Genomic DNA, 283,555 nt, shown 5'->3' with positions numbered 1-283,555 from the left:
CACACGGTCCAGGGCCAGTGATGAGGGATGGAGAGGAATGGGCAGGGATGGAGAGGGATGGTCAGGGATGGGCAGGGATGGTCAGGGATGCTCTGTCCCCTGGGCACAGAGCAGCCGCCCCTTTGCTCTGCAGTATGAGGCTGCAGGTGGTGAAATCATGTCAGGAACAATAAAAAAGTGGATTTTGAAGGCTACAGGGGGTCTCTAGGGGCTGCTGCCCATCCCGTGCTGTGCCCTCTCGCAGGTTCCTGCGCCATGACCGTGGCCGAGGATGCCGAGTGGCTGCGGTGGGTGATGAGGGGACATGGGGCAGTGCCAGGGGTGGGGGAACGGTTGGACTCAGTGCTCTTGAGGGTCTCTTGCAACCAAAATGATTCTATGTTCTCTATGTTCTATGATTTTATCATCTGCCAACCAGCAACATTTTAAGGTCCAACCTCTGCGTTTGCCAAAAGCTGAGCCCGGTCCTCACCAACCTGTGTCCAGCACCGGCTTCTCTTCTCCCTCAGGCTCCTGCTGAGCGGTTTCAGCTCTGGGCTGGGCAATTCGGGCTGCTGGAAATATTCATACAGCTTGTTGGTCCACTGGCCCAGCGACCTGACGTGCAGCCAGAGGGTCTCTGCGGGATGGAGCAGAGCAGCAGGTGAGCATCCTGCACAGCACGATCCACGTACCGCACAGCTTCATCCCCGAGCAACAAGCAGCAATCCCACTGCCGTCCTCCACATCAGCGCCGGGCTCGCAGCAGGGGATGGGTTTGCTCCAGGAGCTGGGTGAAGCCCAAAGCCCGAAACTTGGGAACACGTGGAGCTGGGGACAGGCTGAGAGAGTTGGGGTGTTCAGCCTGGAGAAGAGAAGCTCTGGGTAGACCTTAGTGGGCATTTCTGTACTTAAAAAGGGCCGATAAGAAAGATGGGGACAGACTTTTGAGCAGGGCCTGTTGCGATAGGGCAAGGGGTGATGGGTTAAACTAAAGGAGGGAGATTGAGGCTGGACACGAGGAAGAAATTGTTGCCCCTGAGGGTGGTGAGAGCCTGGCCCAGGTTCCCAGAGAGGTGGTGGCTGAACCATCCCTGGAGACATCCCAGGCCAGGCTGGACGGGGCTCTGAGCAACCTGAGCTGGTGCAGATGTCCCTGCTCGTGGCAGGGGGGGCACTGGGGGGGCTGGGGAGGGTCCTCCAACCCAAACCATCCTGTGATTCAACAATTCTGTGATCATCTCAGTGATGCAAAACAACCCGGCAATAAAAACTAAGCCAAGGTTTGGCGCTCACCTTGCTGCTCGGGCGCGCTGCTGATGGTGAAGGGATGCCACTCGTAGGTGGCGATGGCTGGGATGTTCAGGTAGACAAAGTCTCCAGGCTTGTAGTGGAAGAACTGGGGTCTCTCGATGACGAGGTGGGTGACCTGGAGGAAAAGGAGGAGCAGGAAAGCTGGGAGCATCCAGCCAACACAGCACGCTGGCCTGTCTCTGCTGGGGTGGGTGCCCTGCAGCCCAGGGGCACCCATGTGTGCCTCCCATTTCAAACAGCGGCCACAACGAGATGGACTTACAGCTTGGACCTGAAAAAGGGGGTTGTTCTATTCACTGCCCAGTTTTGGTGTCAAACAAAAATCTCAGGGCTGGCCTCGAACAACAGTTTTTTTGAAGAAACTTAAGAGTTAAAGCCATTTAGTCTCCAGTTGTCCTGTGAGTTTAGATTTTTTTAAATTGAAAAATAGGTAAAAATTCTAAATGAAAAAAATAGTGGCTTGAAAACAAAGGAATTACTTTTACGTCTTACTGCAAACATTCACCAGTGCAGCTTGCAGCAACCCCAACCTGCATATTTTCCGGGTAAGCTACTAATTGCCCCCTATCCCTCCCCCTTCCAGCTCACTGTGCAAACTGTCACCCCCCCATGTCCCACCATCCCTCCTTTTCCCCTGCAACAACCAACCATCGCAGTCACTGGCAAAGTGCTTTTCCCCAAATTATGAACCCCTTTGCAGATATTACAGGTATTTCTGCAGCACAGAGACCTTGGAGGGGAGCAGGTTGACTTCCACGATGCGCAGCCCCCCCGTGCGCCGCCCGGCCAAACCAACCACCTTCTCCAGCACGAAGAGGCAACCGGGAACTGCAAACCACTTCCAGAAGTGGGGGCCGTGGAGGATGAGGAGGGTCCAGACCAAGATGTAGGAGAGGTGGGTCCAGTAGAAGAGCTGTGGGCAGGGAGCGAGGGGCACAGCGGGGGCTGAGCGTGAAAAAAAGGTGGCGGAACCAAATGGTGCTTCATCGTGGGGCTGTGCCGGGGCATGGGATGAGAGGAAATGGCCTCGAGTTGCGCCAGGGGAGGTTGAGGTTGGATCTTGGAACAATTTCTTCCCCAAAGGGCTGTGGGGCATTGGAACAGGCTGCCCAGGGCAGTGCTGGAGTCACCATCCCTGGAGGGGTTGGACAGACGGACATGAGGTTCTCAGGACATGGGGCAGTGCCAGGGATGAGGGAACAGTGGGACTCAGTGGCCTTGAGGGTCTCTTCCAACAGAAATGATTTGATGATTCTATCCCCATGCGCAAAGGCAGCCCAAATGATGGAGAAAAGCAGGAAAACCCCAAAACTGAGGAGTGTGGGGGTATCCAAGGGAAGGATGGGGGGCATCGCAGCAGCTCAGGAGCTCCCGCGACCCATGGGGCAGTACCTGGACGGGCACCCACCCACCGGAGCCTCACAGAACCGCGCACCGCAGGGTTTCCAGGGCTCTCGGGACCGCGGCGGGACCCACCTGGAAGTGGCCGCTCCGGCGGACGCAGGGGCAGGAGAAGGTGACCATGGTGACCAGCAGCCCCTGCAGCGCCAGCCCCGTCTGCGCCGCCGTGTCCCCCAGGCCCCCCGCGCCGGGACGGGGGGACAACAGGTACTCGGCGAGGACATCGCGCCCATCCTGCCGCGCCAGCCTGCCTGGGGACACCGCGCTGGGGACAGGGCACCCGCAGCACCCACCCAGAGCTCTGCTACACTCACCCAACTGCTGCAAATCATCTCTCTTTTAACTAAGAAGCACCCAAGTGCTTTACTTGGACGTTTTTGCAAAATTTTTGTTTGGGCATTTTGCAAAATGCAACATTCCTCCTCTCTGAAGCCTGTTCGGGGGCTCAGCATTATTGCAAGGGAGGTGTTTTGTGCAAGGGCGGGTGGTGCCAGCAGACGTGCTCCCCCCAAGTGCTGCTCATGGCCCCAAGCTGGGGGTGCAGATCCATGGGGTGCAGGGCTGTGGGGTGCAGACCCCACTCAGGAGCTGCGTGGGGACAGCAAGAGCCCTTTGCTGCCTGGCTGGGGAGCCACTAGAGGGGGATCACAGCCAGTGCACAGACTGTGCGGCACCGCACGCCTCCTCCGGCTGCCTGCACCCTGCCTGCACCCTGCCTGCACCCTGCCTGCACCCTGCCTGCAGCCTCTCAGCCCCCCTTGGCCATGTGCGTCCCCTCTCCAGGCCTTGCACCACCCTCCCTGGGACTTGTGCACCCCCCCCAGGACATGTGCATCCCCTCCACGGAGCATGGGCATCCCTTCCTTGGGACATCTGCATCCCTTCCCTGGGACATCTGCATCCCTCCCCGGACATGAGCATCCCCTCCCTAGGACATCTGCATTCCTCCAGGATATCCGCATCCCTCTGGGACATGAGCGTCCCCTCCCTGGGACATCTACATCCCATCCATGGAGCATCTGCATCCCCCTGGAACACGAGCATCCCCTCTTGGGGCTCAGTCCAGACCCCTGCAGCTTTTCCTCAGCACAGCGCAGGTGCTGCCCCCGGCACCGAGGGGCATTTCCCACTTTAGCAGCAGGACTGGAAGGCGGGACCCACCACAGGGTTAAGGGGGCTGGTTGCCCAAGATCCCCCCATTGCAGCCTAAGGGCCCCGCCACCCCAGAGCTGGTACTCACTGAAGTTGGCGACGTGGGCGCCCGTGTGAGCGGCTGCCAGCGCCAGCACCACGTACCCCACCAGCTGGTGGAATGCAACGTGCTGGTCCAGCGGCAAAACCTCAGCAACTGGGGTGGTTCGCAGCCAGGTCAGGCACCTCCGCAGCATCAGCACCTCCGGGAGAGGGGCAGTTGGAGATGTTGGGGGGCAATTTGAGATGCTGGGGGGCAACTGGAGGTGCTGGGGGCTCAGCCAGGGGCTGGTCCCCTGGGGCTCCAGAGCCACCAATACAGGGTGTCAGCCTGGAGAGCACCCAGGGGCAGAAACCAAGGACCCATCTGCAGGATGCGATGACTTCTCTTGTCCCAGGGAGCTCACAACCTCCCTAACCCAGCATTTATATTTCATTATTTAGAGGACACAGCCTGGTCCCACAACTGCAGAAGTTCACGGGCTCCGTCACTGCCCTCCACAGAGCCCCCAGCACAGGGAGAAAGTCATGGTGTAAATGTGACTGTAAATAGCCCCAGTAACCATCACCCTGCACCCACCTTGAGCTCAGCACCCCCCGGGACCCCCACTCACTGCGAGGAAGGCGCAGTTGAAGTTCAGGCACTGCCCGCAGCCCCGGGCCACCGCCAGCCACCCGCCGAGGCCAGCGTGACGGAGGGCGGCCAGGGCGAAGAGCAGGAGGTTGAGGCCGATGTAGCCCCCCAGGAAGGCGACTGTGCTGCGGTGGTTGTGCCAGTACAGCCGGGTCAGGTACCGCGGGCGGCCGCTCCTCTGGGCAGGCGGCGGGGGCTGCAGCCAACTCGCTGCGCTGGGAGCAAAGGCACCGGGGACGGGGAGCTGGGGCGGTTCTGCACCCAGGTGGGCACCCAGCTCTGCGTCTGAGCCCTGCACCCAGCCCAGCATCACCCCTGCACCCAGCCCAGCATCACCCCTGCACCCAGCCCAGCATCACCCCTGCACCCAGCCCAGCATCATCCCTGCACCCAACTCTGCGTCTGAGCCCTGCACCCAGCCCAGCATCACCCCTGCACCCAGCCCAGCATCACCCCTGCACCCAGCCCAGCATCACCCCTGCACCCAGCCCAGCATCACCCCTGCACCCAGCCCAGCATCACCCCTGCACCCAGCCCAGCATCACCCCTGCACCCAGCCCAGCATCACCCCTGCACCCAGCCCAGCATCATCCCTGTACCCAGCCCAGCATCACCCCTGCACCCAGCCCAGCATCACCCCTGCACCCAGCCCAGCATCACCCCTGCACCCAGCCCAGCATCATCCCTGCACCCAGCCCAGCATCACCCCTGCACCCAGCCCAGCATCACCCCTGCACCCAGCCCAGCATCATCCCTGCACCCACCCCAGCACCATCCCAACTCTATCCCTGCACCATCCTTTCACCCATCCCAACTCCATCCCTGCACTCATCCCAGCACCTCTACCTGCATCCCAGCCCAGTACCTCGCTTGGCACCAGAAGCTGCCTGGGTTGCTCCCAGTGCTGGTCAAGCACCTCAGGATTTGGGCACCCCATGAGAGCACAAATCCCATTTTTTTTCCTCCATGCAGGAGGGAAAAGGTGCTCACAGGGAACCCGCAGCCCTGGGTGCTGCCGGAGGGACCCGCTGCAGCAGGTACCTGATGCTCAGGTTCTCCATGACTCCTGGGAAAGCCTCCAGCTCCTGGCGGAGCTCCTCGAAGGTGATGGAGCCGCTGCGGTCCTTGTCGGCGGCCTCGAAGAGGGCGCGGGTGAGGTCTGCCAGGCGCGGCTCGGGCAGGGCCAGCGCGCTCTCCCGCAGGCACCAGCGCAGCACCAGCCGCAGCTCCTCGGGATCGATGGAGCCGCTGCCTGCGCGGGGACCGGGCTCAGGGCAGGGACCTCAGAGTGCCCTGGAACCCCGCGGGTTTACCGTCATCTTGCACCCTTAATGCAGAAACCACCTCCCTTTAATCCAGAGTTCGCCTCCCTTTAATCCAGAAACCGCCTCCCTTTCTCCCATGCAGGCTCCTTGGGAGGAAACTGTGCCTGGCCAGAGCAAGTCTGTGCCATTTCTCATAAACCAGCTGGTTTTAAATAAAAAGGCTACCTAATCGGCAGTTTACCTACAGCAGCCGTGTTGTCGCTCGTCTGGCAGAGTTTGGCGCTAGCAAAGTGATGCTGACACACTTAGCTTATTGAGGCTTGGACTAGACGAGCTTTGAAAGTCCCTTCCAACCCAAACTGTTCTGTGATTTTATGACCCAGCAACCAGGTAGGAGAGCAAACTGGAGAGGTGAGAGGCTCGGCTTGCAGTTCTTTGGCCAGCATTTAGTGCCCAAGCAGGTAAGAGCAGGAAAAGCAGCTCACGAGCTGGTGCAGATGTCCCTGCTCATGGCAGGGGGGGCACTGCGGGAGCTGGGAAGGGCCCTTCAACCCAAACCGTTCTATGATTCTATGCTTTTGTTATTTCCAGCTTTCCCAGGTGATGTAGGAAGAAGAGACCATGCTGGGATTCACAGATATCAGTGGGACGGAGAGTTGATTTGCGAGCAGAGCAGAGGCTGCTCCTCTCCATGGCCGAGGGTGAAAGCCAGTTGTGGGAAATCCTGCCGTGCAGCCAGTTTCATTGCTGGCTTTCAGATGGATTTTTGGTGGTTTCACCACAGGACGAAGGCAGCAGTGTTATGCCGGAGAGACTTTCACCTTTAGTGAAGATCCAGCAGCAAAGACCAACCTACACCATTAGCAAGCTGTGCTCAACCGCAGCGGTGCCACCAGCACCGAAGGGCGATGCCCACGCTGGGATGCTCAGAGGAGAGCTGTGCTGCCCCCAAAATCACAACTCAGTTCAAAAAAACCACAAATTAATCTCGTTTTCACCGTCTCACCATCCACGTCGTACACTTTGAAGAGGAATCTCAGCTTGTCCGTCTCATTCCCGTGGACGAGCAGACCCAGGGCTTTCAGCAGCTCGTCCAGACTGATGGTCCCGCTCCCGTCCGTGTCGAACAGCGCGAAGAACCTCTCGGCGAAGAAGGACTGCGGGAGGAGGACAAACGCTCTCACGTGGCCGGCCAAATCCCGATGCTACAACCACAGCTGCCACCACCAGCAATGGGAATCGCTCGGCCTTGGGAGGGGAGATGCCCGGGGAGGGAGGGAGCCCTGGGGACAGACGGGGACAGGGGATGGATGGGGTGGCAGGCGGCTGGGAGAGAATATTCAAGCGTGTTCAGAGACAGACTGTGGATATCCGGTCGATTTTGCACTGCAGAAGGTTAATCCGTGTTTTCCACTCTTGCTTGCTGCAGAGTGCTGTGAGGTTTCTCTTTCACATCATCACATAATTCTGGTTTTAAGCTTAATTTTCTCTAAGAGACCACAGCTCGGTGTCCGGCTGCCGGTGCTGCCTGGAGGAAGGGACCCCGTGCCAGCGCCCACCTCCTTCACTTGCAGAGCAGTTTTGAACTCTTCCAAGTCGATCTCTTTGTCCTTCCCCGCGATGCTCCCGAACTGCTTTGTCACCCACCGCAGCCACTCGGCATCCTCGGCCGCGCTCATGGCGCAGGAACCTGCGAGAGGGCACAGCACGGGATGGGCAGCAGCCCCTAGAGACCCCCTGTAGCCTTCAAAATCCACTTTTTTACTGTTCCTGACATGATTTCACCACCTGCAGCCTCATACTGCAGAGCAAAGGGGCGGCTGCTCTGTGCCCAGGGGACAGAGCATCCCTGACCATCCCTGCCCATCCCTGACCATCCCTCTCCATCCCTGACCATCCCTCTCCATCCCTGACCATCCCTCTCCATCCCTGCCCATTCCTCACCATCCCTCATCACTGGCCCTGGACCGTGTGCCGCAGCAGCTGCCCTGGGATGAATCAGAATCATTTTGGTTGGAAAAGCCCCTCAAGATCACTGAGTCCAACCATAACCCAGCCCAGGCACTGCCCCATGTGCTGAGAACCTCATGTCCGTCTGTCCAACCCCTCCAGGGATGGTGACTCCAGCACTGCCCTGGGCAGCCTGTTCCAATGCCCCACAGCCCTTGGGGGAAGAAATTGTTCCAAGATCCAACCTCAACCTCCCCTGGCACAACTTGAGGCCGTTTCCTCTGGTCCTGGCGCTTGTTCCTGGGGAGCAGAGCCCGACCCCCCCTGGCTCCAAGCTCCTTTCAGGCAGGTCAGAGATCAGAAGGTCTCCCCTCAGCTCCTGTTCCCCAGCTGAACCCCCAGCTCCCTCAGCCGCTCCCATCACCCTTGTGCTCCAGCCCCTCACCAGCTCCGTTCCCTTCTCTCAACTCGCTCCAGCACCTCAAGGCCTTTCTTGGCGTGAGGGCCCAGAACTGCCCCCAGATTTGCGGTTTGGCCTCCCCATTCCCAGCACCGGGGGATGATGTGGCTGTTTGAGCCACCCCCTGCCTGCACCCCGTGTGAGACTCTGGGTTGTGTTTATGGAGCCGAATTACCAAGCACCAGCACACAAGTTGATACTAAGAAGAGTGAATGCATTTGCCAGGCTGCTCTGCAGCTCGTCTGTCGGGTTAACTGGGTACATCAGGTGCTTTAATCACCCATCAGACACCACAATGTGTTTCAGTGTTCCCTCGGTGAGGCTGAGCTGCTTGTTACACCCACACCTTAATCCCAGGAGTTCTCCAGCTTTTCCGAGCCTCATTTTACGGACTGAACTGTTCCCAAACCCCTTCAGCTCCCAGCAACAGGAGGTGCCGCTCCGCTGTCCAGAGGGGTGGCAGCAGCAAGATACTCTGGGCTTTCCCTTTGCAAACAAAAATGGAGCAGGGAGGTGGGAAACTTTGATCCCTGGAGGCACTTGGCTGTCTCTCCCCTTCCCTCTCCTCTCCTCTCCTGCTGCTCCTCAGCCCCGTCCCTTCGGTCCCTGCACCCCATCCCTTCGGTCCCTGCGTCCCCGTCCCTTCGGTCCCTGCACCCCGTCCCTTCGGTCCCTGCATCCCCGTCCCTTCGGTCCCTGCACCCCGTCCCTTCGGTCCCTGCACCCCCGTCCCTTCGGTCCCTGCACCCCGTCCCTTCGGTCCCTGCATCCCGTCCCTTCGGTCCCTGTGTCCCCATCCCTTCGGTCCCTGCACCCTCGTCCCTTCGGTCCCTGCATCCCCGTCCCTTCGGTCCCTGCACCCCCGTCCCTTCGGTCCCTGTGTCCCCATCCCTTCGGTCCCTGCACCCTCGTCCCTTCGGTCCCTGTGTCCCCATCCCTTCGGTCCCTGCACCCCCGTCCCTTCGGTCCCTGCATCCCCGTCCCTTCGGTCCCTGCACCCCATCCCTTCGGTCCCTGCATCCCCGTCCCTTCGGTCTCCGCATCCCTGTCCCTTCGGTCCCTGTGTCCCTGTCCCACTCCCCTTCTCCACATCTCCCACGATTCTGTCAGCAGCTTTGCCAACAGAGCCCAAAATTACCATCGGCTCTCATTATCTTGGGAAATGAAGAGAAAAATCAACGAGGCTTTTTACAAGGGAACCAGCCTGTGCCGTGTTTCCCCGACTCCCTTCGCTTCACCTGCTCAAACGGCTCCTGTGGGACGTAAACCGGGGGTCTCGGCAGAGGGACACACTGTTCCCAGGGAGAATGGGCAGGATAGAGCAATTTTGGGCAAAACAGCTGGAAACAAGGCACGAACTTCTGCTCACTCCTGAGCCCCGTCCCGCTTCACACCAGGTTTAATTTATCATCTCTCCTGTTTCACCATCGCATGCAGCTTTGTCACCAGGTCTGTCGCTGCAGCCCGGTTATGCCATCGCCGCATAATATTTAAAACACAGCTGATCGCAGCTGCTGGATGTTATTCTTTTAATTCCCTTCATTTTGTATTTCTTGCACGGTTAAGCAGCGTAACCTTGGGAAGCGCTCGCTGCCAAACCCAAAGGCCCCGTGTTCAGCCGGCGCTTCCATCCCTATTTACCGGCCGCCAGGAACACATGGGGAAGTGTCTTTTCCATACTGCCACCTTTATTCCTCGCTGAACAAACCCAACTTGTGCGGCACTAAGCTGCGACTAAATGGGGGAGGAGGTTGCCATGGGGATGTCAGAACCAGAAACCAGGTAGTAAAACATTTCTGCTTTACTCCGGCTGGTGTCACAGCTGCTCCAGGCACAAAACAAGCAGGGAGGCGGTTTGTACACTAAGCGGCAGAATTTCGCTTCCTCGCCAGAGCCCGAGGGACCTTTTCCCTCCAGAGTCGGTATCACGATGGAAAAATATCGGGAAATTCAAAACTCGTCAGGCAGAAAAGCATCGCCTTGGGTCACGACTGCGTCGCTCCTCACCCAAGGGCTTATTTCTCCACCCACAATCAGGCTTTGGTTTGAAAAGATGCTGAAACACTATTGCCCGAAAGAGATTTTAAGAAAGTGCACAAAAATAGGTATAACTATTTTAATCCAACTCACAGCTGAGAAATAGGTGCTGTAGACACTGCAAACCAGTTTCAAGGGGGTTATTCTCCCTTTTTCCCAGCGCAGCCGTATTTTTTCTTGACTGTATTTCACCCAAAGTTGCAGTTTTCCCTCCTGGGATCCAGCAGGAGCTGAGCACAGATTCTGAACTGAGCTGCAAACCTGCCAATTCACAATCCAGATAAATTCACTTTAAAAGTGTGGCAATCCAAGGTCATGAAACCATTTACTAGGGAGAGAGTAAAATATAAATCATCTTCAGGCACGTGCTGGATCCTGCAGACACAAACCCCTTTATCCTCGGATTTCGCCTATACAACCACACTGTAAATATCTAAAATAAAAGAGAGCTCCAATTTGCTAATATGACTTAATAAATTGTGGTCAGGCTGCTACAAAAAGAACATAATAAATTATAACAAGACACCGGACATCGCGCAGGGTGGGATGTGGATTATTTACTCCCATTGGAGCTGGGGGAGGTACCAGCACAAGTCGGTTTTATTGCAGTTCTTGTCTTAAATTCCTCATATAAGTTTAGGAAAATAAGCTGGGGGAGTCAAGCTCTCAAAAACGCCCTTGTTTTCTCTGCCAGCAGAGATTCCCCTCTCGGAGATGACCGCAAACCCAGAATTTCTGCCTGGCACAGGAATGTGTTACATGAAGGTGACCCAAGCCGTGCGAGTTAAAGACAAGGACCAGTTCTACAAAAGCCTAAAGCGGAGCCCAGCACAGGCTGTTTCCCTTTAAATCGCTAATTACAGCTACTTTCTAGAGTCTAATTAAACACCTGTAGAACTTTACAGGATGGTGCCTCAACTGCCTGCCGCTCCAGGACCAAAATCAAATGTACGAACACATTTAATGTGCTGAGAATGAACAGAACACCCAGGGACAAGCAGATAACACCTGGGCAGGCAGGAGGGAGGCTCAAAGCCGCTTAACGAAGAGGCCGTAATTAGCGCAGACAAGGAACATCCCGGTGATGCTGCTGAGCAAGAATTTAGGCGAGAAGCGACTCAGTCACTCGTTCCAAGGCAACATCCCGTGGATGGAGCAACGTCCCCACAACACAAATTTTAATGCCCCAAAGCAGGAGTTTGCTAAGAAGGGCCCGACTTTTAGTATTTATCAGAAATCTCCATTTCCAAACGAGCCCGGTTTTCACAGGATCCGCCTCGTGATTTCGGGGTGTTTGGTAATGCCCTGAAGTTCTTCAACCTCATCCCAGGGGCACGTTTGATTATAGTATTAAAACCTGCACTTTGGTGGCACCTTTTGAAAGGAAGATGGGGAAAATCTATCAGTGTATTCGCTCAGTGCTGAGTTCCAGCCAAAGACAGACAAAAAAGAAATACGTACAGACACGGGAAAAATGAAATATTTACAAATTTAGAATTAGATTTGAGAAACTAATATCCTTTAAATGAAGAGTAATTTTTAGATATATTAAGTCCTATCCAAACGTTTCTGAGGAAGTAAAATCTAAATAATTGCTGACCAGGACAACTTAGTGTTTGTTTCATGGTAAAAATACGCACAAAATCACCACGATTGAAGTGCTATGCTATTTTGCTTTTCTCAGAACTAAGATAAACGTACTTTATCACTTTATGATTCCACAAACCATAATCTATAATGGATAATTTACATACTCAAACTAAGCACAATTAATATAAAATTACAACTGGACAATATGTATCAATGTAAAGAATTTTCCTCAAAATATTTTCTTTGAAAAACCTCCAAACAATCAAGCTGATCTTGTATTTACCAACTCTCAGCGTATTTGCTCTACGGCACAAATTTATGCATATATTAACAAATGATGCAACCATCACCTACAAACATCTAAGTCTGCTCAGGTTTATACAAATGTTTCTACAAAGCAGAAAAGTTAAAGATGTTTAAATTATACAAAAAGTGGCAAAAGATTACAATGCTTTGAAGAACACCCTGCTGCAACATTAATACTTAAACTCACCTGAAGTCAAATATTTGATAACGCTTTTATTCTCGGTTTTTTTGAAGCTCTTCGGTTCGCTGTGGATTCCAATCCAGATGATTTAACCTTAATTGATGGTACCAGAGCCATGCCCCCTTTTAAAGATTTACACCGAGTCAGCCCTGGTAAAGCTTTTCATGTCAAATTAAAAAGGATTTAACGGAACCAATTAAGGAGCATCTGGTTGCGACATTTCCATCATTACCTGGTTATTTCTGAAGGACTTGGAAAGTGGCTTATGGGTCCTCGTCTAAACACTCTGCAAACCAGCAGCGAGCACGTGGCTCCTCAGATGCACAAAATCAATTTATTCACCGCGGAGCTTGTTTCCATTTCTGCATCCAAACCCCGCGAACTCACAAGAGACTCTTTCCTCGGGTCCTGCAGAAATTCTTACAAACGATTTATTCCCGTCGATGGGCGCGAGTCCAAGCGCGTTACGGCCACAAACCTCTGCCACAAGTTGTGCTCCCGCATAATAAGGGTGGTGTGTTTGCTATAAAATACCTCTCTTCACCAAAGCACACGTATGTATCAGCCTATATGGATACAAGCAGGAGAAAATAAGGCACTTGTTCTGAAAGAACGTGACTCTCCAAAAATCCTGCACTTGATATAAACCCCGTGGTTCAGAGTATTCACTATTTGTTATTCTCCTGCCTCGGAGCTGCAGTGACCCACTGAAGGGACAGGAATTATTAACTTCCAACAAGCAACATCAGTAATAACAATAATAATAAATGAAAAATCAAAGGCGTCATCAATTTAAATAAACCACATGCTGAAAATTCATTTGTTTCTAATTAAGAATTTACGCAGCTGCTCCGCACAATCAAAAAGCCCATTTGTTTCTGCACAGTCCTAAGTGGAAAAGCAGAAGAACTCATTGCGATCGCAGACAAACGAGATTCCCGATTCCTCATCCCGGCTGCTCTCAAAACTTCCCCTCACCAGGTCCATTCTCACCCCACTGGCTCCAGTTTCCATCTCCCTTACCGAGACTCTCCATATTTATGAAACTCCGTCCCACAACAGTCAGGACCGAAACTCTGTTGCTTCCTGGGATGTTCTTTTGCTCTCTCCACATTGTATTTTTATTTATTTTTACCACTTGTATTTGCATCTATTAAAGGTCAATGGTTTAAAGCTTTTAATTTTCATTGGGCAGAAGAAAAACATGTTTTAGCAAAACATTTTTAACCAATATGCCCAATTTATGAAATAATGACTAAACTGGAAATTTAGAAATATATTTTTAAATTAAATATAAAATAAAATTGTTTTCTTTATTTGGTATTAAATTATCAAGAATGTGCACATTGTACTTCTCTGAATACAGGACTTGTATCATGGTATGAACCCATTTTTGATAGAAAAAGCACTGAAGTACATCATGGGTACTGAACTAAGACATTCAAGTGAACATATTTAGTTTAAAAATATCTCTGTGTTAAAAAAAACCCCAAACCTCTCATTTTCAGCTTTTAACCCATGCAGAAGACTACATTTCAAGAAAGAACAATATTTGACAGAAGCCTTCTAAGAATTTAACCAGAACCAAAAGAAAAGCCAAATAAACAGTAAGAAAACAGCAGCAGTCTAGTGCTCCAAAAAGCTGGCAACAAGCAGCAGAAAAATGTAAATATCGCATGGTGCTGTTTTTAAGTAGGAACATACTTTCAAATGATGAAATTTAAGTTGGAATATGTCCACAAAAAAAAAAAGGGGGGAGAAATTGTGGGAGCAAATTTATTATTGTGCCATTAGCGTAGAACTCAGAGTGTATTATAAAAATGTGAGTGACTGGAGTCGTCATCTCTTACCTGCACATGTAAAGAGTGAAATCTGGAAAAAACCACTGAGCATTACTCTTTTATTTCACTCTGGTCCAACTTATCATTGTCACATAACACATGTGCGTAAAAACAGTTAAGAATGATAAATGTTAATTACTCAGATAAATACAGTTATATCTGGCTTGGGTGGCTGACAAAACTGAAAATCGATCGTTTAAACCCCAAAGAAAGACAACGACAATATTCCAAATATTAGTATTTAACTTTTTTTATAGTGTTTTCACCATTCTTAAAAGCTAGAATATTTTTCTCAACATAACTGTCAACATATATATTTAATTGATGACAAAATCATCAAGTAGGTTAATCCAAGATCTTATTTTCCTGGTTTCAGTTTCTCTCCCAGACTGAGTGGCCGGAGGGATGGAGAGGGAAGAGCAGAGGAACCGTTACAAACATTACACAGTTGTTCTTACAAATTCTCCATTTCTTTTCTAGTGCTTGAGCTTTTGCTCCCCCGATTCCAGCCAATTCAACACGTGCTTGAAGATGCAGTTCATTTAATGCTCTCTCCATAACGTGTCCCTCATTCCCAAGGTGACTTTGTCTACAGCTTGATGTTCCACCTTCTTAGGCTTGTGCAACGTTTTCATCATTTTGCTGGTATGTTCTGGGTTTTCAAACATAATTGTTGATATTTAACATTCTTTTTTATAAACCATTCTTCCAAGATTTCGCTAAATCCATTTACTAACTGTTCAAGAGTCTTATTTTCATTTTTTGCAGCAGCAGTTTGAAATACTAAGACCAGCTCTTTTGGTGCTGTTGTCAGCTAAGTAGACTCATAAACACATAAAATACAGAAATAACTGGGTTGGTTTAGAGCGTCAAAACTGATGGTGGTGGAGATGGAGGCGGCTTTCTTGTCATTGTGACGTTTTCTAGGGGTTTTTTTTTGCTTTTTATCATATTTCCTGTAGACTTTTAACCAAAGAGCGTCAACAGTAGCATGAAGAGCGTGGTCACCGCGGAACGCAGAGCTGCTGTGTCCTGCGCGGGCACGTTTTGCGTTACGTCCTGCAGAACGTCCACGAGGCTCCTCAGGGTTTCCCCTTTAGTTACTTCTGTCCTAGAGGGAGTTGAAATGCTGCAAAAGAGCATTAAATGGCTTTTAAGTTGTGTGTCCATGCAAATATCAGAGGTACATTTGCCATGCTCACCTTGCAGTCCCATCGCAAATACACAAACTTCAGTACAAACGCACTTTCGCTAGAATATTAATAATTATCATCTTCATCTTTACAGAAAACCCATTAGTTTTGCCATACTAGATGGCGGCCCTGCTTTCTCAAACAGATGAGTAACGCAGTGGATCCTCCAGTTCACTCTGTCTCTGCAGTGAAACGGAGATTTTTCCACCCCGCTCTCGAAAGCTGCAGTTTTTATGCCCTAACGAGCATGGGGAACGTGCACGAGACACCTTCCCTAGGAGTTTATTGGTTTGAAGAAGGTCCTTAATGCTCAACGTGCAGCTGAACTGCAGATCTTTACCATGCAAAAGTTCTTACCATGGACTGCAGCACCGACCGTGGCTGCAGCCAAAATCCCCAGAGATGAGAATGGATGAGACGCCGTCATCTGTCAAACACAACAACTCCAGTCACATCAGGACTTCCTGCTCAAAGTGATAATATCCATCCCTGTATCATCGCTCTGAATTTTTTAGGTTCAAATTAAGACAAGTTACTGTAAAAAACTGGAGTGGAAGGAGACAACTTTAATCAAAACCTGCCAAGAGAGGCCTGGAAACTCAAAGTTAAAGCTACTATATTTAGTAAAGAAGCAAACGAACCAGGCCAAGAAGAAAAATCCCAGTATATTTGGGAATATATTCCTGACAATACTCACAACTCATACATTTGCTTCTCCTCTAGATGCACTATGTGGGGGAAAAGATAGGTTTTCAAGTTTAAAAATGTCAAAATCCAACTTGCAAATGAACGCTTTCAACTGAACAATTTAATTTAGACTTTGCTTTCCTACCTTTTTTCTTGGAAAAAAATTACAGGAGGTAGATTCTAAATATCTACCCGGCCTGTGTGCTGAAATGCAAGAAATATATGTACAAACTTCCACAGGTGCAAAAATTTGAATACGAATTAATGTCCATTCTGGCCTAAAAGCTTAATATAAGGTCAGTGCCGTACGTGTATATAGTCTATTATTTTATCATTAGACTTAGTATTTTTGAATAGTACGGCACAACTAAGAAAGCTCAACTTCTGAAGATTATCATAAAACTACAAGAACTACCATGCATTCTTTAAAATTACTTTAAAATTTACTTGCATCTCGGAAGCAGAAGTTTCTCTACCCAGAGTGATTCTGAAATACTCAACCAAGTCGGTCATCGCTAACAATTACAATAAAATGTCATAAAATTCACAGCATGTCACAAACTTTTGAGAAAACATGGAAACCACTTTATTACACTTGAAAAACATGAAATGATAAAAGAATGTTATGGTTATTGTTCCTACATCATCATTAAAATCCCAGCATTGGAATAGTGTGACACAGCACTGCCACTTGCTGAAATTAATCCTCTTCATTAGGAATAAATAAGTGTCTTCATGAAAGGTTCCACCTTGCAGATTTTAAAATTAAATTCATGCAAGTTTTCCCATACTGGGAACATATTAGGATTCCCTTTTGTCTCCCTTGACATTGCTCCCATAAAAAGCTTCCCAATAGTTCGAAGCGCAGAAGAATTCGGCTTATCATATACACAGTAGTACCAAAACAGCGAGACATTAATAAGAAATAAACACATCCGTGTTCCAAAATCCCCCCGTTAAAATTACCTTTAGACGTTTCAGATGCCTGAAATTATGCTGCAATGCTAAAAAAAAAAAAAAAAAAGAATTTTTTAGAAACATAATCAGTCACTCAGCACAAACACAAACAACATGATCTCAATTTGATACACGGGCTTGAATTTGCTGTTCTCTGGACTTTATAATCTTCTGCTCTGAATAGAAGTTGCCATGTCATAAACTGTTCTGGGAGAGCAGAGCTGCACAGCTTTATTGTACAAGAACAGAAGAGAGTGGTGCTTTTTACAGCCAGGGTTCTTTTATTTTTTTATTTTTTTTATTTTTTTTGCAAGGAGTCCTCTGAAACTTGTATGGATTGTTTTTGGAAACATGGGTTCCCCTCCAAAGCTGGAATTTGATTCAGAGGATCAGAACCTCTAAAAACAAAGAGAAAATGAATTATTTCCCCATGTAGTATCTTAGTAATGATATTATATTGAAGCATCCTATCTCGTGGCTCAGTGCAGTCTAACCACTCCCAATTATTGACCTTGTAGATAATACGACATCTCCTCATGATCCCCCAGGTACGTATTTCAAATCATCCAAGTGTTCACAAAAGTTCAGAGGTTTATTTTGGTGGGATTGACTTCCACCGTCCATGATCAGTTTGTCCTAATTCCAGAGCGAGTCAGAAATAAAGCTGGTCACAATTTGCCTGTGTGACACCGCACAAGTACAGAAAATCTGCCTGGTCTCTCCTGAGCAATACAAAAAAGCAGCTTTGGGAAAAAATACATGAAAGGCAATATAAAAATGAGATTTGATCTCTCCTGCTCGATAAAGGAGCTCTGCAAGTTTCCACCTCAGCTATTAAATGATTTGCGTGGCAGAAGAGGACTGGCCCGCGTTCGTCCAGCCACTTTGACGGTGTGATGGGTACAATGGCCACGGCGCTATCCAGGTAATTTAAAAATGCACCTCAGTAAGGCTCCAAAATTAAAAAGACACACAAAGGGAAAAATGTCAAAGGCAATATTGAACCTTGAAGCTTAACAGTAAGGCTGTCTTACAGTAACTGCTCAACCTAAAATACTTCAAATTATTTCCTAATTCTATGTTTTTCTGAGAAACAGATAACATAAAATATTAAGAATGTCACAGTTGAAACTTTCATGGTTAATCAGGAAGCAATATCTAGGAAACAGAGCTGCAAACAAAACTAACTGCTATAAAATCAAATTAAAATGTTACACAAATATTCATTTGCTAAAAAGGGTGTGTAACTTTTTTTCTGAAAGAATGCTAATAAACTTCTGGCTGTCTCCTGTCTTTTGTGAGGCTTCGCAATACCTCAACATGTACGTAATAAATAAGACTGCAACTTTTTCAGCTAAAGCTGTATTTAAAGAACAGCATCCACACAAGAAATCACGTTTGGAGCAAGGCTGAAAGCACAAAAGAAAATAAACGTGACCTTTGACGATAGAGAGCTTTCCTCGCACAATCAGTTCTCTAGCAAGTGAGGTTTTACAGAAACTTCCATGCAGCGCTTCCAATAGCATGATTTGTTCTAATTTCTTAATTTAGATGAATCTTAATGACTAAAAATTAAACTGAGAACAGGGAAAAAAAGAATTACAGCTACGCTCCTATTCAAGCAATAGGAGAAATCGAAAATCTAGAGGATCCCAAAGGGTTTAATAGTGAAGAAAATATACCGATTAATCCATTTTGTCTGTGGAATTACAAGAAAAAACCACCCCCAAAACCGCACCATAATCCAGCAGATGGAAAGACTCTCTGGTTCCTACACTGCGATTTGTGATCTCTGGAGGACAGATGTAAATTGGAAAGAAAGGAAGAGGATCAGGACTGTCAAGAAAATATTGATTTGTGCTCAGCTGTCTTCTTTAACGTTTCCTCCAGAGCTTCGCAGAGCAGCAAAAGGCACAGGAGCGAAGGGCCACGGGCTGTGCCGAACACCGCGGGCTCACCACAAACATCCTCCACCCCCGAAATAGCGGCTGCCAGCCCAAAAAGATGCCCACAGACTGAACACCATCAGCTGGGGACTCCAAGGCACAGCTATCATATGGCTGGTAAAGAAAACAAAGTATCTCTCCTCCACTAGATCAACAGAAAACATTTATAAATGCTACCGTTGAGTAAACTGCCAACCGAACAGAAATATTATAAACTGGGTGGCATGTTCGGGTGCCTTCTGCTCTTTCCAAATGTTCCTTATCTCTTACATAGCTACAGCCCTACAACTTTTCTATGCTTCTGTGAACTTCTACCACACTGGGAACAGTATATGGAAACAAGGAGAGGTTTCAGGTAATAGATGCCCTTGAACAGGTTTATCTTGCGTTGCAGCATGAACAGTGTTTTAACAGCCTACTCAGGTACAAGTTAGTGGAGACAACACACAAGTTTTATTACTATACAGGAGGCAAAGCCTAGTATTGTTTTTATTTCTGTACCATTTCCTATAATGGCTACACATTTAAAATATATGTTCTGTAAAAAGGCACACAGAAGACTGTGTGAAAAAGCCATAGATTTACTCTAGTTCATTGAATCTCTGAGCAAAAATGTAAAGTTTTTTGGCCTTCTCTAACAAGCCATTGCTCAGCAAACAATCAAAGAGAAAAAGGTGTTTTACACAGCACGACTAAGACAAGCAAGGGCTTCCCACAGGCACACGTACAATTAAACACTGGGCAGGGTCCTCTTTACAAACAGAAAGATCAAATCTCTTCTGTGCCTGCTCCTTTCAAAGGTTAAAAAGTGATGTGAGCCCAAAGTGGAATAAATTCACGAGCTTTCCCCTGGTTGGTAACTGCGGTCACAGACACGTTCTGCCTCCTCGACAGCACGAAGAGGACTCTGGATCTATTTACTGTTTCCATTAACAGTAACACGCTATTACTAAGCAAACACCTGTGGCTTGGGGCATAACCAAATGCTTTCAGTGAATCAAATGACAAGCTTTGAAACGAGAGAAGAATTTGAAGAAACAAGTAGAAATTGCAACGAAGAAAATGAAATTTTAAAGCGCCATCAGTCACGGGAGATGATGCCTGTGGGGAGGAGACGGGCCAGTCGCTCATCACTTTGTGCTCTGCTTCGCTTGGTGGCAGAAAAGCTCAAGTATTCACTCCAGATTGTGCTCCGAGTGCTGCAGAAGAGCTATTTCGGCTCCCCGCTTCCCTAAATACGTGAACATGATGTTCCTCTGGGCCCCGCGTGATGCGATGGAGTAACAACCCTTAACCTATAACTGACAGGACATAAATAAACTTTTATAAGCACACAGAAGCTACATGGCTTCTAGGCACTTACAAGCACCTTTTAAAAAGGAGTATTAGGAAACTTTGAAAAGAATATATCCAACATCACGAGCATGACAGTCCCTTTAAAATTTATTTTGGTATTCAGCATTTAATTTCAGGAGGAATCATGTATAGAATTATGGAATCATTTTCTGTGATTCTATATACAATTTCTGTCCAAAGGTATGTGGCTAAGCAGGTCAGCACCTCCGTTATGGATAATTCTAACGGTTCCTATCTGGTTTTACATGCTTTTCACCATGAATAAAGCACAGCACAAGCCACGATGCGGAACTAAACAGGCACATGGACTCAGGACCAGCTACTCGATAAATCAGTGACCGTGGTCCCTTTGCTCGGGTCCTGCATTGCGCTCCAGAAAACCTCAGACCTGTGGGGTTTGGGGTTAAAAAAAGAAGGGGGAAAAAACCCCAACCCAGCACCTCCTGCCCCACGCAGGGGGATGGGAAACAGATTGAGGACTTGCCTCCCAGCTCTCCAAAAAAAAAAAAAACAAAACAACAAACCACCAAAAAACCAAAAACCAAACAGTGGAATAGGGCATACAGGACTGAGGAGGGACACCCCTTGTCCAAGGGACCGATGGCAGTGTTAGTTGGTTACACTGTGATTTACTTCTCTCTCAATTGTAAGTATGTTAAAAGAATCAAATGATACTGCCCATCATTAGCTACTGCTTTTAAAGTGATTGTTCTGGTTAACGTTTCCTTTAGGAAATAAGAGGGTGAATTAGAGGTGGCTGCAACCTCTATCAAATTGAGAATGATTTAGTGCAGCAATAATCCAGCTTTTAGCCCTTATCCACAGGCTAAGGGAAAGCCTGAAAAAATTTTCAACTGAAAAGGGGTAGTAAGAAGAGTCCGGGATTGCTTGTTTCTACCATTGCTAGCAATATTCCTCCGGTTAAACAAGATAGTGCATCTGAAATGGTTAAATAAGATAATGGTACTGAATGGTTACATAAGATAATGCATCTGAAGTATGAGGAATAAATTCCTTGTCATTTAAACACGTGTCAGAGAAAAAGGTGCTAAACCTAAGCTTTCTACTTGACAGTACCAGCCAAGTTTGTGCAGAGGAGCGAGCACATCACGGGAACGGCCGCTCACAGGCAGCAATGGCTGCAGCGCCGTCCTGCAGCACAGAACACCAGGCTGGTCTTGCCTAAGGAAAAATACATGGTGTGCATCTATATTTAAAGAATAGTGGGAATAAAATCTGGGAGACATTAGCAGCAACTGTCAAGTTAAAAAAAAAAAAAAAAAGGCAATCTGTAGGTACTGGAAAAGATGTAATCTGCACTGAAACCTGGCTGTGCCGGAGCAGGGACTGAACGCTCGGCTTCTCCCACTGCGCAGCTATTTCTGGGCTTGGAAAGAAATCCTCTAGAGGGAGTCAGAAAATTGTTTAAAGGATATTTTTGCCCTCTTTCAGCCTGATACTATCAAAAGGCCACGGGACCGTGAGCCATTCCACAAAGAAAAATAGTAATTAAAGAACTTTGCTTCATTAAATGAGGAATATTTAGAGCAAAGCGGAAGCAAAAGGCTCGTGGAGCAAACAGAAACATTTACACACAGAGAGAAGGAGGCACTGGTGCAGCAAACTGCCAAGCACAGGGGAATTTGCCTCTCCGTGGAACTTCAGAGACAGACGTTTTCACCTGGCAAAGAAATTTTTTGGCAATAAGATGCAAGCCAGAAGTGCCAGCGCCCGGTGAGGGTGCAGAGGCGCGGGTCGGCCAGCCAAGGTCGCAGCTGGCACATCAGCCACCACGTACAGAGGCAAATATTTAATTAGATGGCAGTATGGCCAACACAGCATCGCTGCTTGTTTATAAGTATTTCACATAATTTTAAATGTAAAGTGAATTTAGCTGTTGTAAATCACTAGGGGAAATGCAGTCTTGGTGTTTTTCCCCAAAAAGTTATGAACAATTTCATTATATCCAGAATTTATTATCCACAGTTTGACAGGACGCTTTTAGCCTATTACAAGATTTATGGTAGTGATTTCAATAACATGTTGTAGCTGTTTATGTATGTGAGTAGTCTCACAAAAATCAATGGAAATGCATGTGTGAAAAGGCGATTTCTGTTCCAGGAAAACAGTAGATTTTTTTGGTTGTTTTCGAAAAAAAAAAAAAAGCTGAACTGGGATAAAAAGTTGATATTGCAAAACTAACAAAATGAAAAACACATGGGAAAAAGAAAGTTTTCTTTCAGAGCTTCAAAACAAGTTTACTAGAACATTTCTTTCACTTTGATGTCTGTGTTTCAAAACAGAGGAGAACAGACTGGGCCAGCCAGCAGCAGCCCCAGTGTCAGAGGGTGGCCCTGTGCTGGGAGCAGGGGACACGACTGTCACATCCCCGCCGAGCACCCGCGCAGTAAATCCTGTGCATCGGCACCACACCCAGAGGGACAGAAACGCTTCAGAGTCAGCTGGGACCAAACGGCAATTCCGGCACCTGGCTGGAACTGCTGAAAAAAGAACCACCTCAAAATATCGAAAATAATAACAGCTGAAGTCTGAAAGTCAAGCAAGACCCTTTACACTATCAAATGTAAAATGAGGTGGGAAAGGCAAACCAAAACACACTTTCAATTTTTGAAGATTTTACATTTCCCCCCTCCAAACATTATTGAAACAAACACATTAATTCTAAAAACCAGATGCTCTGATAGGAAAGTTCTATCCAAATGTTTGTGCCCATTCGAGTTTAGTCCCTAAAGTGAATCACTGAGAACTTGACCCTGGGAGGCTCCTCTCCCAGCAAAGCAGTTGGAGTGGAGATGGCATCTGCTCCAGACAAGACTGGACTTTTTACTGCATTCCTCTCAAAATAAAATTTATTTTTGTGGAGAAAGCTGGCAGCTCAGGCTCTGGCCTGCCTTTCAGTTCAGTTCAAATACAGAAACGTAGGCTCACCCCTGGAAAACGCATCTCAGAGATGGATCGGGGCTGACACGGCTGTCAGTGGCAGTGGCAGATGAGTAGAGCAGTTTTCCCAAAGGCTGGAGACAGCAGCGCTTACACAGGGCTTGCAGAGCTGGGAAAGAGAAGGAAAAGGCTAATTTTGATATTTAATTCTAGGAACGTCACACCAGGGGCTGCAGGTTGTCACATCACTTCTGCATGCACGCAGAGAGAAGCAAGCGGAGGGATGGGGCTCTTGCACCAGGACCCCCATTCTGCTGCTCCCCATCAGCATCCAGAGAACCTCATTCTGACTTCTTTTGACTATGGGACATTTGAAACAATCCATGGATTGCTGCCAAGCACGCTGCTTCCTTGAAATCCACACTCCCCTATTCCCTCAAACAAAAAGCCTCAAAACAACCAACCAACAAAAAAAACCACCAAAACAAACCCCTCAAACAAACAAAAACACCCACTTTTTACTAAAGTGTCTTGTTTCAAGTCCCCAGTGTCCTCTTGTTTAAAAGAAAGGATATTATGATGCATCACCATCCCTGGAGGGGTTGAACAGGGCCACGAAGATGCTGAAGGGAGTGGAGCATCTCCCTTATGAGGAAAGGCTGAGGGAGCTGGGTCTCTTTAGCTTGGAAAAGAGGAGACTGAGGGGTGACCTCATCAATGTTTATAAATATATAAAGGGTGGGTGTCACGAGGATGGAGCCAGGCTCTTCCCGGTGACAACCAACAGTAAGACAAGGGGTAATGGGTTCAAGCTGGAACACAAAAGGTTCCACTTAAATTTGAGAAGAAACTTCTTCTCAGTGAGGGTGACGGAACACTGGAACAGGCTGCCCAGGGGGGTTGTGGATTCTCCTTCTCTGGAGACATTCAAAACCCGCCTGGACGCCTTCCTGTGTAACCTCATCTGGGTGTTCCTGCTCTGGCACGGGGATTGGACTAGATGATCTTTTGAGGTCCCTTCCAATCCCTAACATTCTGTGATTCTGTGATCTTGAGGGTCTCTTCCAACTGAAATGATTCTGAGATCCTAGGATCTTACAAAATACATCCCACCTCTGTAATACTGTATAATTAGCAAAAGGAAAGGTTTGTCTGTGCACAGATTTTGTACCAATACGACTACACTTGTTTGGAAACAAATATAGTTAATTCATAAAACGTGCTAGTATCAGCGTAATTATATTAGTATAAACTTACTGATACAGTTCATGAAATCACTTAACTACTATGCTTAAATGCATGCATAATTGTGCTTAAACCAGCTCTAAATTTGACAAGCATATGCCTGACATTTTTAAAGTGCTAGTAAAGAGTATGTTCAAATGAACCCCTCGGAGATCGCAAATCTAAATTAGGAATCTGAGATAACAGGAACACAGAGATGGCAATAAGTTCCAGAAAAATACATTCAGTCGAACGATTTGCTTATACTCAGAAATTTCTTACGGCTGTGCTTGCTATTTGGTGTTAAGAAGTGTTCTGTGCTGATAAACAGAAGATTTTGTTAGGAAACAACCGGTATTTAGAGGCTCTTGGGTTTTTACTGGGACCCCAAGGGCTGTTCACCCTGCCAGACCCTCCACTGGTTTGTTCTACCTGACCATCACAATTCATTTTCTCGTTTTTGCCCCCAGCTACCTGACTATGCTGGTAACTGCTACTAACAAAGCTGCTGATGTCTCCAAATTCCTGGCTAATCTACACCAAAGGAACAATGGCACAAAATGAGCTCTTGGGGAGCCTGCTTTGGCCAAAACAGAGCTCAAAAGTGGAAGAATGGAATAAAAGTTCCATAAAGTGTGACAGAAGAGAGCACAGAGAAATGGTCAGCACCTGGCAGGGCTGACAAAACCAAGGTTTTCCTGAATAACACATTGGAGCCAGGCTGTTAAAAAAAAAAAAAAAAAGTGTCACCTCCACACAAGAAAACACTTGTGTTTCGGGTTTGTCGTTGTGTGTGTGTGCGTTTGTTAAATTTACCATGAAGGTAGTCAGACACTGCACCACATTGCTGAGAGAGAAGGTCTAAGTCTCCAAACCTGACTTGACACAACCCTGGACAACCTGCGGCAGCTGACCCTGCTTCAGTTGGACTAGTTGATCGCAGGAGGTCCTTTCCGAATTAAACGATTCTGTGATGAGTCCCATTGCTGAGTTTCGTGTAATTCAGAAATTCCACTGGGGAAAAAAAAAAAAAAAGAAAATCTCAAAGCATTATCAAGCTCCTATGCATTACTCAGACAAAAAAAAACCCAGGGGGGACAAACACCTCCTGGTCAGCAGTGCTGGCTCCATTAGAAAAGCCCTAGTGATTTATCTGTCAATACCGAATTGGCTGGATCTGGCCTTGCCACTGGAGAGGCGGCAGGAGTGAATGCACGTAAATGTTGTGGAGCCACAAAGCAAGGTCTGCGAGAGCGAAAAATCATTCTAGACATCCTCAGCTTCTCTTATTGCAGATCTACAGCACTCCCCCGGCAGGGTCAGCTGGCTGATTCCCAAACTAGCATTTGTTTCTCCATTAAAAAATAAAAATAAAAAAAAAAATTTAAAAAGCAGCATGTTCTTGCCCATCAGCCCCTTTCTCAGTGTCATGGGGTGCCGATCTACTGCCCATCTTTACACAAGGCTGCAGCAGCCGGCCTGAACTCACCAGCGTGAGGAATGCAGTGCAGATGCACATCTCTCCAGCTGCTCCAGGGGAGGTTGAGGCTGGATCTGGGGAACAATTTCTTCCCCAAAGGGCTGTGGAGCATTGGAACAGGCTGCCCAGGGCAGTGCTGGAGTCACCATCCCTGGAGGGGTTGGACAGACGGACATGAGGTTCTCAGGACATGGGGCAGTGCCAGGGCTGGGTAACGGTTGGACTCGATGATCTTAAAGGTCTTTTCCAACCAAAATTATTCCATTATTTTATTCCTCTTTGCTGAGGCCCATCTCTACTTTGGGGTGGGGTAATATCAAGAAAAGTTATGGTATAAAACAAGAAGCACCACAGGGATTGCTCAGTTTGAGGTTAAGTCCCAAACTTCAATTACTCTTGATACAACTCATCCAGCACTAACGTGGGAATTGCCAGAACATGTGGGACATCTCCAGCACAGCCACCAGGAGGTGGCTTACCAGAGCCACGACTCCCTGCTTCTCAGTGTCATCGGGCTCTTTGGCTACAGCATTACTTAAAACAGCTTAATCATCATGTACCTGTACACCACAGGCTCTCTGAACAGCGACTGAAATGCAAAATGCTTAATGCAAATATTAGACAGGTTTCAAATGTGGATGCACTCGAGGAACTCCTGAATAGGCTGGTGGATTTTTTTTTTTTTTTTTAAATACGGTACCTTCAGGAATGAGGATCTTAAATACCGGGAAGTCTTTGGACAACACAAACAGCCTATAAAACAGGCACGCGCAGGTACAGAGAAAGTCGGTCTGCTCAAAAATATTCAAAATTGATTCATTTGGGAGAAAGAAAGGTTGGTTGTTTGCTTGGTGGGTTGGTTTGGTTTGAGGTTGTGAATGTTCTTTACTTACCCTAAAACCAGAAGGGGAAGTGTAACTAGTTACGTTTTGATTAAAAAGGGAAAAAAAAAAAAAAAAAATCCTGCCTGCTGAGATCTTACATTGGATGCTGAGGTTTCCTCTCCCGGGGGGCACACGTAGTCAGAATCTGAGAGACATGGCAGCAAAATCCGCTCTGCAAAGGAAATTGCTTTACTACAGGTGTCTTAAAATTATCTGGTTTCTATTTATGTTCATTAACTCAAATACCTGGGGAGAAGTAATGTTGGCTGAGGCTTCAAATCCTCGCCTTTCCGAGCAAGGGCTTCCAAAGCCGACAGCCCCCATCTCTGGGTTATCCACAGTCTCCCAACAGGAAAACAAATGTAAGCCTGTTTTCTGAAAAGATAAAGAGAATTTTTTGTCCATCCTGTTTTTTAGGCATCATGGAAAATATTTTTTAAAAATGACATTACAAACCACTTCTCACCATTCTGCTATATGCTACAAGCAGGAACAGCAGCTTTTTGAGAAACATTCATAGAAATAATAAATTACAAAGGAATGAAAGAACTGGAAATAAAAGAAACCATGAAGAAAAATATTTTAGAAGGAACAAAAAAACCTCCCAAGTTTCCTACTTACCTGATTTCCCAGGCACGAGTTGTCGTTGCTCCCCAACCCCCCAAATCCAAGGTCTGCATCTTAACCAGCTGAAAGCTATTAAATAGTCAGAGAATTAGCTTTGGACCCATGTGTATATTAGAACATCTGAAGGGAAATTAGGCAAATAATCACTTCTTATTCAGAAGCCTAACTCAATTTTAATATTAGAAGAGTGCTACTTACTTCCAGTCCCACCAGTTTTCCCAGAATCTCCACCCCATTAAACCTGCTTGGCGAGATATTGACTGACAACACATTTCCCCAATGAAATGCAAGTTAAGAATCACTTGATCATCAGCATTCTTTGGCAGGCTGCTCCTGAGAGCGTTTCGCAGCCTGTTAATGAGCCAAGGAACTTATTAATGCTTCCTTAGGTATTACATAGGCCTGATCTATACTGGTAACCCCTTTCTGGGGACATGTGGCTGCAAAGCCCCACCTGGAGAACTCAATGTTCCACACAGATTGCTCAATCCCCCCGTTCCTTCTTTTCACTCTTAGTTGAGTGCTCTGGCAGGTCAATTCTGTCAGTCTGCAATCTTTTGTATCTGCCAAAGATCAGTATCGGTGGAATAGTAAACTTCGCAGAAGGTGATTCTAAATAGCATTATTTTGGGGGTTTCTCACAATAACATCACAAAATAGCCAAGCCAGTTATTTCTGCTGAGGAACACCACATCTGCAAATCATGGGGCACTGGCAAAAAGAAATGTCAATACAAAAGCCTTAGGAATATATTTATATGAAATCATGTTACATTTAAAGACAGCCAGAAATGCCCTTTTTTAATGCAAACTTCATAGAATATTAATCCCTCCTGGTCCAAACTTGTGTACACTAAGGATTTTACCTTATTAATTACTTCCACTTCTTGAGATCAAGTACAGCGAGCAAAGTTTATGCTGTGCTCTGTGCACATAGCCCCCAGGCAAAAGACAAAATGAAGTCTGCTGTGGGATATGTGTTTACTAAATGCATGAAAGATTAACAAACTCTGTTTCTAGAAATCCAGAGATGTCGAATTCCAGAGCCAGAAACATAAGATAAGACCCTGGAAACTGCAGTGCATATGGCCAGAAAAATGCTAATACTAACAAAGTGCTGCTATAACACATTTTTTGTTGGGCAACAAGTTAAAAGCACTTTAACACAGATGACATTCACCAGACAGTCACAGTCATTGCATAAAGAGAAGACTATTCTGTTGTTTTTGGAATATCTGACTATGTATATTAGGCAACAATTTCATTCCAGTGCTAAGTTACGGCCACATGACACCAAGTCACACACAGTTACCTTGAAGCAAGAAGAAACGGGGAGGTTAAAACCACCGTGGCACTTCACGGCTGTTGTCTGAAAAACAGGCCACATAGGTACTTCTACACTGCCATCCCTCCTGTATTGTGGACGTTTTGGAGTTGAGTTCAGATATATCTGGAGAGTACAACATTGCCCTATGGTTACAAAGTGAATTTGTGACAGAAGAAGCCCTTTGTAGAAAAATATAAAATATTCAAGTAGTATCTCCCTTAGCTTAAGTTCACTTCCTACCCATAGCTCTGAGTTCCACCCGATTTCCCTTGCATTCAGAGACGCTGAGTAAAGACACACTGTGAGTATTTACAAAAGGAAGGTGGAAAGCTGGAACAAGCTGGAGATCAAATGAAGAGGAAGATATTTTGCTGGTTTCTGTGAAAACCAGAAGCTGGTGAGCCACTGTCTGAGTGGAATGAAAAGCCACATTTAGGACTTGCTCCTAGCTAGTAAATAATACATCAGAATCCCTCCATTTTGCCTCACAGAATAAAGAACAAAAGTGACTTGTTTATGTCATTGTACTGTCCTTGTACTAACGCTTTTTTGGGTACTAGAACTCACCTTTAGTAACCTATAAGCAGAGACGTATCTTCTAATATATACAACCACATATATCACAGTGTTTTAGAAGTTCACGAACATACTCACTAATACAAACCAACTCATTTGACTCCTCATTTGTAAAATCGCTTGTCACAAACCTGCGTGTGAATCAGATATGCCCAGTAAAACCAGTATAGCTCATCTGCATCCCCAAAAGCTCAATTTGCATGGACGGCCATTGCAAACGAGCAGATCCGTTTGGCACACAGCGCCGCATACCTGTACGTGCTCCCTCAGCCCTGCTGTCTTTTCAGAATCTGATCCTATAAGTCTATCTCTTCCCTCAGATGAAGACCTTTTCTTATAAGCACGCACTTTTGTGCTGGCTGGCATTCTGCTGTTTTCTGATGCCTGTAATAAGACACCCCATATCCGCCACCTGAATTTTTTTTGTATCCGTTCTCACACAAAATAATTTGAGTTGTGAATGCCTGACTGACCTGTGGAACCACCTCGGAAAAAAACAGAAGGTGGCCACAGAATTGCCACATTACAGAAACAATATTTGGAAATGCAACTCTACTTGTTTTGCCCATACTACAGTGATTTCTAGAACTCTCAACTACCAGGACTTAAAACATTAATAAGCCACAAATATCCATTTCCTCTGGCTTTCCACTCATGAGGCTGAGATAGGAAAGCAAATATTTAAGGAACAATGACAGAGAGAGCACATTTTTAAGATTACTCTAAAAACCGTAGATGTACAAAAATAAACAAGGTTATATCATTTTATATTTTCAGCAAAGAAGCTATTCACAAAATATGGAGGAAAGAAGAAGAATGTATTTTATTCCTCCCCTCATGGGGCTTTAAAATATACACAACATATCGCAAGCTCCAGCAATTTTCAAGAGGAGTAATGTGGCACATAAGCAGCAGCAACACGCAGAGCCTCGGAATATTTCCCGAGCTCATCTCCAAGCAGACAGCTCCAGTGCAAAGACTGTGCTTCGAGCTTCCCGCACAAGACGCACAGAACGTTGAGGTGTTATCTGAAAAGTCTGACCCCGCAATAAACGACACTGGAGAAGAAAGCTAAATTATCAAAACTTTATTTCAGCATCGGATGCTCAACAAGGTGTTTTGCGCATCTGATGAAGCAGCTGCCAGGTAAGCAAAGAGTTTCTGATGCTGTTTGTCCAACACTGAACTCCAGCACACAAGAGGGTGAACTGTGAATATTCTGTGAAGCTCTTTTATCACTTAATATTTTTGTAATAGCATTCCTGCAAAGGAAAAGTGCTTCCATTTACCCAAATGTAAATGTTGCTTAAACAGAAATGGGAATACATGATCCGTATGAAGAAAAATAAACAAACATATAGGACCTAGCCAGCCTGTTTCTTTTTGAAGTTTTTTTATTCTTAGGAGATGACAAATGCTTTTAGCATTCCAAATGACACCCAGGATGAAAGAGAGCAGAAAAGTTAGTAAAAATATAATTGCTCTCAATAGCGAAGAACAAGTCCAGAGAAGAACAGCTAAGATTGTCTTCGTAACAGATCTCATCAAATACAGGCACTCCACAAAAAATGAAGCATGAAAAAGGATAAGATTCCTCCCTTTCCATACTCAAGGGATAAATATCAGAGAGGTGATAGTGTTTGATCTAAGAGATATTGTGACTACAGGGATACAGGCAAAGCACCATGGAAAAAAAAAAAAAAAAAAAAAAAATCAGACGGCTTATATCCACCAGAGGCCTTTGAACAGCCTCAGCATCTTTTCCAGTTCTGTTTCCCGTTCAAGGCCATGCAACTTCCTCGTGCTGATCACACGTCCCTCTAGGAAGAGTTTTTCATCGACATATTGACCATCCAGGCTGAGACCCTCATTGAGGGAAAAACTACAGCTACTTCTTATTACTGCCACTTCCATCACAAATACTGAACAGAAAGAACAAGCTAAAGAACACTACAGAAAATAATCTAATGGTTGCAAAGAAATTACAAGGTGAAAACGGGTCGATGGTGTTTATTTATTTTGACAGCGGCGCTGCACTTTATGGGGATCACAGACAAATGTAACGCAGGTGTCAGCTGCGTGCAGCACCCAGCCTTGGAATGCTGTGCCTTGAAGAGGGGAACCTGACCAAGTATGTACAGAGAGCCAGCAAGAACCAGCACATGTTCAGCAAACAGCCTACAAGGAAGGGCTGAAGAAAAACAGCAGGCTGGCCTGATAAAATCCAAAAAGTCTGTAAGAACTTTTCTAAAGTGTTAAAAAAAAAAAAAAGACCACACAACCAAAACACCAAAAGACCCCCCAAAACACAAAAACAAAACACAGACACACACACACAAAGCACACAACAAAAACCCCCCAAAACTAAACAAACAAAACCCACAAAAACACAAATAAAAATATGCACACACAAACACTCAACTCCTTTTTTTCCCCCCTGTTCCTGGCCTGCATGAGAAGAAATGAGCTTATGCTGCAGGGAGTCAGGTTAGACACTACGACTAGCAAGGACAGCATACTCATGAGTCAGTGTTTGATTATTTCATATTCTGTCATTACTTGTTTGTTTTACTATAATGTCTATAAAGTGTAGCCACTGAGTCATGGCAAGTCCTGGGACAGGATAAACACGCGACAGAAATTCCACAATGAGCACAAAAAAGAAATGTAAGAGGAAAGAGTAGAATAGACAGGGAGGCCCAGAGAAACGGTGAGACAGCACTGACAGTTCTAACGGCCCCCAAACAACAAATAACTCTTTAATAAAGACTTTTGCAGTCATTAAAGGAAAATTACGGGTTGTTTAGGAGAAGGGGTTGTTTATGGGATATTCCTATGAAAACGACGGTAAATGCAACAGGCAGACAAGGCAGGCTGGCACACTGCATCAGGAAAAATGAGTGGCTGACTAAGATGAGGTGATGAGAAATAAGGCAGTGGGGGATCCAAGATCAGGAAAAATACTCCCTGTTGACAGCAGGAGAGCAGAGCACAGGAAAGGGATAAAATATCAAAGCATTATCCTGGGCAACGCCCTCCGCAGCATCACTCTGCATGGATGTAACACACGATGAAATTTGTCAAGTTAGAGAAAACACTAATGGAAGGAGTGGTTAATTAGATGGTGAGATGTTGCATAAGTTTTACGAGTGCAGATGGCCAAGGACCTCATCACTTCAGATTTCATGGAGAAAGAAGTATGAAAGTTCAGACAAACCTACTTGAATTAGAGAAAAATCTCATTTCAAAGATGGTGCCTGATTTGAATTTGTATGATAAGCAATGAAGGTTGTTTCACCCACTGTGACTAAGACAGCCAAGGAAGACTGGCAGAGGAAGGGAATCTCCAGTTTAACTGTGTGATGCATAAAGCCAAAGCCTCATTCACACAGACATCTTCAGAAAGACAAAATAAGATTTTACACTGTGACAGAAAACAGAATTGAGTAACAGCAGAACTGCTGGTATGACCACTAGTTTCACACTTACACAGAACGAGGGACAGAGGAAGCAAGACGACGACTGTGGTCTTCGATTACATAGAGCAAACCACGAGAGGGACAAACATGAGATGGTAAAGAAGCACCTGGGGAGAGAGAAGAGCTGGCGGCAACCAGGCCCGGGAAAACAGGAGTCCAAGAGCATGACTGCTAGTGCAGAAGCAAGATGACCAAGGAAATTTCTGCTTCTAGCTAGCGGAGAATCTTGGCCCTTTTATTCCCTAATACACAAGTTTACATCGGCTTTGCACCCCATTGGATGTTGTACAATGACCAGTGTAAATAGATTTAAGAAAATCAGACATCGTAACCTCTTCTGCTCTGAGATAAAGTTCTGGTTTTGACTTGAACATCATCACAACCTCAAATGATTTATCATCTGCAAATGGATGTTACAAGACCACATCTCAAGACAGAATGGATGACCACACCATTTACTGAATTTAGTTGTAATGTTATCTGTTAATCCCCGACATTCACCAGACTTGCCCACATTAAACCCAAACACTTTCTTGTTTTCCAGGGAACTGTTTTCACCTGCAATTTTATGAAAGGCTGAGGCACCACTAAAACCTCAAGTAGCAGAATGGGGTGTATACCAGTAAACTTTAAAATGCATTACATTGATCTGGAGGGCTGGGAGCAAGACAATCACATCACCATTTATATACTCCTACACAATTAAAGCAAAATCTTTTGTTCAGATCACAGAACTCAGCTGTGTCAATTGAATCGCTCTGATTGAGCTAATTGAATTTCAGTTGCTCAAGTCTGGTTTTGAACAGTTTTGTGTGACATTCAAAAGACAGAAGACTTCCTTTATAAATGGGAGTGTGTGCGGGGAGGGACAACAAATGATTTGGCCATTACCCAGAAAATAACAAATGTGCGATGCGTCTCAGTGGAGCAGCGTACCGAATTTGAGCTTTTGGAGGAGGCCACCATCTATGGGGGGTGGTGCATGAAGCACTTCTGATGATTTAGGGCTCCCTTTCCACGAGGAGGTAGGGACCCTCATTCTATTATCTGCTCAATAAAACTGAACGTGACTTGTCCGAGTCTCCCTTTGCTCTGTAGCTACTGTTGTGCTAGCAGGCACAAACGTACTCGAACCGCAGCTGCACAGGACAGAGCGCATGGACTACTTGTAAAACTCCTGCTTTTGCTGCCCAGAAACGCCACACGTCTCGGAGGGAAAACACCACGATGCTGCCAAAGGAGGATTAGGATTCTCAATTCTTTCCAGAAAAACATTTGTTTAATTACATTTTAGTTAAATACCAGGCTAGCTCTCATGGCTGATGTCTACCAGCAGCTTCTGTACAAACTTTCCGATGGTTCTTTATTCTCACTATTGCCACTGCAAAAGCTGAACTGTAAGTGGCTTATGAGCCCAAATCAAAGCGCTCACGAGGTCAATGGCAACAATTCCATTAACTCAACGAGCCAGGTTGCCACATCCACTGTGCGCTCAACCTCCTGTTCAGCACCAACTCACACCTGTTCCAGCACATCACCTCCATTTAAGGTGCAGGCACGCAAGAATCCTGCTTTCTAACTTTCTAAAAAGGCCCATCTACTTTAACATTAATTTGGTTTTGATAACAACTTCTACACTATGGAATTTACTTCCTTCCCCCTTTGCTCTGTCTCTGAATAAAGGAAGTATCCACGTACTCTAGTACAAATCTTCCATTTCTTATATTAACTTTTCCTCTTCTTCCTCTGTGTCTTAAAAGTAGCTGCAGTTATTTTTATAACTGGGCATAAAAAACGGTAGAAGACACACCTGAAGACTCACCTGTGTGTCTAAGCAGCACCAAGTCCCTCTGGGCGGGCAGGAAGGGGAACTTGGCTGGGTCAAGGTTTGTAAATCCTGATCTCTCTGGATTTCCCTTTCATATCCTTTTGCCGCCTGTAGTTGACCTCAGAGTTTAACAACAGAATTATTTATGTAATTGGGGAAAAAAAAAAAAGATGGATGTATAATGCACCATACCTTTACGTTAGGCAGGAAAATTAATATGTCACAAAGAAAAGCAGAGAAACCGAAGGATTATTAAATTCTATTAACCTACTTTGGAGACTGAAAACCCAATTGTTGAGGAAAACCGCACTGGGATGAGCTGATCTTTTACACCAGCTGAAACTGTAGTTTTTACCCTAGAACTAGAACTATTTTAGTTTCATTTGCTTTGAAAGGTTATTTAAATTTTTTAAAAATAATCTGTTTTCACTCTGCTTCCTGTGTTGGAAAGAGGCTTGAAGATGGCACAGGAAAACATTAAACTACAACTTTCAGGCTTGGGGTTTTCATTGTTTTAAAAAAGCAAAATCAAACCCAACAAACACACAACCTCCAGGCAAAAATAAATTTTGTGGAGAATCTTCATTTTTAATGGCATTTTCAAAAATGCCATGTGAGTCTCATTCCATAAACTGATATATAACAAAGAAAATATGCAATATAGCTGCCCCCTAAAAGGTCTTTTTCTTTGGGCTGAGCCCCAATGCACATATATACGTGCCAGATGCGTAAGCTACAGAAATACATTACTTACTATGGCTCTATGTGCGGTCAGGAGGTGCCTGTGAGGAGTACAGGGAGTCTCACTCTACAGTAGAGCTCAATCCTGCAGTAGGGCTTTTGTAATTTTGAATTTAAGCCTGTAGGAATTGTACCACGGCAGTCAGGAGAGAAGCTTGCAGAGCATTTGTTATGAAATAACTAACAATCTCATGATAACTTCATATACTGGAACTTCTGATCCCCCCTTTACCTCCTTCCTGAATCAAACCACAACAGCCTTTGCTCAAGAATGCCAAACAAGCTGTAGGTGGAAAGTTCTTCAGAAACGGTAGATGGAAATGACAGAAGTGAAGCAACAGGCAGATGAGAGGTTGAGAAGAACAAACCTGGCGATTTTTTGAAGAGGACAAGGAAGACTAAATGAAATTAGGCAGGTTGCGTGCGTGTACCTATGTGCTGCTGACACTCAGAAGAGGTAGGAAAGAAGCAAAGGATTCTCTCAAATAGGACAGAAATATTTCTACTGCACAGATAAAATTTCATGATCTGCTAATGCAGATGTTTGGGCTGGGCAGGTCAATAGACTGCGCTGCCTGGAAAAAGCAGAGTTCCTGAATTCCTGCCCCAGCTCTGACACTAGACTGATGAATGACCTCTGGCGAGTCACTTCAGCAATCTGAAGTGGAAATTGCACTTATTGAATGCTAGAACAATGAGTTTTGATGACACGTTAGAGAAAATAACATTTTGGGGTATTTCAGAAGGCTCCCATTTCCCAGTAAAACATTTTGTCATTTGAACTAGTATTTATATTAAAAGGAATCCTGCGTCTAGCAGAACATTCCTTATCCCTCATCTGTCCAAATTTTTCCAGGAGTTCCTCACTCTAAATTCCATTTTGGATCAAATCTGAAACGTTCCATTCAACATAATTGGAAACAAATATTAACAAATGAAAAGTCTGACCTACGGTTTAAGGAATGGCAAATAGAATGTATTGTCACAGAGAGAAGTAGAAAAGTCCTATTTATTACAATATTGAAACAAATGAACTTATTACTGAAATAAACCTTGTATAATGAAGTGCAAAAATAGAAGGTATATGTTTAAGGGTTGGGGTTTTTTCTTGCCTGAATTCAACAGGTTTTACTGTTCATCAAAGTAATTCAGTCCCTGACCTTTCACTATTATTTACAGAAAACACAAAATCTTACCACCTACAATTTCAAAATTTTAGCCCAGCCTGAACACTTTAGGAAACCCTGTGAAGCTTGGGCATCAGCTTGAAGTCCAGCAGAAACGGTTCCATCCGCTGGGCTGAAGTCGGCAAGTGGAACAAGGTATCGCAGTCCTGCTGCTCCCATCTCTATCACTTACACTACGACCAATAAAGCATGGGACATGACAGATCTTTTTTAGTACTGGCAGAAGTTACTACGGCAGCTGCACCGGTAATTACGCCAGTAACGATGTCCTATGAATCACATTCCTTTCCAAGTCCCCTGCCCAAGAACTGTCCTCACTTCCATCTTCGCCACTTAAACTGTCAGACCCAAACGCTCCCCCATCCACAGCAGCAAGGTCCGTACGATATGCTCTTTCTACAGCAGGTGCTTCTTATTTTGAGTGCAAGAAAGAAATGCACACTGTTCTTCTGAAGTACTACTGCTAAATCAAAACCTAATCACTCTGTGAAGTATAAAAACTACAAGTACCTTTCCTTTTTCTCCCCCTGAAAAGAGCAGAACTGATTAAATACTCCCAAAAGTTCTTGTAAAGTCCCAGTGGAACAGTAAGGCTGCAGTACCTTCAAGTACATTCGCACAGCTGGTGCACAGGCCTTCTAAAAACCCAACATCATGTTCTTGTTGCTCTAAGTTACTCAGACAAACAGCTATTAAAAACCAAAACAAACAAAAAACCCCAAACATACAAACAAAGACATCAAAAAACCAACCAAACGAAAAACCCCACCACCTTTCTATTTATCCAAACACAGACAGGTTTGACAAGTATCTCCAAATTTTTTATCTTAGAGTGTTCCAAGTGTTTCTTGTCATCCTCAGGAATGGCTGAATCAATCCTGCAAACTCATTTTAACAAACTTCATTTTATACAGTTTTATTTTGACACCATCATTCGCTGTATTTCCCACCAAAATACATTAACATGTATTTTCAGCTTTGAATTTGGGTTTGTTGCCTTCTTAAACTTTTTGTACTAAAAACTGTCATGTTTCTTTCCTACCTCTGATTTTTTATTCTGCTAGAATATATGCAGTGCATCTCCTGGCTGAAACAAACAAACCAACCTCCAAAACTCATCTAAATCCTGTCCTAAAAGCATGCCAACTACAACAACGTTTGGGCACAAAATAAAACAACATATTTGACAAACAGAAACTGGGAGACAAGGACGGGTGAGAGGAAGTGGTGCACCGCGAAAGACTTGCAAAAACTATTTAAACTATTCTTAAAACTGGTGTACAAGTTATGGGAGGTTTATAGGCGTATATATTGATCAGTCTATTCCCACAGACCAGCAAAACCGTGTAAAACATCCATTCCCTTGTTTTGTTAATTGTGTATTTCTAGGCTCCACTGGTATGCCTGATACTGAGCAAATAAAAAGGGAAATAACATCCTACACTCAACTGTGGAAAAAAAAGCCAGTTTTGAGACATACCAAAAGTATTCACCTCTTCTTCTCCTAATTTGTTAACTTAAAAGAGCTGCTTCCCATTCCATCCATTGCTTTAAATAACCTTTCTCCATTTCTTCTCTGAGCTTCCCAATTGAGTATCAGTCTCTTACTTGAAACACTGCTAGAAAACAGAATATTGTGACACAGATGTAAATTATTTGCAAGCAATTAATGCAGAAACCAAGGGGAATCACTCATAAGCCAGAGCAATTATACACTGCTCCCAGAAGCAAATGCTGAAAACCATACTTTTTTGAACTTGCCCAATTCTCTCAAAGGGCTGATTACATTCAAAAAATGAGCAAATAGCAGCAGACAAGAACCCTGCTGGGTTTAGACTTGACCAGTTTACACCTTGCCAACCACTACTGGGAGAGATTTAAACAACTGAACAACAGGCAGAAGACACAGCACCAACATCCAAGCCTCTCACAGCAGTCATAAGCTCCAGAGTTCATTCATCCAACGTCTTGAGCTCTTCTTTTTTTTTTAATGCTTCCTGGAGCATTCCCCTGTTGTTTTTAAGAGCTTCACACTGTAAGTTCATGTTGACAGAAAATTTATATAGTTTCCCAATGCTCATTTTTGTCCCTTTCCCCCAGAATTCCTGGATACCAGCAACCAATGCTGTTCTAAATCCCCCCTAATGACCAACACTCCAGGTACGCTGGGGGGTTGGGAAAGTTAAGGGCGGGAAGAGGAACAATTTAAGAACAGAATTTTCTCTTTCCAGTTACCATATCTACATGCAGAGAAATGACTGCAGAAGATGTTACAGAAAACATGAAGGAATGCATTGTCTAGATGCAGCAGGGACAAACAAGATCCCAGCACATCTACAAAGGCGTATTATAAGCCACAAAAGACAATCAGCAGCTCATTTCAGCAAATGCTCAGCTACCCAGACATTTTACAGACGTAGAACATGGTAAGATCTCACACATGATCCATATGCTTAATGTATAGGAGCCCTTCACTAGAAACTTGTGTTAATGTAAGGCTGCAGTATTCATGTAAAAAAAAAAATAAAAAAGAAACATGGAGAACCATCCTTGACAAAATATAAACAAAATGAAATGACATAATTGGCCAAACAGTAGTTACAGTAAATAGGTTTTAAGGCTAGATCAGAAAAAAACCTGAGAGAGAATCATCTAGAAGTGCATGAAAACCAAACTCGGGCTCAGCAACAGCTGAAGAGTTTCTATAGTGGGTGTTTACATCAGCTTCAACACGCAAACCTGGATTTATTATTTCCTTTTCATATAATTAACAACAGATTACTTTGACCAATGAAGAAATTGGACAAATACGTGAACCATGTACAAAAATCACAGCAATTACTCACAATATGAACTACTTTGTACTTGAGCTTTAAAAACCAGAACATACAGATAAGAATAGAGAATATTTTGATCTCTTCTTTGATCTGGGAGACCGACCAGGGATCCTCCAGAGCAGTTTCCCATCACCGTAAGCAGAGCTCAGACCAGTTTTGCTGTTCTGCTCTGTTAAGGACTCCAGCAAGACAGGATTCCATACAGTCAGTACGCAGCATTTCTAAACAATGACATCTATAGCAGATAGTTGACAGTTTTATTCATGGAAACACATCATAAAAATTCCTCAACTGAGACTTAGGATTGCTTCATCGAAATGTAACAGCTTCTTCCTCTACTACAAAGACAACAAAACCAGATCCTTCGTTTAAGTGGCATAATCATATCCATCTTTAAAGCTGATTTACTTTGGTTTTGTATCCTGAAAGTATTAGTCAGTTTTTTGTTGCTGTTTAAGATAATCTGTACTCTGTAAAGATGTTATTTAATGTTTATTTACTGTTGCGATAGGACACAGAGATCCGTGGCCTGTGGAACAGTTCCACTCATTTTTAGTCCTCCAGACAGGTCTCAAGACTTCTCAAACCCTTGCAATACACGCAGCATGCACATGAATGGGGCAGAGGGGAAACCAACACTTTTAAACATTTCATTTTGGCTTTGAACTTTGCATAAGTTTGCCCCAATAGTTTGGAGGGGGCATTCTACACAACTTTATGCAATTAGAACACACAGAACATTAATTCTTCTGAGAAAACAAAGGAAAAAGTATCTCTGCATCCTCAGAAACTTTTTTCTAATGTTATGTTGGTTTAGTTAATACTTATAGACACTTTGTCTCCGTGATAAAAGTTCTTTTCCAAAGGTCTTCACCCGTGCCATGAAAACAAATTCCAGACCAAACCTTCTTTTGTGAAGCCTCAGCCCAGGGGCCACCTTTGTTCACACCTGTGAAAGAGAATTTAAAACAGAGCTAAAATAAAATTCACCCTAATCTTGAAGTCCTAAACGCCTTGTAAAGTTTATATTCTAAAACTACTGCAGTAACTTCTATTACGTTGAAACCAGTGCCATGCAACAATAAATAAAATGACTTGTCCACGCCACAGACAGAACTGAAATCCGACGACTCTAACAGCTCAACCATGAGACCCTAAACCATCTCAAAAATATTAACCTGTTGCAGAACATCAGTGATACCGTACTGTAAATTACACTTTTTACCTGAGGCTGGATCCAGCACGGCCCTTCTCCCAGCTCACACACTCTCAACAGAGCTTGTGTTTAGTTGTCAACTGCATTCGTTAGGATTTATCCGCAAAGGCCGCAGGTAAAAGAAGTATCTCCATCCTGCACTGCAAAATATTTTGACAAGACAGTTTTCCAGCAATTCTTGCCTTTTTGTTGATATTGAATATGAAATGTTTCAAACGACTCTTTGGGATTTTTACAGCCCTGCCTTTTCTAACCTGAGGTACAGGCAAGGTTAACAAGTCCACCCCAACTCCAGTGACTGCACAAAGGGACAAGACGGAATCTCATCAAGCAAATGAAGCACGTTTTACCTATCACCGAAACTCAATGAAAACGGCCTCGTATGTTTGATAAAAGCAGTCACAAGTACACGGAGACAAGCGTGGGGGTTCGTCGGCGCCGGAGGATCCAATACCTGACGCAGATGGCAAGCCCTGCCAGGACATATTTGGCACCTCGTTTCAGAAGCCTGCCTGGCACAAGACGGAGAACATACCTCCTATTGGCAACACAGACCCTGCCCCACCGCTTCATCCAGCAACTGGACACGAACAACAGCAAGAGGCTCCCCAGAGACCGCCCGGCTGCTGGGGACGCCCCATCCAGAGCAGCTTTCCAGGGAGGGACTCCGCCGACCCGGGATGTCTGTCCTCCCTCTCCCTGCCCGGAGCCCTCAGCGGCCCCTTCCCCGCCGGGCGGGCCCCGAGCGCCGCCGCGCCGCGCTAACCAACCGCCCTCCGCCCGGCACAAGCGGCACCGACACCCTGCGCGCTCTCCCGCCGGGGCGGCCCCGCGGAGGGCGGGCAGGGCCCGGCGGAGCTCCCGAGAGGTCAGAGCGGCTCCGCTCCGCTCCCCGCCCGGCCAGGGCCGCGCTGAGGAGAGCGGCGCCCCACCCCCGCGCGCCGGCCCGCCCGCCCGCCTCGCGCTCTCCCCGCCCCCCCGCCGCCGCCGCCGGCCCGCGCGCCATTCCTCGCGCTCCGCCGCCCCTCCGCCGCCCCGCTCCGCACCTTTCCCTCCCTCCTGGCCGCTCGCCCCTGCCCGGGCGGCTCCGGCTCTAAGCGCCGCTCCCCGCCCCGCGCCTCGGCGCCTCCCCCAGGATCCGGCAGGCGGGGGAAGCGGAGCGGCGCGGGGGGGAAGCAGAGCGCGCGCCATCCCCGCGGCGGAGCCGCCGCCGCTCCTTCCCCATCAGCCACCAGCACGGAATGATCCTCCGCTCCCAGCCGGGCTGTCCCCCTGGCCGGCTTCGCCGCTCCCCCATTGGCTTCCACCTCCCCTTGCCCGCCCCATTGGCTCCGGCCTCGCGTTGCGGCGTCGCGGTTGGTCGGGACGGACGTCAATCAGGCCGGAGCCCCCGGGAGCGCCCGCCTCCGCAGTTATCAGGTTAGTGTTCGCCGCGGTGCTGGGGCTCGGGATTCCGAGCGGAGCTGGTTGAGCCCTCAAAGTCCCTGCCCGCGCTGGCTTTGGGGGGGTCCACATCGGTGTCACTGCACGAGCGGAGCCGGGGACAGCGAGCGACTCCCGCCAGCCACGGACATGGACATGAAGAAAAGGATCCACTTAGAGCTGCGGAACAGGACGCCCTCAGATGTAAGCAATGCAAAAAAAAAATTAATAATAATAACGATAATAAAAATCCAACCCACTTTTTTTTTTTTTTTTTTTTTGGGGGGGGGTGCATCCCAACCCCGCGGCGCTCGGGGAGGGGGCAGCGGCGGAGACGGGGGGGCGGCGGGGCCGCTGCTGCTGCCCTTGAGGTGCCTACCTGTGTGTGTGTGTGTGTGCGGAGGGGCCCCCCGATTTGGGGGTGCCCGGAGGCGCACGCGTTGTGGTCTAGGGGCAAACTAGAGGCTGCTCCTGACTCTGCCGGTGTGCGATGCCTTGGAGGGTGCTCGCCGTGCATTAAATAAAAAAAAAAATAAGTTGCTGCTCCTCTCTCGGCGTGTTTAGTTCGCAAATATTTGTACTGGGTGCTGGGCAGGGAGAGGCAGACAGGGACTGCGAGTGAGTTGCGAATGGTTTAGTTTAAAGTGCGTCTTCATTTCTTTGCAGTGATCAGGCAAGAGAGACTGGGGAGCCATATTTGTAACTTTGTAGTCCTCATGAACGCGCCCTTTCTCTCTCTCTCCCTCTCTCCAGATGCTGAGAAGATAAAAGAAAAGAATTTTAAACCAATGCTTAGCGTTTTTGGCGATCGGGTATCGCCGCCGGTAGCGCGAGCGTTGAATAAAAAAAATATTGCAAGGAATAAAACGCACTCTCCACCCCCTCCATCCCCACACACGCACAAAAAGGCTGGATGTGTGCGTGTGCGTGTTTTTCTGTCCCCCCCACCCCCCTCCCCGCGCCTTTCCCCGGGGCCGGACTTCAGGTTGTTGTTCCGCGTCTCGCAGAATAAACGAGAGAGAGAAAAACTTTGTCAGGACAAAAAAAAAAAAAAAAAAAAAAAGGCGGGGAAGGGGGGGGGAGGGGGAAAGGGGAAGGGGGAGAAAAAAAAAAAAAGCCACCCCAAAAATGAGTGGGTGGCGGGGGGTGCCCGGAGCCAGGCGGGGCGCGAACTCGGGGCGCGGGGAGGCGGAAGGCAGCGCGGGGAAGCCCCCTCCTCTCCTCCCCTCCCCGCCCCGCCAGGCCCTTGCATAATGGCCGGGCAGGGCGAGGTGTGCCCCGGCCCCGCCGCGCAAGGGGAGGAAGGGGGAACGTACCTCTCCGGGGGGCGCCGGGGAGAGGGCGGAGGCGACGCGGCCCCGCGGCTTTTCGGTGGCGGAGCGCGGTGTCCGAGGGACAAAGGCGGGGCAGGTCGATGGAACCTGCTCTTTAAAGTTTAAAAACTCCTGGGCGAGGAGGAGGAGAAGGATGGAGGGGGGGGGAAGGAGGAGGGCTCCCGCCACCGCCGCGGCACACGCCGCCGTCCCCGGCGGGCGGCGAGGCCCGGCCCGGCGCTGCGCGGCCCGCGGGAGCTCATTGTTCGGGCGCGGGGGGCACAATGAGGCGAGCGGGGCCGGTCGGCGAGCGCCCCCCCCGCCCCGCCGAGCCGCTCCCGGCCCCGCGTTGCCAGCGCCACGCCACAAGTAGGACGCGGCGCCATGTTTTTTTTCTTCCTCTCCCCCCTCCCCGCTCCTTCCTCTCCTCCTCCTCCTCCTCCTCAGCTGCGGCGGAGGGAACGAGCGGCCGCGGGCGGCGGCCCTGCCCGCCGCGATGCGCGGGGAGCCCCCCGGCCCGGCTCTCCCCGCGGTGGGGCAGGCCGGCGGGGGGTAGCAGCGGTGTGTGGAAGTGCGACATGAGGCGTTGGCGGAGGGGCCGTTCCTGCCGGCGCCGCGACTGCGGCGGCGGGGCCGGGCGGAGGGGCGCCCTCTCCGACATGACTGCCAGCCGCCGGGGCTGCCATTTTGTCGCCGCCGTCGCCGAACGCGGGGCGGGAGGAGGCTCGTGACGACCGCAGCGGGACGAGCCAGGAGGGTAAAAAGCCGCCGCTCCCCCACCCCCTTTATTATTTTTTACTGGATCTCGCGGTGGGGGGGGATCGGGGGACAGGCCGCCTTCCCGCGCCGGCCTGCCGCGGGGAGCGGGCCCCACCGGGCCGACCTGCAGCCCCGCCCGGGCGGGAGCGGGGCCGGGGCCTTCCCCCTGGGCAGGGCCCTGTCGAGCGTTGGTCTCTGCTTTTGGGCTTCTTTTTTTTTTTTTTCCTCTTAGTTCTGGCTGATTAATCCATCACTCCTACTGCTGGAGGCTTATTCACCGTTTTAAACGCAGACCTGCGGTTTAAAGACTTGATCCGAAGTGTATTAGGTATAAACTGGACTTTTTTTTTCCCTCTACGCTTGGATTTTGATCAGGTTTTGCTCAGTTCTGGCTTACGCCAAAGTTGAGAAACCTCCGATCCAGTGGGGGTTCAGTGTAACTCAGTAACATGCAGTAGTTAGTTGTAAATAAGGCTTATTTAACCTGTCACTTTTTCTTTTGACCTGCTAGCCTTTAACTGCATCGATGGGTTCTGTGTGTCGGTCCTGCCAAGGTAGCAGACGTGACCCCTCGGCTGTAAAGCCAAATCTTCCCGATTTCATATGAAATGGGAGAGAGAAGCCATTGGGGAGTGGTGTTGGGTTTAGACTCCGCTTTGTAAAGCTGTTGACTAACAGATGTGAGCACGGGTGTTTGTGTGGTGGAGAGTCAAGCGTGCAGTTTGAAGTCTTTTGCTCTAAAATACCTATTAAAATAAAGTTCGGCTAAGTCCAGCTAGTACGTTAGCTAAAATACTTGGAACTGGGGTTTAGAACTTATTCCAATGCCAGTGTCATTTATTTATGGATTTTAGTAAGTGTTTGGGTATGAACAGGATGGTTCTGTAAATTGTTTTCATTAGTCTCTTACAGGCAGTATTTCCCCTTCTGTGGGGAATCATTATTTCCAAACTTTCAAGCGTAATGTAAATAAATCTTGGTGAAAATAACAGTGAATGTACTTGTTTTGAAGCTTCTACCCAAATGTGCTTAAGTTTTGTGGTACATCTTAATATATCCTGTTATCAGAGCATGCAGGATCAAAACTTTTTGTGAATCAAAGATAAGAGGATGTTGATAAGGTGCTGTGGTTCTTTCTGTGCCTATATTAATATTTTATAGTTCGATCTGGCCAATACAGTTCTTGTGTAGAATACGGTGCTGCTGCGCAGCTGAGTGAGCTACTGCCAGCCCTTAAATCATATTTATATCTTGGCTAATAAAACATAATATAAATGTCTTGAAGTGGGTTTTATAGCAGCTGTTTCTTCCTTTTCTTCCTCAGCCTCTTTTAGTTGTTTTTTTAATTCTCCCTCTGTTTTTATATAATTCAGTGTTGCTGTGAGGTCTAGGGTTTTGGCGCTTTAATTTTTTATGGGTTTTTTTGTGTTGTACAGCCAGAGTGGAGCATGTGCATCCACTTTCTGCCCAGATATTTCAACTTTTTTTTAAACGGTCACTTGCGATAGTGCACTTGCTGTAGCTTTTGTCGCTTTGCTTATCTTATCAACGTGGTTTTCGATTATAGTTAACTTCATGCTCGAAATTGGGCAAGTACAATTATTTTACGTGGGTTTCCCCCACAGCCATCACCTGGTAGCGGTGTAAGTACTGACCTCGCCTGGGCACGTTTGTGAGTGTTCTTGTTTAATTCCCATCGTAAACTCATTAGTAAAACACAAAGACTGTGAAACAAGCTCCGTGCTAAGGCTCTTCTCAGCCCTGGGACGCACAGGTAGGTTTTTGAAATTACGCACAAAACTCGTCTTCCCTGGTTTAGCGCTACCACGCCAGTTCATTTAGCCTGAGGATTTAGTGCTTTAGCAGCTCAAAATTGGGACAGTGGTAAAATACTGACTGTAGCACCAGGTATTTCTTACAGTTCTTCTGTGTTGCACTTTAAAACTTACTTGGCAGTCTGATTTCTGTCTGGTTTTCTGTAGATTTTAACACCGGAGATTCGGTGCAAGCGTCTATACAAAGTGTTCTTGCAAATAAAGAATATAAATAAAAAGGCTCTTCTCACCCAGCTAGTTCCTTGTTGTGATACTTGCAATAACAGTAAAGAGTTTAAAGTGATATGCATCACTTAAAGACCTGCATTTAATAAAATACTTTAGTCTTGTGCATGGGTGCAGATACATAGTTTTGTATTTTTCCCCAGGCTGAACGAGCTCAAAATGGGACAGGGATGCGATGTGAGGGCTGTCCTCTTTGAAATTTAGGCTCGTTTCATGGCTGACCAGGGGAATATTTGGCAAATTCTCTTAACCTGGGCCAAGTTTTAAGCATGTGAAAGGAGCAATGAACGTAGAATTGAAAAACACCAGTATATGGATCTAAAACTGGTTGCTAATTTTCCCATTTCTCTGTGGTGCTGCCAGAAAGTACCAGCCATACTTTGTATTATTTTTTTTTAACCCTCAACTCTCAAGAATTCCTTTTTGACCAGCAATACATAAAGCGCAGTCACAGTTACAAATTCTCCTGTATGATTCAGGTGTGTGTCCCACTACTGGCTTGATAAAAATGCTGGGGTTTAGTTGATGTGTTGTAGTCCAGCAAGAAATGCATCTCCTGAAGAAGCGAGGGTTCTTGTCCTGCCCACCAAATGAAACAGGTTGTTGAAACAAGGCAAAAAAAAATAAAGCTGCTTAGTGCAAACCTTCCAGGATTAAGCATAGCTGTTATAATGCATTCTTGCAGCAGGATTTGTATGTTGTGTATCAATAAATAGAATATACTTTTCTGCTGTTCTGTTGGAAATGTACACCAGAAACTCTGAACGTTTCAAGATACTATTAATCGCGTGCAGGGATTTAGGGCTTTTTAAATGATTTATCTTTATCTGCATTAAAAAAAAAAAAGTGGTGCCTCTTTAAATGTACATTGAATGGTGGCACAAGTACCCGTGGCTGTTTTCTTTGATGTTTACATCCCCTGAGGCTGATGTTGACTGATTCTTCCCATTTCGTGTATTCTGTGGATGACTCCCCCCCCCCCGCCCCGTCCTCCTGCTGTAAGGGTACAGGTATTGGTAAGTTGGAGAAGCCTGAAAATGAAAAACCAGACCTATGAGACATGCCTAAGTGCGATGTCTTGAATCTTTGTGGAATGTATTAAAAGTAAGGGAGGGTTATGGGAGGGGTTGTGGTTTGCAGACCAGGATCCCAGGCGCCTCTGGGATCCCAGCGCCGTGCTGGGGGGAGCAGGGCAGGACAAAGGGACGTCCCTGTCCTTGTCCCCACGTCCCTGTCCTTGTCCCCACCGTTGGCTGACAAAGTGCTGAGCTCCCTGAACCAAACCCTGTGTCTGCAGCGAGGGCCGAGTCTCAGGTGGGGACAGAGCAGCGATGGGTTTGTTGTGCTTCGAGTGACGGGCACTTCTCGGCTATTTCTGTGACACTACCAGACTTGTTCTGTCTATAATTTTTCCCTGTCTCCTCTCTTGCTCTCTCCTTCAGACAAAATCACTAGTAAATATGTAGTCTGTGTTTTCTGACTAGGTTGCTAAAATCAGTCCTGAAGCCCTTGGGTATGTAAGTACAACCTTTGAAATGTTTCCAGAGGAAAAAAAAAAGCCTGGGTCGTTTGCCTTTACTCCACTGTGTAAAAGTTGTGCTCTCTATCAGAGCACTCACTTGTCCAGTGACTTGGTCTGTTGAACACTTTCCCTTCAGAGCCATAAAAAAGGCTGGGAAAAGCTTACCTTTTGGAAGTGTGATTTGCCAGTGTGTTCTGTAGCAGCCGGCATCTTCAGAGACTACTTTTTGTATTAAATATGCAGCTCTTAAAATTAGTCTTAATTTCAATGCAGTGTTTCTTTTTTACGTGGGTCTCTACATCAGCCCTTCGCTGAGGGCAAATCAAAGTATGTGCATCTGAACAAACTACGTGGTTCGGCTTGAAAACGCTTAAATTTTCTCGCTGAAGAATTTTCAAATTAAAGGTGCAATGCAAATCTTCTGCTTCTGTTTTATTCAGTAATAGCTTGCAGTGAATGAAAAGCACTTTGGATGTGGTGTCAGGCATTCGGTTTATCAAACAGAGAGAAACTGAGGCACAGAGCAAAGTCCCAGCGTGCAGGGTCCCCCACGGCAGCAGGCACAGAGCACTCTGCGGGTCACTGGTTCCATCTGTAGAGAAGAGAAAAGCAAGCGACATTATTGTGGATACTAAACTGCATTTAATGCAAAGGTCAAGGAGTTTAACCACTTAGTTACTGGAAACAATCTGTGTACAGAAACATTTGGAGTTTTTTACAGAGTTACGCTGCTCGCAGTAGGAACAGAAATGAAAAGAAGCGACGTGCTTTTGAATGAAACAGCTTTCCATGTCACTGGGGTGTGTTCTGGATTGGTTAATTAGCGTGTTGCTTATGCATATGGCTATACTGACCTTTGTCAATGTGTGAGTGTATTTATGTGACTCATGGGCTTCCTTGGTTGGGGGCTGGTTTTTTTGAGAAAGAAAATGGTAGATTATTCTTTCTGGAAGTTTTTTAGTACTGGAGATGCCTTGTAATTAGATATGAGTGTAAGACATAGAGTTGCCAAGACTCTTCACCCTTCTGCTGCTTCTGCATTTTGCTTGGACGTTTGGTTTCTCTCAGAACAGAGCAAAGGGACGTAAAATTTGTTGGAGCCATATGCATTGCTCTCAGGGTATAGCTATGCTATGTAAAATATTAAAGGTTAAAATAAATTTATTGCTGTTGAGCCGCATTTTTTCTGAGCTGTGTGAGCAGCCTTTAGCTGTCTCTGAATACAGAGCAGCTTTGATTTAAAAATCCCCACAACAGCAAGCAGATAAACAAAATAGGAAAATTTTCCCGTCTATCCTCCCCTGCTCTTATCCCTTTGCCGGGGTAGGGGTGACGCAGGAAAACGAAGGACACTAATTGTGCTCATCCTTGTGGGAGTTACTGTAAACAGAGCCCAGCTTAGGGGAGTTGAAAAGGTGGCTTTAAACTGCTGTTTTACTGCATCACTTTGAACTTGGGGACAGCGACTTAACAAGCTGCGACACGTGTCCACAGAGATGTCCGTGTTGTCACCGCGTCGTTCTTGGTCCCTCAGCAAATGTTTTCGTGCAGTTCCTTGGTCGCACCCTCCTCTGGAGTAAATCTGAATTTCTTCATCACGTGATAGTTGGATCAACTGAATTACATACCAAGCGCTTGCTAGGGTGTAGCTTACAAATGCGGAGTAAACCTGTGTGAGAACCACGATGTTATAGTTCAGAGCAGCATTGGGGTCGCTGCTCGTCCATGTGCCTTGGTGCTTGTAGGGAGAAACGTGAGAGGCACCAAAACTGTATCGAGTGATGCTGGACGCTCAATTTGGGGCTTCTAAAACCCTCTGCTGAAGCATTCAAAAGTATCGGTGGGAGTTTCTGAGAAAGAGACGCAGAAGAGGAATTCCAATATGAAAGTTCGATGGGTTTGCGTCATTTGGAGAAACCATAGCTGAATTCTGAGGTCCAGCAGTAGTTTCACATGACCTCATTGCAAGAATTTGGAGTTCTAGCTCGGTTGAATGGGTATAAAATAGGCAAAAGAGGTCAAAGTGGAGCAGGTTGCTGATGAACTGGGCTGCACTAGATGCTGTTTTGTTCAGCAGTTGTGAATTCCTAGGGCCTGAAGGGGCCGGTTGCAGAGTGCTGGTGGAAGGGAACCTTTGGCTGTGGGGAGCGAGCTTGGGGGAAATCCTGTGAACTTGAACCTGGAGGAAATCCTGTAAACCTGAGCCTGAACCATTTTGAAGTCCTGACAGGTGCCTTCAGCTGCAGCGAGGCTTTGCACTTGTGCCCCATGTCCGTAGCGGTGGTAACAGAGCAGTGCTCAGAATTACAAGGTACACACATTCATCCCACCCAGTCCCTTCGCAGTCGTCAGTCACTGTCACAATTCTCGGGGGCTCTGGCTGCGAGGTATCTTGTCCATATTTGCAGGTTCTTTGCCCAATACAGTAACAACCAGAGCCATGCAAGGTAAGCTGTCATTGGCTAACTAATTTAAGACGTGTTGCGAGTTAAGTCTATTTATGTCGTTTCCGATATGCGTAATAAAGCCTTGAAGGGATACATCAAAATCCAAAATCATGTATTGGTTTGACAAGGAAAAAAGCTTTGCTGCTGCCACCAGCGGTTGGTGTCTGTGAACTTTATTCTGGTTTGCTTTTGACTTGTGTATCTGGGGGGAGGAAGCAGTTGTCAACGCTATGGGAATTTTCCCTTTCCCGTTAAATTTAATTCTGTTTGTGGCTAGATCCTCAACCCAGAGCATCTCCACCAGGCAATGCCCAGAAGGAGCAGCTGAGAGTTGCTCCGTGGAAGGGGAATCCCTCGTGGGACCAAACCACAGCCCCTGCCTGCCAGCCGTGCTCTGGAAAGGCTGAAGAGCTCTTGAGGTTTGTCTTAATTGACATACAGCAGCCCAGTAGCTGCTCAGATTTGGGCTCGAGATCATTCTGTGCTCCTCTGTCTCGCATTTTCCACCAGGAATTGAACTTTGCTTTAGGGTGCCCTAATGAAACTGAAGATCTTGGTGTTAGGTTTATGGTTGGACTCAATGATCTTAAAGGTCTTTTCCAACCAAAATGATTCTCTGATTCTGTTCTGTGATCTGCCTTGAATGCAGGTGGCAAATGGCATGCGGTGCTGTCTTCATTTAAAAAAAAAAAAGTTCGGTTCTTTAGGTTGGTTACATTTTGGTGACCACCTTCGAGCAGACGTTGCATCATGTCTTTGAGCCTTCAGACCAGCTTCATTAGCCCAAGGGATTAAGTACGCCACTTGTTGAAGCATTTTTTGGCCTGGTCATGTTCTAGATAATATCCGGAATGGAGATTATGTAACATTTCACTCATTCCAGTAGTACCTTGGGGGAAGCTTGTAAAATTGAGCATGGAGGACATCGTATCCTTCCCACTGTTGTGGAGCTAGGCTTGAACGATGGGCTGCTGCAAGGCTCGGGCATTATCTTGAGCCTTGTCAAACCCATGCCTTCCCCAACAAATGGGAACGTCGCGACTGCGGAGGGCTGGCTTCTCTTAAACTTTGCTGCACAAATCAAGTGGAATAGAAACCCAAGGAGATTCATTTCTGGTCGAGGATCCCCAAATCTGCGTGAGTACAGATCTAGAACCCAGCCTGGGACCAGAAGGACCCAGCCCTTGGCAGCAATGGTCAGTCTGTACCACAGGGCGATGCAGGGCTTGGCATGGACCGCACAGGCTTTTGAGACCAAAAAACCCCCCAAAGACACAACCCCAAGTGTCTCGAAGAAATGTTGATGCATCTGGGAGAGAATCAAGCTGCCTCTGCTTTCAAAAGGAATTTGGACTTGTTTCCACTTGCCACAACAGGCTTCCCTTGCTCTGCCCTCCCTTCTTTCCACAGCTCTGCCCTCCTACAAATGAAATTTCCATTGGGTTCAGGGGTATGAAGGACTTCTCTCAGTGCTCCCCTGGATCATCCTGTTGGGAGCAGTGCAAGACAAGAGTTAACACCCTTGTCTTTACCTGCTTTTTTCCATGAAAATGCCACATGGTGGGATGTTCCTGTCCTTGGGGTACCATATGCAACATACACTTCAAAAGCATCTGGTCCATTGTGCTGAAAATGAGATGTTACAGCCTTTGCTGTTCCTGCTTGTAAAGCCAGCAGAATGGTATTTGTACTTGTAAATTTTGCCTTTTATCTTTTAAAAGTGATGTTCACAGCTGTGTCCTTCTGTCACCTTGTTAAGCCGTCAATTACAGAGCGGGGTTTGGGAACTCGGTCCCAAGTTCACGGGTTTCCCTTCCTGGGGGTTGTAGTCTTTGTGAAGTAAGAGACTTTGCCTTTTTACATGTTACAATGAAAATGTAGATTAAAGGTTAAGGTGATAATGTGTGCGGCTTAGTAGTTATCTTTGTATAATTATATTCTATTGATCGTGCATGTGTTGATAACTGGAGAGCATGGGCCCTCATGGAGAGGCAGAGGAAGGTCTGATGGGTACTGTGCACAGTGAGTCCCAGATGTCATAGAATCACAGGATGGTTTGTGTTGAAGGGACCTTCCCAGCCCCCCCAGTGCCCCCCTGCCATGAGCAGGGACATCTGCACCAGCTCAGGTTGCTCAGAGCCCCGTCCAGCCTGGCCTGGGATGTCTCCAGGGATGGTTCAGCCACCACCTCTCTGGGAACCTGGGCCAGGCTCTCACCACCCTCAGGGGCAACAATTTCTTTCTAGATGTCACTTGTGGTGACTCCCATGAAATCTAGTGGCTGCTCACACGTGGTTGCCTGTACTTACCCCAGGAGTTGGTCGGAGTCCCACAGTGCACCCCGTGGCTATTTTAAGGACACCATATATGCATTCGGGAGCTCAGCGTAATGCATTAACTGTATTAGGAAACAGATAACAGCCCCTGGTTATCAAGCAGGCAGTAACGCAGAGTGTGATGTCATGAGGAGGTATGGGGGATGCTGTCATGCACAATTAACAGAGACATGATGTCATGTGCTGAAAGCGTCTGGGACCATCAGAAATAGAAACTCAGATGACCAGGGAGAGCAGGTCCGAGGTGTGTGGGCTGGAGAGTTTGTTGGAGAAGCAGCAGTCTACTTGCTTCAATTTGGCTGCTGAAAACTAAGGGCTGAGAGCAGCAAACCACAGTGTGAGGCTGGCACAGGATCGCGGGGACACCCAGGGGCACCCGCTCGAGGAGATGGTACCTGCCGGATGGGGGACAGGGACAGGAGAGCCCTGGGGACAGGGCAGGACATCGGGCTGGGCAAGGAACGCGGGGCGGTTGGAGCTGTACAATCTGTAGCATCCCAGGCCAAGCACTGGTGGTACTTTATCGTAAATGCTGTCGGAGATGTGGTTGTGCACCGCAGGAACCAACCTCGCCAGCTGCTCCTGAGGGTGTCTGCTTGACATTGACCTGCGGGTGCCTTCCCGGCTGCCGGGTAAGGGTTGCGGTGTTATCTGGGGTGGTTGGTTACCGACGGCATGTTGCTGGGCCGCTCTTTCTTGCCATGGAGCAGTATTTTTGGGAGGGGGAAGAAAGATAAGTACGGCTTATGTGGTTTGTCTTGTGCTCGTCCTTACTTGTACTAGTACTTGCTCCAATTAGTGCTTTGATTTGCTTACGTGTTGTGGCGTAGACAGCGATAAGGTTGACCCTGTAAACTTCTGCAAGTTGGATCTTCCTGTCTTTGGTGCAGCTAAACACAAATTAGCTGAGGACACTTATTCCCGTAGCCTATCTCTCCAAACAGATCACCCTCCCGAATTCTGGCGGTTCCTCTCCATGTCTGTGATATTCTGGAGACCGCGATACAACTAAGTGGGTTCAGACCAGCTGAGACCCACTTGTCTCCTTCAGGTATTAATACATGACAAGACTCGGAAAGCGTGTTCACCGGGCCTGCTTCCATCCGGAAAATGTTTATTCTGTGTTTCGGTGACAGAATCTGAGGAAAGAAATGTAAAAGCTGTATCTTACTGTGCCTTCTCAGGGAAGTTCAGTAGATGTTTGGAGAGTGATTCAGGAGCTGGAATTTTCCTTTAAGATTACAAAGACTTCTGAAAAAAACGAGGAGTCGCTTTTTAGCCCTCCTGTCATACTTTTGTGGTAGTGAGCTGGTTTAGATGGAATGCGGCTTTACTGCGATCACCTTCCCGTTTCTCCCCCGCTGCGTACGGACACGGCCGCGTGGTCACAGCCCGTCGGGGCTGGAACGCGCCTGGACCACACGGGGCTGAGGGCTGAGGAGAGACCCTGGAAAAGCGCTCCGTGAATCCCCCAGCGGGGCTGGGGGGCGATGGCCTCCCCGGGGGGACAGCGCGGCCGCTGAAGCACAACAGTGCGTTTTTGGGGAGGAGATGGCGAGTGAGAGTGGGGTGCTCAGCACTGCAGGATGAGGGACTACGGGCAAATAGCTGTGAGTAATTTTAATATTTATTGGTGGTAGTTTTTATTGCTTGTAGTATATATAAGAGAATCTGGTACAGTGCAGCGAGTATGCACGTGGCAGCAGAGTTGGGAGAAGCCCCGTGAGGCCAGTTCATCCTCCTTTTATACACGTGTGTTTTCTAAAGGATTCTTAAATCTCTTCGAACATAAAACCATCTTAATTCTGACTCGAATTTTATGTTGTGGAGTCAGGCTCTTTCAGAAGCGACTCAGCGTGTTACTGTCACTCTGACCACATCATTGCGACGACGCTGCTGCGGTTGTTCTTGCGGAGCATTCGGAGCCTGTTTCTTGCCGCTTCCTAGATGAGCCCATGGATTCCACCAAGCTTTCCACCCCTTGCAAACCTGACCGGTTTTACTCTGTGAGAGCTTCCCGTTAGAGCTGGTTTGACTGTACCTCTGCCTGGTATCTTGGTACTGGGCTCGGCAAAGGAGGGGATTGCAGTTCTGTGTCAAAGTTTTCTGAAAGGTGAAGAGGAAGCAGCAGTCTTGCGCTAAAAAGAGCAAACTAAAAGTCTTCTGGCACTGTATTTTTTTGGTGTTTTTTTTCTGCATCCATGGCTATTTCCAGCTCCCCCTCAAATCTCTTTTCCACCCCTGGGGAAGCTTTGTCTGGTTTCCCATTTGCCTCTTCTCCATCCTAGGGAGGATGCAGGGCTGGATGTCCCAGCTCCCGGGTGAGGGCAGATGCCGGTTCTTCCTCCGTGTGGGGTTTAGGTGCAGCTTAGCTCCGTGCCGTCGGTCTCCTGCGTAACTCAGAGCTAAAACTGACCCTAAACTGCGCTGGCTGCTGTGAGCATTTCCCTCCTGCCTCGCTGCTTCGTCTTCCCACGCCTGCTCTTGCAAACTTCCTTTGCAAAGAGGATAAGGCAAGGAAAGGCGTCGGGGCTGTCCAGCCGTGCACCACCACGGGCTCTCGTTTGCCGTCCAGCCCCCAAAACGTGTCCGTCGGTGGGTGCTGTGCCCTGGCCCGGGTGATAACGGGGCGGGCAGGGGCCTCTGGTGCTGCTGGGTGAGGAGACAAACGGGCAGCGGAGCCTCTGTGCTCTGGATTTGGGGTGGAGCTTCTTTATTTTACTTTTTTTTTCCTTTTTTTTTTTTTTGGCGGGCACTCCATGTGTGCATGAAGCAGATGACTGAGAAAACTCTGTCCCCAAATTTATCTCACTGGAGGTTCGCGATACTTAAATACTGTTACAGTAAGAAGATACGCATGTTTGCCTTTAAAATGGCTTTCCTGCTGTCCAAATTTCAAAGCAAAGAGGGTTTTTTTTGTAGTTCGTTTTGGGGGTTTTGTTTCCCTCCAGTGGAGCAGATATATGTGGGATCAGGACTTGGATCTTTGTTTTCTAACCAGCCTAAAATTCTTCTGGGAGACTTTTGGGTAGTCATTCCCTATCATAATTCTTCTAGGAAAATTGTAGGGTCTTGGAAAATGTATTTCCTGTCTAACGCTGATCCTCCTACTCTCAATGAATCACTTGTGCTCTCGTGTTGCTTTGGGCTGACTTCCCTATTGACTTCAGTGCCTGGGATTTAATTAGAAATCTAGGGATGTTGTTTGGAGCTATAAAACTACATAGGCTGCTTCTCTGTGCTGCGGGATTACAGTAATAAAAAATTAAGAAAATTAAATATTTGCATATTAACTGTCCTTGGTGTGAAGGGAAGAGTTGCTTCGTGTCCCTGCATACACCGCTCTTGCAGGTTTGTTTGATCCTCGGGGTAAAGCAGCGCCCTCCCCTTTTCCAAACCTACAGACGAACCTCGGGCACGGGACGGGGCCTGCGGTGCACGTGGAATGATGGGTTTCCTGGTGTTTTATAGGAGAGAAGTAAACTCTAGGAATTCTCTGTTGATGTGAGAAATGTCTGGATATTCCCCGAATGGGTGGGCCCGTCCTTGGGGTGACAGCCCTTGGTGACGGAGCTTCCCCGGAGCCCCAGAAAACCGTGTTGGCTGCTCGGGGACTGGAATCCTGCAAGGCCGACCTGGCGTTAGGGTAAAAAGGAGCGGTTTTGTTCAGGGTGGGGTGCGTTTAGCATCTCTTTTGCATCTACGCTGTTGGTTTGTGGCCGTTGAAGATAGCACCTGCAAAAAGAGCGGTGCTCTAGTTAAAAATAAAAAAATAAAACCCAACAAAACCCTGCAGCGTGTGAGTTGTACGCAGCGGTGGGGCCGCCCAGCTCTGGCTGTCCCGCGGGTCCTGTGCTGCTCGGGGACATGGGGACATTATCTCCACCTCTCCCTTGCAGCCTCCCTGCTGCAGCGGGGCCAGTGAGATAAGGGGTGCGCCGAGCGCTCCCCAAAACCTGGCTTAGGGTCCCCAGAACCTCTTGCAGGTCTCAGGAGTGTCTGAGCAGATGGTGATCTCTCCACGCTTGAAAAGCTCCGATAATTTTTTGCATGCAGAGAGAAGCTGTTTTAACAACTGACGGTACATTGTAATAGCACACAAGTTGTATGGAGTGCCAAAGTTGTAGGTTAGTTTAAAAATAAATAGATTGTTTTCCTGGGTTTTTTTTAGTCTGATTATTGCTTGCATTTACCATGCTACTTATAACAACCAAATCAATTAAGCCAGGATTAATGTTTTCGAGCTGTCTACATTGTTTATAGAACAACACACAGGTGAGCAGTTGAGGCAAAGCCAAATATCCGTGTTTCTGAAACACTGCTAACCACACCAGCAAAAGCAAGGGTCAGATGCTGAAAATAACTTTTCGCATACTTGCCACTTTACTGGAATCCCTTTCATTTTTGCCTGATCTGTGTCATCCTTTGTTTGCAAGTGAAATCTTTATGTTTTCCACGCAGAACGTCTTATGCACGTCTTGCTTTGTTGTCTTTCCAGGTTAAAGAACTTGTTCTTGACAACTGTAGGTCATACGAAGGCAAAATTGAAGGCCTCACAGATGAGTTTGAAGAGCTGGAATTCTTAAGTACAATCAACGTAGGCTTAACCTCAGTTGCAAACTTACCAAAGTTAAACAAACTTAAGAAGGTAAATAAAATGTCCTACGCCATATCCCTCCCTCTTTGCAGTATACCGCGTGTGTAAAATGGCTGTTTGTATAAAAACGTCATTTAACTGGCCAAACTGCTTTGTGGTACATGTTTGCACTAAAAACTCAAGATGTTTATGTGCCTTTTAGCTCGAGCTAAGCGACAACAGAATCTCAGGAGGACTGGAAGTGTTGGCAGAAAAGTGTCCGAACCTCACGCATCTAAATCTAAGCGGCAACAAAATAAAAGATCTCGGTACAATAGAACCTCTGGTAAGTTGCTGAAACCAAACCCCATTTTGTGAGGAGGTGTTTCAGGCTTGGAAGGCCCGAAGCAGCTTGCAGTGGGGCGTTTCTGGAGCTTATCTCCACGGGCAGGTTGCTGCGGGCTCAGCCTGGCCCGGGGCTGTCCCGCCAGCCTGGGTGCTGCTTCCCTCTAGCGGCTTCCACCACAGCCTGGGCTGGATCCCAGACACTGCTTGAGTTCGCTGTGTTTTCCCTGAAAAACTAAAAATTCAATTCCCTAAAATCATAGAATGTCCCGAGCTGGAAGGGACCCACAGGGATCATGGAGTCCAACTCCTGTCCCTGCACAGGACAACCCCACAGGTCACACCGTGTATCTGAGGGTGTTGTCCAATCACTTCTTGAACGCTGTCAGGTTGGGGCCGTGACAGCTCCCTGGGGAGCCTGTTCCAGTGTCCAGCACCCTCTGGGTGAAGAACCTTTTCCTAATGTCCTCGCCCAGGTCCTGACTCCTTCCTGCTGCTCTCCGTCCCCTGCTTGCCCTCCTTGTGCTGCTTATTGCCGAGATCAAGTTTGCCAGGTCGCGGTTCCAGAAAGCAATTGTGGTTGTGCTGTTTTCTAGTTCTTGCTTTGTGTGCCCTTTACTCTCCAGAAATGAAGAGGTTTGGCTCCTGCTTATTTCCCAAATACTTGCTGTTAAAATGTCTTGGGGCAGTTCTCAGCCGGTCCAGCTCAGCTCTCCTTTCCCCCAGCAGAAGGGGAGAGCAGAGCAGTTAAACTCACAGAGCAAACAGTTGAGAGAAAGGATTGTAACTGCTCCTGGTTTCAGGCTCATTGTTTTCTTGATGCCACCGTTGCTCTATATGCTGAACTCCAGAAGGGAGGTATTGATACAAATCCTCAGCTCCTTGTGTCTTTGAAGTGCTGTGGGCAATGCAGACTACCAAAAAAAAATATTAAAACCAGGAATCGAATTCCTGTTGCATTTCTAAGCCTTTTTCCAAAGGCTAAGGTACAATCCTTAAAATTTTTAAAATACCTTGTAGCAAAATTCTTGTGTCCAGAGAATAGTCTGTTTCTTTTTCCAAGGAAAGGAGTAGTTTAAATACACCTGACTGCTGGCTCCAATATCTTGCCTTGTGCTTTTGGGCTAACTGACTGGACTATTTTTTATTCTGAGCAGCATGTGTGATTTTGCATATTACCTCTTTCCAAACTTCAGTCCTCTATTTGGAGATGCTGAATCTGAGAGAGAGGATTTTCCCCTCTCAGATGCCGAAGCAGCAGTGGCCAAGCATTGCAGATTTCTGTTCCGTGCCAGTTTAGTAGGCAGAGACCAGAACAACCCTTTCTTTTGCCACGGGAAGCACTTGAGCACAGTAACTCCAGCTGCTGTTGCATTCTCTGCTTGATAGAGAATTATCGTGACACTGAACTTCAGAGACTTTTATTTCTTTGCAGAAAAAGTTAGAAAACCTGAAGAGTCTAGATCTTTTCAATTGCGAGGTAACCAACTTGAACGATTATAGAGAAAACGTATTCAAGCTCCTCCCGCAACTCACATACCTCGATGGCTATGATCGGGACGACAAAGAAGCACCGGACTCCGATGCCGAGGGCTACGTGGAGGGCTTAGACGACGACGAGGAGGATGAAGATGGTATGTGAATTGTGCTACTTAGTGTACGTAAGTTAAGAGATCGATATGCTGCCTAGTACATTTTGCTTCCAGCTCTGACTTGTTGGCAGGAGAAGGGTGTTCTCAGCAGCTCCTTCCTGGCTGATGTAAAGGAGAAGTACCTCAGTGTGCTCTGAAGGAACGAGGGGAAAGGAGATGGGCAGGGCCTGAAAGAGCTACTTTCTCAGTCTTATCTCTAGTGAAAGATCGGGACGACAAAGAAGCGCCGGACTCCGATGCCGAGGGCTACGTGGAGGGCTTAGACGACGAGGAGGAAGATGAAGATGGTACGTGAATTTGTGCAGCTTGGCGTGCGTTAGTTGAAAGGCTGATGTGCTGTGTGGTACACTTTGCTTCCAGCTCGGGTGTTGGCAGGAGAAGGGTGTTCTCAGCAGCTCCTTCCCACTGACGTGCAGCAGAAGGATCTCGGTGTCCTCTGAAAGGAGACGGGCAGGGCCTGGGAGAGCTGCTTTTTCAGCTGTACCTCTAGTGAAAGGCTGTAGAAGAAAAGGGCCAGGAGGAGCAGTAAGACAAGCAGAAAGACACTGAAAGAGTTTGGGGAACAGTAAACCCCAGGGGGGAGGACGCGAGGGAGAAATGGGTGAGAAAGGACACACTGCGGTTTCCCAGGAACCGTGTGAGCAGGGGAAGGTGAGCAGTTGTAGAGCCTGGCAGAGAAAGGTTGGGTGGAGAACCAGATTGGGCATAGAAAAACGTATCTGAGTCAAGGAATTAGGAAGCTAAGGCACTAGCAGGAGGTTGTAGCTGCTCTGTGGGAGGCACTAATGAAGCAGCAACTTTTTAATGTTAGGAGAACACATGGTGGGTCCCACCGTGCTGTAGGTGCCATTCTGCCCCCCTGGCATCAGTATTTCCATTGGACGAGGATCTGGCTGAGTTTGGGGAATTCGCTGGACTCTCCAAACCCAGCTGCGCAGCGAAAGCAGAATAGCTGGACTTGCAGTTTTCCCCGGAGCGCTGGCGAGGGGCGAGTGCCGCAGTAGGGCCCGGCAGAGCACGCAGCTTCCGCAGGGGCAGCTTCAGAGCGCGAGTCCGAGCCTGCATTCAAATGCATGAAAAAAGCTCCATAATACCAGTCCTGCAGCATGGGGGGAAAAAAAAAATCTGGTTTGTTGCTTGGGTTAGTGGCATTGAATGTCTTTCCTCTTGAAATGAGATTGCAGACCCCAAGATGGATTGTGTGACCCTTCGGGGTTACTCTGGCAGCATCAAGACGAGGGGTGTCCCCTGGGGAGGGTTCCCCGTGCACGGTTGGGTTGGAAAGTTCTGCTGCCCAAGTTCTGGTGGGAGCAGATGGTCACTCGCAGATGAAGACCTGCGAGTGTCCCACGGGCTCAAAAACACGTATGAGAATCATAGAATATTAGTAGTGGGAAGTGGAGCAGCTGAATTTAAAGCAGTCCCGAGGCTGCCATGACTTAGTGCTGGGTCCCCGCAGCCCCAGAGCGCCTCAGAGCCTGGGTGCAGCTGCCACACGGCCCTGTCACCAGGGTAAAGTGGCTCAGAACCACATCTGGCAGCTGCGGAGATGCCTTTAATTCTGTCCTGCCCTTAAGTGAAGCTTTCGGTTCACTCCCTGTGTCAATAAAAAACCAGTAAACTTTCAATGTCTGAGTGGTTAATCTTGTTTGTCTGTATAGAAGAGGAGTATGATGACGATGCTCAGGTAGTAGAAGATGAAGAAGACGAGGAGGAAGAGGAGGAAGGAGAAGAGGAGGATGTGAGTGGAGAAGAGGAGGTAAGGATTTATGCAGTTAATAATGGGTGTGAACATGCTCTAACCGGGAGCAGTTGGGTGAGAAATGGACCAAAAATTGGAGCGTACTTGAAGCGTGCGGTTGGTTTTTGAGGTGGGGGAGGCTTTGAGGCATCCCTGTGTATGCGCCAGCTGCCATCTAGTGACCAGTGATGTGAAATTATCCTGTTTACTGGGCTCATAGCAAAAATACTGTCGGGAACGTCCGCAGAGCAGGTGTGTGGGGCCTGAGAAGAGCTGGGGGTACAGACGAGAGAGGGGTACGTGAATTACTGACCCTGGGCTCTCACAAGGTTCTTCCCTGGCCCACGTATGTTGTGGTTCCTGAGGACACTGAACCTCGTGGTGCTGCCCAGCTCTGTGTGGGGTGTGCTGAGCCAGACACATATCGATATTGTAACTCCTGAATGGTTGATCAGCCTCTTCTCAACAGCACCAGCAGCTCCTCAGGCTCTGGGGATGTCTGGTTGTGTTTTAACTCTGCCCCCAGAACTTGTGCCGTCTCCTGCTGACCAGCCGTCCAGCTTTACTAAACTCAGGACATCATAACAAAATTTTCAGTTACGTATCAACGTGAAGTATAAAACTATTTTCTCATTGAAGACTTAAATCTAGAAGTGGCTGCTATGATCGCTTCTGATTTTCTGCAATAAAACTTGGGCCAGAGTCCAGTTATACTGCAGCAAAACACTGCATTTATACAAGTGTGTGGGAAGTGTTTGCCTTTGTGTTCGGTTTTTGTTTAGGATGCTTCAAGGACTTTCTCTCTGTTCTAAAATGCTATTGGATATTGCCAAATTGTGAAAGGTCCTGCACTGAAACCAACTTCTTAAATTCTTCCTTTTCTTTTTTAATCCAGGAGGATGAAGAAGGCTACAATGATGGTGAGGTAGATGACGATGAAGATGAAGAAGAGCCCGGTATGGCAGTAATCCAGTTTTTGCTAGAGATAAAATAAGAATAATTTATTTTTTAAAAAAGTTAAATACCATTTTGTAGAAAGCAGGCTGGTGTTTGTGTTCCTGCTCCTTTGGTAACAAGCCAGTTGCCAAAGCAGAAGCTTGTTGAACTTGTTCAACTTCTCAGCAGTTGTATAATTCAAGTTGTGTTTTATTTTCTAGATGAAGAACGGGGACAGAAGAGAAAACGAGAACCTGAAGACGAAGGGGACGAAGATGACTAAACTGAATAACCTATTTTGAAAATTTCCTATTGTGATTTGACTGTTTTTACCCCATATTTCCCCTCCCCACACCCCCGCCCTTTTTTTTTCTTTTTTTTTTCTTTTTTTTTTTTTTTTTTTCTTTTCTGATTGTAATGTTGCTGTGGGAACGAGAGGGAGAAGCAGACTGGGTGGGCAAGGGAATAAAATACTATTTTTACTGCCACTCCTCCTCCTATTCATTTTGATTTTTTTTCTTTTTATTCCTCTCTTAGTCCTTGTAACTGCAATAGTAAGTATAAACCAAGTGGTAATTTGTTTCTTATTATTGGAGTGGATAGTTTGACATCTTTAAAAAAAAAAAAAAAAAAAAAACAAACAAAAAAACCAGTTTCAAGGTCAGTGGATGAAACCCCAAACACACGTACTCTGTTCTGAGGCGGCTGAATTGCGTTGGCTGTTGGGATTTTTCCACCGCTGCCAGTCACTAAATCCATTGGGAGCGTTTTTTTGGGGGATGCTGCGAATTTCGGCCACACGTCCCCCCGCAGCACCAGGGTGAGAGCGGCGTGGAGACCTGTCCGTGAATGACTGCCATTTTCAGCCAGCGCTTTCCCTGCTTTTCTAGGTACCTTTTCTTTCGCTCTTTGTAAATAGTGACCAAATGTTTTTGTTGGGTTTTTTGGGGGGGTTTTTTGGGGGTGTTCCTTTGGATCTGGTTTGTGGGGTGAATTTGCAGTCCCACTCCCTTTCCTGCCCTGTGTGTTGTGTGTTTTCCTTCCTGTTTTGGGGTGGGTTTTTTTTTTTTTTTTTGGCTAGGGTATAGCCAATACACTGAAAATGGCAGGCATTTAAGTATATATATAAATATATATAAAAAGTGTTCCTAATTCCTGAGTTACTAGTGAAATGAATTTGACAATTGTAATAAAAAAATGTTTCAACCCTTTTAAATAAGGTGTGTACTATTTTGGTCTGTAATATATAACACCTAGTCAATTTTAAGTGATGAGAAACTACTTCCACTTGTGCTATATACTTTGAAAATTTTTACAAACCTAAATACAGGAGGCAGTTCCGCATGTAGGGTAGGAGGTTTCTTTTCATACACTCAAGCACGAGATACTAATACAAAATTGTATTTTCTTACCTAGTGGAAGTCAGTAAAATGACTGAAAATACCTAGTGAATGTACAGTTTTACTTTCATATCCCTCTTTAAAATAGCTTTAGAAGTGACTTGTATTTCCTAGTCAATATTTCATCTGTATAAATACATTTGCAACAGGTTTTGGTTTTTGGTTTTTTTTTTCCCAGAAGAGCCAAACTTTGAGTTTTATGTCTGTTTGTCATTGATGAATTTCAATAAATCTTTTTATACAATTTTTCTGTGGCTTATTTGAGTAAAATGGGCCACTGGGAAGGAATCGCATACCTTTAAAAAAAGACATTTACTAAGCTAGTCTGGTAAATTCCCTGATATTTTTAGTAGCCTGATGATGCATTTTGCTCCATAAAAACTACTCTTAGCCACAGTCGTGTGAAAGCAAGGGAGAGGTTGCGGCTTTAATGCAAATAACGATATGCCATTTTTCTTTCAGGTTGAGGCTTTTCTCCTGTGTTACCAGCACAATTACTGCAGTTAAACGTGTTCATTTCTGCTGTTTAATCCTGTCCCTGTTTATCCAGGCCCAGAAGAATCAACTCTTGGTTTCCTTCGTCCGAGAGAAGTGCTGTGGTTCGGTGTGCGAGTTTGGGGTTAGTACATGGAGTTTGGGGTTAGTATTGGGTTAGTATATGGAGTTTTGGGTTAGTATATCAAGATTTGGTCACCTCAGGCTGTGATTGACTGCCAGCCCAGAGCTACATCTCCGTGTTTTCCTCTCTTGTGAACAAGTCGCCTATTAAAGGTGAATGACATAGCAAGCAGCATATTCTGTCTACTTAAAGTTTTTGTGCCACGCGGGAGGTTTTCCAAAGATGCAGCTTTTTCCTGGAGCCTTTAGAAGGAATCGCAGCAGCCGGACTTGACCTTTTTTGCCCGATGAGCCTCGGCAGGTCCCAGAGATGTGACGAACGAGGACACCCAGACAAACGTCCCGTTGGTGCGCAGTGGGTGCAGCAACACCAGGCTCACGCCGTGATGCTGAGGTGACAAATATTTGGTTGAACCTTTGTCACTTGTTGGCTTGCGAAGCAGTTTTTTGAACCCTGGGAGCGTTCAGAAGCCCTTTGGCTCCTCAGCCCATGTAAGTGAATGGCCCAGCGTCATTTCAGTGATTCTTCTCTTTGTAGCATTAATTGTTTCAATGCTTACCTTGAGATTAATAAGTTTTTCTGAAGAAAATGGCAGCAGTAAGAGCTTTGTTTGCTTTCTCCATGAAGCAGCGTCCTGTTCCTTGTTCTGAAGCACAAATGTGGGAGATGTGAGAGGGCGAAGAGGGACGTGGGATTTTGAACAAAGATTTTGAAGATGATTTTGGCTGTGTGTGCCGGGAGGGGGGAAACCAAGTGGCCTCTGCCTGCCCTCTGCCACTGAAAACAAAACTGAGGTTTGCTTGGCGTGGACAATTTCATAGTTATTTCATATTTTGCAGTATGTAAGTACAGTCTTGGCGTGCTGAGGAACAAGGGCTTGTTTTCTTTCCCAAGTGCTCTGTGCGTACATAAAGCTACGCGGCAACTCACCAACTCCTGGAAAAAAACCAAACCCCAATATTTTGTAACAGTTCAGCAGGAAAACCCAGGTAGAAACACTGTCAGAAGTGAAAAACGGGAGAGTTCAGCTCGTTCTAATGCCAAGTTTTGGTGTCACTTTGCTCTTTTGGCATAGGGTGATTTGAAGAGTCCCGATGATGCAGCAGCCCAGGGTGTTTTTTCCAGATGCCCGAACTATTCTCGTTTGTACAATCATCCTGACGTGTTGCATGAAATTATGCTTTACCTGGAACATGGGTGCTGGGGGAAAACTTAATGGCAAAGCAGAGCCCCCCCCCGACTCCTGTTTCAGAGACATCCCAAGAGTTTATTCCTGGGGAACTTCATTTTGTTCTGCTGTCCTGAGCCTGTTCTGAAGCTCAAACCACCTCAAGTGTTCTGCTTGGGCTTTGCAGCCACGTTCGTGACCCGTTTTCACAAACAAACCCCCCTCCTGTTTTCCTGGGGGTCGCACAGTGCCTGTCAGTGAGCAAGTCAGGAACAAGATGCTCTCGGTGACAATTGTAACGTGCCAAGATGAACGTATGGGGACTGCAGATCCTATAGTCTCAATAACATAATGGCCGGGGTGTTTGCATTGCTGGCACCCGTGGGGACAGCTCCTCCTCGGCTGATTTGATAATGTTCTCTTGCAGCTGCATGTTTGTGCTTAAAGCAAGGACTCCGAAGGGCAGGAAGGCTTTGCAAGTCCAGGTCATCAACGTTACCCAGTTATGCAGGAGGAGATGACTGCGAGCTCGGTCCGGACTCTGCAGCGGGTCCCCCCTGCTAGTTTAAGTGGTATTTCTGTAAAAACAGGGAAAACTGTTCCTTCATCCTGTCGCGCAAGGTGGGGCAGTGACTTGCTTGACCACATACACATTCTGGGTCACTTTGAGTTGAGATTTGGATATATGAAGCAGCAAATCGGCTGGTTTGTTGCCAGTTGGAACAACTGAGCATCCCTGCCAAACGTGGGTTCCTGGAGCGGTGACAGTCGGGGTCTCCTGCCCCGCGATGCCCAGGTTGGTGTTAAATCATCTGCAGGACAGTCCTGCTTCGACCACTAATCTCTTACAGTTGTCTTTAAAGACGTCTTGTGTTTTAGTAAGAGTGAATCACCCTGTGCTGAAATTTAGAAATCTCTGACGATGCCAGACTTATATCAGTCAGAAATTCAGCCCTAGGAGCGAGATGGCTGAGGATTTTCAGTCTGCAACGTGAAGGGAACAAATGTACTGCAGACTGCTTAAAAAATGAGACTCAATTAGTGATCCAGCTGCACGAAGCTCATCCTGATGTGAAAACGGTTTCTAAGCCCCTCCGGACCACAACAAATGTCCTGGGCAGCCTGGGATGGGATGGAGATGCTGCCAGAGGGAGGCGGCAGGTGGGTTGGGGACAAGGACCGCGATGCTCCCCCCGTGCCCACAGAGCCCGGGGCAGCCGGCGTTGCTCTCCTCGGCTCTTCTAAATAATTCCTCCCGCCTCCCAAACGGCTGGGAAAGCTCTTCTTGCTGACAAATGCTTCCTTGGTGGCGGGTGAAGCCATCGCCCTGTTTTGTTCGCGACAGCCCTCGCCCGTCTTCCCAGCGAGGCAGTGGCATCGCCCAGGGCAGATTTAAATGTTCAGCTGCTCCTTGGCTTCATGTGTTGGGTAAGGAGATAGCGGGGGGATTAACGCTGTCCGGGGCGGGGGGGAACACAGGCTGTGCATGCGCGTGGTTTGGGAGCTGCAGTTATCGCTCCCTTTTCAGCTGGAAAACCAGAGTGGTGTTTTCTTGTCGCATCTCCGGGTAGCTCTGACCGGTGCTTCCCCGAGTGGATTTTTCCTGCTGTTCTGTTCCACTCGGCAGTTCTTGCGCTCCGCTCGCTCGGTCCAGATAACGTCACCGTGTGACTTTCCCGCTGTGGGCTGGTTGCTGTCACTGCTGGCTTCCCTCCGTCTGCCTGGAGCCAGTAAAAACCCAGCGAATAATTTTTGGCGAGACTTTTTAGCACTTTCTGTTTGGAGTTTTGATTTTTCCATGACACTCAGCGCTCGCCAAACGTGCGCGGAGAAGGGAGGCGGCAGTAGGGGATGCGCCAGCCCGTCGTTTCACCACGGACATCTTCCCCTGAGAGAACACCTTGCACCGAAAATCCCTGCAATTGCTAATTTTCCTGTGATTTTCCAGCGCTGTTCAGAGCCAGTCGCTGCTGGGCGATAGGGCAGGTGATGGGTGTTTCCCTGCTGAGCCCTTGCAGATGCTGCGGAACATCTGGAGTGGCCACATCTGGCTGAGGCAGGTACATCCAAGCGTGGCCGTCGGTCGCCACATTCCCCTTTTCCGTGTTCAAAAGCCACGGGACGGGATTGGAAACTTGGATTCTGGGGATCTCTCTTTAGGTTAAAAGGCAGCAGTGCATAATTCCTAAAAAGGCACTAAATTTGTAAAAATGTCTAGTAATATTTTGCTCCCGACAGGGGGTCCCCAAGCTGGAGCTGCTGAACTGAGCGGGGCCGAGTTCTGTGAGTGCAAAGCACCTCTGGATTTGAAGGGTGTCAGAAAAAGGAGGGAGAAGCAGCGTCCTCTGCAAATCGATGGGAAACTCCCGTTTAATTAAAACAAACCCCTAGTGGCTTCTCCTCTGCATTTGCTTAATTTTAGATTTCAGTATTTTATATATAGATTTCTTAGAAGATCTGAAATGATGTTATAAATATATAAAAGATATATATCTTCATCCCGAAATTTGGGGGGGGGGGGGGAGTTAACCACCAGAAATCTTTTCAAAATGTTGGAAAACCGAGAACTAACAACAATCCTGCAGCGAGGAAGCGCACGAGGAGGCCGAGCCTCAAACAAAGCGAAACCTCCAGGAAGCAGAAAGTAGGTCAGGGCGATAAGGATGAGCACGGAGGGACAGATTTAATACAGACGGGGAAAGAAATCACCCATTTGAAGAAGGAAGGGGCTGCGATTTTCAAGCTTTTTTTCCTTAAAAGCAGTGATGCAGGATTTACCCGGCTCCACGCTCAAGTCATGAGGTTGCAACAGCAGAGGGACTTCAGTGCTAAAATTGGGTGTATCGAGTGGCCTAAAATGAGCCTTTTTGCTTTAAATAGCGCCCTAGATGGTGCAGGAGGAAACGTCAGGAAAAGCTGGAGCTGTTACTGAGGGAGGCGATTTGGGGAGGAAAGGGGCAAAAAGGGGAGCAGCGAGAACCTGGCGAAGGGTTCGCCCTGGAAACTGCACAGCCAGGGCTCGGGATGGACGTTTGGGGCAAATCCCAAACATTTTGGGAGCCCTGTGAGCACTTTGCAAATAAATGCACAACAAACCCCCCCCGAGCTGGGCCGTGTCTGTCCCCACTGCACCCCGGGACGTCCCTGTCACCTGCAGAGGCGGCACCGCTTGTGCTTATGTTTGCAGATATGCTAATTGCCGCATTAATCATCACCACCCGCAGCTGTAATTGGGCTCATTTTGCATCGATTCAAGGGGCTTTGGAGAAACGTTGGCTCTTCCCTTGGAAGAGATAATCTAGCATGGTAAGTCCCAACACACCCGCTTTGGATAAGGCCACAAGACACGGAGCAGCTCGGTCACGCTTCAATAGCGGCTTCTCCTTCCAGTTACGAGCCAGGATTAAACAAGGAAGCTCCAGTCCTGACACCAAAGGGTAACACATTCCTCAAGGCCAGAAAGTGAAGGAAATAAAGCTTAAAGCTCTATTTCCATCTCGGCATCCCCGGGGCTGCCCTCTGGCTGGTGCGTGCCCAGATGTGACATTTTACCTGCAAATTTCGGGCTGGATTTGGCATAGGGGGTTTATAAGAAAAATAAGGACAGACTTTCTAGTAGTGATAGGACAAGGGGTGATGGTTTTAAACTGAAGGGAGAATTTAGATTAGATATAAGGAAGAAATGTTTTATTCTGAGGGTGGTGAGAGCCTGGCCCAGGTGCCCAGAGAGGTGGTGGCTGAACCATCCCTGGAGACATCCCAGGCCAGGCTGGACGGGGCTCTGAGCAACCTGAGCTGGTGCAGATGTCCCTGCTCATGGCAGGGGGGCACTGGGGGAGCTGGGAAGGGCCCTGCAACCCAAACCCTTCTGTGATTCATCTTTGGCTGCAAAGTGCCTCTAGTGAGCGTCCCCCCTCCACACCCTCGGCAAAGAAAGGATTGGGCAAGGTTTTTGGTATCTTGAAAACGTTTTATTTCATCACTACTCCATGGTAGCATAAATAAGAGGCAATGACAGCACATGTAAGGTAAAGGGGGCGGGCAGCAGTGGGTGCACAAGGTAAATTAACAGAGAGGGGAAACTTGCACAGGGAGGGCCGGGCAGTTCAGCAACTCGATTTAGTGAAAATATATATATACATATAGGTAAACTAGCAGTATTTGGTGTCGTTCCCTGTGCTACAGGCCTAATCCACAAAAAAAACCCCAATGCGACTGTACAAACATGCCGAACCCATCGAGCACCCGCGGGGTCCGTCCCTGGGGCGAGCGGGTGGCTCGTCCCCCTCCCCACGGCTGTCCCAGCGCCGGGAGGACGCGTCCCTCTGCACCGAGGTGGAGGGAGCAAATAGCCCTCTCCGGCTGGGAAACCCAGCCTCTTTTTATTGAAAGCAGACTGTAGGTGTGTGCGGGGATGCGCATACACATGGAGCATCTCCACCCGGGCTGTGCCCGGGACGGTCAGCGGCTGCTCCTGCCAACGCCACAGCAGCTCCACGGGAAGGGTCCTGAGCTGCTGCCCAGGCAGCTCTTGTGAATTAAGCCCTTTCCCAGTTCCACACCCACTGTCACATTTTTGCATAGGAAAAAACCAAATTAATGGCAATGAAGCGTGGCGGTTTCCCGGGGAGCGGCCGCCGCGGCTCCCAGAGCCAGCTCGTCCCGCCTGAGGGGACCCGGCTCGGCTACTTACTCCAAGCCCATGGCCGGGGTGCACAGCGGACGCCCCGGCCGCCTCTCATGCAGTAGCTGTTGGTTATCACGGTTTTAGCGCTAGACGAGACGAGAAGGACGCGTTTCCAGTTAGCGAGTGGGCTCTTGGCAGGTCACTTGGCTTCTGGCTCATATTCTGTGTAAGTGGATACAATAAAATTAAAGAGCGAGTATAAACAAAGAAAGTTTATTTATAAAACGTCCCTGGAAGTTAATTATTCTTCGGGCTGTTGCGCAGGTTTTTCAACTCCAGATGCAGCTGCCGGATCCGTATGTCTTTCTGCGAGAGCTCGTCCTTCAGCCGCCGGATCTCGTCCTGCTGTCGGAAGAACATCCGAAGGAGCTGCAAGGGAAAGAGGGAGCTGGAGGGACCCCCTTGAGCTGGTGCAGATGTCCCTGCTCGTGGCAGGGGTGGCACTGGGGGAGCTGGAAAGGGCCCTTCAACCCAAACCATCCTGTGACTCTATAATTCATCTGTTGTGCTGCCCGTTCTCTCGGATTTACCATTTCACCATCTCGGGGATACCCTGTGCATGTAATCTGCAAACTCAGCTCCAGCAAAACAAACCCCTCCCAGGACCAAGCGCTGATGTTTCCCCAACGCCGCCGTATGTTGTTCTCGGATGAGGATTTTAATAAAAAAAATAAAATTTCGGAGCTTAACGCTGCTCCTTTCAGATGCCCTGTGGTTAATGCGGAGCGGGACGCTTGCAGCCCCTGGGAAACACCAGGTACGTGACTTTGGGAAGACAGGCGGAGCCCTGCAGGGTGGCAGCGCCCCAAGCTGCACCCCCAAAACGTCCCCCCAGCCAGGGACTGTCCCCTCCGTCCCCGGTACCTCATTCTCCGTCCGGGGCGGCACATTCTCCAGCAGGTCTATGCCGTTAACCACGACACTCTTCTTCTCCCTCACCGGTGCCTTAAAGACAATTTTGGATGTCTTCTTGTAGCCTTCCTTCAGCGACATCAGGATGGGATCTGCGCGGGGCAGAGCGGGAGCGGTCAGGGGGGCAGCCCAGCTGGTTTGGGGGCTCCGTGTCCCCCCCAGCGCGGCGCCGGTGGCTTTACCTCTGTTCACCCCGCTCAGCCACTCATCGGGCGTCAGGGCCGGCTCTGTGCCCGGCGTCATCGGGTAAATGTCCTCCTGGTATGTTTCTGACTAAAAACAACGAGGGAAGAAAAGCAAAAGCAAACGCCTCCGTGAATCCGCGCGCAATTTTAACTACGTGTTGCGATGTGCCGCAAAGGGTTGCGCTCGCTCCTTGGCATTCAGCGATGCGGCCGCCCGGGGCAGCTGGGGAAGTAATAAATCGGTGTTTGCACCATTAATGAACGAGAAACACCAGCGCTGCCCGCGCAGGGCACGGGAGGCGGATCTGGAAACCCGGGCAGGGGCTGCTGAGCGGACGCAGAGCCCGGGACCGGCTCCTGCGCAGACGGGAAGGCAAACGCCAAACCCTGCTCCAGCTCCCAGGTGTATTTTACCAGAAACAACCCCCAAACCTCAGGCGAGACGAGCCCCTTGCTGCCCATCGCAATGGACCGAGTTGATTTTGCACAAACCAAGTGTGTCGAGGCCAGGAGCGACGCAGAGATGCATTTCCTAAAAACGCTCCCATTAAATCCTTTGCGAAAGTCCCCTGGGGATCCCATTCCTGGAGAGGTGTAACGACTGGGAGGGCTAAGACTGGTGCAAAGAGAGCCAGTGGCCGGACTGGTCAGCACGGGGGGGGCATCTCCGTCACACCAGACCCGCTTCGGACACCCTGTCCCCGCGCCCCGGCGTGCAGCGAGGGACTCACCCTCCTGGGTACAATCATGGAGATGGGTTCGATCAGCCCCTTGAGGGTCACGAGCTTGTAGAACCGAAAGACCTCGCAAGCCGACACGTCCAGCCCGTGCTTCGGCATCACCCCTGCGGAGGAGGCGCAGACAGTGACCAGTGGGGACCCGTCCACATCCCCGGCACGGGGCACCCCAAAATGTCCTCGCTCTCCATCAGGAGACCCAGCTCGTTACGAATTAATCCCTGCTGTCACCCTGGGGCACGGACCTGGGCCACACCAGGGGTATTCACAGGGACATAGGGAAAGGGGTGAGCAGCTTTTATCAAGGACAAATCACAGGAATCACTGACTGATGGCCCTGGTAAAGCCCCGTGTGATGTGTGACAGCAGGAAGGGTGTCACCAGGCGTGTGCCAGGCTGCATCGCCACGGGAGGGACAGCACAGCACCGGGAACGCTGCCCTGCCAGCATTGCAGCCCGGCCTTGATGCTCCAAACCCATTAGACTGGGGCATTTAATTAAGCACCTTCCATCATCTACCTTTTGCATGTTCCGCGCTGTCGTGGATGAGTGACTTAGGGTCCTGCTCAGCAGCACGACCACCCTTACCCAGTCCTTTTTGCGGAGCTGGGGAGCGAAACTCCATCAGGTAACTCAAGTAAGGCTTTTCCGAGCCGATCTCGTAGTACCGAATGTTGCCGTCGCCCTGGAACAAGCGCAGGGAAGACGAGATGCTTTGCTGCTTTGGCAAACACGAGGCTGAATAAAGACTGTGACGACAGCCCCCAGCGCCCCGTCCTTGGGAGATGCTGGGGGGATCCAGGCTGGGGATGCTGCAGCCCTGTGGATCACCCCACGGGATGCTGCCCACCCCCCCACCAGCGGTGGGCACCTCTCCAACCAGCGCTTTGTGGCCAAAGAGCTGCCCAACGCTTTGCTCAGGGCTCAGCACAGCCCTGCTCCCCCTCCAGCTCTTCTCCCTGTGCCGTTCGCTGGGGAGAGGCCCCTTTGTCCCCCCGGTGACACCGCAGCCCCCGCAGCCACAGCATGTGATGTGCAGCCCCTACCTTGCCAGCCAGGTACAGCATGTGTGTGTCAGCGTCGTAGAACGGGAAGAGGAGACCCGAGAGCCCGTCGATCTCCTCCTCTATCAGGGGCATGGACAGATCTTCCTGCGCAACAGGAAAGAACAAACCACTTTATTAACCAGGATGTGCTGGTGCTGAGCGGGGGTCCCGGTGGGGACGGAGTGGGGGCCCCGGCACCCACCTGGTCCCAGAGAGCGATCTGCCGCGTGTTCCAGCGCGACACCCCCGTCGTCAGCAGCCGCTTCGTGCTGCCCAGGAACACCACGCGGTTGACGCGGTGGTTCTTGCAGCTCGCCTCCTGCCAGACCCAAACGTGCTCACCAGCGTCGCCCCGCGGCCCCAGACCCGGCTGTGGCAGAACCCCCACCTGCCGCCCCCGGCACCTCTCCCGCTGACACGCGGCTCCACGCCGGGGGGAGGGACCGCGATTCAGCCAAACAAAAATGCCCATCTCCCCGAATATCAGGTGTCCCCTTTGCTGAGAAACCACCGTCCTCCTCCAAACTGTGTCTGTTTCTGGAAATTTCTGCTACCCCCCCCAGCCTAATTTCTACTATTTTCCACAAATCCTTAATCAAGAAAAGAATAAAAACCTCCAGCTTCTGTGCTGGGATGAGGCCAAGCCTCCTCCATCATCTCCACCTCATTAAAACAACCAGCTCCTCCCCACAGCAGAGAATTATTTGCAGACCCTGACGCATGCAAAGCATCCCATCACGAGTATGTACAGAACCTTGCAAATGCTTTTACGTGTTTTCAGTAGGATTTCTCCCCAAGATGCTATTTCTAACCCTCCCAGCACCAGCACCGCACCTGCAGGACCCTGCCCGAGCGCGGCTCCACCACCCGCAGCTTCTTGTCCTTGCAGGTGGTGGCCACGAGGCTGCCGTCCGTGTTGAAGGACATGCAGAGGATGACGTCCGTGTGGCAATCGATCATCTTCACCGGCTCCCCGATGTCCAGGTTCCAGATGAGGACCTGCAGGAAGCGAGGAGGCTGCCCCGGCATCTCCACTCCTGGAGACCCCTCATCCCTTCTGAGCCTCTACATCAGTGACCGGCCGGTGCTGGGAATGGGGAGGCCAAACCGCAAATCCTGGGGGCAGTTTTGGGCCCCTCACGCCAAGAAAGGCCTTGAGGTGCTGGAGCGAGTTGAGAGGAGGGAACGGAGCTGGTGAGGGGCTGGAGCGCAAGGGTGATGGGAGCGGCTGAGGGAGCTGGGGGTTCAGCTGGAGAACAGGAGCTGAGGGGAGACCTTCTGATCTCTGACCTGCCTGAAAGGAGCTTGGAGCCAGGGGGGGTCGGGCTCTGCTCCCCAGGAACAAGCGCCAGGAGCAGAGGAAACGGCCTCAAGTTGCGCCAGGGGAGGCTGAGGTTGGATCTTGGAACAATTTCTTCCCCCAAGGGCTGTGGGGCATTGGAACAGGCTGCCCAGGGCAGTGCTGGAGTCACCATCCCTGGAGGGGTTGGACAGACGGACATGAGGTTCTCAGGACATGGGGCAGTGCCAGGGCTGGGGGAACGGGTGGACTCCATGATCTTGAGGGGCTTTTCCAACCAAAATGATTCTATGGTTTTATTCTGGCTGGAGGATCCTGCCCTGGCTGACTTCCACCCGCGCCACGAGTGGCAAAAGCCTTTGCAAGGCCGATCACAAGGAGCAGGACGGGCGGGACTCACCTTATAGTCGTAGCCGGCGCTGAAGAGGATGTTGTTGGTGGTGGGATGCCACTCGACGAGGCCGACGCGCCGGCTGTGCCCGTACAGCTCCAGCACGGCCTCCGTCATGTTCCTCTTCAGGCCGCCCTCAGGGATCTCCCAGATCCGAACCTGCGGGACGGGGGTGGTGTCGGGATGGGTTTGGGAGCCCTGGAAGGACCCGACACCCACCCCGGGGGCTCTGAGCTGCCGAATCCCTGCAGTGCCCCAAGGCCAGCAGCATCATCCTGCACCCGGATGTGGCAGACGAAGCCAAAGTGACAGGTCACATTTATCTAACCCCCTCGAGCTGCACCCACCCCAGCAGTGAGACCCAGGGTCCTGCCAGCCCCACGGCTCCCCAGAAGGTAAAAACTAGGTTGCAGCATTGCAGTGAAAAATCTGCATAGAAATGTATGGGTGGAGCGGTGAGTTTTCTGCCTGAACCTGCACATTTAGAGGTGGGAGACGCTGCTCCACGGGTTGCACAGTGTGCAGAGGAAACGGCCCGATGAGAGAGACATAGTTAAGAGACCGGTCTGGCTTGGAGGGATGATTCTGAGAGCATCAACGGTTTTCAAACAAGGCACAAGATGAGGAACAAGCAACACAACCCTTATTGCCGGATGCTGAAGGAACCGGTTATGAAAGGGCGGGTTACGAAACAACGGTTAGCAAATCCCCAGATCTGCATCCCCAAGGGCTCTGGGCCAACTCTGCGCCCCGGAGTGGTACCCGCTGCTCGGGGGGTGCCCTGTCACACCGGGGGACACAGGGAAGCCTGCACGTGCTCCAACTCCCTGCATCGGCAGGGGATGCTCCAACAGGAGCCACCTCACCTGCCAGGAGCCCACAGGAAAGATGGGGACAGACTTTTCAGCAGGGCCTGTTGCGAAAGTACAAGGGGTGACGGTTTTAAGCTAAAAGAAGGGAGAATTCAGACTAGATATAAGGAAGAAATGTTTTCCACTGAGGGTGGTGAGAGCCTGGCCCAGGTTGGCCAGAGAGGTGGTGGCTGAACCATCCCTGGAGACATCCCAGGCCAGGCTGGACGGGGCTCTGAGCAACCTGAGCTGGTGCAGATGTCCCTGCTCATGGCAGGGGGGGCACTGGGGGGGCTGGGGAGGGACCTGCAACCCAAACCATCCTGTGATTCTGAAGGACGGTTATTAAATGTGTCCTGCGTCCACGGTGAAGCATCACTGGGGCTCTGCAGCGCGGCATCACCTCTGCGGTCTGCTCCAAACACAGTTACATCATTCCTTGTGTCTTGCAAAAGCAGGAGGTGAGTGCCAGGGACAGGCTATTTCGGGCAGGTTTCCCCATTACCGCGGTCACTATGACCTGAAACTCGATGTGTCGGAACTGGTTGCAGCCCTAATGCCATTTTGGTGCCAGTACAGGCAGAGCTGGAGCTGCCCCAAAACTCAAACATTGGGTTTCATAATCTTGGCCCATTCTGGGATGGAAACGATGCTTTTGAAAAATTATAATTTAAAACACAGGAACAGCCCCAGAAGTGCCTTTTTCCACCCTCCTCCCATGACACCAGGGAGAGCAGCCTGTGAAACCAGAGCCTTCCTCTCCCAACCCAGCCTAAGAAACCTTCTTGATAAATTTGCCCCTGAAACACACCTTTCCACTAAGAGATGGACCCTGCAAACAACCAACCGTGCTGCAAAATCCCCCCTCCAGCTCTGCTTCCACACCAGCTCAGTGCGCCCGAGCCTGAAACACCCACGGAGATCAGGTAATTCCCCTTTTAATCCTCCCGCGTGGTTTGTCCTGCCCCGTAAAAGCTCCTTCCCAAAAAGCCGTCCCAACATTTGAGCCTGTGGCAGCACTGCAGCGGGACGGGGGATTCAAGGGTCAGCCCTGCTGCTAATTGTCCTGCAAGGACACTGATGAATTTACGGTCCCAGTGCCCCAAGGGCATCAGAGAGGACAGACATCGTTATCTGCGCAAGGACAGACAGATACAGATGGATACAGGTTTGATAGCGAACCCCCACACCTGACAGCCTCAGGGGCAATTAACTTAATTTCCCAGGTTTAACGATGGCTCACGAAGCCTTCCCCCTACCTCCCTCTCTCCCAGCATCTCTGTTCCCTGGTGACTGTATATAAAAGGTTATAATTTAAAGCAGGAGACAGCTCAGCATGATTCATGGCCATGATCTGAATTTTTTTCCCCCCACTCGATATCTTCCTTGACAAGCTTTCAGCTAATAAAAAAAATGCCAATATACCGAACTGAAGGAGAGGATGAGTCATGAGGTGACAACACAGTGAAACGCTAAGGATCAGGCGAGGCAGATTTGTAGCAATTGGTTAAAAACTGGATCACCCCAAGCCCCAGCTTCTGCCATGCAGAATGGGTGATGGTTTCTGGTCTTCTCCCTTGTGCAAAGGCTTTTTCTTGCTTTATGATACAGCCTTTGGGATGGACTTCTGTCCAGAAAATAATAATGGCTACATAAAGATGACCTGATTCATTATCCCCCCGCCTGCAAAACTGCCTTTGGCTCATGTCACTTGATGGATCAAGCCACGAGAGCAGTTGCAGCCCCTGATGGCAACAAGGATTAATAATAGCATTGCTGTTGGGCTTGAAAAGCCAAAAAAAAGACCTCGTTGTGCACAGCTGTACGGCTTATCTGCAGCGGGGGATGCAGAAAGAGCAGCGCTGTGACAATAAGTGACACTGGGGACAGCAGAGGAGCTGGGCACCAACTGCAGCCCCTGCACCAATGACACAGGAGACAAGAATTGGCACAATTTTCCTACTGTTCTGCACCAATCTCTTACCCCCTCTCTATTCCTGAGGCATCCCCCACCTGTGGCAGCCCCTTTCCCCCCATCCAGGTGCAGAAATTAAAGGCAGGGGGTGCACGGAGCTGCTCGTCCCCCCGGGAGGTGACAGCCCCAAGCGTCCCAGCTCACCGAGGTGTCTTCAGAGCATGATGCGATGATGTTCTCAATGAAGGGATTCCACTTGATGTCCAGCACGTTGCCCTGGTGACCGCAGACTTTGGGGTAGTTGGGCTCGATTCGGCCTGTCTGTAATTTTAAATAAACCAAAAAAAGAAAAAGGAAATAAAATTTAGTGTTAAAGTTGGTCTTTTTATGGCCGGAGCCTTGTTAGGGAAGAGAGCTCCGTAGCTCATGCTGGGATGGGGCTTTTAGCCACAGGAGATGCCTGGCTGAGTCGGGGATGGGTTTTGCCCCAGCGATATTCCAGGTATGAGAAGGGGTTTCTGCAAACACAACCCCATGGGGCTGCCCATCCCCAGGAGGAAATCTTTGCGTGACCATCCGAAACCAGGGGCAAGAGAGCTGGAAGGGACTCGAGAGGCTCCAAACTGACCCTCAAAGCAGATCAGCCATTGAGTCGTGCATGAGATATTCGGTACTTTCCTCCCAGACTTTGGAAGCGATGTTGAGCAAGGGATGCACGTCTGCTCCAGAGAACAAATCCCCAGTGACTTTGGGATCATGAACACTCATGCTTAACAACACTAATAACCCAAACGGTACACCACTTGCAGTATCACAGAGGGTTTGGGTTGGAGGGCCCCCCAGTGCCCCCCTGCCATGAGCAGGGACATCTGCACCAGCTCAGGTTGCTCAGAGCCCCGTCCAGCCTGGCCTGGGATGTCTCCAGGGATGGTTCAGCCACCACCTCTCTGGGGATCCTTCCACATGGATGGAATCACAGAATCCCAAGTTTAAGGGACCACGAGGATTATCTGGTCCAACCTTTCTTGGCAAGAGCACGGTCTAGACAAGCTGGCCCAGGACCCCGTCCAGCGGAATCTTAAACGTGCCCAATGTTGGGGAATCCACCACTTCCCTGGGGAGATTATTCCAATGGCTGGTTGTGAAAAATTTCTCTCTTATGTCCCATCAGAATCTCCCCAGGAGCAACTTGTACCCATTGCCCCTCATCTTTTCCATGGGACTCTTCGCAAGACTTCTATGACCAGTCCAGTCCTGCCATCCCAGCCAAGCGAGGACCTGAGATGGGTTTCAGGAACCCCTGCTCCTTGCAAGGACCTTGTCGGGTCCCTTCATGGCCCCCCGACCACCTTCCGTCCCCTGCACCAACTTCCTGAGCAGCCCAGAGCTTCGGCGCCTGCAAACTAACTAGGTCAGCACGACACAGCCACTAAATATTTCATAGCCCCTTCCAGCGCTGACCTTTTATTGTATCGAGCTCCTGGCTCCATTTAAACATGAACAAAGAAACCCACCGAGGAGAACACGCGGTGTTTTTACCAACCAGGAGTGCTCAGGGCGGCTGGATCAGGCCCAGGGGCTCACCCCTGCGCCGCCGCCGCTGGGAAGGTTTATTTGAATTAATTTGCTCCCAGGGAGACACTAATTGCCAGGCAGCCCCGGTGAACGCCAGCCGGGAGCAGCATGGGATGCACGGGCAGGGCGGCTCTGCCCGCCCAGATTCGATCTGGTAGGGATGGAGATGCAGAATCAGAGAATCGCAGGACGGTTTGGGTTGCAGGGCCCTCCCCAGCCCCCCCAGTGCCCCCCCTGCCATGAGCAGGGACATCTGCACCAGCTCAGGTTGCTCAGAGCCCCGTCCAGCCTGGCCTGGGATGTCTCCAGGGATGCTTCACCCACCACCTCTCTGGGCACCTGGGCCAGGCTCTCACCACCCTCAGTGGAAAACATTTCTTCTTGTGTCTGGCCTGAAAACCATCGCACAACGCACTGAGAAACACCGGCAAGCACAACCCTCCCTCAGCCAGCTTCATCAATTTTAAAATACTTTTCATGGGCATTATGATTAGAGTGAAAAGCTCGTTCTTGCTCACATTGCTACAACAGCTCTAAGTCATCCCTTGGACACAGCCCGTATATAAGATGAGAACTGGGCTGGGCTTAAAACACCGGGGACTTAGTTATATGGGTCATTTTAGTTATTGAGGTAAAGGATAAAAAAAAAAATGGTGCTTTATCTCGCTGCCTTCAGTCCATGAATGCACAGACACGTCCACCTCTATTGCTGGCTGGGTAATGGGGTCAGAGCCAGTCGTTCCCCTCTGCCCTTCATTACAGTGTCTCACAAACACTCATTAACTCCCCGGCCTGTGATGAGCGCAGGACCGCATCCCCATTCACTGCTCTGGGACGAGCACTTAAAACAAGGCTGATTTCTAACTGATGAAGCTCTTTCCCATTAAAGCACACCACGCAAATTCCCTCCCTGTAGGGCACAGGGTTCATTTTTCCTGCAGTGATTCGTACCTGCCCGGGGGATTTTAACCCCCATTAGGGCCAATTTCAGGGGTGCCAGGGCAGGGATGGATGGATGGATGGATGGATGGATGGATGGATGGATGGAAGAGCCAGGACAAGGCAGCTGTGTCTGTCTCCTCCTTCAGCTGCCGACAGCATCACTTCAGCTCGCCCAGAGAGCCCAAATTTTGATAATTCTGCCCATTAGCAACAACACGGCTCAGATCTGAGCTGCCACATCAGCCCTGGACCCTGAACTGCCTCCTGCCTCCCACTAATGCAGTTCTTCCCCTCATTTACCTGGCAGCTTCGCCCCACATAAGTGCTCGTGATCGACCTACACAACATTTCTGACATTATCAAAAAGCTGAAAGGGTGTTTTCCTGGTTAACGCCCCAGACCTGGGGTTTATTAGTGCTGTTATAAATCAGTTCAGGTTTGTAGGGATACAAACAAGCAAAGTGACTGTCTGACAGTTTTGCCATGCAGACCCAGGACTCCGGATGGAGCCGCGGCTGGAGGGACGGTCCCCTGAACTGGCGCATCCCGTAGGAAGGGCAATACATTAAAGCACGCATCACCCACGGATTTTAAATTTTCCTTTTTCCAGTGGCAAAGACAGCCAGTCCCTGTCACACCCAACCTGCCACGGCCCCAGAGTCCCAGGGATCCCCCCAAGATACAGATCTTCACACTGGGAGCCAACGGTCCCCAGGAAAAGTGACGTCCAAGGAGAAGCATCGACTGACCAAGCACTGCGAGTACATGGGCCGTAACACAAGGGAAATGATTAGAGAAGATAAACCCTTCATTTAAATAAAAATCAAGTCTTTCCAACGCAGGGCCTAGAAAACAGCTTTGATCAAAAAATTAGTTTTCCACTGAACTGAATTTTCTAAAAGGGATGATTTAGGAAAACGTTGCTTTTCACTAAAAGCATCTCAATATCTAAAACCAGCGTTCACATTCAGCAGTTGCCTCCGTGGGCCCCTTGCCGGCCACCCAGGAGGGGCCGTTTGTCCTGACGGACGCTGGGGACACAGGACAAGAGCTGCCCATGGCCTGGGGACGCCCGCAGAGCCCCCGGGGCAGCTTTGCCTCCACCCAAACTCCACTGCAAACACCCCGCCATGGAAAGTTATGAAGAAAAATCTGATTTTTCACATTCTTTAAGTTTTTTCCATGGAAAAAACAAACAAACACCATTCTTCCCTCCTTTCACAGGTGGGGAGAGCTCAGCCCCACAGCCCCGGACAGAGGACGAGGCGCTTTGGGTCCCATCCTGCACCCGAGCATCACACGAAGCAAAACACGAGCTGCAAGGATGCAGCCCTGGGACAAGCAGCCAAGGTTTGGGGAGAAAAAACTAAAAATAAGACACAGAGGGCAGAAAGAAACACAGCAACACCCGTGCTTCGTTAGTGCGCAAAGCTCTGCCCCCTGTGAATTAATGGCAAGCAAAGCACAGCTTTATGGGTTAATATATTAAGTACGCTAGCAGACATCGCTTACCCAAATGGCTCAGATTATCAAGCTTTCCCCCTGTTTTCATATTTGCATTACCATGGCATTATTAACACACTGTCTGGAGCAGAAATTCATGCAGCAGCTGTTAAATTCCAGGCGGACGGACCTTTTAATGGCACAAGTTAATATGCAATCACTTTAATTTTGAGCAACCAGCCGAGTGATTTCCTTTGCAAAGTGGATTTGATGGTTTTTGTTAAAATTCATAAGGCTTTCAAGAGGACAAGACAAGAGTTTGGTTACTAGGGATAGTTTCTGCCCGAGAAATGAAGAGTTTTGATTAAAATTAGTTGAACACAGCAAGTGACTGCACAGGAGCAGGGGTGGGTTGTGCTCATGCTCAGGACACCTGAAAGAGGAGAATGAGCCAAATAAAGGAAATAAAGAATTAAAAAAAAAATAAACAAAAATCAGGGATTCGTGCTCTAGCTTCCCATGGAGTCACTCTCAGAGGGACCTCGCCAGCCGCCGAGCATTAAGCCGCAGTGAATCCTAATCTGGGTCCCTGGCTGGGGGAAGCTCAGTGACCCAGATACGTCCCTTTAGCCGGAGCCTGACATGTCGCGGCTCTCCGCGCTCCAGCAGCTCTGACGTGTTCCACGGCACGGGCTGGAAATTGCAAATATTCCAGCAAATTGAGCTCCTCAAAGCCCTCCCTTCGCTGGAGCAATTAGGAGCACGTGCAAAGGAGAAAGTTGTCTGTATTATGTTCGGGGGGAGGAAGGACGAGGTATTATAAAGTTGGTTTAATTGCGTTATTTTGCTGCTTGGTGGCTGAGAAGGAAACCTTGCCCTGGAAATGGTTGGGGCAGGAGGGACGGACACACAACCCCAGGAGGGACGGACACACAACCCCAGGAGCTCAGACCACCCGGGGAAGGGGAACACCGTCACCAGGAGGAGCAAAGCCTCTTAATCATTAGAAGCGTCACTTTTAAGGACTCCAAGGCATCAAAACATTGCTGGGAATGGTGTGAGCTCCTGATGAGCAATTTTGATACCAAACGGCATCCCAGGGAACCTCTTGGCCATCGCCAGACTGGGGCGACGGGACACGTTGTCACTTCAGGCTCTCTCAGCAGCACAAGCTTCAGTCTCACCGTTTGCTTCAGTCTTTTCAGACTCCACGTCCGCTTTACAATCAATCAGAAGGAAGCTCAGATAAATCACTTTAATACATGTATTTCATAAAACCTGCTTCTCACCAGTTTCCCTGCAAACACAAACCCAGAACGGTTCCAAACCCTCATGTTTCCCATGAAACGCTACAATCCTGGTAAAAACCTTCATTCAGTTCTACCCTGAAACCCTGATGAGCTTTTCGAGGGGCTCAGGGAAGCGCTGCCCGAGCCGAAGGGGATTTACAGGGTTTCCCAGGAAATCCCTGAGTACACACCAGCCTCCAGTGGCTGAGATTAAGAGTAAATACATTTACCGCTGTCTTTTTAAAGAAGGTCTGTCCTGTTTGAGAGCCAAAGAGGAGGAAATTACAGAGATTTCCCTGCCTTGGGGCAGATCCCCGGCTGGTTTCATACAAAGGAAGGTCACTGTAGGTTCACTCATCTTCATTAGGAACCAAATCAAATGAAAGCAGCATAAACAAGAGAGAAATTGGGCAAACCCTTGGCAGGGACCCAGAAAAGCCATTGCCACGATGCTGCCACAAATAATTCCTCGAGGAAATTGCCACGTGCCGGTGGAAGGATGCTGCTGTTGGAGATGTTTCCCTCCAACAACTGAATAAATACAAAGACAGACGCCTCATGGAGCTTTTCTGCTTTTTGGGGGGGTGATTTTGGTGTGGGCTGAGGGCTTGTTGAGAAAAGTGCTTTTCTTCTGAAGTGCCTTAATGCTGAAATGAAGAGACCAAGCAGAGCATCTACAGAGCTAAGAGGTGAAAGATTTTGGTTTCCTTTTTTAGAGGGGGGAATAAGTAAATACATAAATATATGTAAACCACAGAGGCCGTGGTTTAAGATTGGATACTGTCAGGGATACCAGAGAGGTGGTGGCTGAACCATCCCTGGAGACATCCCAGGCCAGGCTGGACGGGGCTCTGAGCAACCTGAGCTGGTGCAGATGTCCCTGCTCGTGGCAGGGGGGGCACTGGGGGAGCTGGGGAGGGCCCTCCAACCCAAACCATCCTGTGATTCTATTCCATGATTCTAAAAATCTGAAGAAATCCACGCATGAGATCAACAGTATCATCCATCAAAATATCAATTCCAGGTGCTGGAAATGCCTGAACGCTCTTCTGGGTCCTGCTGAGATCAACCTGGTTGTTGGGAACCCGCTGCCAGGCTTCCGACTGCTCTTGTGAATGAGAGCAGTAAGTGAAACGCGAAGCCAGGCTTTCTAGTAAACAAATTCCCAAAGCTCGGCTCATGCTGTGGCACGTTGGAGGGAAGCAGCTCTTCAGCCAGGTGTAGACCCCAGGAAAACCCCGGCCGGAGCGGGAACTGCTGCCCCTTTTCCCTGTAACACCTGGGAAATTCCAGCAGGGAGGGGCAGAGATGGAGACTCTGTGCATCTGTGCATCCTCCGGCACCTGCTAAAACAGCGTTTGTGTTCTTTAAACAAGCAGAGGAGACGCGCAAGATTTCTGCTCAGCCCTGTGGGTTTTACAGCCTGCGCAGCTCCCACCCCCAGCAAACACCACAAGCCTCCGTGCCTCAGTTTCCCCGGGAGAGATCTCTCCAGCAAACTCCATGTTCAGGGGTTCTTTGGAATAAAGTCCCAGATTTACCAGGTTACTTGCCACAAAAAGGGACATCAATTGATAGAAACCTGCGTCACTCTTTTTGTTATACAACTGAACCCTGCAAGTCAAAAAACTGCAAAAGAAATCAGCATTGCTGGATGCCATTTTGTGCCAGGATGAAGGTTTCAGAATCAGTTAGTCCTCTTGTGTGGATGACAATACTGTTAAATTAAATACAAATCCCGCTGTGGGCTGTAAGCCCCCCAGGTTCTGGCCGGCCATGAGCAGCACCTGGCTCCCCGTGCCCGGGGACCATCACAGAGCTGCTCCAGCCGTGCCGGACCCCGTAAGCCCCAAAACCCACCCAAAACGCACACAGCAGCTCCTGACCAACAATTTGCACCGATTAAAACCTCGCAGCCTTGCTGCAGAGGTATTTATCTGCACCATAAAAGCAGTAACCAGGCTCGAGCTTGTTAATTAAAAAGACAAAAGCCCATATAATGTCCTTGTTAAATGGGATTACAGACACTAAAGGTAAATTCATGTTCCTCGGTAACAAAAAGCCACTTTTCCCCAGCGAGGACGGGGTTTCTCTCTAGTTTAGCCGGCAGAGGGGGCAGGGAATTGCAGGCAGCCCAGGCAAAGCCGAGCTTCCCCAGGCTCGACCCCAGGCTTTGCTGCAAACACAGCAGCATCAATGGGGCAAAAATCCACGTTTCCCCTTCCAAGAACCTGCATTTTCAAACCTCGTTTCCTCCTCTGATCCCTCACCAGCTCTCAGGGCAATGTTAAAATTTCACACTGACACTTTCTGACTCATCCCGACACTTCAAACCAGGCAGAGCCCAGGTCTGGGCTTCCCACGGCTGCTCTCCCGTTATCTCCTTGATAAGCCCAGGGACATTGGATCGTGCTCGGATGTGGAACACTAATGCTCAAGTGTCAGCTTTTTTGTAAGCCTCAGGTCTTTTTTTTTTTTTTTTTTTTCCTGGCGAACTCTAGGTTAAAAGAAATACCTCCTGCAGTCCAAAATCAGATAGAGAAGAATCCACACAACGCAAAAAAGTGGCACAGACCAAGGGAGCCTCCTGTGTTCCGAGTTTAAAGGCAGAAAATCTCCAAGGACAGGAAAATTGGTTCATAGAATCACAGAATGTTAGGGATTGGAAGGGACCTCGAAAGCTCATCCAGTCCAACCCCCCTGCCAGGGCAGGAACACCCAGATGAGGTTACACAGGAAGGCGTCCAGGCGGGTTGGAATGTCTGCAGAGGAGAATCCACAACCCCCCTGGGCAGCCTGTTCCAGTGTTCCGTCACCCTCACTGAGAAGAAGTTTCTTCTCAAATTTAAGTGGAACCTCTTGTGTTCCAGCTTGAACCCATTACCCCTTGTCTTACCATTGGTTGTCACCGAGAAGAGCCTGGCTCCATCCTCGTGACACCCACCCTTTATATACTTATAAACATTGAGGAGGTCACCCCTCAGTCTCCTCTTCTCCAAGCTCAAGAGCCCCAGCTCCCTCAGCCTTTCCTCATAAGGGAGATGCTCCACTCCCTTATAGTATAGAGAAATGGAGAAAATGCTGTATTTTTTTTTCCTGCAGAAAACCTCCTGGTACTCAGAAGCAGCAGCCTGGGGAAGCCAGGAGAGCAGCTGTGTGACGAGCTCACGCGTTCTCTGCCCGGCCTCGGCAAGCGGGTGTCCCCGCACATTGGGGACATGCACGGAGGTCCCTCGGGCGATGCCATGAGCAGATGCCACCAGGACCTGGAGCCAAGAGAAGCCACCCCAGAGCCAGGACACACAGCGGGGGGCACGCAGCCACCCGTCCCGCTCGCCAGCTGCCACCCATCCAGCACACATAGGGGACAGTGACACTGCTCACTCTGCTGCCCCTCTGTGCCATCCCTTGGTGACAAAGGGACAGGCAATACCTGCAAGCGGTTCCCTGCAGCACGACTCAGGCTTTGCCCAACCACTGTCCTTGGCCCCAGGGCTGCCATGGAGGTTTGGGACCTCCGTGGGGACTGGCAATGGGTCTGTCACCTCCAGGGGCTGCCCCTGCTCTGGGTGGGCTGGTACCGACCCCCAGCAGCAGCGATGGACACCAGCGTCCCATGGGGACACGGGGGGGGTTCAGTCCCCTGCAGCCCCCCAGGCCCTCCCTGCTCAGCCACCCATGTCACAGTGGGGTGAAGCACCTGCCCCACACTCAGCAGCTCCAACACAACCAGCCACGGTGACAACAGCCAGCGCTGGTGGGAACAACAGCTTGGGAACTTGAGCTTCCTACGTGTAAACAGAGACTCCCCCTTCCTGCCCCCTGCTTCCTCCAGGCGTGCAGGCAGATAACTTGTTTTGCACAGCCAGACAATGTTATCTTCATCCCTTACAGAAATAAAAGCCATCCTGTTGTAGTGCGAGCAATGGCAGCCACCCTCCTCCTGCACCCGCTGCCCCACGGGACCCCCACGCCACCCCCTGCCCCCCAGCAGCTGCAGCACATCCCCCTCCACGGACTGGACACGGAGAAGGAATTGTTGACACTGCAGGTGGTGAGAGCCTGGCCAGGTACCCAGAGAGGTGGTGGCTGAAGCATCCCTGGAGACATCCCAGGCCAGGCTGGACGGGGCTCTGAGCACCCTGAGCTGGTGCAGGTGTCCCTGCTCGTGGCAGGGGGGGCACTGGGGAGGGCCCTTCAATACAAACCCTTCTGTGATTCTAATTCTGCTCCCAGTACCCTTTTTCCCCAGCCCAGTTTATATGCAGCTAATCAAATCAGGCACAGCTGGGATAAATCCACACACAGCTGGAGCTTGTTTTTCCCCACCTGTTCTGCCCAGTCCGGGACAAACAGAGCCCCAGAGCTGCCCCAAGGACATGGGCTTTTCCATTTTCCTTCTTGTAGCGGAGCTGCAGCACAAACGCACCCATTTATTTTTAATTTAATAACTGCTGCCGGTGCTGGGAGCATGTCCAGGGGGAGGTGGAGCAGAATCCTGGTCCATGCTGGATCAGGACGTAATTGCACTGAGCTGCTTTTCTGCAGAATCACACTGCCTGAGCAAGGCTGGATTTTGCTCGTGGTGATGGAGTTCAACCCGCTGTTGCTGACTCAAAATAAACGTTTTTGATGTGGTCACCTTTCCCCTTCAGCAGAAGCCTGGACCAAATCCTTCTCTTGCTATGGTTTGGGGAGTGAATCGAGCTCAGGGAGGATGGGAGAGCAAAATGCAGCCGTGCTCCATCTTCCCAACCTACGCAGCCTTGCAGAAGCAGTTACCCGTTCCCTTGATTGCTCCATAAATATGTGAGGAACCAGCATTTCTGGTGTGCAGGCAGGGGGACATACGGCCCAGCGTATGCAAATGCATTGTCACTCAGAGCATAAAGCAGAGAGGTTTCTGGTGAGCATTTCTAAGCCGAATAGAGGGCAGAAATGTTAAAAAAAAAAAAAATGATGGCAGCAAATCAAACCCTGAGTAGATCTGCAGTATCTAGGTTACCTTAATTATGTTCGGCTAAATATGGATGCCAATTAATTAGAGGGCTGCTGATTTCCAAAGAAAATTAGTTTATTCTTAATGAGCTAATCAGTCCGTATTTAAAAAAAAAAATAATGAAATTATTAGATTGTACAAAGGCGTGTGCAGCCACTTGACACGGGCTGCTAAGCTCTGCTCCGGCTGGATTTATTGGGTGCGATTTCCACGTGGGGCTGTCGATCCCTTCGGAACAGGTTGCAAACGGCATCGCGCTCCCTCTGCTCTTATCCCACTGGGACCGGGCTACATTTGCCAGGAAAAAAAGGGTAATTAGCTGGCAATATGGGGTTATTAGCTCAGGATTTAGGACCAGGAGCAAGCAGTGTGTGGATGGATCCTGCCAGCGCGGGCTCGGCAGTGGGAGGGAGACAGAGATGGGGCTGGAGCATCCGAGTGCTCAGACAAAGCTCCTGCTTTTTCGAATATTAATAAGAGTCAAGCTGTGTGCCGCAATTAAAGCGCTGATTATAATTTCTTCCATCTGTAGCTGATTCTGCTCCAGAAATTAAAGAGGAATTCAGAAGAGATGTGAACATTACGTGGGGAAAGTCAGAGGAATGCCAGCATATGGGGAGATGGGGCTCGGAGGGGAGCAATCCCCATTCCCAATACAGCCAGTTCCACCAGCTCCCCTCCAGCTGGAAATCCTCGTGGGTTTGACACGGCAATTTTGCTGCCTGGGAGCCTGGGAGACAACGACCTTCTCCCCATGCATATCGTACATCTTCATACGCGGCGTGTCTTCAAGTTATACGGGGTAGGTGTATCCTTAAGGGGAGCGGGTGCAGCTCCTCTGATGTCAAAAATGCTCCTGAAAATGACTGACTGGGAGCCCTGTGTTCCTTTCTGCAGCCCATGGGGCGAGGGCAGGATCATGGAATCATAGAATGGTTTGGGTCGAAGGGCCCTCCCCAGCCCCCCCAGTGCCCCCCCTGCCATGAGCAGGGACATCTGCACCAGCTCAGGTTGCTCAGAGCCCCGTCCAGCCTGGCCTGGGATGTCTCCAGGGATGGTTCAGCCACCACCTCTCTGGGAACCTGGGCCAGGCTCTCACCACCCTCAGGGGCAAAAAAATGCCCGGGGATGGGATGCAGGTACCAGTTTGGAGCTGCTGATCCACACACTGGAACGCCGGTGGTAGAGGAGCAGCATCAGCACAACCGTGGTACCGCACAGCAGTGCCCTGCGCTCGGGTTTCGGGAGCAAAGCAGAGATAATATTTATTTCATGTCCGAGGTCACTGCCGCCTGGCTTTCCTGCTCCCGTCAGGCACCACTTTTTGCACAGCAAGCGCAGTCCCGCAGGGCGGCTTCTGAAGCATCAGCTGAATTGCCGGGACTTTAAAATTGCATGAGCAGGAGATGTGTGGATTCACGAGGGCAGTGATGCAAAGAGCTGGGGAAAATCTTAGCTGGGGAAGCAGAAGCTCAGTGCTGGGGGGAGAAAGGCTACGTGCTGCAAAGGGGATCGATAGCGCAGAGGTGTGTGTGCTGCTCCTCCCCGCAGAGTGCTTTTAGATGGGTACAGCTGCAAACAGAAGCCCCCCTGCACAGCACATGGCTCTTGGGCATCGGCTGCTCCTGAGGGGCTCCCACTTGCTGCTGAGTTCTTAAAAATAAATCTGACATGAGGCGGCATTTGCTGCTGGGCACAAAGCAAAAGCCCCTGGGGTTTTGCAACAGGAAAACGGGGTGCGCAGCCGCGTTCTCCCTCTCGGGCTGTGCAGGCTGTGAAATTTGGGGCTGAGATTATACGGACAAGCTGAAATAATGGGTAAGGGTTGCTACCTGCTCGGTGGGGCAAGGGGCTCTACAGGGACTCCCCTGCTTTCTGGGAAATAAAATCATAAAATCATTTGGGTTGGAAAAGCCCCTCAGGATCACTGAGTCCAGCCATTCCCCCAGCCCTGGCACTGCCCCATGTCCTGAGAACCTCATGTCCGTCTGTCCAACCCCCCCAGGGACGGTGACTCCAGCACTGCCCTGGGCAGCCTGTTCCAGTGCCCCACAGCCCCTTCAATACCGCGGCCACAAAGCCGAGTGGCCTCTGTCGCTGTGAAGGGACAGGGTGGAGATGTGCCCAGCGCCTGCCCAGCGCGTGCTCGCTGGGAGATGCCAAAACCACTTTAACAAACGTTTCCTTCTCTTCCTAAAGAAAAAAAAAAAACCCAGTTCACTAAGGCGGCTGTAAATCCTCCCTTCCCCACATGGGAAAACCCCAGTAAAGTACAGCGGAGACCGGGACACATCCCACTGCATCCGCACACCCGCGCTCGGGGACTGGCTCCGCATCGGCATCATCCGCATCGGCATCATCGGCATCGCCTCGGCCGGGGCCAAACCTCCTACCTGCTCGAGGGGGATGACAAGGAAGGAGCCGCCGCCGGCGCTCTCCGTCACGATGGCGAGGAAGCGGGCGTTGACGGCGCAGAAGTGGTTGTCGTGGACGTTCTTGGTGATGGGGATGCCGTCGAAGCAGTGCTCCCGGCTCGCCACCTTCCCGTAGACGTTCCGAAACTTGGAGCTGCGGTACTGCGGGCGCCATGACATCTGCCGGGCAAATGCAAAGGGTTTAGCCTTCCAAAAATCACCCACCCCGGGCTGTTTCCCAGCTGCTTTCCAGTTTCCAACCCGTCCTGCAACAGGGGTTCTGCCCGATGAGGTACAGCAGTATCGGGGCAGCCCAGATCGGCAAATATATAATAATACCCTTGAAAAAATGTCAGATGTCTCCCTGGTGCAAGGTACAACTCACAAAAGGCATTAAAAGACTCTCGGCTGTTGCAAAATTTAAGCTGATCTCCTTTTCTGCCTATCTAGAATGCACAGCACTACTACTTCATGTATGTATGACAAAAGAATTAAGGCTTTTAATGCGATGACTCGGAAATAGGTTGGTCTGGAGCACATGAAAGCATCGGGGCAGAATGGGAGCACTTGGGCAGGGACTGAGCATCGCGGAGCTGGGAGATGCTGCGTTCAGCCGTCTCGGCTCATTTTGCGGGGGGGTCCCTGGGTGGGCTGACCCGGAGCATCGCAGCATTGCTGCTGCCGAGATGCTCCCAAGGATCCCAAAGGAATCAGGGATCCCAAGGACCCACTGGCTCATCCTGCTGCCCCACACCACGTCCAAGGTGCATGCACAGAAATGAGTGTGTTTTCATTTGTCCTCGCTACTTTGCTTTTTCTAAGTAAAAAAAAAAAAAAAAAAGAAAAAAAAGAAAAAGACTGCATTTTTCATTTCAGTCTTCTTTTGAACAATCCTTACGGTACCAGAAGTATTCATGATAAAATCAGACTTTCTGTACCTAAAAGGGGCCGACAAGAAGGATGGGGACAGACTTTTGAGCAGGGCTTGTTGTGATTGAGCAAGGGGTGATGGTTTTAAACTAAAGGAGGGAGATTCAGGCTGGACAAGAGGAAGAAATTGTTGCCCTGAGGGTGGTGAGAGCCCGACCCAGGTTGGCCAGAGAGGTGGTGGCTGAACCATCCCTGGAGACATCCCAGGCCAGGCTGGACGGGGCTCTGAGCAACCTGAGCTGGTGCAGATGTCCCTGCTCGTGGCAGGGGGGCACTGGGGGGGCTGGGGAGGGCCCTGCAACCCAAACCATCTCTGATTCCGTGATTCTGCGATTCTATCTATACAGATTGAAGGCACTTTGAGTGCGCAGAAGAGCATAAAGCACTTAAGCCACCTTAGAGCAACATAAATACTCAGCTCTATCAACCCGCAGTAATCGCAAGCCTGAGGACTTGCAGCCGCTCGCGTCTTCATAACCAGCATCTATTGAGAAAATCACGTAGTTTTGTACTTAAACGCTGGGTCACGTGCCGCGAGCATCTCTCAGCGACGGGCAACACCAGAAAAAACACTCCGGTGGCTGCTCTGATCTTAAATAACTCCGACTGAATCACACCCCAAATCCCAGCTGTATTTTCCACCCCCCAGCAGCGCAGACGCTGCGAGCAGCCTTTGGAGGATGCAGCAGGGCTGTCAGCATCCCCAGGCTGCAAAGAAAAAAGGACACAGATCCTAGAGGATTTAACTCAAAATGAGAGCAGAGAGACATTTTTTTGGCTGAAAAGGCTTCTGCTTTGAAAAGAAATGCAGCCTCACGTCCAGCAAAGCACTGGGAATCTTTGCCAAAGGGCGGTGGGAGCCAGGCAGGGCAGGAAAAACCCCGACCGCAGCTGGGGAGTGGCTTTGGAGACTTTCACTACATCTTACATTCTCCTTCGTCTGAACAGATGAGTTTTCAGATTGAAATTACTTTTTTTGTAATGTTAAAAAAGCACAAAAATGTATTTTGATATTTTTTAAGCTCTCAATTTGCTCCATCGTCACAGGACTTTGACTTTGCTCTCGTTTCTGCCATCCGTGCCTCTCTGCTCTGGACCTATTGCAAAAAAAGCCCCAAATTCTACTGAAAGGGCCATTTGCTCAATCCTTCCCCCACTAAACTTTCCAAGTGCCTCGTCGTGCATCCCCACGCAGGAGAAAACCCACAGACTCCCCTGTGGAAACCCCTCCTGCAGCGCAGGGGTAGCAGAAATGGGGCTCACAATATTTTCTGCATGCAGAACTTCAGCTTAATGAGTTGCTGCCAAACGAAGCTCCAGCACAAATGAGCTCCAAGCAGCCCAGAGATGTGTTTTCACCCTTAATCTGGGTCCTTGTGCATGTGCTACAGATGCTCCCTCCTTGCCGTGGTCCCAGACACAAGAGCGATGCTGCTCCCAGGACCTCAGCGCTTTGGCATCTCTTTTCTTTGTTTTTTCCAGCTCTCCCCGTTTTATTCTTTCCCCAAAAACTGGGCGAGTCTCCACTCAGCCCCCACCACGCCGGGAGGAAGCAATAAGCTCAAGTGCCTGTTTCGCTGGAGAAATCCAGAATTTCTTTCCTTTAACCTCAGCCGGTATTTCCTGTAAGCAGCGTCACATCACCCCGGGGATGCAGACAGTACGGGAATGCCGGCAAAATCCCTGGCAAAGGGCAGATTTCTGGGTTTGGCAGCTGGTGGAGGCTTTTCCACACCAGAAGTAGCTCCTGTGACACGCAGGAGGGTCAGGGGTCTCGGGGGTCCCATCCCCACCACTGTGGGGAGCATCAGCCTTCGGATGGAGAGGGTGCTGTGCTGCGGGGACAAGCGGCCGATGGGACGGTTTTGCACTGATTTGGGGTTGAAAAATCAGAAGCTCAGCGTCCTTTGCCCCTTTGTTTGTCTCTGAAGCCGGCTGCTCCTCCTGGGGTTCGGTCCCATTGCTGGAGCAAAGTGATGGGCAGGAAAAATCCACTTTCGAACGATCGTTTTCACGTCTGGTCCTTCAGCAGAGGCTTTGGCAGGGGTTGTGTGTCCTGGGGAAGCGGGGTCTTGCTCTGCAGCGTGCAGGAGGCATTGCCTACAAACAAAACCCTAGAACGGTATTCTGGCTGAAAAATCACCAGTTTCCCAGCGCGTTGTCCGTTTGGGCGTTTCTGTGAGCGGTGTTTCAGTTCTGGATTGATGAAAAATGTGAGTTTCCAAGCAGATACCGGTTTCAATTTTCCATTTAATTTTATTATTTATTCCTCCGTATATAAAAATCTATATACTTAAACCTTCTATTTAAAGCTGGTGTCATCGCACGGGGCTTCCGAGCCCGCTGGTTTCTGGGGCAGCCCACGGTTTCTGCGCCGCTGGGGACACCGCGGCTCCAATCCAGAAAGATTTCCCGGCACCCGGCTGCTCCAAAAGGACGTGGACAAGGGCACGAGCCCCCATGTGAGGCCACCAAGTGACCCGGGGGATGCCAGGATGAAGAAAGTCAATGAAACACCAACGTGCAAAGGGAGATGCTGCAAACACAGCTGCCGATCGGTTGCACGTGGGCAAGTCTTGCCAGGACAATACGCGGTTTCACAAGAAACACCACTTTCTGATGGAAAACTGTTGAAAACACACCAAATTTTCTAGCCAGGAGGATGAAAATCTCTTATCCTGCACTCTCTGCAATCCAGGGTAGGTGCATAGTTTCAAATGGGAAATAGTTTTGTTATTCACGTATTTATTTTCCTTCCACGTGCTGCTTTGCAGAGCCCTTCTGGAGGACAAACATCCTCTTTCCTGACCCAAGGCTTTTGAAAAGGAGGATGCAGGGATGCAGGGATGCTTCGGGCACCGGCACCGACTATTTTGCAGGTGGTGCTGACATTTCCCAGCCGGGGAGGAAAACAGCCCCTTCCCCAAAGGAGCTCGACTCGGGCGAGACAAAGCCCGAAAGAGAGGAAAAGCTGGAAAAAGCGCGGTGGCCGCGGTCCCATGCCGGCCCCTCGGCCCTTCGCTTCCTCCCGGGGGACACGGCGACGGCGGCCGGGGGCTCTGCACCGGCTAAAGAGAAATGTTGCATTTGCTGTTTTCCCCTGGAGTTTCAACCCTTGCTCCATCTGCGTTTCAGCAACAGCATTTCAAATCTTGGGGTTTTTGTTCCGAGTTTCTTTTCCTTTTTTCTCCTCACCCACACAAGCTATTCGCGGGATTTTCACTTTAATTTTGCAAAATTATGTCTGCTCAGAACCTATCGTATTCATGGCAAATTATTTCCCCCCCCACAAACAACCTTCCCTCTGCGCTACAACAGAAAAATAAAACAAAAAAGAAATTCGGGGTGAATTCAGGGATGCTTGTCATCCCCCAGGCCATCATCTCGTTGGGTGTGCGGCTGCTGGCTGCTCTGCGGGAAGACGGAGGATGCTGGAAAATAAAAAAGTCCAGCTAATTTTAGCTCCTGTGCTGGCCCTGGTGCACTCGCGTGAAGGCGCAGATGGCCCTGGAGCCATGACCGAACTCCCGGCAGCGAGGGACCAGCCCCGTCACCGTGCCATGTGCCACATCCCTTCTGGAAGTTACTCTCCAGAGAATTTGCAATCCTACTATATATATATATATATATATATTTTTTTTTTTTTTACGAAACTCACTTTTTGAGTAATTCTTTACATTCTGTTGATGCTAATGGGCATTTTTATTTTTCCATCACTTCACTCTCAGTGAGGCATTAAAAATAACATTATTGATTTATTGGAGTAATTTCCATCCATGTCCAGAATCCGACTAATGTGCCACCATTTCCAAAGTTCATTCTAGTTCTGCGTTATTCTTGGACTCTGGTTTTTCCTTTCATTACAAATCTCCTCCTTTGTTTTTGGTTGAGCAGAACTCACATGAAAAACGAGAATCCTATAACGCACTTTGAAGTGAGGCAATAAAATACATCACATCCCTAGTCACGACATCCAGCATCACCATTAACCTCACGAAACAAGCACCAGCAGAGAAATTCTCTGCTCTGGTGTTTTTAGGCTCATTGCAATGTTTTACTTATTTAAGTGCTTGAAGGGAGAGGAGCGCGTCCCAAAATCCGGCGTTCACAGCTCAGGATGAAGTTATATTAATATCTCACTCTGGCCCTGCCCCACTGCAAAAGCAGATATGGGGAGAAATGAGTAGAAAATGAGAAAAAAAACAAAACTCAGAAAATGAGTAGAAGCAGCTAGTCCCATTTTAGGTGTAAGTCCATCTGCTGGCAAGGCCAAAACCAGAGCAGCCCACAGAAGAACCACGGTTTTGAATCATCCTGATAAAGGTGGATCACCTTACTTGGCAAGAAAAACATAAACGAAGCAAAAGACTTGTTGGAATCCAGTGCCAAAAACTGAAACCCAAGGCCTTGGGTGACAGGAGGTTCGGCAGATACCTCGTGCAACAGCTTCCACTTGCTCTGCAGAATTTCTTTACCCTGCATTGACTGTTCCTATTTATTGTCACAAGTAAAAATTTAGGATTATTTAAAAGCAGACTGAAATCTTTTACAGTTATGTAAAGTTAGGCACAGTTATGCACAGAGCAGGGAGCTGAGCTTGATGATCCTTACGGGTCCTTTCCAACTCGAGATATTCTATATTTCTCAGGCTGCCATTCAGTTTTGCAGCAGATACCAGCTGCAGGAGCAATGGCATTTAAAAGAAATTTAAAAAAAGAACCAAGAAGCAAAACCCCAGCTTCTCTTTGGAGGCTTTTCTGATCTGCTGGCAGCTCCAGCCTTTGCCCACCAGCAGCAGCAGGACACAGCTCGTCTCCATGTGTTTATTTTTAAATGCATCTTTTCAAGCATCGGGAGTCTTGGCAACAGCAGCCGGGAGGGAGAGCGTGCGCAAAGAGCCCTCGCGCTGCAATAGGCACTTACACAGCGACTGTAATCCCCCCCAAAAATCAGTGTATCCTATATATAGCACCATTTAATCTGCCTCCATCGTGGAAGCTTTCGGAGAAATGAATTTCTGCTTTCACCTGGATGAAGCAATAATTTTAGGGGGTTGGAAATACCCCCTTTTCACGTCCACCAGCAGCATGCTAGGGGGTGACAAGGGGGTCTTTGGGTTCCCATGACGGCACGCAGCATCTCCCATGGCCTTACAGAGGTTTTTAATGGGAACCCAGTGCTCATTCTCCCCAATTTATTGTTCTGCCCACGGTTAAGTAACAGAGTTATGGTTGACTAGCAAGTAAAAGATATTTGCATGAAAAAGCGTGTTGGGAAAAGGAAATCCAACGCTCATTTTTCACCTAGAAAATCTGGGGTTTCCAGGAGGGGTTTTGTGCCACTGCAGGAGACAGTGACTATCCAAAATCGCATTATTCCTTTTTTTCATGCCCCTCCTGGTACGGGCAGAGGTTCTGGCTGGCGTTCCCCATCTGGGAACTTCCAGGTAAAGTCAAGGCACAGTTTTTAATGAAGAAAACCAAATCCAACTGAAACCCGCCCCCCCATTTCCCCCTTGCATGGGGTTATTTTGCATCTCTCCGGAGCCAACGCGTTGCCTGCGCATCCCTGGGAGCCGCTGGGCAGAAGTTATTTTCCATCAGAAAGGTCAGCGGTCCTCGAGTTTGACATTTCAAATATCGATCGGCCATTAAGGCAACGAAGCGTTATTGTGCAAAAAAAACCAAGAGCGGCTTTTTGGCAGGTTTTAACCAAGAGACGGCTTCATCTGTAGGAAGCACAGGGCTGCTCGATCCCCCCCCGCCCTTGCCCAGGGATGCTCCCCACAGCTCCCTCGTGCAGCAAGCAGGGAAGGAAACATCAAAACAGCTCACCGGGGATTATTTTAGAGGAAAAAGCCATGACCAGACCCAGCACCAGCAGCCTCCCGGGACAGAGCCGAAGTCCCCAAAGTCCCCGCGAGGCGAAGACAACCCTGCTCTGCTGCTGCTGCCCCTCCACACCTGGGAGCATCAGCACTGGGGGACCGCGGATTTGGGATTAAATCCCTTCCCAAAGGATGTGGGACATAATTGGCCATGGACTTGTGGGGCTGCCCAGGCCCCCGGGACCTGCGATTGCGGAGCGATGGGATGAGCAGGGCTGTGCTCATACCTAAACCAAGCAAAACACCGTCCCTGCAATCGTTACGCGACGGGGAAGCTACTGCAAAGCCACCTCCCTGTCCCAACCTCATTCCTGCTCACTTTGCTTGAGCAAAAGCAATATTTTTTCCGCTTGGAGGGGAAAAGGCACAAGCAGGAGGTGGCAGGACGGTGCCGGCCTGAGATGGGTCCTGCCCAGGCTCCTCCGCACCCGGAGGCTGGGATCTGCTCAGTGCATGCCCAGTGACTTAGCAAAGCATTTATGTAGGATTTATGCTGCTGGAATCCACTCCCTAAAGAAAAGCTTGAAATTAAACAGCTATATTTTGATAAGATACCCAGCATTCCCCAAATTAGTCATCAAATGCTTATTGTTCCATGCACATTAGATTAGAGCCAAACAAACGCTGATTTTAATCTCTCCAGCACTCTAATGCTCTGATGCTTCTCAATTCAAGCTTGAAAACGGCTTTTGTTCACATTAATGGCTTTCACGCTAACGAGGCTCGGCAAGATTTAACATTTAGGCACATCCCGTTCTTCATTTTAATAACAATTCCGCCACAGAGAGCGGCACATGTTCGCAGCGTGCAGGAGCAGTTCAGCCACCAAACGTGTCTGAACGTCTGACGCTCCGGCCGGGGCACCTGGGTGCGTTTGCAGCCCCAGCTCGACTTAAAAGCAACCAGGCTAAGAAATGCCGAGCCGCCGGTGTAAATTAAGTGGTTTCTCTTCTGTGCCGAGGGGCGTTCAGAGCAGAGCCAGCCGGTTGGGCTCTTGGCTTGCTCGGGCTCAGCTGCTGGCTCTTTGCATCTCTCTGTCCCAGCCTTATTAAAATGCCCAGCGCGGGACACTCACCAGGCTGCCGTGCTTGCTTCCCAGCACGCTAGACTTGAGCAGGTCTCTCATTGACTCGACAAGAGCTCTGTGCAGAGAGGGAAAGCAAAAACATTCAATTCACCATCCCAGGAGGCTGAGATAAAAACCACACAAACCCTTCCTGCTTCTCCGCGCGCTCCCGGGGGATTTTGGCAGGAGCCGGAGCATCGCCGGGGGCAGGACACGATGCTGAGCACCACGAGCCACCGGCCGCAGCCGTCACACCGACCCCCGTGTCCTCCTCCCTGGTCGCTGCCAGCCCCGTTTAGCATTATTATGTATTGCCGCCTACTTTCTTCTAAAGAACGCAGTAATTCCAACACAAATAGTTTATGCTCCTGAGACCGGTAGCAAACGGAGGCATTTACGTACCCAGCACATTACCTGACTCATCCCCAGCCCGGTAACGTGCCCATTAACCTGTCCAGAAACCCTGGGATCCGCAGCGGGATGTAAAACAACATCTATTCATAAAAAGTTTGCTGATGAGCCAGCTGCTTGCTCAGAGCCCCCAAAAGCAGCGGCGTGGGCACAGCCACCCCTCGTGTGCCACGGCCAGGGCAGGATCTGCCCCCAAACCTGCACGGGGACGATGTGACACATCAGCGGGGCCGTGGTGGCTGCGACAGCCGAGGGGCTGGGCCACACACACCCCGCCAGGGCAGCCCCTTTCTTGGGGGAGCACGAAAGGGGGAACATTTTTTTTGCTAGGTATTTGCAGTGCAACCAGCTTTTGCAAGCACCAGAAATGCCATTTGGGGGCATTTCTGGGGAAAAGCCATTTTGCATGATGATATCGTGCGAAACTTTTTGAATGGCGCAATTCCACAGGCTGCAATTTTAGAATTGTTCCTTTCTGCAAGAAGCCCTTGCTTGACTTTTGAAAAAAGGCGGGTTGTGTGAAATCGAGCACAAGCTGATGGACGCAGCTCGTTGATGCGTTCCCAGCCCGCGTCCTCCCGAGGAGCAGCCGCAGGGCTTGGGGACGGTGACCAGAGCCCCGCACACCGGTCCTGGGCTGACAACACGCAGTGATGATGCTCAGAGCCCCGAAACCAAATCCTGCCGGTCTGAGAAAGTTACAGGGGTGGGAGGAGAAAGAAGGGGTTTGATAGTTGTGTGAGGTCAGTTTAGGATTATATATTGATTGCTAAAAAGCAGATTATGGGTATTTATGAGACAGGCACAACTGCACGTCCCGTTACAGAATAACTATGTCGATAATGAAGAATAAAGCTCCACACTGAATTCCCACACAGCTTTTATGGTTTGGATGTCTCAGTGTTTTTGGCTCCAAGATAACATCACGGTGCCACAGGCCCCCATCCATCTCCGCTGCCGTGAGAGCACGGAGGGTCCCGGGCCAGGGTTGGGGACAGTCACAGCTCTGTCCCCCCAGCGAGGGTCCAGCCCCAGGGTCTCACACAGACCCGTGCAAGCCCCTCCATGGCGCAAAAGGCAGAAACGTCACCTGGAAATGCTCCATTGCCAGGGATGCGGTCCCAAATGCCATCAGCATCCTGAAGCTGTTTTTCCTTTCAGACATAGTCCACACGTGTATCCCTCAGTAAAAAAAATTATTAAACATATCCCAAAGTAGTTATTAATGTTCAAGGACAGAGAAAAGAGTCTCTTCCTCCTTGGGAAGAAGCCTTTTCTCCCTGGTCCTGACATGAGTTTGATTCCCATGAAAGGCTGATATGCAATTGCATAATTTTTGCTTTATAGACACAACGTGGTTCCCCGGGGAAGCCACCAGCCCTTTACACACACACAGTCCGTAGAGCAGAGCAGAGCCCTTCAGCCTGCTCCTGACAACACTTCAGAGACCCAGATCCTCCACTAACCAGCAAAGCTCCTCATTTTCTCTTTATTTCTGCATCTGGCGGATGGCACGACCGGCTGGAGTGGCAGAGGGAAGCGGAGCGAACGCTTCAGCTCTGCCCCACCACAGGAAACACCTTGGGGCTCTCATAAACACCGGAATAAATGCACTGAGCAGGGCCTCAAAAAAAAAAAAAGCATGTTTCTATAAAACCAGCTGTCATGTTCCCATCCCCTCCAGCCGACGGAGGTGGTTGGGGTCGGTGTGGGGTATAGCTCGGGTGTCACCACATCCAGCACCCCCACGGCAGCTCCCACTGGCAGCACCAGCCCGTTCACAGGCTGCACCACGGCCGGGGATCGTAGAATCATGGAGTCACAGGACGGTTTGTGTTGTAGGGCCCTCCCCAGCCCCCCCAGCGCCCCCCCTGCCATGAGCAGGGACATCTGCACCAGCTCAGGTTGCTCAGAGCCCCGTCCAGCCTGGCCTGGGATGTCTCCAGGGATGGTTCAGCCACCGCCTCTCTGGGAACCTGGGCCAGGCTCTCACCACCCGCAGGGCAACAATTCCTTCCTCATGTCCAGCCTGAATCTCCCTCCTTTAGTTTAAAACCATCACCCCTTGTCCTATCGCAACAGGCCCTGCTAAAAAGTCTGCCCCCATCTTTCTTATCGACCCCTTTTAGGTACGGAAAGGCTGCAATAAGGTCTCCCCGGAGCCTTCTCTTCTCCAGGGATGCTGCCATGCGCTGGGACGTGAGACATCCTCAGCACGGGCTCGGCAGAGCCCCCAGACCAAACATCGCGTTAAGGTTGCATTAAAAAAATAGACTTGGGGGTTAATGCTGAATTCCTTGTGCCCTTACTCGTGGGGTTTTGCATTTGCCCGTTTGCTGTAGGGCAACGGTGAGACAATGGATGGATGGATGGATGGATGGATGGATGCTATGAACAGATGTGTGATGCAATTATGATATTGGTACTGGGGCAATGTCCTGGCAGAGACTGAGGACACCAGTACAGCCCCGGGCAGAGCTCCCAAGGGGCTGAGACCCCCACCACAGCTCTGATTTGGTTCCCCCAAAGTGGCGCTGAGCTGCCAAGACGCAGAGTAGATCTCTGCCTCTGCACCCATCGGGGTGGTGGGTGCACCCCAGCTCCCCGATGGTCACCCCGGAGCTGGGAGCGGGCAAAATGGGATTGCTGGCAGGCACGGTTCACTTTGGGAAAGTCACTTGTCCATAGTGCACAGACAAGAAGAGGCAAAGACAGCTCTGTGTTTCTCCAATTTGTAAAGAGCAGTAGATTGATTTAACAAATGTTAAGGATTAAACCCATGAACATGGTCTAAACAAAGGACAAAAGACAGATGAACATTTCTGCAGCGATATCTGCCAGCTGAGTTTTTTCCAGTCTGGAAGGAAGTGACTGGGATTTCCCTGGAGCTCAACTTTTCAACGATTTCTTCTTTCTAGAGACCCCTGACTGCCTGGGAAGAGCCTCTCCTCCCCACAAGCCGCTGGGAAAAAAGCACCGAGCGAGGCCAGATGTCCCCTGGCCATGGGGCCGGGCTGTCACCACGAGTCCCCATCCCTCCTTGCCCACGGCGCTGCTTCCCACACACACCAGGCTCTTCACACGGTCCCGCAGACGTCACGGGCGATGCAAAAAGCATCCCTGGCACCAGCATTTGCGGGACCATCAGGGGCCCCACTTTGGACCATTTTCCCCCCAGGAAACCTTCTGGGGGAAGCAAATCAAACCTCTTCTGGGCCCACGTGCTGAGAAGAAACACAAATCTCACGCTCGTCAATAAATTCTGTAAACAAGCACAATTTTCCTCCCACTCTGTTTCCCAACTCCTTCCCACCCCGTGAAGCCAGCGGAAACATCCTGATGAAGCACAAAGCATTTCTGGCCCTCGGAGCTGCCCTGGGTCACTGACCACAGGATTTTACCCTCCTCCAGCTTCTTGGAATAATGTTTCCTTGAGGGTAAAAATATTGCTTGCTTTTTCTCAACTTGAGAGAGTTTAAGGAAACTCAGAGAGGGGAAAGAAAGTCTCTTTTCATGTGTTGAGATGAGCGGGTAACCGAGCCAGGCGTTCATCCGTGAGCGTTATTTCACATGGCATCGCACGTCATCAAGAAAACTGAGTTGAGACTTGGTTACAACAGGTTTTTTCCACCCAGGGTCCAGCAGTTTTAACCAGAATAAGCCTGGATAACAAGCAAAAGCCTCCAGTGGGAGGATGCCGTGAATCCAACCCCTCCTAAATTCACCTGCTTTTTAATTGTAAAGAGGTGAAAAGCCACGTGCATGGGTATTAACGGGCCGGGGGGACCCCATGGGTAAGAAGCTACTTGGGAAGATGCTGTGGGATGGGTGAGGGTAAAAAAATCAGGCAAAAAGGACTGCTGGGACCACTAACATTTCTACTTCTGTGATAGCCTGAAAAAAATCCTTACCAAGCCCCAGCTTTGTACAGGACATGAGCCACAGAAACTTATTTATCCCGGCAAAGAGGACTTTTCTAAAGCAGGGAGACAGTGCACGGGTGAGCAGCTCAGACATCTCTCCTTGATTTGCTGTTTTCAACCCAAACGCCCCAAAATGTTCCCCAGGAACAAGCGCCGTGGGGGGCTCCTTGGGGCATGGGGCAGTATCCCGCAGCTCCTTTCCCATCCCATCGCTCCTGGACAGCTTACAAAACCGCAAGAGTTTTTTGGAAGTTTATCCCAGTTGGGGGCAAAAGTTTTCCAAGAGAGAAGAAGGAAAGAAAAGAGAGAGAAAAAAAAAAAAAAAGAAGAAAGAAAAGAAAAACAAACACTATTTTCTAAATATTTCAGGCTTCAGGAACCTGTTTCCTGGCCAGCGCGAGGAAGTGCCAGAGCCGGGGTGGATGAAGGTCACGGGGCGGCCGGGGCCGGGATGCGGGAGGCACCGACCCCCCCACGTCCAGCGTGCGGTGCCCGGGGGGAGCTGCAGCCCAGACAAGCTCTGCCTTGTGCTCCGGCTCCCAGGAAGGGGGAAAACAGCCACCGAAGAGAAACGGAGACTTGTTATTCAGGCACGAACAAAAGCGCGGGGAAGCTCACAGAGGAACATTTGCGATATCCCTCCCCGGCCTCGTGATGCCCACAGCCTCAAATATCACTTTTTCCCTATTTTTCCTTGTATTTTAGCACACAGTGCTCTAGAATCAGGTTTCTTTGCACTTAGTATAATTATAAAAGCAGCCAAAGCAACTTTCTTTGCCAGAGGTTTGCAGCGAAGCGCCCTGGAGCTGCGAACCCCCCGGGAGCCAGTATCCCGCAGGCTGAGCCCCCACGGGATGCTCGTGCACAACCCGGCATCGCCCGTGTTCACCCAGAAATATTTCTGTACGTTCAGCTTTTCGGCCGCTTGCTTAAAGGACTCAGCATTTCTACAAGGACCGAATCTTCCACAGATCCGCTCTCATCAGATGCACGGAGCATCTCTGGGGTACAGGGCCAGATTTTGGGGGGAGGAGAGCTGCAGCAGCTGCTGCACTCCTCTTGATAAAAAATGCTTTTCTGGACATGAAACTGCCTGAAATGGGGATGGCACAGAGGCGATCAGAGGGGCTGCCGTGTCCCTGGGCTGTTTCCATCGCTCTGGGGTCCCCCCCGGGGCCGTCCTGGGGTGCGTTGGGGTGCAGGGTGCTCACCTGCCCTGCTCTGCTCCGTGGGCTCGGCGGGTGCCTCCTGACACCCTGGGATGGATGAGGGGCTCAGGGAACCGCGGGTTCTCCTCGGTCCTGGAAGAAAGAGAAACCCTTTGGTTACAGCAACAACTGCTGCCGCCTGCCCCGAGCCCCAGCCGGGCACAAAACCCCAACCTCGGCTTCACCAAACGCGCTCAAGACACACTGGGTGTCAACGTGCACCAGGGTGCAACCGCCGGCACAGCCGCCAGCAGCTAATTGCTAATCATAGAATCAATCATAGAATCACTTTGGTTGGAAAAGCCCCTCAAGATCATCGAGTCCAACCGTTCCCCCAGCCCTGGCACTGCCCCGTGTCCTGAGAACCTCATGTCCGTCTGTCCAACCCCTCCAGGGATGGTGACTCCAGCACTGCCCTGGGCAGCCTGTTCCAATGCCCCACAGCCCTTGGGGGAAGAAATTGTTCCAAGATCCAACCTCAGCCTCCCCTGGCGCAACTTGAGGCCGTTTCCTCTGGTCCTGGCGCTTGTTCCTGGGGAGCAGAGCCCGACCCCCCCTGGCTCCAAGCTCCTTTCAGGCAGGTCAGAGATCAGAAGGTCTCCCCTCAGCTCCTGTTCCCCAGCTGAACCCCCGGGTCCCTCAGCCGCCCCCATCACCCTTGTGCTCCAGCCCCCACACCAGCCAGTGGTATCAGGATTAGCTCCAGCCCCACATGGCAAAACTGCTGCTTATCACCCTGCAAGGAAGAATTTCATCGCATGGGCTGAGCAATCCCGTATCCACCAGTGGGGATATGGAGCCCCAAATCATCTGGTGCAGAGGCTCTGGGTGACAGCAGCCAGATGGCCCCATCCTGCTCACAGCCACCGGACCCCTGAGCACCACAGCCACCCCCCGGTGCTGCTGGCACCAGCGGGTCAGGATGTGTCCCCACCACCACCACTCCCCAGCCCCTGCAAGGGCTGATGTGCCTCGGGGTGGGCACACAGAGAGTCCTGTGCAGGGACAGAGAGCCCATTATTCTGTGGGGAATTTAGAGCAGCTATTGTACACGGGGAGAGCAGGGATGCTCAGAGCAGAAGGCAGCCAGGGCTGGGCTGTCCAGAGGGATGGCCACGGCTGCGAAGGGACCCTGGTCCTCCCATCTCCATCCCTCGAGACATCCCAGGCCAGGCTGGACGGGGCTCTGAGCAACCCGAGCTGGTGCAGCTGTCCCTGCTCAGGGCAGGGGGGGCACTGGGGGAGCTTTAACAGTCCCTTCAGCCCAAGCTGTTCTGTAGTTCTATTCTCCAACCTGTCTCAGGGCTCTGTCACCCTCTAAGTAAAGAAGTTTATGCTCATGTTCAGATGGAACCTCCTGTGTTTCAGTCTGTGCTCATTGCCCCTCATCCTGGCGTTGGGCACCACTGAGCAGAGCCTGGTCCTCTGACACCCACCCTGAGATATCGATCAACATAAGGTCCCGCTCAGCTTCTCTTCTCCAGCTGAACAGCCTCAGCTCTCTCAGTCTGTCCTTGTAAGAAAGATGCTCCAGACCCCTCAGCATCTCCGCTGGACTTTTTCCAGTAATTCCTCGTCCTTCTTAACCTGGGGAGCCATGGCCAGCTCAAGGATGTCCAGGTTTCCCATCAAGCAGGGTCCCTGTCACGCTCACCAGCTGTTTGCCATAGTGGGACGCCAATCAGAAAGCTTTAACCTTATTTCTCCGCGCTCTGCAACTCAAGCAGCACCCCAGCTGCTCCCACACCGCCCTGGCACAGTCTCTCCCTGGGCAGTTTTGCTCCCGGAGCTTTTCCCGACGATGCTCGAGGCCAGAGAGCCGCAGCGAGGGAGCTTTGCCAACAGCTTTGCAACGAACAAAAGGAGCGCGGGGTTTCTGGGAGCCCAGCTTGGCACCGGTCCCCTCCCAGCTTGGCACCGGTCCCCTCCCAGCCCGGCACCGGTCCCCTCCCAGCTCGGGAACGATGGGATTCACAGATTTGTGGGGGACTCGAGCAGCTGGCTCCATCACGTAGATTTTTGCCTGCTGCCAGATTTGGGTAATTACACACTGACTCGGGAGATAGGAATCCAGGATTCGGCTCCTTCGAGCTCTCTGTGAGCTTGGTAATGAATTGGACTATTCATCATTTGATAAAATTTCCATGAAAAGAAGAAGGGGGGGGGCGACCACGTTGCATTTGCAGGGTATGAATTACAGCGCCCAGCGAGCCCGCTGGCCACAGACGGCCAATATTAATGCTGCATTGAATCACAATTAAAACTCATTAAAAAGCTGCGGGCCAGACAAGTTGCCTTTGATGACAGCAATACTTGGTGAAACGGGGACCTTCCATTTTTAGCCTCAAAGAGGCCCGTTATGCTTGTTCCCAACCCCCAGAAATCCCACCCAAGCTAACGATTAGCGATCATCCATGCTGCTGGAGACAAGGGGACTTGTTTTGTACTTAATTAACAATTCAGCACTGGCTGCCTTGTTCCATCCCAGAGCAGCTGGTAAGCAACACAGCCTCGTTCCCCCCTCCCAGTTGTGGCACCACACACCAAGACGTGATCTCCATCCCTCCCTCGGACCCACCTCGGCAATCCGTTTTACACATTTACTTATTTAGGAGCAACGTCTGCCTGGGCAGCCCAAAGAAATGAGGGTTTTCCAACGGCCACACCGCTGAAACCCCACTAAAAATACATGGATTTTAAGGCAGCAAGAGGCAGAGAAAGCCCCGCTCCTCCCGCACCCCTCGTGTGTTGTTTCTGCCTTTACTGCTGCCTCCATGGCTGGGTTGAGGGCTAAAAACGCCCAGCTGATCTGCACACCATGAGCAAAACCCCATGCAATGATAAATCCTGTTAATCTGTTTTCTAGAGATGTCAGTTAGCTTGCACCTAATCCATTAACATGAGTTTTATTAATATTATTTGGAGTTGGTTCTCAAGCATCAGAGCACAGAGTGCTTCATCAAATTCATTTTTAGCGAACAGCCTGGAGAAGAATTCATCTGTTATTTCCCCAGAAATGAAGTCAAGCTGTGCTGTCCAAAGCCTGATTTCTGCAAAGCCGTTTTCCCTGATAACACGGCCCAGTGCTTTCAGCCACGCTTCCTATTGATTGAACCGGTATTAGCTTTTCCATGGGACCAGCATTTGCCCCAGACACGCGAAATCTGCCCTGACCACCGAGCAGAGGATACTGTGGTTTGCCATCAGGAACGTCGTTTCGGCACCATCAGGAACGTCGTTTCGGCTGCCACCATCCCAGCGTTGGAACCATAACCTCTCAATCAAGTGCCTCTGTGGTAATTACTACGTACCCCTCTTTGGGCATAATTTATTTACCGTGTTTGATCACGACAGGCTGTAGTTGCAGTTTCCTCTCTGGGTTTTGGGTTTGGCTTCGTCTGTTCACTGAACTGCGAGGATGAGCCATTATCGAGGCAGCGTGGCTCAATAACTAATGCCAATTAATAGATAATACAGCCAGCGGAGACTATAGGATAATTCAGGCTAATGCACACCGTGGGACCTCCCAGATGGCATCCTCTTTTAAATGGTGTCTTTTAGAAAAACCTCCAGACATTTTAAAACTATATTCCCCATATTAACAAGCCCCCAGGCTCCCACTAGCTTGTGCTCATGGTTAATTATATCTAGGGTTTTGGAAACACCCTCTGGCGATGGGTGGGAGCTGGAAGCACCAGTGCTACACCAAGGGACTCCTGCCATGCCTCTGCCTGCCAAAATGCATCCAGCACGACCCCTGCTTGGAGGTTACATCTGTCTGGGCCCTCCCTGACCATCGGATTCCCACTGGGGTATCCCCAAAGATCCCGTTCAATGGCAAATAAATTCCGAGTGCCCAACCATGGGCTCTTTCCTCTGTTTTCTGCTCTCCATCCCGTGATTCACGTTCCTTCTCCCCACCAGCCCGGGTCCACGCTCGTCCTGCTCACGGGAAATCATCTGGGGTGAGGAATTCCCCTGGCAAACCACAGCCAGCGAGCAATTCCCTGTTTGCCACGAGGCGCAGGCCTGGCAGCACTGATTGCCTGTTGCTTTTGCAGACTTGTTTAGCCTTGGCACATGGACCTTTTCCTTAAACAGAACACATCCGAACCTTTTTCTTTATACACAACACATCCGGGCTGGTTTTCTGTTTGCAAACAACAGAGACCAGACCTGAGCCCCAGCCCCTTGCAAGGAGCAGCTGATCTGCAGCAGGGATGGAGTTGTCCCTGATTCCTTCTCAGCTGAAGGTCACCACCTCGGTGGCTCTTGCTGCAGAGCCGCAGAAAGCCTTGGCCAGGCAGAGCTCATGTGGGGGGAGCATGGCATGGCCCAGCACGGCATGGCCCAGCACGGCATGGCCCGGCATCACACGGCATCACGTGCCATGCAATGTCATGCCAGGTAACGCAATGCAACACAATGCAATGCAATGCAACGCCACGCAAAACCATGCAATGCAATGCAACACAACACAATACAATGCAATGCAATGCCATGCCATGCAATGCCATGCCATGCACAGCCATGCCATTTCCTGCAACGCCATGCAATGCTGTACCGTGCCTGGCCATGCAATGATGCCAGGGAAGCGTCAAAATGTGGGTACATCCCTAAGCATGAGGCGTGGGCTCTTTTCGCATTTCAATCCATCTTTCTCCATCCTATTTATAACCTGCCTAAACTCTCTCCCAGGTGGCAAACTCCTCCAAGAGTGAGGTCTGGGGACGTGCTGCGGCTGCTTGCATTTCTTCCTGTGGGAGGGAAGGGGGTGGCTTAGGACATGGATGATACCAGCTTGTTTCACATACCGATAGCAGGTATTTCTGCTCGCTCCCTGCCTTTCTCCAGCCTCCCACACACTCCAAGAAAAGTTTTTTGTGCCTCCCCACGCCTCGAGCCAATGTTAGGACAGCTCTGCTTGATGTTAGGCACCTGCACCTGATTTTCAAATCAATTTTCCTCTAAAGATGAATTGCTCAGGAATATTTGCAAAGTTTGTAAAATCCTACCCACAGCTCCTGTTCACATCAGCCCCTGGGACGCGGTCCCAGCATGGAAGGAGTTGTTGCAGAAACACTGTCAGTGCTTGTCCCTGGCAGCACTGGGAGCTGTGGGCTATACTGGTTTTAGTTAGACACCACTACCAGTTTTAGCTAGACATCCACAGCTGGGCACGATGCGAAGACCCCGCAACTCCTCCAGGACTCTCCCCTTCACCATGGGAACACACACACGATTCCCGGTCCCCAAAACTCCCCTTTACCTTGCATCAGGATAGTCCATATTGCAGGAAATAAAATCTACCAGGTGCATTAGAGCTTTACAGTGCTTCAGCGAAAGCGTAGTTTGTGCACGACATAGATCTTCCCAGTTTACACCTCTGTTCCCTGAAAATTAACAGCAGAGTCCTTCCCCGTCCTACTGAAGGTGCTTTCCTTATGGCCCTGCAGCTTTTCTCAACGTAGCTCTGAATAAATCTCTTTGCACTCAGGAAAAAAAAAAAAGCTGTTAATGAGCACTACAAATTAATCAATTAATCAGCCTGACTTAAAACTGTTACACTTGATATCAGTAAGTCTGTAGTTCTTGCAACCCAACTGACCTTTCAGGTCAGTCCGTCAATCCCTCTCTCAGCACTCAGAAGAGCTGCAAACGCACTTTTTCTTGAACACAGGTGCTGTTGGGTTTTTTTGAGCTGCAGGACGGCACGACGCAGCACGAGGAGCACAGAAACACCCAACAGCAAATGCAAACGCTGGTGAGGGCCCAGCAAAAGCCAAGCAGGCAAAATGCAAGTTATTTGCTGAGGACAAAGACCAAAGAGAGCGATTCCTCCCCTGGAGCATCCTCAGGCTCATCAGACCTTTTCTCGGGCGGTTTCCCGAGGCAGGGGGGCTGCTGTTTCCCCTCGAGTGTGTGAATCATTAGACTCATCAGCACAACCGCATCCCCGTGTTGGGATGGCAGGAGGGATTGGGCCAAGCGGGTCCAGCTCAGAGCGCTCTGTTCCCAAAGTCCCACGGTTCGCACAGCCCGGGGGTGGCCCCTTTCCCCGGCCACCGCCGTGTCACGCACTAATTCAGCAGGATGCTGCGTGCTCGGGACCATCAGGGCGGCAGATTCACCCCGGCACAACCCCGACCCGCAGTGGGATGGGGCGAGCGGGAGGTCATGAATTCGGTAGGAGGGATTGTGGGGATGGGGAGAAAGGAGAAAACAGTTCTCAGAGAGCAAAACCGCCCTCTCTGCAGCCCCGGCAGCAATTTGGGAGAGCAGAGCTCCCAGGCTGCTCCAGCACCGGACAGATTTGCGGGGACCCGAGCAGCCCCGTGTTCACCTCCCACACCCGCCAGCTCCGCTCGGGGCGGCTTTACCGAGCCCTTCCACCCCGCAGCCCCCCCAGCCCGCTCCTTAATCCCCCCCAGCCCCATTCCCGAGGTCTATCCCCCCGCCAGCCAAGCCGGCAGCCACCTGTAGAGGTCTGGGCAGCATCTGCTGAGCGGCCGCGGAAAAGCGGCTTAGAGCGCGGTGCGCCCGCGGGGGGATGCGCAGCCCCCCCGCCCCTCCCGGCGGCTCCAAGGGTTAAAAATGCAGCAGAGCTGCGAGCTGGGGAGGGCGGCGAGCAAGCGGGAAACGCGAGAAAAATCAACAAAATAAAATAGAAAATAAAATCATAAATCAAAAGCAACACCCTGGCGGGGGAGGGCGGTGGCCGGGCCCCCTCCGCAGCACCTTGTCGCGGGGGTGGGCGCAGCACCCGAGCCGGGGGGGACGGCAGGTCCTTACCTTGGGGACAATCATGCGGGATGTCGCGGAGGGGCTGAGCGAGCTCCGCGGGCGGCGGGAGGACAGAGAAAAAGAGGAGGAAAAAGAAAAAAAAGAAATCAAGAAGCAAAAAGGCCGCCGGGGGGTGGGGAAGGGGGAGGAACGGGGCGGGGGGGCAGCGGCAGCAGAGCCGGGACCCGCAGCCTCCGCCGCCCGCCCGAAGCGCTCGGTGCTCGGCGGCGGCGGTGATGTCAGCCGTGACGTCAGCCGGCGGGGGTGACGTCAGCCCTCGCTGCCGTGACGGAGCAGCGCGGGGGGGCCGGGGCGGGCAGGGAGGCGGAGGGAGCGTCCCTCCTTGGCTGGGCTCCCTGCGCTCGGCTTTGGGGAGAAAAAGCCTTTTTTTAACTCTTTGCCAACCCGAGTTGCCCTTCTCGGGGGGAGGCACCTGCTGCCCCCGCTGCGGTGATGTGCGAGGGAGCGGCCAGCGCCCTGCACCCACACCAGTGGGGACCGGTCAGAGCGGTGTGTATAGCCTGCTCCTTTCTCCAAAGCAATAAAAACAAATGCGGGGCGCCAGGCACGGAACAGACACAGGCTGTGTCGCCAGCTTCTGCAGCGTGATTGCAACCAAGCCACAGATTCTATTTTAGCGTCAGATTTCTGCTGCAGGGTTCGCGCTTTGCTCGCTGGCCCAGCTGGGCAGCATGGTAGGATCCCATAGCATCCATAAGCATCCATCCATGTGCTTGTTCCCCTCCATATACGAGGCAATTATTTTTCCCCCCTATTATAAACAGTGACAAGTGATAACAGCAGAGACCACTGCTTTGTCCCAGAGCTGTCATTCCCATTTTCTGGACGAATGATGGGTGGCCCAGACTGGCGGTGGCACTCGGGCACACAGGGTGGCATAGGACTCTGGTGTCTCAGCGTGTGGGGGGTGCCCAGGTACACCCTCAGACCAGGGCCCAAACAGCTGCTACAAGGTCAGTGGTGCAGGAATAAAATCTGTGCAATAAAAATCTATCCTGCTCCCTCTTCTTGTTGCTGAGCAAACCAATCTCCTGACAGCAACGACAAAATAAATTCAGGGTGCAGGGTACCAGGAGGCACTGGAGCATCCCTGCCAGCCACAGTCTGCGTCGCCTGGCAGGAATGATGGAATACCCTTGCACTCCCTTTTCCCAGCCATGAAACAGGAATTTTCTCACATTTTTAAAATTCCCCATCATTGGAAATGAGAGAAACAACACTTATATGTAGCATTTGAGCTTGTTGTCTCCTGGTTGCATTTGCATGGGAATGAAACCAGCAGGATACAGTCCAGGCGCAGAATTATCCAGCCGTTAGATTAGATGTTGCACCAAATTATTTTATTGTTGTTGAATTAAAAATACTCGAGGCCAATACCAAAGGCATTTCCAATCCCCCTTAAAGAAAAGCACTCTGCCAATAAACAAAGGATTTCCTTTTTATAAGGAGATTATTCCACCAAGAGTCTGATGAAAGATTACTGAGTTTTATTCTAGTGCTGAGCCTTCCCATAAAATATTAGCGGATCTGATAATAAGGGAATACCAAAAGTTGTAAAAAAAGTCTGTCCTCTGGTATTCTTCTGAAAACCAGCTCTGTTTTTAAACCATGTGCCGTGAGCTGGACTGGAAACTGTGAGAAAGGTTAATGCAATTAATGTAGAGCTAATGACATTAGCCAGCAGAAGAAGCCACCTCTAATTCCCGAACCACCCAGCAATGACCTTTCCCAACAAAAACCCCTTTTTACCAGGAGCCGGTGATGGAAGTGGGAATCTTGTTGTGGGCAGAGATGATGCTTAAAATTAAACAGAGCTGGGGAGGTGGCCAAGACAGGGGACGTCGAGGCCCAGATAAGCCAAACAGGGAAAAACCAGGCTCTTGCAAAGCCTTAGAAGAGCCACAGTGCCCTGGCCACTGTCACTCATGCCGTGGAAGTGGCAGCCCCCCAGGGCCACTGCACCTCCTGTGCTCGTCTGCAGCCCCTGGGATTAATTAGCACCAATTAGCTGATTAAAACAACTTGCCTGGAGCAGGGAACTAGGACAGCTGGTGAAGGTGGGGTGAGAAGGGACAGGCTGCTGGGAAGGTCCATGTTCTGGTTGGCTCCTGGGGGCCCAATCCTGCTGATGGAAGGAGACCATGGCCATATGGCCTCTCCGTATGGTGCTAAACCCCAGCACTCCCCAAACTCCAAATGCGGCTGCTGGGGGGGAGCCCAGAAATGCAATTCCCTGCGCTGAGCACCTGCTGAGGGCACCCGTTGAACCATTTCTGCACAAATCCCACCAAAAAATGGCATTAATGTGTGTGTGAGGTATCACTGAGAGCTGGGGGGACAAATGGGCCCCTAGCTTTGCCCCATGGCTGGGAAAACATCCCAGGCTCCTTGTTTCACCAGCACAGCAACTCCAACCCCAAATCATCCAGCTTTTGTCAGACTGGAAAGGATTTTATTACGTTTTGGATCAAAATTAAGCTGGCGGTAGACTGCAGGAGCTTTGTTACTAGGGTTTTGCTCTGAAGGTTTGTTGGGGACCCCATCCAAGCCCCAGACTGGACTTGGGTACCAAGGAGGGTGGTGTGCTGGGTGTGTCGGCGGGTGATGCTGGGACCTGTGCGGTGCTGAGGTGGGTGAGGAGCTCTGGGGATGCTGGGGGCAGCACGGCCGTGGGGTGGCTTGGACTCCCTCTCCCGGCTCTGCCGAGATGAAATTGGTGCATGTGTTGTGCTGATGAGAAGCTCACAAGCCTGTGAGCATGTGCCGGCTGATACGGATGGCGTGGGGATGGGATGGAGGATGCCAGGGGACACTGCGGGGTGGCAGGTGGCCGTGCACATCCCTTGGGACAAGCAGAAGTCCATAACCATTGCTGCAGCAGAGCAAACCGGCAGATGGATGCTCAGGGGACTGAGCTGGGCTAATTGATGAAAGCCCTTCGAAAACCAGGCTGGGGGCTCCCTGTGCACCCCCCACCTCCTGCCTCACAGCACCTGGAGCTCAGGCGTGGAGCACGGCGGCGTTTCTGTCCTCCCTGCCATGCGGCTCATCCCACCCCTCTGTTTATCTGCGTGTTTAATTTACTGGCGCTGCTGAGAGGGAGGAAGGAGATGCTGCCTGGGTGGACATGAGCAATTAAAGCAAGTCGTGGGGGAAATCGGAGCCTGCCTGGCTGGCTGTGCTGCGGGAAGAGCCGGGCTCGTGGTGCCTGTGTCCAGGAGATCTGGGACATGTGACGCTGTCTGTCTTCATTGCAATACATCACCTTGCTCAAGGAAAGCTCCTGAGAGAAACACTACTGAACCCATCCCGAATCATACGTCTGCAGAGATTCATCAACCCGTTACTCACTACTTGGCTTGCCTGAGCCAGGCTCAGCTCTGGGCAAGCTCCGAGCTTGACCTGGTGACACCACAGATGAGTTTAGCCCTTCATTTGATGAAACTCTTGGAAAAACACATCTCTATTGCACCAGGCTGTGCTTGTGGACATATGAGAATAATAACAAAGCCACACTGCAACACATAATTACTGTGTCACCAGAGAGCTCTGCTTAGGAGATGATTCATGAATGGAGCCGGGCTAGTCACTTGCTGGAAGCCCATGGTGGTTTTGCTCTGGGGATGCAGGTCAGGCCCCAAATCTCCCACACGAAGTGTCTACCTGGCTGGCCAAGAGATGAGACCTCTTGGGGCTGGCTGGGCTCCCTTAGCCCTGGAGGGACTGACCACAATTGATGCTGCCATCAGACCTGCTGGCCCCAATGCTGCCATGGGCATGAGCTGCACCAGAGGCAGGTGAAACAAAACTTTACGTCTTCCAGGTCCATGCTCTTTCTCAGCAATGCCAGTCCCACTGAAATGAAGGGCCTGTGGTCCCCTCTTAGCAAATACTTGATTCTTGAGGAAAAATCCACCAAACTGGTTCTTTGCCACGTGAGAAAAGAGTTACAGTTCTCAGAGACATTCCCATTGCTGGACTGGTGTAGTAGAGTGGCCAAAGCCGAATGCACTGTTGGCGCTGGCTAAAATTACATTGAAATAAATATAGCATAGACACCACATACAGTCTGTGCATGGCAAATTGTCCTGGATTATCCCCAGAGTTACTGCAGCTGTGAATTATACAGAGGTTCACGTTTGGATGTCATACCAGATAATTTATAGAGAAGTCCAGGGACGGGCTTTCATCTGCTTTGATGAAAGTTCATCTGGAATAACAATACTTGGTAGAACCTGGCACTTGGGCCATGCTGAAAACCCAAACCCTTCGACTTGAAAGCAAGATGTTTCCATTTAAAAACACTGTTAGCAAGAACAAACATCTCTCTATGACTGACTCCTCTTGCTCTTCCCCTCCGCTGCAGTCATCTGGTTCAGATTAGTCCTGGATAAGGTCCCGTTTTGCTCAGGGAACTAGGAGGGGAACTTGGAGCCATTTCTCCTCATTTCAAGTATGAACTGAATGTGGTGCACAAACGAGAACGCACTGAGCTCCAACATGCGAAGGGAATCAAAGAGATATGGCAGCTCCTCTTGGTGGAAAATCACTTCTAGGGGCACAGGAGATGGAGGGAGGTGAGTCACCCACCTTAAAGAGATGCCAGCGGTCCCCAGGCAACCAGCAGGACCAGTAGCGATGACCCCTGGCAAGGGGGAAGCTGTGGTTGAAGTGTGGGTTTGGGGTCTAAGCCCAGCTTGGGTTGGTGGGGCCAGCACCAGGGTCTGGATCTCCTCCACGCCGGCGGGGAGCAGGGGGTCTCAAGCTGCTCTCCTGGCACCCATCACCTTCTCACCCAGCAGGAACCTGCTGCCTTCTCCAGCAAGGAGGAGGGACAGCCTTCCTCCCACCTCCTGGCGAGGCTGCCGGCAGCCTGGGACAGCTGCCTGGGAGCAGAGCCCTCCTCTCATGGGTGGGAAAAGCTCTTCCCAAGAAAAGCCAAACAAGACGGAGCCTCTCAACACCAGCAAGTTAAACCCAGCCCCTTCTTGTGGCTTGTTGTTTACACAGCGCCTGTTTATAGCCAGCTCTTGCCATAGCTGCTAATTTGATAGCACGTGATGATGGGAAACACTTTGCAGAAAATGTCAGAGGGGAAAACAGCCATCGCGTCAGAGGCTGGAGCAAAGCAGGAGCCAGGCTGAAGAGCTGTTTAGATTTCAGGCTGGTGTATTTTGGGGAGATGAGGAGATAAATATAACATATTTTTTATATATATGTCACCCTTGGGGTGCTCAGAGCTTGACCCTGGCTGGTGTGCTCCTTCCATACGTGTAGTGGCTTCTGCAGCACTTGAGCACTGGGCACGCGATGCAAAGCACCCGGGCAACGATGCAAAGCGACCAGACAGTGATGCAAAGCACCCACGCAGGGGTGTCAAGCACCCGTGCAGTGATGTCAAGCACCCATGCAGCAATGTAGGCCACCCATACAGCAATGCCAAGCACCCGTGCAGCAACACCGTCTCCCACAGCAGGACTTGCTGCAGTGAGAGGCGAGCACAACAAGGGAAGGACGGTCACATACCACAAGCAAAGACCCCGAGTTCCCCGGACACAGGAGAGTGATTGAAGGTATACCTGAGCTCCCAACAGCATCGGAAGTAGGGATGTGCTTGAATTTAACCACACTGCTCTGTGTCCTCCCTCAGGGTCACTGGATGTGGGTCTGAAATAGCTGGAGATCATTGCAACATGGCAATTTTGCACACGCGATGGGCTGTGTGTTATGGTAACCCCCTGTGTTGCTCTTGCAAAGCTCTTCTTTGCTTCTGGCACCAATGGCTAAAGCATGAGAGACCAGAGGGACAATATTGGATTAAAATCAAGCACCAAGGTCCAGCCTCAGCCACGTCCTGCAGAGGATGTTCCCAACCCAGAAACGTTTGGGTATCACATGCCCCACCAGCTGTGGGTGCATCTCAAGACGTTCCCAAGGTCTTAATATTGTCCAATATGGAGAAACATGCTGGGTGGACTTCGGGAAAAGCAGCAGAAATGATAGCGGGGTGCAGTGCAAAGTGGGGACTCAAGTCGAGCCCCTGGGAGCTCATTTTCTAACCCACAGTCTGGGTCTCCCTGGCTGAACCTCCACTGCTCAAATAGGCAAATGCCTGATATAGGTTTCTATTTAAATGGACTCCAGATTTAATTCTGTGCTGAGCTGCATCTCCTGCTGGACAAAAGCAGAAGGTGAATTTGGAAACCTGGAGGATACGGTGGCAGATGGGAAAGTGTCCGGACTCAGGAGCTCTCCTTGCAGCACGGAGGGCATGGAAATGGGCTCCATTTTAAGCAGAGCAGCCTGGCAAGGGTCCTGGGCTGTGGGAAGCCAGCCCGGGCAATTTAAGAAGGGTTTTCCATAGCTCACGTCTGTTGTTTGGTGAATGCATTTGGCAGTTGCCTCCAACATGCATTTTAAAGGGAAACCTGAAACGCTTGGCCCACTTGCTCTTTTTCCCCTCGCAGCACCAGCACCCCCAAGTCTCCCTGGGTCAGCAGGGAGGGGGGTTTGACACCATCAGGGTGGGCAGAGTGACCGGGTCCCCTCAATCGCTCCTGCTGACCCCCATAGGCAGCCTGCCAAGGATCCCCACGCTGATCACGTCACCTGAAACAGGATCTGCTCCCCAGCTGGAAGACCCCACGCGGTGCCTGGGAAAGGGGCTGGTAAAGCAGCAGCTGACGAGAGCCCACCAAAGCCCCTCGCTGCCCCCAGCACCGCCAGCCTCTGCACCCCCCTCATCTGCAATTCCCACCGGGTTTGCAAGGATAAGCTGCAGAAGTGCTGGGAAATGAGCCCCGAGTCCAGCACTTTGCCACGCGCCTCTTATGTGTCCCTTCCTACGACCACGCGTTTTGGGTGCTAAGCCTGGGTGCACCCCCACATTTTTGGGGTCCGAGCCTGGGGCACTGCAGCATTTTGGGGGTGAATCCCAGTCTGGGGCACTGCAGCACCTTCCAGGGACTGAGCCCAGGGTGCACTGGTGCATTTTTAGGGGGCTGAAACCGGGGTGTCACAGCCTTGGGGGTGGTGCTGAGCCCAAAATGCACTGCAATGTCTTTCAAGGGTTGAGTCTGGGGCACAATGCAGCATTCTGGGGATGTGAATCCAGGGTGCAGCACAGCATTTTAGGGGGCTCGAGCCCAGTATGTGCTGCAGCATTTTGGGGGGCTGATTCCAGAGCACATAGCAGAATTTTGGGGGTGTGAATCCAGGATGCAGCCCAGCCTTTTGAGGGGGTTGAACCCTGGGTGCATTGCAGCATTTTGAGTGGAGTGCACCACAGCATGTTTGGTGGTCGAAACCAGGACGCACCCCAGCATTTGTGGGGGTCTGAAACCAGAAAGTACCCCAGTATTTTGGGGGGGGGGGGTTGATCTCACAGTGCACCACAGCATTTTTAGGGGGCTGAAACCAGGATGCAAACCAGAATTTTGGAGGGGTTGAACTCTAGGTGCACCCCAGAGTTTTTTGGGGGGGCTGATCCTGGAGTTCACCGCAGCATTTTGGGGAGCTGAAACCAGGATGCACCCCAGCATTTTGGAGGGGCTGAGCCTGGAGTGCACTGCAGCATTTTGGGGGGCTGAAACCAGGATACACGGCTGCATTTTGGAGGGGACGAACCCAGAATATACCCCAGCATTTTGAGGGGGCTGATCCCAGAGCACACCACAGCATTTGGGGGGGCTGAAACCAGGATGAGCCCCAGCATTTAGGGGAGCTGAGCCCAGGATCCACTCCAGCATTTCGGGGGGCTGAGCCCAGGATTCTCCCCAGCCTTTCGGGGGTTCGAGCCCCCGCTGCCCCGCCAGCCTTTCGGGCCGGTCCCCCCGCAGCATCGCGGCCGCGTTCGCCCTCTGGCGCCCATCGCGTCCCTGCACGGCGGCTGTGAAGCCAATTCACACACCGCCAGAGCTTTTTACAAATAGTTTCGAGCAAAATAAATAAAGGCAACCAAAGCAACCAAACCCAGGGAAAGTCACAAAGCGTGAGCAAGGAGTGGGGCTTATGGATGCTCTTCCAGCAACTTCCCCAATCCAGCCAGAGCTCAGCTGAGTTTTATTATACGGAGGGGAATCCCTGACCTGGGGGTGACGGAGGGCACAGGGGTGCTCGGATGTCTGTGCCTCAGTTTAGCCAGACAGAGCCTGGAAGCTGCAAGCACAGACTCCGGGTAGGTGTGAGGTTTTTGCAGTGCTCTGGAAGAATACTTCATACCCCCAAAATAAAAATTTCTGAGCATCATCACTAGCAGCTATGTTTATTGTCTGAGCAACTTATTTAAACACAGGGGTTTTCTGCGTGGGAGGGGTGAGTTTTGGTGCTGCTGCCTGCAACCCCACGGTTAGACTGGGGAAGCAAGGGAAGGTGACCCTTTATATATAACATATGGATAACGTGCATCAGCTCTCACCTCTCCCAGCTGTTTTTAAGAGGCTCTTTGACCCTTCTCCAGTGCCAAAAGCACTCCTGGCTAGCCCATACATGCTGCACACATTTGTGCAGCCCTGGGGTTAATTTTTGGCAAATGTCAGCAGGGTCCTGTCGTAAATGTGGGTTTGGGGCTGGCAATGGAGACCCCACTTCTGCAGGGTGACTCTCACTGGAAGCACATCCACATGCTGCACACCTCAGCCAGATACTGCTGAGAAAACGTCTCTCGCTGCTGCTTAGCACCAGTTTTATCTCTGATTCTCCTTCCCTGCTTATTTTCATCACCTTCTGCTCTGGTTGCTGGTAGGAGCGGGCCGGGGAGAGAGCTCAAACAGGGAGGTTTTGGTCGGCTTTGCGGAAGCACGGGCGCGTGTCACGAGTTCTGGCCGTCCCTGTGCTCAGCCCCGGCTGGGCTGGAGCCACCTGGGGCTGGTCCAGCAGAGCAGCTGCCGGAGCCACGGCTGGGCCCAAATCCTGCCCTCTCCCGGGGGGTGCACCAGGCCAGGTCCTCCCCTTTGTCCCCCCTGTCCCCAGGGCTGCTGAGGGGGCACCCCAGCACCTTTATGTTCCATTTTGGGGCTGTAGTAGGAGTGTGCTGGCAGCTGTGAGTTCAAAGATAAATGAGCTCATTAGGCTGCAAGTGATAATTAGCAGCAGCCTTTGCTTAAAAGGGTTAGAGCAGGACCAAGGGCAGTGTTTTGTTGGTGCTGCAAGGGGTTGTGTTGTACTATAGTTGTCCTGGTGCAGGAATCTGTCCTGGTGCAGGAATCTGTCCTGGTGAGACACCAGATTTTTTTTGCACCTAGAGCTGTGTCCCCAGAGCACATGTTGCCCCAGGCTGGAGCTGTGTCCCTGTGTGAGCATGCCATGAGGCAGTGTCCCTTCTCCAGGCTGTGAATGGTGAGCCACTGTGTGCTCCTGTGAGACTTGTCCCATCGGTGCCACCCGCTGCCATGTGCGTGTCCCGGGAGAGGTGACCCAAGTGGCTGTGACGGTGAGTGAGCAGTTTCTGCCTGGGGTGAGTACTGGGGTCTGCAGCTGGGATTTGTCCTGGTTGCTCTGTGGCGGCTTAGCAAAGCTCAGCTGTACTTCTAGCGAAGTGTGCATGGTGCTGCAGCACCCGTGGGTGCCAGGTAGCCCTGAGCGCTTTGCTGTTGGGGTCCTGGAGGTCCAGCCTGGCCCTGGTGTTGGTTATCTGCATGGAGGTGGCTTCTCCTCTGGGTAACACCACATGGTCTTGCTGCTTTAAGTGGTGTTAGAGAAGGCTGGAGTGAGCTCTTAGCTCTTGCTCTGGAGACTTGGTGCTGGACGATGCCACTAGTGTGGGCACAAAGCCGGGCTTGCTTTCGTATGTGCTATGTAAATGCATCCTTGGGCTGGTGAAATGAGCCCTGGGTGTTTCCCCAGGCGCCTCACTGGCCCTGTGCATGGTGGGAGGAGCTCTTGACCCCCCTCTGATGAAACCAGGTCACTGCAACTCTTCTGCTGTCAATATAGAATCATTTTGTTTGGAAGAGACCCTTAAGATCGTTGAGTCCAACATCTCTGCTGCTTGCTGGAAATACCTATTCTATCTCTCACATACAAAATATCTCTTTATAAAGAGAAATGCCTTAATCTCTATTTTTGACTCTACTCTGAATTACCGTACACCTTTGTTTCCCTGGCTCAAACACTATCTGTGGTGCAAAAACCCCAGCGCCACTTTTTATGACCCATGTAGAATTATAGAATCCTAGAATATTTTGGGTTGCAGGGCCCTCCCCAGCTCCCCCAGTGCCCCCCTGCCATGAGCAGGGACATCTGCACCAGCTCAGGTTGCTCAGAGCCCCGTCCAGCCTGGCCTGGGATGTCTCCAGGGATGGTTCAGCCACCAGCTCTCTGGGCACCCTGGGCCAGCGTTTTCCCACCCTGATTGTAAAAAATTTCTTCCTCGAGTCTGGCCTGTGTGCTCTATGGCAGAGCATCCTGCAGGGCTGGGGACACCGGGCAGCCCCAGGAGGTGGGACATCCCTGTTCCTTGGGCTGGGATCATCTCCAGAGGGCTCCGGGGTGGGAGGAGGGTGCACGTTACAGCCCAGCTGCTGCTGCGGGGTGGCTTCCCACGGTTTCCCTTCCCGCGAGCAAGAGCGAGCCGGCGCTGTCGCCCTGCGGAGGAGCAGGCAGCCGGGGAGCCAGCACGCTCATTTTTTGTGTATTACATGCTTTTCTGTGAATAAACTTGGGAGTTCTAATAGCAATATTGTTTATATCCATCTGCAAATGTGCACGCATGTAGGAGGAAGAGAGTGGAAGGAGCTGAAATGACGAAACATGGGAATTTGGGGATCCGGGGCAAGTGCCTTGGCCCCAGTTGTGCTGATGACTGGGTGGTTGTTCTTGTAGCTGCCGAGGAGTCTGTGTGTCCTGGTGAGATTTTTAGAGGGTTCTGCTGTAGGGATGTGAATCCTGAATCTTAAAAAGCTTCATCCTCCCCAGGTGTGTAATAAATTGGAAGGAGATGCAGGGCATGGCAAGGAAAAATGGGATTTTCATGTCAGTCCTGTGCCATTCTTTGCAAGGAGGTCAGGAAAAGGCTGGTTCTCCAAAGCGTTGAATGCTGCCACCTTCACACATCGTTCCCCCAGGCCCGAGCGAGGAGAAATTTGCAAGGGAAATAAATAAAAACACCTCAAGCATGAGAAAACCCCACTGGCAGGCTACGGCAGGTTCACTTGTGGTGTTGGGGAGTCCAGAGCAGCCTCCCCAAATGGCAGAAATATCTGCAAAATTTCTTTCTGGCTTTGCTTTCTATTTCCCCAGCCCAGGGTGGAGGGGGGATCTGGCTGCAAACCAGCTTGGGTAACCGTAGGGCTGGATCAAAGGCATTCACGTTTGGCCTGGGCTCACTTAAAGCTTCCGAAGGTGATGAAAACGGGCATGTGTGTGAAGTGAAAAATACTGTAAAAGATTCCTCTTCTCTAAATCTCCACAGCCGAAACGGGGGCCTGGGACAGGCTGCCAAGTGCTGCAGAGAAAACGATCCACCCACTTTCGTTTGATATATTTTTTTTTTTTCTAACAGTCCTAGGCAAACATAGCAGCAGAACAATAATTTAGAGGTCATTTAAATGGTTTTCAGGTGTGACTAGGTAGCATAACATGGGCTATAACACTAAATGAAAGGAATGGCTTTGCTTCCATAAATGTATTAACAATACATCATACTTAGGAGTCATAGAGACTTGGCTACGTAAACCAAGGGGGTTTTTTTATATGATAGGAATATGGAAAAAAAAGTTGAAGGAAAAAAAGTTGAAGTAGTAATTTTACAGTCATGAGGTCCTGTAGTGATGGTTCTAACGGGGTTTCTGGGTGGGGGAGCCCAGGCTGGGTCTGGATCTGTGTGCTCAGCCATCAGCAGCATCTGATGGATTGTGCTGTTTGAGCACAGTCCGGGTGCTGTTGGGGTGTCCTGTGCTGGGGTCACCGTGGAGCAGGGTGACATGTCACCTCAGCTCCTGCCTGGTCACCCTCTGTCCCCAAGGTCTTGCTGCATCCAGTTGGATACTTCTGCATTCGGTTCCTGGCACTCGTACAGTGCCCAGGCTACGTAGCCTTCACGGTGCAAATATATTGGACCTGTGCAGTGTGAATCACTTCTATAGAACCAGAAGAGCTTTTGCTAAATGCAAATTACTTACTAAGACCAAATGTTGCTGCTTCCAGCTCCTATTGTTTCTTTTGTTGGCTTCTCCAGCCAAGTTAAGACTCTGAGCTTCTACTGTATTTAATGCATAGTTTTGGTGCAAATGGAGTCAAAACAAACAAAATAAAATATCTTCTGTCACCTGTACGTATCAAAAGGAGGGAGGTCAGGCTGAGCTTGCACCCGGTCTCCCTGACTCCCTGCAGCCTCCAGCCAGTATCTGTGTAACATTCCCAGCACAATTCTAATGGTGTTGGGGGGCAGAAAGCACCTTTAAAGGGTTTGGCAAGTCCCTCTTCATTTTTAGAGCAGGGGGAGCGCGGTGTCCGAAGGTTTCATTACATCATTTGAGGCTTTTTATTTCCCTTGAACAATAAACAAGCACATTTGCCGTGGGGCTGGCTCCCCTTGCCCTGACCACCTGCACCGCTTACTGCATCTCATGAAACACGTGTTTTCCCAGCAGTCTGGCCTGGAGGAAAACGTCTGTAAAATGACATATTCTTCTAGTTACAGTTTGCAAAACTGTATTTATTTTATTTGTTTTCTTTCTAAAGCCTCCTCAAGACAGGAGCCAGGCTGCTTCTGCCGGCTCAGGGGTAGGAGGGAGCGAAGTAAATGTGCTAAATGTTGGCAGCAGCCATGGAGGAGCAGGAGAAATTCTGCTTGAATATGGGTAGCGCTTGTGGGGGATGGAAGTTGTCTTATTACTTGCTTAATTAACAAGGAAGCCAAGGGGATGCTGGTGAATTCCCATGTTCAGCCAGGGGTCTCCCCCGCGGAGCCCTCCCTGGCGCGCGTCAGCCCATCGCACTGGAAAAAGGAGGTTTTAAAAGCAAACGGCATGCAAATAATTAAAACTCCAGGTTTATAAAATGATTTCAAGTTTTTAAAATCTGTAACCACCAAAATATGGTTAGACCTTTAAAAAAAACGCAGGGTTTTTTTTTACTAACAAGGAGTTGAAATGGAAGGCAGGGAAGGTTGGGTGCTATTTTGCAGCAGGAGCACTGGCAGAAGTGCATATGGGCACCGATTCCTTACATTTTTCAGGACTCTGGAAAATGAGATTTGCCAAAGTTGCTATTAAATTATGTAACACCTTTTTTGGTTTTTTTTTTTTAATCCAAAATCCAAGTAATTTTTCATATTAGACACCATCACCAACCCACACGGGACGAGCGGTGTGTGGCACTCAGCTGTGCTTCCCGACGGGTTTTATTCCATCCCAACAGCATCCTGACTTTGGAAGAAGTGCCTTTATCCCCAATACTTGACTCCATCACAAATATGGCATGCAGATGGCATAGAAAAAAAGCTGTATGTCCACAGAAAGATCTTAAAACCTGCTTCCTGACAGGTTTATTTAGTTTATTACGGCGCTTGTTCATTACAGTGCTGCGTTCAGTATGAATGTATTTTGTGAATTGAATCATTTTTCTTTTGTCATAACTCGGAAAATACAAAGTAGGCAGCCTGTTTGCTTTTATTTCATTCTGGTGCACGAATTTCTTCAGGATGGGATTTTATCAGCGTTACAGGGGCTTGCGTTGCTCTGAGGCCAGCAGCGTCCCCAGCTTTGGGACAGGGGGTGTCCCCAGCTTTGGGACAGGGGGTGTCCCCAGCTTTGGGACAGTCTCATACAGGATCAGCAGCAAGACCCAGCCACTTTTTTGGGGGGAGGTCCAGGCTACAGGGAGAGGTGGAGAAATGCAAACTGGGATGCTGGAGTTTGGGTTAAAACAGGCAAATTCCAGGATATTGGGCAGCCGTGGGAATTAACTAATCCCGGCCCTGTCCTCCCAAGCGAGTCCCAGCCCTCAGCAGCCGCTGGCACGTCCCTGGTGCGTGCTGGCAGGGGCTTTTCTCTGTTCTTAATCCGTCCCAGGCCCTGAGCTGGTTTGGGCAGCAAAACATCTTTTTCCTGTTACAAGCCAGGGCAGGTTTCTTGCTGATGCTGCATCCTTCCCCATGAGCCGGCATTTCTGTGACACTGACTCATCCCTGCTTGTGGAAATACAGCCGCCTAACCACCCCTCGCCTGGTTCTGCTCCCGTCCGGCCCTGGGAGCATCAGCTGGGGACAGTCCCAGGGGTCTGATCCCCAAAACGGGCAGTGGGGAATGGGTCCGGGACCAGGCTTTGCAAGCTGCACTGGCAGGGAAGGCTTCTGCACAGGCTGTAACTTGGAAAATAATAATAATGCCTAAATAACATGTGGGAAGAGGTGGGAGAAGTCAGGGGAAACTGTCGTTTGGAAACATGCAGTATGCAAAAAAAATAAAAGGAGTGTGAGTACAGACCCCCATGGCTGGAGGTGTTTATTCCCTGCAGCTGCAACAGCAGAGGGATGACTCTTCCTCCACCCCATTTTATGGCAAAAGCCATGGAGGGAGCCAAAATCCAAGCAAAGGACAAGGAAAAAACTTAGCAATGCTGTTATATGATTTAAAGCAAGCAATGGAGTTAAAGCTTCAGTGAATTCCCAGACAGAAGCTGGACCGGTGCTGATGATGTTGTGGTTTGAGCAACCTTGTCCCTGGGATGTCTCTGGGCTGGTTTTATGGATGGAGGAAGAGAAACCACCTGCTCGTTGAGGTAATACATTCCTCAGCCTGAAGTGTTTCTCATTTGGATCACCAGAATCCACGAGGCATTTGTTTAGATGCTGAGACTGTGTTTTGGTGAGAGCCCGTCTGACGGCTGTAGCCTTAAATGCTTTCACATCTTCTTTTTTTTTTTTTTTCCTCCCCATTTCTCCTGGTTCCTGTAGCTGGATGCCCTCAGATGGTGTCTCCTGCTCCGCAGACAACGGTTCATGGCAGAGTCGCCGGTGCTCCGGCCAGCACAGACAGTGAAAAGTAGGGTCAGCATTCTCTATAAAGAACTGGATTTCTTTTTCATGTCCTCAACCTTTTTTATTTTCCCCAGGGAAAAAATAATCTGAGAATGTGCTGGCATTCAGCTTTGGAGCAAAAGCTCTGATTTCATTAACAAAGAAAGCACCTTCTTTTGGCTGATCTTTACTTCAAAAATCCAACTTTCCAATTGTTTTTTTGACAGAAGCAGGAAATTTTGCGCTAAGTCTAATATCAAATCTAAAGCAGTGCAGGTTGAGAGAGGTGATTTTTTTTTTTTTAATTTTTTTTTATTTGATGATGCTTTTTCTCTGCCTTGCTCCGCTGTCCCCATCACGCGACCGGGTGCTGCTCCGCGCAGCGTGGCCATGGCCAGGCTGTCACGTCCAAGGTCAACCTGCAGCCCCTCTCCTCTCACAGCAGCTGGAGCAAGGGACACTCATCTCTTTTTATTTAATTGCTGTTAAACAGCTGCTTTCCCGATGTGTGGGCACAGTTTGCGTTGTGCAGGAGAGCATTTTGGAAATCAGAGGCTCAACACCGCTCCCAGCAAAGTCCGTTGGCTTCAGAGACAGTGGCCAACGGGCCAACAAATGCAGCTGAACTTGCACCTCAGTGCTTGAAACTCAGGGTGGTAGAAAAGCTTTTGACCTTCTGATAAACCGAAGGGATACTAAGCTATTTGTGAGCGGATTTACAAACGGAAAGCGAAGCGGGGACACTTAAAAAGCCCTAAAGCACTGTGTGGGAAAGTATTTGCTCTGTAACAGAAGCCATGGGGAGGGAAGAGTCAAGCACTTTGCCTTTTGGGAGAGCAAATGCCAGGGTTGTGAAGCACACGGGATGCTCTCGCAAGGGGCAAAACCCTCTCTGCTTGTTCATTGCAAGTGAATGGAGTAAATCCTCCATCACAGGATGCTTAGATTAATTAAGGTGATGAATCAAAGGGAAGCAGGGATGCATCACCAGGCTGCGAATGCTACAGCAGAGACAACATCCCGGGATGCTCGCGGGCATCGGTGTCAGCAAAGCAGGGGACCACGGCACTCGGCCAGTAATGACCTTACCAGAGCACAGACATGCAAAGCAGAGCACTCTCCAGACGCCTGGAATGTGTTAAATCTGTCTCCAGAGTCTAAAAATGGCTCGTCCTTTTTATTTTTTAGAGAGGCCTGTCTAGAAAATGCCAGCAGCGAGTGCTCTTGGCGTCAGGTGAATGGGGAGCTGAGGATCCAATTTTGCTGCCCGATGGCGTTTCTGGTTCGGAAAGGCATTTGAGCTGTCTGGAGGAAGCGTTTTGTGAAAGTATAAAGGTTTGTCATAGTAACCCAATTGTGTTTTGGAGTGGGTAACATGGTTCTTTTCTGCAGTGGACTGTTCTGGAGAAATGGCCAAGAATATCCCGTTCCTAACCTGCATCCAGAGGAACAAGAATTCCCAAGAAAAGCGACGCAAGGGTTGGGGTCACCCTTGTGATGCTGCTGGTCTGGAGGGCAGGTTGGAAGCTGGCGTGGAGGGGGCAAACTGGTGGCACTCGTGCTGGTTTTGACCTCCAGCCTCCACCAGACTTCAGTTCAAATTTTTATTTCCCTTTTGTGAAGGTTTTGAATCCCCTTGAAGCTTGCGCTAGGACAGGCCGTTACATTGCTTTCCTTTAAGAAGGAAAAAACCTGCATTTTGTGGTCTCAGCGTAGACATTCCCATCCCTTTCCTTCACCCACCCTGCAACACATCCAGCAAAACCCCCCAGCTCGGAGCTGCCTGGGTGATGCTGCCAGGACATCATCCCCACCCAGAGCCCATCAGCTACTTTTTTCTCCCACCTTGTCTGCATTAAGTCAATTTTTCCCCTTGGTAGGTCCAGTGAAGCATGAAGCTGTGTGGGTGTAAGTGCTACCCCTTGTTTAAAGCCCTGGGGGATGCTGGGCACAGGAGGTGGATGCTGCACAGGAGAGGGATGCAGGACCCTTCTCCCAGCTCTATCTCCCTTTTTCACACAACAGGGAGGAAAATGGATTATAAAAGCCTTTTTTTCTTCCTCCTTCACCAAAGATTTTGTGCCCAGAGTTATTTTACTGTTGCATATTTTCCCCTCCTGGAGGTTCAGCAGCGTATTAATCAAGCTCTCCTCTGATGTTGTGATTTTTATGGGCTGCCAACTGTGCACAGCCAGTTTGGCATCTTCTCTAACAAGCCAAGGTTTCAATGGCTTTACCATTTGTATTTAGGGCCTAACTGCTTGTGTCACTTCAGTAAAATTAAACTGGGGGAAAAAAAATACAACCAGAATTAATATTACACAGTGATTGCCTCCAGACAGGGAAGAGCTGCGATGTGTGGGCAAACGGAGGTAGCAGAAACCTGCAGCTGGGAATAGCACAGCTGTGGGGCAGGAGATAAAATCATATTTGTAATAGATAGTTCAGAATAGTTACTTAAGAGGGTTTAGTGGTTGTAGGGGTTTTGTTGTTGTGGTTGGTTGGTTGGTTGTGGGGTTTTTTGTTTTGGGTTTTTTGTTTGGTTTTGGTTTTTGTCAGCGATGGAAAATTTCCCAGAGGAAAGAATCACTTTTGGTGAGACATTTAATGTCCTTCTGTGGTGTGAGATTGGGTTAAGCGCTTGGGATGCAAGGCTTTTCCCAGGGTCTCCCTAGGGTAATGCACTGGGAATGCACAGAACCAACCCTGGACACTTCTTTATCAGGGGAAAAAAAGCAATTATATTATTTTGTGTATGTGCTGTATGTGTGGAAGAGGTGCGAGCAGGATCTGAGCCGTTGTACCTGGGAACTCATCTAGACATCGTGTGCCCTGGGTCAGGCGAGGAATTGGGATCACAGTTACTCAGCACAAGGTCTGCCCCAGGGGATTCATCCGAATAATTCGTTAGCCAGGCAGGATGGATGTTTGTTCATCCAAAGTAAGAAATAAACAGGGAGAGACTAAATAAATAAGAAAAAAAAAGTTAGCTAAGTAAACAAAGAAATTCCTCGGTAGCAAACACTACTTTTACGGTTAGCGGTCTGTAAATATGGCATTGGGGAAGCTGCTTGAACGGTGAAGTCACCGCGGCAGCGCCAGGCACCTGGGGACATGGGACCTGGGATGAGGAGAGACCTTAAATGTCAGGAGGAGGCTGCGGCCATCAGGTCTTGGGACTCCGGTTACTCTTAATGGGGTTCTAGCGTGTTCCAGAAAGTGGCTTTCGCAGCGTAAAGTCATCCCTTCGGAGGTGGATGTTTATATCTGGGTGCCGATTGCCAAGACAGCAAGAAATATCCAACAAGGAATGTCTTGGCTATTGAATTTTGTATATATTTTTGCAAAAATATCATTTGCCAAGGCTTTTCTGCCTACCTGTGCCCCGCCTCGAGCCCTGGTCCAGCTACAAAAGCTTTTGGCCCCAGCACGAGCTTGGTGGCATGGAAGGAGAGGAGAGAATCGTTTTGGCTAGGGCTAATAAATACAGTTTATGCTAAATGAGTGCTGGGAGCTAAGGGCCAAATTCTTCCAAACACAGTGGAGGTGCCAAGTCTCTGCTTTCCGGAGGCTGAATTACTTTCCCCTTTTTAGAGAATAAAAAAAGAAAAGAAGAAAAAAATATCTAATGGATCTCTGGTAGTGCTTCACCAGAGGAATTTCTCTTGGATTAGTGTGTATTTGATGCCCCACTGTGGGTTCTGGAGTTGGGGGTTGTTTGTGGCTGCCTCCTCCTTAGTTTCCCCGGGGAACTGGGTGGATGGGGCTCTGTGCCCGTCAGGGATGCTGAGAGCAGGAACCCTGAGCTGTGCCACCAAGGAGGCAGATGCTGAACGTTGGTCTTGGAGCATAACTCAGGATTTTCCTGCTCCCATGGGCGCTCTGGGTCCTGGCTGAGCGTCTTTCCTCCATTCCCAGGCTCTGTTCACCCTCCCCAGCAGCAGACAATGTCCCAGGTGGGACATGGCTCTTGCCCTTGGGATAGGGTGAGTGACATGGAGACCCTGGAGCATCCCAAAGTGGGAAACCTCCGGATCGCTGCCTCCGGCTGCTGTGCTGGCAGGGCCAGAGAGGCTCTCGCCTTTCTCGTGCTCTGGGCAGACGTATCATTTCCTGGCCTAGCACAAAGCTAATGAGACTCTCCAGGAGAGGCTGGCTTTCTGTTGACATCAGCTTTTGTTTTGGACAACCGAGTCTCCAGAGCCCTGAGCTCAACGGGGCTGTGTGACGGCGCCCTGTGTTCTGCTGGCCCACGCTCGCCTTCGGCAAACAGCTTCGAGCGGCTCCCTGTCACCCACGGGTGACAAATCTGCTCACACCCGACTGTGTCCAACCAGGGGGCTGATACGTGCAACCTGAACACCCAACCTGCACTCATCCTTCCCCCAAAACTGTGGGAGAAGCATCCCTGGGAGCACCAACCGCATTCCCGACCATCACCCCGGGGCAACTCGTGACTAAATCCCCACACCATCAGCCCTTCCTCCCTTTAGATTAGTGAATTAGGGGTTTTTGTTTTCATTCCTGGCCTCTGTTTACATTCCTTGTATCCTAGCTTAATTCTTCCAAAACTCCAGGAGCAACAGCATCCAATTCATGACACCCTCGGAAAGGTCAGGCACAAGAAGGCATCTGTCACAGGGAAAGGCTGAAGTTCGGAAAAAATGACCACACGTGGGAAAACCTACAGTGAACTGCCGGGATGGCTTGCAAATGTAGGGGAGGAAGGTTGGGCAGCTGGTGAGTCGGTAGCATGAGCTCGTGGAGGGTTTGGAGGTGTGAGGGTGACAACTTGAGCTGGGACTCGGATGCATGGATGGAAGTTAAAGCGAGTTACTTGTAGATTTTTCTATTTAAATGGTGCACGAAGGTTTGCCTGGTTCAGCCGTGCAGCTCAGGGTTATCCTCACATGGTCAGAGTGCAGTATTCTCCATAGCCAGATCTTATAAGAAGCCCATCCAAGGATGTTAGTTTGAAGAAGACACGAGATCTTCCCATTGGGAATGGCTCAGGAATGGCTTGTGTAATTCCCGGACCAGATCTGCAGCCAGATGAACTTGAAACCATCCCTGCTCTCTCCTTGCTTTTTACTGACTCATTTGCAGAAAAAGCTGATGGTTGTCAAGGTAAAAACCTTGCCTGGGGCTCAGGTGCAGAGTTCAGCTCCTGTGTTTTGCTTCTGCTGAAGAGATGAGGTGGCTTAAGCTCCGTGGTGTTTGGCCTCAGAGCATGGATGATCTCCGAGGTGCACGAGCCTTATATTGCACCTTGATTTTTTTTTTTTTTTTTTTTTGAACCTGTCAGGCTTGTGGAGAAAATATAAGGGTTTTTTGGTCACAAACTTCTGATATCTGAGCCACGAGAGGAAACTTTTCTCAGCAGCCAGACTTTTTTGGGGTAGGAAGCTGTGGGCTGCCCTTCCTCACCAAAAGCTGTTGCTTTGCTCTGTTTTCAGGAGAAAACTGTTTCATTTCTCACTTTCTCCACCAATATATTCCTGGCTACCAGAGGTCCCTGAGGGCTTGATGCTGCTCTCATCGGGCTGATTTTGTAGCACGGTGGGATGCACAATTAACTAATGGGGCAGATCCTGCAAGCACCTGCAAAGCCCAGCACCCCGAGCATCCCCTTACCCCTGCAGCAAAACTGAAAATAAAGAAAACCATCCCCAAGGCTCGCTGAGAGCCAGGCAGAGCTCACAGCAAATGTTTTCCTACCACCCTTCCAAGTGGCTGCATGAGGACCGGCTGTTTGTTTGCAGCAGCACTGGTCTCTATTGGAGATGTCAGCCCCATGAGGATGTGGTGCTGCTGGCTGGTCCTCGTCCCCCGTGATGCTCGTGCATGAAACTGCTGCATTCGTTGCAGTCAGCAGCTGGGAGATAGAGGGAAAAAAAGTAAAAAAAAGTATAAAAATATCCCTCTTTCAGTTGCCTGAGTTTGTGTTTTGCCCCACGGCAGCGTGCAGGGGTCACTCTGGCTGCCCCTGGCTCGGTGCTGCTGCAGGCAGAGCTTTTTTGGAAAACGCTGCCCGGGCTGGATGAAACAGCGCTGAAATCGGAGCAGCATCCAAAAATGAAGTGGGAAGGCAGCTTTTGATACATGCCCAGCTTTCTTCTTTTTTTTTTTTTTTTAAGATTAATTTTCACATATTTATCATATGACATTATCTTCTGTAGGCTTTTTAGATATTAAGGGGTCCTGCTGCTGAGATTTCTGCTGGATGTCATGGGATGCCCCTGTAACAACTTTTTTGCAAGGGCTTGAAATACTATTATATCCTTGGTGTGTTGTGGTTTTGTTTTTGTTGGTTTTTTTTTTTTCCCATCCGTCACTTCCACTGACAGCTGTTTACATTTTGGAAGTATTACATCAATATTATCACAGCACAGCTCTTCTCCTTTGAACTCTTGGCATGTCTCACTCGGTTGCCTTAAGATATTCAAGGGCGAGCACCGATAATTCAGCAGAGGAGGGGACTGCAAAACGACACGGCCACGTGAGTGACTGTGGAGTTTAAACCCTTTTTGCAAAAGATTGGCCTAATAAAATCCCACTCCCATCCTGATTGAGTCCAGTTTAGACTAACGATAAATCCCCAGGGATCTGCAAGCTGCAGACACCCAGCAAAGGGAGGCAGAGCAGAAGGGCTTTGATGGACCTCGCATATGAACCCAAAGAAATTCCTGGGGTTTCTCCTTTTGCTCATGGCTGGTCCTTTGGCAGGAGCGGAAAAGCAGAACCCTGTAAATCCAAATTTCCCCCATTTTTGAGGTTGGGCAGCTGGAGGCAGGAGGCAGCTGCCGCCACATGGTTTTACATGGAGTTTTTAACTTTTGCAATTCTGTGCTTGAGACCACACTTGCTCTGTTTGCAGAGGGAGAGATAACACAAGGCCCAGGACCCTTCCTCTGCTTTTATTTTTCCCATCTTTCCTCTATAACCCTTCGAGCCGGCCGGTTGCAGCACTCTGCTTCCAATAAACCTCTCTGAAAACTGAACCAAGATGCAAATATCATTATTATATAGGCCTTTTGTATATATTTTTTTTTTCTTCATGAAAATCTGGTTTGGCTTCCAAGTGCATGGGAGAGCGGAGTTCCCAGCAAGGGATTTCCCCTCCCGTGCCCCATCTGCAGCCCCAGGCTGAGAGCAGGAGCTGCAGCTTCTGCTCAGAGCATCCCCCTTGCAGGGGTCCCTCTCTCCGCTTTTTCTGGGTTTTAAATCTCATCTGCACTTCCTGCCCAAGCTCTTTAATATTTCCTTTTATTCCCTAAAAACTTTTTAACTTTCACCAAGCCGGAAATGCATTTTGCTCCCTTCAGCTGTTGTTGTCCCCTGAAATTCCGTTTTTTTTTTCTTCCAGAATTATATAGGGGGGAAAACAGCTGGGAAATGTAGTTAAGAATTGAAAATATCTGTCAAGCAGCATTGTACAAACAAGCTAAAGCGCATCCGCATCTCTGAGCCATTCTGGATCCTACTGCTGCTTTGATCTCCATTCCAGACATGTGTCCTCTCCTGCCTGCAGATCCCAAGGTGGGCAGGTGGGAAGAGAGGAGAAGAAAAATAAACTGGATTTCCCAGACAAGCCATTTCATCAAAGGGTGTCTCGAGCGGAGCTTATCTCCCTCGCGCAGACCCCAAACCGTCTGACAGACACTCAGTAGACAGAGAGAATGACAACTGGGCCCATCTCAAAAGATTTTTAACTCCTGGCTGGGTGGGAAGAGGGACAAAAACCCATCTGGGACCCTCTCTTTCTCTTCTGCTTGGAGGGAAGCAGGTAGCAACCGCATGTGGAGATGCTCCTGTTGACAAAGAGGGCTTGGGCTGGAGGAGGGGTTGGGAAGGACTTCAGGGTCACATCTACTGTCTGAAAACAAACCAAAGACTTGGATTTATAGTTTACTGCTTGGAAAAGTGGAAGTGAGGTGGTGCCTGGTCCTACCTCCCCAGCTGGGCTGTGTGATCTGCTCCGGGGATGCTCAGGGATGTGTCCCAGCCCCAAAGCCTCGCCGTGGTCGGAGCTCCTGCAGGAGCTGTCTCCTGGGCACCTGCTCCGAAGAGTGTCCCAGCCCAGGGAGGAAGAGGATGGAGGAAGAAAATCCCACCCTGCGGATGCTGCTGTGCATTAGATGCTTTGGGCTGCTTAGTCCAGCCCAGAGGTGGGGGGGGCCCTAAATGACAGTGGTGGCTGTTGAGGGCGTGTTGGGGACACTGGCCCAAGAGCTTTGTGCAGCAGGATCCTCTCATTGTGCCCGAGGACAACCCTGGGAGAGGGGAGAAAACATTCATCCGCAGTTTTCCTCCTGCTCCTTCACTCTTTGCTCCCCAGCCAGGTTCTGCCAGGTGCTGGTGCCAGTGGCGACGTGCTCACACCTGGGTGGGTGCTGGGGAAAGTAAATGGTTGAACTGGGTGACCCAGCGCTGTGTGGTGCCCTGCAGCATTGCAGCAACATCCTGGGTGCCATGGGCACTGGCACTGATCTCGTCCACCCTGGGGGTGGCATCTGTGCAGAGGTGGCACCTGGGCAGAGGTGGTACCCAGCTGGAGGTGGCATCTGAGCAGATGTAACACCTGAGCTTGGGTGGCATCTGCCCAAGCAGAGGTGGCACCTGAGTAGAAGTGGTAGCACCAAGTAGAGGTGACATCTGAATAGAGGTGGCATCCAGCAGAGGTGGCATTTGTAGGAAGGTGGCACCCAGCAGGGGTGGCTGGAGGTGGCATCTAAGCAGAAGTGGCACCTGAATGGAACTGGCACTGAGCAGAAGTGACTGGAGATGGCATCCAAGCAGAGGTGGCACCTGAATGAAGGCAACACCGAGCAGAGGTGGCTGGAGGTGGCACCCAGCAGAGGTGGCACTCCACCACCATCAGTGACTCCACACACCTCCCATCACCAAACCCCCATCGGGGCGAGGGGTCCCTGGGGGCCCCAGCGGGGTGTCACAGGGAGAAGCCCAGGGTGCTGCCGTGGGGTTGAAGTCCCCAGCCGGCACATCCCTGGTGGGCAGCCGATCCCTAAAGGGTGCCGTGGCCGCACAAGGGCTGTCCCCTCTCCCGTCCTCTCCTGCTGTACCTCCTACAAATTCCGCTCGTCCCTCCCACTCCCTCCCAATGCTCTCCTTCTGTCAGGGAGCCGGGAAAGGCTGGGGATAAGGAAAGGGCTCTGCAGCGAGGCCACCAGTCCGGCCGGCCGGCTCCGCGGATGCTCGGGCCGGGGAGCGCCCATGGACCTCCCCAGCGGGATGCTCCTCGCCTGCTCCCTCTGCCTCCTGCCCGGTGAGTGCCCGCGGCCCCCCTGCGCCCACCCCGCTCACCCCGGCAAGGGGAATAACTGGGAATAACTTTTCTTATTTGCCAAAGGTGCTGGAGAAAGCTCCGCGGTTATTAAGGCTGTTGGAAAAGTCTTCCCGGGAGCGGGAGGGAGGGAGGCGGGTGGTGCTGGGTGGGTGAAGGGGGTTGGAAGGGCTCCCGGGAATGAGCGGGGGGGCAGCAGGATGTCCTCCGGTCCCTTTCTCGTCTGGGCTGCATTTGCGGTGGGGTTAGCCAGCGTTTTTATAAAGCATCAGATAGAGGGGGGAAAAAAAGCCCCCCCAAAAATGAAAACCAGAACCTTTTACCTAGAGCTAAACTTTTGTGACCCACAGGTGGTTTGTCCCGTTGCACATGAGGGGGCTGTGCAAAAGACAATTGCCTGGGGTTAGATAAGTTAAGAGAGGCTTTAGGCGAGCGTTTGGTTTCAGCTTCCCCAAGTTTGGCTCGGGGGTGCGGGACGAGCCCGGCCGGGGGCTGGGGCTGGCCGGGGGTTGTGCTTCTTGCTGGGGCACATTCGGGCTCGCTTCTTGCAGAAAGATCCTCCCCGGCAGCGGGTTTTCTGCTGCAATTCCGTCTGGCATCCTCCCGCGCTCAGCCCAGGCTCAGAGCAGCCAGGCTGGGGCTTTTCAGTGCTGCAAAGCGGGGGGAAAAAAGAGCTTTTCCCCGCTACCGAGAGTTCTGCCACCGGCTCCCGCCTCCCCCCGGCCTGCAGCGCTTCTGCCACTGCACACATTCCTAAACATCCTGTTGGAAAAGCACGCTAGGGTGGTTTTTTTTTTTAACTTCTTTTATATTTTTTTTCCCTTTTCTAATTGCACTGCTGCTTGATCCTTTAAAGCAAGCCGCAGCCGAGCTGCCTTTCTTTGCTTAATGGGGACCATGTGTGTTCCCTCGCATGGCGGCGGGGCTGCCTGCGTGGAGCGCACCCCCCCGCCGACGTGGGCCACGGGGCCGTGGGGTGACACCCCACTCAAAGAGATGCTGCTCGGGGGTATGGGGTGGTGATTGCCGAGCGTGGCTGCGAGATGTGGCCGAGCTGGGACTCCACCTCGGGCTGAACGGAAATCGCCCACGCGAGAGTTTCTGTCCATGGGGGTTCCTGCCCACGGGAGCTCCTCATTACCCACGGGGGTTCCTGCCCATGGGGGTTTCTGATGCTCCTGGAGCAGCCAGCGATGGCAGTTCCACTGCAGCAAACGTGAGCCGTGTGCCAGCGAGAGGGGTTAACGCTTCCAACACCCTGTGGGGGTCTCCAATGGGGTGTGTTGTGACCACTGGTCGATGTATTTTGCAGAGGACTCACACCGGTGTTTTACTATCCAAATCAGAAGTAATTTTGGGGTGATGTGCAGGACCCCCGGGTTCCTGGGCTGAGCTGAGGGTGCCGGGCTGGGTTGCGCATCCTTGGGAATGGTCCCTTCGCTGAGATGTGATAACTTCCCTTGTGTCAGCCCGTGCGTCTCTTTTCCTTCGCTGGCTTGGTTTTCCAGAGAAGGTAGTTGGTTCCTTCCCTCTCTAAAGGGTCACCAAATGGCAAAACCTTTGTGCTCGCCCCATGGAGCATGTTTGGGACTGTCCAGGTGGGTTCCCAAGGGACTTTCCAGCCCAGGCTTTGGTGGTGGGTACTTAATTTTGGGTGCTTGCACAGTCCCAACAGCGGAACTAAGGCATCCCACATCCTTATCTACCACTTGTCCATCCTCTGGCCAAAGTTTGGCCAGGGAAGGTCCGATAAACACCCGCTCCCGAGGTGCATGGGGTTCTGAGAAGACAACCTCCCTATGGCCCCCCCAACAATCACTTTTCTGGCATCTCCCTGGGAAAGGGGCAGACCTGCTGCTATTTATTCCTGATGCTGTTTGCTTTACGGCTAATAAATATGCTGCAAATGAATAATAAACACGTTCCTTAGGGCTGCAAAACGTGGCCATCAAATGGTTCCTCTCCAGCTTTTGGGGGGCTAGAAAGCTGGAATGATGGGAGCACAAGGTATCTGTGTAGCTAAAGCCCTGGGACTGTTTGTCAGAGATTTTGTGGGTAACCAGGAATGTTAGAAGACACGAGCCGGTGATGACTGATCCTCTGTTCATCCTCAGTATTCCCTGGCTCTCCATCCACCGCTGCGGCAGCCACCAAACCCCGGCTTGTTTCCTAACAGCTGATGACAAATGCCGGCTTTGAGATGGTGACCTGGAGAGGAATTTGGTGCTTCCAGCATCTCATCTGGCAAAAAGTGCTTGATGGGAATTAAAGCTAGAGGGAAGCACAAGGACACAAGGGTAATGGCTTTAAAGTGAAAGAGGGGAGGTTTAGATTAGATATAAAGAAGAAATTCTTCATCAGTAGGGTGGCGAGAGCCTGGCCCAGGTTGGCCAGAGAGGTGGTGGCTGAACCATCCCTGGAGACATCCCAGGCCAGGCTGGACGGGGCTCTGAGCAACCTGAGCTGGTGCAGATGTCCCTGCTCACGGCAGGGGGGGCACTGGGGGAGCTGGGGAGGGCCCTACAACACAAACCATCCTGTGATTCTGTGACACGTAGCCCACCCTGGTCCCTCATGTGGCCTGCTCTTTTTTGCCAAAATACCCTGTATCAAGCTTAAATGTTTTCTAGTTGAGCCAAATACTTCAATCTTAAGAAAAGAAAAAGTAATGTTCGTGGCAGATGGGTTGCAGAGGAGCACCCGATGCCACCAAAGCTCCCGTGGTGGTGGGGATGGGGTCATGGGAGGGATGCTGAGGATGCACCTCCTCAGTGGCCATGCCAGGGTCCACGGACCTGCTGTCCCATTGCAGACATCACCTCTCCCGTATGGGTTTGGGTGATGAGAGAGGACACAGACATGAGAAGAGCAAGTTTCCAAGTGCCAGCCCAAGCTGCTTGACCCCGGCACACTCCAGGTTTTTGGCAGACGGGAGCTCCCCCCCGCCACGTGCTCCCGGGCTCCTCCTCATCCCTGCAAGGAAGCAAGAGCCTGGTGTGGCACGTGCTCTTCCCTTGTCACCTGTAGTGCCCCCAAATCCTGTGTCTCCTCCCGTGCCATCCCTGGGGACCCGCAGCATCCCAGGAGCAGGCAAACTGCCTTTGCTCTGGGGAATTTGGTAGAAGAGCCTGTGTGGACCCAAATGCAGGTTCCCATGGGCTGGACTCAGCCTTCAGGATGCTTTTCCCCACCATGTCGGCTCAGCCTCTCTCCAGAAACTCTCTCCTGAGCTGTGAAAGTGCTAGAGGCCAGTGAAACAGGCTGGGTTTTCCCCACAGTAAAAGACAAAAAAGAGGAAATTCTTCCGACAGCTCCACTGCCCAGCTCACAGCTCCTTAAATCGCGAAAGCAGGGAGCTGAAGTCCTAAACCTCTTCCAGCAGAAGCCTTGAGGTGTCACAGCAAGTGCCACCGGGATGCGTATGGCACCATCCTGGAGTCCCTTTGCCGTCGATGAACCCACTGCAATCCCATCCCAGAGGATGCAGGCAGAGGTGTGGGCAGGAGGATGCTGCTGGGACCCTCTGAGCATCCCCCCTCCCAGAGGTCTCCCTTACAGGGAGGACTTATTTTTATTCGTTTTGGCAGAAAAGGTGGCTTTTATTCCCAGTATTGTTTCCCAAATATGTTTTGGTCTTTTTTCTTTTCACTATTTGATCTGACAAGAATCAAAAGCTTGGACTCGGCAGAAGCTCCAGTTCGGAAAGGAGGTATTTGAGGCTTCCTGCCTTGGCTGCATCGCAAGCAAAACATGTGGCTTTTGGTCACTTATTTATGACCGTGATGTCACTCCTGACAAGAAAATGAGCCTCCGTTCTTCGGGTTGCTAAATCTCCTTGACAACCTCTCAAAAAGCTCCCATTAGTTTAAGCCAGTTTAAATATTCTCCGATTATTTTTTTTTTCCTCACTGCCTCGAATGCACCCACATCTGTCGGCTTTCTGAAATTCCTCCCCTCTGCCATCCATTGCCTGGAAACTTGCTTCCAGATTATTTTGCTTTTCCGGCCCCATTTTCCCCCCCGGTCCCTGTTACCTGCCACCAGCAGGATGCTCCGGCACGGGGAGCAGCATGAGCCCCTTGCAGCATTTCTCCTTCCTCCTCCCAAAATTCAGAGACCTTTGCACTTAATGAAGCATTCCTGTTATTTATTTGGAGGTTTACGTTGCTTTCCGTGACCAGCCCGGCTGCCTTTTGCAGGAGGCTACAGCTGCACAATGGTGTCCATGGGATGGGGGTCCCCAACTTACCCCATTGTTTCTGCTCCCCAAAAACCTCTGCCTGGGGCTCTGCAGTGCAAAATCAGAGAAACTCTGCTGAATGCAAAAAAAAAAAAAAAAAAATCAGAAGAAAACCCATCACATCCTCTTTGACACTTGTTCTGCACCCAGGTGATGAAGATGCTTCTGCATTACCTGGAGTTGAACCTTGCTTGAAATACAAGATTCCCTCCCCAAAAAGAGCCTCCTCCTCCAGCCAGGTCCAGCTGTCACCGCATCTCACTGGTGGCAGCAATGTGACACCCCGAGGTGCTCCCGGCTCCCCACAACCGCCCATGCTCTCCATGGCCGGTCCTGGCCTCCACTTCTCCACTGGGTACTGGTTAACTCGAAGGAGGTTTTGATTTGTTTTGTAATGTTAAATAAGGTCAATCTACCACAAAATATGCTGGCTCTCATCCCCCCGTCTCCTTTTTTTTTTTTTTTTCCCTCTCCCCTGCTTTCTAGAATTTCTTTTTGTAGGATTTTAAAGCTCTTTACCTCAGCTCTCCTTGGCGAGACTCCGCTGTTCTCTGCTTACGGAGCCAACGTGACAGATTTGTTCCTATGACTGCAAAAAATCAGGTTTATCCCTAACATTCCTACCTATAAAAACCCTTTCCATCCTGAATTTTTCTGCCTGGAAAGCGGCATTCCCAGCCTCTCCTGTCGACAAGCTCTTTATACTCCTATAAATACCAAACGTGAGCCTTCTGCTGCTTTTAAAACCGTCCTTATGAGGGATGCCAGGATTTTTTATTTGCAACTGCAGCTACTTTCTGCCTGAAGGCAAATGAAGAGCTGGGACATGCTGGCTATCGTGTATCGCCCCTGCAGCACTGTCTGCCTTGCTGGGACCTGGGCCATGCCCCTCTACGCTTAAAAAGAACCTGTGGGGAAAATAATATTGTAAATTGAATACACGTCCCCACAGAAGCTGTGCAGCTTTTGCACCCATGGAGAGTTTGAAGGCGATGTTGGCCTGAGCCAAAGTTTAAGTGTGTCCGGATAGAGACCGGGATATTTAGGGCTAATACCTGCTGGCTGTGGGACATGGGTGGCTGCAACATTTTGCAGTAAAAGAGGCAACACAGTGCCCAAGCTCCTTGGCACAGATCATGCTCTTCCCTGCCACCTGGACATGGTCTTTCCCCAGAGCTCATTTCCCCATCAAATGCACCCAGAGGGGCTGTGGGCACAATCCGGGGCATTTCCTACACCCATGGGGGTGTGAAGGGGCATCTCCAGCAGCCCCAGAATGGCCCGGTCCTGGGGACACTCACCTGACCCCCCATCTGCACAGGGTCCAGCTCCTGGCAGAGCTGCCAGACCAAAGCCCCAAAATTTGCTCCCTGGCAAGTAAATTGCTCTTGCAGGTTGACCTATGAGCACCAGGGTCCCTGGAGTGGGATGGCACAGCCAGGGATCCTGCTCCTGCTGTCCAGCGGGGATGTCCCCAGAGTGGCCTTGGGGAGAGGACTGAGCCCCAAAAATGCCCTGTGTGGGTCTGAGCATCCATCCTCAGGGCCATCCCCCTCCAGAGCCACCTCTCCCTCACAAACCCCCAGAGGCACTAGCTTTTGCTCGCACGGGAAAAGTGAATCCCAGCTTTGGCTCTTTGGTACTGCAGAACCCTCGGGGACAGCAGGAGGTGGCCCGTGGGGACAGATGGGACAAGTGATGGGCTCCAGACCCATCCCATCACAAATTTCCTATGGACCCCCAGCCCATGGTCCCTGCCGCGGTGCATGGGGACATGGTGGTGGCCATCCCCACCACAAGCAGCTGCTGTTCCACAGCTGGAGGAGCAAAGTGTTGCAGAGCAGCATCAGCCATCACAAGGGACTTGAGAAGATGTCACAGAGGAGCAGGATGCTCTCCTCCGCCCTCCCCCTGCCCATCCTGCCAGCTCTGCCTTCAGCTGGTTCAGTTTTATAGCAGCCTAGAGGAAAAATCCTTTTGCCTTTCTCATAAACCAGAAACACACTTTGTTTTGATAGCAGCGGTGGCCCCAAGGGGCACGTTGGTGCAACTGGGGTGAAGACCCTTTGCAGGTGGGCTGGGGAAGGGACCTGCCCTCCAGGGTTTGAGCAGCTGTGTCCTCTTAATTCTAAATGAACCCACTTAAATCTGCAGCCCTGGGGCTGGCTGCTTCTTGGAAGCTTGGTGCTGGACCTCAGAGTATTAGGTGGCTGCAGGTGAGGTGGGGCTGAGCTCCTCTCCATCCTCCTCTCCATCCTCCATCCTTGCTGGCTCTGGGAATGCTGTGCCACAGAGCTGCTGTCATGGGGTAAAACCACCCCTCTTTTATGTAGGACCTTCCTGGGCCATATTAGACAACCTGGGGCAGCAGCGCTCTCAGAATGGTTGAGGTTGGAGGTGCCTCAGGAGCTCACCTAGTCCAAGTCCTGCTCAAGCAGGGTCACCTGGAACAGGTTGTCCAGTGCTGTGTCCAGCTGGGGTTTAAATATCTCCATGGGTGGAGACTGTGCAGCCTCCTGGGGTGACTTATTTCATCTCTGATCGTGTAAAAAAGCATTTTGTTTTCCCACCTCAGCACCCTGGCTGACGGGATCCTTTCTTTCTTTCTCCCCAGGGTTCAGTGACACCTTCAACATTGACACCAAGAGGCCCAAAATCATAGCTGGCTCTAAGGAAGCGTATTTTGGCTACACGGTGCAGCAACATGACATTGGGGGAAAAAAATGGTAAGTGAGCTCTGCACCAGGCTCTGAAGAGGAGGGGATCTAAAGCACCCTACCCAAAATACTGAACTTCTCCTCCTGCTCCTTCCAACCACTGGTTTGGGGGGAGGCAGAGCTGCGGCTCCAAGGGAAACTGAGGTTTGATTGTGGTGATGCTCATGCCAAGCCAGCCTGGGCAAAGTAGAGTGTGGAAACCTTCTTCCTTTCAAAAAGAGGAGTTTTATGTGGGCGGTGACGGTATATTTTGTATTCACTAGGGGTGTGCATGCGGAGAGTAATATGCTCTGGCTGCCTCTTGGTGACAGGTGCTGTGTTTGGGGTTTTGGTCCAGACAGGTTCATGGTTCCCTGGTGCTTCTCAGCCTCAGACACTTGCTGGAAACCCATCAGGGTTTTGGGTTGAGGCCATCCTATTTTATATAGTTTCCAACAAAAAGCTGTGGTCTGCAGAAGTGCTCAGACTGGCCTGCGTCCATCAGGAGTGCAAGATGAGACTCGGATGGGCTTTGCTTGCGTTTTGAGTTTCGCGGCAGGTTTTGTTCCTCACCAGGGCTGATCCCTGCTGGGGGATCCTGCACAGATGTTGGCAGAGAACCTCGGTGCTCCCCAGCAGCACATCTGGATGCTGCAGTGATGAGGAAAACTCAAAGGATCATTAAATGCCCTGCAACTCAATTACTGCAGAGCTGAAGGATCTGCCCCATGGGTGGATGACCCAGGGGAGGTTTGGATTGGATCTTGGGAATAATTTCCTCCTTGAAAGGGCTGTCGGGCATTGGAACAGGCTGCCCAGGGCAGTGCTGGAGTCACCATCCCTGGAGGGGTTGGACAGACGGACATGAGGTTCTCAGGACATGGGGCAGTGCCAGGGCTGGGGGAACAGGCTTGTGCTGACTTTGCCTGACCTTTGCTGGTGCTGGTGGGGGGTGCAGGGCTGGAACCTGTCCTGTGCCATCAAGCCCGGCTGATATTTCACTGAAAGGAGGAGCAGGAGGTTCGGCTTTAACCTTGGACATCGTGTTGCATCAGGGCTGTGGGACCCATCCAGGCTCCAGCGCTCCCAGCTGCATCTTGGAGAGATGTTTGCAATTAAATCCGTGATGATGTTTCCACTCTTGAGGTCCCAGTTTCCTTCTGCTGTCCAGTGGAAACTCGAGTTAAAGCTTTGAATGGTGGGATAAGGTTCAGCTTTCCTCTGGGCTGAGTCTCCCCAGAAGTGTGACTGTAGCAGGTACCAGCACATCCTTACAGGAGGACACCCCTGTGGTCCATGAGCAGGTTTGCGGGCAGCAGTCGGAGCTTTCTCCTACAGCCCCCTACCTGGGGCTGTATTGGGGACTAGGTGGTCTCTTGGGGTCTTTTTCATCCTTGTTCGTGAACCTGAGCTTAAGGGACTGCTTCCCAAACAGCCAGCTTAAATTTAACAAACCAGAAACATCTGGCACAGGACACAGCCCTCCACCCTTCCTTCACTTGAGAATGTGGATATTTATCCAAAGAATTGCTTTTTTTGGGTGGTAAAGAATTTTGAGGAACCTGACAGCGCAACTGCTCATGGTCAAAGCCACTGGTGTGCGGCACAAACACGGCTGTCGAGTAGTTCCAGTAAATAAAGAAAATTCCTGCAATGTCCCCTGCTTGAGACCAGAGTAGGGACAGCTGGTGTTGGTGGATGATGTTGCTCTGCTTGGTGTGAAGTCTTCCATCCTCTTCTCCCTCCATGTGATGCTGGAGCACACGCGGGCAACACCATGCACTTAATTTCTAAGGGAATTCCAGCCCAGCCTGGTGTCTCCATCCCTCACCTGCTCCCAGGCACATCTGCGAGATGGTGGGATGGAGACCATGTCCTCCAGGATGGCTGATCTGATGTTTCTAGAGAACATCCCTTTTCTGTATCTCATTTCTTCCTAAATATGCCAAAAATCCCCCCTTGGAGGAGAACAGCGTGTCCACGTGTGAATGTCACTCAGGCACCTTGTTTCAAGGTGTTCATGCGCCACCACGCTCCTCAAATGATAAAGTGACATTATGGGTGCAGGTGGTGGGACCTGGGACCCCAGCTGAGCATTGTCCCCAAGGATGGACCCTCCTCACCCACCCCAGGGCAGGAGGCGCAGGACGTGGAGCCTGTCCCATCCCTCGACCTGTCTCGCAGAGGTGCTGCCCAAGGCATTTATTTATGGGGGATCCCATGAAATTCCCTCCCCTCAGGAGATAAAGCCACTGGGTGTCCAGCACCTGGTTTTACTGCTCTGCAGAGATTTCTGCCCAAAGTGAGCTCCCTGAAGGAGAGGCCCTGCAGAGACTGGTAGAAAACTTTTTTTTTTTTAAGATTTTATTTTTAAATATTTTCAGCCCAGTTGTAGCTATAGATGCTGTTATAGGTGTAATCCCAGCTGCACCCAGGGACTGCAATTCCTGTGCCATCTGGGGGCTTTCAGGCTTTTTTTCTCATGCCTTTGAGCTGCCACCATCACCAATGGGGTGGTCAAGGGCTGCCTTCCCTGGACGCCTGCAAAGGGAGGATATTTTTCCTTATTTCCCAGCAAAGACCAGCTCCGGCTCATTTTTGCCCCTTGTGACATCTGTCCTGCTGACATCAGGCAGGACACAGCTGTAGTTTTCTCCTCTGCACAAAAAAACGGATGTTCCCCGCACAGAATGAACGTATATACATAAGTACAGCATGTATTTGAAGATGCAATTATGTAGTATAAAATGTCTATTAAATATGTGTACGCAGTTAAAAAATGAGCCCACCATGACTCACTCTGGTTAAAGGATAAATGACTGAACAGACAAAACATCTATAGTATAAACCAAGAACGTACAGAGAGAGCGGAATAATAATTGTGGTGAGTCTTAGCCGACCCCAGGAGCTGGCAGGAGAAATAGAGATGCTGCGATGAAAACCCAGTTGCTGGTAAGGCAGAGGCCAGACCAGCATCCTTGAATACCGGCCCCGAGGAGTTCAATAAAATCCACTGAAATGCAGAAGAACTCAGAGAAACTAAACGGTTATCTCGTATAGGAGTGATGGTTATAACAACGTGTGGACACCCGGCTGCCAAATACCAAATGTGGAATTTGAGGACTTTGGCACCTATCCTTCAGTCTGAGTCTTTTAATGCTGCTTTTGGCTAGTGCGGATGGTTTTAGAAGGGTTTCAAAGCAGCTTTTGTGTATATTTATATATATATATATATATGCTTGTGTGTGTGTAGAGGCATATTTGAGTGTATACAAACTTATATCTAATATTCTCTAGGTATATTTTTAGTTGTAACAATTTCCCTTTTTCTAACCTTTCAGGGAGGGAGCTAGATCATTTTCATATGGGGGCTGTAACTGTAACCCCGATAGTGGAAAACCTGGGAGGAAAGAATTCAGATTATTAAACTCCAGGGGAAAAAAACCCACTTGAATATATAGTGCTCGAGAAGCTCATGGTTTGTGGGGTGGCTTTCTCTGCTCACTGTCTTCCCGAGTGGCTTTCAGACCTCTCTCTCAACGCTTTCTCTCCTTTTTTCATTAAGCTGGAGATGCAACCCAAGTGCTTTCTCCAAGTATGTGAATGGAAAAAATGACAACAGGCTACTGAAATTCATCTTAATGTGCAACGAAGCTTCGTGCGGCAGCTGCCGGTGCAGGCAGGGCAAGCGGTACCCGGTGTTACGGGGTCTGAGCATCCCTGGTACCCGGGGATGGGCATCTCGGGTGAAACCTGGGGGAATTATTTGCTCAGGTAAAGTGGCCTGGCAGAATTTTTGGTAGAAGGAAACAGAGTTGTCGTAAGGGTAGAGATAATCGTGGTGTTGACCTGGAGTGCTGAGTTGGCCTGGAGCTGCTCCTCTGTCCCAAGTCATGCTTTGGCTCATGCTGTTTTGAGGGTATCTAAGGTATGAATCATGTGAATCCAGGCAGGTTTGGTGCTGTGGATGGATTTATTTGGGCAAAATAGGTGTGTTCAAATATACAAAGAGTTTTCACAAATTCTGTGAAATGCACATGGGATGTATGTCCTTCAAATGCGGAAGCTCCCATCCCCATGTGTGCTCTCCTTGTGCTGCACATGGATGTTTGCAGCAAATAGGAATTTTAATCACCTTGAGTTTGGGGAGGAAACATTCTTAGAGGTCCAAAATCAGGGGTTTTTTTAAAAAAAAAAAAAAAGAGGAAAAGACATTCCGTCCATTTTTCATCTTCCCTTTCACAAGTGCTTGTCTTGATTGCTCCTCATCACCCCACGAGCAGGAGCTGTGTCACTCCCTAAGGAAGGACAACAGGACCCGTTCCCTTGGAGGACACACCAACCCCTGCCCTTGGCTTCCCATTGCCACCCAGCCAGCCCAGGACAGCAGCAGGAGAGGGACCCGGAGGGTGGGTTGTGGCTCCACGGGGCGGACGGCAGCGGCCGTGATGCTCCACGCGGGGACTCCTGCCCCGCGCCAGCTCGTGTCTGCGGATTGAAAGTTCCCAGCTGTCTAAAAAATGAACCTTGAGAAGAACTGGCTGTGGAAAGAAAACCCTGGAAATAAACATCCATTAGCCTTCAGGAGCTGTAAAAATAATAAATACAGCGTTCCCGAGCTGGCTGAGGCCAGGGTTTTGTTGATGCGGCTGGTGAGGTGGCACGGCTGGGGAGCGGGTGTAGGATTTGGGGTGCTGGGTGCTCTCTAGCTGCTCTCTCCCTCCTGAGCTCATGTCTCGTGCCGTCCCAGCCCCGCTTTGCAGCACAGGGGTGCCGGGAAGCCTCGGAGCAGGGTTTGGTCCCCTGGAACCCCCCCAGTGCATGGTTTCGCACTTTGCAAGCACACCAGGGCTGTCCCCCCACTTCCAGGGGTGCCTGGAGGGGGAGAACCCTGAGCCCCATCCCCGCAGCTGCTCCGGGCACAGACATGACGTTTCCAGTCTGAGCGTGGCCAAAGGGAAAAAAAAAAAAAAAAAAAAAGAGGGAGAAGAGAGGGAAAAAAATATCTGCTCGGTGGATTTAAAGCTATAATTGTGCTGATCTGGAAAAACGGTTAAAGGGTTTGCTATTTCCCTACTACTGCGAGAGGCTTTCTTGGCTGTAATTCTCCTGTGGTTTGGCCCGTGCCCGAGCGCTCGGATTATTTTGGTGAAAGGGTACATAACTGCAAAGCATTCCTCCAGCGCGGGGATCGCGTCTGCTCCCGGCTCTCCCTCCCACCGCGCCGGGGCCGCATGGTGAGGGATGCTGTCACAGCCCACCCCATCTCCCGTGTTTAGGGTTTGTCCCTTTTTTGGCACGCTATGGCCTGTTTTTCCAGAAAATCAATCGGTTCTATTGTGAACATCGCTGGGCTCTCTGGGGCTGCTCTGCAGGTTGGTCTGTCCTTGCCTGGAGCCTTCCCAGGGCACCTTGGAGGACACAGGACATCTGACATCCCTGGGATGGATCTTCCTTGCCATAAAACTGTGATTATCACACATCCCAGTGTCAGTTTGCATCAGCTGCAAGGTTAGCCCCTTTCATTTCTGTTTATGTTTATTTTTTTAGGAAGTGTTTGGTCTAATCATAAAAATACATGTGCTGTGGTGTTGCTCGCTGTAGGGCTTGCACAACTGAGGCTCGCAGGAGAACCTCCCCTTGCAGACAAACCCAGATATGCTTTCTCAGTCTGTGAGGAAGAGGAAAGAAAATGTTGGCCGCCCTGTCCAGCAAAAATAGCAAAACTGCACTTGATATTTGTATTTTCTGCAAGGGAACCAATGGGAGGCATGTGCAGAAATGGAGAATTTGGGCTACATGACAATTCTCGCAGGGAAAGAGTAGCTGCCCCGCAGCTTCTGGGCATCCCAGCATCTCTATCTCACCTTCCCCATCTTACGCGACTGAAACTTTCCTCTGCCTAACCCTGCGGGTTGATTTGGGGCTTTCCAAACCACTGTGGCAGGGGCAGCATTCCCTAACCTACCTTTGCTTCGCATGAGTGCTGGGCTTCCCTCTCTAGGATGCACCAGGATCTTTAGGAAGAGCTGGAGGAGGCTCCATTGAGCATGGGCTTCAGCAGCCAGGCCCCAGAAAATTGTGTCCTCGGAGGTTTTTTTAAAGCATTCTCAGTGCACCATGGTGTTAGCACCCAGGAGCAGCCCTAAGATCCCTCCTGCGGTGGGACCAGGGGAGGCTGGAGGTGGATGGACACCGGGTCCTGCCTGTGCTATCACTTTACACACGCTGCAAAATATCTATAGCCTTATGTATGAAAATGTCTGTGGAGGAAGGGGGGTCTTGCTCCTTCTCATCCCATGTTATTCACCCATAAAAAGGCTTTTGCAATCTCATCTTCATTATTTAGGACTGGGGGCTTGGTGCTCTGGTCTGAGCACACCGAAGGGCAGAAGGATGGAGCTGTGATATTGGAGACAACAGTGCCTGCAACGCAGAAATGCATGGGGTGGGACACCCCCCCCAGACACCGTTAACTGGTGATAACTGGTGACTGGGGGAAACGTAAGAAGCAGCTGGTGAGAACTGCAGCCCCAGATCAGCATTTGCTTTGGAAACCTCCAGAAGAAAGCCAGAGATCGCACGAGTCCTGACGGACGCGTGCATCGACCAGCAGCTCCAAACGCTGCACTGGAAACCGCAGCCGGGCCAGGAGTCCCTGACGGGCCCCGCCTGTAAACACCTCTTCATTACAATATCCCCGAGTAAAAGGGAAAAAATTACACCAGGAAAAAAAATAAGAGAGTATCATTACTGCTGACCACAATATTCTGCGAGTTCCTCGGACATGTTTTGCAACACACCCGTCATCTGCTATTTTAAGGAGAGAGCTGGTAATTTTGCTCCCTGCCGTGGCTGCGGCAGCGCAGGGCTCTGACGCTGCTTGTCCCCGTGTCCTGGTGCTGGGTCCCTCAGGGCTGTTCCTGTGACGTGGCCACTCGGCGTGGGGGGGACGTGGCCCACTGGCCCTGCCTGGCCACGGGAGGGGTTTGCAGACGCGCTGCGGGAACGGGCTGTGTAATTAGGAGCATCCATTCCCGGCCGGTCCCAGTGCGCGGACAGCTGGTTGAATTACAGCCGTGTTTGTTTCGTTTTGCAATGAGAGGGTTTGTTATAAAGCAGGGAAAACATTGATTGGCCTTAAAAAAAACCAAAAACCAAGGGTGCTTGTGTGCAACGGTGGCAGATGGACGGACTCCTGCAGGCAATCCCTGAGCAGGAGGTGACAAGGTGGGACGGGGATGGGGACAAAGCTCATGTGCAGGAGCTGGGCAGCGTCTGGACCTGGTTGCCTGCAGAGGGTACCCAAACCTCAGAGCAAGGACATGGTACATCTTGGGAGAGAAGTCCCCTAAAACTCCCCAGTATGGGGATGGAGCACTGCGGCTGCTTTGTCATTAATAGGTTGTCTGTTAATTGGGGAGCACAGGGAGACTTGGGAGTGAGCAGGAGGCTCTAACACCTCCACGGGGAATGCTTCTGCCAAGGGGTGATTTACCAGGTGGGCAAAACAGTCTGTGTGTAACATTCCCCTGCAACCATCGCTAAATAACAAGCCCGAATGGCTGGTTGGTAAATGAGTCAGCCCAAAGGTGGGGGCTGGAGCAGGGACCCCCCAAGCCGTGCAAGGGACACCAGCCCAGAAGTGGTGCTGGGGCTGGAGATGCTCGGGAAGGGACCGGGATGAGATGATGTTCCACGCAGGAGAGAAGGATGTGGATGGAACAACCACGACCAGGAGGAGCATCTTCTCCTGGGTGGCAGGGCCTGGGGACATTGTCCCTCACCAAGGGTGATGCAAACCTGATGCAGACACTGCAAACACTTCCCCGCTGTAACCATAATCTTCGTCCTCCTCCCCCATTGAGCACTCCAGACTGATGGAACATCTTGCTGTTGCCAGGTGGGAAAGCAAACGTTTGCATCACTCCTGGCTTTCTGCACTGTGCTGTGTCAAAACTGCCTGCTGAATGTACCCAACTGATATTATTTAATATGCTGTTAACCCAGAGCACGTCAGGAAGGCTTGTTGGTGTTCCCAGACCCAGCATGTCTTCTCACTTCTCCCCCAGATGTTCCAAGTTCCCTCCCTGGTTGTCCCTGGCCTGTGGGGCTACTCTGTAGAGACCCAAAAAATCAGTTTGTCATCTTCTGATGTCCTGGCTGCACATCCCTGGGCTTTGGGCAGTGCTAAGGCTTGGATCTGGGTTTAATAATACAATCATCATCAACTCAAACTCCCTCCGTGAGACCATGTTGGAGCTCGCTGGACACCTGGTCACAGCTGTTTGTCCCAGTCGTGTTTTTGTGGTGGCCCTTGGTCACCGGCACGTGGGCTTTCTCTGCTCGTGGTGAGCAGAACTGGCCAGGACAGCATCTGCCCATTGCTGCCCGTGCAATGTGGTGGGGTCAGCACCACCAGCAGAGCCATCCTGCATTGCCTGTGCTCTTCGGCAGAGCAACTTTGCATTTAAAGATCAAAAAATAACCAGAAAACGATAAAATTATTTGCTAGAGGCTGCACAGAAAGCTGCTGTCAGACCAAGGGCTCGTTTTCAGGTCCCACATCCTCCTGTGCCTCCACGTCTTTGACTCCTCCACCTCTTCTGCTTCTCCTTGGGCTCCCACTAAGCATTTTTTTCCACCGTTGCCAATGTGGAGAAAAACATTTCAAAGCCCATTCCTCTGTCACATTCCCTCCAAAGAGCCCCGATCCTGTTTAAACTTTTCCACAGCTGAACTCCCCCTTTCTTGAACCTCCTTAATCACTTCTTCATCCAGTTCCATCTTGAATAAATTAACTGCAAGTGAATTTGCCTTGCAGGAGATTAAGTGTCCCATTGATTGAAAAATTCTGTGAAAAAACATAGTTTCTTCTCCATTCCTCCCAAATCCCCACATTCCCGGATCACCAGCTAGACATACCTTCCTTTTCTGATTTCTTTCCATTTAATCAAAATATCTCAGGGCTCAAAATGAGCTTTGCAACCTCTCTGCGGTGCACCCGGAGTGGCTGTTGCCAGGGGGGGTTATTCCCTTAAAAAACCAGGAATTTGCTGGATGCAAAAAGGCTGAGGGGTCTCGGGGGGACCCTTAGATTGGGATGTGGGATCATCATGTGTATGGGGCAAGGGGCTGAGCTACCTCCAGGTAAAGATAATACAGCCCTGGCAGGAGACAGTGCAGGTAAAAAGCCAACAGCACTTTAGTGGCAATAAGCAGAAATTAAAAATGTATGCAATAGAGAATAATCATAGAATCATTTAGGTTGCAAAAGACCTTTAGGGTCATAAATGAAGATAAACAGAGACTAAAGAAATGAAGCAGAACCAGAGCCAGGAGGTGGTTTGGTGGCAGTGGGACACTCCTGGGGAGGGGACGCTGGGGACATCCCGTTGTCTCAGTGTGGAAACCTGGAAGGACATCCGAACTGCCACAAATTTTTAAGCACTGAACTCTGTGACGAATTTCCCAGGGGAATATTGGCTTCTCCATTGCTCGATGCCTTCAAATCAGGGAGGGACATTTTCCCCGGAGATGTGCTCCAGCCAAACATAGTTTACTGGATTCAGGACTGAGATAACTGGCAGGAATTAATGTCTGTGACACAGGGAAGTTCACCAGATAATGTTTTGACTAAGGAAAAAAAAAAACCACCTACCAACAATTCAGTCAGTACTGAGCAGCTGTGACTCAAAGTGCTTTATACACTGAGGCGTGGCAGCATTTCAGGTTTTGTGTTGCCCTGTTGTGCTAGAAGCGCTGTGCACGCTGCTCGTGTGCACGTGCAACAAAACCATTTAAAATAGTGGGGGGGGAAAAAAAGGCAAATGGAGCTTGACTCATCATTTTGAAGCTTGCTGTGAGACTTGCCCAGCCTGTGGTGCTGGACACAGCCGTCCCATCCCGGGGACACAGGGAAGCAGGACCAGCCTGCGGCTTTGCTGGCAAAGCAGAAATTGAGTTTCCACCCCTCACTGCACAGGCAGAGCGGAGGCTCCTTGGGTATTTCTACCAACAGCTTGGTTTTCCTTTTTTTTTCTTCTTTTCTTTTTTTCCAGGATGAAAGTTAAAAATATGTCCTCAGACATGTTGCTCTGAGCAGTCTGTGCTTTTCACATTTAATCTCCCTTTTTTATTTTTTTTTTTCCTTTAGTTTTCCCCATAAGGAGCACATGAAAAGGAAGGCGAGGGCGGGCTTGTTTGGTTCTTATTTTCTTTTAAAGCTTCATTTATTAGCCAAGCCGTGACGCAAGGGCCTGCTGCTTCGCTCTTTGCAGAGGACTTTGCTCATTTAGCATCTGGCCGCGGCTGGGGGAATTTTGCAAACATCCAGGGAGTGCAAGGGCGGAGATTTGGGGTGACCCAAGGGTCCGTGGGGATGAGGAGAGCTGGGATGGAGCAGGGGATGGTCCCTGCTGGGGCAGGATGCTCCAATTGGATTTAGGTGATTTGAGATGGGATTTTTTTTTTTTCTTTTTTTAGGAAAAAAAAATAGAATTAGAGTACAGGTTTACAAACCACAAAATAAAGGAAAAGCTTTGCAAGCAGCCTGTGAACTGGTGAGTCGAGAAGTGTCCCTGATAGCTGACTTCGGGTAACACTCACAGCATCCCCGCAACCCACACCTTTCAAACAGCTGGAAAAGCCTTTTTCCCGAGCTGCCAAGTTTCCATGAGTGTCTGACAGCTTCAGCTAATGAATCATTTAAATTTAACTGAAAAGGGAAAACAATGCCATTGTCTATGGGAGACAAAAATCCTGGTTTCATGAGCTCCACAACCCCTTTGCATTCATGGCAGCGGCTGTAAATATTTGGGTTTTCTTGGAGCTTCCAGCCCTGAGGTGGAGCTGGGGAACTGGGGGAACGGGTGGTTTGTTGTCGTCTGGCATTTGAAAGAGATGCTTCCACCTAATAACTGCTGGCGTGCGGGGAATATTTATTAATGGGTAGTGTGACAACAGTGATATGTGAATATTAATTAATGGGAAAGTCTCAGCTGAGATTTTCCTGCACTTGGCGGGTAATCAAGGTGGGGAGGGCATCAAGGTGGAGCTGCTCTGAGAAGTTCGTATTCAATCCTGTCTACCTTAAATTCTTCTGTTGGAATGAAGAATTTAAAAATGAGAACATCATCTTCTGAGGTGTCTCAGCCCTTATTTCCTTTTATCTTCAAGGTCTTTTTCTCTCCCCCTGCCCACACCCTTTCATACATTTTACATCTTCCACCTTCCTCCCCTCTCTGACCATGAGCAAACTGGCACCAATACTGTGGCAGAGAGACACGAGCAAACAGCTTGTACAGGTCATGGAGAAGGTACCAGATTTCCCTGAGCTCCTGGATGCTGTCGGGGACAGTTCCAGGTGGCTATTATTTTCCCCTAATTAATCTCCGCAATGAAGCTGTAAGACAGGAAGTATTTCCATCGGAATCCTTAAACACTGCTCGGATTTTGGAGGTTTTAATTTGGTGAGCAATTCTGTTTTATAGTGGTGGAATAAAAGAATGAGTGTTTAGTGTCTTTGTAGAAGCAGCATTTTTTTAAAAATGAACATTTCTGGTCTAACAGGGAACATCTGGGCTGGGGACGGCTGCCTTGCCAGCTGCTGGGTAGAGCGATGCAGAACAAAAGATGTCCTGTTTATCTGGTGATCCGGCCTCGGACGGTTGCATCCACCGATAGGATTTTGAAAGCAAAAAAAAAGGGCAATGGAGCAGATTTATTTTGGGGCTAACACATTGGGAGCAGAAGGTGCCAGTAACCCGTGGTTCGGAGTATTTTTGAACTAGCTTGGAAGGAACGGTCACATTCCTCAGGTCCTGCTCTCTTCCTCCTTTGGTTTGCTGTTTTGTACTATTCCGGTCAAGTCCAGAAGAAATAGGGAGAAAAATGCTTGCAATGTCCCAGATACACCCCGACTAGTGGCCTGCACCCTTGGCAGGTACACGTGTTTTTATCAGCTCCTCTTATTTTAAAGAACAGATAGATGCCCAACACCCTCACCCGCTGCTGAGCTGGGAGATCCTGACGTACGGCTCTGGGCTGCTCATCAGTGAACAACCTCAGGCTGGAGCAAAACTCCTGGAAATTCACTTTTTCAGCTTTTTAGTGGGGAAAATTCCCCGCGGATCCCAGTGTGATTTGCTATCACTGCTGAACCTGCTCATTTCTGTTGCTTTGGGTATTACTAGGCAGGAATTCTTTGTACATGTCTGTATTCTGAAGACACCAGTGGCATGGAAGGGTTCCTACGTGAAGCAGCAGTGAGAAGGGACACCTCTGTCCCCTCCTTCCTTCTAGGATGAAATGGCCTCAAGTTGCGCCAGGGGAGGCTGAGGTTGGATCTTGGAACAATTTCTTCCCCAAAGGGCTGTGGGGCATTGGAACAGGCTGCCCAGGGCAGTGCTGGAGTCACCATCCCTGGAGGGGTTGGACAGACGGACATGAGGTTCTCAGGACATGGGGCAGTGCCTGGGGTGGGTTAATGGTTGGATGTGATGATCTTGAGGATCTCTTCCAACCAAAATGATTTTATGGTTCTATTCCCGGGGCCAGGCGTGCCCACCACGGGACCTCAGATGGGTGCTGAGGGTTTTGGTGATGGTACCAGCCACAAGCCGAGGTGGCGATGGGGGGTCCCTCGCTCCTCCTTGCACCGTCGAATAGTTTTTTAGACCTCGCTCACCACCAGGTATTCGCTCTCCCCAGTTCCATCTGATGGCCATTACTTCCAAGCAGCAGTGAGTCATTATCCCCGGCTCATTGCTGCCTGCTCTCGTGGGAAGAAGTCAAAATAGTGATTTTTCCTGCTTGCACTGGGTCAGGTCAGGCCTCCTGACACTTCCTGACCTATGCACTGGGGTTTGGGGCTTGAGAATCATTTTATATCCCTTCAGCGGTGGCCGTGGCTTTGCTCCCATGTTTCCCATCCCTCTTTCCCGCAGGCTGGTGGTGGGAGCTCCCTATGAAACCAATGGCCAACAGAAGACCGGAGATGTCTACAAGTGCCCGGTGACCAGTGACGCCCACAGCAACTGCACCAAACTCAACCTAGGTACCGGGGGAGCTGGGGGGTTTTAACACAGTGCTTTTTATCACTGCTTTGGTCTGTAAAGATGCACCCTGTTGCATTGCCCAGATCGTCCCCAAAAGCATGAGGACTGTGTGGTTTGGGAGGATTTTTAGATAAGGAACTATTTCGGGCGATCGCATCGCTCCTGGTGCTGAGCTTTAAGAATATCAGGGTAAAATCAAGAAAATTGGGATAAAGTTAAAAAGTTATTTGTTTAACATAGCTTAAACTGTTTTGTTTATTAAACGATCAGGATAAAATTATCAGTGGATAATGATCCCACTAGCAAATACCTGCCTGCACATGGTGGTGTCTGATCCCTCTCTGGGGATGCTCGGGTGATGTCCCACCGCAGCGGGTTCCCTGGGCACATGCAAGTTTTGCTCCCAACATCCAGCCTGTCCCTGCAGCTTCAGTATTTGGGGAATTGTCACCCAGCCCCATCACTGCAGAAGGAGAGACCCCGAGAGTGCTCTGGTCCTCCAGACATCCCAATCCCATCTCCCTGATGGAGATACCAAGATCTTCCTCAGGGTTTCTCAGGCTGGTCCAGCACCAGCTGTGCCGACAGCACAATATTGCGATATGGGGACCCGCCCCACCTGGGCTGGGCAGCGCAGGGCGCGAGGGACAAGTCCCCTTTGCTGCCCAAATGTCACACCTGACGGGCATGTCCCCATCTCAGCAGGGAACGTGGGAGCTGGGGACTTTCTCATGGTCCTGAGGAGCATCGCTGGGATTTGGGGGCAAAGTCTGGGATCTTTTTAACATTGGAGCAGCTGGAGCAGCTGTTCTCACTTTATTTTTCATCATTATGAATCTGACCTATCGTGGGTTTCTACCAGAGCTGATAAGAGAGGAGGAACTTTGGATCATCTGCAATATTTGATTGATTGGCTCAAAATATTTTATTTTTTTTAAACTTTTTCTTTTTTCCTCCTTCTTTTTTTTTTTCTTTTTGTCATTTGCTATGAGAACATCGAGGTTCTTCAAGGAAATAAATCTCCTGTGCGTGTAAATTTGAATCTTGCTAAAAAGCAATCTTTTTTTCCGTTGGAAATGAGTTTCAAATGAACAGATCGCTTCCATGAGCACATCCTATTCTATTTTTTTTTCCCAATTAACTTGTCTAGTTAAGCAAAATCCACTGAGGCCATTTGAGTAAAACCAGACACGGCGCTGCCCTGGGGGGCTGCTAAGCTGACAGTGAGCACGCAGCAGAGATGAGGCTGGACAAGATGAAATGTTTTCCACTGAGGGTGGTGAGAGCCTGGCCCAGGTTCCCAGAGAGGTGGTGGATGAACCACCCCTGGAGACACCCCAGGCCAGGCTGGACGGGGCTCTGAGCAACCTGAGCTGGTGCAGATGTCCCTGCTCATGGCAGGGGGGCACTGGGGGGGCTGGGGAGGACCCTTCAACCCAAAATATTCTAGGATTGTATGATAAGAAACTTCCAAAGGCCACAGGCAATGAGCCTAACCCCCCGAATTTTGCCATTAGTTGCCCAATTTCTTCCTTCTCAGTTTGTTTCTCAGGCAAAATGGTGAAGGGGGAGCCCTTGGCTGCGGGGAGCTGCATCGCGCAGAGCCCCCGACGCGGAGGAGCAGCCGGGTCGGGCAGCGGTTGTGTCACAGCTCAGTGATACTGGTGGTAACACAAGGACAGGGCTGCCCTGGGGGCTGTTCCCTGTTTCTGGGCTGTGACATGGGAAACAAAAGCAACGAACAAAGATAAATCAGCCACTAAATGCCTGCTGGACCAGCAATAAAAGATGAGATGCTGTACAGCTCAGAGGGGCTTCTTCCTAAAGACTGACTATGTGAGAGATGCTCTGCCTCACAGCTTCACTCCCTAGAAGAATTTTTTCTTTCTTTGTTGTGGCATCTAAGAAAAAAAAAACCACAATTCTTATCTTGACAACTGCTTTCAAAAAAAAAAAAAAACAACCCAAAAGCACAAAGTCTGCAGTGTAAGCAGGCAGGGACAGCTCTCCTCCGGCGTTCAGCGGCATTTCCTCTTGCTCCAGAGATGCTGGGCAGCACCGCGGGGACGTGGGCTGGGTGCCCAGCATCCCTGCCCGGCAGCTGTCCCTAACTGCATCCTCTCTCCAAAGGACGGGTAACGCTTTCCAATGTCTCGGAGCGGAAGGACAACATGCGCCTTGGCCTCAGCCTGGCTACGAACCCCAAGGACAACAGCTTCCTGGTGAGAAACGGGGGTTTCAGCTCAGCACAGCCTCCCTGTGAGGGAGGTCACTGCAAGGGGCATGTACATAAGTGTGTAAGAGTATGCAAAACCAGATGCACGTACATAAGAATGTAAAAGCATGCAAAGTCAGATGCACATACATAAGAATGTAAAAGCATGCAAAGTCAGATGCACATACATAAGAATGTAAAAGCATGCAAAGCCAGATGCACGTACGTAAATATGCAAAAGCATGCAAAGCCAGATGCACGTACGTAAATATGCAAAAGCATGCAAAGCCAGAGGCACGCACGTAAATATGCAAAAGCATGCAAAGCCAGAGGCATGTAAATGTGTAAAAGCGTGCAAAATCAGATGCATAAACGTAAACTTGTAAAAGCATGCATGACCAGATGCATGCACATAAGCATTTAAAAGCATGCAAAACTACATGCAAGTATATCATGCAAATACGCTGCTCTGTGTATTTATACATATGCTGCGTGCACTGTGGGGCTCAGAAACCTCACCTTCAATGGGGAAAAATACGCCAAAGGAGAGGACAACCTTGCAAAGCAGCAATTAAAAAGTGGCCATTTATTTGTTTTATATGCATTATATGATTTATATGCATTATATGCTTTATTTTCCACACCCCAGGCCTGCAGCCCTCTCTGGTCCCATGAGTGCGGGAGCTCCTACTACACCACGGGCATGTGCTCCCGGGTCAACTCCAACTTCAGGTTCTCCAAGACGGTGGCTCCGGCTCTGCAGAGTACGAGAAACAATCTGCCCTGCGGCTCTAACCTCGGCTTTGAAGTCAGAGGGAATTTCTGTTCTCTAATCGCTTCAGTCCCATTGAGAAAACAAAGCGATGTCAGTGTTTAAGCAGAAGGCAAGAGAGCAGAGGAAATGGTTGCAGGGAAGTGATTCAAAGGGGGTTACGTACACAGACATCTGGTAAACATTTTCCTTTTGACTGACACCCAGGGAAGACAAAAAATACCTTATTCTTCCAAAACCAGAAATAAAAGTATCCAGAATATTTTATCAGCACAGCTAGGAAGGCAAAATAGGGAAAGAATTCAGAACTTGGCCACACAAAACAAAGAACTCATTCACTCAAAGTTGAATATTTTGGCCCAAATTTGTAAATTTGGGTGCGTGATTTTATTTTAAAGTATTAAATAAGCTTCCTGGCTTTCCTGGAGGTGGTAAGAAATTGCAGAAGCCTGTCTTGCACTCTTGGGGCTCCCAGAAGCTCCTTGCCCCAGCTGGGCACAGGGTGTGATGCCCCAGCTCCATCACCCGTTTGGTGTCAATTCTCACGGCATAGAGCAGGGCACAAGAAAATGGACTTTTGGGGCGCAGAGGTAGCAAAGGAAGATCCCACCACCCAGTTCTCAGCGTCACTTCCCTCTTTATAGCCAGAAGATGCTTTTAGCCCTCGCTGCAAAGGGGTAATTGGTTTTTTTAGAGAAAAGGTGGTTAACGAGCAGTGTTATCATTTAGTGGGTGGGATGCAGAGGGTTGGGTTTGGTCCTGGTGTGAGCAGGGGATGGAGATGGTGAGACACATAAATGCCTACAGAAGGTGAAAAGAGCAACCAGTAAATATCTGTCACTGGAAAACCCAGTATCTTCTGGGTTTCTGCAAATTTTCTAAATAATATTATAAAATATAAGCAAGACAGAGAGGTGATGCTGAGCAATTTTCCGCGCTGAAAACCAGTCGGCTGCCTAAATCCTTGGCGGGTCATACTGCAGAGCTGAGTCCTGGGGTCCTCGCTGGGGTTTTTGGCTGCGTCGTCACTGAGGATTTAACGGGAAGGGGAGGAAATGCCCAGATTGTATTATATGGTGAGCAGGGGCAGGGCTGAGGAGCGACTCCGGGGTGAAGCATCACTCGGGAGCAGCGGCGGCCGGATCCTGCCTGCAGCGGGCCACGCTCTGAAATATGCAGCTATATTAGACCGGATAAAGGTCCAAATCTGAATCAGAAAAGGTATCACCGTGTGTTATTCTTAGAAAGTTATCCAATCTTTCCTCAGCAGAGAGGATGCTTGTGGCTTCTCTCCCTTATTAAAGCCTAAAGGTCTTCATGAATGATTGAAATAAGACCTTTTTTTTTTTCAAACAAATCATAAGAGCAAGTACCTGACTGTAAGAAATGAAGCTGTAAATCTCCCCTTTGCGAGCGTTGCCAAGGTCTTTTCAATAACACACTGTGTGTTTTTCACAGGATGCCAGACATATATGGACATAATCATAGTTCTGGATGGATCAAACAGCATATATCCTTGGGTTGAAGTTCAGCACTTCCTGATAAACATCTTGAAAAAATTTTATATCGGCCCCGGCCAGATACAAGTAAGCCCCTGCACAACTCGTGCGTCCCGCCCCGTGTCGTGCCGAGTCCCCTGGCCATGCCTGGGGGGCTGTTTTCAACAATTTATGCCAATATGCTCTAATTTGGCACTGTGCTTTTCGAAAATAATCTTTCCATGTCTGGATTTTAAAGCCAGGCCCGCAGAAATAATGCTCACGTGAATGTCCCTGAATGAGTTATGGAGAGAGCAGCATCCCACCTCTTGACTGGGCGTGAGGAGGATGAAATTGTGGAAATATAGAAATATTGCCCTGTGCAGAGGCAGCTTGTTGCAGCTGTGGAGGGCTCTCCATCCTCATACTATCAGTAATGGTGGGCTGATTTGGGCAGGGGTTTGTGCAAGGACATCCTCGGCAATTCGCACAAATAACCCCATGCAGTCCCATCCAGTGATGCTGTGGGTCTGCACTGGGACACGGCACATCTGCCTCACCCCAACCCATTACGGCAGGGCAGGGTGGAGAGCTGGCAGCGAAGAGAAATAAAATCCCGCATTTTCAACAGTCCCATAGAGGGAAAACTGGAGCAAATCTGGACAGAGCGACTGATTTTTACTGGTGGTGGTGATTTCGTGTGGTTGACAAAGCGTGCTCATGTCACAGGCTCTTGCTATACCTTGCTGGTGTCCTTTGTGATAATCCTTTAATCCCCAGGTTGGAGTTGTTCAGTACGGAGAAGATGTCGTCCACGAGTTCCATTTAAATGACTACAGGTCTGTAAAAGATGTGGTAGCGGCTGCCAGTCACATAGAGCAAAGAGGAGGTACAGAAACCAGGACAGCCTATGGGATAGAGTTTGCTCGGTAAAAATCATCCACCTTCCCGTTCCTCCTGATAACAAGTTTTAAATCACTGTGTGTTTTTCTTCCCTCCCTCCTCCTTCACTTTTCCTTGCTGCTTAGAAAGCAGGGGCTCCCACCAGGTTAAAAATGATGTTGCAAAAAGGCTCAGTCCTTAATTGGTGCTTTACAAACAACGCTTTGCAAAGCTGCCCCGTCCTCAGTCGCAGTTGGACCAGAAGGAGGGCGCAGAGGAAGACTGTGAAAATGCATCCTCCTCCTGAAAGCACCCAAACCTGAGCTCTCAGCCCCCAAAAGTGACCTCACGTCTGCCCCAGGCACTGTGGCTCTTTTGCAGACCCCTGTCAGGTACCTGGGAGCTCGGTACAGCCCCGGCCCACAGCTCCATCTCCATTATCCAAGTGACAGGACGAGAGGAAACGGCCTCAAGTTGCGCCAGGGGAGGTTGAGGTTGGATCTGGGGAACAATTTCCTCCCCCAAGGGCTGTGGGGCATTGGAACAGGCTGCCCAGGGCAGTGCTGGAGTCACCATCCCTGGAGGGGCTGGACAGACGGACATGAGGTTCTCAGGACATGGGGCAGTGCCAGGGCTGGGGGAACGGGTGGACTCCATGATCTTGAGGGGCTTTTCCAACCAAAATGATTCTATGATTATCTGGGACATGTCCCTGCTCCTTCAATTTTTTGCCGCAGCATGACCATTATTCCTGCTGCAGACTTAGGGCATTTTGCTGAATTAAAGGCTCCTCTCCTGCAAGAAGCCAACTCCATCAGTGGAAAAATCCCTTTTTAAAGCCCTAAAATGTTTCCCTGAGAGTGCCACACCTGATGACAGCTCCCCAGGGGCTGGCAGCCCACCAAAGACGCCTCAGTGCTTTGGGATGCGGGCAGCGGGACGCACGTCTCGGCAGCCGCGGTGGTTTCGGTGAGCATGGGGCGGTGGGAGCCGTGACCCCCCGGCGAGGCTGAGCAGCCCAGGGCATCTCTTCAATTGCAGCTCGGAAGCGTTTCAGAAAGGTGGCCGGAAAGGGGCAAAGAGAGTAATGATTGTCATCACAGATGGAGAGTCGCATGACAGCCCAGACCTGGAGAAGGTGATTGAGGACAGTGAGAAGGACAATGTCACCAGATACGCGGTAGCGGTAAGTGGGGGGACGGGAGCTTTTGGCAGCGAGTGGTGGTGGTAACGGAGCTGGTGAGGGGCTGGAGCACAAGTGTGGTGGGGGCGGCTGAGGGAGCTGGGGGTTCAGCTGGAGAACAGGAGCTGAGGGGAGACCTTCTGATCTCTGACCTGCCTGAAAGGAGCTTGGAGCCAGGGGGGGTCGGGCTCTGCTCCCCAGGAACAAGCGCCAGGACCAGAGGAAACGGCCTCGAGTTGCGCCAGGGGAGGCTGAGGTTGGATCTTGGAACAATTTCTTCCCGCAAGGGCTGTGGGGCATTGGAACAGGCTGCCCAGGGCAGTGCTGGAGTCACCATCCCTGGAGGGGTTGGACAGACGGACATGAGGTTCTCAGGACATGGGGCAGTGCCAGGGCTGGGGGAACGGGTGGACTCCATGATCTTGAGGGTCTCTTCCAACCAAAATGATTCTCTGTTTCTATCACATGCAAACCCCTGAGTCTTGCATTTTGATTTCAAACCTAGGTCTTGGGTTATTATAACAGAAGAGGAATCAATCCCGAAGCCTTTTTGAATGAGATAAAATTTATAGCAAGTGACCCCGATGACAAGCATTTCTTTAACGTCACGGATGAAGCGGCACTCAAAGACATCGTGGATGCCCTGGGGGAAAGGATATTTAGCTTGGAAGGTGAGTGACGATCCTCCCTGACACATCCCAGCCGGCCAAGATGCAGCAAGATGTTTCAGATATTCCCTCAGTCCTCGGTTTACTGAATTTGAACAGGTCACGCCAAGGGTTTCCCTCAAATCTGTTTGATATAGAACCAAAAAGCATACTTGGACTACCTTCATATACAAAGAAATGTCATTATTTTGAGTGGTTTGCATCCCTCAAGCACCAGGAGCACAGATCTTCTCTCCTCCAAAGGTCACCCCTCATCCTGGCCACTGGTATTTGCTGTGGTAGCTCTGTCATTAATAGCAAACCTTTGAAACTTGGCATGGGGGTTATCCGGGTCCATCCAACTCCATCCAAACCCAGACGGGCTATAAACAGGCAAAAAACCCCACTCTGATTGCCAGAGACATTGTGGGTTATAGGAATAAAGTGAGGGTTTTTTAGTTTATTGGCGGAAATTAAATATCAGGAAGTGTTTTGCCTTTTTTCTAAATGACGGTGCTTCTAACTACCTTGTGACAAGTTTGTTGACCTTCGAAACTAAATTTACCGAAACATCATAGGAAAAGCACATCCTGGGAGGAACAATTGAAACAGAAATGGAGAGTTTTCACTGAAAATTAAGCATCTCAGGATCTGGGGGAATTTTGGTCAAACCAGCTCACAAACTCCCCACCAGTTTGTCAGTTATCTTGGTCCATCGTGCCCAATGCTTCTCAGGGAAAGAAAACTCCCCCGGGTGAGAAGCGTCACTCAGGTGCTATTACGACACAAAATCCTCTAAATCCACATTTTTGTGTGACTGCACAGCTAGGGTAGAGGAGAGCCACACCAGGGCAGAGCTGCCAGCACCTCTTAGCAGCACAAGTTTGTGTAATTGTGGTGATTTAGGGAAAAACAAGCTCATTTGTGGGAAATCAGGCCCTTTGTGCCCCAGGTGAGGTGGATGCTCATCCCACTCCAACCCATCCAGCCCCTTCAGGAAAGTAAAGCTCTTCATTAAATACTAATTCCCTTTTTTATTTATTTTTTTTTAAAGGAACCAACAAGAATGAAATCTCCTTTGGCCTGGAAATGTCCCAGACTGGATTTTCATCGCATGTTGTGGAAGTAAGAGACTAAATGTATTGGGGTTTTTTTGCCCATGCCTGTGCAAGCGGGCGCTCCAGGCTTTTTACCATCACCAGCAGCTGCAGGTGGGGAGATGGACATTTTGGGCAAGTTATTAACCATGAAGTTAAACTGCTATCATGAGCATGAGGAAGAAAATGCTGTTGCTGCCGGTGGTGGGATGCACAGGATGCTCAGTGCCCTCCCAGCCACGGGCTCTGCGGGCTGGCAGGTCTGAGCCAAAAGCAGCAGGGATTTCTGCTCAAGCTTTTCCTGGGGAGGGAAAGCATGGTGAAAAGATATGAGTGGGGTGAAATGTCATTCCAGTGTGTTTGAAAATCTCCATCTTTCCAGGTGTGCTTTGGAGAATGGTTTGCTTGATTATTTTTTCTTTTTCCCTTTCCTCTTCCCTTTCCTCCTCCCTTTCCTCCTTTTCCTTTTCCTTTCCTTTTCCTTTCCTTTTCCTTTCCTTTTCCTTTCCTTTTCCTTTCCTTTTCCTTTCCTTTTCCTTTCCTTTTCCTTTCCTTTTCCTTTCCTTTTCCTTTCCTTTTCCTTTCCTTTTCCTTTCCTTTTCCTTTCCTTTCCTCCTTCTTCCTCTTTCCCTTTTCTCCTTTTCTCCTTTTCTCCTTTTCTCCTTTTCTCCTTTTCTCCTTTTCTCCTTTTCTCCTTTTCTCCTTGTCCCTCTTTTTTCCTCCTTTTTTCTTTTTCTTTCTTTTTTTTCCTTTTATTTTCCATTTGTGACATTCCTCCCCTTTTTCCATAAAACGTGTGATTTCTGGGAGAGACCATCTGCTGGTTTTTCCTTCTGCACTCTGCAGCCTCCAAGCAGTAGACAGTCCAAGATCCGGGCTTTTCGGGACCCCACATGTTTTCTCACACAAAACCAGCCGGTCAGGTCCCCTCATCCATCTCAGTGTGAATCAGCTTTGCCCGTTCAAGCAGCAAGGGGCTGAATTGGCAAGAAATACCCTAAAACCGGTCCCGCTCTCGCGCAGGACGGGATCTTGCTGGGGGCAGTGGGTGCCTACGACTGGAACGGAGCCGTCCTGAAGGAAACCAGCAGCGGGAAGGTCATTCCCCTGCGGGAATCCTATCTGCAGGAGTTCCCGGAGGAGCTGAAAAATCACGGAGCATATTTAGGTAAGAAAGCCGGATCGAGGCTCTGCTGCCAGGCCTGAATTCATGATTTTATGCTTAATAGTAGGAAGCACAACATATTTCTCGAATGACTAACAGCAGCCAGCACGGGCAGTGTAGGCGGTACCGTGCCCGGCTGTTTGCGAGGTCCCGTCGGTACGAGACCCGTGTTGCCCCTTGCTCGGGGATGCAGCGTATGTGAGCATCCTCACCTGGGGAGGGTCCAGTGCCGAGCATAGTGTGCAGCACAAAAATGATTTAAATGCAGAAATAGCTCAGCCTGGGGTCATCTACAGCACTTACTGGAATGGTTTAAAAAGCCCTGATGAAATTTTATGCCTAGGGAGGAAATACCTGCTGGGTTAATCCGTTCCATGTGTGGCTTTGAAGCCTGGGAGTAAAAATATCAGCCTGGTTTGCAAAATGAAGCCTCTCTCCAGAGATGTGCGTGCCAGGCTGAGCTGCCCCATGGCAGGGAGGGGGTGGGATGCTGCGGGGTCACCCGTGGCGTGTTGGGGCTCTTCCCTCCGGTGGGGACACAAACAGCCCCTGGACACGCGGCTCATCTCTTGGGGTGGCAGCAGAGTGTCCCCCGGGCTCAGCCGTGAGTGCCTGGAGTGGGGGCGGCTGCAGCTGTGCCAGGGGTTCCCGGGACAGTATGTGGGAGCTCAGCCGGGCCCTGGCTTTTCCATTGCCTCCATTAAAAAAAACAAAACAAAACAGAAACATTAAGGAAAATGCTGGTGCATCCCGCTGCGGAGCAGCCTGGCTCGCCCAGCACTGGTACCTGGGCATTTCAAAGCTGATGCTTGGCTTAGGAATATCCTCCAAGGGTGGGAATATTTATTCCCCCCTGGGAAAGGGGTCTGTGATCCCTGGTAATCCCTACAGATACTCAACATTCAACTGGGTGTGACCCTGAGTGATCTGATCCAGCTTCACTGTTGGCTGTGCTTTGAATTTCTAATAATTTAAGTAGCATTTAAAACTGACTGTGAATGTGCAGAAACCTGGAACTGGGTGTAAAAAATGAGATTCTGCAGTTTCAGCATTATATTCCTACATAAGCCCATCTGCGACCGGTGGCAAGTGCTGCGTCTCGGTGTGCAACGTGCGATGTTGGTGACCCCGGCACAGAAAATAACCCATCTGGGTAGGAAAGAGGGATTGCGCCGGGTCATTTGCTTACGCAGGGTTATTTCCATAAGGACTCGTGAGCAGCGGTTTTGATGGATTTGTGGCTTTTATTAGCCTGGGAATGCCCGCATCAAGCATCAGCAAAGTCTTTCATGCTTGGTTTCGGCCGCGATGATGCTGGGATCTCGGAGGAGCGAAGCAGAGGGTGCCACGGCCTCCCAGTGCATGCACATCACTCGTTTTTGTTTAATTTGATGTGAGCCATGAAGCAAAACACTTATCGGGCTGGGAATTGGACTTGCCTTCTGTGAAAGAAGGATTTTGCACAGGATTTGCCGGCTGCATTAGGCAGTGCCAAATCTTCTGGCGCAGCTGCACTGCTCAGGGTGTAGGTAGGACCTGAGCAAGCGGCTCAAAGCCCAGGGTCAGGGCACTGGGGTTTACTTGAATGACTTTATCTTTTGTGTTTCTAGTTTCCCGATCTGGGAGGTGGCCAGATTTGTGTCAGCAGCTGAGGGCTAATGGGAAGCAGAGCACCAGGCTGGGAGCAGCTCGGCTGTGCTGACCCTGCGCCTGTTCCCCTTCCAGGTTACACCGTCTCCTCCGTCATATCCACCAAGCATGAGCGGATTTATGTTGCGGGTGCACCCAGGTTCAACCACACTGGGAAAGTCATCATTTTCAGCATGCACAACAACCAAAACCTCACCATCCACCAGGCGCTGAAGGGGGAGCAGGTAATGCCGGAGCACATGCTGCCAAGGATGCTGCAGGGATTTTTGCACCTGGCGCATGTGGTCCTCCATAAATCCTCCCTCTTCATTTTGCAAGTTGTTCTGTTCAAATAGCTGGGCAGCGTGATGCATCCACGGGCAGCTGGGGATGCCCTGGCTGTCGCTGCACCCGCAGCTCCGAATCGCGATGCTGTAGCAGGGATGGGGTTCGGAATGTCCCTGTGGCCCCCACCGGGGAGGGTGGCAGTGCCCCTGCACGCTGGGGTCATTGCTCCCATCCCGTCCCCTCCTCTGTCTCCTCCAGATCGGCTCCTACTACGGCAGTGAGATCAACTCCCTCGATGTCAACGGCGACGGTGTCACCGACGTTTTGCTGGTGGGAGCCCCCATGTACTTCAGCGAGGGCAGGGAGAGGGGCAAGGTCTATGTCTACACTCTGCGCCAGGTACGGGGCAGCACCGCGGGGTGAGACAGGGATGCCACAGGAGTTGGGATGTTTGAGTGCTAGCACAGGCGCTACGTCCCCTTGTGTCACCTTCCTGGGGTGGCTCGGGGCTGTACAGACCCACCAGCACACTCCCCATCCACTTTGCCTCCCCCAAAACCAAGGGCACCCTCCTGCCTGGAGCTATGGGGAGCAGCGAGGTGGGTCCCTCTACCATCGCTTTTGGGGCACAGATGGGACATGTGCCACCCCTGTCCCCTTCCCTGGCACCCAGCACTGCTCTGGGGCAGGACCAGCTTTCCTGCTGCCCTCAAATCTGGCTCAAAATGCAGTTTCTGAGCCAAATCCCTCAGGCTCCAGGCTTGTGCGGGGCAGCGAGCAGGTCGTGCTCTATATCCAAGACTGCAGAGCCTGCCCGGAGCAGCAAGAACCCCAATATCTAAAGCATAACTTTTAATGCAATTACTTATGTAGGCTACTATAAAAGGGAGGCAAAGCTGGCGTGGGATTCATCCCTTCCCAAGGACGTGCAGAGCAGAAAGTCCCGCAGTCCCAGGAGGGCTCTTGTCTTGTTCCTTGCACGTCACTGCATCTCGTTTGGTCACCTTTGAGAGTTTTCTCCTCTTGCCAGGCTTGCTGCTCATGGTTTTTGGGTTTTTTTTGGTTTTTTCCTTTTCTGTTTGGTTGGCCTGGCAGAACCTCTTCGTTTCCAGCGGTGCCCTGATCGATCTGCAGAGCTACCAGAACTCCCGCTTCGGCTCCTGCATCGCCGCCGTGCCCGACCTCAACCAGGACTCCTACAACGACCTTGTTGTCGGGGCACCTCTGGAGGATGAGCACCAAGGAGCGATCTACATATTCCTCGGCTTCAAAGAGACCATCCTGAAGAAGTACAAGCAGGTATAGCCACTGGGTGCTTCGGTTGTCCTCACCCTTCATTAGAATAAAAGTCATTTGTGCCCATTTTAAGGACAGATAGAGCATAATGGGCTCAGGTTGTGCCAGGGAAGGTTCAGACTGGATATTAGGAAAAAATTCTTCCCAGAAAGGGTTGTGAAGCACTGGAACAGGCTGCCCAGGGCAGTGGTGGAGTCACCATTCCTGGAGGGGTTTAAAAGGCACATAGACGAGTTTCTTAGGGACATGGTTTAGTGCTAGAGTTGGGTTATGGTTGGATTGATGATCTTGAGGTTCTCTTCTGACCGGGATGATTCTATGATTCTATAATAAATTCACACGCGGGATTGCGTTGTTAATTATTACTGATGGGTGTTTTCTCCGTGAGGTGACCAAGACAAAGCAAATGTAGGGTATGGAAAAACGTGCTCAAAATTAGGGGCAATGCTTAGCACTCAGTGCGATGGGTTGCTAGAGATAAAATGTTTCTTACGCTTGTCAGAAATGGTAATGGTGCAGAGTAAATTCAGCAGAAATCTCTGGATTGTGTCTCTGAACTGCTCTCCTTCCCTGGAAAATTATCTTTGATGCAATCACTTGGAAAGGCGCATTGTCGGTAGCATGGGGGAGGCCGGCGTGGCGAGCCCCTCCTTGGCAGGCAGGGATGCTCCTGCTGGAAACCCGCCTGGATTCTCTCCTTTGCTTTTCAGCGGATAGCGGCTGCCGACCTCGTGCCGGGCCTGATGTATTTTGGATGCAGCATCCACGGGCAGCTGGACCTGAACGAAGACGGGCTCGTGGACTTGGCCGTCGGCTCTCTGGGGAACGCCGTGCTGCTGTGGTGAGCTGCATCTCATTTGGCACTTTCCTCTGCCCAAAGCACATTGCAATATGATGTTTGTCGGGGGAAAACTCATCTCCCAACAATTTTTCCACTATGATGATCCCCTGTGCAGTGGGGCCATGCGATTTCAATGAAGTTGGACCCTAGAAGGAGATCAGACCCAATTTTACATTCAATTTCATCATTAGTTCCCCAAGAGTATCAAACCAGCTGATTGATTCGTGGTGATTTGCCCAGGCTCCCTCAGTATTGTTTAATAAGAACAACTTAATATTTGCAAATATTGATTAAGGTTTAGAAAGTCCCTTGAAGCTGTGAGGATGGAGGGAAGCTGTGCCCTGCAGAGATGAGGTTTGCCTTTGAAAATGTTATGTGCACCCAGGGGGTCAAATCCTGCTCTCGGTGCTGAGCTGCTTCACTGGCATTAGCAGGAGGGAAATATGCGCAAGAGATTTTATTCTTCAAATACTACATAGATGAGCTGAGAGTAGATTGGCATCCTGTGGTGGCTTTTGGTCTTCCTCAGCACCTTCTTGATATTGGGAAAAAGGGTGAAAAGGGTGAATCTGGAGACTTTTGGAGGCTGCTGCAGATGTCTGCAGGTGTCCCATGCCCCAGCGCATCTCCCGACCCCTGTTCTCCTCGCAGGTCCCGCAGTGTGGTCCAGATCAACGCCAGCATCCGCTTCGAGCCCTCCAAAATCAACATCTTCACCAAGGACTGCAAGCGGAACGGGAAGGATGCCACCTGCATGTCAGCCTTCGTCTGCTTCACCGCTGTCTTCCTCTCGGCTCACTTCCAGACAGCCAGTGTGGGTAAGCGGCACGGCGGCTCGTGCAACAAAAACCCCAATTCAGGCAGTATTTAGGTCTCCAGCCCCGAGGGAGCAGCCAGCTTCTGCCAAGGGAAACCATCCAGGAGCTTGGCATGGTGTGAGGAGTGCACATTGCCATCTGCCACATCCCTTTTTTTCCCACAAATTTGTCCCTGTCCTGGCTGATGTAGCAGGGACGGTGGCTCTGCCACTAAGCATTTGCCAAGAGACACCCCAAGGACACGACCCGCCCCGTGTTTGACCTCTTTTCTCCCCTGTGCCCTGGGGCCAAGCTCTCCTGCAGCTTCCCTTGCTGTGGTACTTGTGACAGGGATGTCACCACCGCCTCACCAGCCAGCAGGACAGGAGAGGACGTGCCCAGACCACGTCCCACAGATCTCATCCGTCCTCCTCACTGCAGGGGCACGACACATCTGCTGACCAGATGTGCATTTTTCCCCAATACTCTGGGGAATCTCTGTGAAATTATTGGCAGATCTTCTATTAAACACGCTGCAGTGACCCCAGATCTACCCGGCGGATGCCTGTGACTCAGCTGGAGCCGGGGGGAGCAACAGCAGCTCAGCCCCCTGCAACCCGGCAGCAAACGGGGTCCTGAGCAAAGCCGAAGGAAAAACTTCCTCCCCTAGAGCAAGAATTTTGATTTGTGCTATCAAATGTTTTCCTTATAACCACTGTTATTGCGGAGCTTGCAGGACAAAAAGCTGAGCGGGGTTTCCTATTCTATGATTCTACAAAACAAGTAGCAATAACTATAACCTGATTTTCCCTTAGCGTGCTCCCTCCCACGCTTCCCCTAGTGGGACAACAGGGGTTTGAGCACACAAAAGCCCATGTTTTGACCCGGTGTTGCCATGTGGTGAGTGTGCCTGTCACTGTCCTCCCCGCAGCGCTGCGGTACAATGCCACCATCGACGAGCGCAGGTACACGCCGCGGGCGCACCTGGACGAGATCGGCGAGCGGCACACGCAGAAGGGGCTGGTGCTGCTCGGTGGGCAGGAGCGTTGCGACCGACTCCAGTTCCATGTCCTGGTGAGTGAGAAGGAGGACGAGGACGGGGTCTCCTCCTCTGCCAGCCCATGGAGGGGACCAAACCACCCAAATAAAGGTGCTCTCCAACTTACGCAAAACAGCAATGCGCCCCAATGGCTTAATGGGTCTGGAAATGAGAATTATCCCCCAGCCCAGGTTTCTTCATGCTGGGATTGATATGGGCGACGGAGCTGGTGAGGGGCTGGAGCACAAGGGTGATGGGAGCGGCTGAGGGAGCTGGGGGTTCAGCTGGAGAACAGGAGCTGAGGGGAGACCTTCTGATCTCTGACCTGCCTGAAAGGAGCTTGGAGCCAGGGGGGTCGGGCTCTGCTCCCCAGGAACAAGCGCCAGGACCAGAGGAACCGGCCTCGAGGGGAGGCTGAGGTTGGATCTTGGAACAATTTCTTCCCCCAAGGGCTGTGGGGCATTGGAACAGGCTGCCCAGGGCAGTGCTGGAGTCACCATCCCTGGAGGGGTTGGACAGACGGACATGAGGTTCTCAGGGACATGGGGCAGTGCCAGGGCTGGGGGAACGGTTGGACTCGATGATCTTGAGGGTCTCTTCCAGCCTAAATACTTCTGTGATTCTATGGTCAGGGATGAGCTGCCGGCACGCAGCAGCTGCTGGATCCCCAAGCACTGACTTCATCGCAGCCCCAGCCTGCACCAGGCTCCTTTCCGTGAGCCGCTGGCCGTGCCCTCAGGGAGGGCGTGCACTCTGTACACCCTGGGTCAGGCTGCTTCTCCTGCTCCAAAATTGGTGAAAACTCATTTTTCCATCAGGAACCAAATTCCTCCATGCCAGTCCCTGTTGCTTTCACCCTCTGCACCCCTCTGACCGTCAGGGTCCCTGTCTTTGGGTGCAGAAGCTGGAGAAACCCTCTGCATTGCTCACAGGGAACAGCTGATGCACAAACCTGGCCAAAATCAAACATTCCCAGCAAATGATGAGAATATTGCAGTGGCCAGGGAGGACGGAGCTGCCAGACTGGCCCAGCCCCAAGCCCTGGCCTGAACCGCGGTGAACTTTTGGGAAATTTGAGTCTGGAGCTTGTGATTTAGCCTGAGAAGCATCTCACTCCAGAGCATCAAACTGCACCCTGTATGGCATGGGAAGGGCTCACAGAGCTGCAGGAAAGGTGCAGCTTTGTTACTGGGTGGACAAGCCCCATGTAGGGGCTGCAGGGCGTCTCTGTCCCCGCCCAGGATTCTGGCTTGGGGACAGCTTGCCCCTGGAGCATCCATTTTTTGGGGCCAGCATCTCCAGCGTGAAGCATTTCCCACACTGTCAGACATGCAGGCGTGGATGGGTGTTGTGCAGCACCACCGAGCTCAGGTCGTCCCTGTCCCTTGGGAAGGGTTAGCTGGAGAGACAGAATGATCACACACCAAGTATACTAGACTGCAAAGCTTTTATTTCATAAAATAATCACACATGCCTGTTCTGCCTTACCTTGCCACCTGATGCTGCTGCCCATCCGTGGGCTCTGTCCTCCTCAGCGCTGCTTTCTGTCCCTCGCAGGACACAGCTGACTATGTGAAGCCAGTGACATTCTCCATCGACTATGAGCTGGAGCATCCTGAGAATGGTCCCATGCTGGATGACGGCTGGCCCACCTCACTCAAGGTCTCGGTAGGTAGCAGCACCCACCTTCCAGGGTGCCTTTTATCAGGCATTTAGCAGATTTATCTCTTTTTTTTTTATCATTTGCTTCTTAACCTCGGGGCTGTAATCTCCAGTCCCTCCTGTGATAGCAACACTTCTGCATTCACTGCAGCCTGGAATCACCGCCCGTGTCCCTTCTCCTTGGAGTATAACTTGCGGTGCAAAGCGTCATTGAGCTGCTCTTGTCATCCCCCTCAGGTCCCTTTCTGGAACGGGTGCAATGAGGATGAGCACTGCGTCCCCGACCTGGTCCTGGATGCCAGAAGCGATGTGCCTAGTGCCATGTGAGTAGCTCACCCAGATCATCCTCCCAACCAGTATCACGAACCAGGGGGGCTCCAAACCCCAGTCCCAACCCATGCTCCATAGATACCGGTGTCACAGCTGGCCCTTCATCCCGCATCACCATGAAGTTCACCCAGCATCACCACAAGGTCCATCCAACATCACCATGAGGTGCTTTTCGGCACCTCCGCTCACAGCGGGTCTCAGAGCCTCTGCCTGCTCTCTGCCCGGAATGAATTGGTGGTTTTTTAGGGAATCCGCAAAACAACTAATATTTGATGTCATGGTGATGAACCCCAGGGAGACAAATCAGTAAATAACAGGGGGGAATAAATGCAAGGCGGGCATTACCCACTTGGCAATTATAAGCTTGACTCACTCAGCAGAAATAATTATACGCTACATCTGATCGCTTAGAGAGTTTTGAAAGGTTGTTTAGGAGCACAGGAGCCTGAACCTCTTTCTTCCATCAACAGCAGTGGGCTCTGGGCCAAGCTCAGGGCTGGTGCTGCTACCTGGGGATCACTTGTATCCCGTAATTTATTGCTCTGTCTCCTGTAAAGCTCTTGGTCCCAAGGCTGCAACCCAGAGCATGTCCAGTCCTGGCTGGGCTGCTCTGCGGGAGGTTGAAGTGAGCTGTAGGTGCGGGATTATTTATGGATCTTAGTGGCTGGAGTCCCGTGAATAACCGTGGGCAGATGCCATGGTCTGCCAGGGCGCCAGACCTGCAGTCTGGGTCCTCCTGAAGCCCGAGGAGCTTTCCTGGTGGCGTCAGTTGGAGAGGGGATTGTGCCCTCCGAGAGTAACTGGTATGGAGGTGATTTCTGCTGAGAAAACCACTTTTGAGGTGGCTTGTCGGAATTGAGCTATTCCTTCAAACCAGCACCCTGGCTGCCCTGCCGGCAGAGGCAGAAGGTGGCTCCAAAGGTGGCGCCATCCTACATTTTCCTTTTTTCCTTTTTCCCCTAACCCCTTTTTTCCTCTCCCCTTTTTCCCCTCCCCCCTTTTTTTCTCCCCCCTTTTCTTCTCCCCCCTTTTTTTCTCCCCCCCTTTTTTTCTCCCCCCTTTTTCTTTTCCCCCCTTTTTCCTTTCCCCCCTTTTCCCCCCCTTTTCCCCCCCTTTTCCCCCCCTTTCCCCCCCCTTTTCCCCCCCTTTCCCCCCCCTTTTCCCCCCCCTTTTCCCCACCCTCCCCACCCTTTTCCCCCCCCTTTTCCCCCCCCTAACCCCCCCCTTCCCCCCCTTTCCCCCCCTTTTCCCCCCCCCTTTTTCCTCTTGTTTCTTTCCTCCCTTTTTCTCCCCTTTTTCCCCCCTTTTCCCCACTTTCCCCCCCTTTTCCCCCTTGTTTCTTTCCCCCCTTTTCTCCCCCCTTCCCCCCCCTTTCCCCCCCCTTCCCCCCCCTTTCCCCCCCCTTCCCCCCCTTCCCCCCCTTCCCCCCCCCCTTTTTCCCCCCCCTTTTTCCCCCCTCTTTTTCCCCCCTCTTTTTCCCCCCTCTTTTTCCCCCCTCTTTCCCCCCCCCCTTTTTTTTCTTTTTTCCTTTTTTTCTTTTATTTCCTTTTCCCCTTTTCCCTCCTTCCCTTCCCTCCTCTGCAGGGAGTTCTGCCGGCGGGCGCTGCGGAGGCCACCGCCGGACTGCTCAGCCTTCAGCCTCTCCTTCGACGGCCCCGTCTTCGTCATCGAGAGCGGCAGGAGGAGGGTGGCCGTGGAGGCAGCGCTGGAGAACCGGGGTGAAAACGCCTACAGCACCGTCCTCAACATCTCCTTCTCCAGAAACCTCCAGTTCGCCAGCTTGATCCCCAAGGTGAGGCTGCCGGGGGAGATCCGAGGGTTTCCAGAGGCGCTTCTAATCCCGGCCGGATGAGAAAGCTGCGTCCTAATCCAGAACCCAAAAATGTCTCCGTCCCTCATAAATCAGACATGTTTATGGACTTAGTTTCTAAGCGCTTACAGCCCTTTCAGCTCTTTATTTTGGAAATACAAAAACACTTGAATTTCAAGAGCCTGAAAGAAGGTCAAATGCAGATTAAATTATTTCCCTCTTTATTTTTTCTACTCCAATAGTTTAAAAATACTTGCTGCACGTGGCCAAGTTCCCGTCAGGAATGAATTTTTGCAGCTGAGATATAACTCCTGGAAGTATGGGCTGATAACGGGAATGTGGCCACAGCTCAGCATCGAGCTGGGCAATGCCACTTCTGTCCCCTGCATGAGCCCGTCCCTGTGCCATGGGGACCCTCCCCAATATTTCCCCCCCCACCACTTGCTCATCTTGGTGCAATTCCTCTCTTGTCCCAGCAAGGTTTGGGAAATCTGCTGATGCTGCTGGGCCCCCCCCTCATTCCCCAATGACTTCATACCCACCCACAGATCCCATGTCCTGCCTTTGTTTTTCTACAAGCTGTGCCAAGGGAAAATTGCAGGGCACGTTGCCCACAAAATAAGAAAAAAATGCCTTTTCTGAGAGATTACTCCCAATTAAGTGAGGGGAAAAAACCCTTCGGTGCTGGGTAACAGAAAGTACCACTCAGTGGTGGCTGCAGGAAATATCTGCAGCTGGTTATAGAAGCATCACGCTGCTAGCGGCTTCCTGGCTGCCGCTCTTTATAAATAAGCAAATTGCCAACCAGAGGGGCTGGATGTTTGTGTCAGAGGCCATATAGAGACCCAAATAAAAAGTAGCTGTGGCCCCAGAAAGTCCATAGCCACATAAGGCGAGTGAGAAAAAGCTCCAGGCTGTTGCTGATGGCTGTCAAGGCATTTTCCCTACAGCTGGTGCTGGGATGTTTCAGCTGGTGGCCAGGCAGAATAATATTGTAGTTCTTGTTATCTCTTGATGCTGCCCTGTGACTCCTCATCACAGAAAAATATTCTGCTTCCCGGCTATAGTGCCAAGAATAACCAAGTTTATTCATTCACTGCTGTAGTTAAATTTCTAAGGAGGATTTTAATCAGAAAGCTGGAAGCCGGTTGCTGGAAATGTCCCTCTCCAGGAATGGCCCTAGAAATTCAGCTGCAGGGGCAGGATTCCCAGCCTGCAGCAAGAGGTGTTGGTTGGTTGAATGTTTTTTCCAGAAGTTAAAGCCTCCTTTGAGCCCCACAGGTATTTTTGCTGCTTTCATAAAGAGCCAGATCATGGGGCTTGTGCCCAGTGTCATGGACACTTCATGTCCTATTTTAGGATGACACGGACATCAACATTGACTGCATGACCGAAGACAAGAACCCCAACAAGAAGGTGTGCAACGTCAGCTACCCGTTCTTCCGCGCCAAGGCCAAGGTACAGCTGGACGACTTAGAGGGACTAGATGACCTTCGAAAGTGTCCCTTCCAATCCAAACTGTTCTATGAGTCTACTCCCTCTCACCCAAGTGTGGCATCACCCGCAGGTTGGGACCCCTCTGCCCCCAGCATGGCCACAGGGCTGTATCTATCCATCTTTGAGCTGGGCAGCTTTAAACAGGATTTTTAAAGACAAACGTCTGATTTCTTCCCTTTCTCTGTCCGTTGCTGGGGTTTGGAAGGCATGTTAGGGGAGCCAGGACGGTTGGGATGCTGCCTTGATTCTAGGAGAGCATCAACATCAAACCCAGCTCCTCCAAGTCAAAGAACTCGACTCCAGTTCTTTGGGGCCATTTAAAGTTGGCTTCAAACCACTGCTGGTGACTTTCCTGAGCTCCCTCCTTGCAGGATGAGGCACCTTTCCCTGCCTGACAGGTTTTCCTTGCTCTGAACACCTCTAGTCCCTCCGGACCCTCCTTCGAGCCTGCCCAAGCCCCTCGGGCTGGTGGCACCATCCAGACCCCAGCTCACCACCGTTTCCAGCGCTGGCTCTAACCCCAGCTCCAGCAAGCATCATTTTTTTAGATGCCATAAACCCCTTTGCAAATGTTATGTGCAACACCAAGGAAAATCGAGGAGATGCCATGGGCAGAGCAGGACCTCACTCACCGGGGTCATCTTGTGAAATCCCATACTGCATCCCCATGGGAAAAAGGGATCTAAGGGGAAAATTTTTTCCAGCCACTGTATCCGTCTGAAGCTTTTCCTTGTCAGAAGCTTGAAAATGAAGGATGAGCTCCAGGCACCTCGCTAAGAATTTAAAGCTCCCAAAAAAAGCCCTCTCAGATGCCTGTGGCCATCCACGAGAGCACAGCAGCCCGGCTCCCCATGACCTACGGGGGCTGGGAATGCATCTGCGTGGCATCAGGTAGTCCAGGTCCTGCCAAGACAAAGACGAGCTGGAAATGGAAGTTTGGCCCAAGAGGCAGCAGGAGCTTTAATATTATCCTCAGCTGCGCAGTCCCAGACAGTTTGAGGTCATTGCCACAGATGTGACATTTATCACATTTTATTGTTGTTGGCCTCTCTCCGGCTGCCTTCCCCCCGCCAGCCGACCCCGTGCCGCAGATGGGAGCGAGCGGCCTCTCGCTGCAGATCCCCCGGAGGGTTTCTCTTCCAATCTCGGAGAAAAAGCAAAAAAACCTCGCATTGTGCAGGGCTGAGAGTCAATCCTGCAAATCCCCAGCATAGCCTCTTCTCTCCCTGGAAAGCCGAGGCAGCATCTCCCAGTGGGATCAGGGAGATGCTCTCAGCTCCTGGTTGTTGGGGTTTTTTTTTTTTCCCCCCTAATGCTTTCTCCAATCTGTTTCCAACCCCCACAGGCAGCTTTTCGCCTGGATTTTGAATTCAGCAAGTCGATTTTCCTTCAAAGTATGGAGATCTACTTGATCGCCAACAGGTTCGTGGTTGTTTCATCCTTTGTTTGCGAGGTCAACGGGACATTGCCTGCTCGTGTTGGGTTTCCTTCTTCCATAGCTGCAGGTGATGTTGGAGGCTTCACTTGGGGAATAAACACAAGGAAATCTGATTGCCATGGGTTATTAGAGAATACACAGCCCTGCATTCACAAACCAGATTATTTTTATTTATCTATATATTTATATCCACCGTTTTTTGGTACATGTGGCTGCTGTGCAGTCGCTGCCAGGGGCTCCAGCCGCTGCTTCTTTCTTATCCACCTTCACAACTGCAAACACTCCCAGGAAAAATAACTCCTGGCAGCTTTACAAAATTCTTCTTACTCACTTGCCCCGCACAGGTAAAGTTTTCTGACAGACAAGTGAAAACTCGTTAGGATTTTTTAAAAATTTTCATCAATTGTTAGAGCAGATGAGGATTCATTTTAAGGCTGCTGGGTGTGAAAACCCTCTCCAAATGATCTACTTCTATGGCCTTGGGCTAATAAAAGTTACAGAAGAAAATTGCTTCTCTTCACACTTTGGTCAAAAAAGCGAAAGTTCAGCCCTTCCCCACCTGCTTCCCCCAAAAAATCAGAGGGGAGTCGACTCTCACCTCACCCCCTGCTTGTCCCACTGCGGTTCCAGCGACAGCGAGGAGAAGGAGAGCACCAAGGAGGACAACGTCGCCCACCTGAATTTTCACCTGAAGTACGAAGCCGACCTGCTGTTCACCAGGTGGGTGTTTTGGGGAGAGACGCGGCTTTTGGGGGGACACATCTTGCAGGGTGTCTGGGAAAACCAGTGCTGGTCCCACGGGAGCTGCCTGCAAACAGAGCCCAGCGCAAACTGAGCTTTAATTTGGGGAATCAGCTTAAAAAAGAGGCTGAAGGAACCATAAAATCAGGCGCATCCCGCTCCGTGGGTCCTTATAAAAATCAACAGCAAAGAGCAACGAGGTGCCGTGCTTTCATAACGCTTAAACGCACAAGTGTTATTAAATAGGTGTGAGAGAATATTTGAATGTATTTTTTTAAGAGGAAAAAGTACTTATTGTAGGTAATAATGTTCATAACATGTGTTACTAGCCAGTGTCTGGGCCAGGAGCCATCCCAATAAAAAATGGTCTCACCAGAAGCTGAGCTGAGGGATGTGCGTGGAAGGGTTTGGGCACCAACCGTAACTAAAGCAGAGTGTCCTCGGTCCAAGAAGAGCAGGGAACTAAGACACAGAAGATAATTTATTAACCTGATTATAAAAAAAAAAAAAAAAGTGGACCCCAGAAGAACATTCCCTGGCACCGCTTGCTGTAATTCTTAGCAGATTTTTAAGACCTTCAGTTTTTTGGGTTGGTTTTTTTTTTTTTACACTAGAGGCAGTGGGGCACTGAAAATAAAGCTACTTTAATACTTAGAGTTTATGGGGAGTGAGAGGATTCTCAATTTAACAGATGTCAGAATCATCCCTACAGGAGAAGGGAGAACTTGGAGGAAAAGTAACTGCACCAAAAATTCAAATTTTAGCACCTTGGCAAGGGGGAAAAGGGGAATAACTTCCAAGGGTTTGGGGCCACATGCCCTGTGTCGTGACACCTGTGAGCATGTGTCCCATCCCAGTGCTCCCAGTCTGGATCCCATGGGCACCCCTGGGATGCTCCCGGCTCCTTCTCCTCCTCTCCAGCTGCGAAACAGAGACGTGATTCGCCTCCCCAGATTTATACACGACATTGAAACCACTGACCAGGGCCTTGGATGTCTCCGTTATAATAAAAAGGCGAGAAAAATTCTACAGAAAAAGGGAAAATACCACAGAAGCAGAACAGCATGAAAATCCCCTGTCTTTTTTCGCTCGAGGTGGAGCCAGGTGATGGTTTCCATGCAAAATGGGGCCAGACAGACGGAAAGTCTTCTCCTGGGGGCCTGGGGGCAGCTGGGCACGGGGCTGCTCCTTGCTCTGTTTGCCCTGAGACCCCTCGCGACTTGTCCCCACTTGTCGCGACAGGACGTCGAGCCTGGATTACTATGAAATCAGGTCGAACAGCTCCCTGGAGAGATACGACAGCATCGGCCCCCCCTTCCATTGCACCTTCAAGGTAAGGAGGGGGGTTAAACCACCCCGGAGGTGGGATGTGCCACGGTCACCCTGCTTGTCCCCATCCCGCTGGCATCCTGGGCACATCCCTGTCCTGTGTCCTCGCAGCTGCAGAACCTGGGCTTCTTCCCCGTGGAGGGGGTGACCATCAAGCTCACCGTCCCCGTGGCCACCCGGGCGGGCAACCGCCTCCTGCTCCTGAGCCAGTTCCTGGTGGACCAGGTAGGGGAGGGGGTTTCACCCCCATTGAGTATGTGGGTCCCTTCTGGGCCAGGGGTGGGGATGGAGACACCCCGCAAAGGGTCACCCCGTCCTTCTGCAAACCCCGCTCCCTGTGCTCACACCTGCACAGATTATCTTGGCTCTTGCCCGGGCTTCTCCCTTTCGCATTCACTTGGCTGGAAACATGGAAAATGGTGACGGCCAAAGGGTTCGGTCCAAATATTTCTCTGAGCTAGACCTCCCTCCAGTATGCAATGAGTTCTTGAGGGTCTTGAAAGCATCAGCTGTGCCTGGGGCAGAATATGGGTTTGGGGGGAGCGGGCTGGGAGCAGACCTGGGGCACCCTGGCCTCCCCCGGACACCCCGAGCGCCCGCTGCCCCTGCAGCCATGTGGGACTCTCGTCCCGGTGATGGATGGAAAGAGCCGGGCAGAGGAGGCAGCACGTCAAGGGCCAGGTTGGGCTTCAATGGGGTTGTTTTGTACTGTAGCTTTGGCAAAGTCACCTGTGCCACCCCAGCACCCTGGCTGGGGCGCTCTGCCAGGCTGAATTTGCTGGGGGAGAGGCACAAAACACAGGAATTAATTAATTAAATTAGGACGCTGGGGTCCTTTTGGGCCAGGACCTCCTCCAGCCCCGTGGTGCAGCCGTGGCAGCCGCGTCCCGCAGTGACCCCGGCTCAGCCCGCAGCACCAGCAAAGCCTGGGCGGTGCTGGAACGCCCCCAGTTCCACCGGGATGGGTGCTGAGCACGGGCCGGGATGCGGGGAGGTGGCTGCCACGGTCCTTGTCCCCGTTCTTGGAACGCATCAGCTTCTCCTGCAGGAGAACACAACCTGCAACATTTGGGGAAACTCCACCGACTACCGGGGGACACCGGCTGAAGAGGACCTGTCCCGCACCCCCCACCTGGTATGTGTCCCCATGGGCCTGATCCTGGCCCCGGGCTGAGCTCTGTCACCCCAGGCGGCCACCAAAGCAGGGAGAAGCCCCCAGGATGGGGATGCCCCATGGTGATGGAGAGGCCCCCAGGATGGGGATGCCCCATGGTGATGGAGAAGCCCCCAGGATGGGGATGCCCCATGGTGATGGAGAGGCCCCCAGGATGGGGATGCCCCATGGTGATGGGGATGCCCCATGGTGGTGGGGAAGCCCCCAGGATGGGGATGCCCCATGGTGATGGAGAAGCCCCCAGGATGGGGATGCCCCATGGTGATGGGGATGCCCCATGGTGGTGGGGAAGGACGGGTGTGTGGCTCCTCTGCTGGCGTCTGGGTCTCGCTTCCTTCACTGTGTGGCGGGGGGGTTTGATCCCTTTCTCAGCAGCGATGCTCCATAAACCTCTCCCCTCGCAGAACCACAGCAACTCCGACGTCGTTTCCATCGACTGCAATGTGAAATTAGCCCCCAACGAGGAGATGAACTTGCACTTGCGTGGCAATCTGTGGATGAAGTCTCTGAAAGCAGTAAGTCCTCCCACAGCAGACACACGCTTTTGAAGCGAAATCCCCCAAAGGAACCATGAAAACCTGATGGTTTTTTTCCCCTCTCTTGTGATTTTGATTTTCAAACCCTACTAATTCTACCAGTGTGTGCATCCAACATGCTGCACAGCACCTCATCATGGTGTTCATGATCATCTGGGTGTTCCTGCTCCAGCGGGGGGAGTGGACTAGGTGATCTTTTGAGGCCCCTTCCAATCCCTGACATTCTGTGACTCGGTGTGGAGTTGTCATACGCAGGGACAGGAGTTGGACTCGATGATCCTTGTGGGTCCCTTCCAACCCAGGACATTCTGTGATTCTACGGGGGATCTAATCTCAAGCAGACATTTTTTTGCTGCAGTTTAGCCACCCCCACTACTTGACCTGCATCCTTGTCCCCCGCGGGTGCCGTGGACAGCATCCCTGGGGTGGATCCAAAGCCGCGTTGGGGAGCAAAGCCATGGGGGGGCGCACGCAGTCGGGGCGCTGGGTCCTGCCCCATGTCTGACGCTCACGCCCGGCACCTCCTTGCGCAGCTGAAGTTCAAGTCACTGAAGCTCACCACGAACGCCGCTCTCCAGCGACGCTTCGGGAGCCCCTTCATCTTCCGCGAGGAAGACCCCGGCCGCCAGGTGAGCCCCGGGTGGGACGGGCACACGCGGACCCGGCAGCTTTGGGGACGCTGCGACACCCCGCTCTGACCCCGGCGGGAAAAACCCTGCGGCTGGAGCGACCCGCAGAGCCCGCAGCAACTCGGTGGGGCTTAGCGGGGAAAACCTGAGCAGAATCGCTGTGCGCGGGGTGGGCACCTTCCTCAGCATCCTCCCAAAGGGGGGGACGCGCAGCGTCAGCCTCACCGCACCGTGCCCCCCATCCCCTCTGTTCCTGCCCGCCCGGCTCTCACACCCGGCAGCACAATATTGGTATTGGGATGGTTTTTCCTCGCAGATAACCTTTGAAATCTCCAAGCCGGAGGAGTCGCAGATCCCCATCTGGATCATCCTGGGGAGCACCCTGGGGGGGCTCCTGCTGCTGGCGCTGCTGGTCCTGGCGCTCTGGAAGGTGAGAGCGACGCGGTGCGCGCAGGGACCCCCGGCCCCGTGTCCGCACCCACGAGCCCCTCGGCACCACCAGCAGTCACAAAAAGCTCCTCTCACCCCTTTCTGGGTCCATATTATTTATATTCGGGGCCTAAACCTCCTGGCAATATCCCATTGAAAGAAAGATACTGAATTAATGGTGGGGGTTTCTTTTTTCTCTTTTTTTCGCTTTCCTTTTCCCTTTTTTCTTTTTGCTCATTTCTTTTTTGTCTTTTCTTTTTTTCTTTTTTCTTTTCTTCTCTTTTCTTTTTTCTTCTTTCATTTTCCTTTTTTCCTTTTTTCTTTTTTCTTTTTCTTCCTTTTTCCTTTTTTTCCCCTTTTTCTTTTTCATTTTTGCTCTTTTCTTTTTTCTTTCTCTTTCTCTCTTTCTCTTTCTTTTTCTCTTTCTCTTTCTCTTTCTCTCTTTCTTTCTCTTTCCCTTTTTCCTTTTTCCTTTTTGTGCTTTTCGTTTTTATTTTCTCTCTTTTTTTCTTTCCTCTTTTTTCTTTTTTCTTTTTTCTTGTCTCTTCTCTCTCCTCTCTTCTCTCTCCTTTCCTTTTTATTTTTTCTCTTTTCTCTTTTCTTTTCCGTTTTCCCTTTTTCTTTTTATTTTTTTCTTTTCCTCTTTTTTCTTTTTCATTTTCTCTTTTTCTTTTGCTTTCTCTTTTTCTTTTTCTTTCCCTTTTTCTTTTTCTCTTTTTCTTTATCTCTTTTTCTTTATCTCTTTCTCTTTTTCTTTCCTTTTCTTTCTTTTTCTTTCTCTTCTTCTTTCCCGTTCTCTCTTTTTCTTTCTCTCTTCTTCTGTATCTCTTTCTCTTTTTCTTTATCTCTTTCTTTTTCTTTCCCTTTTCCTTTTCCTTTTTCACTTTTCCTTTTCCTTTTTCTCTTCTCTTTTCCTTTCTCTTTTCCTTTTTCTTTTTTTGTTTTTATCGCCTTTTCTTTATCTCCTTTTCTTTATCTCCTTTTCTTTTTTCTTTATCTCATTCTCTTTTTCTTTATCTCTTTTTCCTTTTCTCTTTTTCTCTTTTTCCTTTTTCTCTTTTTCCTTTTTCTTTTTCCTTTTTGTCTTTTTCCTTTTCTCTTTTTCTTTTTCTTTCTCTCTTTTTCTTTCTTTCCCTTTTCCTTTTCCTTTTTCTTTCTTTCCCCTTTTCTTTCCCTTTTTCTTTCCCTTTTCCTTTTCCGCTTTCTTTCTTTTTCTCATTTCCTTTCTCTTTTTCTCTTTTCTCTTTTCTTTCTCTCTTTCCCTCTTTCTCTTTTTCTTTCTCCTTCTCTCCTTCTCTTTCTCCTTCTCTTTCTCCTTCTCTTTTCCTTTTCCCTTCTTTCTTTTTCTCTTTTCCTTTCTCTTTTCCTTTATCTCATTCTCTTTTTCTTTATCTCTTTCCCTTTTCCTTTTCCTCTTCCTTTGCCTTTTCCTTTCTTCCTTTTCTCTTTTCTTTCTCTTTCTTCTTTTCCTTTTCCTTTCTCTTTTCCTTTTCCTTTCTTTTTCTTTCTCTTTTCCTTTTCCTTTTCTTTTTCCTTTTTGTCTTTCTTTTTCTCTTTTTCTCTTTTCTTTCTTTCTTCTCTTTTCCTTTCTCCTTTTCCTTTCTCCTTTTCCTTTCTCCTTTTCCTTTTTTCTTTTTCTCTTTTCCTTCCTCTTTTCCTTCCTCTTTTCCTTTCTCCTTTTCCTTTCTCCTTTTCCTTTCTCCTTTTCCTTTCTCCTTTTCCTTTCTCCTTTTCCTTTCTCCTTTTCCTTTCTCCTTTTCCTTTCCCTTTTTTCTTTTTCTCTTTTCCTTTCTCTCTTTCTCTTTTCCTTTCTCCTTTTCCTTTCCCTTTTTTTCTTTTTCTCTTTTCCTTTCTCTTTTCTTTCTCTTTTCTCCCTTCCATCCCTACAGCTCGGGTTTTTCAAAAGCGGGAGCCGCAGGCGAGCGGCCGAGCGGGAGCGGAGCGCCCAGGGGCTGGAGTGACACCAGCGGGGCCACCGCGTCCCCCGACACCCCCGGCCCCCCAGCCCTGGCGGGTGCCGGCGCAGAGCTTCACCCCGACAACGCGGGATCTGGGTGCTGCGCTCCGGTCTGCAGCGCGACGAGAGGACACCCCTTTGTGTGAAACCACCGAAACAGGTCCAAAAGCCAAAAAAATACCCCAAAATCTACAGGTACCAAAATCCCCAACCCCGACTCGTGGTCCCACACCGCAGCGCGACGAGCTTCAAACTGGGTTCGCAAGGAGGGGGCAGTGGCGCCGGGACGGGGGGGGGCACCGAAACCACGTGCCTCGTAACGCGGGGCAAAGTACGGGCTGCAAAAATATCTTTAAAAAATAATATCCTTAAAAAAAAAAAAAAAAAAAAAAAAGAGGATTGCTCATTTTGGTTGAGCTGTAGCAAAGCCCCGGGCATTGCTGGCCACGGCTCTCAAACTGCGTTGCATTCGTTAACCGGAGTAATTGGGTGGAGATTTTTTTAATTTGCCGCCTTCTCAATGCACTGAATACAAATGATAGCAAATTAAAGCACCTTAATGCAAATCTCCAGTGTCCAGCTGTACATACTTATTTTAAAAATATTTACCTGTTTAAGCAAAGGAGAAAAAGAATTCAAAAAAAGTTTAAAAAAAAAAATCAAAAAATCTCCAAACTGAGCAGTTTCGAAGAGCTTGTGCCCAGCAAATGTCCGCGCGTGTATTATAACTGTACATACTCGGTGTCACACCAAACCGGATCATCGGTGCTGTTTGACAAAAATCTTTCTTTTTGCATAACAGAATTATTTATGCTAATATTAATTTTATGGATGAAAAAAGAAAGCATATGTCCACCGGATGTGTAATGAAGTGTGTTAAATACTGTCCTAGTATTTTTTAAGAATTAAAATTACAGTATTTTAAAAATGAATTGCCTCTGTTCCCCTTCTGTGTTAACGCCCTTTCCACAGCGGGGTTTCTCACTCCCCCCGGGACGCAGCGCAGGATGGGGCTCGCACCTTTTCCTTCATGTATTTATTGTGGGATGCACGTTTTTTGCTGCCCGTTTTTAAAGAGATGTTGTCATGCGGGACAAGTCCACGGCCCCAGAGAAAACACATTTTGCAGATTTATTTTCCTCCCTCTTCCTCATCAACCCATTTTAGGTTGAAAGCACATGGGCAGGCTGCACGGGGACTACTGGCAGTGTCTTGCCAATGTTTTATTCCTAAGGAAAAAAAATATAAATAGCTGCTTCTCAGGGCTTTTGCCCAAAAGCAGCTCATGCCTTGGTGCTGTCCAAAGGGGAAGGTGAGTGCTCTCCCACTGCCACATGTAAAGGCATGCACATATATGTGTGTAAGTACACTCTTTATGTTCTCTCTCCCCCTATATATATTTTTTTTTTTTTTTTAATTTTATTTTTTTAAATGTGTGTGTATATATATCCTCCAGCTTTGGGAAACAATGCTCACAGGTAAGGTGGTGAAAAGCTTGGGGGGAGGGTATGTGCATGTTTGCATATATGTGTTCGTGTGGGAATGTATATTTATTTTCTATTTTATATATATATATATATGTGTATATATTTTATGTGTGTGGGGGGCATGTGTATTCAGGAGCAAGAGTACTGCCAGCCTCCAGCCTTGGGACGTTGTGCTCACAAGGGATACTGCACTAGTTAGGATTTCTCTGTGTGTGTGTGTATATATATGTGTGTATATATATATATATGTATTTTTGTGTGTGTGTCTATGTATACATAAGTGTGCATATGCATATGTTTATTTATGTGTATATTAAAAAAGTATGTGTAGCTATATATACATGTAGGCATATATTTGTGCGTGTACATATATTTTTTTCTATACATCCATGTACACATATCTCCCACACAGCATGTCCCAGGGCAGCGGCTGTTGCCCACTGAGGGGAAGAAAAGCTGCACTTTTATTTCCATTCAGTCAAAACACCCAGGAACACGATTCCCATTTGCAGCGCGGGGGCTCATCCTGCGGGACACGAGCCCTTTCATGGGCTCTTTACCTAAACCCAGCGGGTTGTTTAACTTTTCAGAATTTGGTTAAAGCTACTTATACCATGAGCTTTTATCAATTTAACTCAAAGCCGTATTACCTACAGATATTTCAAGCATGCAGGTTTGTTCCAAGAAGGGTTTTATATGGGTATTTCACAAGAACATTTACATTATTCCAAGTCAGAAACAGGTCCTGAGGAATCAAAAAAAAAAAAATAAATGAAGTCTGAGAAAATACTGTCTTAATCAATGACACAGCAACTTAAAATGATTTCCGATCCAGAACACAAGTGCTCAGTCCTTTCCCCTCTTTCCTCGGGCTCCAGAAACAACCAATTCTCATTTTTAACTACATTGCATCACAAATTATAGATGTGCAAGGGTAAAAAGGAACAGCAAGGCTTCAGAGATCCATTCGGACCATGTGGCACAGTATAAGACTTTTTTTTTCTGTAACACATAGACACTGATTCATATATTGGTTAACGTTCACTGAGTCAGCTGCCAGCAGCTTCACAAGCTCAATAATGATCATCTGGTGGGTGGTTGGGGTTTCAGGTTCAAAGCTTTAGCAGGAACGGACACAAGCCCAAAATGGGAGCCTGAAAACATTTTCCCCAGTTCTCGCAATGAGCCACAGTGACTTAAACATAGTTTTGCATTTCTAACAGTCGGGCTAAAAATCACCACTGTAAATTCTCAGCAAAATACAAAACTGCAGCTTTCCCAGTGACTTCAGAGTGATGCAGCTCTTAAGAGATTCAGAGTAAGAATTTACACAACCATTAACACCTTCCCAACCATTCGACAACTTCCAGTTGCTGCATTAAGGCCCCTGGTGGGTGAATTTTGGCTTTGCCATTTTGCGTGACTGCAAGCCATGGTTTTTCAAAGCAGTAATCCAACCTACCTGAGATACAAGTGACGTTTTTCATTTTTAGAAGCTCATTTCTAGCAGAGTAAAGTTTGCAGCTTAGAAGACACAGTATCTCTAAAGCCCTTCCCTTGGAAGTCCCTCGGGATTAAAAAAATTGAGAGTTCTAAGCTAATTCCACATTCAATGTTTATTTATTTGTAATACAAATAGAAACCTGTGCCCAAATCTCGCCTTAAAGTCCTACCCAGATTGTTTAAAAAAAAACCTACAGAACATTCTTTCATCATCTGACAGTTAAAAAGCTGCATTTAAAATAAACAGAGTTTTCAGTAGCCTGTCAAAACAAGTGACATTTTACTGTCGGAGTATCTGCAACTTCTACCAAGGAGAAGCACTTTCTCAAGCAACAGCATTATTATACAATCAGTTGCTTATCATTAAAGATTTTTATGATAGGACAATTTTCTAAAAATCAGGTTTCACAGAGACTTTTTTCATAATGAAAGGAGTAAAAATCATGAAAAACCCTCCAGTCCAGTTCAGGGAGACACAGACTCACTCCACATGTGTCGGAAAAGCCAGTTTCAGGCAGCTCCAAAGGAAGGTTCTCTTTGGCGCCAGACTACTCCGTTAGGAAAATACAGCACCTGGAATCCAAGAGTGCAGTTTTACATACTTTTGAGTCAAAAAGGTGCATGTTGATCAGTGGAACAACAAAAAAACAAGTTAAAAGCATTTTGAAATGTTGGGACACACACAAACACAAATACCCTATCAATTTTCTAGGTATCCATGCATGATCTTTATATATGAGCAATTAGCTACATAAAAACAATGACTCTGGGTCATTTCGGTCAACGTGCAAGTTCCTTTTTCAAAAGTTGCTCAGTACTTGCTGTAGTAGTGTAAATGAGGTGCTTGATACTTCACCTGTTATTAAATGAACATACCATAGCTGAATTTAAACCTGTATTTCCTAACAGAGCATTCCACACATCTGTAGCTCTTGATAACTGCTGTTCAAAATTTAACTAAAAAAAAAAATTTAAAAAAAGATAAATTTAAAATGTTACCAACATCTTCAGCATTAACTGAAAGGCATTAAAAGACGGTGAGGTATGAGAGCAATGGGTTGCTCTGTATGTCCAGACTTCACTTTTAACCAACTACCACATAATTTCCAATTGTTCTTTCCCACCTCGCTCCACGAAGTTTGAAAATTTGCAAAGCTGCTGCCTCAGCAGCCCTGACACTGGCTTTTAGAGGCGCCTTTTTAAAAAACCACCTGAGGAACTCAGCTGCAAATCCTAAGCGGAGATGCATATTGGATACAAAACATTCTGCACAAGTTACCTTGGGATTATTTTCCTTTTGTTTATAAAAACAAGAGATAATGATGTAATTCTTTTAATCAAAAGAACCAACCAAAAGCATCGGATTTGACTACAGGAAATCCATGTGGCCTTTTTTTCTCCACCCCCCCCCCCAAGATCTGCATGAGAACTGAGGCTGCAGACTGAATCCAGAGGAACCCAAACCCCAAAGAATAGAGAAAAACAACTTCATGTATACACGTGTTCTGCTGTCTGCGATCGATGTCGTCCCGGGATAGCACCACCACGAAAGATTTTACGTAACCTAGTGAAACTTCACAAATTCTTCCAGAGTTCTGGGGATCTGGTTTTGGTAGCTGATGTTGTAGATCCGCACCGCTCGGGCAGCCAGGCACTTGAGACTCAGCTTCATTTGAGTTTTAAGGAGTATTTCGGACACCCCCGTCGTACTTTTATCAAGAGGGGTTTTCTTCTGCTTATTTGTCATGTCTGTGTGAGCACCAGCCTCCACCAGGCTAATGATGATGGAATGCAACGTCAAGAAGTCGCTGATGGGCCTGTGGTACTGGACGATGATGTGGAGCGGACTATTCCCCTCGTTGTCCACGGCGTTCACGTCGGCGCCGCAATCCAGCAAGAGTTTCGTGACCAGCGCGTTGGGAAAGCTGCAGACGTCGTTGGTGTGGAAGTCATCGACTGGCGTGCTGGAGTTGACGGCGTGATGCAGCAGACTGGAGCCATCCCGAGTTCTGGGATCGAGGTGAATCAGGTTATAAATCTGCTTGTTGATTCGTGACTGATCCTCTTCGCTGCACTGGGTCTTGGTAGAGATGCAGACCAAGTAGAGAAAGGTAAAAATGTTGCATTCGTAGTTGTCCATGGCTGTGTGGATGTCGGAGTCCTGGGTGGTTTTGATGCGGGACATGCCTTGTTCGATCTCCAAGACGCTGCACCTCAGAACGCTCTCGATGTCCTTGGCCTTAACAGGCTCGTTTAAGTGGATCATCTGAGAAAAGACCTGAGCAAACCTCAGGAGGTCCTTATGAGTGTTCCTGTTGCCCTTTTGCCTCAGATGCAATGCATGGAGCCACAGCTTGATGCACTGTTCAAACTCCATGTTATCCGCATAAACAGCCCCCCGGTAAATAATGGGGTGAGAAACGTCGATATTGTCCGAGCCCAGAATTCTTTCTCGCACGATGAGCCCTTCCATGTGAAGGGCATCTCTGTCCTGCCTAATCGACTCTAATTCCTGAGGAGTCCTGCATTCAGTCCTGTTTCCATACGCTTCAATTTGTGGAAGAACTTCCTTTTCAATTATATTCTCGCTGTCTCGGTACCTCTCCAGCATCGCTAAATATAAATAGTGGTAAGTCTTCATTATATCATAATTTTCTCTGTCATTTGCAAACGAGGCACCCAGAAGCTCCAGCGCTTCGATCCGGCTCCTCCTGTCGCAGTCGGCGTGAGCCAGCAGCAGCTCCACCACGTCGGCCTTGCAGCTCTCGGCCGCCACCTTCAGCGGCGTCATCCCGTGGCCGTTCACCATCATCGCCGCCTTCCACTTGACCAGCTCCCTCACGATCTCCAAGTGACCGGCTTCGGCGGCGAAGTGCAGCGCCGTGGCGCCGCAGTGGGCCTTGGCGTTGGGATCCGCATGCTGCTCCAGCAGGTACCGCACCACCTCCGTGTGCCCTTTGTAAGCCGCGATCATGAGGCAAGTGTTGTCGTACTTGTTGGCGATGCTGATGTTGGCGTTGTTTTCCACCAGGTATTTCACGATGTCCAGGCGGCCATCGAAACACGCGGCCCGCAGCGGGGTGGAGTTGGTCACCGTCGTGTGGTTCACGTTGGCGCCGTGACTCACCAGCAGTTTGACCACCTCGAAGTGGCCGGCTCCTGCCGCGCACCACAGCGCCGTGGCTCCGTCAATCACAAAGCTAAAAACGGGAAAACAGAAATAGGCAGTTAAACTTACGCTCTTTTACAGGCAGCCGAGCAACAGGCAACACGCACACACATACCCAGCCATTAAAAGATATTGTACAGCCGTCCTGTTTTTATATTTGAAGGAACTTTCCGGGATAGCCAAGATAAAAGAGTGAGGGACTCACGGAGCACATGGACCTCCCGAAGGAAGAAGCGTCGGAAGACGAAACCTCAAAGCAGCCGGGGATTTCGCCACATTTTGCACAAGTACTTCCCGGGCTGCTTTGAAGATCCCACCTGCTAGCTCCAGCCCTCGGCCTCTGGAGGTCGCAGGAAGAATAGTTACAAGAATTCGATCCCTTATGCCAGAAACTCACGCATGAAAGAGATAAAACTTAAAATTCACATATTGACACAAAAAACCCAAATTCAGACACAAATAACGGTGTAGCTATACAATACACTGGCCCTGGCAGCAAAGCTGGCTTAAGAATTTTGTCTTGTTTCACTTTATTCTCTCTCCCTGAGCTGCAAAATTGCCACCACTTCTGCTGCACCGATGCTTCTTTTTCAAGAGACTGCACCGTAAACCAGACCTGCAGCCTGGTTACACACATGGAACTGCAGGAATAAAATAAAATTGAAAAAAGCACAAGTTCTTCTGAGCTGGGCTGTGTCAGAGATCTGCTTTACACCATGGCTTTGCAGGGGACAGTTAACTCCCGCAAAGCATCACAGTTTCTTAAACTGTTTTCATTCCCAAATCCAGCACGTTGTATAACTACAAAGATAAAGGTTGATGTCCTTCCCATCCCCCTGATTTCTGAAGTAGCACTTAAATGCAGAAACAGGCAGCATTCACACTGTAGTTAATACACACTCAAGGCACATCTCAAATTACAGAGGAGGGCAAATATCTTATTTCCATATGCCCAAACAGTCACATTTCCCAAAGTTAAAGTATCGTAAGATACCAACTTAATTTGAACAGTGATTTTTAGAATTTTATGAAGCTCTCATGTAGCTCAACAGGAATAGTTGTATTTGGCTGTTTGTAAATCCAACACCTCTAGACAACACTTCAGAGGCCATTTAAGAGCTCTGGCACACAGAGATGCCTACGCCTTTATTCATAGTAAGAAATTCCTTATTTTGTAAATAAGCGCATTAAAATACTTTTATATTAAAACAAGGGGAAAGTCAGGTCCTAGAACTTGTCACTGAACACGAGGTGATTTATGGGTGCGCTACAGGTATATATCTACAAGTCAAAAGCCTGGAGCCCATCCAAGGGGAGCTGCTGTGCCACCTTATCTCCCGAAGAATGACAATAATGACAATAACGCGGTGCTGGGGGATCACATGTCTCCTCTCTGACTCCCAGTGCGCCCATTGTGTCCCAGACAACACCTCCTTTGATCTGCACCAGGCAGAGGCTCTGGCAAGCAGGGAAATGAGAAAACCCCACAGCCGAGGCAGGACAGACCTTCCTACCGCTTTCCCTCAACAGAGGCTCTTCCTCTAACGAAATTCGGGGACAGAGCTCACCCTGGGTATTCTCAGCCAGTTTTTGCTTGTGAAAAGAGGGCTGGAAGGGAAGTGGAAGAAAAAAAAATAAAACACGTAGGGAAGCCAGTTCCTCGCCCTTCACTCAGCATGTAAGAACCATCCAGCCTTTCCCTGGGCCAGGTGGAGCTGCACAGGCACAACTCGAGCTCGGCAAGCAGAAGCAGATGAAAGATATCGGTGGGGACGCAGGACGATCCCTCTGGCTCATCCCTGACGTGAGCCACCTGCCAAACCTGAAGCTGTTCAAAAGACCGATTTACCTCTGCGATTAGTCAGCCTGGGGTTTTAAGGCTGATAAAAGGGCAAGAACTTGATGAGTGCTGCGGGAGATTTTAAAAACAATGCTCCTCCTTCCTTCTGCTGTGGCAGAACACCGCCCAGAACACCCCTGCCAGGCCTCTCCATGAACAGCAGCATAAGCACCGCTGATGGCACCTCCTGCCCTCTCTGTCCTCAAATGTCACATTTTGCTCCCGGCCATCCTGTGTGTTGGCTCCTGCAGCGAGGAAGGGACGCTCCTTGGGATGGCTGGATACTGAAAAACTCTCAGTTTGAGCACACAACAGCCTGGCTCCCAGTGCGTGGGCATCACTCTGCCCTGACCCCCTGGCTGCTGTCACCCACGGCAGCGAGAAATGTCACGGAAAAGGTTGTTTTGGCACAGCAAGAGGGAATGTGAGGCGACGGGGAACCCGATGAGGAGCCCTCTCTGCTGCAGCGAACATTATCGCGGTTACAGCTTCTTCACAAGGGGAGCAGGAGGGGCAGGCACCAAACTCTTCTCTTCAGTGACCAACAACAGAACCCCAGGGAATGGCAGGAAGATGTGCCAGGGGAGGGTCAGTTGGACATGAGGAAAAGGTTCTTCCCCCAGAGGGTGCTGGACACTGGAACAGGCTCCCCAGGGAGCTGTCACGGCCCCAGCCTGACAGCGTTCAAGAAGAGACTGGACAACATCCTTGGACACAATCATTTAGGTTGGAAGATGCTCTCAGGGTCATCAAGTCCAACCATAACCTAACTCTGGCACTAAACCATATCCCTAAGAACCTCATCTAAACACCTTTTAAACCCCTCCAGGGATGGTGACTCCACCACTGCCCTGGGCAGCCTGTTCCAATGCCTGACGACCCTGTCCGTGGCGTGAACGGTGGGGTTGTCCTGTGCAGGGACAGGAGTTGGACTCAACGATCCTTGTGGGTCCCTTCCAACTCGGAACATTCTATGATTCTATGATTATTCCGTCCCCAGCTTCAGGTGGGGGATCTCAGAAGGGAAAAGGTATTTCTGACGCATAAAGCACCACGTGGGGGAATCTCAAAACAGGCATTTTTACAGGTGACAAAGCAACCTTCCCAACACCAGCCAGGTGCGCCCCGGTGCCCCGCGCCGGCACCGCCACCGTTCTCTGTCCGCCGTACGTACCCGTCGAAGCGCACGGTGCCGGTCTGCTGGGTCTGGACGCGGTAGTGCTCCAGCAGCAGCCGCACCACCTTGGCGTGGCCGTTGCGGGCGGCGATGATGAGCGGGGTGGAGCGCTGCCCGCCGTGCTGGCTCACGTAGCCCAGCAGGTACTTGATGTCGCTCTCGGAGCGGTTGAGCAGCAGCGCGGCCAGGGTCAGCACCCGGCCCTCGCTCGCCGCCTTGTACACGTACCCGGCCAGCCCCTCCATCGCCGCCTCCTCCTCCTCACGGCTCCGGCGGCCCCGCTCGGGCCTACCGGGCAGCCCCGCCGCCGGGGCGGCCTCTCCCTCCGCCTCCTCCTCCGTCCTGCCTCGGTGCCCGGCGGGGGGCACATGCGGCCCCCTCGGGGTCAGCCGCCCCCCGGGCCCGGCCAGCCCTTCCGGGCCGGCGGCGAGACGGGGCAGGCCCAGCGCTCGCCGCCGCCTCAGCAGGGCCCGCGGCCCATCCCCGGCGCCGCCACCGCGCAGCTGCCCCGGCCGCGGCGCCGCAGCGGGGACGCGAACCCCCGGCCCGGCCGCCGGCCCCACCCTTCGGGGGGTCCCGACGAGCGGCAACGTCCGGCGCCGCGCGCTGGGCTCCGCTACGGGTCGCCGGAAGGGCCCTGCCGGGCGCGCGGCGGCCACGGGCGTCCGCCACCGCTCCGCCCCCACCGCCGACTCCGGAAGCGAAACCGGAAGCGCCGCGCCCGGTCCCGTCCCCCCCGCAACCGGGGCAGCGCACGGGAGTTCCGGGCCGCGGGCGGCTCCTTCCCCCGGCAGCCGGGGGCTGCGCGGCTTCCCTTGGCCTGGCCTGGCCCCCTCGGGTTGGGTTGGGGTGAGCTGGGCTCAGCTGGGCTGAGTTCAGTTGGGCTGGGTTCAGTTGGGCTGCGTTGAGTTGGGTCTGGTTCAGTTGCAGTGGGCAGGGTTGGTTGGATTGGGTTGTCTTAGGTTGGGTTCAGTTGGCCTGGGTTGGGTCTGGTTTAGTTGGGTTGGCCTGGGTTGATTGGATTGAGCTGGGTTAAGTTGGGCTGGGTCTGGTTTAGTTGGATTAGGCAGGGTTGGTTGGATTAAGTTGGGTTGGATTTCCTGGGGTTTGGTCTGGTTTAGTTGGATTGGGCTGGGTTGGTTGGGTTGGGTTCAGTTGGGCTGGGCTGGGTTGGTTGGGTTGAGCTGGGTTAAGTTGTGTTGGGTTCAGTTGGGCTGGGTTGGGTCTGGCTCATTTGGGTTGGATCAGGTTGGGTAGGGTTGGATTCGGTTGATTCGTGTTGGACTTAGTTTTGTTTGGTTCAGTTTGTTGTTTCTATTCAAGACGGGACCAGCAGCTTTTCTCACCTGGCCCATCCCAACCCCGCTGTGTCCCCGCACACGCAGGAGCTTCATCCCAGGTTTCAGGGACACCGTTACCACCTCACTGCACGTGTATCACCTTAACCGAGAGCTAAATAACCCCCCTGCTCACCCGCCTCTGCGTCCCCAGCACAGATCATCGCCCAGAGCCCCTCGGCAGGTGCCCCACGCTGTGACCAGTTACACGACACTGACAAAGTAACGTGAGACACGACCTGCACCGCCGTCTGCTGCCCGCCGTTGTTCTCGAGGGGATACGGTATCCACCATATTAATAGCTAATTTAGAATCGTGAAAGTGGAGCCGCTGCTCTTTGTGGACAGTTTCGTGCACTGTGGACGGGAGCGGGCGCCGGGCTGCGCTGCCGACAGGAGCCGTGGGGAGGCCGCGGTCAGCCCGGGGCGTTCAGTCAAGCAGGATCAGCTATTAACAGCTGCGTGTGCGTGTTGGGGACAGCGCGACAAGCAGGGTTCACGGTAAGTTTAAGTGGAACCTCTCTCTGTTACCTCAATGATCTCCTCCACTTTTCAAGGATTTGTTTTTTCCAGCAAGCGCTGCCCAGGTGCTGCTCGTGTTCCCCCATGGGTCAGCGCGGACGGCGCAGAGCGGGTCTGTGAGGAAGTACTGACGCTGCCACCGTCCCTCCCGGCAGCACCACGGAGCAGAGAGTCCGAGGTCTCTGCTCTGCAGCTTCTTGGAGCCTCCTCGACTACATTGGGTCCAGCTCACTGCAGGCTGGACCACGATTCCACAGCGGGAAGCAACGGCACAGCTTCGAGTGATCATCCCGTTACCACCCAACAATATGGACATGCACGGAGAGACACGAGCGTGTCGGTGTGGTTGCCACAGAACGCCCAGTTCTAAGCCAGTCCTGGGACGCCCTGAGCCTGCATAAGGCCCTGAGCTCCCCACGCTCAACATCAGAGTCCTCGAGCTGCCCAGGGGCAGGTGTGAAGCCGAAGGGTTTCAGGACACCAAACCACTTGGCCCAGTAAAAGGCCATTTCCCCCGAGCAGCAGCACATGTTAAGCCATGTCTCTACTCCTTGTTTCAAATGCAGATGCATTTCCTGATTTAGACTCTGAACTACAAGTCCCAGGGCTTGCAAATTAAATCCCAGGGGTTGAAAATCCTTCCTCGTCACCCACTTTTACTGCCCGTCAGTTGTCCCGACCTGACGGCGTTTATCCAGGCAAAACAGGGGAGAGAGAACAGGGCACGGCATCCACATCTCTAGACTTAGCAGAGTAATAACGTCCCTTTGCTTGACACCATGCAAGTGCAAAACACAAGTTATTTCATTCCAGGAGTAATGGAGATGAGGCTAGCTACACGTAGTGATTTGCTCGTGGCAATACACCAAACCTGTGGCAGAGCCGCGCTGCACTCCACCACCTTATTTCCATTAAACTTTGCGCTTCAAACAACATGGTGATTGCATAGGGTGAGCTGTATTTTCCATGTCCTCTGCCAGCCTTTTCCCACCACTGAATCTCATTTTCTTGTCCGGGTGAGGACTTGTATAGAATCACAGAAGGGTTCGGGTTGGAGGGCCCTCTCCAGCTCCCCCAGTGCCCCCCTGCCATGAGCAGGGACATCTGCACCAGCTCAGGTTGCTCAGAGCCCCGTCCAGCCTGGCCTGGGATGTCTCCAGGGATGGTTCAGCCACCACCTCTCTGGCCAACCTGGGCCAGGCTCTCACCACCCTCAGTGCAAAACATTTCTTCCTTATATCTAGTCTGAATCTCCCCTCCTTTAGTTTTAAAACCATCTTCTACAGCTGTCTCTCTCAAAGCTGTATTTCCCTTTACCCTTCCATCTCTCGCTCTTCTCTTCCTCCCTCCATTTTTTTTTTCAAGAGCTTCTCATCTAAAGAGCAATTTAGGGAGTTAAATCTGGTCCTTCTCCTTTTCCTGTGTTTTAAAACCAGCAAAGATTACCCACTTCTTCAGAGAGGAAAAGCAAATAAAATAAGCTGCCTGGGGAGAGCGTGGGGAGGGGAAAGCTGGGCTTTGCTGAGCCGAGCCGGGCTGTGCTGAGCCGGGCCGAAGCAGGCTGCGCTGAGCCGGGCCGTGCTGAGCCGGGCTGTGCTGAGCCGGGCTGAACCGGGCTGAGCCGGGCTGTGCTGAACCGGGCCGTGCTGAGCCGGGCCGAACTGGGCTGAGCTGGGCTGAACCGGGCTGAGCCAGGCTGCGCTGAGCCGGGCCGAACCGGGCTGAGCCGGGCTGCGCTGAGCCGGGCCGTGCTGAGCCGGGCTGTGCTGAGCCGGGCTGAACCGGGCTGAGCCGGGCTGTGCTGAGCCGGGCCGTGCTGAGCCGGGCCGAACTGGGCTGAGCTGGGCTGAACCGGGCTGAGCCGGGCTGCGCTGAGCCGGGCTGAACCGGGCTGAGCCAGGCTGCGCTGAGCCGGGCCGAACCGGGCTGAGCCGGGCTGTGCTGAGCCGGGCTGAACCGGGCTGAGCCAGGCTGCGCTGAGCCGGGCCGAACCGGGCTGAGCCGGGCTGCGCTGAGCCGGGCCGTGCTGAGCCGGGCTGTGCTGAACCAGGCTGAACCGGGCCGTGCTGAGCCGGGCCGAACCGGGCTGAGCCGGGCCGTGCTGAGCCGTGCTGAGCCGAGCCGGGCTGAGCCGGGCCGTGCTGAGCCGGGCCGGGCTGGTCCGCCCCGCCCCGCCCCGCGGTTCCCGCCGGCCGGGGCGGTCCCGGGGCACCGGCCGCGCAGCCGCCGCTGGTTCGGCGCTGCCGAGGCGGGGCCGGGCGGAGCCGCGCGGGGCCGAGCGGGGCCGGGGGCACATGCAGGTCGCAGCGCGGCGGCGGCCGTTCCCGGCAGCGGCCCCGGGCTCCCCCCAGCCCGCCGGGCCGCTCTACCCGGGCAGGTGAGCGGCGGGACCGGGGCCGGCGCGGGGGCGGGCACGGGCACGGGAACCGCCTTCCCCGGGGGTCCCCAACCCCATCCTGCGCCCAGACCCATCCAGACCCCCCTCTCCTCGGTCATCCCGTTCTTCCCTGCGCCATCCCTGGTACCCTCACTCTGTCCCGGGTACCATCACCCATGCCGGGTACCCCCCCCACTCCCGGGTACCATCACCCCATCCCCAGAACCATCACCCCATCCCGGGTACCACCCCACCCACGGTACCACGACCCCATCCCTGGTACCATCACCCACTCCCCGAACCACCCCCCTATCCCAGGTACCACCCCCCAGTCCTGGGTGCCGGCACCATGCTGCAGTTGTCCAGCGTGGATATCAGGGTTGTTGAGGTTTTCAGGGTCCCCCAGCCCCATGTGGGGTTCTCCTGCTTGGCCATGGCTCCCAGCCTCAGCCCTGGCTCACCCGGGTGCCCCGGGCTGGTCCAGGGTTTGGCAGCCCCCTCCAGGGCACCCCGACGTGTCCGGGGTACCACCATCCTCATCCTCCCTCCATCAGGTTTGGACCATGGGCTCAGGTAGCACAAGCTCGTGGCTGGTCCAGCTGACACCGCTTTGGTCTCAGCACCGCAGGAAAGCGATTCATTTGCTTTTCCAGCAGTGAGGTGAAGGTCTGGGGGTGCTGGGCGGTTATTTGATGGACAAACTTCACCGGGGTTGGATCAGGCCTCGCTCTGCAGAGGAGGAGGATCTTCCAAGTGGAAGATGAAGGTGACAGCACACCCAGACATCCCTGTGCTTGAGTACCACCAGACATCGATGCATTTTTTTAGCATTCAGCAGAAGTGCTGTGGGAGTTGAATTTTGCTTTGTCATGCAAAAGTTAAAAATAGTCGCACTTAATTCAGCACTTAAGCTTTTCATCCTGCTTTTGAGCTCACTTCTCGGCCAGGACGAGCCTTCTTACGGGGACGTGCCTGTTTTTATTAACGATGCTTTGCCTGTGTTCTCCCTCCACCTCTCTTTGGTCTCTGAACTGTGCTCTTATTCCACAGATCCCAAAGCCCGGAGATGCACCGGCATCCAGGGCAGCACGGGTTTTGGTTGGGGATGCAAACCTGGAAGCTGCTCCCTGCCTCCTCGGGAACCTGTTCTGTGACTTAAGGCTGACACTGTCCCTTCTGTCACCTCTAGGCATGGAGCAGCCAAGAATGAGGAAACCTTCAAGACCTCCCCGTTTCATTTTGATCTGTGGTTCTACTTCACTCTGCAGAACTGGGTGCTGGACTTTGGGCGGCCCATCGCGATGGTGAGTGTGGCAGAGCCGGGCCTGCTGCTTTCCCTGCCTTTAACTCATTTAGGGTGGGGGACGGGGGGCAGAGCCATGGTGGGCCCCTGGAGAGCCACGGGACGGGGGGCAGAGCCATGGTGGGCCCCTGGAGAGCCACGGGACGGGGGGCAGAGCCATGGTGGGCCCCTGGAGAGCCACGGGACGGGGGGCAGAGCCATGGTGGGCCCCTGGAGAGCCACGGGACGGGGGGCAGAGCCATGGTGGGCCCCTGGAGGCCCATGGGCTGTTTTCTACACCAAAGGGGCGCCCTTAAGGAGTTGTTCCTGAGACAAGGACCGCTGCGATGTTCTGGTGTGAGTTACTGGTATCAGGCGTGCTGTTCCAGTTGTGGGGAAAGTATCTGGGAACCTTGTTCCATGTCATCTATCCCGCAACTTCATCTTTTCATAAGAAACGTTACCAGGAGAGGTTCCTGCTGCTCTTCCCCTTGCTGGTACATCCAGAGCTTGGGACTCCTGCTCTCCAGGCAGTGCAGGGCAGAACCATGGAATCATTTGGGTTGGAAAAGACCCTCAAGATCACCGAGTCCAACCATAACCCAGCCCTGGCACTGCCCCATGTCCTGAGAACCTCATGTCCGTCTGTCCAGCCCCTCCAGGGGTGGTGACTCCAGCACTGCCCTGGGCAGCCTGTTCCAATGCCCCACAGCCCTTTGGGGAAGAAATTGTTCCCCAGGTCCAATCCAGATTGCATTTTTAGGGACCCTCAGTGCAAGAAGAGCTGCCCAACTTCGCTAGGTGAAGTCAAGCTGACACTTACAAAGCAGCGAGAGTCCAAAGCCAGGATTTTCTCTCCCCCTGTCTTTCAGCCAGTGACGGGGCTATAATTGCGAGCAGGGTGGTGAGGATATACTGATGTGCCTTTTCCCCCCCTCCTCAGATAATCCTACCTTTGGAGTGGTTTCCTCTGAACAAACCGAGTGCTGGAGACTATTTCCACATGGCTTACAACGTTATCACACCGTTTCTTCTGCTAAAGGTAAACTTCGACGTGCACGTGTTGCTTTTTTAATTATTATTTTTAACCCTTGTAAAAACAGGGCAAACAATACAGTTTTGTAAAAGCTAAAAGTTTCTTAGGAACTCGTTGAACAAATGTTGGTCGTTCTCAAACTCCTGCAAGTGAGCTAGCCCTGCTGTATGTTGCAGGTTTGCTACTCCAGGAAGGACCATCTTTTAAAGAAGAAGGTGGTGACCATCTTAATACAGCTCAATTTCCTGCGTATACAAAGCAAATTGCTTCCCCTGGGATCTCCGGATTCAGGAGGAGTCAGAACCCTTCACGTTGGCTGAGCCAAAGTGTATTTTTAAGACAACATCCATCCGTGACTTAAAAGACCTTATGAGACAGCTGGAACTATAATAAATTAGAATTTCTAAATTTTCAGTGCTTAATTACACTTCCTCTTGGATATTAGAATTGTATCTTCAGTGTGAATTTATCTAGTTCCAGATGCCAGCCACTGGATGGTATGAACCATTTATGAGGTTAAAGACTGTCGTATCATTAGAAATCTTCTTCTATTAAATACTTAGCAGCCAGAAGATGTGAGAAAGCAATTATAAATATATTTTAACCTTCATTAGCTAGAAATTGAATTATGTCCTAAGATGTAAATGATTCTCTCTCTCCTGAGTCTGTCTGGGAGTTGTTAATTCTGATGCGGCCAAAAAGGAATTTTCAGGATCTGGTGCTGTGGGGGATGTGGAGGCTCTGAAGCTCAGTCTTGACCCATGACAACTGATTTCTGCAGGCTGGGTACTCACCGGCTTAAAAGTCTGCTGTCTTGGGCTTCCCTGGCAGCACAGCATGAATATAACCCAGAAAATACCCCTTTGTTATTCAGGGTGCATTTATTTTGCCCAGTGTCCCCTCGAAGGACATGTCCCACCATCCTTTTCCACCCGGTAAGAGCTTTCCTGGACCTTTTGCTCTCCTTGTCCTGACTCCTCTGACATTCGTACAGCAGCTACAGAGAAATGCAAAGTTAAGCCTCAAAATTAAATACAAATAAGGAGCTTTTTGCTGTTTACGAAGGGCAGCAAAGCTGATTTGGCAGCAGGGAGACGGGAGGCGAAGGTGGCCCCAGCTGAACCCCGGCCTGGGCTGATGCGTCTCCCTTCCCAAGGGTCCCCTCCAAAGCCTGAACGAGGATTTACGCCTTTGGAGGTTTTCCGCACTTTGCAAACTCCTTTTGAGAGAGAAGCTCGTGCTCCTCGTCCCCAGCTGGGCTGGCAGGAGCTGCCCCAGCTCCGAATGACACCGAGCAGCACACGATGGTGCAGGGAGAGCTCATCACTACAGCTGGTGTTCAAAAAGTTGCCTCGACCGGTTTGGCTGGAAACGAGATATTTCTAGATGCGGGTTTACATGCAGCTTCCTCTTTAGAAGCAAATACGGAGAGAGCTGAGTCTGATTCCACGAGGAAGAAAAGAAAAACCAAGTGGGTTCAGCAGGAGTCCTCTGAAAATGACCCATGAGTGAATTGTGGTGGAGCCGGGAGCGCTGCCGAGCTCTCCCGTCCGCTGGAGGGCACAGCCCGCCGGCCAGAGCCGCCACGGAAAACACGGCCTTGTTCCTCATTCGCCGGGTTTTGATCACATCTGCTGAAGAAATTGCTTGGAGTGCTCTGGTAGAAGCATTGCACCACTGATTGGGTCTAAGCGGTGACTGAGGTTAAGGGCGCTGCTTTGCAGGAAGGTTTAACAATGGCAAAAAAAATGTGGGTTTTGTTGTTGCAAACAGGGGTAAAGTCTGTACTCAAACCTGAAACCTGCACAAGCTGGTGGAAACCTGTCTGAGGTGTGTTTAGGGAAAGCAGCCGCAGTCAGGAGCTCGTTCTGGTGCGGTCACACTGCTCTCCCCGGGGACAAGGATGGGTTTTCCCAGCACGGTGCCAGCTGTCGCCAGCTCACACCCACTACGGCAGCACAACCCAGAGCTTTCTGCAGCCTCTCGCTTGGTTTTTTGATGATTTTTGCAAAGCACCATAAAGTCAGAGAAGGCAGAGATGTGCCACAAGTCCTGATATCTCCCCGCTGTTCAACACATCTCTATCTTTTCAGCTCATCGAGAGATCCCCCAAGACCTTACCGAGATCCATGGTCTACGTCAGCATCATCATGTTTGTGATGGGTGCCAGCATCCACTTGGTTGGAGACTCCGTCAACCATCGCCTGATTTTCAGTGGCTACCAGCACCATCTGTCTGTGAGAGAGAATCCCATCATCAAGAACCTGAAGCCAGAGACGCTGGTAAAGAGATTTTGTGAAAGCACTTAAAAAAAATTTGCTTGTTCTTATTTAAGAGCCTCCCGTTCCCTCTGCCCTTTTAAATCTCTTTTTGTTGCATTGCAGATTGATTCCTTTGAGCTGCTGTATTACTACGATGAATATTTAGGTCATTCGATGTGGTAAGCAATTTATGGTTGATCTGGCAGCTTCAGAATATAATACAAGGAAAGGCAGATCTGATCATAGATTAATATGTAAAAAAAATAAAAGGCAGCTGATGAGAGCTGGCTGGGGATAATGTTCTCACAGCCAGTGTGATTACAGTGGATCTCTCCCTCGGAAAATGGCCCGTTCCCCCTCATTTTGTCTCTGTCTCAGTGATATTTGTGGGATGCAGCAGTGTGATAGCTGTAGGGGCCAGAGGAACGGCTCATCTGTTCTCACCCCTTGGCCACCTTCCAGGAGACACCCAGGTGACAGCACAGGTCTGGGGTAAATGCTTGTTCCAGCAGAGCAGAGGGAAATGTCTCCCCTGTCAGGCTTTTCCAGTTTATTTGCTGTTCCTTGAATGCCATGAAGCAAACAAATCTTGGTCTTTTAAATAAAAAGGGCTCTGTGAGGTTGTCAAAATCCTGGTCCATGTCCCACTTCCCAGCGGTCCAGCTTTTACCACAACACAACGCTCTTAAACAGCCCCTCAGAGCCTGGGGGTGCAACAGATGCAATTGTTCTTCAAGCCCAGTGTCTGACCTCGTCAGCAAACTCAGGTTTTTCCTGCAATCGCCCCGAAAGTCTCATTATCTGCAGAAGCACTTGGCGAAGCCCCACCGTAGGAATTGCCCGTGTGCATGGTTTGGATTTGGGAGGGCATTTAAACACTTTCCGGGGTCACGCCACCAATCCATGTGTTGTTTCTGTTTGCAGGTACATCCCCTTTTTCCTGATCCTGTTTATATATTTCACCGGCTGCTTCACCCCTGTGGAAGAGGAGAGCAGGATGCCAGTGCCGGCCTTGCTTCTGATGGGACCCAGCAGCCTTTATTACTGGTGAGTGGGTTCTGTCCGCGCCGCGCGGGCGAGGGACGAAGAGGCAGGAGCGCAGGGACAGGGACGCTCCATCCCCAGAGCAGAACGCGCAGCTTCTGCTCTGCAGGTCTGGAAAAATCACAGAATCATTTTGGTTGGAAAAGCCCCTCAAAATCATCAAGTCCACCCGTTCCCCCAGCCCTGGCACTGCCCCGTGTCCCTGAGAACCTCATGTCCGTCTGTCCAACCCCTCCAGGGATGGTGACTCCAGCACTGCCCTGGGCAGCCTGTTCCAGTGCCCCACAGCCCTTTCCGGGGAGAAATTGTTCCCAATACCCAATCTAAACCTTCTCTGGTGCAACTTGAGGCCATTTCTTCTCATCCTATCACTTGCTACTTGGGAGAAGAGACCAACACCCTCAAAAATCAAATCAAATCTTGTTGAAATTTGCAGCTGCTTTAGTCTTTGCAAGTTGGGACAACCTCAGGGTCACCCATCAGCACCCCAGTCCCTTTTGGGGTGTTTCTCCAACCCCGCTGTTGGTCACATCGTTATTCTGGAGCTCCAGCTCTCAGCCTCCACGGTACTTGCTGTCTGCCTCCTTTAAGGCCCGCTGTTCACCGCGCTGTTAGACAGTTCCTCGAGGATTTTGGGGTGGTCACCGGCTCCTGCAGCGCGTCCACCTGCTCTCAGGTTGCTGGTGGCCACAGTGACGCTCTCACAGGTTGTCCAGGGATTTTATACAGAGCCCTGGCCGCCTGTGCGATGCTCAAATGCCACCTCCTCACCCTGCGGGTCCAAATCGCCTTTTGAGAGAGGTCTTATTTATTTCCCATCTTCATTAGCCTCGTCTTCCCAAACGGTTTCCCTGATGGCATCCAAACAACTTTTCATTCATCTTCAAAGCTGATGTTCTGTCTTGCCCATGGCTTTGCACCCCCACTGAGACTGTTTTTATACAGTAAATTAATTTTTGATAGTCAAAATCATCAAGATGATTTGGTCAGTTCCCAGTTACCCTATTGCACTTTCTTTAAATATGTCAGCATGAATCTCTGCAGCTCGTGTGCTAATGATTTAAGAGCCAGGGAGCGTAATTCCCCCTTCCCTCTGCTAACGCCCGTTCGGGACTGGCCACTGCCAGATACAGCACAGGGGGAACAGCAGATTTTTGGACTAAATGAGCAGAATGTCTATGGATCAGAGCCAGTCTGGCTTTACTTCTGCCTTTAAGCATCCCATTCACAAACTGAGCCCAGCACCTTTCAAATCTCATATTGAACACGCATTGCTTAACCCATTCCCTTAACAGAGCCCAGCGCTCCGTTGCTGAATTTACTGATGAGAAACGTAAAAACCAAATCACAGGGTAAAAGCCGGCAGTGGGAGGCAGCACAGCTTCGTTCGGCTGGATGCAGAGCAGGGACAAGGGGGAGACGTTCACCCCAGGGAGGGCTGGACGTGCCCGCGGCACTAACCATTATTTTTGCTTTGTAGGTATCTCGTGACGGAAGGTCAGATTTTCATCCTCTACATTTTCACGTTCTTCGCCATGATGGCTTTAGTGATGCACCAGAAACGCAAAGGACTCGTCCTGGACAGCAACGGGCTTTTTCTCTTCTACTCCTTCATTGTAACGCTGGTCCTCATCGCTGTTTGGGTGGTCTGGCTGTGGAATGACAAAATTCTCAGGAAGAAGTACCCTGGCGTGATCTATATCCCTGAGCCATGGGCATTTTACACCCTGCACATGAACAACCTTCACACAGCAAAGGAAAGTTTATAAGTTTTGATATTTTAGAGCAATTTGAAGAAAAAAAAAAAATCTAGTTTTTCTAATGTAGATGTATTTCAAATAAATTCCTGACCAACATTAGGTGCAAGATGTATTGTCTGTTAACTAGGCCCACCTAGTGAGGGGGTGTTTGAACAAAAAGGAAAAACAGGTGCGGTGCGGAAAGGGCCTGGCTGGTGGCAGACGCAGAAGGGCCAATTCTGCACAAACACAGCCCAAAAAGAGCATCGGGTGGTGGGTGAGCTCCAGCGTTGTTCCCGCTCGCGTGTCTGCACCGCCGGCAGCTTCTGCTCCCGCTCAGCGCTTCTCCGGCCTCGGGTGGTGGAGCTGAGCTCCTGCTGCTCCAGCTGCATCCCTGCGATGGTTTTATAACCTGTATTAGAGCCCTGCGTGGCAGAAGCCAAGCAGTAAAAAGAAGTTACCAGCAAAACACAATGAATAAAACATTTAGTAAAAGCCGAGTGACTCTCGTTGCTTGCTGAAGCAGCTCTGCTCTGAAGGAAGAACCTTTATCCCAGGAGATTTAAGGACCCTGAATGTGTCATTGTAACAGGGCAGGGTCTGGTCCATGCTATAGTGGTCAGTAGGGCCACTAAATATTTTGTTCTTGTGTGGCATCAGGTACTTCACCCACACACACGTACTAGCCCTACCTGCACGGGTTTCTTCTGGGGGTACTTCAAGCACCATTGGATCAGGAGAGACAGAGCATCGCCAACTCTACGCCCAGGAGCGCACAGCCAAGCTGCTGGCTCGGCTTTTTTTTGTGAAGAACGGGACAGGCCAAAATTGTAGATTTTGTTCGGCAATTCCATGTGTAATACTTGCTTTTCAATGGCTTGAACGTCAACTGAGCGGCAGAAGCAGAGCACTGGGAGGGACCAGAATCCGTGAGCAAACGCGGCTGTTTGTCTGGGCTGCTCCAGAGCAGCTGGAGGCTCAGCCTGGCCCCACGCCGAGGTTTAAACCCCAGAACGTCCCCAGCTCCCTGCAGCCCTCAGCATCCTTCCCTCAGCATCCTTCCCTCAGCATCCCCCTTCCCGGTCCCAGCCAAGGGCTGTAACAAGATTCAGCCGTCCTGCAGGCCCTGTGCTCCCAAGTAGATCAGTTAAATAAAGGTTAATAAATAAAACCTCAGACAATGGGGAGCTTTTAAAGCCATCTCAAAAAATCCCTTCTCCTCTCAGCCTGTCTGCAATGTCCCAGCCCCTCCATGTTTGCAGGGCACACATCTGAACCCCCCTTTCCCCTGCAAACCCACCGAGCTCAGCCGAGACGTGCAAAGCCTGAATTAACCCCTTCTCCTGCCAAACCCCTCCAGCAGCAAACCGCAAAGCCGCAAATCCCCCCGCACCCTTCCCCAGCAAGGCTGGATTTACCTCCCAGCAGCTCAGCTTAGCACAAGGTGTGCGGCTGTTTGAGATTATCGAACCTTTTGTGGCCCACTAACCCCTCTCCATCCAACCCGACCCCAAACCCCGACCGAGGGGACCTCTCGCGCCACGGCATCGCCGCTCGGGGTCCCTTGTCCCCGCTGGCAGCGGATCCAGCCCTGCGGGGATCAGGGCTCGTAGCCATAGCTACAGGTATTTATTACAGCCCGGCCGCACTCCACCCCGCGCTGGCGGACTTTAGCCCTTCATCCAACTGAAAAAGTAGCAGCAAACGCCTCCAGATCCCAACCGGCAGCGCCAAACACAAGGAAGGGAACCCCAAAACAATGGTGAGTGAAGCATTTCGGCTGATACAAACTGCTCACCCCTGCTCCCCTCATCCAGATTTTAAAGCTGTTTTTTTTTTTTTTTTCTTTCCTTCTCCTTCCCTCTTCATGCTACAGGCAAAATTTCTGTCCCAGGATCAAATTAATGGTATGTACAGTTTGCTTCTGGTTTTCTTTTTTTTTAATTAGCAAAATCAGCTTACAAATTTATACGTATATATATTTTTAATACGTAAATATAAATGGCATTTCCCCCGAAAGTGTCTTGATCTGGGCTTGTGCTCTCCCACCTGCCCTCCTCCCGGCTCTCCAGGGGACCCTTTTGCTCTGAAACCAGAGAAATCTCCCCAGTTTTGTGAGGAGGGTGCCGGGCACAGGCAGGGAGCTGAAACCACCCGCCGACCTGCACGCTGGGTTGAGACCAGCAGAGATTAACCACCAGCCTCCCAGCCCCATAACCACGTCAGCCCTGGCCAGACCAGCAGGGAGCAGGAGAAATTTCAGGTGACGATCTGCAACACTGGAGGTTTCACGCATGATGGGAGCGAAGGGAAGGAGGCAGAGGAGGAAGGTGGGTGCGGGATGTACGAATCCTCGTTTGCGGGGCACCGGGGCTCTGCCTGGGACAGGGGAGCGCTGCCTCGCACTGGAATGAGGAAGGGTTTGCTGTGAGAACGGCAGAAGAAAGCTGAAATAAGAGTATTATTGCAAATCTGTTAATCTGCAGCGCCCTTGGGCTCAGCAGCTCTGCGGGATCGAGGCGGCTGGGGCGCCCCCGGGACACCCAGCTGGCAATAAGATCTAGGGGCAGAGAGGATGAAGAGGGGGGTGATGGCACCAGCGGGGTGACAGGATATTTACCTCCCTGGCGGGGCTGTCCCCACGCAGCACAGCTCGCCCATGAGCACCGAGGAGCGGCGGGAAGGCAGGAGGAGGGCGGGCAAGCCTATCTAGGTCAGCTGCAACCCTGCTCGATTTATCTGAAAACCGCAAACCGGTGCGGGAGGGCGAGGACGGCGGGAGATGCTGCAGGGGATGGGGTGGCGCAGGCAGAGGCTCTCGCAGCACTCACGCTGCCAAATGCGACGTCATCGGTTCTTTTATCTGTTACTAAAATCCAGACGGTGACCAGGGGCAAGTGCCAGACCCTGCACAGCCCAAAGCAGCATCCCCCACCGCTCCTTAAGGCTCATCCCTTCAGCATCCTCTCCTACCCCCCAGGAAGGCAGAGAGAAATACTTTTCAACAGCATTCTACATATTTGGAAGCCTGGCTTAGCTTGCAGAGTTGCTTCATTAGGCTGAAGGACCCCAATTAGCTCAGCTCCTCACAAGCCTGGGTTTTAATTGCCCTTGGCACTTTAGCCAGGTCCTCCCCCACTGTCCATCACCCTTGAAACGAGACACCCCAACCAGACACAAAATCCCCGCTGGAACCCGACCAACACCTCCCAACCGGGCAACGGGAGAAGAAACGTCACCGGTAGATCGATGTAATCTCACATGGCATAACAGAGAGTTTTGGTTTTTAATTAGAGTTCAAGGAATGTTTTTCCCTGTACGACAAGAAACAAAAAGGCAAGATCAAAGCCTCGGACCTGATGGCCGTGATGCGGAGCCTGGGAGCCAGCCCGACGCCGGGAGAGGTGCAGAGACACCTGCACCTGCACAGGATCGGTAAGGAAAGTAGCACATCAATAAAACACACTGAATTACGGTTGGAAAAATCCAACTTTTCTGCGGCCAGACTGCACACAAAGACAAGGAGGCTGCCTGGAGCCCAGCAGATAACATTGACTCTCGGCTGAAACAGCAGCGTAACCAAGAGCAGCCACCAAAACCTGGTCTGACGTGTGAGACTGTGAACAAAGTCAACCCAGCACACGGACTAAAATAGTGCCATTAAAAAAATAAAAGCTTCAAGAGCAGCAGAAGGCACAGGTATTGATTACGGATTTTGAGGGAAGCGATTCATCTGCAGATATGTATAAATAAATTCAAAGCACAGCACAAACACCAAAGAAGAATGAGATAAGTGGGCTGGATTAAAAATTCTGTACACAGGGGTTTCAGAGCACAAGTCTGACAAAGCTATAAATGGGGGTTTGGGTCAGGAGAAAGTCCCAGGAACAGCTCACCCTGGTCCAGACAAGAGTCAGACAAAAGGGAGAAGATGCCCCAGAAGGGGAACCGGGCCGGGGAGATAAGGGGGAAGCTTAGGTCTGGATCCAGACTACAAAACTGAGCCGTTCCTAAAGAATATGCCCTTATTTTTCCCAGACAGAAACGCAGAGTTGGATTTCTCCACTTTCCTGAATATAATGTACAGGCAGATGAAGCAGGAGGAACCCGACAAGGAAATCCTGACGGCCTTGTCCATGATCGACAGGCAGAAGAAAGGCGTTATCACCGCCTCGGAGCTGAGAGCCAAACTCACAAGACTTGGAGAAAAGCTTTCCGAGGAAGAAGGTATTTCGTAAAACAAAAACGTATCAAATGCTGCCCCATCTTCTTCTTTCCTTCCTGATTTCCCTCCGCAGTCAGTCTGGGATGGCCAAGCAGAGGTTCTGCACTTTGCAGGAGGAGTTAACCCGCTGCCCAGTAACCGAGAGACCGTTTCTCGAGTCATTTCCCAAGTGATGATTTTTCACCCCGAGATGCTTTGCTGTATTTATAAAGCGAGTGTCTGTCCCACAAAGGGCTCCGGAGAGCATTGGTCCCCCAGCTGCTGGGATGCTCTGCAGAGCACGCCGGGCACTGGTGGTTTCCCGAGAGCTCTGTGGCCAACACAATTTGGAAGAGGGAGGACTTTTTAAAAAGCAACCTTAATTAATAAAGAAGAAAAAAGAAAAAACCAACATGTCCTATTTGTCAGAAATTTGCCTCCAAGGGGCACAATTGAAGGGAATTTCTAGGAAGCTAAAAAATGATCAAGACCTTTGAGACAGCTGATTTTGCCTTGGGCGTTTTATGTACATACTACGTAAACAATGTACATACTCTATAAACTTTTTAAACACATGCCAACTTTTCCAGCTTTCAGAGGCTGCAGGAGCGGGGGCAGACCCTGCGCACCCCAATGCCCATCAGCCCTGGGGACACGGGGTCCTGTCCCTGTCCCCTCCTTGCTCCAAACCACGTCACCTGTGGCCTCTCCGGCTCTCGTGGAGCTGCAGGGACCAAGCTCTGGAGCTTTCCAATTGTTCAATCTCTGCCAAAAACAGCATGAGAAAATCCCATCACCAGTTTGATACAGGCAAGGAACGAGTATTATCAGGGTTATGGGGTTTGTACAGACCCCATTAGGCAACTTGAGGGTGTAAGAACTGTGGTTTCTAATGTTAAAGTAGAATTTAATCAGAGCAACGCTTGTCAGTCCAGTCACCATCACCAGCTTCACGAGTGATATCCCAACAAGGCATTTCTTCCAAGTGTTTTCATCAATTGCTTAACTGGAAAAACAGTTCATTCATTTACATCTGAAAACACCTTCAGAGCTATTATGAGAGCTGAACAAACAGTGAAGACGTGGAGACGTTAATTAAAGGCACCCTTGCAAGAACCACTGTTCTATAAAGATTTGGGAGGTGCGGAGGGATTTCCCATCACTTTGGCGTGCAGGCTGCACACCTACCCACAGCTTGTCACAAGGCACTAGAGATCCTAATGTAGAATGTGATGCTTCTCAGCAAGAAATTCCCCCTTTGGCCTGACACACTGAACCGCACCTCGCGAAACCGCTATAAATATTTCATACCAGAACAGACTCAATTTCATCAGCATCTGCGATTTTTCAGTAACTACTGGCACGTACCTTCGTTTACAGTGGCTTCAGAAAAGCCTTCACTTCCTTCTAATTCAATGTATTTTTTACCAAATGAGAATTGTCATCTTTTTCTTGTGTTATTTTTAAATGTTCTAGAATTTTTTTTTTTTTTTGCAATATATGTCCTTAGAGGTATTTGATTACCATCAGAGTATTCTTTTTGAAAGAAGGATTAGATCTCCTGGAAAGAAAGGCCTGTTACTTACCTTCCAGAACAGCAGTTCTCACAACAGCCCCTCACTTACCCCTCGCTGAAAACAAATCCTCCTCCAGCAGCTTCCACAGGGGCGGCACTTACCCCTATATACACCCATACCTGACTACAAACGGGGGAAAAAAAAACCAGTCTCATCCTGGATCTGTATGAACAGCAGAGAGAGGAAACAGGTTACGCTGCTCATAGAGACCTTCCACAACTATTTAAACAGCTTTTTTCCCCTAAGCCTCCCCCTTCCCATGACCTTCCCCCTGGATTTTGCAACTGGCAACTGCAAAGCCATTATTTTGTGCTCCAGGAATACTCGGTGTCTTATTTAACCAACCACCACTCGTTCAGGCTGAACAACCATCCTGGTAACCTCAGTCCTGGTAACCTCAGTCCTGGTAACCTCAGTCCTGGTAACCTCAGTCCTGGTAACCTCAGCCGAGCAGCTCACGAGGAAAAACAGCGACCAGGATGCACCGACCTGCACCAACCCATCGCAGAGGGGAGAAACCAGAGCTCTGCCCGGCCAGGGACGCCAGCCCGCATGGGCACAGGGTGGTGGAGGACTGGAAATTAGCACACGGCTGTGGCTAATCCATTTCAGTGGTTATCGGGGGGCTCTGAACACCTAGAATCAAGGAATCATGGAATCGTTTTGGTTGGAAAAGCCCCTCAAGATCATCGAGTCCACCCGTTCCCCCAGCCCAGCACTGCCCCATGTCCTGAGAACCTCATGTCCGTCTGTCCAACCCCTCCAGGGATGGTGACTCCAGCACTGCCCTGGGCAGCCTGTTCCAATGCCCCACAGCCCTTGGGGGAAGAAATTGTTCCCCAGATCCAATCTGAACCTAATAAAGTAACATCTGATAAATGCAGGTCCACAAGCCAACAGCTTTTCCCCCTGCAGCCCCGCCGCCCCATCGCTCTGCAGAACATCCCACCACGGGCCGGGGCTGCCGGCACAAAGGAAAACGGCAACACGCTTGCGAACAACATCACACCAGCAAATACACCAGCACAAACCTCCTCTGGGCTGTGGGAGGTACCTTATCGAAGGAAAGTGCTGCCCAAAACATTGTCAAATGAAAGGTGCTGGGTTTCTCTGATGTTTGTTTTAGCATCCACCCACTGTATGTGATGGTAAAGAATTCGCCTCCTCTCCTGCCACCCAAAGATGCACTCGAATTCCCAGGAGCAGCCTCATTCAGCAACTTTTCACATTACTTTTCTGTGCCTCATTTCTTATATACTTCTACTTTATTGACATTATTTGACGGAAAAAAAGAATACCTTTTAATGGTGTAGCCTGTACAGAAGAGAGCATTGTAAATCAGATAACTGCTGTCACCACCACGGCGTCCCCAAAGCTGGGATGAGACCATCACTAGTGCCAGGTGCCAACCGCACCGTTACCGCTTCTTCAGAAGTATTTTCAGTGAAAGATCCAGCTGAGAAGATAAACTTCACCCTCAAACACTAAAGACCCAACAACATTTACAAAAGTCACACCAATCTACTTAAAGTCGGGCACATCATCTGACAGAGCACTTAGTTTTGCCTGAATCGAATAGGGAACAGGTTTGCTGATCAAACCAAATAAGCCGTTCCTACCAAAAGCAATCAAAAGCTGATTTGGACTCAATTTGTGAATCTTTTCCATGTGGAACTCGGAGATGGGCATCTCTGCCCCAGAAAGTTAGACATGGAAACCACAGTGCTGTCGCTACCTTAAAACAGCAATCCAGGTGGCGCCTCCAACCAACCCCAGAAGTTATTACTTCTAACAAAAATGATTGCAAACTCAAATCCTGCATTGCTCCTCTTTTGAAGATCACAGCATCCCTAATATAAACCACTCAAACTCATATATTTTCTTCTTTTTTTTTTTCAGTTGATGATCTGCTCAAAGAAGCCAAAGTCGGACCAAATGGAACAATAAAATATGAAGAATTTGTCCACGTTATTTGTCTTCCTGCAGTCGACTACTGAAATTCAAATGAAGAGATTTGGTAAGAGCAGGACCTGAAACTTTCTGAACTTCATTTTTTCCAGTTACTACTTGGACTCAGGAATCATCATTTGCCTTTAAAAAATCCTTATTTTGCCTTGATGATAGCGCTTACACAGGTTCTCACCCTGTTTCTGGAGAAATGTCACAAAATGCAAATTCTCCATCATTTAAATAAATGGATTGTAACATTCCCTTGTGTAACATGTGTCATGCATTAAAAAAAAATTGTTTTGAAAACGCATTGAAGTCTAGATTGCAGCATGAATTATAATTTGTAATTAAGGTCTCGCGGTGACTTCGTTCCAAGAAGTCACCATCACCCACGAGCATTTGCTGCTCCCACACACCCGCACCCAGACATGGTTCTTTGTGCAGAACCAAGATTCCCCAGGGAGCTCCATTATGTCACGATGGCGGTAAATTTACTATAACTACACACAATTCCCTGGAATTCCTTGGATCCGTGGTACGATCCGACAGGAGATTCTCCACCTCGCCCCATCAGTGATGCTCAGCGGCTGCAGAGGACAAACCCGCATCTCCACGCACAGGAACAGCCTATGATTGCTGCCTTGTTCCTCCTCATTTTTCACTCCTCCAGCACACAAGATCTGTATTGTTGAACTTCTGTCACTTTGTTTATTAAGGTGCGGTATTTTGCAACGTCAAGCCTCTCTGCAGTTCAGATGCTCCTGCGTTTTGAGGCAACGCGTGGAAAATGCTGTGCTTGGTAAGTGGATCTGTCGCCAAGTTCTGGGCCAGCTGCCCGGAACGTATTCCTGGCAAGGAAAAACAGGGGCCAGGAAAATTCAGCCTCTCTACAACAGAAAAAAAAACGAAACCAAAAAACACCTCTCTTGATTTTAGACTGATTAAAAACAATGTGACCCAGAGCAATTGCTACTGATCTTATTCCACCTGTATCTTGGCAACCTTAGCTAAGGTGCGGAGACCGGTGTATGAAATTTAGGACAGTACAGAATCAGAGAATCTTTTTGGTTGGAAGAGACCCTCAAGATCATGGAGTCCAACCGTTCCCCTACCCCTGGCACTGCCCCATGTCCCCGAGAACCTCATGTCCGTCTGTCCAACCCCTCCAGGGATGGTGACTCCAGCACTGCCCTGGGCAGCCTGTTCCAATGCCCCACAGCCCTTGGGGGAAGAAATTGTTCCAAGATCCAACCTCAACCTCCCCTGGCGCAACTTGAGGCCGTTTCCTCTGGTCCTGGCGCTTGTTCCTGGGGAGCAGAGCCCGACCCCCCCTGGCTCCAAGCTCCTTTCAGGCAGGTCAGAGATCAGAAGTTCTCCCCTCAGCTCCTGTTCTCCAGCTGAACCCCCAGGTCCCAAATCAGTAGCAGTGTCTCTATAAGGCTAAAGTAGGGATCCCTCTCACGGAATATTATTACGGGGGATAAAAAAACGCACAAAATAATATGCTGAATGTCATGCAAGAAACGGAAGCGGATCCAGGATTTATCTTTTCGACAAATGTCAGTTTTGTGCCCAAACTCCCCCGATTCAGAGCCCGTGGTTCTCACAAGTCCCAAACTAACCCAGTAAACTCAGACTGGAATCCTGACATGTCAAGACACTAACCTGGGGCCCTCTGAACAGTAAAGGACCACACATCATGGGGAAATGAACTTTGCTCGATGTCAAACTTTCTATCACACCCCGGCCTTCTTATGTTAGCTCTTCCTACTCCATGGATAGAAAATAAAACGGAAAAATCTTGTTTCTCCGAAAATTATTGAGTTACAAGCAGCTGAGCACTCGGACAACACTCCAGAAAAACAGCAATGAAATACAGAGAAGATTGACTAGGAAAACCAAGAACAGGTTCCAGCTATCAGCAGAAGGGAGGATTTCCCTTGTAACTCTCTTCCCACCATTCATGGCTAATCTCAATACTGGGACTAAAGCCCCACCTACCTTGATTCCGAGCCTTTGCCCACCGGTGCCTTTTGGAGGTCGGTGTCCACACCAGCGATGGAGGCAAGAAGCAAAAACCTCACTTGCTTTGAGTGTAATTAGCTTATGAAACAATGAGTTCATGTCGAAGCATTTGTTTCCAATATGCATCAATAGCCAAATTACAACCAATCCAATACACGGCTTAATTCTCCCCTATTGACCAGAAGAGTTGATTAACAAATCCTTTCAGCTGCAGACAATATAAAAGCTTGGATGTCACGTGGACTGACCGGCTCAAAATCACTTTGCATCACTCCAGAACGCATCGGTATCGAAACCGCTGCCCAAAGAAAAGCCAGCGAAAAGGAAAACGCTCCACACACGCTCGCAAAACAAAGCAGCATTGTTAGAGCTTGGAGAGACAAGTGTGAGACGCTCCATGCCACAAAACAAACATATAGAAGCAAAGCATTTAGTTCCAAAGGGACTTTTGCAACTCTCACATCCTCCTTTCCCCTCCCCCTTTTTGTTTCCCCCCAGGAAACACAACGTAACTGAATGCTTTTTATTACATCTAAAGATTTCTACATAAACAGGTAACATTCAATAGGTAAACCATTTTTTTTTTTGCAATGCATATAATAAATATTTTCACTTGGTACTTTTATACAAACTGACATTGGTCTACTATACATTTTTTAAAAGCCATTTACTGGTTTGGCATGCCGTATGGAAACTAAGAGAAAGTTTTAAGGCAATGAATGACAGATTTAAATTCATGGAATTAATGGTATTTTTAATATTCTGCTTATATACATTTTTCCCTTTGTTAATTAAAACAATTAACAGCAGCACTTTCGGGGACCACCAGCAATTTTCCCTTGTTAGAAATCTAAGCTCTGTTAAAAATAAAAAAGAAAGAAGAAGAAAAAAAAACACATTACACTGACAAAACAATATCCTTTCTGTTTAAAAATGTGCTTAAAACCCTGAAATGTTAAACTGCAACGAAGAATTAACTTGCAAAACGTTCTCCTCACAGTCCTTCACTCTGTGCTGGGAGGCAGGTCCGAGAGAGTCCAACAAAAATCTACGTCATCCCATCCCTGCAAGGCTGATCGAATCCCTGCCCTGGAGAAGAAGGGGACAGCCTGGAACTGCTGTCACGATGGAAGAGCTACACAAGTTTTTAACGCACGGCATAATTACAGTTCAGCGCCTCGTCTAAGGGATGCGGTAGTAACGCGCTCCCGAGTGATGCGAAGCCACGGCCACCCTGCTGCCCACGGCGGCCACGTGCTCGTGTCGGTGTGTGAACATATATCACACACGGCGCTATACGTTACACACGTGTGTGCGCCCTCGCCTCCGGTGGGAGGACCCGAGGACAAGGGAGCACCGGGCTGAGGGTGACAGCAACCGGGCGATGCGCAGCGCGGAGCCGTGCCGCCGGCCAGGCCACCTGGGACGCTTCACTGCACCTTTGGTTGGAAGCGAATTAACTGAGATTTGAGTTTGGGAGAGACGTTGGCAGGGAACTTGTCAAAAAACTCAGACTGAGACTTCCACCAAGCAATGTTAACCGTGGTCAGAGGCACAGAGAATTATCAGCTATAAAGAACACCCGAGCGTGAAACAGGAATACTCACAAAGCATACGGGATTAATACCACAAAGGAGGATTTAAGAACATTTTCTGTCCCTTCTTTGTAGAGCGATGAGGTTAAAAAAAACCAAAACATGAGGGTGAAGTGAACAGCCTTCCTTCCCTTCAGGGTCACTCGGGAGGAAATGGAAGACGTCATCAGCCGACCTCACCTTCCAAAAGCTACGCCAGGCACAGAGATGCCAGGTTCTGCGTCACCACACACTCGCCACGTCTCGTTTTAGATGTGAATTAACAACATTTTAATACCATGGTCAAAAGTGACATAAGCTGCTCGTCGGGCCATCGGTAACAATACAGTCAGTGGAAACGTTGCCACGGTGGTCAGTGGAACAGTCACAAGCTCTCCCGAATTCCTCGGAGGCGATTCAGGAGCTGGGGACACGCGCTCCCAGTGACACAGATGGCGGCCGTACTCCGGGTTTACAAGCGGTAGTATAGCAAAGCATACGCTCTGAAGTTACCAGGTTAGTATTCACGACTAAAATGTCTGAGATATATTCCTAGTGTAGGTTTAATCACTTCAAAATCAGACTGAGTTTAAAAAATAAGTATTTCCCATTTTCTATCCTTTTATTTATTAACTGACATTTAATAAATTATAAAACTGGTGTATGGTGAAATATATATATCAGCCAGATATGTATGAAATACACATGCATGGGAAAAACTATTTAACTCACTTTTAACTCACACACACGGATCTATAAATACATATATACACACACATATACATATAAACACAAACATTTGTTTTCAAAATTCAAGTCAACTATTTAGTGGCAGAGGGATGCTGTAAAAACACTAAAAACGATTTTGATGCCACATAATGTGAACCTTTCAAATCACCATACGACTGATCATACAGCAATACCTAATGCTACTTGGATTAAAGATTTTTTTTTTCCTTTTTTCCTTTTTTTTTTTTTTTTTTTTCTTTTTTAGTCAATGCAAGATTTTGAGACAACTTCATAGGCAAAAGGTGGCCCTTGTCAATGCTCAAAGCTACTAGCTGCAATCAACAGGTTTGGACATTAAAAATTCAGACAAGAATCTGCTAATTTCAGTATTCCTTACTCCCTCTTCCTGATAAACTTGTTACCTGCACTTTCAATCAGTTATAAAAATATTTTTCACATCAGAGGAAATATTTACTCTCTCTGACATGGACTTTGGGACACAAGAGAATCACTTCCTTCTCTCCCCCTTCTCTTACTTTAAAGAATCTCCTGAAAAACTGCATTCCAGCTATTTACACATTTCACTCTTTAATAAGAACGGATCCGCCCAAATGACCCACCAGTTCTAAAAAAAGATTTTCCTATGTCATGCACCACTTTAAAAAAAAAAAAAAAAGGAGGGAGAAAAGAAAGCAGGAAGTATGGCTCAAAGTTCAACATAAGCGTACTGAAAAATCAGGGAAATAAAAATAATTACAAGGCCAAATGAGAAAACTGGATTTTAAAACTCACTACCTTAAGAAACTTCAGTAGGCAGGAATATGTTTGAGTGTATGGGCTACAAGGTCAGGCTTTTTTATTGGGTTGGTTTTTGGTTTAAGAGACTCACATTGAACACTTAATATTAATTTTGATGAACATGAACTCGGCAGACATCGTACCAAGACCATTATCAGCTGCACAAACCATGCAATAGTGTGTGCTGGAATTTGTATTTTCTACCTTTTGTTGACAAGTTCACTTTTAAGCAGAACTTTGATCTACTGCAGCTAAAAGGAGGTTTCTCCAGACAGAACGAGACAGGCCTCAGTTCAACAGGCTGTTTATACGCACACGGCTGACTGGAAAGAACAAGCAGTTCCACAAAGTTAAAACTGACACATGCTTAATATTTTGCTGATTAGGATCTTACGTTACTTTAAAAGGATTTCATAGCAAGTTCTTAGAAACAACAGCCTACAGCCCAATGCATCAATGCTTGTATTTGGGGCTATATTCTATAAAATTTCTCTGTCTTGTCCCACAGAAGCACAGCCAAGTAAATCCTCAGCCTGAGATTTTATTGAGTCTGGCCCTCAAGAATAATTGGTGCACTAATGAGCCTGCAACATGCTTGATTAAAGCATGGAGTTTAAAAAAAAAAAAAAATCATCTGAATAGAGGCTCATGTAGAACCAGAAATGACCAAAAAAAAAAAACCCCAAAAAACCAAACCCACTCCTGAAAGACTACGTCCTGCAAACAGAGGGATAGTTTGCGTAGGGTTTATTCTGCTTTAAGCATAATAAAATCCGCACTAAATATGGGATGGGGGAATTAGATTCCACCAGAGGTAAATGCCTCGAAGAGGTGGCAAAAACCCTCTCACAAGTCTGAACTTCAGAAGTTCAGCTCCTTTCCTGTTTATGTTACTGTGACGAAAATAATGCCATTTGTGTCCAGACTACAGGGGAAAAAAGTAACTCATATGACAAATGCACAGGTGTAAAATCTTCAACATCCATAAAAATGAACTGAAGCGCCTTGTTTTTGTTAAGTTTTTTTGTGTTTTTTGTTTTTTCCTTATTTTTTCCCAGTGAGGCCATCTTAGGTTTATATACAAAAGTAAAACTGAAAATATACTTTTGTTCTCTGTACACATAATTTTTTTTTCCCTAAAAAAGGAAAAAAAAACCAAAAACCAACTCTATGTTTCTAACAAAGTAAAACCAAGCACAAAGATCTCCTCCGACGAGTTCGTTTTCTCCGAGAAAAAAAAAAAAAAGAAAAAAAAAATCAGTCCAATGAAATAATGTCTGGTATGATACCAAAGATAGACGCCGTGTCCGTGCTGCTCCTACTTGCAACTGGATGACCATGATTCTCTCGCAGGCTGTTGGAGGAAACAAGACTGCTGTTACTGCCACTATTGCTACCATTTGTGGCTGGCAGAGAACCGCTTCCTCCCGCATTTAGCTGATCGAGAAACATCTGAGATGAAGTGTATGGGAAAAAACGAGAGTGTAAAAGTTCTTGATCATCTGATGCAGAAACTGCCGCAGCTGCAGCGGCAAGAAGGGATGTGCTGTAATGCTGGGGGGGAAAAAACAACATTTTCAAATTACATTTCAGACACTGGAGTTTTGATTCAGAGCAGCACAAAAGAAGGTATTTGTAAGCTAAAGCTCTGACAGCTTCTGGATTTCACACCAGCTCGTCTACTCAACCTTTCTGTAAGGTAAGTGGACCGATGCAGTGAACTTTTACCTCTGCAGCCCCTGATTTCTGAAGTCAAAAGAAATTGGAAATACTAGTATTAGTAAGAGCAAACACTAGAAAGGCAACAGTTTCGCAAGACACCCAAACCAGTAAGAAACGGCAAGCAGCAGCACTCTTTTTTACCTCTTCAAAAATTCCTTGGTGGAAAAATGCCCCAAAATTCAAAGAAACATTTTGCCTTCCCTCTCCTCCGCTCAACTGTCACAGACCAACCACAGCTGGTGAAACTATGTGCTAATCACTGCTGGTGGAGGAAAGCAAACTGCTGTGAAAAATGCATTTAGAAATCGCACACGTAGTCCCATCAGATGGCAGCAAGGGCTGTCCCAAGTTATACTCTCTGCTGGGCAGTCCCTGAAAGCCAAGAACTGCAGCTATCAAGAATCGGATTTTAAATACAATGTCTCTGTAGGATCATTTTGCTCTGGATGTTTCTTTCCACTAGAATGAAACATCCAAGCAGGCTCTTCAGTCTTGTGCCCCAATATGTATGTACTGGTATAATTATGCCACATCAGTGCCCCACTAGACTTCTGCACTACTTGTTTCAGAATAATTCTCATATCTGTGTTTTACTGAATTTCAAGATAGCTTTTCTGAATGCAATTCTACCATGCAGGCTCTGGTCTTAATCAAAATACAAAAGTATCCCTCTACATTTAGTGCAATTCTCCTGCTTGATATTGCAGGCCAGACATGAAGGGACAGAGGGCAGGCAAGCCACCCCAGCCCCCTTTTTTTTCTTGGAGGTGCAGGAGGAAAAGTGATCAAGTGGGAGGACTTGCCAACCCAGATTCCTTTTGAGAATGACCTGCTTAGTTCACTAAACTGGAGGAGCCCATTTCAGTATTTACAGAGAGGTGGCAAACGTGGTATGAACAGGCACGCAGCCTCAGAAAAACCAGCGAGCTGCCCCTGACTGCATGAATTGTGAAAGGGATTGTCAAGAGTCCCCGTGGTGGGGGCTGTCAAAGTCAGACCTCAGGTCTGAAAAACTAAGGATGTGGCTGGTGGAGCCTCAGCCACGGCTGAGGGTCATTCCACAACACAACAGTGGCTGAGCTTAACCCTTGGAAGCTGAAATGGTTTTGTTATGCCTTATCCTACACCTCTATTTAGACAATGCTTATGTTTGGTCACAGTTTCTATGTGTATGAAATAAAGCTGCAGCCTGCCTGTGTTTACACCTACATCATACATCTGCTCCTTCCTCGCCTATACATCCATGTCAGCAAGTCCTTCTCAGAAAAGAGTATCTGCCACAGAACTTGATTTTCCTTCACTTACCTGATTGTCTCCTGACAGGAAAGGGAAGAAATCCAAACCTGTAAAGAGTCAGAAAGGAGAAAAAAAAAAATCATCAAGCTTCTCAAAACAAAAAAGCACCTCCCCATTTTTCCACTATTTTTTGAAATAAAACCAGCATAATACTGATGACACTTCAGATTCTCTTCACAACCAGAACTTGCAAAATATCAACCTTTTAAAACCTTAAGATATTAGTCTAATATTTATTTATTTTAAAATATATACCATTTCATCCTCAAAATAATACTTTGCACTACTGGATTGTCCAACAACTGCATGTTTAAATCCTTTTACAATAGTTACTGGTTGGAGAGCTGTACTTACAGCTACGAACAGTCAGACGCTCACCTTGCAAGTCGTAAGGCATGGGTGTCATATGGAATGGATGTCTGTAGTCTTGGATAAGTGACGTATTGATGTAGCTGGTGTCGACAGCAGGAAGGCTTGGTGTTCTTGACACAGGAGATGCTTGATGGGGTAAATTTAAAATGCTGGAAGAAACAAAGGCTTGTTAAAAGCGTAAAATATAGTCCTGGCTTTACTGCTAGAAGAACAACATTTGACGATTTCTATTGCTGTCCCATGCAGGGTTTGCCCGTTTTCAAAGTCAACCTCTCAATAAACTTTATGGACTTTGTGACAAGTGCCCAACAACAACTCCCCTACTACATTTCCAAGTTCCACTAGAAAGCATCAAGATGCTACAGAGCCTCAATGAGTCTTGTATGGACCCCTCAAAAAGGCACAAATCTGTGTAACAGCACACCAGATATACTCTACGAGGTAAGTAGCAATGGAAAACAACCAAAAAGGTCTTAAGGAGTTCTCCGTGATCACTGAGTCATTTACACCACCAGAGCGGTAATCAGTTCAACAAAAGGATCCCTTTGGTTTAGCCTCAGTTTTCATCCCTACATGTTTATGCAAACAAGGTGCTATTAACAGCTTGGCTGCAATCAGGTTATTCTAGCGTTCGTTATTACTGTGCTACTGGCAGTAACCACCAGGAAAACCCACACACTCCCACACCACACCCATGTTTCTCATTGCTTGCTCTCTGTTGCTGCTTTCATATTTCCCTATGGAAGAAAAACTTTTCCAGATCTGCAAAAAAATACTTCTAAGCCACAACCTTTTATAGCATTTTATACTCATTTTCACAAATATGAGTATAAATACAATTAAGAAACTGTATTGTGTTACATACTGTTATTCCAATCTTTTCAGGCCTTGTGACCGAAGACCAAATACATTTGCTATAAGCTACTAAATCAAGATATAACCCAAATACAGAGTTTTCTACATAGAATTTATCTTGAAATTTGTTACTACTCTCCATCATGAGTAGAATCTCTCCGCACTGGCCCGCATATTTTATTCTCACCCCTTATTATTTAACGGTGACGCTGGAGATATGGAAGGACAGCTTCTCTTTGCAGATGGTTCCTCCTCCTCTTCATCTGATGAGCTATCAATGGTTAAATCAATCACTTCTACTTTCTTATTTTTATTTGACTGTTGATGAGAAGACACCTGATGTTCCAAGGAAGAGCTTATGCATCCTATACAAAGTAATCAACATTATAAGCTGTAGCTTATAACAAGCTTATTATATGCTTACACAGCTTATTATATGCCTTCATAAATTATTAGCTTCTTACATGACTTCATAAATAAAGCTTACAACTTAGAATAAAAGACAACAAAATTACATAACATTGATAAAAAACTTAAAAGTACCATGAGCCTTTAACAAGTATTACTCAATCTTTCTCACAAATGATCATTAAAAGCTGCAGACATACATGCAAAAATGATCATCATGAAAAGTTAAAGGAGCATCAATACTTAACAGTTCAACATTAGGACATTCTGTCCATACATCCCAAATCACGACTCACCATCAACTCCGTTGTAAGATGCAGTTACTTCCTGCACTTCCTTCTTCGATCTCATAGGAGCCCACGATCCATCCTCCTTAAACTGAATTTCATCACAGTCTGTACAATACTTCAGGATTTCCATGAACAACCTGTCAATCAAAAACATCTAATATCAGTTCTCAAAAAGAGCTTAACTTTTTTTTTCCTCCAATATCCTTATTAGTCAGTGTAAGTTTGAATTAGTGGTTTAGAATAGTCAAAAGCTTTCACTGTTTTAACCTTCTCTCCTCTGCTTCCTTGATAAATAGGAGTAATTGAAAAATTTAAAATATTATCCAAAATAAAAATCTGCACATTCATTTAAAGGAACTAAGAGTTGAATCCTCCAGAGCTCATGACACAGAACTCTCCATTTCCCAAGATGAAGGAAGAATGTGACCTAACTTAAAAAAAAAAAAAATACTCTTACCCTATTTATCTTTGACAATATTTAGCTGAGGAAGCCCATATCTCAAAGGAGCCCGTACAGTCGAGTATTTGAGGACTAGTATTTCCTGAAACCTCTTTTTTAAGCAGACACTTCCTAACAAAAGCTGAGCATGGGAACCTAAACTCGCAGCCTCTTCTCCAAGCTGCATCTCCTAAAATGTTTAGCATCCTGGCGCCACATCAGTCCCAGCGGGAATTCCAGTTTTTGACCAAGACTATTCATGTGGTTCTGCGTAGGAAAAAGCTTTGCCTCAATTAGCGAGAAAGTTCACTCTTTCCTAGATTGAGACATTTTCTAGAAATAACCTTCTCCCTGGGATGCTACAATTGTATTACCCAATATCTGCACCTGGCAACAGAAGTCAGGACAATACGTTGTTTTAATTATTACCACTCTTTACTATCTAGGCTGAAACCTAGAACAAGGAACTCCACAGTTCTTTGATCCAAAGCAGAGACCTGTAAACCTGGGGTCCACGAATCCAAAGCAGCCTGTGCAAGCCCCGAGCGCCCCGCCAGAGCTTTTTCAAGGCCTTTAAGGGGATCCTGAGCAATCTTATGCTTCACTGGCAGAAACCTCTCCTTGTTCTCCTCCTTTATCACACTTTGGAAAGAAGGTTCCTATCTAAGGAATTAAAATGCAAGCCCAGGAATACATACTTGGCCTTTCTTCGGGGAGACCAATACTAGATTTATTTTTTTAATGTTTTGCAGGTAGGCAGTACCAGGCAATCAATCTTCACATTACTTTCTATAAAAAGCAACTCCCAAGTGTCAAATTGTACATGGAATTATGGAATTGTCCATGCCCTTGGGGGGATGGCCATATTAATTTGATCTAACATGAACGTCTGCTCTCGACTATGCCAGATTTGTGCAATTGGTCCATGAAAAGATATTACATCATGTGCTGTTCTCACCTTAGCATCCAGTATTATGGAATATTGGGGGGGGGGGGGGGAGGCGGGGAAGAGAAGGACAATCCACACAACTGTTTTAGGCAGGATAGCTCAAAAAATTTACCTGGGACTGGAAGGAATACCTTTCATTGTTATTAACTTTAAAGTTTGATGACCACGATTCTTCCAAAATACTAAAGGAAGAGGTACCTGGTGAGTAATTCTTCATCAATAGCAGGGAAATTAAATGACATGGTAACTTAAAACAGCCAGATAACCAAGATTTCAGAGCGCTGTATTCTATGCAGCACGAGAACAGTAAGCAGTGAGTGCAAAGTCCATCCTTCATATGGAGTCTCGTTTTACTCACCCGTCAATAATGAGATGTTCATAGGGAGCCTTCTTGTCACAGACAGGGCAAACCCAGGTTGGTTTCTTTTCATTCATTTGAATATATAGAGTGGCATCAAAACATTGCAGGTGGGAACAAGTCAAGGCCCTACATGGTATAGTTAGTCGCATTTTACCAAGCTTTAAGAGAAAACAAACAAACAAAATATTACATGATCTTGGTATTAAATTAACAGGCAAGGGTTTTATGTCTGAAAAGAGACAGAGACAGGTTGAGTTTTACTCCAGAAAGGACTCTCACAAATCCGAGTTTTAATTAAAATACATGTCACATATACTGTTCTCTCCCTGTAGATTTGATTATTGCCTAAAATAAAAAGTTACTAAAAAATCACATTTTAAAGTACATTTCATCAAGGAAACCATCCATATTCCCATAACAAAATACAGAATCCACTGAGCACCTGTAACACACCAGTGTCCTGGACAAACCGCAAAAAAGAATTATTCATTAGTGTTTTAAAAGCAGACAAACATGGGTCAGTCCTTCTTGTGTAAAATACAAATAGCTGACTATCCTCTATAATACCATCACACCTCTGAACCCAACAAAAGGCCTGCAAATGTTAAAGGAAGATGAGACAGGAGAAAATGAGTTTGAAGTACACTTCAAGATTGAAACTGTCCTTTTCCTTCCAGTTTGTGGCAAGGCCAGGACAGCGAGGTTTTGCAGACCAGCACAAAGCTCCCACGAGTTTAACACAAAAAGCACAGCTGAGCGCTTAAACTGAGATTAACATAGGAGTGCTACACACAGGGAGGGTTTAGGCTAAACTGTGGAACAGGTTTGGATTAGATAACTCAACACTAACCTGGACCATAAAGCATTAACATACGATTACATTGAATGCAAAATAGATTGGACAGTGAAAAGCATTTCATATTAATCTGAAATAAAGTTTCCTCAAAAAAAAAAAAAAAAAAGTTTTCTGGCAAAGTGCTTACACTGCAGTTTAGGAGGGGCTTTAACTGACCACACTAAAGGTAAAAAGCAGGAATGTCTAAATAAGACTTTTCCCACATTAAAAAACCCCACAAACAATTATTTATTAAGTATTATTTATACTGACTATTTCGAAGTGATATATATTTGACTAAAATATACATGACTTCCTTTGAAAAGCTCCAGCCAATTCCAGCAGTGGGTCGCAGGAGGAGCTGGTTTCAGTATGGCTTAATGATTCTGAGCAGTGTAAGACGGGTGCCACAGGATGGCACTCAATCTCAGAATATCCGAAAACTAAAAACAATATCAAGAACAAAGGCTCTACTCACAGTCCACTACTTCCTCCATGATGTTGGGGGTTTTTTTTCTTCCTTTTTTTTTTTGCATCCCCCGTAAGCAGAAATCCCTTCAGCCCGTTCCCAGAAAATTCAGCTAAACTGCAAGATCTTGCTTCTTTTTCTTGTCTCCGGCTCTAAGTCACTGTCACAAAACTCAGCACCGGGTGGGAGGGGGGCACAGAACTCCCTGGGGACCCTGCAGCGACGGAGCTGGAGAGGTGCTGCATGTGCCATGTGTTTGGCAGCCCCCCTCCCAAAAACCATGACCAAGCACATTATTTCTATCACATAATCAACCCCCAACAAAGTGAGGCCCCCGGATCCCTGTCTGTTATGAATTCTTGTCTCCCAGATGGTTGGTCAATGGCTCATTTGTCTGTTGGCCACAGTAAGAGTCTCCCGGCTCAGCCAGTATCGAGACCAAGAGTGTCGGAGATAAAACCTGGATGCTTCTGTGTGATGCAAAATAAAAATAGGAAGGTCAAAGACACATGCTGCAGGAAGAACATAAATACCCATCCCCCTAGGTTTAAAAAAAAAAGGGGGGGGGGGGGACAGATTTAAACCAGAAGCATTTTCACAAGCTTTTGGTACAAAACCCATGTTTCTAATTTCTAAGCAGTAATTGGATTTAACCAAAGCCATACGCATGCAGATAGAATCAATGTGCTCAGCGTTAAGGAGTCGATGTCTCCTTTCCCATTTTAGGCGTTGAAGCTCCTGGATCAGCTCTGCCATACTAGCCAAACTGCGGCAGAACCCACAAAAGAGAAGGTCATAAAAGAAGGGATACACCCCAAGTTCTGAAACACTGTGTTTCCCAGCACTGGTACTGTTTTGATTCCTGCCTGTCAGCACCCAAAGAAACACTGCATTGATTTCTTTTACAAGCATACAAAACATGGCAATCTTTTCATGCTAAAAAATGCACCCAAAACAGGACTTAAGATTTGTAAACAAAGCTGCAAAACCTACAGTAAAATGCTAGATTTGGAATTTTTGTTCGGTTAAATATTTGGTCCAGCTGCATAGCCTGTGGATTTATTTATTTTTATTTCAAGTGAAAAAAAGAACGTGAATTCAGGCATCTTCCTGAAACACAGACTCGGTCCAGCCCATTTGCCTGTTGTATCGTGGATAGATTCAGCCAATAGTTAAGAACAGCCTTTTTTTTTGTACTCCACAGTCTCGGAGGGAGAACAGGCCGCTGTGCTAAAAAAAGCTCTGCAGCAATCCAAAACAAATCCAGAGGAAGCTGCCTCACTCTGCGCTATTTTTCAGGGCAAAATAAACGTTATAAGTCTAAATCTGCCACCCCACCCAGATACACAATTTTATTTATTTTATCAAAGTCTTCACACAAGAGAATCACACCCAGAACAAATGAGATGGCAGAACAGCATCCACACATTAACAGAGCTGAAGATACAGCACTTTAATTTTTGGTTCTGCTGTTGGGAGACCAAATCAGCATTTGAATGTGTACTTTCAAAGCACACACTGTCCACTCCAGCATTAGAAACTAAGCACAAAATATTTACCAAAAAATGCTTACAAATTAGCAAGTAAACATGGAGGCTGTAAATAAAATTACATTCGGATCCAAGGACAGTCTGACTCCTGCTAATAACCCTTCTGTCCATAGGGCAGGTTGAAAGGCGCAGCCTTTCAATGATGGATTATCCCAAGAGTTACAGTGAAATCAGCACTGAATGAGGAACATACTGCAAAAAAAGTCGTGTGTATGTTTTGTAGACATTACTGAAGTGACACAGAGACAAATATGCTCAAAATAATCTGCTATAGACTTTGGTTTGTATGTCTACCAGAAAAGTGGTAAATTTTAAAAAGGAAATACTGACAAAGGTAGGATTCTGCAGAGCTACCTCCTCATATTTGACTGTCTTGTTTTCAACCCTGGCAGAACTCTGAGAAAGCAAATTAGAATTTGACATCTTTAGATATTAGCAAACTTGCAGTCCTGAAAGCAACATTGTAGGGGATATTCCTGCTCTAATGCTAACTCATCAGAATCACAGTCATCAAAGAAAAAAGAAAACGCACCTAAAAGCATCGCAGAAGAACTTTTCTCAGTAACAGAGGCCAACAGGACAACCAGAAATGTGCCAAAAAACTCCCATGGAATGAGCGACAGAGCAACACAACTGCCTGAAGTGGCAGTTCTGACAAATCAACTACGACTGAAGTAAAAATCTGAAATTCCCGAAGATGCATGCGGATTAATTTAAGATAATTAATACTTATAAACTGTTACATCCATTGAATTCTTACTAATGGATTACTATTGTTGGCTGTATTGGAAACTAATTTTAAGTGGCAAGAATATTGTGCCTAAAGAATGACAAAAAACCCAACACGACTCTGGCTGTGCTCTGTAGAATAATGAAGTACAAACAGCACAACGAGAATTCAGCTGTAACAACTCAGCAAAATAAGCTGCCAGGTGTGGAAACTAAATAGTTCAGCATTCCATATCTGCAGCAGTTTCGATGTGACACGTAAGTTCATAGGTTTATAAGATTATAGGTTATGAGGTTACTAAGTTTACAGATCAAGATTTTATCTTGTAAATGCAATCCCTACATCTTTCTTACAAATGAGTTTTATCTTCCCTATAAATGTGTTATTTTTTAGTTAGCAATGTTGATATGGAGAAAGTCTTTTAGGATTGAGGATCACTAAAATACCACATTTAAAAGATTTACAATACTCTAACACATAAATGAAAAGTAACCACAATGTCAATTGTGTTTTTTACAAAGCAAAGTTTATATATCTAAAAGTTTATCTTCACATTGGCAGAGTTTAAAAAGATATTTAACAACTTGAGAAATAATCTTCAATTTTGCAAGAATAAAGTAAGTCAGTTTTAGATTTCGCAACTGAAAGTTTCATGACAAGCTTGAGCAGATTGAGCCAAACCAGGAAACAGATGTATCCTTAATCTTGAGAAGAGGTTCAAAAGTTATACTGCAATAAAGATACTGTGTCAATCAATATAGAGCAAGTATTCTGAAGGTGCGCGGTACTTGAAACAAGGGCGCTGAGTCCGAAGGATAAAAAGTGTCCATAATATTAATATTGTGCAGTTCAGCCAACAATAACTAAACCAGGTATAAACCATTGGTTATCCCAGCCTCTAACTGGTTAAAAACCAACAGGTCAGGATACGGTACGCCTCTGCCACTTCCACATTCCCTGGAACCGTATTCTCCCACTTTGGAACAAATTTTGCCTGAACAACCTCTAGAACACTGTGTCATTTTTCACCTAAGGTTATTAAACACAAGTGCACACATGCATATAACTGATTTCAGTTAAAAGATGCTCAATTCTTTGGCTGCAGACACTGGCTAAAGAGCTATTTTGAACTGTCTGATCACTGACCTTACCACTGAGAGTGGTTTTATCCCAACACTCAGATGATCTAGTGACAGATTTAAGTGTGTGCTTACATATTATTTTGAATAGCATTTGTAAGTTGATGGAATCCTCATTTTCTCAGGGGTATATCACGTGCTCCAGCACTGGATCCTGTCCCCACAAAGTTAACACACAGGTAAACACAAGCAAACCTCTACCAAACATGTCCCAGAACACCCACATTTTGATCAGAATCAGTTTTGAAGAAATTAAAAAAAAACAAAAACAAAAAACGCCAACAAAAAAACAAAAACCAAAAAACTTACTGGACAAAGCAGAGAAACTCTTAAGCTTGTTGTTGCTATTTCACTGTCTGGATCGGCAGTCAGCTTCTCTTTAACTGTTATTTGAAAGAAGAAAAGGTTTATTTTACAGCTGATTTAAAACACAAATGGGATGACAGAGAAATAAAACAAGTCTGAACCTGTGTGCTAAACTTTCAGTTTGCTGTATTTACTGGAAGCAAGCAGCAGTGATCATTGGTTCAGACTCATGCAATAAACATGTAACATAAGAAGTCCTTACTCTCTATAAAAATAATAAATGACAAGATTTAAGAAAGCAAAAAGCAGGAAAAGGTCATCTTAAACCAAGATCCTTAGAAAACGTATTTATACGGAGTTGTCCCTTTTCATATACATGCAACTTTGTAATGGAAAGTTACTTAAAATCTACCAACAAGGTGCACAAGCACCACTGTAAACCTCTGAAATACTCATCAAGCAACCCTGCAGTTTAAAATTGAAATGCAAACGGAAAAACAGGAAAGCAGAGGTAGCCTGACAACATTTAGGTTTTAAATAACTGCAGTGAAATATTAGCACAACAGAAGTCTTTCATCTCTACCCGTTCTCTACTGTTACTGGTAAGGACTGTTTCATAGGCAGCCAGCGGTTAAATGAACAAGTCGGTTCCATGTTCTTCCAGCTCGACGAACCGAACCTACACCCTCATTCTCACCTTGTATACAAAGAGCAGTCGACACCTGGAAACTCTCTAGATTTTTGTGCATTTAAACCATCACACAGAATTAGCACAAGCTAATGCTCAGCACTAGATACCACTGGCTTTGTAGCATTTACTGGCAGACTAATCTATTCCCTTTGGGAAAAGGTCCTGTGCTGTCTACAACATACGTTATCCAAGTATTAAAGAGTGTGCCCAACGCCTGTCAGGTGTTGGCCTTTCCCTCCTCTCCCTGAAAGACAAACACGCAGCAGTTTTTGCTTGCATTTTTGTTTTAAAACTTATACCAACTTGCTCTTCACAGAGAAAACAATAAAGCTGCAAACCTCACACTTAAATTAGGAAGGGGGTTGGGAGGAGCATTGTGCCAGACTCTCTCTCTCCAGGAGCTCGCTCCGCAATACGGTGCCAAAGGAACAAAACCCGTGTTGACCGACACTTTCCTCCAGCATGTCAGCGTTGAGGTTCAGTATCAGACATTTAGTTCAGCTCGTCCGAGGTACTGAATTACCAGTTAACTATATAAATACAGTTGTTCTGTTCTGCAGAAACAAAGCCAGTATGGCTGAGCTGAAAGAGATTCTCTTGCATTTTTCCCTTCACAGTGTCAACAGGGTTCCTGGCCTGGCTCCTAGTCCAAACAAAGGCCTCTGAGTCTTTGAATTGGAACTGAATACAAAGAACACCACTATCAGATTCTCAAAACCCAGAGAATTGTAGGAAGTCCAAACCTCAGTCAGTCCAGTCCTATTTCAAATCTCCTTTTACAAAAGCTATTTTTTCTTTTTTAAACAAGCAGTACATCAGACGTACTTAGCGCTCTAGAATGATCAGGGTTCCGTATTCCTTTTGCTCGCAACCTCTGCAGTAACACGGTCGAGGACAGCTGCTTTACGAGATAGACTGCCATGGAATAGTTCTAGAAAACAGAACAAAAGATCAAAGTAAAAACTGTTTCAATCAAAAAGACAGCTTGTATTTTATACAATGCTTATGCAATTTGTTATGTGATTACAGGGCTCTGTGTTTCTAAAGCAGTTACAAGAGTTTGGATGGCCAAGTTTTCAGACTAGAGAAAACCGACCGTGCTTCAGAGAGTTCACAGGGCTGGAGATTTAGAGATGCAACAAAAGTGACTTCACGGTTCGCTGAGATTAGATTCAGCTGCAAACCAAGCTATTAAAACAGCATTTAGGACACTTCTGGAAGTTTTACATCTAACTCAGGACATGCAGTCTACAGCCATGTAAGAAGGGTAATTTCACATCAATAATGTTACGTACTGCAGTTGTGTCGATACATGTAAGGGAAGATGTCAGCTCAAATACAACCAAAACTTTTCTTTTTTTAATAAAAGCTTATTTCATTTTCAAAATAGGAAAATTGGCAGTGATGCCTCTTCAAAAGCAACACATAGAAAAGGCGCATCATCTGCAGTATTTCCTACTCAGTCTGGAAGCACCGTTCAACCTTCTTTTTCTATGAAATGCAACCTCACTGCTGAAGCTTCACAGGATTAAGGCAGTTAGAGAGTTCAAGAGTTCGGTGGGGCCAAGATGTACTCCGGTGAATGAAGCTGGAGCAGGCAAGAAGTCCCCACTCCCAACTGCCTTTCCCCCATGGGTCTGAGCACAACAGAATTCAAATGTTCCTTATTGGTGTCAGCAAAAAGCCAGGGACGCTCACTTGTGCCGCTACGGACAATAATTAATAATAATAATATAATTAATAATAATACAAGGAGGTCAGGCGCAGGCCGAGCACAGACTCTGGCAGCTCCCCCGTCCCCACAGGACGAGCAGCTCCTTCCAGCATCGCCAACCGATTCCAAACCACGGCCCGAGATTCTGAAGTTCTCATTTGTCTTGTAAACTACTACCAACAGCAGGTAATAACTGTCTTTCTGAAAATGTGATATGGTAGGATGCACTCAGCAGAAACACCCCTCTCTCCCCTGCACCTCCGAAACGGAAAGGACAAAATTTGTGTTTTCACACATCAATTACTTTTCAATATAAACAGTATTTGCTAAACCTGTAGCCAGCCTCATCCACTTGAAATTGAAAAATGAAAGTCTTCCCCCCAGCAACTGCCACGTATGTTTCCACTAACAAAACAAACAAAATCCATACAATTGTGACATCTGCCATTATTTAGGATGCCACTAGAATCCGAAGATGGGATTTCAGTAATATATCTTACCATAAAATTACACAAATTGAAATAGCATCAGAAACACCACATTTTAAATATTTTATTCTTACGATGAATGCTTCTCACATCGTTAAAAACCACTACTGCTTTAACTTGTTTGTTTAATGCCTCAATTAGTATAGAAGTTAGAAAAATGGTAATTAACATTGTGAAATTATTTACTGACAGCTTGAATCTACAAAGCTAGGAACTTGCCCAAGGCGTCTTGTACAGAAGGCTCTTGAAACAGATTGTGTAAAAATCACAATTATGACTTCAGGAAAGGTAGAGCACACCAGTCGAGACGTGCAACTGACTCTTCAGGGGAGGAGGGGAATTCAAATTTTGTACTATACGGGCACATCCAAATATAAAAGAATTCCTCACATTTAACTGCCAAGGTCTCAAACAACCACTTTAGGAAGCTTGACATCTCATGAGTGGGGAAATTCTGACTGGCATCTAATTCTCAAGAAATACACTAAGAATTTGCCACTCTCTTCAGTTTTCTATTGTAAGCCACAAGTTTGTCAACACGTTTTTTATAACTGAAATATCTATGAACCTGAGAAACCAGCTAGTTCACAAAAGACCAGCTTCAAGGCCACGTGAACTTGTGACATTTCTTTTCCCTACGTCCTCACCGGTACTTTTCAAAGTGCAGCACTGCAACTGAGAACAGTTATCAGGACTGATCAACTTGCGTGCAGGCACTTCTGCAATGTAAACCAAACTAGGTTCATTTTCAAATGCTTATTTCTGATACCTGCACTTGACATTAAATAAAAGAAGGTTTAAAAAAAAAAAAAAAATCATTCAGCCATCATTTATTCTATAATCTGAATAGAGAGAAATCCATCCTGAAATACCACCGTGATTTTTTTTGTAACTGGCTATTGTGCATGACTGGGCTGTAAGCGTTTTCCACACTGGTTCAGGAATCCTGAGCTTTGCGTGCTGACGAATCCTTGGACAAGGTTTCATCTCAGGACAATTCTTGGGACTTCCGAAAACAGGCCGGTTGCGGTGGCAAAGTCACCATTTTTCAAGCAGATGTTGACTCTCTAATGTGTATCTAGCAGGTTTTTTGCCATCAGAGAAAGCAATGCACTAATTCACGGACTAATGTATTGAAGTAAATTTTTGCAGCATGTTCCAGATTTAATTATTTCAGTAGAAGACCAGCAATTTTATATTACCAATTGTAACATTCTCCCCACAGACACACAAAAAAGTTCTAAAACCATGACTTTTAAAATATTAACTGTAAGGTTAGCCGTTATGAGAACAGAAATGTAAAAAAGGCAAATTAAATCTGCTGGGCCCTGCTGAGTTGCTTTGCTTTGTGTCCACATATATATAAAAGACCACTCTGTACTGAATGTCACATGCGAGTTACAAGCTGAAGCCAAGATAAAGTTTGTCAAGTCCCCCAAATCAGGAAGAGCTTCAAGTCTGAAGTTGAGACAAAAGAATAAGATAAGATGTCTTGATCTTATTATCCGAGCTCTCGATGAGCCACAAAGAAAGTGGGTGGGGGATAAAGAGGGAGAGATCACACCAAAATATTTGAGGGCTACTGATCTGAGGGAGCACATAAAGTGATACAATCAAAAGGAGGAACAGTTCACTGCTAAACCATGAAGTATTTTCTGCACAATTAAAACTTGCTTGTCTTTCAAACAGATGCCAAAGCAGAAACTAAAAAGCTTGACAGCGTTATGTTCTAAAGTTACTTACTCTTCCAATTTCTGCAGTCCACGAAACAACGATTGTGTTTGGTACCGTCGTAGATAATCTGACAAGTGAGGTAATGTTGATTGGTCGGCTAGGTCGCTTTGGTTCAACACCATTTTTGGTTGGTGGAAGATAGCCCTAGAAATCAAAGGATTTTTTCCTCTCAGCAAAAAAATAAATAAATACTCCTTTTGCCTTCTGCCCCTTTCACCACCACCCTGCCCCAGTAAGAGCTGTGTCTCACCTGAACCAGGCTCCCTCTTCAATTACAAACCTTCAAGAATAAAGGTATAGAGAGAGATATATATAGACATATCAGACAATAAATTATCAAGTATTTTGCAAGGCCTTTCCACTTACACGGAGCTTCACGCTTCCCAAATCCTAACCCTGCCCACTGGAATATTAAAAGGCACCTCTGCCATCTCTCCTTCCTCAGCACTGGAATTCAACCTCCCTGCCTAACACCGCCCAGTCTGACCCTGTGCTGCCCCAGGACTGGAAACCGGCATTTCTCTCTTTCTCTTCAGTAGTGATGTTCTGCTCTCTGCACAGACAACCTCCAAAACAGAGTCCAATTTCAGTCAGGCTCATTGGATGTTTGTCTAACATAAAAATTTACTGTCATGTTTTTAGAAATTAATCTTCTGAATCTACTGGCTGATCTCCTGAAAAACAATTTTCTTAACTATCTTTTCCATTTACCTATCCATCTTCATTCCGATGCTCCAAAATGTGAAAACAAAGCTTAGGATAAATTCTCAGGCTAATTTCTGACAGAAAGCTCCCAATATTGCTATCCAAAATATGGGTATCAAAATAACATCTTACTTACTGGGAGGCTGCATGGTTTCCCATTTACTTTCACACACAGATTGGGTGGGAAGTGATCTTCTTGTGGACAACTGGTTTCTGATAAACAAAACCTAAAAGCAGAGAGATTTCATCATCATTCACTTCTAAAGTGATTTAAAGATCACCTTTTCCTAGAAGGAATTCTTTTTTCCATAGAGTTATGAAAGCATGACAGCTCTTGCTAAACACAGCCCTCAAATTAGCTGTACAGATCACTAAGCAGGAAAGCCCCCCCAAAATCACAGGTTTGGATCAAGATGGCTTTAGGTTTCTCCTTGGATGCCTTGAACTCCTCAGACTGACTCTGACTCATTCAGATACGCGGGTTCCTGTTACAAAAGACACATCATCCGCATTTCTTTCCTGCCATTTCTCCAGGGTTTCAAAAAGGACAAAATATACAGTCTCTTCAACCATCCCTCCTCCAACTTCAATAAACCAGCCAGCCGTTTAGCCGCAGCATCAAACACTATCCTCATGCCTATGTCAAGCTTCTTAAGTTCAGACAACTTTATTTATTTACTGAAGTTCAGACGGGCTTATGTGCTGCTGGAACCAAAATAAGACACACCCTTCCTTGTCCATGAAATATGTGTAGGCCAAGATCACAGACAATAGACGGGACCAAAAAGAGCTTCTCGACTCCACTCTCTTCCAGGGAACCTGTGGTGGAAGAACCACACAAACGGACCGTGGCATCAAGGGACAGCTATTCAACGCAGCTGCTCTGCTCACAGCCCTCCACAGAATTTCAAGGATACATAGGATTTAATAAACTTATATGTGTCAAAACTTCTACAATAACCAACAGGTTAAGACTCCATCTGGTGATTTGCAAAGTCCTGCCTCCCACTGCCTATAGAAAAGTAGACCGTGCGCTGCCGTGCCCAGGAAATATCGTATTTGACATCTCTGCTAGGAAAAATAACCCTCCCTGCATGTAGATTTTGAAGGCCCAGGCACCTGCAATCTGACAGATGCGGAGTTAAAAAAGGAGCGTATGCAGAACGTAAAATAAGGGATAGCAGAAAATGAGCCGGGTGCAGCACATGCAGCGTTCTGACACACCAGGGATCAGGCCACCAGCAGCTTCAGCAGAGCTGCATGTAACAAGGACGAGTAGTTAAGTTTGCCCTTTTCAAAGCTGCCAACAGCAAGTTTTTCCTCAAGAAAGCAACAGGATGAGACTCTTGTCCATACAGCAAAGTGCGACAGGCTGGGAAGTATATACCTGATATATTTTTTAAAACAACGGCATCAAGAACAGGCAATATAAATCCATACCTTAGCTGGACCTGTACTGTGAAGTCACATTTGGTCCCAGAAATATCCCTAGAAACAACAGAACATGGGTTAAGACACATTGTTTACATAACAGGTTCATCAATATTTTCTCAGTTCCTATACTATAAAGAGAATTCTGATGGGTCACTATGACGCACCATCTCTACAGTGAATAACAACAGAACTCGACAAAGGATCAGACTGATGGTGGGAAAGGGAGAGTTATGTATTTGTACTGTGCTTCATACAAGAGAAACCTGCCCAATACTCACTGGACAGTGCTGCTATTTAATTCTCTCTTCCTCACCCTCTTCATTGGCTACCATATAAAGGAGAAAAGAATTCCCCAATAAAATATTCTCTGAGGCACTACACACACATCTGTGTTCTTTAAGATCACATTTCAACATGGAAGATACTGTAAGCTGTCTTTTTAATTTGTTTTTATTTAGATAGCGTATTACTGATCAAACTGACTCACATTGAACTGCTGATTTGCTGCACTTGTTGTGGCGTCAATGCAAATGCAAAGCAGGTTTCTCGAAATCGCTGACTATTATCTGATGCTAGAAGAAAACAAGAGATCATCACTTTAAAAACAGCAAAGAGAGTAATTAACAGAACGATGTCCTTTCATTAAAGTGTCTACATATATATACACACATTTTTATAGCAAGTCCAATAGTATGACACATCTGTTTCTGTAAACAATTCTAGAACAAGGAAGTTGCCATTTAAACCCTCCTGTAAATAAAAGTACAATAAACAAACTTTATATGCATATAAAGTATACATTAAAGAAGTTATATAGATAATAGCAAAGCTGAGACAAATCAGCCGAAGACTTTCTGTCAGTCATGGTATCTTAATGCAAAATGTTACTTGATTTAAATTTTAAAATTCTTAGGAATTCTCATCAATCCATCTTTTATTTCTTTTAACACAACACAGATTAGCCCATGAAAGAATACACAGTGACTGAGAAGTACAACACATGCAGCTTCTTACATTTCAGTAAGATATTTTATGGAGTTAAATGCACCAAATGTGTAATATGCAAATAATCAGGAGATACACAATATGAAACCTGGTTTTAAAGTCCTTCAACTTTGTGCCATCGTGCTCCATAACAAAACCAACAGCACTTCAGAAATAATGCACTTGCTGAAAAAAATCAAATGTTAAACATCTCCAAAACAGTACTTATAAGTAACACGCATCCCTCCACAGGGGCTACGGGCACCACTGCCATGCAGAACCACACCCCATGGCTAAGAAAATGGCTTTTAAAACCAAAGCAAACAAAAAAACCATCTCCCCAGAGACCTGTTCAACGCACTCATCAACACATGAAGTGAAAGTTGTAAGACCTTTGCCATTCAATTTCATTATTCTTAACGATTTTATAAGGTTATGAATAATTATATTGTGTATAAAACACTCGGTAAATTTATCATTTTTTGGTTTACTATAATCCACTTTCTGACTCATCCTTGAGTGACAGATGAGTGAATACTTCAGAGTGACACTTCAGATATTGTGTTAAAAACAGCATGTGGTAGGCTGGAACCGACAATAGAACAGACATTGACTTGGTATAAATATTAACAGCAGCAATCTCACAAAATTACATTTCTATCTTTCCTGTATGACAATGCACCAAGATCTCTACATTTTATTACATTATACGCAGCAATCACATGCAGTTCATTATCAATTGCACGATGGGCAAGAACAGGTGATATATACCAAACAGTAACTTTTGTGAAAATACTAGCAAATAGTAAATCTTTTTTAAAGCCTTAACTTCTATAAAAAACTTTTTATATTTTATATGCATATATTTCCATTTTTTCCAATAATAAGTTCAACTGTAATGTCCAAAAGCACCATCTGGGCTGGGGTGCAGCACAAGGCCTCAAGTTAATGCTTAGTTAGACACTCATGTCCACAGCATCCAACAGCTACTTTTATTTTAATACATTTTTCAATCACATTTCTTCAAACAAGAAACATGCAGGACCTCAGGTGACAGCCACTCACGTTATCACAATGTAAGAATTTGCAGGAAACACGAACACAATGTATACAATTAACAATGAAAATCTCTTCTAACATTTGGTCTTCGGTATAATTTTACACCTATTTTTAGTTATAAATGGAAAGATCAGAATTATAGACTGTAATCAACAAAAGACGTATTACCACAGTTACCACTGCAGACCAGAGAACTGAAATAATTCAAGTTATTATTTCGTATTTTTACATAGTTAAATGTGGTTTTCATCTGTTGGCTTTATTTTCCTCCCATGTATTATTTGCTTTATGCTAGGAACTGTCAGCTCTGGCTTTATCAGAGAATTTCTGGAACGTCTTTGCGAATATTTGTTGTGAACTCCAACACCTTTAATTGAAGAACAAGGCTGCTGAACCTTTAACTAAGGCTGCCTTCAATTTAAACCTTCATTATCCAAAGAAGTTAACAGCAAGTATCAAAAGTCTAACCCCAAATTTTCCAAGCAATCTTTTTCCCTTTCAGCTGTTCATCTCTTGGCTTGTTTTGGTTTTGCAGCATCCACAATTTAAAGATAAGAACCCAACAGGTAATATGGATTTTTGCAAGCGTTGGAAAGGAGAGAGAAGCAAAGAAACTGGCAAAACAGTCACTGGTAAAACAGCAAAGGTCCCCAAATCCAACCCTTTTCCTCTGGTTCTTACTGGTTGCTATTAATGCAAGACACATTTTTGCTAAACATTGATACGTGATCTTGAAAAGTGGGTTTCTAACTTCTATACTCAGTTTCATCAGGCTCATTGGCCAAATTTAAGCTTTATACATTAAAATGGCAGAAAATGAAGCAGCACATTCGCCAGTGCTGACATGGGAGCTTTCATCAACCCGGGTTTCTTCACAGGCTATGGTTGTAGCACATTTACCAGACGGTAAATAGCCTCTGCTGGAGTCAAAATTTTTTTGCTACAGAAATAGCCACTTCAAACTCATAACTGTTAAAATACCACATAGACGTAAACATGATTAATAACCGCATTGTGTACATTACAGTTAATGAATTTACTCTGCAAGGAGGAAGGTTTTGGGGCTGAGGGGAGGTAGCTTGGTCGGTTGGTTTTAACACTCTCAGTTTAGCCTAAGAACAAAAAGGCCTCCAAAATGTGACCTTACGGTGGCTAATCACTTCAGAGGTGCTCGTCTTAATAACTGTAAGTAAAATTCTATGAGCAGATAGATCCACCGTCCCCAGAGATCAGAGACGTACTTTGTCACGTGCCGTTTGATTTTTCTTTCGCTGTAAAACAGCGTTAACACACACACGCCGTGTTTTCCATACATTGCGTACAAGCGATCGTCGTGATTACCCGGGGAGCACAGCCAAATAGCAGAGAGGGAAGAAACAATTTGTTAATTAGGCAAAGATGATCCAAAAGCCAATCCAAAGGTTTCCAAACCCTTGACAGATTGAGCGGTACAGACAGAGGAAGACGGACAAGAAGCCACATTACTCTAAACTAAACCAGAGCTCTGGCTCTTCAGCCAGTCCCAGGATCCAGCTCTGCCCCTTGGATGTGGAACCACCAACCAGAAAACCAGCAAATTTAACCGCTGGCTGCCCAGTTCAGTGCCTGCTACCATCAGCAAGTCTGGCCTTTAGGAACACGAACATTTCAGCACATTATAAAGACAGAATTTGAATTTTTACATTCAGCGCAATGTTTAAAAATGGCAAGAACAAACTATGCAAAGAACAAACACTATCAGTTTAACAAAACCACGTGTAGAAGAGGCCAGAACAGCGGTGGAAATCCCAGGCTGCCCCATCTGAGAGCACAGAGAAATTTTACAAGGACTGTGGTGGTTAAGACCGTAACTCCCATTTTCCAGCTTTCAGTTAAGATCCCGCGACTGCCACCCAAAACTGCAAACCAACCCCAAAACATCCTTTGCAAAGGAGATGAGAAATGTTTTTTCTTTGTGGTTTTCCCTAATCTTCTCCCATGTGTTTTCATGCAATCTTTTTATACCCATATCTATTCTTTCTAGAGCTACTTACCCTACAAACGATGCATGAAAATTTCAACAAAACACATCAGACAGAGTTAATTTAGCAGCTTTGCTATTAAATACCAGGCTTCCAAGCTCATCTATGACTACCCAAACTCCCCTGTTTCTAAGGACTTTGGATTTCTCAGGCACAGACATGGGGAATCTGGAATTTAAGAGCCCAGAAAAGCTACCAGTCTGCTATTAATTCGAGTGGTGTATCTGCTGTGTTTAGGAACAGCGAACAGATGCTGGCAAGTCAAGCACATCATTTACTGTTACAGTTCTGGAGTATGATTAAAACCAGAAATATGCAAATATATGTTTTTATCCAAGAAAATCACTTTTGATGGCTGGAAACATGCAACCATGCCCTGCAAACAACTATTATTATTTAAGAAAAGAAAGGCAAAACCAGATCTCCAATTGAAAACCAAGTGGACTAAAATAGAATTTATAATCTAATAAAGCTGGAATCTAGCCAGGACAACAGAGTTAATAGGAACATTTTTAAGAAAGTTGCCAGGAATGGGTTTTAGGGGTTGGAATTTTTTTAATAACTATGAATTATTAAATTTTATAACCTTTTCATTAGCACTCTCTGAATGGTGCAGAATTTGTAGGATTAGTCAAGAGTGTCTCCTTTGCAGCCCCAGAAAGGAGGTAAAATGCACAAATGTCTAAGGGACTTTTCTATTTTGAAAAAATTTACATATAAAGAACAAAGGCACAGTAATTTAAAAAAATACCCTGAATCACAAGTATCATTTTATCTTGCTGCTAAAAAATTTCCTGAATAATTCAGATATCTGAAAGGGCAGGTTCCGAAGTATAATAAAAGATATTAAAAAAAAATGAAGTATAAAAAAAATTTTCAAGCAGACTAATGTAATTAAATGAGTGTCAACAAGAACAGTTTCAGCCAAGCTGTATAAAAACTTCTCATCTTACCAGAATCTCACCGTTTTTGAGGGGGTGGGTGGAAGGGACTATTTACTGCTTCTTCATTCATCCAGCTTAAATCCGGGAAAGGCAACGAACAAAACGCACATTTTCTGGTAAACACATACATCCCAAGAACCAGCGCAAGCTCAGCTCCACTGCCTCTGCAGGTCCTCAACATTAGGACAAGAAACTCTAAAATGCCTGAAGCATTGCAAAACCAATACAGAGCAGAGTTTCTTCTTCAAAACTAATTTTTTTACCAACTCACTATTATCACAGTTTCCTGAATTATTTCATGCTTCCGTCACTCAAATAACAGTCCAAACAGCATAGGGGATTGGTATGTATTAAGAGAGAGTGATCCATTTATGCCTTGCTAGTTTTATATTTTATTAAACGTTTCATACGAGTAATGAGTTTTCAAAATTTGAGCAAAAACTATTTTTATACATGACAGTATCATTCACAGGACCAAACCACTTAAAATTCTGTAGGAAGGTATATACATGTATGTGTATATATATACATATATATCTATATGGACAATGAATATATTACTTATCGAAGTATGATACATAAACTTCTTACCAATTTTATTCTTTATTTTAAAAAAACCCTACAGCACTAGAGTGAAAAAAGAACCCAGCTTGAGTGGCTGCATTTTCTACAGCTCTAAAAATATTCTGTTCCACCTCACCAGTACCCACGGCTAAAAATAGCCGCACAATCTTTCTGCAGTAAAATACCTCTTGCTGTCTTGAGAAAAAGCCAGTCTCTAAATTTCCATTCAGGAACAGATACCTTCAAATCTTTAATGAATTTTACGTTATCACATTGTTGGGGTAGTGATGCTTCCTACTGCAGCTGCAGCTGACCATCGTACTGCCAATAAACTACAGTTCATCTTTTCCATCTATCATCACCAAGTGCAGCTTATTAAATAGTGAAAGGGAATATATTGCCTTCTAATAGAGAAAGATACTTGGACTAAAATTAAACTTGCACTTTACACTGCAGTAATTACCTACGTTCAGGCCATGAGAACAGCTATCATTGACTTGGCCTATTACCAATGATTTCCAATAATTGCATGTTGATTTCCAAAGGCAAAAATAGTTTTGTTAAGTAAGAGTATCGGGACTATAGCAAATTTTTGCGAAGTGCTGTAAGATAAACAAGAGATGTCTAACTGGTTATCCACTAACTTAATACAGTATATAATGCTGATCAGTTACATTTGTCAAAATATTAGGCAGAAAAACCTAAACATTGTAGAAGTTGCCCACCCAACACATAAATAATTCTTGCTTACCTTCCCCATATAGGTAAGAAACCTCATTTTGTTACAGCACAGGCACTTTGCTTTTTCTTTTAAACAACAGAAAGCATGGTATCAATTTATGTTCAATCCCCTCTCAAATATCACTGCTGAAAATTTAATACACTGCCTCCAAGCTAGACCAAAATTACTGCATTTAGATCAGGGCATGGAAAATGTTTACCCTTCAAAAAGGTAAAATTCAGACAGGCTTTGAATGATGTTCAATTGCAGCAGAAGCCAGGAAACCCATAACACAACACTACATACACAATCACTCCTCATAACGCAGTTTGTCCAAAACCTCCTGTATCAATCCTGAACAGGGTTCATTTATCCAACCACTTTTTGCACATAAGCAGAAACCAAGCAGCTACAAGGGAGAGAAACGACGAGGGGATCCACATCATCTCAGGATGCATCAGCGGCCCTTTTAAAACCACCACAATTTATGAAGTTCCTGGGTAACAAGCGTTTATACGTAAACATTTCCTTCCCGTTAACCACAGCCTCCCCGCACCAAGCTCCTGCTATCTCCTGCAATCAAGCAGCTTTAAAACAACTACCCACCATGCCCGGAATTTCCTGCTACCCATTAAATGCATCCCTAGTGTGCGGTATCAGGTCCGGCCCTGCTAGACCCCAACTCGGAGAGCCACTCTGTCCCCTGGAAGGCAGGAAAAGCCTCTTGCTAGTGGCTGGAGCCATGGCAGACCAGGCCAAAGCCAGACCTTACACCCCATCAGCTGCATTAAGCGGAGCCCAAGGGCTGTGCCGGCCCCAGCACCAGCCGCGGGTTTCGGCAGCTCGGCCGCGCCGGGTCCCGCACCAACAAAAACCTCAGATTCCCCTTTTTGTTTTGTCACTCGCTGAGGCATCTTGGCCATTTCGTTTCAATCGCTTATCACAATGGCTGTTGCGTAATCTTAACATTTCAAAACACTTCAAAACTACTTGAAGGGAAGCATTTTAGTAAACACACAAATCATTCTTTCCTTGACAGCGGTAACCAGCTCTTAAGCCATTTCCATGGGTTACAACTGCACTACACTCACAAATCCACGGCATCACCGTGAAGTGATAATGCCACATTCTTCAGCTTAAACCAGATGAAAAAATGAACTCCAATTCTGGTCATTCTGCTGCATTTATCGAGATCATTTTTAGATTCTGTTCGATTCAAGCTTTTAACAGTTAATGCTCAGAAGGAAGAGGCAGAGCTACACTGGGGATGGGAAAGGCAGAGAGTAAAGAGAGCTTATTTGAAATAGTGCCTAAATTTATATATGAAAATAGCCTGGAAATACTCCAAAGGCTACAATTAATTCATAAGTATGACGTATTTTATAACTCTCTATGATACGTTGTATAAACAGAATAGATCGGCTGGAAACTCTGTGCAATTGGATAGATATTTATGCCTGATTATTTTCTTTAATCAGTCACGTATTAGAGCATTTCTGAGCAATGAAGATTTCTAAAGACCTACAGTAAATATGAAGGGACAATTTCATGCTGACCTGCAGCGCCAGAACTCTCTGCCCTGCCAACCTACCCCAGCCCTCCTCTCGCCACTGCCCCATCATTGTGCCAGAGGGAAGGAATGTCACTGGGTCCTCCCGTAACTCAAGTCTCTTGATTTCTTTACGCACCTAAATGTATATCCCAGAAATCAAATCCTGCCATTCGGGCTTGAAAATCTGAGCTTCTCTGCCTAAGAACACCAACAGACGTGAAACACTTCAAAAGAGCAGAACACCCTACACGGGGTATCCTGCTTCTGGTTCACTCTTACTCACGTCAACAAAGTGGAAAGTTTTAGAAGCATAACAGAAAGGCAAAAAAATAAGTTTGAAGTTCATGGTTAGATAACAGAGTCCCTAGGAAGCTCTCTACCAGGATTTGCATAACCCATTCCACCTTTTTCTAAAAGCCACCATGAAGGGAGATTAAAGTAGCTCTAAAAGATTCCAAGTTACTGTGGACTTCCAGGTCCCAGCAGCATTTCCAACAACTTCTAAGTGATCTCAACATCTTGGTCGCAAGAGGAAATCTTAACAAAATACATATTGCAATAGCCCAGCTTCCTCCCTCATGCAATGTGAGTATCGCTGCGAGGCCAGAAGCTCTCCAAACACTCAGAACTGAGACCACTCCACACTTAGATTAGTTCTCTGGTTATTAATGGATTACTCACATGCTTTGAGTCAACCACATGGTTTGCTGTAATTCCTTCTACTAAAAGCTTTAATTGGAATCACAGAATATCTTGAGTTGGAAGGGACTCATGACGATCATCAAGCTTAACTCCTTACCAAACTATCAATTATCAGAAAGATATCCTAAGTTGATCTTGGGAAGCAAAGTGGCTTCCTAGATCCATTCTCCAGAGCAGCAGTGTCTGAAAACATCCATAACCTGTGAGGTCCTGGAATTCGGGTGATCTCAGTTCTACGCATGAGGAGATTGAGCAATCAGCTCAAGTGAGCAGTAATAAATTACACTCCTTTACTTGCAGGACAAGAGCTGCCCAGTTGGTTAAAGCTCTCTCTTAGTTAAACAGACTCTAGACTATGGAAAGATTCTCTGTACATAAACTTGAGGCTTACCACATGCAAATACAAGTTGGACGCAAAAAAAAGAAACTTAAGCGCACTGTAATTCTAGTTCAGCTACAGCACATGAACAAGACAGAGCTAATATTTCAGCTTCTTCTTCCACGATTAAAAGCTGTAGAGCCGGAAGCCAGAAAGCTCGAGCCCAATCTAAGAATATAGTGTTTTGTTGAACTTCCTCCCACAAAGTACATTTGAAAAAATAACAAACACAGAAGACAGTAAAAGCGTGACTTTCATATAAACCATAATACTGATTGCATAGAGCAACAGATCAGCTTGCTGATATATGAAAGGGAGAAATACTTGCCAAACAAAACTTGTATAGTTTCCAACCTAGACTTCTAAGTGCACTGAATTGTTTAATTGTTTAACAGTTGTACCTTGAACTACAGTCACCCCAAAGATTTTAGTCAGATTGATCACAAGATCTGTCTTCAAGAACACAGCATGTCCAAGTAACCACGATCAATCACAGTCAAAAAGAAAATTTCAAGCTAAATGGAAGTCAGAAGCTTGAATTCTGGTTAGTAAGCACGTAATTCTTGAGTGCAGGGACATAAGAGTCCACAGATTAAGAAATTAAACTAAGGCCTAATTAAATCAAGACAAGCCTCAGTGGAGCCATTGGAAGCTCCTTTCACCTGATGGAGTCGGTTTGGAGACCCTCAGGTAGCACATGGCGCTTTCTGTGATACTCGGACTCCCCAAAATGCCCAATGTTTGTCTCTACCCGCCAGGACAGTGAGACCTGGAGAGAAAAATCCCAATTTCCATGGTTCAGATCCGAGTTTCAATGTCGTGTTCCACATCGCCTAAACCTGAAGCACAGCAAATAAACTGTAGGGTGATCAGCCACATGCCATTCAGACGGCTTTTTTAAAAGAGCAGCATAGCCCACAGCCTCCTTAATCCTTTACATTGAAAAGGTTAATTTCTCCTTACAGGTAAGTAAAAACCCAAAACCTAGGTAAAATGCTTTTCAAACAGTTCCACAGTTAAAGCAATTAGGAATGATATATGCTGTAAGAAAAAGTATTTTTAAGATGTTGTTTAACCATCTAGTGTCCCTTCCATAATAAGCTGGCAAAACCTTGATACTCGTTACTCATCTCACAGTAAACACATTTTACCACATAAAGGAGATCTTATCTGTGTGTTAGAAGCTACTTTTAGAAAATTGGCCTTATGCTTAAAAAACAACAAATTAGCAGTATCTGTGCACTGGGGGCTGAAAATAGGGGAAAAAAAAAAAGTGAAAGCTGCAGCTTCACTGGAGAAACTAACAACCAAAATTCTCCTATTTAAAGGAGTTGCTATTCAAAAAAAAACAAAATAGAGAATTCACAATAAGAAGGCAACTTTCATACATTCCATCAAGGCCAAACTGGACAGCTTTTCCTCCAAAAAAAACAGTCTTACAATGACATCAAATCGCCGTTAACCATGGGGCAGAGTGCTCAGACTTCTCACTAGTGCTGCAAGAGCTCAGGGTACAGATACATCCACCAACATATATTTTCAGAATACAGAGCTTTCCTAGTTGGCTTATACAAAAAAATATCCAATACAGATGCTTTCTCAATTTTGCAGTGTGGATGACTAATAAAATATGGATCAAATTCAACAGCTCCACTGAACATGAACAGATAACTCTTCGTCTCAGAAAAACAAGCCCACTGACAGTCTTCTTGGGAGTAAAGAAAATGTTGCCATCCCCCGACAGCACAGCCAGCACAACCATAACTGTCAGAATTAGCCACCTGGCTCTCAAAGAGCTACGCAGGAGTCGAGTACTTGAAATGCTCCGACAGAAGGAAGAGACTACACTGTCCGAGCAGAGTAACAGCAGGAGAGTCCCACCACCGGCAGGGCCCAGCTGCTGGGTTCAGTTCTTCAAATAGGAGCAGGCTGAGGTAGCACAGGCCGAGTTTAGGAAGCACAGGCCGAGTTTAGGAAGCACAGGCCGAGTTTAGGAAGCACAGGCCGAGTTCACAAGTTCAACTCACTAGGCAAGTCTGCTTTTCTGCAAACGTGCCACTCACTGCTACAAGTTGTATGGGCTGCTATAAGCCAGGGGAAGTAAAAAAAAGTAAAGATAGCCAACCGTCTTCTAACCTTGGCCTGTGACACACGCTTCAGCCAACCATGCTCAGGTGAAGATCCTCCAGAGCTGCTGGGGAGAAGGGGTCGGATGCCTAAAACGCTGCAGTTCTCCCTCGCCAGGAATCCTGCCCGGCAAGCAGTCAGCATGTGGATTTTAATCACAAGTCAGAGCTACATTTTGAGGAAGCAAGTGTAAGAAGGTAACATCCATTTCCTCCTTTTGTTCTTGACATTAGTAGCTAGCAAATTTCATTTCCTTATCTGTTATTCACATTAGCTAGTGTACTACCCACCTACGTGAAATATTTGGGTACAGAATGCATGTTCAAGGCCCTGCTGTGCAACTCCCTTCCCTGAGGCTTTGTCAAATTATTGCTTTTCAAATTAATAATCACATCTTGATGAGACAGAAGACTACAGCAAACCTTCCGAGCAATTCCACCTTGACTTGGGAAAGAGCAGGAAGAATCGCATCCGAAGACGTGCTTTGCCCAACTTGTATGTAATGATCAGCATTTCAGGAGAACCTAAAGGTTCCCAAATCAGCAGAGATCGCACTCTTTCTCTCTCACACGCACAATTTTCTATTCCAGTAGGTTCCATTTTAAGCAGGGATACAATTATTCAGGTCATCAGTCCACTCTTGTGATGGAGGGAAAGAGTAAATTCAAAAGTTTCTTATCCCTACCCCATGAGGAATCTGATGGGAAACAGCAACAGGAGATGCTGAAACACTGGCCAAATGCCCAGGAGAAGTTCCAAGGGCTTGTAACATGCATCTGCCATTTGAAAACAAAGCCAGGGAACGTAGAAATTTGACATTTGAGGAAACCCACATTGTTCGCAGCACTGAGAAGGATGCCCAAACCATTTCAGGGAAATATTCCACAAATCATTTAAGACTGTTTTTAGTTAAAGCATCAGAAACTGTATAAATGGAGAAAATTAATACAAGTCTGCTCCACACTTGCATTTAAAACTCCTAAGCTGTAAGCACAATTTCTCCAAGTTGTTTTGAAAGTATATAAAGCTGCATATCACTGGTTATTTATCCAATAGTTTCTTCATTAACATATAAATATTTATTACTCTAAAATACCTTCATGACATTTATAGTTAGCAATTTTACGATCTCTAGCAACACTACTTTCCACTATAAAAGGAAAAAAAAATTCTCATATGCATGGGCACTGAAGCTCTCTCTTCCCCAAAAAGCACATGAAAAATAGCTTTTAAATAGTATTGCTTCGGACAAACAGAAATACATCTGCAGACAGGATTCACATCCAAAACAAAACCCTAAAACATACCCTTAAATTAATTGAAAGGACAAAGACTGCTTAAAAATGCATCTGGTTGGAATCTCACCCACTTTCATTTTTTTACCCTGAAACTCAGTGTCCACAAAGGGGGAAAAATATCCTATTGTATACAAACTCCTCAAGCAATAAGACATGACAGAGCATGAATTATAATGTCTCCATTTGGGGCCAGTTTGTCAGACATGGAGCTGACAGCAAAGTGTTCTTCCAACATCCAGGAATAAATGCATACCATAATTCCTGCATTGGAATGTCTTCTTGAAATTAGAGCATTATTTTTAGGTATTTATAATGTAGAAGTGATGGAGACACATACTGAGTATCTAATTATCCCAGACCACCAGCATTGCCGGGAATGCTTATTAATCGATTAGGTTTTAGATTACAGCTAAACACAGTACACCTCTTAAAAGAATACCTGAACCAGAAGATGAGATTATCAAAAGCCGTTTTTCCCTCAATGTCTCAGGTATCACAGCTAAAACAAAATACATGCAAACAACTGTGCAACATCCTTCAGAAATGTGCAGACCCATCATCACCCGTGTATCAGGCCTCTTGCATCCCTGGAGCTGTGCAGACTGTTACCGTAAAATACCTGCTCGGTTTTGTTTACAAGGAATCTCTTTTGCAAAGGAGATTTTTGTTTTCACTCACCCACCATCTCCCCGTATCTACTCACACAGATCTCCTCCTACCAGCCATTCTCACAGTGAATCTTTTCCAAGGTTACAAGACAGCAGAAGGTTCCAGCATGCAAGCAGCCCAGAAATCAACAGGACCATTGTATTTAAGCAGTATTTAAGAGTATTAAAAGTTAACCACACTGTTTAGCGCTACGTGGAACCAGAGCCAGAAAAAATCACACGTTGTTATATAATACTCCATAAGCATCAGATTATTCTCAGCAGCTACACCAGTCATTTATACCTTAATACAAAAGACAGTTTAAAGACAAGTAGCCACAACTGCAAAAGGAGCACAAGTCTTCCTAAACTCAGCCATTCAGGCTGTAATGGATCACAGCAAGCATCTGGTTTGGCATTCTTTCCCGGCACAGATGAGAAGATTTTGAGGGCTTGATGGATTCTTTTTTTTTTTTTTTTAAAAAATAACTAAACTCTACAGTTTATAAGAACTACTGAAAGCAGACAAGCTTTTTCCTTCTTCTAAGTTTTGGTTTGTTTCTTGTCAAACTCACCCCTTAAATAAAACGGATCTTTGAACCATATTTAGTGGCTCAGCTAAAACAACTAGTGAGTGTTACGTAAGATGTCTCTCCATGTAGAACAATCTGTTCCAAAAGTAACCAAAAATAGCGATTCTCTAAACACTGGTGTGATGCAATATTTAACCAGTTACTGCATCAGCAGCTGCATTCATCCATTACAAAAAAAAAAAAAAAAAAAAGACTTCAAATACTATTACAACATTTGCAACCTTACCTAGGCTGGTAGGTTTTATCAGCTCATCCAACAAGTCATAAAAAGGTAATTTCTGAAGTTTTATGTCGGGATGGACAGGGTGGAGTGCAGATGTAAGATGGGGGAGTTCCAGTTCATGTTTAGGTCCCAGAAGCGAAACGGGGAGCAATGGTGACGTGGCAGGGTGGCCATCGTAGCTGAGCTGTGGAATGGTAGACGGAGACAAAGCTGCTGGCATGGAGCTCGAGTGGACGCTGGGGATAGATAAGTCTGCAGGTGTCATGATTTTCTGAGGAAACCTTCGCCTATAGAGTTCTTTGATTTTCATTTGTACGGCAGGACTGCAGCCAGCCTTTAACAAATGCAGTGCTTTTGTGAGCAGTTCGTGTTTTCGGCCGTGCTTGTTCCTCCCCGCGTAACCCAGAAGTACTTGCAGTTCAGAAACTCTAAGGCTCATAACCATTTGCTTAAAAGAAACAAAACAAAAAATTAGTATTCAAGTTACATCATCTTAAACACTAACATTAGAATGTCGCTCAATCCCATTAAGCATAAAGTTTTTAAAGGCACACCATCGCTGCTCTTCCCCCACTGATTATCTGAAATATAATGTAAAACAGTACGTGTTCACAGCCAGATAGATCTACCAAGACAGACTGTAATTAGCAATTTTTAAAGGGATTTCTATTTGCCATATGCAATTCAGGACAGCAATACTGGGGAGGCGGGGTGGTGGGTAGGGCAGGGAAAGAGAAGGACAAGTTGCCAGCACAAAATAAAGCTTGTAAACGTAGCTATTTTCCAATCTCTCTCCTGCTAGCATCTCTAACATTAACAAATTTTTTGACTTGCAGCTAGACAAATAACAAGTCTCACATTGACCACATCCAGGTCTCCAGCTCTCACAGTTCCAAGCTGTGCCAGCCCGTAACTCGGAATCCTACTGCACTTCCAATCCCTCCCGCACTTTTTGCCATGCAGCATAACTAACCCACACAGGAGAGAAACAACTGATGTTAAAAAGAAAGAGAGAAATTATAATCTGAGTTGTGTGCAACCTCGTCATCGTTATTGAGTCAAAGCAAATTTCTTGCAATTCACTTTCCTTCTCACATCAGAGCTGCACGTTCTGTTGTGGACGGGGGAGCTTGGCTTTGCCTTCTATTAATTACCATTTACACAGTCTTTTACTGTCTCCCAGTATGGTCTAATGAATCACACTGGTAAGACCTGTAAACTGTTTCATTTCTTCGGGAACCGAGAAAAACCCGATGCAAAGCAGCGACACGAGCAATCGCCCGTGTGCACCAAGGACTTCCCCGCCAGGCAAGCAGGAGCCAGCAAGTCAACGCACGAATCCATCTTCAACTTAAAAACTTCTTTATATGCTTGACAGGGATTTTTTCACCATCCCAAGGCCTGTGACACCAGCTGAAATTGTATTCCTGCAGAATTTGGGATTCCGAAGACATCACAAGCAAGTGGAATGCCTGGAATCCACAGCCACGAGCGGCCATCTGGATATTCGGTACGAAACCATTAAATACTCTCTAATATTTTATAGTCAATCTCAAAAGATCAAATTCAAAATAATACTTGAACTATATATTCGGGACTAAGCTACTTCAGTATATCAGGGTTCTGCAATTTCCCAGCCGCTGAAGGTTGAATAACCAAACTAGCACTTGCATTTGCAAACCATCTTTGAAATATAAATGCTCCCATTCTTTCTAGTTCTTCAAACTGTGCAAAGTTTGCTGACATATACATTACTCAAGTTATCTTCACATAAATTGTTAAACCTAAAGTGCTAATATTAGAAAGTACGCTGTCCCCAGCTTTAGCAAAACCAGCCCGAAACTCCTATCAATTCCTCAAAGCTCCAGCACCTGCAACATCTCTTCAATGCACAGGTGTCCACGGGAGGCACTTCCCTATACTGAAATAGGTCGTGTTATTTAAAAGCCCGAAATTAGATTATTCCTGTATTTAATGAGGTAGGTACCCAGAGAAATTAAACTAAATTTGCCACAAAACTTCTGCTCTGTTGAACCACAGCACCAGAGCTGAATAACCTTGCTGCAAATCTGAGACAGACGTGGCTGCAGACGACCACAAACACGCTGGATACAACACGAGTTTGCCGGCTTTCTTTTTTCTGAATACCCTGAAAAGCTACTTCACACTTTCAACTATGGGACTGTCATGGAGCTACTAATGAAAACAGATGAGGTGCTTTGTAGAAATGGAGATGTCTTAAAAGAATAAGGCATTTCAGTTACAATCCGAAGTGTTGACAGCTGAAAAGAAAGTGAAACAAATACATTTGAAACATGGAAAAACACTATTTAAAATGCTTTACAAACTTTTCTTCAATAGAATGAGTAGTTACAGCTGAAGGGTTTAATGTCTGCTACCATCACCATGAAAATTCACTTCCTGAACAGCCAGAACCTCTCAGAGCTTCACTCCGTTCTTGTTTTGTAATAAACCCATGGCCCGAGCTTGCAAAAACCACAGAGGATTAAGAAATAATTGAGCTAACAGAGAAGCTCCTGCTACATGTTGGATGTTTTCCATTTTCTGAAGGTATAGACAAGTTAGAAATAAGCATACAGAACGCAGGGTCCATCGTGTAGCCAGAAGCACAAACCAAAATAAATAAAATTCCCCAGATCTTCCCCACCCTGGTGCATTCCTTACAAAGGAGGACGAGAACAATTTTATTTGCAATGTTGACGACACTAACAGATACATCAATTAAAAACACAGTCATGGAAAAAACAGCAATAAAGGTCTGTGGGTTTATAACAGTTTCATACAAAACCTTTCTTTCACAAATATCAATAAAAGAGGCAATGCCTTAAATAAAACACCCCCCACGCACATCCATGGGGTTTTGCTGGTGGATCATGTCAATAGCGGAGGGGGAAGCAGAGCCTGACAAAAAGCCCTGCTGGGAAAAGTCTCTCGCGTCGCTGCAATCCGAACGTGGAAATTCCGCTCCCCTCCTCCACCGCAGTTGTGTTTTATTTGAGGACACAACCCAGCTCAACCAGAAGTGCCGCTGCCCGTACACGCACCATCCAGCCTACGAGCCCTTGGCCCATGTCACCCTGGTACCCTAATCTTAGAACAGGCAGGATAATTATAGCAGGGAAACAAACCAAGTGCTGTCAAATGCACAAAGTAAATACACCAAATAGCTGCAATTTGTTATTTTTTTCCCCTGTCACATCTCACTTCATCACAATTCAAACCCCTTGCTGGCTTAGTTACACCCAGCAAAGCTGAAGGGCAAAGACACAAAGCGTTTTGCTTCAGGAAATCTTGCTTTTTTATTTTTTTCCTGTTGCCTGAAGTAGAGTAGTAAAAAGATCACTCTCAGTACAGCTGCATCTGCAGCAAGCTACAAAACCCACCACAAAGAGCCATTCTCCCAACAACAGCAAATATCCACAATGCAAATAACTGCCCCTACCTCTGGCTGGTTATCAGAATCAGCAAAATGTTGGGTTTTTCTTTCCTAACACAAAAGAATGTAACAAAACAACAACAACAAACCCCCAACCAAACAAACCCAAGAGCTACCAAGGACAGACGGAAGGATAACTTGCAAACTGCAATTACTGGTAACTAGGTGTTTACTTACCTGTTCACGTACAGGTAAGTACATGTTCCTACAAACATCACACGAGTGCACAAGAAATTGGGGCTATATAGCTACTAAAAGGTTGAACTACTTGCCTAAGTTCAGCGTCCAAAACACAGCAAGCTGACTGCAGGCCAGCGGCAGATCCCGCACAGCCCAGTATCGAGCACACCAGGTGTTCTGATGATGTTGTGCCTTTTGGCATGTGCCATATCCAGGCAATATCTAAAATTCAAAGAGGAGGCGAGGGCGGTAGAAAAACTTCAAAGTGTAAAGGAGCAAGAATACGATTTACAGAAACCCTACTTATCTCTGTTTAGCAGAGTACATCTATTTTGACTCACTGTAAAGGCCTTCGCTGAGTTTAGAAGGTAACTCTGATCTGTGAACATACATCTGATATTTCCAGCTCGACAACACAACACAAACACGTGTTCCTCTGCACAAGCTGCTTCAATCGTCCCCCTTCCCCAGCCTCGCGACCACCGTCCATCCTTCCCAAAGCCATCGGGGCATTTCGCTGCCTCAAGTCACCTAATTGTGTATGTCAGACAGGGGGTCCACAGAAGCAAAGAGACCAGTTGATTTTCCCACCTCCTAGTTGCTTGTTTCCCGATTCGTGCCACTTTTCTCCCGACAGATCGCAAAAAACCCAATCATTTCATGCAGCCCATGCTGCAGCCGCCTGAGCAGCTTCATCCCCTGTTTCTGTGTGTTCAGGAAACGTCCTCAAGCAACTCATCCAGAAAAATTACTTCCTGCTCCACACCTACTTCAGACAACCAATGAGGTTTGGAAGAAAATAGTTTAAGTATGCAAACACAATCCATGGGTGGCATCCTATGTCATCCGCCCACCTCTCTCCTGGGACTATCAGCAGGATAAAGGATGTTTCACCTACAGCTCCCTCCAAAAAGTTGGTACATTTTTAAAAACTATTTTCATACCTGTTATCTTTTAAGTCCCCCAAACCAAAACTTGCACGTAGCCACTTATGAGGCAAGGAGGAACATGAGTTTCTTCCAAGACACCCACAAAATGACTATGAAATGAAGAGCATCAGGCTGCTTGGAACACACAGCATGGTCAGTGCACGTTTTGTAGCTCCTGACTCACTGCGTTCTCTCAATAAACAGGGATGTCTGGGTGGAGAAATGTGTCTGTGCCACACACCAGGACCATTCTGCTTTGGGAATGCTCTTTGGGCACTCTGAGCAAATACTTTACCAGGAAACTTAACTTCTAACAAAGCAGCAAAGGTTGTCGTTTACTTTGATTTTTCCCTGCAAATAAAAATGGCAGAGATAAACTTTTACTTTTAAAGAATGGGTTTTCACACAGGCCCAGTCATTCTACCCATCCGGGAAAGATACCTGCAGCTTCCTGGCTAGAGAAATCCAGCTGCTGGCACCAGTTAACAGGTCAGACCAAAGAAAATCGGTTTCAAGAACTGGACCTTTTCCTCCTGATCTATGAAGGCTGGGAATTAAGTTTAAAAATAAATAAAATCTGAGTGTTAGTGCCTCTGGATAAGAAATCCCTTTGATAGCCCTGTGTGGCTGGTCTCACTGGCACGTGATTCAGAGAAGCGCAACTGAAAAGACAAGCGGATTCAGGCAGAGAATGCAATTTCTAGACTGGAAAATGCACAGGGGCCAAACCACTGGTGTGAAATGAGCTCTGAGTCCTGCTGCTCATGGAAGCATCAGATACAGATTATCCGCTGGGATCCAACATCGCAGACAGTGAGTTGCCACCTTTTCTTCCCATTTTTTGAAGGGAGGGACTTGCCTGACAGGTAAAAAACAAGCAACGGTCAGTATATTTTTTTAAAATAAATTAAGCAGTGTCCATAGGAAAGTGTGAGGGACAATACTGAAAACTGGTCACAAACACCAGCATCATAAGACACCGTTTTCAAAGCAGCATATCCACCTGTGGGCAGCAGCATGAATACTCTCAACAATTTGATAAATGCTTTCTAGAAAGGCTATTTCTATATCTCCAGTAATCAGCCCTGGGATCTATCTGGAGAATTGAACAAGTTATTTCCGGATTTTTATGATAACTAGAAGCTGTGAATAAGCTCCAAAACACATTCCAAAGATTTGCCAGCACAACAAGCAGCATTTGGCTAGGTATCGCACCACATCTTGTGCCTAGAGCTATACAACAGGTCCTCCACAATTCTCTAACCATTAACATAAAAGGTAAAGGGGAAAAAAAGAAAATTTTAAAAAATCACCTCTAACACTAGTCAGAAGATGGAGGAAATAGTAAAAGAAGAGGAAACTAAAAAAGGATACCCGTCGTCCAGAGGGATCGGGTCCGGCTGCAGTTTGTATTAACAGTGTGGACACAACCACACCGGCAAAGTTCAAACGCTGTTTTCAAGGGGAAGGCAAATGGAAATTTCCCCCTCATGAAACAAGGAAACTACTATTCAAGGAATTCCATAATGCACCTCTAAAAGACAGTTTAAAAGAAAAATCAAATCAAAATTGTTCTTTTTTTTCCTAATAAAAGCTACTAGGAAGCATTAGATTAATTCAAAACCATTTCCATACTAATCTCAGTATGCCTCCAACACCCAGCTGTAAAAATACAGGAGAGGTCTTGCATGCCATGAACAGCCTCTTTAAACCTGGGTATAAATCTTGGGGAGGAGAAAGCCAGACCTGAGCTACATGAGCTCTCCACAGTTACACAAACTCAACTCCTGGGTTCTTAGACATTTAAGATTTGTGAAAATGGGAAATCATGACAGTGAAAATATTCCCGTCTTTTATGAAGGCACATTCCCTAGTCCTAAATTCTACCTGCGAGACTCACACGAGGAAGCTGTCAGGGCTAAACGATAAAAATTGAAATCAGTCTACCGAAAATCTGCAAGAGGGAGTGAAAAGACCAATTCATGGGCGCTCAAGTGCCTCGATGACAGGCTGTAACTTCCTGCGCTTCTCTAATGCAACCGAAACACTAAACGGCTGAAGTCACCGTAATTCACAATGGAGGGGAGGCAAAAGCACTGAAGAACGGTCATAAATATGCAACATACTACAATTTTTAAGTAGGCTATTGTTTTTCTTTATGAAAACCTCAGCTGTCTCCTAGCGTGATGTATACCATGTTCTGGCAAGCAGGGTAGCACTAAAAGCATAGGTACAAACCAGTGGCAGGTACAAATATTATTTGCCTTTTGTTACACACACAAGGAGATGCAATATTTCTTAATCAAAGAAACTCTATATTTACACAGTATATCAGCGCTCATAAAGAACACCGCACAACTGTGTGACCCAATCTATGCATTCATCTAGCTGGCAATAAAAATAGATTTTAATCCATTAAAAATGCATCGACAAAATGATGTCCATGTATTGTAAATGCCAAAAATAGCCTGGACTGACCTACCGTTGGTGTCTCCACAGGTGTGGGCTTCCTTAAGCTCAAATGCTATTCATGATTTTCACCAGGTAACGTATTTCTTCCCACGCTAGCACGGAAAGTACTCCATAAAGCTTACATCCCCAGGTGTTATTTACTTTACCATGCTCACAAACAATATATTTCCTTGCAAATGATATGGCTGCGTATCTGTCCATATAAACATCACGACCCTTGAACCAACCAACTCGAATGATGAAGCTCAAATTCAAGCGCCTGCTAACACCAGGAATCTCTGGCAGTGAAGAGATCATCTAAAAACTGCAGCAGTTGGGTGTAAAGGGCTCCTGGACGAGAGGTTCTGCAGTTTCCTCCTGTCATCCTTCTGTGTTCTGCTCATGCAACAACTCACCAGGTGGAGCATAATCACTTAACCCTTAATTCCACACATCAAGTAGTACAAGGAACGTTTTTCTTATCTGCTCTTGGCAAACATCGCTTGCTTGCAGCTGTCGTGCTGGTAAAACTTGACTATGCTCAAATTCAGGAAGTTTTAGGAAGGTCTCAGTGATGCTGTTTCATATATGAACACTAAAATCTCAGTTCTCCTTCCAGCCCACAGTTCAGGGGCCTCCATCTCATCCTGCGCCAGCAGCGCGACCAAGTTCCTAGAGATGTCGGTCGCTTACTGGAGGCAAAAAAACCCCACAGTGATAAAAGTAACAAAATTCACTGAAGAGTGAAGGGATTTTGCAAAGGAAAACAGTAAGACAGCTCTAGCCCCACTGAACTGGCTGCTAGTAACAGCAGGCAGGCAGAGTTAGGAATTTTTAATATAATCCCCATGTGTTAAAAGTTGTCTTATGTTTTTTGCAGATGCCTGTGGTATTTTGCTACATTATCATATAAGTGAAATATCTTCTAGAAGCCTTGACACATACAAACTGGCAGATTAGCGCAGGCAATTGCCCCCCTAGAGCTCCACTCCAGCCCTTTTCCCAGAGGTTATTTCCTCTGGCAGGGAGATTCAGCAGAACATACTGTGTGCCCTTGTGCCCAAAATGCCATTTCTGTGCTTGAATACTTAAATCTGTGGGATTTTTTAAATTTTTTTTTTTTTATATGATGGCTTGCAAACCACACTGTCCTGCCCTGGCTGCACATTCACACTGGGGCAGTCACTGCCTCAAACCACAAAAGCCAGATCTGCTGGAGAAAGTCTGCCAAGACTTTAGTCATGTCTAAATTGTATTTGATTTAAAGTCAGTCACATTTTATCTTAATCAGTAACAAAAGTTTTACCGTTCTCAAGAGATTTTGTTCACTAGGTGAACTATATTATTACTTTTGGTATTAAATAAGGTTGCTGACACAGTAGTAATCTTCGTTTCAGCTCTTGGAAACTTTTTTTCTTTCAGCCACACACTAACTTAATTGTCCCTAGTGTATTTAACTTTGCAGATGGGAATTATTTTTACAGAGCTATGTGCTAGCATGATTTTCATGACAATTAATTGCCAAAATACTAGTTTAGATGATCCCTGGATCCGAAACAATGTGCCTCTCTAAAGACAAACAGCTTACACCTAAGGCTAATAATGAAGACAATTATTTTCAGCTATTTGGGAGAGGGTCATTGCCAGACAAATTTGCTTTTTATTAAGAACATTCTTATCCTTAACTAAGCCTTTCTACTGGCTGACAGAAGAGCTAATTCCCTGCACTAAGCCTGAGCAGAGCCCAGGCCAGCCACTGACACAGCTGCCCAAAGAGCTCGTAACACAGGATGGCCGCTCTAATCCCTCTAACAAATAACACAAAAGGTCTACATCGGTATAACCAAAATATAACACCTCATACAGAATTCAATAATCGTCTGAAAGATTGTATCTTTGTATAAAAAAAGAAAAAAAAAATAAAGGGACCAAGTAGTCTCAGTTTCTGGAAGCCATACAGGAGGTCATAAGCACACATTTATTTCCCCTCCCTCGGTAATCTTAAAAATGAAAATGTACAGTTTAAAATAGGCAATTAAAACAAAAATTACATAAACAATTCGACCAATTGGGGATTTACAGATAGGGAGTCTACTGAATGAGAATCCTTTGAGCCATTCCCTTTCAGCAGAACAGTAGAGAATGAAGCTCTAGTTACTTTCTAAATATCTAAAATACCTGCATAAAGCACATGTAGCTTTTGGAAGTCAATTTTGAAGGCAGCTGGAGAAGAATGTACCTGGAATTCAATGAATGTACTCGCATTGCAACAGAGATAAAGAGGCAGCTTCCACAAGCAGCTTACAGAACCTCTCAGCAGCACGACATCCAACAATTCCAAGACCCACCTGCTTCACTCAGTGCTGATGTTTGCTTGCAACAGTTACTGAAATCTCTGCTGCATCAACAGACATTCTTTGTGTTAGCCAACTTAAGCATCACTTGATTAAAAGAAATTATTGCCATAATAGACACATAGTTTCCTTCAAGATTTAAAAAAAAAAAAAAAAAAAATTTTCTGTACCTTACAGAACTCCACATGCTCTAAGTTATCACCCAGTGCTGAAGAGTTAATTGTCCACTATAAAAAAAAAGAACTTTTGCTATTTAATTAGCTTCAAATGAGATAACACTTCAAGATATGAAATTATATAGTCAAATACGCTCAAAACACTTGTAGATAAACTATCAGCTTTTTTCCCTTCACTTGTCCCATTTTCTAGGATGCAGCACTGGAGACAGACTATATCATCACTGACTATTATTCTGCTATATCAACATGTTTTAATTAACTATCATACTAAATTGGGATACTGACTTGCAAAGTACTGAACAGCAGGCTGAAGCCAGTATATAATAGAATAACCAACAGAGTAACCAATCGCTATATTCATTCCCTGAGAGAAGGAAAACTACAGAACTGGAGTCACCTGTTCACAATTCTTAATTTAAAAAAAAATTAAAAAATTTAAAAGCCAAAATGGCACACGATACAATTAGTGTTTTCTTTTAGACTTTGAAGCAAGCCTTCTCACGAAGTTCTGTTCTGAGAAATGTATTCCTAGGATTTGTGGAGCGATTGTGAGATGCTGAGCTCCAGCGCAGGAGCAGGATCCGTCCCCAGCGCCCAGGACATCAGGAGCCGCAGCTCCCCAGGGCCACAAGCTGCCAGCGACGCACCGAGCGCCATCCTTGTTCACGCACCCTCTCGCAAAGTGCATGAAAATGTTGGGTAATGCTTTTATCTGGAACCACAGGAATGTACAACAGGCTGCAAGGATAGTTAATAACATCTAGGACAAAAACTGGGGAGGAAGGAAAGGAGAAGAACAGGAAAATTAACCAGAGATCAGATAAAACATCGGGTATGAGAGATACTCGATAATTTCTCATGAAAAGATTTCCCTTTCCAAAGGAAGAAATGGAACACAAAATAAATCTGCTGACAACAAATATCTGAAAAACACTGGCCAAATACCCTATTGCCTTCTAATACTGGTCCACTGAGAATAATAATTTATTACTACTAACAATTAGTCTTAATTGTTATCACAGAAATAAGCAACAGAGCCCAAAGTTCCCACTGTGTCAATTAGCTGAAAATAAATAATCCATCAAACAATCATACTGGCATCTGTATAGCCTTTTTTCTTTTTTTCTTTTTTTTTTCCTTTCTTTTAAAGTTAGTCATCCTGCACATAATTTATTTCATAAGGTCTCCAGATCCATGTATACAAATCACATAAGGAAGCCAAAGCACATACTTCCTTCGAAGTAGTCATATATCAGTAAGTCGTAAGGATGAACTAAAAGCTTGAACAATACTAAGAAATTTTCCTTTTGTATCACAGTTCCTCAGAGTCTCAGGTAAGATGCACCACACGAATGAAGCATCATCTCAGCAGTTCAACCAGATCAGAACACTACCGAGAAAAAACACTTCTCTATCCCAGCTCATTTTCCCTCTCAACAAGGCATCTAGAATAGAGTAGCCACGTAACGGCAAAGTGCTAGCAAGAAAACTATGCGTGAACCACATGCGGTCACCCAGGAATTCAAGAAAGGTCAGTTTTTCAAAGTCTGAAGAGCTATTGTCTGTCACAGCACAATAGGAAACACAAATTATAGGTCTGACTATGTGTACAACAGTTAAATGAGCACGAAAGCCTAATTTATTCCTAGCCGTAGAGATGCATTTTAAAAACGTAATCATTTATTACGTGTAACAATATGACATAGTATTAATATTTACATCACATATTGAGACAGATCAGTTTTAAAGTGCCAAAATACATTTATTACTATAGAGGAGAAATCAGTAGCTGGATTAAAAACAAAACAAAACAAACAAAAAAACCCCACAAGTGTCTTATGTCACTTGTCCAAGCCCAGGTGAAAATAGCGGCAGTCAGAAGTTCATCTCCTGTTTCAAAAATATTACCATGTCAGTACTCAGCCTAGTTGCCACCGAGGCGGATTCGGGCTCCTAGGTCAGTCAAGTTAATGAGACATGGATGACTTCTTTGGCTGCTACTCACGACACTGAAGCATCAGTAAGACTGTCAAGCATCACAGTGATTTAATTCCAAGTACCAGCTTGGAAAGAGAGCGACAGGGCAGCAGCAGTGCCAGGCGCTGAATGCGGATCCTGGGGAAGGCAGCGAAAAGAGGCATGGGGACAAAGACAGAGAGCAGGAAGCTCGGTTTTCATTATCACCCACGACAACTGGTTTCTTCCCACTATGTAAAAATGCAAAAAGATGATGGAATAATAGGAGAGGAAGCAGACCTTCCTGCTTTTCTTCAGCATTCAAAAGAGGATAAAGAAAACAGTTTCAAATGACAACATGCAGCCAGAGACAGACTGAGAAGATGCATCTTAGGCAAGGCTGAGCCTCCTGACAAAGCTGATCCTAACCCCACAATCCTACTGCATCCCTCAGAACTTAGGCTGCTCTGTCCTTCCCCTTTCCAGTGCTGTCCACACCAGAAAACTGTATTTTTACATGTATTAGCTGCACCATGTTACCTCTAGGCTTGAAGACAAGCATGCAGTGCTTAGGAACCCATTAGCTCACAATGATTAATCCCAGGACAAACATCCAATAGTACATTAGAAGCTAAGAATATATTCTCTATGCAAGATTTTCCCGACACACATATAGCACGGGCAAGGCCTATAGAAACATTTCTTTCACAGAAAAGGATGTTAAAGGGAGATACTAAGGTCACTTGCTCAGTGGGAAGAGGGGTATTTTGTTTCCCAGTGCCATCAATCTGACACACTGTCCTGCTCCCTGCAACCTCATCCTTCAAGCACTGTATTTTTCTTGTAATCAAAGTAAGACTGAATTCAATTAATCTACTCACACAATAACTCCTGCCCTGTACAGAAAAAAACAAAACAAAACAAAACCACAACACGCTTGAGATGGAATGAAGGTTTTTATAAGCCAAGTTTCAGCCACACCTATGATTTAAAATACATGAAAACTATTGCAAGTGAACTCTAAAAATGATACTGCATTTAACTTGGCTTTGGCCACAAGAACCACCAGAATTGCAAGAGCTGCCTAAGAAAACTTTGATAGCAAAGTTAAAACTTCCATGGAAATCCTGACCAAGTGCAAACAGAAAATGTGCCATATTTGTGCAGTCCTGACTGCAGACGACTTTTCCTGCAGACGGTGAGCTGCCTCCCCCCAGACCCCAGCCCGCTGGCAGGGCACAGGGAGGATGCTCCACTCACTGGGATGCTCCACTCACTGCTCCTTTTCATCCTTACTGACCAAACTACTGCCCCACCTCATTAACCGCACTCATCCAAATCCCACTCTGAATAGGCATTTGCATATATACAAGCCTTTTGCAGCTCATTAATGTTATTTGAATGACTCTCGCATGTTCATGAATTTATACTCTGCCTGGCCCTTTTTACATATACAGGCCAAAGGCACAGGGAAGGGGGGGAAGATTATTTAGGATCTCATGACGAAACAAAGCATTTTCTGGGTTTCAGCCCAGCATTTTAGCATGAAGTGTCTTGACTCTTTTGCCTCCTGATATACTCGGTAGATAACATAAAGCTTCTGTTTCCAGGTAAGGATGTTGTAAGCATCATATATTACTTCACAACCTTGCTCAGCCTCTCTGTCAAAAGCAAAGGACAGTCCAGTACTGGGGAAAAAGAAAAAAATAGAGGCATCGAGACATCAATCACGCAGAAGCCCACGGAACAAAGGAGTCAATGCACTTAATCAACTAGTATTTAGCTCAAGCCCTTTGCTAAACTATGTGAATGTACTCTGAAAAACAAAGGCATGCTTTAAAAAAATACTTTTCTAGTTAACATAGGAAACAAGTTTCAACACATCTTTGCTTCCCCTTAAAACAGCTTGGCACCACCTCAGGCTTCTGCATATGAACAACAGAATAGCGCAGGTCAAAGGAAACTATGAAAATCCAGTCCACACACACAGGCTGGGTATTCTTACAGCATTAATAATTTTTTTTCTAAAGAAAAACAGGCCATAGATCCTTAGCTTGCTATTCAAAGTTCTTCTATTACCAACGTGTCCGAGTTGTTCCAAGACCAAACAATAGATGAAGGTCACACACGGAGTTCTGCAAGGGCCTGCGCTGGCACATGTAGCTTAACCTATTCATTAACCACCTAGAAAATGAAGTGATCAGTGGGGTGACAAAGTTGCTGATGATACGACATGGTTGTAAGGATGAAGAACCAAACTGAAGAATCACTGAAAGACCTCACGAGACAGAGTGATGGAGCAATTCTCCATCCCTCCGTAATAGGTTTGAGGCCCTGGATATTGAAGAAGATGTAGGTGGGGATGTGGTGCAAGGGCCATCTACGAAGTCACATAGGAAGAGGCGATCGACTCCACACCTCAAGACTGCCTCCGATAAAAAAGAAAGAAGGGTAATTGTGGTAGGCAATTCCCTTCTGAGAGGGACAGAGGGCCCGATATGCAGAGCTGACCCTCAGCATTGGGAAGTTTGTAGCCTACCTGGAGCTCGGATCAGGGACATCGCCAGGGCCCTCCCCAAACTGGTGCGCCCAACGGACTATTACCCCCTACTGATCTTTCAGACAGATGGGGAGGAAGCGGCATCCCGTAGTCTGAGGGGAATGAAGAGAGACTTCAAGGCCTTGGGACAAATGGTGAAAGAGTCTGGGGCTCAAGTTATCTTCTCTTCCCTCCTTCCATTTTCGGATGATGATGTGGGATGGAATAGAAAAATTGAGTCCGTAAATGATTGGCTTCGGGACTGGTGCTACAGGCAGGGCTTTGGGTTCTTTGATAATGGCTGGTTTTATAAGACACCAGTCCGGTCAGTGATATGTGGGAAAGGTTTATCCCACAGGGGTAAAAAGATGCTGGGACAGGAATTAGCAGGGCTCATTTGCAGGGCTTTAAACTAGATTTGAAGGGGGATGGGGTTGTAGCTGGGCTTGCATCAGTGGGGCAGCATGCTGGAATCCATAAAGACCGGGAGGCCCCTCAGGCCCCTAGGGTGAAATCGGTGTACTCGGCTCGCTCCCTGAAGTGCCTGTACACCAATGCGCGCAGCATGGGGAATAAGCAGGAGGAGTTAGAAACCTGCGTTCGGTCAGGAGATTATGATCTGGTGGCGATCACAGAGACATGGTGGGACAGCTCACATGACTGGAATGTGGTCATGGATGGCTATGCCCTTTTCAGGAAAGACAGGCCAGCCAGGCGAGGTGGTGGAGTTGCTCTTTACGTGAGAGAGCAACTACAATGTATAGAGTACTGTCCAGGTGCGGTTGAGGAGCGAGTTGAGAGTCTGTGGGTGAGAATTAAGGGGCAGGCTGGCAGGGGTGACACTGTTGTGGGAGTCTATTACAGGCCACCAGATCAGGGTGAGGAAGTTGATGAGGCCTTCTACAGGCAGCTGAGCGTGGCCTCACAGTCACAGGCTCTGGTTGTTATGGGGGATTTTAACTACCCTGATGTTTGCTGGAAGGACTACTCAGCCAGCCAGCCTCAGTCTAGGAGGTTCCTCCAGTGCATTGACGATAACTTTCTCATGCAAATGGTGGAGGAGCCGACTAGAAGAGGTGCGCTGCTGGATCTCGTCCTCGCTAACAAGGAGGGTCTGGTCGAAGCAGTAAAGGTGGGGGGCTGCCTTGGTTGCAGTGACCATGAGATGGTGGAGTTCAGAATCTCCTGTGGTGGGAGCAGAATACCGAGCAGAATTGCAACCCTGGACTTCAGCAGGGCCGACTTTGGCCTTTTCAAACAGTTGCTGGAGGGAATCCCGTGGGCAAGGCTGCTTGAAGGTAAAGGCGCCCAAGATAGTTGGTTAACTTTCAGGGACTGCTTCTACCAAGCTCAAGATCAGTGCATCCCGACGCGCAGGAAGTCAAGGAAGGGAGCCAGGAGACCTGCGTGGTTAAACAGGGAACTGCTGGGTAAACTCAAGTGGAAGAGGAGGGTTTACAAATCATGGAAGGAGGGGCTGGCCACTTGGGAAGAATATAAGGCTGTTGTCAGAGGATGTAGGGAGGCAACTAGGAAAGCGAAGGCCTCCTTAGAGTTAAACCTGGCGAGAGGGGTCAAGGACAACAGGAAGAGGTTCTTCAAATACATGGCAGATAAAACTAACACCAGAGGCAATGTAGGCCCACTGATGAATGGGGTGGGTGCCCTGGTGACAGAAGATACACAGAAGGCAGAATTACTGAATGCCTTCTTTGTGTCTGTCTACTCTGCCGGAGGCTGTCCTGAGGAGCCCCGTACCCCTGAGGCCCCAGAGGAAGGCAGGGCAATGGAGGAGTCTGCCTCAGTTGATGAGGACTGGGTTAGGGAGCAATTAAGCAATCTGGACATCCATAAATCCATGGGTCCAGATGGGATGCACCCACGGGTGCTGAGGGAGCTGGCTGAAGTCATTGCTGGACCGCTCTCCATCATCTTTGCCAAGTCTTGGGAAACGGGAGAGGTGCCTGAGGACTGGAGGAAAGCAAATGTCACTCCGGTCTTCAAAAAGGGCAAGAAAGAGGACCCGGGCAACTATAGACCGGTCAGCCTCACCTCCATCCCTGGGAAAGTGATGGAACACCTTATCCTTGGTGCCATCTTAAGACATATCAAGGATAAGAGGGTCATCAGGGACAGTCAACATGGCTTCACCAAGGGGAAGTCGTGTTTGACCAACCTCATAGCCTTTTATGAAGACGTAACAAGGTGGATTGACGATGGCAGAGCAGTGGATGTGGTCTACCTTGACTTCAGCAAAGCATTTGACACCGTCTCCCACAGCATCCTCACGGCAAAACTGAGGAAGTGTGGACTGGATGATCGGGTAGTGAGGTGGACTGCAAACTGGCTGAAGGAGAGAAGCCAGAGAGTTGTGATCAATGGGGCGGAGTCTGGTTGGAGGCCTGTGTCTAGTGGAGTGCCTCAAGGGTCAGTTCTGGGACCAATACTGTTCAATATATTCATCAATGACTTGGATGAAGGAATTGAGTGTACTATCAGCAAGTTTGCTGATGACACCAAGCTGGGAGGAGTGGCTGACACGCCAGAAGGCTGTGCTGCCATCCAGCGAGATCTGGACAGGCTGGAGAGTTGGGCGGGGAAAAATTTAATGAAATATAACAAGGGGAAATGTAGAGTATTGCATCTGGGCAGGAACAACCCCAGGTTCCAGTACAGGTTGGGGAATGACCTATTAGAGAGCAGTGTAGGGGAAAGGGACCTGGGGGTCCTGGTGGACAGCAGGATGACCATGAGCCAGCACTGTGCCCTTGTGGCCAAGAAGGCCAATGGCATCCTGGGGTGTATTAGAAGGGGGGTGGTTAGTAGGTCCAGAGAGGTTCTCCTTCCCCTCTACTCCGCCCTGGTGAGACCTCATCTGGAATATTGTGTCCAGTTCTGGGCCCCTCAGTTCAAGAAGGACAGGGAACTGCTGGAGAGAGTCCAGCGCAGGGCCACGAAGATGATGAAGGGAGTGGAGCATCTCCCTTATGAGGAAAGGCTGAGGGAGCTGGGTCTCTTTAGCTTGGAGAAGAGGAGACTGAGGGGTGACCTCATCAATGTTTATAAATATATAAAGGGTGAGTGTCACGAGGATGGAGCCAGGCTCTTCTCGGTGACAACCAACAGTAAGACAAGGGGTAATGGGTTCAAGCTGGAACACAAGAGGTTCCACTTAAATGTGAGAAGAAACTTCTTCTCAGTGAGGGTGACAGAACACTGGAACAGGCTGCCCAGGGGGGTTGTGGATTCTCCTTCTCTGGAGACATTCAAAACCCGCCTGGACGCCTTCCTGTGTAACCTCACCTAGGGGTTCCTGCTCTGGCAAGGGGATTGGACTAGATGATCTTTCGAGGTCCCTTCCAATCCCTAACATTCTGTGATTCTGTGATTCTGTGAATTCAGTGTACGGAAATGTAAAGTGATGCCCATGGGGAAAAGCAGACCAGCCGGACCCAGCTTCGAGTACAAAGTGATGGGCTCTGGGATGACCTTTACCACACTAGAGCAAGCTCCCCGGCCCAAGATAAACAGACATATGAAAACACCAGCTCAGCAGCAGTCAAACACACAAATCATTGTTAGAAATCATTAAAAAGGGAACAGAGAGCAAAGGAGAAATCATTCTATACTACATAAATCCCTGGCTCAGCCCGATCTCAAAGTGTGGGTGGTTTTGGTGGTCTCATCTTAAAAAAAAGTAAAAAAAATTTCAAAAATTAAAAGTGGAAAGTTTCACAGAGGGATGACAGAAGTTCAGCACGATTCCCCTAATTATGAAATGGCGAAAGTTAAGATTTTTCTCAACCTAGAAAATAAGAGAATGTGGGGACAGATATGGCAACAATCTATAAAACTGTGAACAGCACAAGCAGAGTGGACAGGATCAGCCATTCGGACTCTTGGTTCCACAGTGACCGGTGGATGATGCTGGCTGGAACCAGGCTCGGAACAAAATGAGAACGGTCCTCACGCTGCAAACAGGAGAAGACAGAAATCCCTAGCGAAATCCTGCAAATAAAATAAGTTTATATAGGTTTGAGAGGAATTTGGACAAGCACTTGGAAAATAGATTTATTATGGCTTGTCCAGCTAGTAGCCCCCATAAGGTTCAGAGGACTGAGCTGAAAATAGCTGGAGACCAGGGGAATATTGCAGGAAGGTGACAGTTATTTCCCCTACTTTGTCCTGTTTTCATTTTCACTCGCTTCTGGAAGCTGCACGAGATGATACCGGGCCAGATGGACCCTTGGTCTGAACCAGTACAGCCAATTCTACATTCTTAAGACTCAGTTAATAACGCGTGTTTATTTTTAGCCATTTCCTCAGAAACCCAGGCACAAGTGACATTGTCAAGAGCCTTTAATAAAAATGTTACTTCTCAACTGAGTCACATTTTAACACTGAAGAGGTAAAAGTGGAAATTAACTGGATGCAAACCTGGGTGTACACCCTTTAGAAAAATATTATCTAAAATACTTGTAATTCAAACCAACAACAGTTCTGGTACTTGATTAAAAAAAAATTGAAGCTTTGCCACTAAGTGGCCTCAGCAGATTCACTGAGGAGATACTGCAAAATCAACACAGAACCTGAAAAAAGAACAGCTTTGTTCCTGTACCGCTGCTGGAGTTGTTATGTTTTTCATTTTGGTGTAATACGTTTATAGGTGTGCTAACAACTCCACAGATAGCCTGAGCAGAGCTGTCTCTAACAGATTTTTCAATAAGCTGAAAATCTACACAAATACTTGGACTGTTTCAAAGATGCTTATTTTGCACCAGGGAAACAAGATACAACATCTGCACAAAAGTGAGATCATTTTGTCAAGGGAGTCTCAAGAAACAATACGAGGAATGAATGCATTAGAAAGCATTCTCATCCACAAAACTTTTTACAACACACTCCTGCAGCTCAGATTACAGATTTTACCTGAACCAAACACATTATCCCTATTGTATTTGGCCTCTGCTTTAAAAAAAATACTAATAATAGCGAGCTGCACCTATGCTAAATTGCCCAGCAAAACTATGTTCACTGCTATTTCCACCCTATATTCTATTTTGCATGAAAATCAATCATGTTTTCAGTTGAAAAGCTGAACAGCGCGGCCTTATTAAGTCCAGACCCTGCTCTACAAAGAGGGCAGGAGGAACATCTTGCAGAAGACTATAAATGAAGGTAAGCAAGAAGTTTCAGCTCTGAAAGATTCTCAAGCGACTGTCCCACTTTAAGGGACAGTAAATTCTGTCACGGGGCTAGTCAGCAAAAGCAAGGGATCTACTTAGACATCGAACAAGCTGAGATGCTTTTCTTGAGCAGGAAGATGCAGTTTTGCAGGAGGAACCTCGCATGTGCTGCTACACTGATCAGACCACAAACATGCAGAAGGACCAAGATTAGACTAGACCAATTAAGTGATTCTCAGGACTACCAGTTGTTCTGCAGAGATACACAGAACCAGTTTTAATCCCAGAAGCAACTAGGGATAAATTATTTTGCTAAACTCTATAGTTTGGCTCAGCTGTTGATCTGTTCCCCTTTGTGAGCCTCAAGAACCGAGCAGCAGCATCGAGCAAACAACCAAGGTCAAGAGGGCCAAGGCTGAAATCTGATGGACCTAAAGCCCGCGATTGCAAACCACACCCCTGGAAAATGTTGCAGATGATAGATCCTACAGCTGCTCCAAAATGAGTTGTACGGTATGGAAGGGTAAAGCCACAATACTGGCTGGCAGCTTGAGTACACGCCCAGTGGAAGAAGCATTGTGAATACAAACCAGCTTCCACATAAAATTCCAGTGTACCTAAAGCGCTCTGTAGTTTTATACTTTGTCATCTCTTCGGAAGGGAACTGTTGTTTTCCTAGTGTAAACCCACCTGAGAAAAATCAGACCTCTAATCCAAGCTCTAACCAAAGATTATGACTTAACTCCTGACCAACACAAATTTCTGAGAGCATTTATCACACCTGTTTGCACACTCGCATGGCTGCGGCCACAAAACGCACATCTTCAGGAAGCGAAGGCAAAGCTGCAACCACGCAGTAAGGACACTGAGCTGAGTTTTCCATCTGCTTCATAACCATGTATTTAATGAGAGGGAAGAGTGGGAGAGCTTTGGTATACCAATTTTCAAAACAGACAAGAATCCTATGGAGTCTCCTGGTAAAGAAATGCCTACCACTGCCTGTCATCTGTCAGCATCTCCCCTCAGAAGGTTCACTGCTTTGGAAATCTAATTTTTTGAAGCAATCTCCACCTTTTCCAGCAGTACCAGTGGACAGTCTCAGGAACTACTTTTGCACACTCCTGAGGATGTCGAGGATTTTGTAATACTTCTCCACTAACAGAAATCCACAGGAGTAAAAACTGTAAGAACTACCTCTACGGCATGGAATCACCTGCCCAAATTCCATCCCCAAACAAGCTGCTGGTATCTTATTGTCAAAGATGTGAGGTACAGCAAGATGATCTGGCAAGAGGCCGAGGAAACAGAGGGTTTGGTCAGCCTGGCAAAGTGAAGGCTCTGGAGGAACCTAACGGCAACCTTCCCATAGGTAGAAGAAACAGAGCCACGATCTTCACAGAGTACACAGCAGAAGGATAGGAGACAACAGGCACAACCCGAAGTAAGAGGTTCAGGATGCACATATTTTTTTTAAAAAATGTTTTCACCATGCGAACAGTTAAGCAGTGGAAGTCGCTGCCCACAGAGGTTGTGCAGTCTCCATCCTTGGAGGTTTTAAAACCAGACTGGATAAAGTCCTGAGTAACCTGTTCTGACCTCATAGCTGATCCTGCTTTGAGCAGGAGGTTGGAATGGAGATTTCCCAAGGTCCCTTCCAGCCAAAACTACCAAATAATCTATGGTCAGGATTAAGGGAGCAGCTAGGTGTCAAACTGAACACCAAGAAAAGCTAACAGGAGAGTCCTACCAAACTCTTGGCTTGAATAATTTAGCATGAAAGCTCATATCTGGGCTGGAAATTGGGAAAAAGCACTCTTAGTATACACTATAAACATGCAAGGCATAGGGAAAAAATATCTACAGTGATAAAGGGACACTTCATAGCTTACCATTCTGGAAAAGCTGTTGGCCGTGTATCTGCCCCAAGGCAGGGTGGAGATCAAAACTCTCCCTTTCTTACTCTCCTGCAGTTAGATGTACTTCTAGGCCAGAACTTGGCAACTGCAGCATTACCTACAGCCCATGTAGTCCTGGCGGGAGCAGAAAAAAGGCAAAACTCGTTCGTATTTATAAGCATGTATCCAGAAAGCTCGTGACCATTTCCTAAACAAAACAAGGGAAGTTCACTACAGAGCAGTCTTCAGTGATGCACATGAAGTGAATAACATTTATCCTTCTGTCCTCCGTGCCAAATAAACTTCAGCATACCCACAGAGACTTCGCTCTGCTGCAGAGCCTACGACTCTATCCTTTAAAGCCATTGCTTGGTAAAGGCTCTTTTCCCTTCTCCATTAATTATCACATCACTTCCTATATAAATCTCTTGTATATCATCTCCTATAGACATAAAGGTCAAGCTTGGGTTGACCTTTGGTCTAATTGTATACCAGCTTTTTATGTCTTTGTTTTACATATTCTAGACAAGCCCCATAATACCCACCTTCTGCTAATTCCTACTCTCCCCTAGTCTTGGAATACAGCGTTTGTTTGCAGAGCACTCTGGTATCCCTCTGGTATATGCTGAAACAGAATATAACAGCGGACACATAGCAGCACATCTATAGCCATCCCTAATCCCAACAAGAGAATAAGACAAAGCAAATTGCTGACAAACTCCTCAATCAATACAGCTGCAACAGACACAGGAGTACCAGCAAAAGAATAAGAAATTACAATGAAAAGGTCTGTACCACAGCACACAGAGAGCAATAATACATTACCTAGTCTAATTTGGTTTTGGCTGCTATTGAAAACTTGGAAGACCAGAACAAGGCTAAATAAGATAACACCTCCATCCCCATCATCAGCTCCATCCATTCTCATTTTCAAAGGTTTAACATCTTCTACTTCTTGTTGTAGCCCCAAAGCTTCTAATTTACTTTGAAATAGCCACATTTTATGGTGGTGACTAGTTGTTCAAAATGGCTTTGATAGTGTTGAGTGAAATTACAGAAATAAGCACCCTTTTGTAAGCTACTGGAGCTCCTTTCTTCTCCTCACCCCCCTTTAACTAGCGAAAGAATCTACTTTTAAGAAAGGCACTTATTTTCATGAACAGACTACCACTGAAGGTACTACATGCAATTTTTGCATCATAAAATCCAATCATCTTCATTTTAAAAAGCCCAGACCTACCGTCCTAGCATATATTGGTCTATACAGCTGGAATAGTGACAGAGCAATGAGACAATCAATACCTGAGCTTGATCAAGAGGATTTTGAAATTCAGCTGCTCAAGCATGTGTCACAGCAGTCACTCAAACAATGCATTTTCCCCGCTTAAGCACAGGACGAACATCTCTCTGCGATTCTCGCAGGCACATTTTTGTGTTAACCAGAGGCGAAGTTTCTACTCACAGGGGACAGCACGAGCTGAGGCAGCCAAACTGCAAAAGGCACACGAGGTATGTATTGACAGCTTTTTAACATATAAACCATGTTTGCATTCTTCACTGAAATCATGGCTTTCTGAAGGCTTTTACTACTTTTTATGGTGGGCGATAGAGTAGAGTCTTCCATTAGAAGGGCACCTGTAGCCTCGTTCATCAAAGCACAAGTTTCTAGAGTGGAAGCACAGCAGCAAAAGTAAACACACTTCTGAGACAACTAAATGTTTGTGGGTAGAATTCTTTCCTTGTGGAGCCAAAGGGCCAAACACCAATATCACCGTTGCGAGAAAAACTGCAGGACATCCAATGCATTTCCGAGCCACAAATCCTCTGGGACGATGGGTGATCCCGAGCCCCCACAAAGTAACTCTTTCAAAAATGTTGATTCACAGCAAGAAAGGTATTAGTACTTCAAATTCTATATGAATGCAGGTCAGACTAGACACCATACCAGTCACCTACATCCCTATAAATAACTTCAGTATCTGAAGATACCTAAACTGTCTACACCCTGCTTCATGGGATGCTTTTAAATATTTGTCTTGTGTCTCTGATCCATAAACATCCTTATCAATGGCCAAGCAGTCCCGAGCCCTTCCCCTCCCTAGGGTAACATTTTTCTCTTATTCTCACAGAATAAAGCTAAATAAGACGCATCTTCTACCCACTACTTCACTTCTAAGCCTTTTAACTGTCATTTCTAAATATCTTTATAACCAAAAGAGAAACGAACAGTAAATCCATTAAAAATAACTACCATGAACCACTGGGTTTTTACCTTCCTTCTCACAAGTGGCGATGAATAAGAATTTCACCTACATAGATGCTTCCAGAATGGCCCCTAAGATTTGTGAGGGGTTTATACTACAAGTGTGCTGACACTATATTGATGTGCACACAATATGCAATCTGGTTTTTTTATTGACAATAAAGAAGTGCTACAGATTAGGGCTCTGACAGTTAAGCAGTGACGCGCAGCTGCCAATTTTATTCATCTGATAGCTGCAATTCCAGTGTTGAAGACCAAAAGCTCGAAAAAGATACCTAGACCAAAATACATTTTAAAATACAATTATACTGACACGCACCAAATTACAGGCATGAAAATAACGTAATCTGTGGACTCAGATAATAATGAAAAGTGGATTATATTGACTTTAATCACAGAAACATGCAACCCTGGCAACTAATAAAAGGATTAGGCAAAAATAGCTCATAATACAGAATAATAAAAGTCTAATTGAACACTGCAATAGGTAGCTTACGCTTATTAGCATTGCCGATGCAATTTAACACAACTGTGTTTCCATACCAGAGATCCATTTGTCACTATTATCACCTGAAAGCTGCGCTACCAGCCTCTCCCCCTTTAAAAACCTGCTTCCCTGTATTTATGGGAGGGGTAGTTCCCAACTGAATATTTTTAAGTGGTTTGTTTTCATCACCATTGTCTGGAAATACCATTATGAATTTTCATTCAAACTCTTGGCTCACTTTTTTTTTTTTTTTAAGTATAAATTGTGTCTAACAAGAAACACACCAGGGATCTCTCCAATCCCCAAAGGCACTTTCTTAAAAGGAGAGAGAACAAAGGAGAAAACCTCCCAGCATGTGCTTTCCAAACCAGCTTCTTAGGACAGTATCAAGAATGACAATACTAGAACATAAGCTTTTCTTTTTCATTCTTTGATCCATGTATAATTGAACTGATTATTGCAAACTGTGTAATGATTTCCAAAAGACTTGAGTGGAAGGCAAAGATCACAACAATCTAATAACCAATTTAAAGAGATGTAAGAAATATTGAAGGAAAGATTTAATCACTCAAGTATACTCCTTCCAATTAGAAAGAGCTTTAAATAGCTTACCTTGAGATAAATTAGAGTCTGTATGCAATTATACAGGAATAGTAATTAAGATGAAGAAAACTCACATATGCCTCAGCCTATAGAGTTAGAGAGGCAACCCACAGAAAAACAGACTTTTCAGTTACCTTGTTTCATCAACAGAAATAAAAACAAACTGGTTCTATTCCTCCAAACCTTCAAGAGTACCCAAGAATTCGGAAACGTTACAAGTCTGGGATCTGCAAAGTACATTTGATCTTACCTGATTTTTTTTTTTCCAATAGGACAAACATTCTCAAATGGGGCAAGAGACTGAAATATTCTTGATCGTGGTAAGAAAATACAACACAGGAAATGCTATTTCATGATTCAGAACTCTGAAAGACTCTGGCAGTAAGAACAGCCACTGTTTTTCTGGAGGAAGCGAGATCTTTCATTTTAATTGGTGCCTTTGGCAATACCACCCCAGTTTACACATGTGTACGTTACCCACATGTAACCCCCATGGCTCTTTACACAGGAAGGCAAGAAACATTTAGAAACTTGACTAAGTTCTTCTGACAAACTTTATCTGGCAAAGCACATGAGCTACTGCGCAACTATTACTTTTGATTTTAGTTTTTAAAGGTCATGAAATCTGAAATCAATGCCATTTGCTAATTAATCAGGGGAGAAACGTGAAAATATTTTACCTAAAAAATAAAATAACGAAAGGAATTCACTGTTCATTCTTCAAATAACAGGGTGTTAATCACAAATCCTCCCTTCGCTACATCTCTTTTCAACTTTCAAAAAAAGAAAGTATTTAAAAGCACTTTTTCTGGGGATGTATTCCTGCTTAAAAATACCCACTGCACCCAACTACGATACAACAGTTTTCCATTAGCCTCGTTTTTCCAAGGAGCGCTCACCTCATCCCGTACCTAATAACTGAGCTGTACTACTTCTGAAAAACAGGTATGTGACAGCTACAACTCGAAGCAGAAGTTTCATGCCCCCTTGTCTTTCCCTCTCCTTCCCGACAGAGGACACACCCACACGCCTCTTTTTCTTTGTACAGTCTAGAGAAAAAAAAAATGTACTGAAGCCTTCAAAGTATGAATTGACGAAGTAACTATTTTTTTCTTATGTAAACTGCCAAGCCCCCATAGCTACCAAAAAAAACCCGAGCAACTTTTCACAGAACGCAGTGCTACCATCCTACAGTCCCGGCTTGCAAGTACCACTACGTATCCTGAGCAGCAAAATGAAATTGAAAATAAACTAGTCAGTTTGACATTTACCCTTCAGATCCCTGAGGCAGCAACAGTACTTTAAAAAAAAAAAATCTCTACTGGTTCTCAAGACAGAGGTTTCAGAAAGGGATCAATAAAGAAGTGCAGGATGAGAAGCTGACACAAATACACTTCTACAAAAGCTCCACCTGTGAAGCTGCAGAGAAAAAGGAGAGGACTCGGTGCTGCATTCGGAGAGATCACCACCACTCTGGGACGGACGAGAGGCTTCAGGTTTCAGAGCTCCTAAGATCAATAAATTCTCAATTTTCACAGTAAAATCATGCCTTTCAGTACTGTCCCTTGATCATCGTTCTGCCATCTTAACACATCAAAAACAAGCAAACCTATTCCGTAGTTCGTGCCTCTTTTCACTCCATTTGAGTCAGTCTTGCTTATAAAGACGTCACAAAAGCCCAAGCCAGCTACTGTGCCCCAAAAACTCTGAAGAGCCAGTTACCAAAACACACTTCTCCATTTGCCATGCTGAGATTAACAAAAGTTCAACACTGGAATCCCATCTTGACTCTTTATCTCATTATCTGGGACTCATAACTTGAAAAAAAGACTTTGGGACAACACAGCTGAAACAATATACTCTGCAAAATACCCAGAAAAACAAGGACAGAGGAGGATTTAAAGTAGGATCTATTTATCCTAAGCTGGCAGACAGAGATGCCCAAAAGTTGGAACACGCAGAGATTTTATACTTTTTTACATCCTGACAGCTCTTTGAGCACCTAGAAATGAAAGTGCAAGAACCTTCAATACACAGAAAACGGAGACCTACCAAAACTCTAGGGAGAGACAAAGTATTTCCCTAGTCATACTTTACATACCCTGTAGTTTATGTTATGCATTTAATATACATCTGATTTGTGTCTTTCACTGTATTAACTTTAAAGCATGAGAGAAGCCCTCCTGATGAATAATGACTCTGACAACCGCAGTGGAATCCTCAAACTTCTAAATACACTGCTGGGCATGCAAGGCAGCGTTCGGCCCCACACACACCTTGCAAAAGCGGCTGGAAAGTTTTGGGGGTCTTTTTTGTTGCCTTTTATTTTTTTTTTTTTGGTGCACAGCGTGGATGCCCCACCACTCGCTATTCCACCACTACCATTCCTCAGAATACCGATGGGACGTGCTACGTGGAGCTGCTCCCTCTCCTCCACCCCGGGCTGAGTCCCCCCTAAACTCCCCAAAACCCGGCGGGACCCCCGGCCTCTCTTCACCCACCCGGAGAGCTGCGACTTCGCTCCAGGGTGCTCCAGAGCACCGGGTTGCGATGCGTTTCGCAGGGTGACAGGAACAGCCACAAGCTTCACACCAGATAACTCCTCAAGATGTGACAGTTTGGTGCTTTATGTACCGGGTGGGAGCGGGGCGAGGCGAGCGGGGCCCCCCCGCCGTCCCCCCCCCGGCGCCGGGCGGCGAGGGCGCTCGTTGGGAGCCGGCCGCCTGTCAACGGCGGCGGAGCCCGTTCCTCGGGGCTCCCTCCCCGCCCGGCGCCGCTGGCAGAGTCCCCTGGAAACTTTGCGGGGAGCCCAGGGAACCGTCCCCCGCCTCAGGGGCGGCCGAGCCGCGCTGCCCAGCGCCGCCAACTCCCGGGGGCTCCCCCGGCCGCCGCCGCCCTCACCCCCGCGACGGCCCGGCCCGAGCCCAACCGCCCCCTCCACCAGCGCCGAGGGGAGCCCTCCCCGGCAGCCCCCGCTGCCGCCCCCCGGGCCCGGCGGGGCTGCCCGGCGGAGCGCGGGCGGGCGGGAGGCGAGGGGAGGACAGCTCCGCTCCCCGCCCCGCTCCGTCCCTCAGCCCCCGCTCCCGGCGGGGCGCCGCCGCAACCACCCCGGCGAGGCACAGCCGGGAGGCGCCGCGCAGCGCCGCCAGCAGCTCGGTTCGCCCCGGGCGAGGAGGCAAGCACAGCCGCGGCGGCCCCGAGCGCGGCAGCGAGGGGCATCGCGAAGGGAATTGAAGCTGCGCTTTACCTTTAGTTCCGCACTGTCCGCCATCTTGCAACTCCGGGCGCAGGCGCAGTGAACCCCGCCGGGACACCGCCCCCCCGCCGCCCCCCCGCCGGCACGCAGCGCGCAGCGTTTGAATCGCGGCGCCATTTTGTCCCGCCTCTGCTCGCTCTCTCTCGGGCGGCAGGCGGCCCGCAGGAGCCTTCCCCAGGGTTGTGGGGAGTCCCGGGCATTCGGCGGGGCATCTCCGATCCGCCCCGGGGACGGGGTATCCCTACCGCCCCGCCTGGGAAAGTTTCCCCCTGACAGCGCGGCCCCCTCGGTGCCGCCTTCCCCGCTGCTCGCTCCGTGAGGGGAACGGGGCGCTGAGGGGAGAGCGGGTCCCGCTCCCGAGGCCGGCGCGCTGAGGGTGCCGCGCCCCGGCTCTCCTCAGCCGCGCTGGGCAGAGCCCCCGGGATGCATGGCGGGGGCATCTCGAACAGCATCACCAAAGGGAAGCGGTGGACACGCATTCCTGTAGTAATAAGTTCATTAAAATTGGAATTTGCAACTCTGCTTCCTGCCACTTAATCCGCAGCTTGCAGTGCCTTAGGAGTGAAACAGCCCGGGACGGGGCTGGGGTCCCTCAGCGGGCGCTCTGCCGCTCGGTTGTCCCGGGGGAGCGGGGCCGGGCCGGGCTGCGGCTCCGCCGGGCGGGGGGTGAGGGCCCGGCCGAGCCCCGGGGCCGCAGGACGAGCCGGGAGATCGTCCCGCCACGGCCCCTCCTGCGGCTCCTCCGCTGTACGAGCCGCAGCACGAAGCGCGCAATTCTTAAGTTTTATTGCCCTGAGCGAACGCAGTGGAAGTTCAGGGAAGCAAGCCGAGCTTTGCCCAGGTTTTCTTCTTACTTGGGAAAAGCAATACAGGTGTTGTAGCAGGGCCTACAGAATCAGAGCAGAGCTTTTACATCCAAGCTTGCACGCATCGTATAATTTTCGAGTACAACGTTGAGTTCTTACAAGCAGAACGGATAACGCGGAGGGGAAAAATACACACCAAAAATGCCACCCGGCAAGATGACGGCATCGCTTGTGAAGTCCATCAGCTCAAATACTCGTGTTTCAGTCACACACCTCAGCCCGATCCAGCTTCCTTTTACCTGAGTGTTACTCTGTAATTACAGACTGCCACAACACTTTCTCCACTCGGCCTTTAGTGCATAGGATGGAAAAAAAATGTTGAACATGGCCATTATTGTACATCCTCTTAAGCGAGAGAGATACAAAATTAGCTATTTTTCCATAGCTGCTATAAAATTCATCATTCTACATTTAGAAAGCACTTACATTATCTGCATTGCAAGATTAAAAAAAAAACCCACATTAATGTCTCCACTCTACAGATTAAAGCAAGCATGCTTGAGGCCACACAGGGAATCAGCAGTAAAAAGATTGACACTCCTGATTATTACTGAATTATAATTTATGTCTCCCATATGACCTGAACAGAATCATAGAATCATTCCGGTTGGAAGAGATTCACAAGATCGTCGAGTCCAACCATAACCTAACTCTAGCACTAACCTGCGTCCCTAAGAACCTCGTCTATACGCCTTTTAAACACCCAAGTTAGCCACAATTTAAAATTAAGTAGTTTCCATTGAGGGAAGAATGTGATATCAAATATATTTCTAGTAAGTAGCTTTTTGATACCATCCTGTTTATTGGTGAGAACATATATGAAGCCCCAATTCTCTCAACAAAGGAAAACAACCCACACCTTTTTCCAAACGTTTAATTTCAAAGCATTTCACCCCCAAACATTCCCCAGCTTGATCTTAAGACCAGATGGAGAGAAAACCCAGGTGCATCTTTTGTGTCCTCACTGGTACCCCTCGTTCTTCTCCTGGTCTCGTGTACATCCCGTTTCCATGCAGATATGCCAAATATTCACTGTTGTCATTGATTTCTTTTACAGTTCTCCACATTGAACATCAGCATATCAAATGGAGCATTCAGAAAATGAGGAGCAATTAGAAAAGGCTGATAAGTAATACTCTGGCTCAATACTGCATGTAATGAAGACTTATCATAGTGTCTCAAATGTTGGTTTGGGGAGGGGGCAGGGCGCTAGGCGAGATATCTAAAAAAATAAAAGTCAGATGACTACCCAGCACACCCACATGTACCATAATTAGCTGCTCTATTTCAGTGGTCTGAGCCAGCCCAGTTTAGAATATGTCATTTTGAGTGACAGAATACGTTTAATAATCATGATCAAATATGATCTATGAGTTTGGGACTAGTTTAGCAAATTTGGCAAAAAACTCTATAACCATATAAAGACAAATCCTTTTTTTTTTCCCTTCATTTTTTTTCCTCCCTGAAAGAGGCTCGCAGCACGGCAAACACTTTGTCCTCTGCTTCTTCACTTCCTACCAAATTCAGTGGGATGTGGACATGTGCTTAAGTGCTTTGCTAAATCATGGCATAACACTATCAAACCTGACACACGGCCATAAACCACAGTGTCCTCTTTCAAAACTTGCTTTAAATAAAACAGGCTGCAGACATCTTCAGATACTTTAAAATAGGGAGGCAAATTAAAAGATATGGAATATTCAGTTCAAAATGGTTCACCCTAAATACTGTAAGTATTTTTACAGACGAAGCTAATGCAGGCCCTTTATTTTTCAGTTTGGACTTCTGGTAGTCACTTCTTTTTTAGTATGAAGAAGGAACTAAATGCGAAAAGCGATCTGTGCTTCTATTTTTAGACAATTATTTACATGTAATGAAATTTTGTTCCTCTCTACTCCTGAGACTTAGATGGTGGTTTCTTTGCCAAGAAAAGGTTTTGTCAACACACAGTAATTTTCAAAGGTGCTCTCAGTTGCTCCCGCTCTGTCAGTGATGGCAACACTCAGATCTGTCACAATTCTGTCTTTGTTTCAAAAGGACGTGCCCTCAAACAGTGCAACTGGGCTGCAACCACAGCAGGTACGAACACCTCCAAAATAGTCTTCTAGTTGTCTTCTTTCAACCTTGGGTGGGATGGGGAGGAGAGAGAACAATGAAGATCAGGATTTTCCTCGACCATTCAAAGTTTTGATATTTTCAATTCCCAATTTTGGTAAGTTCATTTCCCCCTTTTTGCCATATCACAGTAAAATAATTGACTTCCAGAACCGACCTTCCATCCCCATTTCTTCTAGTTTCCTATTCTGTAACCTCTCCCAAAATGTATCATGTCACATAATTCACTTGCTTAAAACCCGGTTCAGACACAATAACATTTTTTAAAACAGATATGCATCTTTTCTACTAACATGTTGTTTTCATTAATCCAAGTCTCCAAGACGTTTCCCTCTTTGTCTAATAGTCCAAACTTACTCTGTGCTCAAAAGTAATGGAGGGGGCATTTTTGATCCTGAATATAACTTTAAAAATTTAAAGATAGATTCTCAATGAGTATTTCTTGGTAGAAAAACATGAGCAAGCCATTAAAAAAATTTTTTTTTTCTGAGATTTTTGGAGGCGTAAAAACCATTTAGATGTGTCACAGAAATAGCTTTTTTTGAGGAAAAGGCTCACTCCCAGGGCAGGGTAGTGAGCAAGTGGCTGAGTGGGGCTTAGTTGCCGGCTGGGGCTAAACCGCAACAAATATTATATTAAATTATATCATATTATGTTACCATCACCTCCCAAATTTGGCCCCAAACAAGGACGGCTACTTAGGAAAGGAAGATTCATTACATTTTTGCTGCCTGTGTTGTTAAAATTTACAGAGGGGCAGTTAATCACTTAAAGTCCTATATTAACAAAAGATACTGGACCCTTTTTTTAACATCACCTCTTTTATATCCTTAGAACTCCTGGTATAACAATGTTATTGCAATGTGGAAAGCATATGTAAATGAGTTACTATAATCTTTAATTACACGTGTGGCCTTACACGTGACACATCCCAGCTTCAGTTGCGTATTTCCTGTTTTTTCAGTTCTTAAACATCAACTTGCCTTACTGCTGTACATACAAGTGCGGTTTACAACACCAAGCACTCAAAGCCTATCATGGTCATGATACAGTCTCTTTCCCCGTTGCAATTTTCTCAAATCTTTAAAAATTTTAAGTGCCCTCTCCGATATTTGAATGCCCTGCCTGGAATGATGTATTCCAAGTCAAGCTCGGCTCCCCATGTACTTTACTGCTATACAAAGCGTCGCAGCTGCAAGACAATGGTAATGGGCACAACGATTAGCCCATTCTTTAAAATTATTTGCTTGGCCTTCTCCGCTCCAATATCAAGGGATGATATGTGCTTGCTCATAGCACTCCGCTCATGTTCTTAAGGCCTGTCCTTAGTTAAGCTATTCTATATTTGGACTGTGTCAAACGAAGTATCGGTCATGTCAAATGGAGACTACATTTTAGGGTGAGAAAGAGCAGAATGAGGCGTCCCCACTTGTCCTCCCTTGGGATCAGCCATCGCGGCTGCCCGACCACATCGTTCAGATTTTGCACTTTCACAGAGCACAAGTGCAGGAAAAGTGCCTGAATTACCTCCGAACCAGCCACAGGGATTTCATGCAAAATCCATTCATACAGCCTTATTTAACAACAGCAAAACTCATTGACACTAGAAGAGTTTCATGTCGCAGGAGACTGCTTTCCATACCAAAATGAGGTGTACAGGGTACAGGCAATGCAAGCTAAGAAGGTAAAAACATCCTACTGGCCTTGCGGCATTTACTGTAACTCGCCTAAAATTAACTTCTGTAGCTTTTACTCCAGGAAAACAGAGAGTGTTGAATGAATCTAGTTCTGCAAGTACCTTTTTTTTCACTTTTCTCTGGGCTTTTATTTGAATTTTTAACTTTTTCTTTTTTAGCTGAGATCTAAAATAGAGTTTTTTCTCTCCAAGAAGAAACGGTCATTCCTGAGATATTAATCTACACTTGTAAAAGCATTTCCTTTGGCTGAGTTAAATCCAGATTTTGTCAACAAAATTCCACTTCGCTGAATCACGATTGGGATTTTTGGTCATTAGCACCCATTTTCGGAACACGTGGATGTGACACAAGAAGAAAGAATAAAGCAACTGCAACAGGTCATCGCTGATCCCGGGTGAGCTGTGAAATGCGCGGTGCCGTATCAAAGCCAAGTAATACCTAAAGTGTCAGATGGTTCACAAGCTTGAAATTGGCCAAGAACGATTCAAATTCAAGGACAGAAAACTACAGAAAGCTCGATCTATTTCCAAAATATCTCCAGAGAGGTGAGGCAGACTTTTAATTAAGCTGTACAGACTAACAGCATCAAAAACAAGTTTTAACTGCGATAAACTCATTCCATTTAAAAGTGATTTTATGTAAGACTGCAAGGCTCCAGTGCTAAAGAAGTTACTTTCTACAGATACTAATAATTCCTAATAAACAAAGTTCTGTAGCAGGAAAAAAAAAAAAAAAAAAAAAAAAATCAAAATCAAGGTGCCAAATTTTCCAGAACTTTGAGAGTAAGTCCTGGCTATGATGTTGTGTGTTACTCCCTCTCTTCCTCCGCTCACACAGTATGTGTAAAATACCGACATTTTCATACAGACTTAATTTATAACAATTTTGCATGGGGGAATCAGTCACCTACAGCGATCTAGAAAAAAAACCAGAGGCCTGTTACAATAGAGTCTCTTTCCTCTTCCCTGTCCTACAATTTCAATTATGGACCACACACGGAAGTGGTGTAGACAGTACAGGGGTAGATTATACTAATTTTCTCCAGTTCTTTTGCTCTCATCTTGCCTCAAGTGGTTCAGAGTAGAGGTGGATAAAATGCTGAATAAAACACCAGCAGCCAGGCTATGTCTGCTGGCACAGAGATGGTATCTGATAAGCAGCACTCACATCTTCATTTTTTACCTAATCGCTATTTCTAAAGAATCACTTCAGTCATGAGAACACTGTAAATCAAGCTGAGTTCCAGTAGCGAGTAGAGTTAATTTCAGATGGCTCATATGAAAACAACTGAGCTAATTATACTGTAGTAATTACCTGAAAATTATATGTATGTTGTTTTTCCACCAGTCAATACTGCTATTTTTGAACTTCGCATTGTTCTCATGGATTGCTGGAGTCGTACTGTCTCCAAATGGTCTTCTCATCTCATCATTAACTTAACCTCTGGTTTGGGGAGAGTGTTTTAGGAGAAGCTGCAGCTGCAGCATGTGCCGTTTAGCTCAGATCTTCCGTGCTCACTTGCACTCTCCACCTGTGCTGCATTTGAGAAAAATTTTCCATTTTAAGAGTCTTTTGCATACAGATTAAGATCCTGACTCTACAATAGGACTTTAAACCAGCATCTAATTAAGATTTTACTCCTGCACATTAAAAGATACTGAAAATACACCCTACCCCACTCAGTCTCATTAGTAAGTGCAATAATTCTGATTTTGGAGAGTTTTGTTTCCTCACCTGTCCTGGGTGTGGCATGTTATCGTTATCTGGGGGGTTTTATTTATTTATTTTAAGAGTAACCACTAAAAGCACCTGACGAAGGCAGGCGAGCGTCACAGCCCACTCCCAAGAAGGGAATGTTGTCTGGCAGCAAGAACGGGAGAATGGGAGTCAGGAATTTTTGGATCCCTTCCAAATAGACTCCTACCATATTACCTGATTTTGACCAAGTCGTGGGGTAAAATGCACTCGGAATGACTCCCTTCTGAAACGGGGATGATAATAAAAGGTATGTCCCTGGACTCTTGCGAGGAAATTAATTAATGTTTGGAAAGCACTTTGAGATTCTTGGATGAAAGATGGTGGAGCTGGAATGCTGGCAACATTAAAACAAGTTGGAATAATCTTAATATTTATTGCATACACTGCTTTCATCTTCAAAGCTCTTTACTAACATCAATGAATGAACAAAGAAAATATTAATAAGATCATATTTACCCATAAAATTATTCTCCCAAAGCATATATATAAATAGATCTGCCTCCAGTTAAAAAATATTAGAAGAAAACCTA

General features: G+C 48.1%; 8 protein-coding genes and 1 long non-coding RNA gene across 16 annotated transcripts in view; 4 read left to right on the top strand and 5 right to left on the bottom strand.

Moving 5' to 3' along the window:
• NOX5 (NADPH oxidase 5) overlaps positions 1–7,463 on the bottom strand; it is an 11,349-nt gene extending 3,886 nt beyond the window's left edge. Inside the window, exons 1-9 of the mRNA XM_065641972.1 lie at positions 7,344–7,463; positions 6,791–6,941; positions 5,561–5,771; positions 4,500–4,734; positions 3,852–4,088; positions 2,770–2,904; positions 2,024–2,206; positions 1,276–1,408; positions 477–619 (exon numbers count right to left, since the gene is read on the bottom strand). Coding sequence (XP_065498044.1) covers positions 477–619; positions 1,276–1,408; positions 2,024–2,206; positions 2,770–2,904; positions 3,852–4,088; positions 4,500–4,734; positions 5,561–5,771; positions 6,791–6,941; positions 7,344–7,463 — 1,548 coding nt within the window. The remainder of the gene's footprint in view (positions 1–476; positions 620–1,275; positions 1,409–2,023; positions 2,207–2,769; positions 2,905–3,851; positions 4,089–4,499; positions 4,735–5,560; positions 5,772–6,790; positions 6,942–7,343) is intronic.
• Positions 7,464–14,429: 6,966 nt separating this feature from the next.
• On the bottom strand, positions 14,430–43,585 carry LOC135992768 (uncharacterized). Of its 4 annotated transcripts, none has more exons than XR_010606765.1 (11): positions 43,333–43,585; positions 42,396–42,772; positions 40,604–40,734; positions 34,608–40,327; positions 28,716–28,853; positions 27,024–27,152; positions 26,876–26,949; positions 23,238–23,358; positions 16,996–17,033; positions 15,700–15,769; positions 14,430–15,278 (listed from the first exon to the last, which is right to left on the bottom strand). It is a non-coding gene; the product is annotated as an uncharacterized LOC135992768 (long non-coding RNA). The 4 variants fall into 4 exon arrangements; XR_010606767.1 differs by having other exon boundaries at positions 38,022–40,327; XR_010606766.1 differs by lacking the exon at positions 26,876–26,949.
• ANP32A (acidic nuclear phosphoprotein 32 family member A) lies at positions 41,822–63,288 on the top strand. 2 transcript variants are annotated; one of them, XM_065642156.1, is made up of 8 exons: positions 41,822–42,220; positions 56,952–57,101; positions 57,253–57,375; positions 58,810–59,008; positions 59,215–59,313; positions 60,688–60,785; positions 61,663–61,723; positions 61,925–63,286. In XM_065642156.1, the coding sequence occupies exons 1-8, from the start codon at positions 42,167–42,169 to the stop codon at positions 61,984–61,986; spliced, it is 846 nt and encodes a 281-aa protein (XP_065498228.1). In that variant the 5' UTR covers positions 41,822–42,166; the 3' UTR covers positions 61,987–63,286. The 2 variants fall into 2 exon arrangements, with proteins under 2 accessions (XP_065498228.1, XP_065498229.1); XM_065642157.1 differs by lacking the exon at positions 41,822–42,220 and adding an exon at positions 52,688–52,844 and having other exon boundaries at positions 61,925–63,288.
• Positions 63,289–68,854: 5,566 nt separating this feature from the next.
• CORO2B (coronin 2B) lies at positions 68,855–109,865 on the bottom strand. Of its 3 annotated transcripts, XM_065641470.1 has the most exons (14): positions 109,794–109,865; positions 103,005–103,094; positions 97,469–97,535; positions 89,556–89,756; positions 77,119–77,235; positions 74,158–74,307; positions 73,292–73,456; positions 72,660–72,776; positions 72,458–72,562; positions 72,000–72,096; positions 71,406–71,518; positions 70,672–70,762; positions 70,442–70,581; positions 68,855–69,946 (listed from the first exon to the last, which is right to left on the bottom strand). In XM_065641470.1, the coding sequence occupies exons 3-14, from the start codon at positions 97,517–97,519 to the stop codon at positions 69,815–69,817; spliced, it is 1,479 nt and encodes a 492-aa protein (XP_065497542.1). In that variant the 5' UTR covers positions 97,520–97,535; positions 103,005–103,094; positions 109,794–109,865; the 3' UTR covers positions 68,855–69,814. The 3 variants fall into 3 exon arrangements, with proteins under 3 accessions (XP_065497542.1, XP_065497540.1, XP_065497541.1); XM_065641468.1 differs by having other exon boundaries at positions 70,442–70,762; XM_065641469.1 differs by lacking the exon at positions 97,469–97,535 and having other exon boundaries at positions 70,442–70,762.
• A 24,048-nt stretch (positions 109,866–133,913) lies between these two features.
• ITGA11 (integrin subunit alpha 11) lies at positions 133,914–183,827 on the top strand. The gene is made up of 30 exons (XM_065641664.1): positions 133,914–134,050; positions 140,923–141,034; positions 153,952–154,061; positions 156,193–156,284; positions 156,927–157,041; positions 158,508–158,635; positions 159,308–159,456; positions 160,451–160,595; positions 161,098–161,263; positions 162,294–162,364; positions 163,360–163,504; positions 165,227–165,375; positions 165,677–165,817; positions 166,514–166,717; positions 167,425–167,555; positions 168,207–168,373; positions 169,284–169,426; positions 170,949–171,059; positions 171,291–171,376; positions 172,968–173,175; positions 174,553–174,651; positions 176,036–176,112; positions 176,759–176,848; positions 178,112–178,202; positions 178,310–178,423; positions 179,247–179,333; positions 179,777–179,887; positions 180,442–180,537; positions 180,854–180,967; positions 182,856–183,827. Exons 1-30 carry the CDS (start codon positions 133,999–134,001, stop codon positions 182,925–182,927), a joined length of 3,576 nt encoding a protein of 1,191 aa, XP_065497736.1. The 5' UTR covers positions 133,914–133,998; the 3' UTR covers positions 182,928–183,827.
• A 2,181-nt stretch (positions 183,828–186,008) lies between these two features.
• Positions 186,009–192,821, bottom strand: FEM1B (fem-1 homolog B). The gene is made up of 2 exons (XM_065642084.1): positions 192,097–192,821; positions 186,009–189,113 (listed from the first exon to the last, which is right to left on the bottom strand). The coding sequence occupies exons 1-2, from the start codon at positions 192,342–192,344 to the stop codon at positions 187,478–187,480; spliced, it is 1,884 nt and encodes a 627-aa protein (XP_065498156.1). The 5' UTR covers positions 192,345–192,821; the 3' UTR covers positions 186,009–187,477.
• A 3,379-nt stretch (positions 192,822–196,200) lies between these two features.
• Positions 196,201–204,162, top strand: CLN6 (CLN6 transmembrane ER protein). Its single transcript, XM_065641940.1, has 7 exons — positions 196,201–196,334; positions 197,524–197,638; positions 198,560–198,658; positions 200,746–200,934; positions 201,037–201,092; positions 201,838–201,960; positions 203,438–204,162. The coding sequence occupies exons 1-7, from the start codon at positions 196,252–196,254 to the stop codon at positions 203,724–203,726; spliced, it is 954 nt and encodes a 317-aa protein (XP_065498012.1). The 5' UTR covers positions 196,201–196,251; the 3' UTR covers positions 203,727–204,162.
• Positions 204,163–207,055: 2,893 nt separating this feature from the next.
• CALML4 (calmodulin like 4) lies at positions 207,056–211,474 on the top strand. The gene is made up of 3 exons (XM_065642081.1): positions 207,056–207,131; positions 207,735–207,923; positions 211,377–211,474. The coding sequence occupies exons 1-3, from the start codon at positions 207,056–207,058 to the stop codon at positions 211,472–211,474; spliced, it is 363 nt and encodes a 120-aa protein (XP_065498153.1).
• A 5,101-nt stretch (positions 211,475–216,575) lies between these two features.
• Positions 216,576–276,706, bottom strand: PIAS1 (protein inhibitor of activated STAT 1). 2 transcript variants are annotated; one of them, XM_065641559.1, is made up of 14 exons: positions 276,581–276,706; positions 248,858–249,302; positions 235,528–235,612; positions 235,047–235,094; positions 233,743–233,833; positions 232,911–233,045; positions 229,791–229,896; positions 228,278–228,351; positions 223,243–223,403; positions 221,503–221,633; positions 220,986–221,163; positions 219,950–220,092; positions 219,581–219,618; positions 216,576–218,107 (listed from the first exon to the last, which is right to left on the bottom strand). In XM_065641559.1, exons 1-14 carry the CDS (start codon positions 276,704–276,706, stop codon positions 217,811–217,813), a joined length of 2,058 nt encoding a protein of 685 aa, XP_065497631.1. In that variant the 3' UTR covers positions 216,576–217,810. The 2 variants fall into 2 exon arrangements, with proteins under 2 accessions (XP_065497631.1, XP_065497632.1); XM_065641560.1 differs by having other exon boundaries at positions 217,784–217,907; positions 276,581–276,610.
• Between the last annotated feature and the right edge of the window lie 6,849 nt (positions 276,707–283,555).

The sequence above is a fragment of the Caloenas nicobarica genome, chromosome 10 (assembly GCF_036013445.1).
Source record: "Caloenas nicobarica isolate bCalNic1 chromosome 10, bCalNic1.hap1, whole genome shotgun sequence".
Classification (NCBI taxonomy): Eukaryota; Metazoa; Chordata; class Aves; order Columbiformes; family Columbidae; genus Caloenas; species Caloenas nicobarica.
Note: the sequence above shows the minus strand (reverse complement) of the source record. Positions and strands in the feature narration are given on the sequence as shown.

Bases quoted from the DNA above. Each gene is read 5' to 3' on its own strand.
- ANP32A (XM_065642156.1), top strand. From the start codon at position 42,167: ATGGACATGAAGAAAAGGATCCACTTAGAGCTGCGGAACAGGACGCCC. The intron at 59,009-59,214 runs GTATGTGAATTG...CTACTTTCTCAG, and splicing joins CGACGAGGAGGATGAAGATG to TCTTATCTCTAGTGAAAGAT. The intron at 59,314-60,687 runs GTACGTGAATTT...TTGTCTGTATAG, and splicing joins CGAGGAGGAAGATGAAGATG to AAGAGGAGTATGATGACGAT.
- CORO2B (XM_065641468.1), bottom strand. From the start codon at position 97,519: ATGAGAGACCTGCTCAAGTCTAGCGTGCTGGGAAGCAAGCACGGCAGC. The intron at 72,097-72,457 runs GTAGGGGCTGCA...CGCTTGTTCCAG, and splicing joins TGCTGTACCTGGCTGGCAAG to GGCGACGGCAACATTCGGTA. The intron at 71,519-71,999 runs GTAAGGGTGGTC...CCTCCTCCGCAG, and splicing joins AGCTCCGCAAAAAGGACTGG to GGGTGATGCCGAAGCACGGG.
- ITGA11 (XM_065641664.1), top strand. From the start codon at position 133,999: ATGGACCTCCCCAGCGGGATGCTCCTCGCCTGCTCCCTCTGCCTCCTG. The intron at 160,596-161,097 runs GTAAGTGGGGGG...TTTCAAACCTAG, and splicing joins TCACCAGATACGCGGTAGCG to GTCTTGGGTTATTATAACAG. The intron at 176,113-176,758 runs GTTCGTGGTTGT...CTGCGGTTCCAG, and splicing joins ATCTACTTGATCGCCAACAG to CGACAGCGAGGAGAAGGAGA.
- FEM1B (XM_065642084.1), bottom strand. From the start codon at position 192,344: ATGGAGGGGCTGGCCGGGTACGTGTACAAGGCGGCGAGCGAGGGCCGG. The intron at 189,114-192,096 runs GTACGTACGGCG...TCCCGTTTTTAG, and splicing joins GGCACCGTGCGCTTCGACGG to CTTTGTGATTGACGGAGCCA.
- CLN6 (XM_065641940.1), top strand. From the start codon at position 196,252: ATGCAGGTCGCAGCGCGGCGGCGGCCGTTCCCGGCAGCGGCCCCGGGC. The intron at 200,935-201,036 runs GTAAAGAGATTT...GTTGCATTGCAG, and splicing joins ACCTGAAGCCAGAGACGCTG to ATTGATTCCTTTGAGCTGCT. The intron at 201,093-201,837 runs GTAAGCAATTTA...TTCTGTTTGCAG, and splicing joins TATTTAGGTCATTCGATGTG to GTACATCCCCTTTTTCCTGA.
- CALML4 (XM_065642081.1), top strand. From the start codon at position 207,056: ATGGCCGTGATGCGGAGCCTGGGAGCCAGCCCGACGCCGGGAGAGGTG. The intron at 207,132-207,734 runs GTAAGGAAAGTA...TATTTTTCCCAG, and splicing joins CCTGCACCTGCACAGGATCG to ACAGAAACGCAGAGTTGGAT. The intron at 207,924-211,376 runs GTATTTCGTAAA...TTTTTTTTTCAG, and splicing joins AAAGCTTTCCGAGGAAGAAG to TTGATGATCTGCTCAAAGAA.
- PIAS1 (XM_065641559.1), bottom strand. From the start codon at position 276,706: ATGGCGCCGCGATTCAAACGCTGCGCGCTGCGTGCCGGCGGGGGGGCG. The intron at 235,095-235,527 runs GTGAGTCAGTTT...TGTTGTTTCTAG, and splicing joins CAGCAAATCAGCAGTTCAAT to GGATATTTCTGGGACCAAAT. The intron at 223,404-228,277 runs GTAAGTTTTTTG...TTTCTCTTAAAG, and splicing joins GAGTTTCTCTGCTTTGTCCA to CTTGGTAAAATGCGACTAAC.